Source organism: Sturnus vulgaris, chromosome 8 (genome assembly GCF_052056855.1).
Source record: "Sturnus vulgaris isolate bStuVul1 chromosome 8, bStuVul1.hap1, whole genome shotgun sequence".
Lineage (NCBI taxonomy): Eukaryota > Metazoa > Chordata > Aves > Passeriformes > Sturnidae > Sturnus > Sturnus vulgaris.
Genome location: NC_142250.1, coordinates 32,773,825 through 33,061,488, shown reverse-complemented (window position 1 = coordinate 33,061,488; position 287,664 = coordinate 32,773,825). Strand labels below are relative to the sequence as shown.

The window sequence follows — 287,664 nt, the reverse complement described above, 5'->3', positions numbered from 1 at the left end:
CAACCTACAAGGATTTGCTGCACTCTAATTTTTATGAATCTCAGTCTCTTTGCCCATTTCCACATTTCTTTACCCTTCTTTTCACCCATTCCCTGTCTTTCCTGTCTCGTGCATGTATCTGTTAAGCAGCAGTGGAAGTTTCTGCCAAGGTGTGGCAACCCCACAGTGCTGCAAATACTTGCCAGCTGCAAGAGATTGCAACATTCACCCTACTCAACCCCTTTTGTTTTCTGTGCCTCTTCCGGCTGGGTTCTGAGCCTTCTGAGCCATGGTCTTAATGTCATGTCCTGTGTGCAGCTCTTGTGAGGTCACTGCCTCATTATAGATATTGTGCAAGTGGAACTTAGGCATCCAGAGCCACCTGAGAAATGGTAGGATTGTCACATTTCAGGCCAGTGGATTCCAGCACTTCCCTAAGGCTGTAGATACTTCCCCAGAAGGTTTGGGCCACAGCTTCTCAATTTATTGTTTTAATTAAGAAAATAAAGCCTCCTTCATAAGAGTTTTGTTTCTTTTTGTGAAATCTATCAATTTTTTTCCTAGGCAGCTGTTGTAAGCTGTGGAAGGAAAAAGAAAAAAAAAAAAAAAAACAAAAGAGAAAAAAGGCTGATATTCTATTTGTCCCTGCTCACATATGATTTACCTCTTTAGAGAAAAAGCAACCCTGAATGTGCCAAAAGACCCACCCCAAAAAATGAAAAAGCAAACATGAGCAAGTCCCCAAATAACTTTCCAGTTTGAAATTAGGTTTCTGAGACCAGCTGGTGCATCACAAAGCAATTGTTCTGTTTGGCTAATTTGATTTGCCTCGAGCTGCAATGTTATTTACAGTGTAAAAAATAAACACAAACTCCAGTTAAATTTGCTAACAATCTTAAAAACAGGAGTTCCTGCCCTACTCTTAATCAAACACAGCATCCAAAAGCAAACACAATTTTATACTAACAAAACCAACCGTGGTCATAGGTTTGATCCTCAGAGTACGTAATTTTAAATATCAGTTTTGTTTAATACATTTGATTCACTTTAAGAAAGACAAAAATTCTTGCCACTGTTTTATAATGCCTATGGGGAAAGAATTTGGGGAGCACTGAGAACCAACACCACTGGGTTATATAACTGACACTGCAAATAATTCACTGTGCTACTTGTAAACTGGAATAATGGGCACATGACCTATGCCCATGGAGTATTCCATGACTAACAAGCACTTTGGAACCAGGTAATTAAAAGACTACATAAGTACACACAAGAGCATGCAAAGTTCCCCGAGATGGAAATTAGGTGAAAAATAATTCCCAGCAATTGTGATAATAGGATTAATTTATGTGGACAATACTCCATCACACAAAGACCAATTTTTGCTCTGTGCTTTACATATTCTCTTCTTACAGTCCAGTTTGTTCAAGGGAAGGCTGTCTCAGCTACCAAATCATAAAGATTGGAGCAATCCTTTGAGTCAGACGTCTGTGGCTCTTTGGCAGCTTTTATTGGTGACATAAGTCACTTCCTCTCAGGGAAAAATTGGCTTATATGAATTCTGACCCAGCCTGGCTTTCACCAAGAGCACCCTCAACAAAAGAAATATTTACTGAATAGATTGATTTTAATTTTAATATCTTGCCCCTTCAAAATGGGTTTTTCAGAAATCAAAGTGTAGCTATACCAATGCTGGTCAGAAGGAACCTCTGGAGATTGTTAGCCTAACCTTTCACTTGAGGCAGCACTTTATTTGAAAGCAGGGCTGAAATTTTATATTTTGCTGCTCTTCACAGTACATCTTCCCAGTCTGTATAAGGAAAAATAACTGATACAAAGCACTGGAACTACTTAAATCCCGCTCTTATTTTGTAGTTTTCAGGGTTTGAAGGTTTCAGGCACCTCTAAGAGTAACACCTGAGCCAAAAACGATGCGTATGTGCCATAGGATCGACACAAGCATTGCGTTGTCTGGCCAGAGTGCGGCGCTCAGTGCCCGCCCCGTCCCCTGTGCAGGTGTCAGGTGTGGCTCTCAGGTCACTTCTCCGTTTTTCTCCGTTTTTCTCCGTCTTTCTCCGTTTTTCTGTAAAATCGCCGCGTTCCGTTTGGCCGCCATCCGCGGGGCGCTGCTGCCCCCTGCCGGCCGGCGCCGCGCTACGTCACGAGCTCTGACGTCATAGCGGGGCCGGGTCTGTCCGTGACAGACGGACAGACTGCCCCGGGTGGCCCCGAGGAGCGCGACCTTGTCACCGTGCTCCGGGTGTAATGGACCGCTCCCTTAGCCACGGAATCACAGCGTTGTCCAGCTTGAAAGACACCTTCAGGATTATCCGCCCCTAAACCACAAAGCACGTCATCATCCAGCTTCTCTTGAACACTTCCAGGGCAACCAATTCCCAACGCCTGAGAAGCTAGAGAGTGAAAAAAATATTCTTCTAATATCTAATCTGAATCTCTCCATCTCAAAATCTGTATGATGAATGTTAGATTATCATTCACTGGCTCTGTTAGGTTCTTTCATTGGATGCCTTTATCAGAGCATCATATAGCAATACACATTAGTGAGGAACAAGTTCCTCAGCTCAAGCCCAAGGAACTTCAGCAGTTTAGATTTTTAATTTGACAGGCTCTTGGGGTTTTGTTTTGCCAAGATGTGCCTTCTGCACATGAGCTGCTTGAGTCACACTTGAAATGTCCATTGGAGCTGATACAAAAATTGAGTCTTTTCTTGCTCTGTCATTTACATAAATGTATTCAGGCTCTGTTCCAACTTCTGGAACCAAATGAAGCTTTGGCTATCCAGTCCTTGAGACAGAAAATCCACCAGGGAGGGCAAGGGAAATTGTAAGCACAAAAAGCTCCTTAAATCTCCTGCCCCTGAGAGGAGAGTTACAGGAAAAGAAGCAGCAGGAGGGGATTACTCCAATGGATCAGGCTTCATCAACAACTGCTGGAGACTCATGCAGAGCTCCCAATGGAAAACTGAGGGACAAAAAGTAAAAATATCACCATGTGACACTGAAAGAATTTCACTCTCTTGGTAATATAGCTTGGATGGTACAAAATGTGAATCAATTATAAAGATGAATGCTTTAAGCCTCTCGGTAAAAAGAACACGTTTAATTTTAATGTAATTAAACCAAGAAAGCATCACTTACGATAAAGAAATAACTTTTATCAGATTTATCAGAGGAAAAGTACAATACACACAAATAATAAAGATATGTCTCAATGCTACTTTCCTCACTTGATAAAAATTACAGATTCAAGTGAGTGAGTAAAATCTGCTAACTTTTTCTGGATGAATATTGATACAGGGCCTGGCTTTGTAGGTGGCTGATTCATTCTCTCCTATAGAAATGCCAGGCCCGTCACAGCAACACTGACCTGCTCACTAATCTCAAAAGTAGGTGTCACTGAGAGCAAGGTATTTGAAATCACACCTTCCCCCGGTGTTTTTCCACTTCAATTTACCATCCTTCCCCCAGTTAGGTTGTGCTCAGTTTCAAGCCTGCAGGAAATTAAGAGCTGCTGCTTGTGTTCACTCCAGAAGAAGGGCTGGAAAAAAAATCCAGGTTTGTTTTTTCTGAATCTGCAGGCTTGTATTTCTTTTGAGGTTAATGGATTAGGATTGCTGGTGAATTTTAGAGTTGGAATGAGGATTAGAGTTTTGGTTATGAAATAAAGAGGTGCAGAAACGAGCCAATAGCTTTTGGGTTTTTAAACTGAAACGAACAAACTCTAATGCCTGTGTTGGGATAATTATGTTCTTGTAGATTCCAGACTGGAAATTTTATTGGTTTCATGTGAAGATCAAGAGTGTCATGTGCAAGCAGGGTTCTATAAAACCCAGCTTGGAAGCCGAATCTGAAAGTATCTCTTGTTAAAATGCTGGATACATCAGTGTTGTTTGTTATAACTGGAACTGCAGGAACCCAAGGCCTCCAGTGCAAATCTGACACCTTTTATAAGCCTTGAAAAGAAATCCTAGGAATGTGAGCATCCCCTAGAGCCTGCCCACCCTGCTGGGGAGCATTCCGCCAACACGGTGGGCACATGCAAGACGAGAAAATTCTCTTCGCTATTACGGGAAACCATTTTCCATGGCGGTCCTTCTGCTCTAGCGGCACGGCAGGAGGAAGCTCGGGTGCTCGGCAGGCTGAGGGTGCTGCAGGGAGGCGGCAGTGCCGCGCTGGGAGCCCTGCCGGTGACACTCCGGTAGATGAGGTGACATCAGCAGGCGACACCCGCGCCCTGCCCGGTTCTCTGCCAAAGGACATCCTGAGAGCGCCTCAGGATCCACAGCCGCAGCCCCAAAACGGGGATGTGGCACAGAAGGGCTGGAGGGTCACGCCGCAAACCCGAGGCACGGCAGGAGCCACAACTCAGCCATGCGCTCTCTCAAATCCACGTCCTCTAATCTCACAACCGGGTCTGCTTCTTAGTGCGGTCAAGCACAGACTATTTAAGGCAGAGATTCCCTACGCAGGTAATTGTATGTTATATAATAAGACTTATGTGTCTAATAGTTAGTGAGGGGAAAAAAGGTATAACAATAATAATTGCTATGATTCCTGCCTTCTCCAGTAGTGCCTATTTTCCTTGAAGTAATCAGGGACTTGTTGCTAGGTAGTTAATATTAAAGGTACCTTAAATATTTTAATGTGTCTATGCCTGCTGTTTCTAGGCAGCAATATTTGTTTATGATATTGTTATCCAACCCTACCTTATATCCTTTATTCAGTGAAATCTAATATATCCGTACAGCTAAACTTCAGTCCTGATACTTTTATTTGTCACAGAGTAGCGTATTAAAGTAACTACTCTTTAGAATGAAAAGATACCTCTGATGTGCAAGATTTAATCTTATGAGGGTGCTAGTTAACAATGTTAGGAACTAAAAGAAACAAATAAGGCATTTAAAATTTGGTTGTGCTTCAGTGCACTTTCAGCACCAGCAGATGCTTACATCTGCCACAGTGCAAATTTCCAAAGATTTCAAGTAAATCGTATGATTTCACTCTTTTGGGTGGAGAGAAGCTAATTTGGATTGATTTACAGCTACTTTGATCCTTGTTCTCATACTTCCAGGCATGTTCCATCTTAAGAGCTGGCTTTATACTGGGTATGCAGTCATGCAGAAACTTTGATAAATATTTGAGTTTATTGGCTCAGGGTCAAGATTACCTTTAATTGATGAGAGAGGCTAGAGTTGAACTCCCAGCACTTTTTTTGACCAAACTCTCCAATTTTTTAAGAGAAATCTTCACATGCAAATCTGCTCTATCTTGCTTTTTTTTTTTTTTTTTTTTTTTTTTTTTTTTTTTTTTTTTTCCTAAGTGGTAATAGGCCAAAGGAAATAAACATTTCATGATTGTTGGAAAGGCAGCTGGGGAGAGCAAGAATGAAGATGAGACAGGAACTCATCATCAATTGTGACATGAGGGAAGGTCCTGGGGACCAAGTACTCACCAACACCTACTGAAATGCCCAACTAGGGATGTGTATTATCATTTCATCAGTCCTTTGGAAGTAAAAATTGCTGTATGTGTGGCTGCTGGGAAAAACTGCTTTCATCTCAATTTAAATAAAATAGGAAAGCTCGTACTGGCTTAAGCATTATGGCTCCTACTTACAGATTTTACAATCTGAGCTGTGCACTTGGAATGGCAAGACAGAGTGCTGACAACTCCCATTCTTTGCCACAGATCAGTATGGGCTGCAGAAAAAACACATTATCTGCCTGCCAACCCTGTGGAAAACGCACAAGGGAATTATTCCAGACACTGCTCATTTCTGCAAATGGAAGGAGCAGATCTTTCCTGACAAGACAGAAATGGATGAGAACTCAAAGTTCATGAATTGATGAAAAGCAATAAATCAGGGCTTCAAGTAACCCATGTGGATGATTTTGCATATCTCATCTGTTCACTGTCAAGGGCAGAAATGCAGTAAAAAAACAGGCTAAGTTCCATAACCCCTTTCTTGCTAAATTCCATGTATTTCTTTTACTGTTTTAAAACTCAGATAACCCCCATTTAAAAAAATTATTTTATATTTGTGAAGTCAGATGAACAGCAGACAGATCATCTACCCACTGAGTAGATATAAGTAGTAGTATTTCAAAGTTTGCTACGTTTTCTTGCCTGCTCACTTCATTCCTAACACAGGCACCATATTTCATTAGGAGTTAATGATTTTCATCTCTGATCTATCTCCAGCCTTTTTTCCAAGACTTCCAACAATGTTATCCTTTAGTGCAAACCCTATCAGTGATTTCTGTGTTTGCTGTGGAACATGTCAGAGAACATTGCACAGTCCTTGAATAGATGTCAAATGCAAAGAACCAGGGATGAAGAACTCCAGATTACATTTTTAATCCTAAAACATGAAGTGTGTCCTTACAGATCAATGCCTTTTGGAATTATTTTCTGAAATACGTGTGGCAATTCTGCTTTTCTTCTTACAATCTGAAATTTAATGTAAGATCCTCCACTTCTGCTTGCCCTGCAATTTGCTGGTGCAGGGGCATATGGAAGCTAAAGGCTGGCTGGAATTGTTCTTTCCTTTCATGTAGATTTCCAGCTTCTGGAGTGGAAGTTCCAGCAGGATCAACTGAACTAGCCTCTTTATTCTTTTTAAGTTGCTTATTTATAGATCCTGGAAAGGTGTTTGACTGAGAATTGGTGTGTTCCTTTGCTTTGCAAACAGCCTCTTGCCCATCTTAAAATAACTCTTGCTCTGGATTACAGGGGCTGGCATTCAGTTACATTGGTCTCTAGTGTTACCGACCATCCTTGCTCCCTCAGTGGTTCACGGGCACAGGGACTGATCCCATGCACAATCCTATGGATGTGTTCTTTGGGCAGAGCCCAGGAACCAAAATTATCCAAAATTATGTTTCTTCGTGCAACCAGGCCAATGTATCTCAGTGTTATGCATTTATATTATGTAAGAAAAAATAGTTTAAACACACTTGATTGTTTGGCTCTCCTGTACCATTGCACATAAGTAGGTGAAAGTGACAATAAAACTACTGTCTGCTAAATGCTAAAATGACTGTACTCATATTTCATTAATGGCAGTACTATATCTACCCAGAGAAGTTTGGCTTAGGAGTTTTAATATTTACACTAAGGCTCTAGGAAATGGTATTCTGCATAGTTAACTTCTGGCTTCGATCTGTATTCCACAGCTGAGCTCAGATTAGTTTTTCCTGAAGGCCTCCTTTACCCAAGTGCCCCAGAGAGGCTGGATTTGTTTGTCAGAAAAACTGTTTTACTGGTGGCTTTTGTAATAAACCCAAAATTTTATGATATTCAACTTTTACAGCACTTAGGTTTGTTTCTAGGTCATCTGCATTTTATTTCTTGGACACAATGGGACCAAAACCGCAGAAATTATTGCCCATAACTGGACCTTTAGTCTAAGCCAATTTTCTCCATATTTGTGTATGTCTTATAAATAAGTTCATGATAGAGTGCCTTCTATTTGGTTACCTGAGTATTTGAAAAGATCAATACATACACTTTTAAAGGAGGGAGCCCAAAAATGCAGCAAATTAAAACCTTCTCATAAGCATACCTTGACTGAGATTTGTGTCCTCTTCAGCAGCTGTGTGCAAGCCACTAGAAGCTATTTTTTTATTATAATTATGTTTAAAAGAGATCCCCTCACTGAGGACACTGGATCAGGGCTTTCCTTGACTTACCTTGACCTGAGGTGCAGGGGCAGAACCTGCCTCTACAAACTGCTGTGCTGCTTTTCCTGCCTCCTGGGTGGAGTGTGATTTCTACCCCTTTCCTTCCCCACCTTGCCTGCAAACACAGCTGAGCCAACATAAAGTAGAAAGAAAAACATATCCCAGATAAAGGGTTTGTCCCTCCCTCTGGAGAGGAATCAGACACCAGGCCTGTCTCACCATGCCCCTGGGGGCAATGTAACTCCTGCCCCCTCCTCGGGCCACAGCATGGTTTGGCAGTCTGTAAATAAATAGTCAAAATGCTATATTTACAGGAAACACAATGCCTGCTGCTGTGAGGGTTTAAAAATAGAGAACAGGCCACTACTGGCATTTAAAATAGCACTAGCTGGACAAGATAGTGCAATCAGAAAATAGCCTAAGCTTTTACTGTGATTCTGTGCACAGGCTTTTTGTATCCCTGCTGCTCCTTTCAAATGAGCTGAAGCAGTGCCTTCCGCTAACAGGGGATCGTTTGCTTTTGAATAAATTGCATTGCTTGACATTTATTCAGTTTTTTAAATGGCTACTGCAAATGCACCGTGTATTTGAAAACCTTACATTCAACAGCACAGTTGCTGTTTGTTGTGCACACCTGTATTTGAAAAGTAATATAAAATAATTCTTTCAGTTTTAAACTCCTAATTACTTTCTACTCGAGTTTCAAAGCTGTCACCCAGAGTCAAAGCACAGAGCAGGTACCACCATCCTGCCAGCTCCACACATCACTGGTACTCAAGGCAGCAAACAGGCTCCACACAGAGTAGGTCAGGAGCTCACAGGGAATGGGTGGGAATCTTCAGCTGCTTCCTCCTTGGCCACTCCCTCCTCCCAGCCCATATGCAGGATTTGTAGCTATGCTGATGTGTCAAGACATATAAGCTGGACTGGGCACAGTTTAGTCTTGAGCAACAGAGGAAACAAAGAGAGACTATGACTCAGAGCACCAGTCTCCAGCTAGGCAGCTCCAGGGCAACCAAATGTACTTTCCCTTATTAGGCTACATCATGAAACCTCACTTTAAGTTGTACCTAATTCTGCGGTAGTAGCACTGACTTTTAGAATCAACTTCTAAAGCAGCACTTGGCAGAGTGGAGCTCTACCTCCAGCTTTGCTTCTTAAAAGAACCCCATCAGTTGTAATTGAATTTGACTCCACCTACTCTGACCAACACTGAATAGTACAACATGAATCAGGCTCCATTAGCAGCAAATGACACATATTAAAAATCTAGCACCTGTTTAACTTCCTGTAAATACTACATTTTTAAGACTATAATCCTAATTTATACTGTGTCACCTCAGTTAATGAGGTGGTTTTGATCTGGATTATTTTAGTAGTCTGCTAAGAGAAACCATTAAGAGATAGGGCCTTATATCTCCCACAGACTTTGCTTAGAGAGCTTAGATCTAAAAATCCTCAGTCTGGTTTTTCTCAATTTAAATATTTTTGTTACATGATGTCAGATAAGATGTCCTCAGCTGAAATGTAACCCTGCATGAGCAATGTGCCACTGAAGTGAGTTCATGCAGGAATTATGCAGGCAGCTGAACTTTCACACCTCTTCTTCTAGAATGCCTCAAATGCTGCTCCCAAAGCTGGAGCAGCCAAAAGGTTACAAGACATTGTGTATTCTCACATGGTGCAGCTGACTGTGAAAATGAAACTAAAAGATGCATCAACCTTCTACCTACAACTACACAGACAGTTCACAGCCCAAATGCTACACATACTGCAGTATAATTTACATGCTATATTGTTACTTAAAAATAAAGAGTGACAGCTCTCAATGACCACTCTCAACCTCCCTGTTAAAAAGAGGAGATTTTCAGATGGGTTTAAACCTTATTTCAAATCCACTCTCATGATTCCAAGTGTAGCTCAGTACATGATCAATTGCCTTGAGCAGATCTGTTTTGGTATTCATAAATTTGGGGTTCTATGCCACAAACATGCTGTCAGGTAAAAGAAAATTTGCATTTGTAAAATTAACAAGTCAAGTATAGGACCCCTTCCTCCCCTGCTGCTTTCATTTCACATGGATGCAGCTGAAAAATGGTTCATCTTCCTTGCTTAACTGCTAATCTCTTTCAACAAAGCATTGCTTAAAACTGTTCACAAAGTGAGAGGAATCCTACTGACTCTATGAATACAAAATATATTTCTAAATACAAAAAAGTGCACTTCTGCATACAAAATTCCATAGTTGTTCATAAAATAATAATGACTTTGCAGAAGATGTTAAGATCTGGAAATTTCTGTAAGACAACCACAGATCTCCATGTTATAAATATTTCTGTTCAATGGTGACTTCTAGGGTGAGGGGGCAGCCGAATTCCTGTCTCAATCCATAGATGTGACACAGCAACATCAGAAGGGAGGACATGAATAGAGAAAGGCATGTTTTGGCCTTGATGAGAAAACAGCTGTCAGACTTCAACTATAATGCTGCACTAACAAATCTCTGTGTTGAGAAGAGTGTATTTAAAACCAATTACTGCCTTTACAGTTCCAGCTTATAAAATCACAAGACTAAATTAAGCTTCCATATTATTTTATTTCCCTCTTAAAATATAGCATCGAAGTCCTGCACACATATAAATATCCCTACAGTTTCTTACACACTTTCTATCCATCATTACTTAAAGTGCCCAACTGTGAACATTAAAAGTAAAAACATTACTGTTAAGAGTGGCTATACTTGTAGGACTGGTATTCTGATAATGCAGGCCACTGATTTTACAAAAATCACCTGCAAAAGAATACACCTTAAACAACACGCATCAATATTAACCCTGAAGTCATTTTTCTTTTCCATTCAGCTGATCTAGAAGCAATTGATGTACAGGGTTTATTTTTGAAACATGTCTTTTACATAGTGTAAGAATAAAGAATAAATGCATCACTTTCTTTCTAGCTCCCTCCTTTCCCCACAAAGTGTTTACTGTGTCCCAAGCTGCTAGGTTGATTAAAACCAGTTGAAAAGAGCTCCGGAAATGCATGCAACTTAAAATTCACTTAAACACACTTTAAGTTATAAAGTCTGAGAGATTTCAACTTCAGCACGTGGCTATGGTTCAGTTGGGTTATTGGATGTGTTCGTCGTGGTGGCGAGGTTGGTAAACACTTCTTCCTTAGTTTCAGGCTGATGTCTTTCCATTTTGGTTTCCTCTTGAGCATTTTTATCACTGCCATCTCCCTTGCTCTTGACTACCACAGGTTCAATCTCCATGATTTCCTGTGGTGGCTTCGGCTCTGGCAAATTTGGCTGAAGTCCATCAACTTGAACAGGTTCTGGGACATCTTCTGCTTTCTGTTCAAGTTTTTCCAAAATGGTCTGGACCTTCCTCACACCATCTCTCCTGGCCTGGCGCACATCTGCACGACCCTCAGGGTCCACTGAGTCTAAGGCTAGCAACTCTTTGGTCAAATACTCTTCAATCATCAAGTACTTTTTGTCAGTTTTCTTGCCTTCAAAGGAGTTGACTGCCTGCTCAAGCATTTGTACTTTCTCTAGAATTGCTTCTACTTTCAAAACGCCAGGATGCTTTTGAGGTTCTCCCGTTTCCATCGTCTTCGGTGGTGCTGCTTCTTCAGGAGGAGGCCTTTCCTGGGGGGGAGCAGCCTTAGCTGGGGAAGGAGCCTTTTTGTCAGCTTTCTCTGCCATGGCTGGAGGCTTCTGGGGTGGTAGTTTAGGATCTGGTTCTTGGTGGGTGACCTGGATTGGGATGTATGTGGAGGGTGCCTCTGTTTCGGGTGGAGGGGCTGCCTTGTTTTCAGGCTTGATTTCAGGAGGAGGGGCTGGTCTTGGTGGCTCCTGAGCTGGCACTTGCTGCTGAGAAACCTGGTGAGCAAGGCAAGTTTTGTGTTGAGACACAGCACTCCTTATTTCCCTCTAAAGAACAAGTAATCTAACATCTAATTTTCTGTACTCCTAGCAGTGCAATTTTCATACACCAGATGATTAATCTTCCCTGAGCATTGCTGCATTTTACTGTTTTAAACTGAAAAATTGCACTGTGCTGAGCAGCTATTATTGTCACCAATCAACTCTCTCAAACATTGAATTTCAACCCACCAAATCCTGCTCATGCTCAAAATCAGCCCCCTAAGCAGGTTTGAAAGACAGGACTTTTGAGCAAAGCCTTCACTTAACAAGTCAGTGAGATTACTTGCAGCTGACTAACACAACCAATATTTCATTCCCTGTTTCACTTATTAAGGGCTCATCTTTCCTGAAAAGCCAACTACTTTGCTGAGTTTTAATCACATTTTTGGGCTAGTCTCATCCTATTCCTGTTTTCAGGACATTCTTTTTTTTGTTAATGCTTATTCTTAATCTTTAACCTATTTACATGCAGAGGTTACTGTGTCAATCTTATTACACTATAGTGATTAGAGACTATCCTTGGGATTACTCCAGTTTTAAATCAGCAAATCAGAAATCCCTTGAAATTGAGATTAGTTTTGAAATCTCAGCAGAAAACTGAAATGTATGATATCTGTATTTTCCTCCCCCTGACACCCCCTTTACTTACTTGGGCACATAAACAGTGATTTTGAAAAATAATAAATCCAGCTCTTACGGATTTAAATGGCTGGAGTAAAGTATCTGTATTTTATTTAAAACAAGTACATATATGGCCTGTGCTGAAAATCTGTTACTGCTTTATCTGTTAAACATAATATTTGCTTAGGGAGTGCAAATTCTCACCCACAAAAATAAATCAGCATTGACCTAGAATATGCCATTTCATCTTGAGTCTTCCTTGTTTTGTCCTAACCTGGGTTTTCAAAACTATTAACCTAATTCTGCTCCTGTCATTTTTAATGTGAAAAATCTCCAGAGAAGAAATGAAGGGTTGTTTCTGTACATACCCCCTTCCACACACTCACAGTTGTCTAATTCCCAGTAGCCTTTCAATTGTAGCTTTAGTAAGAATTCTAACGTGGAAAAAACATTCAATAAACAGCAGGTTCTGTGACCAAGAACATGCTTCAAGTCAGAAGAATAAACAGCTCTGGATCTTGCTTATCGTCTTTCTTCATAGCAAAAATTACTTTGTGCATCTGATGCTATCCCCTAAATGGTTCTGAGACATCAGTGAAGTATATTTACATAGATGTCCCAAATCCCACAGACCTGGTTTTCTTCTCATAAACATAATGCAACACCAGTTACCTCAGCATAATTACACCAAATTATACTCTGACAAGAGAAGATTAAATCGTGTGTTAAACCATATTTCAGTGATCCACCACAGTCCTGACAGGTAGAAAGGCAACTTGCTGCTTATCTCAGGATCTCCCAGTCTGTTTAAATACAGCAGTGGAGATTGCTTTATGTGCTTTCATGTATGTGTTAGTACAAGCTCATTTTTCAGCTCTAGCCACCCTCAGGTCCCTGGCAGGAGAATCACTTCCCCATTCTACATACCTGGGGTCTGTCTACTACTGTCTGCACTCGGATGGGAGCTGGGGGCTGCATCTGGGTGCTCACTCTGGCCGGGGAACTCTCCCGGCTGGAGGAGCCTCTCTGAGCCACTCTGAACGGAGACTGCGCTCGCGCCGCCTTGGGCTCCCTCTCCTCCGGCTGGATTTTGTGGAACACCGGCTGGTGGGCTTGGAACTCGCTCTGCTGGGCAGGGTAGTGGGTCTTCTGTGCCTGGTGGTAGGCTTGTGCTGGCTGGCGTGGCATATTTTCATGGATCACAGGGATTGGAATATAACCGCGAGGAAGCGGATGGCTCCCCGTGTTGGGTCTGCCAGAGGTCTGAGGGGAAACTGTTGGGGGGTCAGATGCTCCAGGAGGTTGAGGCTGCCATGAAAACAAAAATCCATTATAAAATGTTAACCACGGTGTGCTCACAACACTTTTCATTCCTAAAGAGAAAATGGGGCAATCATCATAGAAACTGAACTCATGTTTCCGGCATGCGTGGACTCCATTTCCCTGGATTTTTGGCCAAGAGCCTCACTAGACAAACCACATAAATTGAGAGCATCATTATAACAAGTAGGAACCTGAGCTACAGCATTCCCAGCCCTGAAATGAGCAGGGAGTGGATGCTCAGTCAGAATGTTTGCTGCTTTTGCATGGCTGATCCTGTCTAAACCTGCTAAATTTGAGGTAAACTAAAGCTAAGCAAACAAATTACGTGCTGGACACAAACCCAACCCCTTAAGAGCACACAACACTGACTTCTGATGCTGGCCACACAAACAGATTTTGTATGTTTTGTTGGGTTTTTTTTTTTAGAGCATGTCATTAATTTGGTAATGCAGATGTGGCTAATTCCCCTTTGCCTCATCTCCTGTGAAAGGCCAGACTGGAGCTGCAAGAGGAGAGGGCCAGCAAGGCAGGAGAGAAGGGGAACAAGACCCCTCTTTTGGTGCTGATAAACTGCTCAGCTGCCCATGGAACAGCAGGAACCTTGAATAAATAAATGATGGTTTGCACTACAGCACCCATCACTGGCACTGCTGATGTGCAGTTTAGAGTCAACAACACTCTGCAGACAAGGCAGAGCTGTCCAGAGTTGGGAGAAGGAAAAGCTGAGCCTCTTGTCCAGGTACTGCATGGACAAGCATGGTTAGTCAAGACAGCTGAGAAACCTGCCAACAGGATTTTAATTACATTCTTCAAACTCCAAATGGGTTTCAGAGAAGATGCCACCACTGTTGAATTACAGACCTGATATGTTTTCGGCTTGGTGAAAGCTGAATTTCCTGCTCATCTTACTTTGAATAAAAATGAGGCTTATATTTCCATATATTACAAGAATACCAATTTGCTAATTCTCTACAGAGAGGAAGCCAAAAATCTCACCTTCTGAAACACAAAACAAGCAGGGTGACATTTTTTCAAATAAGTTTGTAGTGTGAAAATATTTTCACATGCCAGTGAAGAACAAAAATACTTTACAATTCGCTTTTAAATCTGTCTATGTGTAAATCCATTTCATACAACTGAAATTTGCAATTAGGAAGCAAAGGTCTTCTGAAGTGGCCTGAGTTGTTAGCTGACCGGACACTTGTCTCTCTCACTTTGTTCACCCAGTCTGACTCATGGTGCAGAACACAAGAGGCTTGTCTGCATCCTCCACTTGTGGGGGAACTCGTACAAACCCTAAAAAACCCTCCCCTGCCACAGGGCCTGCTCAGCTCTGCATTTCTCTCTGCAGAATCATTCCAGAACAGAAGTGGGTGACGCTAGAAAAAACCCATACATATTTATGCTGCCGTGACTGTGCACTTTCAGTACTCTGGAAGTGTTGGGAAAACACAATCCTGTGGCGAGTTGGGCTGCCTGAGAGCTAAGCTCCCCGTGTGACATTCAGGCCATAAATGCTGCAAAGACCACAGCAAGCAGAGCCCAGCAGTGCTGACACTCACCTCGGGTCCGTGCGTGGCCGGCGCCGGGGCCGCAGCTGCCGGTGTCTGTCCACATTGTTTATCGGCCACCACGGCCTCGGCCGGGCCCCTGGCCGGCGACTCGGGGCCACCATAGGCACCCCTGAGGGGTGGCTGAGCCTGCCCCGGGGCGGGCACGGCCTCTGTCTTGTACCTCTGCGGCCCCGGCTGCGGGGAGGAGAAGCAGGGGTGCTGCTGCCGGCCGTCGATGCCCTCGTGGATGACAGGAATGGGGATGTAGCCCGCCCGCAGCTTGGGGTAGCCCACGTGTCCTTCTCGGGCCACCGGCTGCTTGGGGCTCTCTCGAGATGGGCCATTTGCTGAGGACTGGCCTTCCTGCAAGAGAGAACAGCACAGAGCACTTGTTGGTAAGGGAAAGGTGCCCTAAAGGTCTGTCCTAAAAGCGGCATCAGCTGGGTATGAGGAGCTCAGAGCCGCTCTGTGCACGGCAGCCAACAGCAGGTGCCAACACTGCAGGCAAGGGGAGGAAGCTGAAAATCTGCTTATGTGTGAGACTTTCACCCCCACTTCTCATAAGCATTCACTGAAATACCTGCCTAATTCTCCCTGGATTTCTTATTTATCGTGCATCACTAGCACTTAGCTGTCAGCCCACCCTCTTCAGAGGGAACTCATCCAATTCAAACTGGTACCAATGGGACCAAAGACGTTTCCTCAGCACCTCTCTGAACACATCTGTGCTACATATGAAAAGACACTTGCAAGGAAGACTAATCCCAACAGAAGCACAAATTTTGTTGGCATTGTTCTTCCCACTGGCTCTTTGAAGAGATACTAGTTCTGCACACTGAAAATGTATTCACTTCCAGCTAAGTAGGATCTGGTTCAGTAAATATTGAGGGAGAGGAAAGGGGAAGACAGGATAACTTAACAAAGAGGAAAACACTGAAAAGCAAGATTTAAAAATCCCTGTGCTGTCTGAGAACACTCACTGGACAATGTCAAAGCTCTGGCAAGGGTGGAAGTGGTTTGTACTAAGAGCCCTCACAAGTCCTCTAGTAAGTTCTTCCTGCATCGGTCATTCTATTTTGAGACCCTGCGAGGGCCAAGTTCCAGATGTATCTCTAAGTCAGATCATATAACAAGCACCTCTGTCATTCAGAGGGTAATGTCATTATTCAGTAAGAGGAGAATTTAATAAGGCGACATATGGTGCAAGTGTTGGAAACCCTATTTTTAAAGGGGTGTTTAAGCCGCAAAAATATTTCATGTTGCTCCTGTACCCGTTAACATACTAATTCATCAGGAATTCACTATTTTACCAACCAGATTATCAGTGTTCTTCCTAAATGAGAGTATCCCCTTAAAAAGTGATTTCTGAGAATTCCTCTTAGCAATAAAACTGCAGAGGATAGAGGCTGTTATTTACGTAAACTAACGAAGACAAAAAACACAGACAGGAACAAGTTCAAAGTCTGAGTCCCACTGTTCCATTTCCTTTTACTCATAAAAAAAAAAAAAAAAAATCCTCCACAAAGGAAGAACTCTAGAAGAGGCACAGAGGAGAGCCAGGCCTAGAAAGTTCGCAGAGAGAAGCAATCTGAAGTTGGCTTTCCCAGCTGCAGAACAAGGATGATCTCATGCCAACGTCTGCACCGGGATCCACGGATGAGTCATTTTAAATCTACCCTACCAGGAAACCACATTGCTCTGCTCCACGCCGACTGTCCGGGGGCTTTCAGAGCCCCACGCACCAACAGCGCTTCTCTTCCACCGGCCTGGCCCCACAGCTCTGCCAGGATTCCGAGGGGTGCGCTGTTATGTCAGCAAACTGCATTTACCGGAGAACAAACCTGAGGCGTGCTCAGCTGACAACAACGCGGGGCCGTGGCTGAGCCAGGCGTGTGTCGGGGCCGATGATTCCCGGCGGGAAGCAGCACCTCGGTGTGCGCTGACTCCGGGCATTCTGCACACGCAGCTGCTCCGCACTGTCCCCGCCGCAGTAACCCGAGCAGCCACCCCACCTACAGCCGCGGCCCCGCCGCTATAAAAAGGAGATTCCCTCACTTCCAGCGGCTCTGCGGGAAGGGTTTTAGGAGCTGGGTGGGCCAGCAGCACCTACAGGTGCTGTGGCAGGAGAAGGCTGTCAGCCAAAGCTGCTCTGCCCCACCTGGTTGTACAGCACTGCCGAAAGGAGTTCTTGCTTTGGGGTCTGCATTGTCTTTAATGGCTCCATTTGGGGATAAGACCTCCAGTTTTCTGGAGTAACCCACAATGATAAATCATTCAACATGGACAGTGTCCCACTTCCCCCACAAGAGTCCAGCCATGGGCTTCCCCTCCCTTGTTTTCATGCCCAGACCTGCGAGGCTGCCCTTATTTTGAACCTTCTTAGCAATCTGAGAAATCCACCACTGCAACTTAAGCCCTGCTAGCAGATACAAAAGAGACAGCCCAAACTCAAGGCAAAAAGCAGGTTGGATTGCTTTTTCAAAGCATGCGGTTCATAAATGAAGTAAAGCTTCTGTCAGTACTTTGGGGGTTTTTGTTTTCTGTTTTTTTTAATAGACTATGCTTCCATAATTTCTCACATATTCTTATAGCTTCAGACAACCTGTGCTGCTCCTGTGGAAAGTTAGCATTTCAAACTAGTCGTTTGTCACAGGCTTTTTTCCCCTGTAGTCAGGTCTAACCACAGAGGCCTCAACTGTGCAGTCATACTGGAACAGCCCTTGGTTAAAGAACAAACACAGCGTCTTGTTTTTCTCAGCATCAGTGGCCCCGAGGCACAGATCAGGTTTAGGAAAGGTGCTCTCATCACGATTCCACTTCCTGGTCTACACTGTCCCCTTCAACACTTAATTAATGCTTAACTCTACAAACAGTTGTCTACATTAGCCACTTTGTATCACCACATCTTTAACATTCTTTCTTCCCGGTTTCTTTTCTTCCCACTGTCCAACAATCACAAACACGGACAACCCAGGTATTCTGAAACTCCCATCACTGGGGAATGGCACCACCAAGGAGGCCCCGGTTCAGGGAGATGCTGCCAGTGGTTCAGGTCTGTATTTAGTGACAATCTGACACAGCAGCGAGTGCGTGCAGATCCCAATGTTCCTGTCTCCAAACTTCTGGCCAAAGCAGTTCTGTTTTGTGCAGGAGAGCCTGTGTCTCCAGCCTGGGCAAACAGGTTCTGGAAGAGACTTCAGGAGAAGCTCAGGTGTGCCTGGGGACACAGTGGCAATGGGGAAGAATGGAATCAAGCTCTGGAAAACTCAACACTATGTTAAAGAAATTCACAGATTCCCTCCTAATGCTTTAATTCCACAGCACAGCCAGCACATCAAAAAGCAGCCATTTTTTGGTTTTATTTGCCTTCTATCACACAGTTCTTGCTTGTTACATTAACAAACCTGTTACCTGGAAAAAGTCCAGAGCTCACATTTAACTCCAATCTGCACAAAGAGAAATTACCAACAAATGAATGACAATTCTTAATGCATCATCCTTCCTGGTTTAAGTGTAAAAAACAGGAACCCAACTCAGGTTTCTGCTTTAAAACAAATGGAAACAAATTTCTCCTGCCCTCATCTAAGACAAGAAGTTCCTTAAAATTGAGAGTAGCTACAAGCAGCAGAGTATCAACTAACTTTCAGTAAGTACAGGACTGACCATCAGCAATCCCAGCTGTGACCACACACTTAATTCACCTTGAAGAGAGAGAGTCCCTCAAAAGGAGGGAGCACAAAAATGCAAAAACTGCCCAACAGTTCTAGCAGACATATCAGGAAGCATGAAATACCCTCAGGGCTCCAGCCTGATGCAGCAGCTCAGGAGGTGCTGAGGTAAGCCATCACATCCCAAACGAGAGGTTTGGCCCAGCTGCAGGAGGGACAGCTCTGCTCGGGGCAGCCACAGCACTCACCCTTCTCTGGACGAGCGTTTCTGTTGTGAGGCCATCACCAGGATAAATAAAGGTGCAGCCAGCACAAGTTGTGCAACTGGAAAAAACACTTCATACCCCCACATCCTACTGCTGGCTTCCCGTGGGAAGGGCACTGTCAGGACTGACACTAAAATCCTTCAGCTTGCTCCCATTTTAAGTGAGTTCTGAAGCCCTGAGCCACTGGAATGAAAAAAGCGACAGTAAGAGCAAAAGCACAACCTTGCACCAGGATTCCCAGTACAGCTGTGCTATCCGGAGTGTTTAATGGATAACTCCTAGTGTGCCCCAAGTCTGCTCAAGTGTTATTCCAGACTCAAACACCAACTTGCAAATTCACTCATTGCTGATGCCAGCAAACTGCCACTGGAGTTTTCCAGATGGCTCTACCATTCCACTTATGTTTGTCAAAATATTCTGCATTCATGTTAAATGACTTGAATAGTTCCATCAAATTCAGAAGCTCCCTTTTGAGACTGCTTACATAACACAATTGTCATTCCTCTAATACTACAATAGTCTACAGAATAAAGTCTAAAAACCTCCTTTGCTTCCATCACATTTTTGCATTTTTCTTAACCTGTACTAATGTTATTTGCAGTACAGTCAATTCAGTCTCTAAAGCAAGTTATTCACACATGTAGCACTCCTGTAGCTCTTGCAGTGCAAGTATTTAAATTGTACTTGTTTTGTAAATATTATCTAGCAGGGGAAAACAAAATTTACCAGCACTGCCAAGAGATTACACAACTTTTCTATATGCAAACAGATGGTCCACTGACTCCAGTGTCATTCTCAACTTGTAAGCTGCTGCTATAGAGTACCATGCAAACAATTCTCAAATGACTGAGAAAATACCAGTACCTTACAAAATCTTACTTGAGAACACACCTTTTATAACCTTAAACCCAAATCCTATATATTTAGGAAGAAGGGAATAGCACGATTTTGTTCTTTCACAATCAAATATAGCAATATAACCAAAGTGAATGACATAACAACCAAGTTTTGTTCATACACTTGCTCAAACCTGTGTTTTATCAGAAATTGCCACGAATAACCAAAAAAAGCCAGTGGTACCCAGTATTCAAATCAAGAATGAAGTAACTATTCCATTTATTAGAGAAAATAGCATTTTTGTCATAGAAAGGCAAAATTTTAACCATTGGAATTAGATTCCACATCCACTTGTACTTTACTTCTGGCCTGATCTTCTTTCCTTATCTGTCACATAAACTACAAAAGTACTACACTACCTTTGCTACCAATGGAAATCAACATATCCCAAGTATTTCTAAGAAGTTCCTCACCAGTGCTGTGTGTTAGAACATATTAATAGCACAACATCAGCATGAGCTGGGTTTTACCAACACTTGCCAGAGAAGTACACAAGCTGGAAGGTACCCAGTGATTTACTCACAGTGCTGACTCCAAACTTCTTACAGCCCTGCCTCAGCTGCTGCAGACATTTGCATTCTCACCCTTTTACTCACAATTTGTGCTTAAATATATAGACTGAGCACATAGACATTTAAGCAAGATATCATTAGCTAATGACTGAAGGAAACCATGAATAAGCTTAGCTGCATGAGCTGTCTCAGGAGACCTTCGTGTCAGTCGCATCATGTAACCCAATTACAGGCCAAGCTGCTTTTGATGTTCTACTTGCTGAATGCTGAGTTTTATTTCCCAACATACACATGTGTAGGCAAACAGGCCTTTTGTTCTCTCTTGTAATTATCAACTTATATTATACAAGCATTACATTAACATTTGCTCTAACCGATGCCATTAGAAATAAATAAACACTATTAAAAACTGAAGGAGAAAAGTAATTCTAAGCTTTTCAGAACAGAGAGCCTTACTGGAACAAATATGTTGGCTACCTTGCAGATCAATCTTGTTGCAGGAACAAAGCCTGTCCTCTTTTAATGACTAGGAGGATTCTTTAAGCTAAAAGGCCTTGGCAAAACATGACAACACCTGCCCTGTGTGCCCATGAGTGGAAGTTGGCACTGAAAGCACCCAATGGGCCAAACTGAACATGTCTGAGAAAGAAACAATGACTGCTCCGAGGAGCAGAGTGCTCTTAGAGAGCTGGGATCACCACCCACCCTGCCAGCTTTAGTGGATGGAGTTAGAGAAAAGCCCTTTAGAGCACTAACACAAATATCCCTGTCAAGAGTGATGAGAATTACACTTTATTCAGTTATTTCTGTTCACTGCCTCATTACCTAAGAAGCAGGTGGTCAAAGGCTGCTTTCCTATTAGTTATGACCTAGGAATCTGAAATACAACAGAAAGCACAAGCCTCAAAATTAGCAAAACAATGCCTCAAAAAAAAGAAAGGAATAAGCAGATAATGGTTGAAGAGTGGGCTATGAATTTCAGTTTATAGTCAGGCTCCACATTTTCATCTAAAATTTCGTTTTGTATACAGCAGTTTTCTGACTTCACTTCCTTAAAGGGCAATTTTCCAACACTATAAAAGCACTTGCGACATTGCACCCCATTTATTAATTATAAGGCTTTGCCATCAGCCATAAAAAAACACTTTCGTGCTACCCGGTCCACTGGGTGATACCAGAAAAGTCTCTTCCCACTCCATGCCTGATTCTCCTGTCTGTAAAACCAAGAAGGAAAAATAATCAAACCAACAGCTTCTGCAACATATTTAAGACACAGCATTTTTCTTTTTGCCTGTAATTAAGTAATGTGATCTGTGTGAACATGGCATTTCTTCTAACTTACATTTTACCTTTACCTTGGCATGAAGAGAGAAACAGCTTACCTAGAGTGATACTGTCTGCACACCCCAAAGCATATTGGATTGTTACCTGCCTTATCATGGCTCAAGTGGGAACAATTCTATTTTTGCCATGTAGTCATGGAAAAGTCCTGCCTGTGCATACAAGTGTTAAAAATACAGTTCCTAGGTAAGAATGCTGCCACCTGGCACAAGTATTTTTCCTTTGTCCTTTAGGTAAGAGGCACTCGCTGCCAGGAGTTACACAAAACCCTGCAACATCTTCTCTGCTTTTCCTCTTGCATTATCTCCAGTATCATTTCTTCATGTTCCTGTCTCTTATTTCCGATTAGACCCACCCCTTGTTTTCAGGTTAATTGATATGTCCATAAGTTAACTCCCTGCTCACCATGTTCTGTCGAGGGGCTTTAAATAACTACACTAAACAGCTGCAGGGAATCTGGGCAAAGCCAGGACACAACCCTCCAAAAAATCCCCTACTGATAATTTTACCACTCCTACCTATTAGGCTTTTTCTGTACAGTACCTTTTTAATCCAGTATTGAACTTGACTAACCTGACAGAATGCACAACAGCATTAGGAATGCAAAAACATTGCAGGTGGAAGAGACTTGAATTGTAACTAAGCTGACCTCACATTCCCTTCCCCTGAGGAGAACCACTACAAGAGGGACAGCTTCAGAGAGGCTGTTCTGACCTCTCAATGCAATTTCTAATTTGGTCTACCAAGGATTTTTCAGTCAACTTGACCATGAGAAGTCAGTGCTCAAAAATAAGCCCACTGCTAAAGAGATGCGAATTGAGTGACTTCAGACTTATTTGGGGAAACAGAGAGAAAAGAGATGCAACAGCCATGAAGGGAGAGGATGGAAACTTAGGTGTAGTCAGTTGTTCCCCAATGAAGCATCAGCAGCAGGGTGAGATGGCTTCTTCTTCCTTTGTTTAGGCCTGTGCAGTCATTGCTGCAGCCAATCTGATCATAGATCACTTTTATGGCTGCTCCCTGACTTGTGCCTGGCTGCTGCAGCTTTTATCACAAACCCAAGGCTCCAGTGAGCTATTGATCACTTCAATATCCATCAGTGAAGCTCAGCACAGTCAATTCCTTTGGTTTATTTTTAGCTGCATTATTTCCCAGGGAATAACAGGGAAACAACACATAGAAGGGGCATTGATAAATACCTATACAAACCTTTTTTGTTTTCTTCTTTATATGTAATCTATATTTATCAACACTTTGGGGAACACCATGTTACCAATTTAATGTCATAAGACAATCCTGCAGGAAGTGTGCAGAACTGTGATGCTCTAAGCTAGCACAAAAAACAAATAAGCATAGGAAATGAGTAATTCTATTAAAGAAAAAAGGAAGAGTGACACTGCTAGTAAACACATTTTTTACTAGATGTATATACATCTTCACAGTATTGATTGTACCTTACTCTTTAAACGTCTTACAGTTAACTAATCAGATCCTTGAAAGAAAATCATTAGTCTACCAAGAAGCTTCATTAATAAATATTTTTCTGTCATTTGGAAAGTCATCCCTTATTTCTCTGACATTTTTTCCTCTTTCTCATGAAGGGCTCCCCAATCCATCCTTATGCTGCAGTGATTTCTTACATGTAACAGAAACAAACATGCAGAAGAATACCCATCCTTCATGTGAGTAAAAATAAAAAGGGCCAGACTGAATGAGGAAATAGCAGAGAACCATCTGAATTCACAATTGCACCTAAAATACAGGGTTAAATGCAAAACCAAGGTCTGGTCTCGTTGCTTTAAAATGGCTTTGCCATGGGTTAAAATTTCAGAAGAGCCACTTCAACTTTTACCTGATTATATATCTGGCACAGATGACTGCAGTCAGCATGGCTACACTGATGTTAAGCCTAGGGTAAGTGAGAAGACCAAGATCAAGCACTTGGGAACAACAGGACTTTATTATGACACGGTCTCAGCTATATTCTTACTTAGCTAGAAAAGCTCAGTTAGTCCTAGATCTGTGCTCCAGCCATTGCCCACTTACCATGTAAAAGGGACAAACATTCACAGACAGAATATTGGTGGATACAGTGCAAGACCACCTCAAAGGGTGGTAAAAATTTGCTAATTTCACTGTCATATTTCAGCAAAAGCAATGCAGTGACAGAGTCAGCACAAGTCTGATCTTTGTAGAATCATCCTTGAAAAGGTGCACGAAGTCTGACACGTGCAGTCAGCTTTTGTGATTCTCAGATCTCTTCTAAAAGCCCCAAGTCCTCATTTGAGCTAGGCTGAGAATGAAGGAAATCAGAAAGCTCTCCCCATCAAATCTCCTTTTTTCCTTTCATTTGTAGTTACGTCCTTCCTACCTGTTTAGGCATTCACAAAAGTCTGGCGTCTTCAAAAATCCCTGCAGGATTTGAAATTCAATGTCAGTGGGCAATTTGCCTTCCTTGGCATTGCTTAGCTAAGAGAATATTTAGGAAAAGACATATTTTCCTTGGGCCTGATTCTAAGATTCTTTTGCTAACTAGTACCTGTCCTTGTGAAACACTCTGGTACTCAAACTGATGATTTCAGCAGCTGTCCACAAATTCCAGCACACACATTTAACTCAAGGCTCTGATAAATGGCTCTGCGAGAGCAGTTACACACAACTTCTACCACCATAAACTGGAGGACTTTTTTTAGATAGGAAGTCCCAAAAATCACCAGTTCATCTCTAGAGGCATTTCTCTGTCTCCCAGTGAAGAAACTCCAAGCACACATTTCTGCTTACAGCCAGGAGTAACAGATTTTCCTGTTTGGAAAAGACTGTATCCCACAAAAGCCGATACAGCTTTTTGTACCTGCCACAGCCCTTGCAATTGGCAGAAGAGGCATAGAGACACTTTTCATCACCACAGATTTCACACGAGATAGGGGTGAAAATTTGTTTTGTTTCAGGCACCCACTCAACCAGAGGGCTGATCCATCAGACAACTTCCAACTCTCCTCACACCATTACTGAAAGCAGCTTGAATCTGACTGTTCTGCTAAATGAGTTAATCTCAAGTGGTAGTCCTGGAACAAAAGCCTTCGAGTAAACAGCATATTTTTCTTCTCAAGTACATTGTATGGCTATAAAAACCACATTATTTTTATTTTTACTGCCATAACAGCTAGTATTAGCAGGTGCCTCCAAAAAGGAGAGAAAATACTTTTCCCTATGCTAGTCTCAGTATTCTTATTATCAAGTTACATTTTTCTAAGACCTCTGTGTATTATTAGTAGAATTTATTCATAGATCAAACGAACTAGCACGTAAAGAGCTGCAAAGGGGGTTAATTTGTGATAGAGAAGTGCGTCCCTTCCTTTTCAAGGCCAGCTGCTCTCACACCGAGCTTTCGGTCACGGTCTGCCCTCACAAACCGGGCAATTACTATTTTAAGAAACGGTAACTTCATAGAATAATTAACACTCCTTGAGCGCTTCGCTCCTCACGTTGTACTTAAGGCAAGGGGAGGAAAAACTTCCAACAGAGCTCGGGTGCAGCCGCATCCCGCAACCGGCGGCCTCTTCCCCGCTGTCCCCCGGCTCCATTCCCCGGCTCACCGGGGCTCCCGCAGCCCCATCCCCGCTGTCCCCTGGCTCCATTCCCCGGCTCACCGGGGCTCCCCCGGCCTCGTCCCCGCCGCAGCCGCCGCTCCCCGGCGCGGCCCCTCCCCGGCGGCCGCCGGTCCCGGGCTCCGGTCCAGCCCCGCCGAGCTCCGTGCCCGAGCCCCTGGCCGGGAGGGACACCCCGGGGGCGCGGATGAACCGGGCAGCTCGGCGTGCCCGGGGTTGGGCGATGTTCCGAGCAGAGACCCTGGGGAATCGCTTTCCCACCAGGCAAATCCTATTTGGCTCAAGTTTCCAGCACTTTCTGCCCACAGCGGCCGCGCCGTCGGGTCAGAGGGCTGTGCTCCCCCCAGGAACGGGCTGTATTGCCCAAAAGCCGCAGAACCTGTCCCGAAAGGGTCACTGCTCCGGGCCCCGGCAGAACCCCGGCCGCTCTCCTTCCATGGACATATTTGGACTGGGATGCGGCTTTTCCCCGAGCGTGCTTCGGAACAAACCGGAGCGGCAGCTGCCGGCAGAGTTTGGGACCAGGGAAAAGAAGACGGAGAAAGAAAATAGAATAGAAAAGGAGCCCGAGCCGGATCTCTCCTTTTTTAAAGTCATCCAACGCTCGGGCAGCTCACAGCTGAAAAATAAATCAGGTTCACCTCTCCCCTGGCAGGCCGGGCGGACTTAACCAACTTTAAATAAACATTACAGGGCCGAGGTATCAGATGATGGAATGCACAAAAAAGGGACTGCAGTGCGTCAGAGACAAAAGGCAGCTCCTGCCCTCACTGCATCGCCACGCGCGGGGGGAGCGCGGCCCCTCGGACCCCCCCGGCCCGGGCACCCCCGGCCGCCCTACCTGCGGCGCTGCCCGCAGGCGCGGGTCGCTCCAGGTCGTGGTGCGGCTGTTGTGATCCACGAAGAAGGGCCAGCCGGTCTGCGGGTCGATCTTGATCTCCCAGCCGGGGGGCAGCGGCTCGGCGCTGCCCTCCATCTGCGGCGGCGGCGGGCTCTGCGCGGCGGCGCTCATGGCGGGGCAGTGCCGGGGGGGGCCGCGCCCGCCGCTTTATCCAACGCGGGCCGGGGGCGGGGGCGCGGGGCTGGAACTGTCTGGAAACGGCGGCGGCGGGGGAGGGACGAGGGGCGGGACGCGGAGGAGGAGGAAGGCGGGGGACGGTGGAGGAATCGCCGGCTGGAAACTTCTGGCTGTGTCCGGCGCGGCTCGGCGGACCCCCGGGGTACCGGGAAGGGCTCGCTGGGAACGCCCCGGGGGCCGCGGGACGGCGTGGCCGGCTCTGAGTGCACGGAGGGCAGGGCTGCTCGCCACGGGCACCGCGGGGTGAATGCACCAGCCGGGGCTGCCCTCCTGCTCCAGCTGGTCCCGGAGCCCGTCCTTGGGGAGCCCGCAGCCCCTCCGGCACTCTCGCAAGGCAGCTCCGACCCACTGCCCCGTGCAGAGAGTCAAAAATCAAAGCTCCTCCCCAAAACGCCCTGCCCCGTGACTGATAATTCCAGGTTGTGGTTGATAAACAGCAAAAATAATGCTTCTCAAGTGAGGGTGTGGGCAGGCATTGTTCAGATTCAACTGGCTTGAACTTTCTCAGCGCGTTGTAAATGCGTGTCTCACTTCGAAATGCACCTGAAGGCAAAGAATGTGTCTGTGAGGTTTAAAACAGAGGCTTTCTGGTGGGTGCTCTATCAGTACGACATGCACTCGGTGAGTTTGGTTTGAGGTAACTGTGCTTCACAATTACACCACTTGCAGTCATCTGACAGTCACAGGAGCAGCCACAGGTGCCTGTTGAGAGTTACTCTAAGTAGAAGTGTGAATGCGCAGTGTCCCTCAAACGCAGAAGTTTCCTTCTGCAAAGCTATTTGCTTAGAGGAATTCAAGGTATGAATCCCTCGAAGGTAGATGCTTAGTCCTGAAGTATCTCTTATTTCAGAAAGAACCCTGCCTCTTCACACCCCTGAGCACAGCCAGAATCTGCTCCTACTCGAGGCAGGATCAAAGATCTCCTGATAGTGCTTGCCACTGGTGGTCATTCATCTTTTGACAGGGGGTTTTGTTTATCACACTGACAAAACAAATAATTGCTAGCACTTGCTTCTTCATTCCTGCACCTCTTCCATCCTGCGTATCCCTTGCTGTCAGATCCACACTGCCCCATCACAGACCCATTTTTCTATCCCTTTGACTCCTAAGTATTATAAATGGATCATTTTTTTTTCCCGAAGTATTCACTTGCAGATTTCTGTGTTGCCATCACCTTTTCTGATTCACCTAATTTCTAAGCAACAAATCCCAAGCTTTGCTCATCTCACAGTCCTGGACTGTGGTGCCTCTCCCTGGCCGTGTTTCCTACCTCTGCTGCCTCTCATGCTCTCTGGTATAAAACCTCTGCTCAGCCTCACCAATGTCAGCAGTAGCCTCAAAAGGCATAGCAGCAATTTATTCTGCTTCTAATCTGCAGAGGAATTTCACTCTCAATTTTGCAACAGAAAGGCAAACTTAGACCATATGTTCCCTGTAGCATATGCCAGAGTCTCTTCCAAATCAACAAAAGCAGCTGATTCAGACACAGGGGACACAGATGTTAAAAAGGTCCTGCAGGAAAATTACTCTAGTAAGTTGAGGAAGTGATACAGATGGGGATTGTAGCCGAGAGAATGTAAACAAAGGCATGAAGAATGGGGGGTCTTTTATTTTGCTGCAGCTGGCAGCTCACCAAATACTCAGCAGAGCTAATGAATATGGTCAGCAAGTAGGTGAAAAATTAATGAAAGGAAATTTCAAAGGGATATCTAACTTAAGTTAAACATTTTCGTGGGGGCATACCCTGCTAAGAAACAGAGGGGGCTGCATTTCACAGAAATTATCATGGGCTAACGATTCAACATTCACTTGAGCTGCTGCAGGGTCAACAAGCATCCAGCTGGAAAGAGAACAGTCTGGGCTGACAAGGAAAAGCCTTTTAGTGATTGAATTTAGTTGGCAAGACATCATGTTTTTTCTGTTAATTAAATGGTCTTTCCTGACAGGTAGGATTTCGCCTGGTTTCTTGTGCAGGTGAAAGCACTGCCAGCCAGGCAGGTTACACAGGATATCTGTACAGAGATGCACGGTTTGCTCTCTGGTGTCACTGGGCCATAACTGTGACCCTGAGGCAATGTGGCTTCTAGTTCATATTGTCATTAGCCATCCTTCAGATCAGAATGATTTATGAAAATGTTCATGTAAGGAACAGTGCCAAGCAAAAATTTTGGCTTTAGGAAAATCTGTTATTAAGATAAGTGAGTGTCTGTAGTGTCTGGCTAATCTCAGATGAGACTCCAGGCTCAAGGTCTATATGTTATATTTCAGAGGGGAAAACACTCAAGAAGGATTTGCTACTTTTTGTGTTCTTCTTTTGTAAGTGCAAACACAGCATTCCTGACTTGTCCAGGTTCCTATCTGCACAGTGCTTCACACACCCAGGAGTACCAAACTAAACATTTGCTCCAGGGTGTTCCACCACAGCTAGAAACAGTGTAATTGTAGCTACCCAGAGTTCATACACTCCACAGGGTCTTCCATGTTTTCTTTTCTTGAACATGGGCTGCAGAGAGCTCCCTCCCAGCTGCACAGCAGCTCTAGCTCAGCTTGCACAGCACAGCACTGTTGTAATGGAATTGTTATTCACTGTATTAATCAAGCACATATCTCTGGTGTGTCAGGAAACAACAACATCTTGCAGTGAGATCTAAATCAGCTTTCTACCTCCTGAGTAGCTGCAGCACTTTCACAGGTCACCTGAGCAGAAAAGGCTCTGTTAACCAGGACTGGGAGTTCACAGATGTCTGTTCTGGATCAGGTATTGCAGAGAGCTGCCATTGATGAACCTGGGTGAGTGATGTGTCTGGCACGTGTCGAGTGCTGAGTTCTGAAGCAGGCTCCAGTCCAAGTTCTCTGCTGGATGCATTTGACTCATATGAACACTCTTAATAAATTCAACAAACACTTTCTCAATCCAAATCTCAAAATCAATCAATCTCAAATCCAGCAAAGACTTTCTCAATCTTCAGATTCAAGACACATGATGAATTTGACCTGCATGATTTCCATCACCTGATGTTTCATCCAGAGTATCACTGAATAACCCAGGTCTTCACTGATTGTAATTTGAATATCCTGCTCCAGGTGTATGAACCATCTCATATAAAAGCAAAAAAGGTCTCACCTATGAATTGCTATAACCAGAGCTGTACAAATGTTAGTGGTTTGTTCAGAATCATGGAACTGTTTGTTGGGCCATGATAATATTGGGGTCTGCCTTTCAGAAAATTAAAAATGCAAAGTGATTGATAATCCTGTACTATTCTGCCACTTATGCTACAGACCACTTCAGACTTCATTTCCAGGGTTTGATACACAATTCAGTGTAACTGGTGGTGAAGTGGAGGGCAGAAGTGGGTGGATGAAGTCATCCACAAATGGTCTGATCTCACTGACTGCTGCATGCTGCAGACATTGCTTGGCTCTTAGAGCTTGAGCATGCCATCTGCTTATTGGAGTCACAGTAACTGGCAAGTCATTTGATAGATAAATATGTTGCCTATGAACTTTAACTGAAAATTCAAAATATTAATAAGAAATTAGAGTGCTAATTGTACTGTTTAAATGGAGAAAAGCTTTTTAAATGTACATGTTGCAATCACGCTGCATCTACACTAAAGCTGGGAATTCACAAAACATATACTCAGATTTCAAAATTTCAGATTTTTTGAAAAAGATTGCAGGAGCTAATTCCAGCATAATTTTTACTTTCTTTTCCCTTTTTATTTCCACCTGGAATGCAATTTGTTGTAAATTAGGGAGCAAATCTGGTTGTGAACACAGCAAAAACAGCTTTAATTTCTATGACCCCTGTGCAGCAAAAGCAAAATTCAATTCCGAACATAAGCAGCAGAAGACAACTTGAATGTTTAGAGCTACTCACTCTCTTAACATGTCATGAGTGGCATATGTAAGGTAAATTAATATTTCCAAAATAGGAATTATTGGCTGCTCATTCCCCGTTATTCCCGTGTCAGACAGACAGAAGCCTATGGAGGCAGCTCTTTGGTTTAGGAGTGTCTGAGCCTACCCAGGGAGCAGAATTTTGTCTTCCTTAGAAATCAGGAGGATGAAGGAGAGTCAGTCTGAGCCGGTGCTTTAAATGCCACAGTGGCCCGCACCCATTAGAATTGAGAGGCTCCCACCTAGTGGATAATCTGCCCTGCTGTACTCCGGGCTGCCATGGTTCAAATGTGCTTTGGAACATCTAGGTTATTTTTCCAAAGTTTGCTGGCAAATCTTGGTCCAAAACAGAATCATTTCCAGACCTGAGGGTGCCCAATAGCAGGCACAGTACAGAGTTTGGAAAAAACAACTGAAAAGGGAGTTTAAAAACCCGCTTTCATGAGCGAATCGATCGTTTTATGAGCAGAATGTGGCACACGGGGAGGCAGAAGTATTTTTCCAGTGTCTGTGGGTACTGCAGCTTATTTAATTATATTGGTGCTCTGTCCCTAATAATCCCTTCCAAGTATTTTTATTCCCTTGAATCGAAGAACAGATGCAGAGCTGATAGCATCTCTGGCTCTCTCCCTGGCACAGTGGAGTCTCAAAGGAGGCAATAGCCTGAAAAGAAAGAAACAAATGCATGTCCTTTATTCTCTGCTCCTTCTGGCTCTCCTTGGAGCAGCGTCTGCCTGGGAATTCAGCTTTGGAAGTGCTAGTATTTCCTAGCCATACAAAGAGCTCTTTGGGTCCGTGCCAGGAATGCAACCCCTCCACTTCTCAGGAGTGTACTTGGCTGCTCAAGGCTGGCTGGCTGATAAGAGCAGTGACAAGGGTTGGAAGAAGCACTAGAGCCTCCCCTCCTTTCTCCTGGAGCACTTTCCTGCTGAGCTCTCACCCCAGGCCCCCTCCAAAGATATCCCACAGCTGCAGTGCCATAATTGCTCTTTGCCTACCTAGGAAATCCATCATACAGGACAGCTGGATCAGCAGGATGGGCAGATGTGAGGGGAGGGTTTCTGGACAGTGTTACTCCTCAGTGGATCAGCTATCTGATCCGTGGAGGCATTTACACATCCACTCAATCGACTCAGGAAAACTAAAAACTAATTCTAAAAAAACCTAAATCTAAACTAAAACTCTTTGGTGGCACAGAACCCACATGTTCCTTTAATGGGGAGTATCACTGTGCCTCTGCTGAAATTTGAACCAGCCAAGAAGTCAGCACAAATCTTCACTTGCACAATAACCTTCAGGAGATGGAGTTATAAACAAAACCATGCTTGCAGGTATCCTCATACAAAAGTGAGTTTTGCCATGGTGAATTTTAACACAGACTTCAGCAGTAGAGAAATCCGATTGGAAAATCTTAGTCTGCATACTCCTGATAAAAACAAAACAGCAGCCAGAGGAGGCATTTATAAGATGCTATTATTATAATAATTTTCCTCTAATTTCCTTGCTAACAGACTTGAGTAAAAATCCCATCTCTAGCAGTGGCTCTGACTGGTGTTCAGGGGATGGTTCATGTTGGATGGCTCAGGGGCTCCTGCAGCAGGGCCACAGAGGGAAAACCTGCAGGTCAAACTGAACTGCCACTAACTTCCTTCTTAAATTAGAACTGAAAACTGTAATCTGCAGCTCCTGATCACATTTTATCTTCTGCTGTCCTTGCTCGAGGGTCACCTGATAGGGCAAAGGGGCAGGAAACTGGAGATTCCACTTCTGCTCCAGGGGCTGAGTCACGACTGCATCTCCAGAGACCCAGAGGAAGAAAGGCTGGATAATGCATAAAACCTGGAGTTCAGAGCAGCTGTAGGGAAATACTTTCCAAATTTAATCAATTTTCTGAAACAGAAGATTAGGTGATGCTTATCTGCATTTACAGAACTGCAATTTTGGTCTGTAGTAGCGAAAAGGATTTTTTTCAATCTTTGGCTGATTTTACCCGGAACAAAGCTGTTTTCCTTTCCCGTTGTTTATATTTCTAAATAGTCCAGGGCATTGGAAAACTAGATTTTTGTTTCTAAGTGCATATTGCAAATTTTTTCATATCTTTCTGAAGTCTCATATTTTGTTTTATTTTCTTTTTTGTCTGAACATCATCACAGACTAGAGTCTGTGGTTTAAATATCAAGTCTATTAGGAAAAAAAAAATACAGATGGTGCAAAACACAAAAACAGTGGATCTGATTTCCAGAGGGTTATACTGGCATGGAAAGATCCTTGCTAAGCTTTGGGACAGCACAGCCCTCCTTGTGTTCCCTGGTGCTGGGAATGTGGCCTGGCAGTTAACTGGAGCAGATCACTTCCACTCTTCAGCACATCCTGAGTTGCCAAAATAGTCTGCCTTGGCAAGGTGAGAGAGCCAGAGCAGTTTGAGAAGCAGCAGAGTGCTGCCCTGGTTTCTTCTTCCATCCCACAAAAACCTTTGGAGATTTCTTAATTGTCAGTGATCTTCACTGAGAAGGAAAAACCTTCACTTTTTGTGCCTTTGTGTAGAAAAATTAAAATATTATCCCAGAAGAATCCCATGCTTAGGGCAGGCACCGGATTGTGGTTCAAGTCTTGTGGCTCTTTCCCAGATCAGAGCCTTTAACCTTTATTTCTTGCAGCCCAGTTCAACTCCATACCACAAGATCACTGATGTGGTTTTTTTTGTCTTTTGTCTGAGAATTTTATTGGCTCCATATCTGTGTTTCCTGAATTACATCCTGCATTAGGTGGGTGCAAATTTTTGCTTTGAGAATTCCGTTTTAACCCTTTACCCTCCTCTGCTTTAATCAACAGGAGCAGAACCCAGTTCTGGGATTGAAGTTCTCTGTGTTTCACCACGGGTTTTTCAGCTCCACATCTTCACTGGGAGCAATGCCAAGTCTGAACATCCAGGAAGAACTTGTAAGAGAGGGAGCTGAGCAGTCTGCAGCAACATCAAGCAGGCAGCAAGACTCAGCAGAGCAATAAACAGATTAAAAGAAAGAATCTTGCATGACTGAGCCCTTGTGCTGAACACACAGTGTGGGATGCTGTGATCTAATGGTGTCTAGACAGCAATATCCTCCATAACTTTCTTTCCTCTCTAACACAAATACAGCCAGAAATTTCCCAAAAGAAAATACATAAAGAGAATTTCAGGTTGCAGGTTTATAGCCTCACTAGTCAAAGAATATCCAGGTGACTTTTGCACAAAATCCCCACCCTGTTCTTACAATAGATATTTATCTGTCCACCTAGTTCCCCTTTTTTGCTTGTTCCAGGGCTAAAGTCTTAGAAACAAAATCTTTGTAAGAGATTGTGCAAGGTTGTGCATTCGCAATATGGTGCATTTATGTGTCAGTAAATTATGTTGTAATGTATAATCAACGAGAATGTTCTCGTTCATCATTATTTAGCATAATTAAACAAAGATGTTGAGTGATTATGAAGTATGCATAATGGGCAGAAATACATTTTATGAACAAATAGGTGTGGAATAACATCTCTTTTGGTTCTGAGCAGTCAAATAAAGACATGTCTTACACAGTTCTGCTTCATGGGTTTGGTATAACAAACTCTTGAGCTGCAAGGATCAAAGTTTGGGGTAATTGGGATAAGCAGATGTCTCCTTAAGATGTTCAGGGAGTCAAATTCTCTTGGAATATTTTTCTTCAGTTTCATAACAGAAATAAAGATGCTGTGAAGTTTGTGGCTTTTTGAAGCAGCTTCAGTTAAGACAGAGGTGGTACAGCCTTCAAAAAAGTTTCTTTTTTGTGAACCTCAGGAAAGCAACACTGCATCAGTTTGTTTGTGTATTTAACTCCCTGATTTTGCCAGACACATTTTGCTGCTGTTGGCTCTCTGGGATCCCATCCAATGCTTTTTCAGAGTTTAGACTATGATCAAATAGGAGCAGTGTGACATAACAGAAAGTTTTCTTGTATTTTAGAATACATGTGTGTTTTCTTGCTGCAAACAAGGAAGCTGACAGATGACAAATTCTGGATGGCATTTGAACTAAACTTCCAGTAGACTGGCAGGGCCTTTATGTTTATTTTTGGTGGAATGACCTTTCCATGTGTAAAGGCTCTAGATGCTTTCTGATTAAGTTATACTTCCACATGAGAAACTTTCAGCTCAGAGGAATTAGGTGAAATTTTAAGAAAAAGAGTGTTCCCCTGAAACATAAAGCTGTAATGAAATTTGCTTTTTCTTTCTTTTCTTTTTTTTTTTTTTTTTTTAGTTGCTGTCAGTTATTATAACCAGATTGTTGGAAGAGTTGATGGGCTTATGAACCATGAAAAAAGAGAAATTACTCTTCTGGTTTTGACCTACAGGTAAGATTTCTTCCTCTTGGTAAAAGGTAACTGATATCAAAATAAAAGAGCATTTTGATGCAGAAAACTGATCCTTTTTCATGTTTTCTCATTTTTAGAAGTTCTAGTTATTTGACTATTTCTTTTCTGTTTACTTATGAATTATTACTTAATTAGTTTACTTTGCTCAGCTCCCATCCTGACCTAGGTCTGGTTTCCTGCCTGTTTGCTGTGGGGGAAGAGTTTTGACTGTGTCTGTACTGCAAAATTCAAAGAGCTCAGACTGTTAGCCCTGTCTTCCTGTTAAATGTCAACCTTCCAGCTAAGCCAGGTAAAACTAAGTACATTCCATTTAGATGAAGAATTTTTGGGGAGAACAAACATATAAAATAAATAACAAAATCAAGTGGAAAGTGTGTTTTCAGGACATGGTTTAAATTCAGCCTGGTTATATTCCATAATTCTATGCTACTTCCCAGTTAGCTCACAGGAATCTGACCAGTCTGACCAGGGACTGGGTAGCAGTTGTGAGGAGACCTCCAAATTTTGCCCAAAGTATTTCTGTTACACATCTGAAAGCATCCATATTTGAAGAGTTATTTTAAGTCTCACCACACCTGCTGTTCTTCAGAAGGATAATTTGATCTGTAAAGAAAGAAAAAAATCAAAGTAATTAGATTTAAAAGAGGCTGGATATCAAGACTAACCTTCTTGCTATTGAAATAAAGATGATGAAGAGCAAGAAAAGATTGTATTTAAGTCTAGTTTCCTTCTGCCTGCTTCCCATCAGAGCTCTGCCCTCACTGTCCCACATCTTACAGCATCTCTGCTGCTCTGGGTCGTGCTGGCTGAGAACAGCTCCTCAAAGATGCTCTCCCAGATTCCTCTCCTCCTGCTCCAAACCTCCTCCTCTTTCCTGGAAAAGCAGGAGTGCCAGAGGCAGCACTGGCTTCTGCCTCCCAGGGCATCCCTGCTCCTAATTCCACATTGCCCTCCTAGGGCAGCTTGTGCTATCTCCCAGGTGGGCCTACAGTATCCTGAGGTAATGATTAAGAACTCAAATTTTTCTTGTGTCTTGATTTTCTTCATAAATCTGTAAAAGGTGGGTTCTGTGGGGAAAAAAAGTTAAAAGTGCTCTGATTTTAGAGCTGAGGTAGAGACCTGTCAGCAAACCATCTCTGCAAGATTTCACTGCCACAGCAGAGCTGCCAGTCTTGGAATTAAGGTTAAGGTATGCAAGCTACCAATTTCCAGTAGATAAGCTGCTCTGACAAAGAGATAAATCAAGAGGCAATTCCAAAACAATTCCTTTGCTAGAGTGAATACTCCGTGAAAACTGAAATGTTGTTGTAGCATCTGGGCAACTCTCTGGGCTCAGCCATCCAGCCAGATTTTTACCTACCAAACAGAGCCCCTGTCCAAGCCATGGACAGCCAGTTCCTCCACGAGGATGCTGTGGGAAATGGTGTTAAACTCTTTATTAAAGTCCAGATAGACACATCCACAGCCTTTCCTCATCCACCAGGTGGGTCTCCCTCTCATAGAAGGAGATCAGGTTGGTCAAGCAGGTTTTGCCTTTTCCTAAACTCACGTTGGCTGGGTTTGATCCCCCCATTAACAAATCTCAAAATGTTAATGGGAAAACATAGTTGCAGTGGAGTTTTTTTGTCCAGAGGATTTCTCCTGGGATCAGTGCTATCCAACACTGAGCACTGCAAATCTTAAACCCAGTAGACAACGTCACCCTCAATACACACTTGGAGAAGATTCAGTCAGTGTCTAATTGCTTTATAAAGGGCTTCACTCCTTGGATGTTGCTGTAATTCAATTAATACCTGCTTATCACAGGGAATTTGACTATCCCTGAAACAAACCTTAGTTTATTTTGTTTATTGCTGCATTAGACAAAAACACATTGCCAGACTTGGCAGTTCAGGCAGTGCTGCACATACTGATGCTGGTCAGTGCTGGGTGCACCAGTCCTGCTGCATCATCTCCTGGAGCTGCAGGCACTGGAAAATGTCACAACACTCACAGAATTCCTGGGACTTACTGCCTGTAGACCAAACGTGTGAAATAAACAAAAAAGTCTTTGATCCCTGCTGGACACGGAGATTCCTTACCTGCAGATCTCTGGCTATTCAAAATCCAAGCTTAGAGTACCCCATGAATTCCTTACATATGCAAACTGCTGTGCTTTTAACACGTTTTTAAGAGTTACTTAATCCACCTCTCTCTGCATCCATGTGCTAGAACAACTTCTATCAGAAATGTGTGCTTGGCAACAGTCTTGCATGTTTAAATTAAAGAGAGGAAAACACTACTGTGAGAGCAGCAGGCATGAAAATATCGAGTTTGATAATTATATAAGCAGTTTTCTCTGTGATATTACTATTTTGGGGCGGGGTTGTATTTAAGAGTGCTTGAATATTCAATATCTGTACAAATTGTTTTTTTTCCAGAGTGAGAGTGCTATGATTATTCTGCAGGAGCTGCACGTGAGGATGCTCATCCTCTGCCGAGCTATCCTGATCCATTTCCTCCCTGACAATTCCTACCTTGGCTTCTCTCGGTGGGCCCCCTGAGCATCACACATCTCTTAATCTTCCCAATGAACTGATGTGGTGCTTATGCACAGCCAGGCTGTGGTGGTACATACACGTGAACGTGGCACATGAAATCAGAATTTTTGGGAATCACGGGATCAGAGCGGTTTGGGCTGGAAGGGACCTTAAAAAACATCTGGTCCCAACCCCCTGCCACACACAGGGGCACGTTCCAGCAGGCCAGCTTGCTGCAAGCCCCATCCAGCCCCATCCTTCTCCAGAGCTGGCGCTGCCACACGCCGGTGTAGCCCAGCCGCTCCATGGCGCAGGCCATGTGGAAGGGCCGGGATGAGCCTCGGGGCACAGCGGGTCGCGGCGTTTGTGCTCCGCACACGGTGACACCGCGCTCCAGCGCAGCCTTGGCAGCTCCGTCCCGCTTCGTGGGGGAGCGCTGGGCCCGAGGCTGGAGCTGAGATTAGGGCCGGGACCGGGACTGGGACCGGGACTAAGCGAATCTTCCCGGGCTGCCGGCGGCCAATCGCGGCTGCTTGGGCGCACCCCCGCGGCTCCGCTGCCGCCGGGCATGCCGGGAGCTGTAGTTCTCTCTCTGCATTACCACCGTTCTGCGCTCGGCGAGATGAACTACAACTCCCAGTAGCCTACGAGGCTCCGCCGCGCCGTTCCCGGCCGTGCCTACGATCCCCATCGCGCCCCGCGGGGCCTGGAAGAAGAAGCGGGTCCGGGAGCGCGCGGGGCGGCGTCTGCGCAGAGCGCGGCTTCCTGAGCGTCTGGTGGCGGCCGCCATTTTGTGGTGCCGCTTCCCTCTCCCGCTCGGGATCTGCGGCCGCGGGACCTGGCGCGGGGGCGACGCGGAGCGGGGGGAGCCGGGGCCGCCCGCACCCTCCTCACCTTCCCTTCGCCTCCGTGCGCCGCCGAGCCCCTCCGGCGCTGCCCCCGGGCGCGGCTGCGGAGAGCGGCGCTCGCCCACCATCATGGAAGACGACGGGCAGCCCAGGACCCTGTGAGTGGGGAGGGGGCGGCAGGGTGGGCAGCGGGCCCGGGGCGGAGCGGGGCGGGGGCAGGGATGCACTCCCGGGGAGCTGGGCCGGGGCCTCGAGGGGTGCCGGGGGAGCGGAGGGGGCTGAGCGGGACAGAGCGTGTGCGGCAGGGCCGGGAGCGGGGTCTGAGCATGGGGAGCGGGAGAGGAGCGCGGCTGCCGCACGGACATTGCGCTGCACCCATCCAAGGAAAACACCGCAGCTGCACCCTGGCTGTAACGGGGTCCATCCCCGGAGCTCCGGGGTCTGTCCTCGAAGGTTTGGGGGTGCAGGCAGGGGTCCCAAGCCTTCCCCGGGGGGCACAGGCCGCCCCCGGGTCCCCCCTGCACGGCGGTCCCGGCGCTGGGAAAGTTCTTTGTGCTCTCCCGGCGGTGGGTGGGATGGGAGCGCCGGGAGACCGGCAGGGATCGCTTTTCCCTCCAGCGTGTCACGGTGTGGTTCAATAACAGCGTATCGGGCCCAGCAGAAAGAAATAACTGTGTGTTGGCCGTGTCTCTCCGGGCTGTTTAGTCGCTTGGTGGCTGTCATCAGTTTTCTGTTTAAAAATACAAATTTGAGCATTTTGGGGATGCTGTTGAGTTCTTTTCAGCTTTGCAGATATGGTTTTGATAAATTTTCTTTGTCCTGTTAGCTTAAACGAGGGAGGCTCGCACTTGTGGTTGGGCACTGGAGAGCAGGGATTTTATGCTGCTGCTGATTTTAACCAGTTCCCAGATTCCCAGTGCAGCTGCCAGAGGATGTTTCGGGCTCTGTGAGCGGTGCAGCGTTCGGGCTGTCCCTGGGAGAAAGGCAGGCTCGTGCTCGGGCTGCCCAGATGACAAACACAGCTCAGGACAGTGCAAATGAAATCTTTGTCTATTTAGCTTTCAGGACAGTAGCCTTCAGAAAAGCTCTCCGAGATAGTCTGGACTGAAAGCTGCTCTAAAAAAACTACTGAAACAGAGTAAAATGTCCCGTAGTTCTGTTCACACTACCAAAATGATGACTTGGCATTTAAGGCTCAAGGCAATTTGTTTTTTCTCCTTTCTAGGCAAAAGTTCTTTTCACTCGTTTGTAGTGTAGTATAAGTACTCAGTCCTTGCTCCCTGAGATGCGTAATTTAAATAAGAATATCTGAAATGTTTTTTGTGTTGATTATCCAAATCATCTGAGTTTGCTTGGCCCTCAGAACTGACCTAGGTTTGAGTGTTGTTTTAGCATAGGAGGAGGGAAAAGAGCAGAGTCACACAGTGTTTTATTCAGTTTTATTTTCAAGGCTCCTTTCCTCATTATTGGCTCTTTTTCTTTCTTTTTTTGAACTGCTATATTCCCACTGAGGTTTAAAATGTTTTTTTAGTGCTAACAAGTTTGGGTACCACATTGGCCATGGGTCCTTCCCAGTAACACATCCATCAAGGATCTGACTTAGCCCACTTAGTTACTAACAAGAAAAAAATAAATTTGTACCTTGCTGTCTGAAATAGCATCTCTACAGCTGCCCCAAATGGTTCATTGCACATGTGTGACTGTTTCATTTGTTAAACTAATAAACAGCATGCACATTAATTTCCTAGTAGTTCTGTAGTAACCACAATCCTGTAATTATTTGTAGGATTTTTGCATGGAAGACAAACATTTTGCTGTAGCACTTTCTACGTTTTACTTTCTTGTCCCTACTTTTTCTCTGAAATGTCTTTAAATTTAGGATAGCAAGTCGTGTGTTAAAGGTTATTATCCTGAGCACCACTTTTCATATAGAGCAGTTGTGATGTCATAAATAAAACTCACTGTCTCCAAAGAACAACAAATAAAAATATTGTTAGTTGAACTTAAAAGTTTTCATTATTTGGTTTATTTGGAGAGGGGGAAAAAGTGGAGAACAAATTGTTTCAGTAGCTGTTTGACCATGTGCAAAAGCACTTGATTGATAGTGTAAGCAGTACTTTATGAATGTCTTAGTTTTTTCACTCCTCAAGGAATAAATGAAATCCAAAATCTGTAAATTAGGAAGGAATTTTCTTTTTTTAACAGTTGTAAGTTTTTGGGGTTTTTTACTTATAAAAAGCAAACCTACCTAACCACTGTTCACTCAACGTTTATGCCCATCTTAAACAGCTGGGGAATAAGAATTGTTTCAATTTGCAGTACTTACAGGGCTGTTATGTTGTTTCCAGTCATGATAGGTCAGTCATGGACCTCTAAGAATTCTGAATATTTTCTGAGGCTTAATACAGAAACCTGACACCATTTGCATTTTTATTTGTTATATTTCTTAACTTTATAGAAATGTGAAGAATTACCTTAGTTCCTTTCTGCCCAAAAACTCTCCAGGAATGGGGGCCTTTTTGTGTGATTTGTCACATGGAATTTTTTAGCTGGTCCTAAAATGAGCTGTGAGCTTCTGATTTATTTTTGTTTTGTTTTAATAGAACACTTAAAAGCTGTGTTTTGTGTGAATACTGTTAGATTTCCCAGGCTGTATCAGTCCTGTTTCTACTACTAAACTATCAGGAACTTAATGTGTTTTAATGCTACCAGCTCTCACAGACACCCAGAAAAGTTCCAAAGTTATATTCTCGTTCATGCTTTTAGAAATGTTTTGTGTGGTTTGTAGGCGTTCAGTGACTGCTCTGAAGTCACTGCATACCTACAGCTGTTATCTCATCAGCCTTGCCATGCTGTATTCCAGGAATGTGGATGAGGTGCAGGAGTGAAGCTTCACCCGGATTCACTCCTCTTGAACTTCCTTTCAGTTCAGCTCTTGTACGGGAATGTCTCCTGGAGGAGGCTACAGAGTGGATTATTCTTGGTATCGTTTTATTTCCAGTAGCTCACAACCACTAGGCAGAGTTGCCAGAATTTCCATGGGCTCTTGAGCACATCAGTTATCCTATTGCTTATCATCATTTTCTCTTTTACGTAGGGAAACTGCCATTTCTTGCATGTTGCCTGTGTGAGAGAGAAATCAGATTTACTATCTTTCCTCAGAAAAGGATGTAAGGGAGTTTTGTGGACCTAAAAGTAGTGGCTGTAAATGTCCCTTTCTTACTTCCCTGTCTAGAATGCAATACAAACCTGTTTACCTTCAAAAAGAGAGTTTTTCAGCCAAAGAGTTGAGTTCCAAAACTCATTGTGGACTGATACGTGCCTCTTGTGTTCTTTAGATAGTTCTACAACATCTCTGAATTTCAAGTAGTTTATTATTCTTTGTGTTGTCAGCAGGATGCAAAAGAGTAATAGACAAAAAATTATGTCAGGACATCTGTCTATAGGTTGTTGGATTGTTTTTTGGGTTTTTTTTGTAGCTGCTTATTAATTGGTATTTAAATGCTTCAGGCTTGCAGAAGGGAGCAAACACTATTGCCTGTGTGTAAAAAGCCACAATTTTTGCTACCCTGCCACATCATCCAAGACCATCTATAAAAGTTTAGTAAGTGCTTCTGCCCTGCTGGATTTTATAATTTTTAAAAAGTTTGCATAATATATCCTCTAGAAAGTATCAGTCCAAAAAGGTTGAAATACCGTACAATAGCATGTTAGGAGTCTTCTGGTTTCTTGAGGTGTGCTTCTGATAATTTTGAATTCATGGAGTAGAAGATGCTGCTCTGTTACATCACGTGTAAATGGAGCTAGAAAGGGGAAAGCTGACCACAGGCTGGCCATGTGTGATTAGCATCAGCTGAGCCAAGTTTTGCGTTTCCAGAAAGGAAAGGTGTCTGTTCCTAATGTGATGAATGTATTTCTTTCTTTAGTTCTGTAGTATTCAGACATTCACACTGAGGATATTTGCTTGTATGTTTTTATTGAAGTCATCTCTGCCGTACTGAAGGAGGTGATGTTACTGCATTCTGCTTAAAGACATGAAAGTAAACATCAAGTCTTACTTTTTAACTTACTGTTTCAAATTTGTAAAGGTTTGTATTCCCATGTTTTACATTCAGTTTGAGACATTTGGGTCTCTGGGTGTTGTCCTTGCTACATGAACCTTTACTGTTCAGTATTCCCAGTGTGTACATTACAGAAGTTTGAGTTTTAGCAACTTGGGAAGGGTGGGAATGCCTCTGACTAATGGAAATATTATGCACCAAGGCAGTATTTATCATTTAGGGAATTAATGGACCCAGTAGGATTTCACATCCCATCTGAATCTAGCAGTCAAGGTGGTCCCGATTTTTATGAAAAGGCAGCTTGTTTCTTAGCTGAGGTTTATGATGCAACATTCTCACAACTATCTTGCTGATATCAAAAAAACACGTAGTAGATCTGATCTCTTCCAGCAGTTAGCGTAAGTTTTCTTACTTCAGTTGAATAAATTGCTGAAGCATGGCTTTCCGTGGCCTTCTAAAAACTTTTGTCAGACCAAGAGGAATTCTCCAGCTTGATTTTCAGACTTCTTGTGTTTCCCAAAATACATGTTAATATTATGCAGAAGAGGATAATATTTGGTTTTTTGTTTGTGTTAATTGTACTCCTTACTGTATCTGATTTGCAGTAGAACTGATGTTAATGAGACTTCACTGTACTTAATTTCATATCAGTGTTAGTGTATCAGTGTGCTGTGAAGGCTCAGTATTAATGAATCCTATTCTGCAGCATACAGAGGAAACCAGTACTAGCAATAAGTTCACAGCACCACTGACCCTTTGTGTTGGAATTCCTACTGGGATATACATTTTCCGTCTGATTTTAGGTATCTGCAAAGGTTAATACTTCCACTGAAAGCTATTAGTGATTTGCAATTTATTTTTGGTGAATGATTAACAAAAAATTTAGTTAATATTTCAGAAAGGAGGTATGGATAAATGTTTAACTACTAAGTTTTCAGGATAGAACTAAAAGTCACTGAGATGGACAGTTTGTCCTGTAAGGGGTCTTGGAGTTCTGCAGTTTTTAACTTCTCTACTGAAAAGCTTCATAACAATACAGGCTTCTGTTAATGACTTGTGTTAATTCATACGTATTTAATAAGAAACTAATGAGTACATGAAGGATTTTAGTGGATGTTCTGTATTCAGGTGATACTTCAGAAACTCAGTATGGATCTTGTAGCACTGAAGTCCTGCTGAGAAAGTGCAGAATTGCCCCATAGATGCTGAAAGAAGGACATAAACAAACATCTGTTGATAACATTGTGTGGTGTTCTGATGAAAACAAACAGTGTCCGTTTTTATTTTGCTGATCCAGATGAAAGTCCAGCTGTTAAGCACAGAATTTGCTTTTCAAAACTTTTCAAGGGCTGCCTCTCAGTGCAATTTCACGGCACACCTTTATTAACTGAAAATAACTTTGTGGGCAATAAGAAACGCTTGTTCCCGTTTATGTTCACTCTATTAAGAGGTCAGGCTGACTTTAGTTTGCAATTTTATGATGTTCTGTAACTGACCAGAGTAAAATGTATATTCTTTCAATATCTAAATCACAGAAGGTTCTGCTCATCTTAATGGTTGCCCTTGAATACTTGTAAAGATGATGAATGTCCCTCTGCTGATGGCTTTTGACATCTGTTACTGTGACAAGCCTTTCTCTTAACTGATCACTTTGTTTACAATTTGATTACAAATTAGTCACATTGTTAAAAAGAATTTAATTTTGCCTTCCTGACTTTCTCAGCCATTATTGTCACCTGGTAAATCTGGGACTCTTACCTAAACTTGATCAGTATTTCAAAACTTGAAATTATTTCTCAAGATTTACAAACTAACAAAAATCAAGAAGTCTGGATGATATTAAAATAACACTGCCAGGATTTTGGGGGTATTACAAAGGTGGGAACTGTTGAGATGGATGCTGTACAGTGCATTCCTATGGCAGAATGCTGCATAAATTGCCTTGTCTGTTGGTGAGTGGGCTGGCTTTCCAAATGTTCAGGAAAACAGAAAAGTTGAGTTGGTTGCTTGCAAGGCAGCACAATTTGTCCGAGGGCTGCTCCTGAGCTTATGGGAGTTAGATGTGTGTTTGTACCCAAATTCAGAAGTATTCTTGATGAGATACTCAGTGGGAAGTGAAACTTAAAATATCATTGCCCAGTTGGTTGCTTGTTCTGCACAACATTCTTGAGCAATGTTTTCGTGCTTTTGACATCTTTGTGCCAAGGAAATGATTGGCACTGGGTCTTGGTGTCCAGTGTTGTCTGAATTGAACTTCATGTCCCAGTTGTGTGGCCAGTGTCATAATTTAGAAACCACATGAGTACTGCATTAAAACGATAAAATAATTTGTAAATATTGTCTGTAAGATACCTGAAATGTTTTAAAGGAAGGTTCTTTATAGTTGTTTTAAGTTTTTAAGCCTATAATTACATTTTAAAAGATGATGATTTCTGGTTTAAAATCTTGGTCTTTTGTTTTTTTCCCTTGTGTAGCTATGTAGGAAACCTCTCCAGAGATGTGACTGAGGTTCTCATACTTCAGTTATTCAGCCAGATTGGACCATGCAAAAGCTGTAAAATGATAACAGAGGTAAGGTCTTCCACATCTGGGGGGGAGATAGCAAATGTAATGTAACTTTATCCTAAGTTGTCCAAAAAAATGAAGTTGGGGGCTTTTTTTGGCATTACTGGCAGTGGGTTTCTTTGGGTTGACAGTGTTTGGCTTTGGGGGTAACGCTTTGCAGGAGAGACCCTGGGGTGTGCAATCCTGTGCTTTTGCCTGTAGTCCTGACATAACTTTTATCAGCTGATGATGAGATGCCACTTTTAAATAAAAGATTGTTACCCCCTCTTTGCAGAATCACATTGTTCTGATGATCAGAAACCTTATTTCAAGTGTTATTCAAGGCTGTTTTGTACATTTTTCACTTTATTTGAACATGAGCCTCAGTAATTCTTGTTCCTCTTGAATAAATGGTTCTTTGCTAAGGCTGAAAAGCAAGAAATCCTTCAAAATAAGTTTGAGTCTTCCTCAGCTTTTTCTACACTAGTTCAAATAGCCCTTGTCTGCACCAGTACAAATAGCTCTTGTCTGCACCTGTCTGTTCTTAAATTATTTTTCCCTTGAAACAAAGTGACAAAATTTCCATAGTATTGCAGATAAAGTCTTTTGCACAGAGTGTTGGTAAGTATTAATGCTTTCTTATCTCCACTGTAAATACTCTGGAACCTTTATGGTTGGCAGCCATTTCTGTGAGCTTTTTGACACATCCTACAAAACTTCTCTCTCCCTGGTAGTTTTCCTTCTTTCTGTGTTTATAACTGGTAAGCTTTGAGCAGGCAGGCACTAATCTGAGCTTCTGCCAGGTTTAAGCTTTGGTTCTTCATCTCTGTTTCTATATACTCTTCATACTTTACTACATCTTGTACTTCATACTAACTTGTAATTACAGATTTTTTGAGGACAGTTACATTAGTTTTTCTCAATATTGTTAATGAAAGTATTAAAAGGCAAGTCTTGTGACCAGACTTCTTTAGGAATGCTAGCAGAAACTCCCCTGTGGGCTTCTTTCTTTCTTACAGTGTGTCACACAATTTGTTTGTTTCTTTGTTTTTACCCTATCATCAGCTTGCTGCTTGTTTAATCAGACTCATCTTTGTCTGGACTAATAATTTCCCATGTGACACTTTTCTCTACTGCATTTGCTTTAAGTTTGTTGGAGAAAAATAACAGAAGGATGACAGATCACTGTTGTTAGTTTTTCTCAGAAGAAACAGTTTTGATTGTCAGGTGCTCTGCAGACATAAGGTGCTGCTGCTCCCACCTTTGGCTGGGTGAGAGCTGTTAGCATCAGTTGGGTTTCTTGAGGATCAGATGAGAAATTCCAACATTTTTACCTTGATTGAGACTTTGTGGTTTTAAGATCTTCCCATAAGTGAGGCATCTTTATGAAATAAGTAGATAAACAAGAACTGCAGCTGTATTCAGTCACACAGAGGTGACTGCACTGAGCTGACCTCAGCACCTGCCAACAAGCAGTCACAGAAGTGCAGATTGGCTTCTAGACTGGCACTGGCCTGCAGCTGTCACAGCACTTGTGCATGGTGTCCATCCTTCTACGATGTGTGGTAAACCTGTCCTAGGAGCTGAATCGTGATTAGGTGGTTCTTACCATTGTTAGTACCACCATCACCTTTTAAAAACCTGTGATTTTTCTATTTTAGCAGGTTGTATCAAATAATTCTTTTTCTTTTGTAGAGTATGTGACATGAACACATCAAGTGTTGAAACATTTCAAGTGTTTCTTCTGGGGGTATATAATACTCAGGCTGGTGGCACAGTATTTGTAGATAGTTTGAGCACCTAAAGATCTGAGTGTCTGCAAAAGAGATTTTTCTCATGTTCAGACAAGTTCTCAGTGCTAAAGAAGATCTCCCTACAATCTAAAAGTAAGGCTGCACTTCAGCTGAAGCATAAACTACACCAAATTTCCTAAAGAAGCCTTAAATTGATTTCCCAAAGAAGTGTGAGAGGAGGGGTGGATTAAGGCCTTCTTTTTTGGGGCATCTGAGGTGAGTGTGCTTTTAGAGAACTTTGTGCCTGAAACTTTTTTTATGATCTCAGGTACATTTTCTTTCATCTGTTCATTGTGCATCAGTTAGAGGCCCCAAGTACTGACAGTATTCAGGAGGATGACTTCACACTCCATGACTGTTTGAGGTGTAGAAAGGCCTTGTGATCCGTTCAACTGTTGCATCTCAACAGCTTTAGAAGTAGACAGGACTATGTTTGAAGCTGTACAATCCAGTTTTAGGGGGAAGGATTAGAATTGTTCATCAGTAAGTGTGTATGAGTTGTCAGAAGTTAAAAGGAATGCTGGAAAAGGCTTCTCTTAACTTGTGTTACAGCTGTGTTCTACCTGGCCCTGGGGGAGGTTGGTAGGTGAGAATACTGATGCCAGAACAGTTCCTGTGTGCTAGACCCTTCCCTGTCCATGTGAGAAATCCTAGTTTAGGGTCATGTTAGTGTTTATTGTCTTTTGGTCTGTGCACTTGCTGGATAGTTAATGGAAATGTTTTGGTTAGAGTTTTTGTACTCATTACATCTTGGAGGAGATCAAATCCAGTGTTCAGGTTGGCATTCTCGACATCCTTTCCACTTGATCAGCTTTTCAGAAAACTCTTCTGTTCTTTGCACTTTATACTCTGGTGCATTTATTACTTCAGCGGCCTCTGTCACTGAGTACTTTTAAAGGTGATTTGATAGGTCATCCTACAAAAACAGGTTGTACTCAAGGTTTAACAGAGTTAACAGTCAATTGATTAATACCTTTTTTCCCCAGTCAAACCATTTGGAGTTCTTTTAAAAGGTTATTTCCCAGCTGTTTGCTATGGTATTTTTCACTTGAGACTGACACTGCAGCTTCCAGGTTGCTGCCTGCTGGTGGTTTTCAGTCAAATAAAAGGAAAGACTTCTTAAGTAGGGCAAGAGAAAATTGATGAAAATGTGTCTGGGGAATAAACCTTTCTGGCTTTGAGTATATGCATGAGGCAGTTTTGTTCTTCTCTCCATTCTCCCCCTTTTCCCCCTCCTTTCCATCCAGTTTGCAGATCACTTTTCTGGTCAGTTATTTTTAGTTCAGTAAACTTCAGTCCTCATTCAAAGCAAGCTATCCTTCAGAACCTGCTAGACCTTTAATAAAAAATCCATCTTAATAATTCTTGCATTTAAGTGTAATGTCAAAGGCTATTTCATAAATCTGATGCAAATCATTCTCAAAGTTTCTAGCTATAAGTAATATATTTTCCTGGATTTTCTTCTCAGCAACCCGATAGCAGAAGGGTCAACTCTTCTGTTGGATTTTCTGTTTTGCAGCATACAAGCAATGACCCTTATTGCTTTGTGGAATTTTATGAACACAGAGATGCAGCTGCTGCATTAGCTGCTATGAATGGGAGAAAAATTTTGGGAAAGGTAAGTTGCTCACATGGTAATCTTAGATATAAAGAATATAGATTTGTGTGAAAATATTAATGAAACCGTTGAAGATGTTTTATCAAGATTAAATATTGATAGAATAATCTTTTTGAAGTATTGATATAAAAAAAGTAAGTCTTGTTTAGGAAATGTGTTATTTGTGATGTTCTGTTTATGATGGTGTTTTATATTAAATGATGATTAGTAAATGTTGACAGTTGTAACCTACCCTTGAATGAACTTATAAAATGTAAGAATTTTGTGAATTTATACTAAATCTTATACTTGTTTTCAGGAAGTCAAAGTAAACTGGGCAACAACACCAAGTAGCCAGAAAAAAGATACATCCAGTAAGTAATGTAATGCCACAGTATCACTTCTACACAAATACTGCACAAAGTGGTAATAATTGATCATAAATGCATTTAAACATAATTTCTCTCCTTCCCATCTAGTGTTTAATAGAATTTGGCAAACTAATTCTTCTGTTTCTGCTTTACAACTGGGGAAACCGGAGTGGACAGATTAAATTGCTGCTGCTCTTCACATGGAATCCTGAGCGTTCCTGGTTCCCAGTGCTGTGTGCAGAGCATCACTTTCTCAGGAGTTGAAACTTTAGATAGCAGTTAAATATTTGATTAGTAAATTATTTATTTTCAGATCACTTCCATGTGTTCGTTGGGGATTTAAGTCCAGAAATAACAACAGAAGACATCAAGTCAGCATTTGCTCCTTTTGGTAAAATATCGTAAGTATCATCATAAACATTTCCATTATCAGTCAGAAAATGTTATAGTGAAAATGTGTTTCTAAGTTGAAATGTTATTTCTTATCTATTGAGATGATTTTTCTGCTGTTCATTTCCTTGTGGTGGGTGGATGGGTAGTAAAGAGGGGTTGTATCTCAGTGTGTTTCACAATGTAAATACAGTAATGTGATTGTGCTCTGGTTTGCTGAAAGCAATGTGCTTTTAACCTAATTTATATGCTAATGTCCTTCAACTTTTTATTAAAATTTAATTACTGCTCTAAGTGTGGTTTTTTTGGTGTTGAGAATGTGTACAGAGTAGTGATTTGACAATTGGTATCTCTTGTATCCTGGGTGTGTTTTATGTGCATTTTTACTGCATTTTATAGACAATGTGAAAAACTGGGCAATTGGAATATAATTCTATAAAGCAGCTAGTTAATAACTTGGGAATGGTTTGAAAAAAGCTAATACTTATGAGAATGAAATCTGGGGTTTTTTTATGATAATGGGATGAATTACAATTATCTTAAATGAAAGAATGGTGGCTTTACAATATGTGCACATTTCTGCCAGTTAAGAGAATGTTTCTTTAAACTCTCATGAACAATTCAGGTGATACTAAATCACCTGATGTTTTAATTGAATATATTTAACATTACAAAATCCTTGAGAGTGCTAAAGAGTACTGCAACTAAAAAAGTCTGTTAATCTTTTATCAGTTTATCTTTATAAAAATCAAAGTTGCACATGAACGTTTTTGTACTACTTTACAGGAATATATTTCTAAGAACAAAATTCTTATTTTTCTCTTGTTCTGTACGCATATTTTTAAATGAATCATAAATCTTATTTCTTACCTCTGCTGTTTTGTTTACTTTGCTTTTTGTCTCTTAATGTGGTAAGTAGTACTGTTTTAAAAATCAATTTAAAAAAAATAATTCAGGTTTCTGTTTCTCAATCTATATTTATACCTGAGACCTGCAGTTTTTCTAAAGTCCAAGTCACAATTAAAAGTAATAGCATTCTGGTTATTTTGCAGAATTGCTCATAAGAATGGACAGGATCTTGAAGGCTAACTGCAAGGAACTGTGCACACTGGAACTCAGTTGTAGATTTTTTCTCATTTCTATTTATTCTTATTATACATTATTTATATATACATATTTTAGTATTTACATTTTAACATTCTATATTCAGTGCAGTTCTATATTTCCAATCATTTTAACTTACTCACTAAAATTTCTGTGTAAATTTGTTGTTTTCGTACTGGTGTGCTTAGCATTGTTGTTAGTTTTATTCTCCTTTCTTAAATTTCTGAAAATGTCAATTTTTCAAAATTTACAGCTACCCAAACTCCAAAATGATGGTAGAGAATTGACCAAGAAAAATAAAGAAATCTGTTAACAGGCCATGTATGCCTTTTAATTCCTATTTTTTCCTCTTTTTCGATTTTTTTAATATTTCATATATTTTGTATCACTAGGCAGAAGACATTTAACTATTTAGAAAATGCATGGTAAATTAGATAGAATTGTTACAGTAATTTATAGAACAGTGAACCTTAGAGGACCCTAGCCAATAGAATATTAGAAAAGGAAACTTTGTTTCTCTTATACTTCAAATTTGAACATTCTAGTTATAGCCAGTATAGGTTATGTGCATAGGTTGCATGTTTATTACATGTTATTTTTTTTGTCCTACTGCTTTTTTCTAACAGGTAAAGAAGCAATAGGGAGAGTTCAGGAATGACTGTAGTTTTAGGGCTAACTGAATTTATAAGAAAAAATTATGCTCACAATACAGTGTGTGTGGTTCCTTTTAGTTTTTATTTTGCAGGTTATCAATACTACCCTCATATAGCTGTGCTTCTTTTCACAGGGATGCACGGGTAGTTAAAGATATGGCAACTGGAAAGTCAAAAGGCTATGGTTTTGTATCTTTTTATAACAAACTGGTGAGTAATCACAATGCAGGTTTAAAATAGTTCCTATTTTCCATTTTTAGTTTTGCCTGTTTATGTATTCGCTGTTTATTAGACTTCACCCAGGGAAACAAATTTACATGTACAGGAGCTGTATGTATGTTTAGGACAACGTGGGAAAACTGTGAATCATTTTCCTTAAATATTTTGCATAGGAAAAATACACAGTTTCAGAAGTTTAGGTATATAAAACCTATTATTTCTGTGGTCAGAAGTCCTACATGTCAGAGCTCTTTTGATGTTCTATAACAGTTACCTGGAGCTATCATAATCAGAGAAAATATTTTAATTTTTTCAGTTTTGCCAACGCCATAAGATAGACTAAATCAAGGCATTCAATTCAATCTTTCCAGTTACACTTCCTTTGTTCTGTGTTACAGCTGAAAAAGCAAGGAATAGCTGTTATTTCCTTGTACCCCTCTTCCCTTACCATACAGTTCTGTTTGGTTCCTGTGACCAGAGGGGAAGTGTAACAGTCCTGGAATTCAAGTTACTGGATTCTTTTTCAGACTGGGCCGTAAAAACTCCAATTTCAAATTTGTATTCATTCTACAAAACTAATGGATGAATTCTAAACATAGTACTACAAAGTACTCTAAGTTGTATGTCCTGATTGCTGTTCATTCTCACAGCAGCTGCACCTACTGTAGGGTTATAGTGTGACTGTTCTGAGCAGGTACTTTAAGGTGTGTTATTCAGAATATATCATTCTGCTACATTTGGGCAAGTGGGATATGCTCCCAGACAGGTACCCCAGCCTGAGCTCTTAATGCATAACACAGTTAAGAGAAAATTGGAACTGCTGCATTGGACTGGATGAGTTATGGCTTGGGCTCTGTTCCATTTTTGTCTCAGCTGTGATCCTCAAGCAGGATAGCAGCAAGATTCATCAGAGAGTGTTTCCTTTCCTAGTCAGTTCATTATGTATTCACCATGTTTTAGGAACCAAGGGTGCTTGAATCAAGTGGGGTATTTCATTGTCTGGTGGTTTAGTTTTGTCTTTTAGATTGGGTTTTTCTTTTCTTATTGGTCATCTTTTGTAATTTCATTTTTGTATTGTACTCAATATAATTAAAACCTAGAAAGATCAAGGGTCCTGAGTGTGAGAAGAGAATTCTAGCTGGGAGCAGCTCACCTTTACCTTGTTCACATTTTCTTTGTCCCTTGTGCTTGGCAGTTTTTTCCTTAAGCTTTGTGCCCTTGGAAAAGCATTTCAAATGTGCGCTAACTATGTGTTCTGCCTGTCTTCTTCCAAAGAAATTGGGAGACAAATTGCTTCTTGCAGCTGTTAGCAAACTTACCCTTGCTTACCAGATGTTTCTGCTTACACTGTGAACTCAAAGATTGTCTTCAATTTCGTGTTCAAGATAAAATGTGGATCGTGGGTTTTCGTGTGTGTTCATACAATGACTTTAACATGTAGAGAACTTAGTAAGCATCTGTTGCACACCTCCAGGAAGCAAAAGAAACATTTAATGATAGTTGTTTTAGTTCAGTGATTGGATCTGTGTGACCTTCCCACTTTTTTGGGTAGCTTTTGAACATTCTAGTGCAGTGTTTGTATGGTATATGTATAAATGTGTGTGTGTACATGTATGTATATGGTGTATATACAGGTAGTATATATATAATGGCAGTTGGCTTCTAACCTGTGTAAAAATGGGTGAGAAGAAGTTTTTATCAAATGACTTCTGAGGGCCTTGTCTTGTAAACAGTTGCCTTCATGTTAATTAATGTTTGTCTGCTTGCTATGATCAGAATTTCATACTCTTCTTAGCACTGTCACTGGTGTAACAGTGGAATTAACTGCTAACCAATAGATGTGTACATGGCTCTTGTTTGGAAGTGCTACAATCTCTGTTTTAATCTCTTCAGGATGCAGAAAATGCTATTGTACACATGGGAGGTCAGTGGCTGGGAGGCCGCCAGATCAGAACTAACTGGGCAACAAGGAAACCACCAGCCCCCAAAAGTACACAAGAAAGTAAGAGCTTCTTGTCATGCTGTGTTGTGTTTGCTATCTTTTCACTGTTCAGTGAGGGTGTAAAACATAAGCCAAAATCATGTCATTAAATCACATATTAGCTTGCCTTCCAGATCTTGATTATATTTTTTTGGTATGTTGTATCAACATAGTGCTGGCACTGCTGGTCTGTCATAAAATATTGAATATGTTTGTTGAATGTGAAATTCATGCTTGTGTATGAGGTAAGTGTCTGGGTTACTGTCAGCCCACTGCTGAAAACCAGCCTTCTCTCTTTATAGATAATACAAAACAGTTGAGATTTGAAGATGTAGTAAATCAGTCAAGTCCAAAAAATTGTACTGTGTACTGTGGAGGGATTGCCTCGGGGCTAACAGGTATGAAATATTCTCTTATTTTTTATTATTGAAACTTCTTGGACACCAGCATGATTACTAATTCAAAAACATCTTATGTTGTAGATCAACTTATGAGACAGACTTTTTCACCGTTTGGACAGATTATGGAAATAAGGGTGTTTCCAGAAAAAGGTTACTCATTTGTCAGGTATGGACAGAGAGGGCAAAATCTCTGGGTCTCTGTGTATGTAGTAATGCTTCATCTCTCTGTAACTTCACTTGATTGAACTTGTCCTGATATAATAAAAGCTGTGACCATATATTCATAGAATAATTAGGAACTTGTAAAAAGGGCCACCAACATTTTTACCTGAGAAGATGAATGTTTGTGAAAGCAGATGTTTTTCCCTGGATGTCCTGTATGTATGGAGTAACTGTTTTTTAAGTAATCAGGTGGAAGTACTGTAAAACATAACATTAGTTTGTTTTTACATTTTTTAGGTTTTCTACCCATGAAAGTGCAGCACATGCTATTGTTTCAGTTAATGGAACCACAATTGAAGGACATGTTGTTAAATGTTATTGGGGTAAAGAATCCCCTGATATGACTAAAAACTTCCAACAGGTAACTGTACTTAACCTTTTCTTTGTATTACAAAAGCAATTGTGTTTATACCTGTAATGACTTCCCAGTTATAATGGCTAAATTTTGTGGTGGAGTTCTTATGAAATTCCATGTTCTGTCTCAGTTATGTTCCAGTTCATCAAATTGGGCTAGTGATTTTGATGGAATATCTGTTACTGTCTTCTGGATATGATCCAAGATAGGGAGAAACTTTGAGGTAATTCTAAATTCTTGCTGTTTTGCTAACTGCAGATTAGGTGGCTGTCCAACCAAATAGTCTTTGGGGTTTCAAGCACACACAAATATATTTTTCAGTGCAAGGATCTAATTAAGTCATAGTGACATCTTATTTTTCAGATCTCACTATTGCTTGTTTTAGCTCTCTGATTGATATAGCCAAAACTTTGCCTTCAGCAGCACAAATGCAATATAAACCATCTCTAGAACCTGAAGTACAATGGGTTATTCTTTCTGCAGGTGGATTACAGTCAGTGGGGACAATGGAGCCAAGTATATGGAAATCCACAACAGTATGGGCAATATATGGCTAATGGGTGGCAAGTACCATCGTATGGAATGTATGGCCAAGCATGGAATCAACAGGGTTTTGGAGTAGAGTGAGTAATTATATTTAATTTTTAGAATATTCCAAGATTGCTGTGTCTTAAGTTTCAGGCTCAATTGGGTGAAGGATTACACAAGGGTTCAAACTTCAGGGGGACTCCTGTGTGCTTAAAGCTTATGTTAATGCTTGCCATGGGCAGATATTGGGGTGAGTGGCTCTGACTTGTACCTGATGGCACATTTTGTGTGTGTTGGAGGCACAAAGACCACCCAGTGTGGTAAAGTTTTGGGTGGTGGTCTTGTCTGGTATCTAAATATATCCTGGATTCTGCCTTGAGGTGGTCAGTCTGAGCCAGGAGCCCGGATATTTGCCTACAGGAGGAGAAGGAAGTACACACAGACACTTTACTTGGTGCAGTTTCAGAATTTGGGTGGGCTTTTAATAATGTGTTTCTTGAAGACTGAAGTCTCCACAAGGGCTCTTCGTTTTAATATAATTTTGAAATAACTTGTGTGCCTAGTTCTTCATTATCTGGTGCCAATTAAACATTTTAAGCCCTGATAAACCTATCACTGGTGTTCGTGTCCATGAGGTATTGGGTATTTCTTGCATTTCTGCATCACTGATGTTGAGTTCCAGCCACTTGTGCATGTTCATACCTTTGGAGGCAGGTGCTATATCCAACTGGTACCCAAGGTTTGTGGGGTTTTTTCTCCTTTGTTCTTAAAAAGCTCATAATATTTTCAGGAGTCACATGTTGTACAGCTTAACCTGAATTACTCATTAAAAAGAAGAAATTGTTCTATTTTGATACAAGTAGTTGTGTAGGAAGTATGTTTTTATGTTTTGTTTGGTTTTTTTGTGTTTTTTTTAAGTTGCTTTTCCCCACTTTTTTAACCATTCTGTTTCTTTTTAAGCCAATCTCCATCTGCTGCCTGGATGGGTGGATTTGGTGCTCAACCTGCCCAGGGACAAGGTGCTCCTGTAATACCTAACCAAGCTGGATATGGTATGGCAAGCTACCAAACGCAGTGAGCTGGGACTCTGTTTAAAAGTGTGTATTTCATGATAGGCTGCAGTTTCCAGTGACATTCTGAAGACTGGAATGTAGACAATGAAAAAAAAAAAAAAGAAAATATTTATTTTAAAAATGGAAATGTTTGGAACCTTTAGCACAGCTTTGCTTTGGTGAAGGACACAAATGTCTTCTAGTTCTGCCTTTTTAAGTTTTTGTTCATGATGGATATGAACATGTTTTTCTTTGTGTACAAAAATTAAAAATAAAGTCAATAAAGACAATTCTGACTACAAATTTTGATATAGTAGGAGAAATGGCTAATGAATTTGATCTTTAGGTTACCATTCCTTTTTTTTTTTTTTTTTTTTGTTTTGTCTTCAGTGTTTTATATCATTGTGCTTTTAAGAGAAATATCGTTGAAAAACAGCGAGTTGGTTTTAGTTGAACACAGAACCTGAAATAAACTGTGGACCAATCACTACAACCTGCGAGACAGTATTGAGTTTTCAAGAAACCTATGGACATAGCTCAAAGTATATGTAGGTCTTGGAATAATTTTTTAAAAAAATATTTAATTTTTTTACATGCTTACAGAAAACAGCTGATACAATGAATAGCTCAGTCTGAAATGGAAAACAGTACTGTCTGAGAAATTTCACATAACTTTTACTGTCCACATTCAGGCATACGTTGAAACTTTTCAGAGCTGGTTTGCTTGTTAAAACTGTAGTTTACATTTAATTTTGAGAAGCAAAAGTGTTTTTACAAGTATGTTGTTTGTATTCAAATCAGACAGTCATACTTGAGCTTTTACATAAAGTTTGAAGGCTACACATTGTAAATATTTCATAATTACAGTGTTTCAAAAGCATGCTCAAACATAGAAGTAGCAATGTAATTATTCAAAGTAATACTTAATATACCCTACTGCTTTAAATGCAGTAGATTGACAAGAATGTGCAAGACTGACATTTCCAAAGTTGGCTATTATGTAAAGTTACATAAAGAACTATAACAAAGAGCCTTAATTTTAATTTCATAAATCTTTAATGCATCACCTTTTTGTCATTAGAAATACAAATTTTTTGCTTTACATTATTTGGTATGTAAATACCTTGGTTAACAACCTTGTAAACCTATTTCAAGGTTATTATAAGTTGTATAGTATCTTGAGTGTTTTGAAAAATCTCGATGTTTTTTAAGTCTAGAAATATTTTGCCCAAGAATTTTTTAACAAGATTGTTAAAAACATCTTATTTTAGAGAATATTCAATGTGCCATTTGGTAAATGGAGATGCAGTTGAAACAGTACACTGAGTTGTGACTTATTTTTAATTAAAGTTTTTGTCTTTATGGGTGGTTTGCATGTGATGAACTTGTACAGAGGCTGGGTTGTTTGTGTACTGAGTGTGTAAATGGATAAATCATGAAGATGTTTAAATGGTATACTTGGGTTATTTCTGAATTATTTTATGGATACCTTGATATAAACTGCCTCAATAAATTTGAAGTTGAAAATGAATGTAAGTTAGATATAAGTAATGTGTCCTCCCTGTGACAGCTAGAGGGTGCAAATGCCTCAGCTGTAATCTGGAATGCTGAGGCAGGCACGGTTGGAAGGGAAAGAGTAGGATTTGCAGTGGTAGTTCAGTGAAGCAAACTTGCATTTTAAAAGAAACAGAAAGTTTGGTTTTTAGAGATGGTAGTTCTGAGTGAGTGTCTGAGAAGCTGTATCTTTTTCTCTTTTCTGTTTCTGACCATGCAGGTGTTGCGAGGTAGAATAGTCTGTTTTGAAATGGAGATTTGCAGTTGTGTTAAACCCAGCCAGGTTGTGCAAATAACTACACTTATTGCTGTAGCAAATCACATGAGGGTTTTCTTTCCTCCTCTTTTATTGATGTGTGAAGTAGTACCTTGACTTTTAGATCAGGTTGAAAGTGAGATGTACTGGAAGAGCAGTTTAGTCAGTTGGCTCAGCTGCACCAGAGGTACTTGTGACTCTGGGCTTCTAATGCATGCAATAATGACTGAAGTTAGTGTGGAACCACGAGTGCTCATGCTGGCAGAATTGGCCCTTTATTTCCTTTTCTCCTTTATGGTATCTGTAGTGTCTTTCCACTCAAGATAGGAATCTTGTCTGCAGGACTCCTGTTTTTCTATACATTTTGTACATATGTGTATATCTACGCGAGGATCGGCCTATACATTGTAGTTTGGAAAAACCTCACAAGTAAGTCTGTGTTTTTGTTACACTCAGCCGGTTTAAAAAGTCACGAGTCAGCAGAGAGATGAATTGTGAGTTCCTGTAGGATTTCTTAGACTTCACTTGAAATCTGGGGTTTCTACATCCTTCTAGGTGTTTGCCATATGGCTGTTCTGGGTGCATGCTGGTGTGGAGGCAGTTTGTTCTTTAGGCGCTACTGAAGATTTAGATGATGCAAGTACATTGCCACATAAATGCCCATATAAATGGGTGTGAGATTAAGGCAGTGATCTTTCAGGTCTCAATATGTAGATCACTTTAAATCTGATTATTTAATATGCCTGCTGTAGAGCTGGGCCGTACCTGACCTGTATTTCAGGATGAAAGATAGGATATACCTTCTGATTTAAGTTTTTTGTCATTGATTTTTATACAGCTTTTCTGTAATGGTGATATTTCTTCGCAGACTGCTCAAGGTGTGGGGGTCTCCAGTCCTTTTAATGTTTCTCTAGCACTGCGAGGAAGAGTTGTAAATTAGATTGCTTTTTACTCAGTAGCATTCATAAATGCATCACTGACAATTTTTTGGCACCAAAGAGCCTCTTGCACCATACTGCTTTTATGAGTGACACTTACACTGTTGTAATTTCTCTAACTACAGAAATCGACCACTACCTAACCCTTGCCACTAGGATTTGGATTTCAGAAACACTGATTTATTATGGCTTAAGTTGATGCGTGCAACCTAAACCAAGGTTGTAATCTGCATTTGCAGAAAATGTTCAATAAAAGTGGAACATGATAAAGGGCTTATCCTGTATTTGTCATCTGTCAAAGCATTGTCCCTCTTTGCTGTAAAACTGACAACAGGCAGACAAGGCTGAACTTGTAAACTATGCACTTGCAATCATGTAAAAGATGTTTTATTTAAAAAAAATTTCATACAAAATCGTTTTGTACTTTGTGGAGTTGCAGTAGTAAGGCTGTAAATCTAAGGTTACGTGTAGCTTCTCATCAGTCCTGCCTCCTTGTGTATATTTGCTAACAGTTTTTAGACATACTCTTCCTGCAGAACCTTCTTCTTACTAAGATAACTTCATGAGAAGCGATTCACTGTACCAGAACCATTGCCTTCATTTCACTTAAAGTCTCACAGTGAATAAGGCTTAGTTTTGCAGAAAAATAGTGATTTGTTTTTCTTGTGTTTGTACACAAGGAAGCAGACTTAAACTGTATGGACATGATTAGTGTCTGATACTTCTTAATTATCTGACTGTTTTTGAACAAGGGCACAAGTGTTTGTTTTAATCACGTGAAACTGTTTCCTGGTCAGCAATAAAAGATTTTGTTGCACTGTTCTTACATTGCAAGACACAGGCAATCTTTTGTTCAGTATACTTCCAAAAAATGGATGGGGTTTGTGAAGAACTGCCTTGTTCCAGCTTGAATTTTCATATATAGATATAATCTGGGGTCTGGATTGCAGCTGTAAGAGCAAAAGAAAGTTCTCCTGAAAGTCAGTGAGAATTCATTTGTTCTTATCACATGTGGTGCATGTCCCACATTGATAAATGTAAGGGTAATGAAGTTTCTGTTCATAAAAAGGCAACTGGAAGGCAGTAGCTTCTGGGAACGTCTTTGTCGTGTTTCATTTCAGCTGACTTCTATGAATCCAGTTGATTGTTTAAAAAAAAACCTTAAAAGTTGTGCTTTACAGTATCACATGGATAAAATCCCATCCTGCTGTACTATAATTTCAAATCAAAGAAAATGCTGAAGTGTTTACTGAATGTTTTACTTGAAAAAGAAACAGGACTTCACGTTGACAAGTGAACACTGATTGTGTTGTCCTTTTGAGGCTGTGTGCTGATGTAGATCATGGATGTGTGAATGACATGCTCTGCTCACTGACATTTAAGGGATAATGACTCAGAACGTTAATTTGACATCAGTAATGATTATTTGAATACAAGTTATTCTTGCCTAAATACACAGCTCCCTGTGCTTTGATTGAAGCTCATCTGAATCTTACTGGTTATTAAAGTATTCTTGATATGCTGTGGAAAGAAACATGGCTTTGCCTTGTATCTTAGTGTTGAAGCTGTCAATAAGGCATCAGAGTTGCACAGACTGTTTTTTGTTTAGAATAAAAACACTTAATGGTGTTATCAGGGAATTCAGTGTAAACTGATTTTTCTGTACTGATGGGTGATGGTATTTCAATGTTTCCCTTTTAAAACAGTGGCTCAGTTACATTCTTGCATGAACCTGGCTCTCACAGATCCCAGATTTTCAGCAGCTGTCTTTCCCAGCTGCTGGTGTGGAAGGGAAGAGGAGGAGGAAGGGGAAAGATGATGAGAATAGGTGGTGCAGCCCAGTGTGCCTGGTGCAGCAGCAGCAGTGCCAAGGCAGACTGTCAAGCACGTTTAAGATCACAGCAGGTTTACACAGACACTGCAGCAGTGCCCCCAGGGTTGTGACCATTCAGACACAAACTAGCTTTATCTGCTTGCTTAAAGTAATGTGGCTTTAAAATTACAGAAGTAGAAACCACATAACCTCTTTGGTTCCTCAGAAAATAGATGCATATTAAACAGCCAACCTAGAACACTGAAGGTGGCTAAACAAATAAAGGAGCAAATTGCTTTAAGCATCTGAACTTGTAGATTTTTGTTTAATGTGGACCTCTTAGTTTGGCATTCTGCCGTGTGTCTATACTGACCTTGTCGTTTATAGAATTGAAGTAGTTTCAGGTATGCACAGCTGCTTGTTGAACATAGTCCCATGCTTGACAACTTCTGGAACAGGGATGGATAAGAACTGAATAAGAATTGTAGGTCTACCACATAAAACCCTGGATAATGCTCACATTTCCTGGATGGAAATTGACTTACCAGAGCCAACTCTGTAGAAATAAAAATATCACAGGGATGATAAAAAGCTGCTGTCCTCATTTGAGTAGCTAGTTCTTTGACCTTAATAAATGGGGAATTATTACTGGGCTGCTGTTCCATGAAAAATGTTCATGGGTTTTTTGTTCCTTTCAATGGGGCAGATGTTTTTCACTCCACAAATTACTTGTTTCCTTTAATGCTGGGTTATCAAGTGTGATGGGAAAGACCAATTGATACAATTTATTGCTTATTGCAAATCTTCCAACTCAGGTACTGACTGGGGGGGAAATTACCCTCTTAGTTATTAAAAGGACTATTTAATTTTGCAATATACCTTTGTAGAGCCATTTCTACTTGAGTTTTACTTGCACCAGAAAGCACAAGGAGTCTACACAAATACACCTTGGACTCAACTGCTTCGAGCTGCTGTTCCATCCTACAGCTACTGCACCAGATCTTGTACAGTCAAAGGCTGGAAATATTTATGCCTTGCTCCTTGCTTTGGTAAATTGTGTTCTGTACAGAATAAATCTGTTCTGTATATTTGCAAATACTCAGAGAAAGCTGAGGTGCAATGTTTTCTGAACTCTTGCTATCTTGGTGTGAAATTTGGGCTTTTTCATTTACAGGTACATGCTGTGGTTTTGTAGGAGGAATTTGTGTTTGTGACGTTATCTAGAAACTGATTTCAGGCTAAGAAAAATAAAATGTGAATGTTTCTAGGATACTATTCCTAGGTGAATCTTGCCTCCTACTTGGATTTATGCATTCTATGGAACAAGGATAAGAAGGTCCAAAAACACCTCTCAAATCACTTACAATGGATATTTTCATATGGGAACAAATCTATATAAACTTGCAGTGTGCACATAACAAGATTTTGTTCCAGAAGTGTAACAGCTGTTCACATGTATTGCTGATACATTTTGAAATGGTCAGTACCTGAGGTCTAAGGACCAACAGATATTGCTCAATGTATGCTGCATTTTGAAGACTTAAAGCCAATACACAGTGTGATGCTGTGCTCATATTGACTTCTGAAAGAGTTCCTTCCAGCACCTTTTTGTTCTGTGGGTTTTTATGGAAGAACACAGAAACTGTCCTACAAGATGTATGCATAGAAATTTACCAAGGTATGTGACATTTTAATTTGAATTCATGTTCCAAGGTCACAGTGTCTAGTGCCAAGTGTCTGACAAGCTGCATGAGTTAGAAGTTGATGTTTCCTTGGAATGCTTCTACAGCAAATCCTTACTGAAAGGTATTTCTGGAGTTTCTCCTTATGTGCCTTCTGAGTAAAAGGAAGACAAGATGCAAGATACTTTTTAGAGGGATCCAGGTATGTCTTGAGTTTACTGGGGCTGTAGAAACAGGCATTCCTTTGTAATTTTTTCACTGTAAAAATGCCTATGGATACTTGAATTGTGAGTTTTGATTCAGTTGTTGTCAGGGGCATGCACCACTCATTTTGCACACCATGTTTTGCTGTGTCTCTCACTTTATTTATGTTTAATTATGTTTCTGGTCAACAGAGCTGTACTTACTTTTCATGCACCAGGAGACAAGTCTGTTGTATTTGGATCTGGTTCTTAGCAGAAACACACTGACCTCAGGTATCATTTTTAATATTCCCCTGTAATGCAAAAATCTTTGATTTCTGTTGTCTATATCTGTTTCAATATTTATAGATGGGTGTTGAAAGCATGTGCTAAGTATCTTTTTTTTTTTTTTTTAATCTTCAGGTTCATACCAGACTGAACATTTCACAAAAGCTGGGTTTTCTTTACTGCACTCCCCAGTCAGTCCTACATGTGGGTAGTCCAGAAGGCCTTAGAATGCTTTTAAGATTTTGATGATGATTTATTATTTCATTTCTAGTTGAATATATTAATATTTTACCAGGTCAAGGCTTTTATTGCTGTGAAATTGCTTATTGAAAACTGTATTTCTTCATCACATGACTTAATTAATGGTGCTGCTTTATTTTCTGAAAGCTGGGTTTAAGTACTATAGGTTAAAAAGTAAAAGGTGTTTGCATTTGAAATTTAAAGGCAATATAAAAGGAAAATACAATTCTTTCTGCTTTATAGAACAAAGTTGAAGAAAAAAGTAAGAGGGGTTTAGCAGTAAGGTTGTTATGAAACTTAAATATGCATTTAATACTAATCTAATGAAACGTTTTCTTCCCTGTCAGATGCAAAGAGCATAAAACTGTAAAAAAATGACAATCACACTTAAATTTCAAGCTTTGAAACACTTTGTCTTTTTTTTTTCTGAGTGCAATTTATGAAGAGATATAGGTGTAAGTAATGCAAGGTAGGAGCCCTACTGGAATTACTCAGCCTGTAATTCAGTTTCTGCATGTTTGAATTCGCTGCCAGAGTTTTGCAGTCTGTATTTTGGCACGCAAAAAGCTGCTGGAATTGGAGGTACTGAGGAATGTTCCACAAGATTAGGGATTAAAGTTGACCCCGTGAACCTCCTTATACTAGAAAGTATTACAAAGGAGTGAGTCAGAGCTTTCTGTGAGTTCAAAGTGAGGAGTGCTGGACAAATTCCCCTGATTTATTTAGGCAAGCCTGAAATAGAATATAATTTTCTACAAGAATTCTTTTCAAGGCTGTTTTATGCTGTGTACCTTTAAGGAAGGTTATGTTTAGATTTACTCTGTATGTATCTTACTAAAAGATTAAAACCTTTTGTTATCTGCTCTTTTACTCTGGTATCTTAATCTTCAGGCAGTAACTTCATTTAGCTAAGACTTACAAGCCTTGGTTTGAAACTAAAAATAGTTTGTTGGTTTAAGGTTAATAAAACTCAGAAGTGATTCTTGGCTTTGAACTGTGAAAAACCACCCCAGATCTCAGCATCCAGTCCCATTGCTTCCTCTGAAAGGACCACGGTTAACCACCCTGTGCTGTGTTCTAGCAGCTGGTCACTCATTGCTTTGTGGTGAAACTGAAAATGTCTGTGCTGAAGCATTTAGGTTAAAACCCCATAAATCTGAGTCCCTGCAGGTTCGTGATACTCTGCATTTCAGCATTGGCTGATGTGGAAGGAAAAGCTTTCAAGCCGTGTTTGCCAGCCCATCATGAATATCAAGATGTTAAGATGAACATTGATGAAGTTTGAAACCTGCTTTTATTGAACCTGTGATACTCGGAACAGTCTAGGATTTTTGAGCAGGAATTCTTGATTAAAACACCTCGTTTCTGGCCAGGGTTTAGTTTGCAGTGCAGTATCTAGTCTTACTTTCTGCTTTTAACCTTTTAAAGTCTAAAATATGATTTTAAAGGGCTGGGATTTTTTGCAGAGAAAAGAGTTTCCTAGTTTGAAGGCCTTCTCTCCTCATTGTTAACATTTCTAATTTTAAGTTCATATAATCACATAAGTAAGTTCCACCTCTACTGAAATCAGTTGCCTTATGTTGATGTAAATGAAATCAGGTTTAAATCATGAGTTGGGGTTCTCATAGTCTGTTGATTAATTTTGAGTCTTTCAACTGCAATTTGGCGTTGAAATGAGCTGTGCATTTTATGAATTTTCTGTGGTGTTATTCATAGCTCAGCATGTTCCAGAATAGATTTTTGCAATGGCAACAGCTAAGCACAACTCATTTCATTTCTTTTCAAATCCAGCTATTTAAACTTAAGTAAAATTACTCTTCAGAATACAAGTCAAATTTTAAAATAGAATCTTTGTCTGAAATCACATTATCAAGCGTGTGTCTGCCTTTTTGGGTGTCTTGCACATTCTCTTTCCCCCTACACACACTCACACCTGTTCCTACCGGTGTCAGTGAGAAATTTGCAGAACTCTATCCAAATTCAAAGCTGCCCTGGTTTGGGATGATGAGCAGCCCAAGGCTTGCTCTCACGCCATGTGCTAACAAGTCATGCATGTGCAGAATGGAGCGGGAGGAGGCTCACAAAAGCTTTCAGGGTCACTTTTAGGGGTTTTTGACTGTTTGAACAGATCTCAGTTTTAATGGTACCCAGTTCCTTAGGTGTGAGTGCAATGATGTGGTAAGTACTCAGAGCACACCGTCCTCTCTATTGCTGGGGTTGCAGCCAGAGTTTATGAAACACATGTGTTGGTTCATTTTTAAGGAAAATTTTGCCTTGTGAAATTAAGTAAAAGCTGTCATGCAAGGTCTGAAAATCAATGCAAAAACTTAGATGTGGCATGAGGACACTGGCACAGTTCGAATTAAATCATAATTTGGCATATAGGGGTATTACAGTTTATTTGTAGAAAGATATGAAAAAAACACCAGCAAATGAACTGTGCCTGAAAATCTCTGCTGAATTCACCTGGAAGGAAAATTTCCTGAAGTCATTTTGTCTGATGAAGCACTGGGTCTTGAACTTGAGAGCAGGAAACACAGAGCAGCATCAGGAGCATGACACTGAGAAGGCAGGCACCGGTGTGCCCACCTGGGATTCTGCCTCTGCAGGAGTATTTTCAAGGAAAGGGGGCAGAAACAAATCTTGGAAACATTTGTATCAACGGGGGAAAAGGAACTGAGAATGTCTTGGATTCTAGAGGTCAATTTGTGGCAGGTCTGTAGGTTTCCTGTTATATGAATGGACAAGGAGCTGGGCTCCCTTGGGTCTGTTGGAGATGTGCTGTCCTACCAGCACAGTCTGGCCTCCAACCATTCTCACAGTCCTTAGGTACTCCCTCTGCCCCAAATCCTTGACATTAAGTCTTAAAGCTAATGCAGTTAACTTGTCAGTACACTGGCTTGAAGAGGGTATAATTGTCCTAGGAGTATGAGTTCCTAAGACTTAAAATAGAAACTTTGGGCTTTGTGACCTGATTCTGAAAGAAAAATAAAATCTGGTGATGTCTGTACTGCTTCAGTGTAAATGTTCTGCCTGGAATACCTGGCACTAGTGGCTATGACTAAAAAAAGCTTTGGGAAGTGCATGTCCAAGCTGTCTTCTCCCACCCTGCCCGCTGCTCCTTTCCCATGTGCCTCTCCACGTGCTTTACCTCTCCCAGCTGTGCCCTCGGGGCCCTGCTGCTGCCTGGGTGTGACACCCTGCTCTTCTGATGCTTGCACGGAATTTCCAGTTGTGTCCCAAATGTTGTGCCTGTCTCACACATCTGCCTGGAAGCGCCACGTGCAGCTGCTGAGCAGTTCCCTCAGCAGAGCAGCAAACTTTCATATTTTTTTAATCCACCCTAAAAGCGAAGAAATCTTAACCAGCTAACAGCTTTTGGCCCCAGTGCTGAAGGCAGAGGTCCAGGGGGTGCAGTCCAAATCCCTTCAGCTGGAAGGTATTGTGCTGTTGTTTATTTTGGAAGCACAGATGCAATTGATTCTTGTGTTCAGTCTTCTGGTGTCACCAGTTCCCAGGAATGAGATCTTGGCCTTGTGCATATAAGTGGAAAATATCCATAATTTTCAGTGAGATGGGGAGCCCATCCAAGTTCCCTCTGTGAAATGAGCTTCTTAGCAATGTGTTACTGTGCGTTCAGGATGGGATTTGGCTGAGGTGGAAATAAAACAACTGTTGACTTGTCTGCTAGCAGTGGATTCTGTGATTTTTTTTGTGTATTGGTGATATTTCCAGTGGGATTTAAGTGCTCCCATTGCCTCCCACTACTGTTTTGCTGAGGTAATTGTCTGTTTGATGGCTTGCAGCTTTGTCAGAATTACACAAACTTCTCACGTGCTGGATATTTGAACAAATACGTTGATAAAAACGTTATTTCTGAAAGTGAAAGTACCTTTGTTAAAATCGTAATTACGCTTTTCTGTTCAGAAATAATTGTTGGAACAACAAAGGAGTCACTCCAAAACAAAAAGCTTGATGTATCTGTTTTGGTAAGACAGGACTTAATTTCATGAGGGTGCCAGTCCTGGGGAAGTTCTTTTGCTTCTTGCACTGCTCCAAGGTGGCTAAAGCAAAAACAGGAGGGTGGCTGATGGCTAATGCCATCTATCGATGGATTAGATAGGGACGCTGCTCCCCCGTGTCCAGGAGCACGATGACAGGAGCAGAATGAGGAGCTGGGGGCTTGAGCTGGGAAGAGTCAGAGGAGGGATGGACGAGCAGGCTGTGGGCGCACGGAAATAGCGGGGCTGTGAGAGCGGAGGCGGCGCGGCTCGGGCTGAGGAGGGGAAAGCCGCGAGGGGCTGAATCCCCGCCGGTGCCACGTCGCACGGGAGGTCCCCGGGGTCCGTGGGATGTCGCTGCCGGGCGCGGCGGGGCCGGGCAGGTGCGGGGCTGGCGCCGCTCCCCGGGGCGGGGCGGGCGGGGCGGGGCAGCGCGGCCGCCCTCGGGCTCGGCAGCGGGGCCGAGCGGCGCCCGGGATGTTCAACCGGGCCGTGAGCCGGCTCAGCAGGAAGCGGCCGCCCTCAGGTAACGGGGACGGGGCGGCGACCCCCGGGCGAGCCCGCGGCCGCTGCCGCCGAGGGGAGCCGCGCTCCGGGAGCCCGCGGCCCCGCCGGGGGAAGCGCGGGGCTCACGGCGGTCCCTGGGCCCCGCCGGCTCTCGGGGCCCCGGCCGGGGCTGCTCCGTGGCCCCTCCGGCCCGCAGCGAGCCCGCGGGGATGCGCCGTGCCCGGGGAGCAGCGCGGCGCTTCCCGCTGAGCGCGGAACCGGGAACCGGGAACCGGCTCCTGCAGCCCGGGTTGGGTCGGAACTGCTGCTCTTAGCGGGCCGAGACAGTCCTTAGCCCATCAGAGCGTGGCTGTTCCAACTCTCACTCACTTTGAGGAGTTTGCCTTTGGAGCGAGCGTTTCGAGCTGGAGTGGAGATTTCCAAGGAATAATAATGTAGGACAGCAGGGATCCTCTGTAGACAGGCGCTGTAACGCGGTTTTGTGTTTTGTATCCCCGATGCTGCGAGTCTGTCGGTTCCAAGGGGTGAGGTTTGATATCTGTCACTGCTGAGATATTTGGGGCAACACTTGCAATCTCCAAATCCTAGAAAATAACACTGTGTTTTGTGATGTGCAGGAAGAAGGTGCAGTCTTTCTAAGAAAAGCCAAATGAGATCTTTGTCTAGAGTTGTTTGGGTTTTCTGGGGGATTTTTGGGTTGAGTTTTTTTTCTTGAGGAGGGGGGCCAGGCGGGGAGGGGGTTTTTTAAAGGCTATATGTCTGGTGAACACTTCCAGAGATGCTACAAAAGAGGAACGTCCCTTTAGTTTCCTTCCTTATGGTTAAAAGTGGAATCCAGTAGCCATCTGTTGCTAGAGACAGTCAAAAGAGGATGTTGAGCCTCATGCTCTGAATACCCCACACATGTGAAGGACAGCTCTGCTGTAGCAAAAAGGTCTAAAATTCAGCTGCTACTAGGAAAGAATTGTTGTACGAGGATTCATCCGCTGATGCTTGGATACATGGAAAGTAAGGGAATTTTCCCTTTTCAGCTGCTTGCTTATGAAGTTTCCCACTGCTTCATACCTTGGATTTATTAATTTCATACTAGTGATTGTTGCTGGGTAGGCATTCTGGTGACTGTAGGACACGATAAGGTATTGAGAATGCTTTAAAAGTAATAATAAAGGCTCATGGCTTGCAGATTTATGATCCAGGTGGATGAAGGGATGTCTGGTCAGAAGTTCTTCAAAAAGAAATGGAAGCAACATTTCTTGTTGTACATGTATGCTTAAATATTAGAGTAAGGAATGTGCTGTTTGCACGGTGCTTTTGTCATCGTGAGTGTTTTTGTGTGGCAGTTGTTTGAAGGGGATGCAGAAGGTGCGTGTGGGAAGGAGATGGGCAGAACAGGCGGCTGGGAAGGGACGTGTTCAGCAGGATTCTGCGAAGGGTGTGGGTCTGTGCCGCTCGATATGGTGCCACAAAGGCCACGGTATCAACAGCTGGAGAGTGGCAGCAGCTTGGGAAAGCTTCGGGAAGGCAGAGTGATCAGCATGTCTAACTCAATTAGCCGTGTCTGAATCACTCCGTTTCATGGACTCCCATAGGTTTTTTCTCTTCGTGCTTGTCAAAAACAAGGGCCAGGACTGTGAGTTCTGACCTGCAAAGTTGTATATATTAATGGTATTGATACTTCCTGGGATTGCAGTCCAAGTTCCTGTTTGGAGGATGCAAATATTTGGCATTTTTGATAGCACTCTTCAGCTGATAATTACGGCGTTATTAGTGCTGCACTTACCGTTCTGCTGTGCACAAAGAGCCTTTATCCACAGCCTGCTGCTGCAGTGCCATTGTGTGATGGGAAGGCAGCTCCTGCGAGGTTTTCCTCTAAAATAATGCTCCAGATAATGCAACTGCCTGTTTGCTGGCTTAGCAAGGAGCTCTCTGAAGAATGGTGCTGTTAAAAGAAGCACTTAATCATTTGCTGCCTTGGTAGGAGCAGCTGGCTGCTCCCTGCACATTGTGTGAGCCGTGGTGTCTCTGAAACACATTTCCAACTCAGTGGAAAGTTTGCTTCAGCAGAAACTCTTACAACTGTGCTCTGCTGTGCGTGTCTTTCTCTGCCTCTGGCTTTCTAACCCGTGTAAAAGACAGCAAGCTCTGCTCTGGAATTTAATTAGCACATTATAATGTAATGAACGTACCATAATGTAAGAAATGTAGTAAACCTATTTACCATCTGATGCATATTCTGTGTGTTACTTTTACAGAAATATTGGTGGGAGAACTGCCATTTTGTAGTGCCCTTTGTGATGCACAAAATTATCTCCCAGCTTTTAGTAACAGCAAATGTCTGCCTTCCTCATTTAAATGATCAGACAAATGTATGTACATTTTGGTTCTTGTTAAACAATGGGATCAAACTTGTTGTTTCCAAGGCTATATTACTTAACTTTGTCAGTAGATTGTTTTAGCATGAGAAAGTTATCTTTATATAAATATCAGAGATAAATAGGTGTCAGGAGGATCATTCATGTAACTACACTGCTGTATTGCCTCTTCCATTGAATTGTTTCAGATTCACTAATTTGCACTTCAGTGAAAGTATAATTTTTAAGGTAATTTAGTAATAGGGATGGATTTGGGGATCAACTTCTCTAGTCATTTGTGGGGAAAACCTCTTTCTTGTCTTTTAAACTCTTTAAAAACTTCTGAAAATCACATATTAAATCTGCTACATAAAACCATCATGTGGAGTGGGAAATTATGATCCTGACTGGGGGGGATGTTGGGTCACTTTTGTATTAGAATAAATGTTGTTGATGGCATATTTAACGGGATATAATAAAAATACCCAGCAGTTTTAATAGCCTTGTAAAATTTCAGGGTGTTTCCTTCCATCGTGTGCAGCCTATTTATGTTTGTGCTGAAGGGGAATGTTGCTGTTTTATGGTGGTGGCAGAGGAACATTGGACATAAGAATTAATGGGGCTCAGCCTCAGTCTGTCCCCAGCCTTGGGGTGGGCAGTGCTGGGAGCTGCAGCCTGGGCTGAGCTGAGATTGCACCTTTGGTGGCACCCAGAGCCTGAGACACCTCACAGCCTCTGCTCTGGGGACATAAATGAGGCAAGGGATACATGGAATAAATTAAACAAATGAGGCAAGGGGTAGATGGAAGGGTTGCAATGGACAGACAACCCTTGTCTCTGTACCACAGCATTTTTTGGGCCCAGGGGAGCTGGTTAAGTGAGGAAATAAACTGAGTACAGGCTCAACACAATGGACACGTAGGTCCTCCCTTCAAAACCGAATTTTGTTCTGTTAAGGCTGTAGGGGGAGAATTCAGGGAAAAGAGGAGTAGAGGGAGAAGGGATTGGAGGCTGACAAGAAGGAGAGGGGGCAGAACATAAACGGAGGGGCAGAGTTGGGCTGTGCTGGGTAGGCTGGAAGTGAGAGGAGGATGGGGAAAACGATCAGGGAGGGTAGAGAATGGCCAGCAGTAAAATGGGAGATCAGTCAAAGCAGCAAAAGAGAAGCAGATTGATGTATCCTGGGTTTGTGGAAGGACTTATTCTGGCCTTTCCTCACCAGAATTTTTTTTTAGGTTCTCAAGGGCCTGGGTCTGCATTGGGTCATTGAAACACATGCTTTTCAAAGTAATCATTCGTGTCCACTTCAGATTTGGCTGGAAAAGAAACACTGGAAATTAAATGTTCTCCCCTTATGTTATATGCTAAATCCTTTGCTCAAGGGGGAATGGGCCGGTTCTGCAGGCCTTGAGCAGCTGCACACCCAGAGCTGCCACCCTGCCCCAAGGTGAGCGTGAGCATCACAACACATCCCAGCTCCCCAGAGGGCTTTGTGTTCTGCTGCAATACACTTGGCCATCCCCACTCACAGATTTCACTGAGATTAGATGCCCAAATACTTTTGAGTCAGGTTTCTAAAATAAATTTTTCAAGTGCTAATCAAGAACCACATCCTTTTGCATGAAGGGGGGCAAACTGAGGAGGTGTTAACTCTCTGTGCTCTTGTCACATGTGAAGGCTGCAGCTGTGGTTTGGAGACAATCCTTAGGTTCTGGTTCCTGACCTTTAAGCTAGCAGAGTGTTTCTGAAACAAAATCCCCTCTCCTATCAAGGCAGAAGAGATGTTCATTCATTTAGAGCAGTTTGTAAAACAAACAGACTCCACAGGTCCCTACCAACCATGGTTCAGGAGGCTCTGCTGTCATGCCAACATTCTGTAGGGCTTTAACCTCAGCATTATTTCCAGTCACCAACTGGAAAGGGCTAATGTGTATTTATATATATGTGTGTATATATATATATATATATATATGTATGTATATATATATATGTATGCATTTCTGCATAGAGAATTTTTTGAGATACTTAGTGAAGATTAACTTTCATGGTGAAAGAAAGGTTTTTAAAAGCAGAGTTTAAGCCAGATCCAGATTTCCAGTAAGTTGGTAAGGAGAAATGAAGGAGTTACAAATAGAAGCTCTAGTTGTTACAGTAAGAGTTTTGTGCATCTCGCCAGTGCATAGTGACCTGAAGTGCAGCTCTTACCCTTCAGACTTCCCTCCTGTGTTCCCAGGGCATTTTGTGTGTTAGAGGAGAGGAGGCTGAGCACTTTATGTCTGTGTTAGAGTTTTTCACATGAGCAATAGCATTCCTGGAGTTTTTCCAAGTAATAGGTTTTCTGAAGGGTAGCCAACAAACAGGGATTTTTTGCCATCACCAGCCTCGAATGAAATGCACTTGTTCCTGGGACAGAGAAAATAGAAATTGTATTCCATCTTTGCTGTCTGTGAGAAGGCTGGCTGGCACATCAGATGTGGGCACACTCCAGTGCACCTCATAAAAGGAGAATTTCAGGGCTTGGAAACAAACAGCAAAATAATCTTCTTGCCCAAAACTAGACTCAGCTGGAGTAAGCTCTTCTGCTGGGTGTCTTTCCTCCCATTGGACTGGGTTAATATCTTGGACTGGTTCTCCTGCTAAACAAATCATTATTTTTCTTTCTCTCCCTGCTTTTACTGAGCATTCAGCTTCCAGTGATGATTCTCTTCTTAAAAATAAATTTCAAGTGTGACTGACCAGAAGTTCCTTTAGAGGAGCCAACATTGTTGACATTGCCAGAGCAGAATATGGACTGTGGTTATTGTGTTCCCCTGGCAGAAAGTGCTTGAGCTCCTATAAAACAGTGACAGTGCCTCCTTACATGCTCATGAATTATGTGACTGTAAGGAATTTTTGCCTTCTTACAGGCAAAGCAGAATTCAAGTGCCTGTATGTGTGTGTTTTTATTTTCAGTTTCATGGTGTTTCCTTTAAAGAGAGCAGCTGAAGTCAAGAGTGCAGGGGGAAATGGGGGAGACATCCATGTGACTGATACTTGTCTTTTCTAAAGAAGATTCTGTTTTTTTCATTTTCTTTTTCTTCCAGAGATAAACGATGGTGAGGGCCACCCAAGCAGCAGCCACCAAACCTTGAAAGGAACCTCGAAATGGGCCACATCCCTGGAGAACCTCCTCGAGGACCCAGAGGGAGTGAAACGGTTTAGGGTCGATATATTAAACATGGATATTTACATAGAGCAAAAAGCAGGTTTTAAAGCAGAATGAGCCCCAGCATGAAGGGTGCAGAATGAGCCTCAGCATGATGTGTGCCAGCACTGTGAACAGAGGCACACATCCCTCTAGATATGGCAGAGCTGGAGCTGTGCCACTGGCAGAGCTTCTGAGGTGGCACCTTTTGCCCCCTGCCACTGCAGCCTGTGCTCAAAGGGCATGGTCAGGACTTTTGGCTGCACCTTCCTGATGGGATCTACCCTCTCTTGCAAGGATTAACAAGTTCCTGTTGGACAAACTGCAGTCCCTGAGCCACTGCTCCCTCCTGCCAAGCATTATTTCTCACTGAGCTCCTGGGCTCTCTGTTCTCACACGCTGTCCTTAAGCAGTGAGCTGCCAGGAGCAATCTGATGACTCTGTGGCTCTTGCTCTGTGTTTTGCAGCTCTACTGAAAATATTCCCTTTCAGTTTACTACAAAGTGTGGGCTGGTGCAGCTCAAAATGGCTTGAAGTTTAATTAGGTGAGGGTGGTGAGTTGGTGTTTCAAGGCCTTCTTGCCATATTAGATGTAAGAATAGGAACTGCCTACTTGAAAGTTCCTTTGCCATCCCATACTGATAAAATGCACTGGGATAAAATGGTTTCCTGCCAGACCGGTTTGAAAAGCGAGGTAAACAAGGATTGCAAAATGCTGATTTTAAATTCTTTAAAAAAAAAAAAAAAAAGTAATCTTAGTGCTGTTTAATTCCTGGCATTATTTAGTCTCTACTTTCTAACACTTGAAAGAGAAAACTGATGATCTCAGAGCTATAAAAGTTTCAAGCGTTGTATTTTTTTTCCCCTTTTAAAGCATGCCTCACTTTTGGAGGAATGTGCTGTGTTTAAGCAGCATGGAGAGCACAGCTACATCTGCTTCAGTTTGTTTAAATGGATTTATTGCCACTGATGATCACGTTTAGAAACACTTTTATTTGTAGAGATTTTACTCATTACAAAAGTCAGAAAGATACTACATGAGAATCCCAAGTGATTTGTGGCTGTCATTAAAATAGTTCATTTTACTCACCTGGTAATGAATTCATATATTTTTGGGTTTCTCTTTGAGCAGCGGCTGTAAAAGTGCTCGAGTTAAGGGAAATTGAAGAAACTATTCCTGTTGGTTCCTGGTATGGTCTGAGATTAGACATAGCCCATCCTCCTCCTGGAATGTGCTTTCAAAGTGCATCAGAGTGTTCAATAGCAATTCTGCAGATGCAATAAATGCAGTGGTTCTGTGACACTGGGTTGGGTAAACTCATGGGAAACTGAATTGTAGGCAGCTCCTTGTTCTAACAGCTGCAGTAGGAAGAGGGAAAAACAACAGAGAAATTGGATCCTAACCTTTGTGTGTTTGTTTTTCTCTTTCCTAGGAATTTTTAAAGAAAGAATTTAGTGAAGAAAACGTTTTGTTCTGGTTAGCATGTGAAGAATTTAAGAAAACACAGGGAAAAAAGCAGGTATGTTTCCTAAATAAATTCTACTTGTCAACAAAGTTTACTTAGCAGAGCTGGAACTAAAACATCTCTGTTGCATAATGTGCTTTGAGTGAATGCAAATAAATATATTTGAAGAAATTGCACTAAAATCATCCTGGTGGAATTGTTTGGAAACAAATTGGTTCTATTTCAAATCAAAACAAAGTACTGAAATTGTCACATTTCCCATGTTTTGGAAACGGAACTTTTTGTAGTTTCTAGGGAGTAGCAAAAGTTTTATTAATTCAGTGATGTTGCATCATCTTGTTTGGAAATATGAAGATATTTCATTCAGAAATTTTTTAGAGCATAGCAGCTATTACATGGAAATTTACACCACTGTGATATCTTAACGAAACATAAAAATAACAAATGGCCCAAACAAAAATATTTTACAGCACCAAAATGAAACATTTTGCCTTATCAAATTACAAGTTACAAAGCAAAAGGGGTCTGTTTAAACTTTTTTGCTTAAATATTTATCCAAATTTATGTATACCTGCAGAGCCTCTTCATTTTGACTACAGCTCTAACTTTCTAGTAGGAAATATTCTATTGGAAAATTTTTCAACCAGGCACCTCCAATAAGGTTTTTTTTTCCCACTGCTTGGATCTTGGCTTACATCTAGATCTACCAGGAACACAGGATCCACTTTCATATTTAGACTTTGAAGCCCACAGAGTCAGGCCTAAAATATGTGTCATATTTTGTTTGTTTGTGTCTGGTTTTTGTTTGTTTTTTTTTTGTTTTCTTGAGAAATTTCAAGTTTATCTGCTCTTTGAGAGCTCAGTCTGTGAGTATGAAATTAAGTAGTTTCAAAACTCCAAGTGAGTGTCCCTGTCCTTGAGAGTCAGACATCTAAAGCTCTTTTTTTTTTTTGAAATCCCACTTCTATACTTTTTACCTGAGTGCAGCTCTTGTTGCCACAGGGCACATTTTAGTACCATGAAGAGGTGAGAGTGGGAAAATGCCTTTTAAACCTCTTCCAAGTGAATCAGAGAATCACTTTATTGGAAGAGACCTTCAAGATCATCGAGTCCAACCCATGCCCTGACACCTCAACTAAACCATGGCACCGAGTGCCACATCCAGGCTTTTTGTGAACACATTCAGGGATGGTGACTCCACCAGCTCCCTGGGCAGACCGTTCCAGTACTTTATTATTCTTTCCATAAAAAACTTTTTCCTAATATCCAGACTAAACTTCCCTTAGTGTAGCTTGAGGCTGTGTCCTCTCATTCTGTCGGTGCTGCCTGGAGAAGGAGATCAACCCTACCTGAGCACAGCCACCTTTCAGGGAGCTGTACAGAGTGATAAGGTCACCCCTGAGTCTCCTTTTCTCCAGGCTGAATAATCCCAGCTCCCTCAGCCGTCCCTCACAGGGTTTGTGTTCCCCTCACCAGCCTTGTCACCTCCTCTGGACACCTCGAGCATCTCAAGGTCCTCCCTAAACTGAGGGGACAGAACTGGACACAGCACTCGAGGTGTGACCTCACCAGGGCTGAGTACAGGGCAAGAATGACCTCCCTGCTCCTGCTGGCCACACCATTCCTGATCCAGGCCAGGAGCCATTGGCCTTTGGCCACCAGGGCACACTGCTGGCTCCTGTTCAGAGCTGTCCATCAGTGTCCCCAGGTCCCTTCCTGCCTGGGCACTGTCCAGCCACACCATCCCCAGCCCATAATGTTGCACGGGGTTATTGTGGCCAAAATGCAGGACTTGGCACTTGGACTTAATAAACTTCATCTTATTGGACTCTGCCCATCCATCCAACCTCTCCAGGTCTCTCTGCAGAGCCCTCCTCTCTTCCAGCAGATGAACACACACTCCCAGCTTAGTGTCTGAAATTTACTGATGAAAGACTCAACACCCTCGTCCATGTCATCAATAAAAATATTGAACAGCACTGGCCCCAGCACAGAGCCCTGGGGGACACTACTGGTGACTGTCCCCAGCTGGATACAGCACTGTTCACAGCACTCTCTGGCCATCCAGCCAGCTCTTAACCCAGCAAAGAGTGCTCCTGTCCAAGGCATGGGCTGACAGCTTCTCCAGGGAATGCTGTGGGATTATTTGTGCTTGGAGGAACGTCAGAAATGCCAAGGAATAGCAATCAGGTGGCAGAGCTGGGCTAGGAGAGGTGTTATCAAGTACAGGTGTAAGAGGACTGTGTCCAGACTGCAGGATTCCTCTCTTAAGGTCAGTCAAATATTGTCAGCTAAAACAGTTTCCCAGCAGATTTTCAACAACTGCAAAAATTTCCCTGTCTTTCCAAACAATGTATTTTGGGTAGAGGAGTCTATGTTCTGTAAATATCCTGAGTTTTGCACTGAAAAAAAATTCCCCTCAAAACAATTTGCTGGGTTTAGCTGTGAGTATTTTTTGGGTATTGATAAATGCATGAAAATTCAACAATTCTATTTTTTGCAAGAAGAGGAAAATGTTCAATTTGACTGTGAACTTTGTAACATTTAGTAATTCCAGTTTTGTGTATTCAGCTGCTTCCCTCACTCATTAATGTCCACGAATACAGAAAGTCTTGAGGAAAGAACAACCAGTCAGTCGACTTTTCTGTAAAGTCCCACACTTTCAGTGGGATAATAATAATATTTTGCCTTGCTAAATAATTTCCATATTCTTAACTGATTTAGGTTTGCTAATTTAGGATGCCAGTACAGAAAATGTTAAAGTCATGTACAGGGATAGGAGCTTGGTGAATCCTTCAATGCCTTGCTAAATGAATGGACAGAGACCTAAATAGGTTCTATTTAGGCTAATTATTCTGTACCAGTCATTCCATAGTATGGCCAGCCTGGAGTCTGGTGTTGCCCAAATTATTATAATTGAATAAATGTGCTTTAGAATGACACAGACTTACAGTAAGTTTTTGTGGCTACTGCTTATGGGTGGCTTTGTTTAGATAATTTACAAAGCTAGGAAAAGCACTAAAAATAGAAATCTTTCCAGTGTTTATGGTAGCATGAAGCGTGGATTTTTCTTCTGAAAGTGACTCTTGCAGAAATCCCTTTGCATCTCTCTATTGTGCACAGAGTATTCTAAAAGCAGTTTTTTACTTGTTTTGTAATTTGCTTCTCCTTAAAACTGGTTTCCCACACAGATTAGCTCATAGACACTGGGACTCTCTTGGTCAGATGAGCTGATATGAATTTAACCCAGGTTGGAGTGAGTCCAGAGGAGGCCACGGAGATGCTCCAAGGGCTGAAACAGCTCTGCTCTGGAGCCGGGCTGGGAGAGCTGGGGGTGTTCAGCCTGGGGAACAGAAGAGTCCAGGGAGACTTTCCAGTGCCTAAAGGGGCTCCAAGAGAGCTGGAGAGGGACTTGGATAAGGGAATGACAGGACAGGGGAAATGGCTTCAAACTGGCATAGGGGAAGTTTAGATGAGGTGTAAGGAAGAAATTCTTTGCTATGAGGATGGTGACACACTGGAACCGATTTCCCAGAGAAGTGATCAGTGCCCCATCCTTGAAAACATTCAGTGCCAGGCTGGGTGGGACTCTGAGCAATGTGATCTAGTTGAACATGTTCCCTGCAGGGGGTTGGAAGTAGCTGACCTTTAAAGTACTCTCAAACCCTAACCATTCCATGATTCCATGAATGGGGTTTTTTTCCCCCCTGTTTTTAAAGGATGAGATAAACTTTTCAGTACTTGACCTGAGAGCGCTGCCATGGGACTCTCCTTGTTCAGTTTAAATTTGCCCAAAGGTCACCACATGAACAGTGGGTTGAGCATCCATTGTGCCAGGGATATTTATTGCTATTGTTATCCTTTCTCTACCAGCCTGGGGCAGTGTTTGGTTTTGTACAGGCTGCTGTTCCATCAGAGTGGATGATCCAGGGAGCAGGGGAGATTTTTGGCAGCTGCAGAAGAGGCAGCAGGCAGACTGCACTGACAGGTTTTAGATGGACTGGGTTCAGCCCATCTTCTTCTAGCAGGGAGGGACAAACTTCCCCCTCAGCTCTAGACACATCTCTGTAGCTGGAAAAAAAAGCAAACAAAAAAACCAGAAAAGGATATTCCTTTAAAATTGAAATTAAAATACAAATTTAACCTTTAGTGAAGATTTAAAAAGCAATTGGGCCAAGTCCATTTGTAGCAGTGAGCCCTGCTGCCACCCATGTGGGCCTTGTGTATTTAATTACTGAAATGGGAGTGGTGGGGATAAGGGAATAAAATTTAACTTTAAATATTTTGTTGGAGTTAGTCATATGTTGTTGCATTTGTGACTGTTAACGAAATAAACAACATGTCAGTCGTGCTGCTTCCCAGCGTTTAAATGTTTCTCCTCTTGCAGCTAAGCTTCAAAAATAAATTACAGACTGTAATAAATGCTTCCAACAACGGGGAATATTTTCAGCTATTGCTAAAAGCCACCAAAATGTCCATGTTGAAGTTTTGTAGTGAATGATTCCAGAACAAAGTCCTGTACATTCAGGAGTTTCCTCTGCTGCTTCCCGTGTGGAATGTGGCGAGGGTTTAGCAGGGCTGGGTGATGCTGCACAGCTGGAGTGCTGGGTGATGGGCTGATGAGCATCTGGGGCTCCCAGCCACCTCATCTGGGAGCTGAGCCTGGCCTTAGGAGAGGAAGTGGGAAGGAATATTGTATCCACTTGAAATAGCGAGGGGAGCTCTGTAGGCAGAACTTTGTACTCCAAATGGGAATCTGGCACAGGCACTGGGGAGAGCACACAGATGGAGCTGAGGACTGCCAGAAATCCTCTAAATAACCACCTGTGAACAAGATCCCAGCTGAAGAGCTGTTCCAGCTCCAGGGCAGTCCCCTGTGCTGAGGCTTTATTTGCAGACTGATGCAGAGCAGAGAATGCCAGGAGTGAGCAGGGACAATCTCTGCCTCCTCCACCTGAACCTGGCTCTGCCTGAGTGACATTTGGGGGGTGTAGGAACACACTGGCAGCTTTGACTGTTCTTTCTTTTTAAAGCAAATTATAAGCTGTAGTTAATCAGCTGCTGTACTACTGAAGCAAAGACATAGAACAGTTCTATTTGCAGCAGAACCTGTAACATTCAGCTGTGCATTTCCATTTTCCCCCACTGCTGTAAAGACAGGTCCTCTCTCTGCAATGGCCTCCTCTCCCTACCACAGCTCTTTCACTTCCTTTCTTTGTAATTCTTCCTCACAAAATCCAAAGAGCCTCCTTGTTTCACCAGCCTCCCACAGTCCTGTTGTTCCTCTCCATGCTCTTTAAACTTCCTCACAGTTACTTCTAGTTTTGTGTTTCCTCTCAAGCCTCTCTCTGCCCTTTCTCTGTAGTGCTCAGCTTGCTCCTGTGTCCTTGGGCAAGCAGCACCTTGTGCTGGGGCTGGTGAGGAGCTCCACCTGCCTTGATTAGCCAGCAGCAAAGAACATCCTGGCAGTTCAAGTAGGGCAGATAACTTTTGAGCACATACTGCAGCTTTTCCTTTTGTGTGTGTGCTGCTTTTCCTCTTTCTTTTCTCTTGCTGATTTTCCATTGACTCAGCAGGAGGATAATTTTTTTTCTCAGTCCTTTGCCCCTCTCTCAAGTATGGTTGAAATTGGACAGAAGGTTCAAAAGTCATTTAGGTGGGACTGGCAATACAATTGCTCATACAATAATAGCTGAAGGCCCCTTTACTGAGCCTGCATTAGGACATTAACTTTGCCACTTGTAGCAGTCACACCTTTGATCCCTTGGATTAATTGCTCATTTAGAACAGAAGTGACTGACCCAGTCCTCCCTGAGCTGTGAAACAAGTTGGAAATTGTTAAAAACAGTTCATTGTGACCTAATGCACCTGACACTTAATGTTCTACCCACCAGATGAATCACGATTTTTAAAAAGGAATACTAGAGAATGGGTGCCCCCTTCAGCAGTGAGAGAGCCCCAGCTCTTTAGACCTCAGACACATGCAGCTTTTCCTCTGATTACCCCCAAGTGTAAATGTACCTCAGCTGTAAAACATGGAAGTAATTCTTAGACTCCTTCATGGGCAGGGTTTAAATGCTTCCTTCTTCAAGCCTTGTTCCTATCAAAGGCACAGCCCTTTAGCTGGTGCTCTCTGGAGCTGTGGTTGCTCATTAGAGGTACCCTGGGGACACTGGAGAGTGCCCAGGGCTGGGGATGGCCCAGAGCAGCTGCTGCTGGGCTGCTCTCAGCATGCAGAATTCAGATTGCAGCAGGGGGCTTGGCTCTTGCCTGGCTTGGTTCTCTTCTCCCTCTCTGGCTTCTTCTTATCCAACCATCTGGTTAAGGGGCCTTTCCTTGAACTTCAGGGGATTGTGGCTGCTCAATGCTTTGAAGCTTAAAGATGCTGATGAGGTTAAGATGTTATTGCTGTTACTGGTTTGACAAGGGAAGAGCTCTGAAATCAGGGCAAATACCAACAAACAGCTTTGTGCAGATCACACCCTTATTTATCCACTCTCAGAGGCTATTGAGAGTCTTATCTTTGCCAATTAGCCAAGTTGTTGGTGTTTTCTTTAATCATGGAGTTGGTGCCCTGAGGTAATGGTTAAGACAAAGTGTGGTGTGACATGTGGCAGTAGCATGGCCTATACATTAACTTCACTTAATTTTCCCTGTAGTAAGTTCCCAGTTTTTCTTCCTCTGGGTTCCTTGCCTATACTGATGATCTGTCTGGAAAAACATTTGTCTCAAAAGCAGAGACAAGGTGTAGTTGATGGTGCTGAGCGGTTTTGCACTGGCTGCTGAGATTCAAACATCCCAAGCTGCTGTGACCTACGAGCTGAATTCTGGCAGCTTTCACTGATGTCAGTGTAGCTTTTGGCTTGCAGGGGTGTTCCTCTTCCAGTACAAATGACCATACACAACTAAGATGAACCTGACACAGAGAACATTTCCACAGCAAATAATTCTTTAAATAAATGTCCTTTTGCAGATGCAGGAAAAAGCTAAAGAGATTTACATGACTTTCCTGTCCAGTAAAGCTTCCTCCCAAGTCAATGTTGAAGGGCAGTCCCGTTTGAGTGAGACCATCCTGGAGACACCTCACCCTCTCATGTTTCAGAAGCTCCAGGACCAGGTAAAGTTATTGACTTCAACAACACAGTTTTCATTCTCTTTGGTGTGGTTTTAGTGAACTCTGCTTTCTAGCCATGGCATGGATTGAACAGGTAAGCACAACTTCCGTGTTGGGGATATCAGTGCAGCTGCTCTGAGATATTCCAGGTTCTTGGCCCCATCTCACTACAACCAATTAATGAAGAGACTCAATACAATCATTCTGATTCCAGCTCAGGGCTTTCCTGGAAAACTGGATGGAGTTTTCTCCTGGGTTCCTGCGTGGGTAGTTTGAGAATCACCCTGACTAACTCGGTGCCTTTGTTTTCCTGTGTATTCACTTGTTCTGAGTCATTGCTGATGTTTGTTTCTGTAGTTGCCACTGGTTTCCTTGAGGGCTCAAATTTCTTCATTTTACTTTGCTTTGATATTTATATTGATATGAATATAACACAATTTTCTGAAAACCCTCCTCTTCTGTAACATGCAAGACTTAGAGGAGTTGGTCTCTGCTTTGCCTTTCCCTAAAGAACTTGGGAGGTCTGGTAGAAATTTTGCAGGCATGTCTTTAGGTGGTAAATTTTCTTGATATTTAGCTAATTTCAAAGCATAAGTTATGAAGTGAGTCATTCTTATCTGCAGCTTTCCAGCACTTGCAGTACTATTTTTAATTCCTGTACCATCCTCAGGACTACCTGTATTTTCCATTTGGCTCTTTCCTTATGTGGAGAAACAGCACAGTGATTTAAAGAGTGTTTTCAGCCCATTTCAATCAGGTATTGCATGCATTGGCTGGGTCACTTGGAGGGGTCTGAGGAGCAAAGGCTCTGCTGTTTTTCAGGGAGATTCCAAGACATTAGCAGTGGAAATACCTGAAATCCAATTTCCATGTGAAGAAACAATTTTTGATGGAAAAAGTTCTGACTTGGGGGAAGGGAAGGAAATGTTCTGGTGGATCTAAGCACTGCAGTTCAGGGTGAGTGAAGCTGGAGGGAATATTGAAGTTAAAATGTTTGTTATTTTATCAATGACATGCACAGGGAGAGCCAAGGATTAGAAATACCTGAACTGGAAACACACTGGACTAGTGGTAGAGGAATCCCACTAGTGTGGGAAGAAAATCTGTGAGCTTTTAAAAACAAATGCAGAGCATTTATGGGTCATTGCAAGTTTCCAGTGCTTGAAGCTACTGTTTATTGCTGTTAGATAATGGCTCAGAAGAGTTATGGTCTTCTCCAGTTTTCAATCCTTATAAAGTTATGAAGAGTGGTGTAATTTGTTCTCTGAAGAGCAGTGTTAACCACTGCTGGCACTGTGGGTCTGAAGCAGAAAAAGGCAGAGCTGGAAGGCCACAGTTATAGCAGGGCTGGCAACAGGAGCTTCAGTTCTCCAGGGAGCTCCTGATTTAACTGGGGACACTGGTGGGCTGTGGGCTGGTGCTCATGGGGTGGCCTTAACTGCCCCCAGGCTGTTTATTTGTGCTGAATGAAGTGGTGTTGGAGTGGTTCATAGAAATCCATGTGCTTCAGAACACTTGTGGGGTAAATGTTCCTGTTCCACAAAGGCTGGGAGAGAGGAAGGGAGGAAGGGGGAAAAGGGTTCTGCTCTGGCACGTGGTTAAGAGCTCTGCTCTGTCTATTTGGCTGACCAGACTGCAGAAGATCTTGATCTTCAGTGCTCTTTCTCTCTGTGAGATGCTTTGAGTGATACCAGGAACAAGGGGGGCTCTAAGTTCTTAACACAGGAGTCATGTTTTAACAGGAAATGTCTGCCTTACAATTTTTTCCCCTTGAGCTGGTTGGATAAATTGAATTCTATTGTAGTTAGCCAGTGCCAGGAGGTAAAATTTGACTTTGCTTAACTCAGGAGGAATTCAGACCCTGAAGATCATGCTTACACAGAGCAGGTGTTGTGGGATTTTTTTTCATATTCCAATATGTAGCATAAAGAATAGTATTTTCACAGTTTTAGACATGAACTTAAATATTTAAATATGTAAACAAATAGTGGTTAGTAAAATCCACCATGTAATCTACTTGTAAGGGAGCTATTTCAGCAAATGCAGACAAGAACAGTCAAGTTTTAGGTATTGCCTGCATCTGTCCAGGTTCCTTGAAGATGTGAAATGAAAAAGCAGTTTGAGATTGTTTTTATTTTTTTTTCCTCCTAGCAAATAGTTGTGTTACCTGATTGTACAATCAGCTAGAAGTGAGGCCTGTAAAGGTAAAGATGAGTTATCCACACATGGAGTAACCACATCTGCAAGTCAGAATCCAGAAATTTGTCTTGGAAATTCAGTTGTTCTGAGTATCATAAGAAAATAATCAGTCCTGAAACGTGACTCAGAGAGGCTCCACCAGTGAAATAATAGACTGAGGGTGAGGCTGGCTTTGGTTTTGCCTCAATTATAGTTTTGAAGTTTACTTTTTTTCCCTTCCCCTCTGTTTCAAGACCAAGCAAAATATAGTCCTGACCTTGACACCTGAACAGATTCCAGGCTCCTCTCCCAACCCTTTTGTTTTCAGAAAACTCCAAAGGAGTTGTAGGTTTGTTTTTTCTTTTGTCTGCAGTGGGTATAAATAGAAGAGCAGCAGTTATGCTGAGGGATGAGCCTGAACTCAAGCCCTGGGAGAAAAAAGCTGTTTTTGGGACTGACTTCATGTTTCCATGCTGGCTGTGAGAAGCTCTTGGCCTAGTGAAAAGTGTAATTACACAAATTTAATCCACCAGCAATTTAAACTCACATTTTAACTGGCAAAACACATCTGTACCAGGTCAGCTCTTCGTGGCAGGTTCCTGCAGCATTTCTTGTCTGGCCTAAGACCAGTCTTGGCATTTGGTCTAAAAAGGATGGGAAGATTGGCATAGGTTTAAGGAGCATTGGCTAAACCAGTTATTTCAGTATTTGTGTAAATTACTCAGAGGCTTTCCTTCGTTATCCAGTGCTTTGCATGAGTTACTCTGTAGCATCCAGCAGTCAGAAAGGTGCGTGAAAGGTTCCTCTCTTTCCTCAAAGCTCTGCTTTGTCCCTCTGAATGCCTTCCAGACACCCTGCCAGGAGGATCTGATCATCCTCCTCACTGACCAAGGCATGGCACCTCTCACCTTCAGTATTAGCTGTGCAAAGTTGGCTACTGTGAAAACTGTAATTTGGTTTCTAAACTAACGTGGAGATTATTACCAAGTAGTGACCAAGGAACCCACAGCATTGTTTGCAACATGCTGCCCCTTGGAGAGTTGGAAGTTTGTTGTTTTTTTTTTTTAAATGTCCTGTTCTGTAATAATGCTTTAGTCCAAACGGAACGAAAGTACATTGAAATTAATGCATCCTTCTCATTTAAAATCTCATTTTCCTGAGTCATTTGCTTTCTATTCTTTTCCCCCTCTTCCCAGATATTCAATCTCATGAAATATGACAGCTACAGCCGCTTCCTGAAGTCAGACATATTCCTAAACCAGAAGAAGAGTGAGGAGCAAGAGGAGAACTCACCAGAGGCTCAGACTGCAGCTAAAAGAGCATCAAGAATTTACAACACATGAGACACAATGGATCTCTTCAGGAGAGGCAATACAATAAAGAAATCACACTCAGGAACAGTCTAGATTTATAGCAGTTGCATTTAGGGCTTGGAAAGCTCAAAACCTTTTTAGGAGATACTTACCTTCTTAATTGCTTGAATGACTAATTGTTTTTGCATGATAGCTATTAAGCAAGCACCCATGGAAGGACTGTTTCCCAGCTAAAAGGCTGAGCTATTCCTCCATAGCATGAACTGCCTTTCATATTTCACAAGTTAAAATGCTCTCAATTCTTGTATTTTCTTTTGTGAGGCATCTTGATGATGAGAAATGGGAGATAGTGTGGTTGGGTTTTTATTTTTGCATTGTCATTTTTATTTGGGACTAGCTTTTACATCCTGAACTGCTGGGAGAAGCAGTTGAGGAGTGCATTTCACATTAGTTTGTGGGTGAGTCATTCATAGCAAATTTAATCATAAAGGGACAGCATCTTTCAGGGTTAAGCTCAGTAGAATCCAATTCCTTCCTGTGTGACTTTGTTCTTTCAGGGTGATGTCTGTTTTGCTTTGCCTTTATTGCTGAATCAAAACACTTCCCCAGTCATGATTTTCATTTTTGTATCTCCTGAATGTCCCCAGTGTCCCCCTTTTTTTTTTTTTTTTTTTTTTTTTTTTTTTTTTGCAGTAGACAATCACCTTCTTCAGAGGATGAGATAACCTCTATTCCCTTGGGAACAAAGGCTCTAAAAGAGAATCTCTGAAGAACTCCTAACTGCCATTAGGAAATGTGACAAAAAACAAGTAAATATCCCTCTCAGGGCACACTGGTCTCAGCAAAGCTTGGCTTTGTCCCTCATACCAGTGTGACATCAGATGCTGCTATCAGGAAGCATCTGGTCTCTCCCAGGTCTCCTGAACAATCCTGCTCTGTGCAGCAACAGTGCTTTGGCAAAGGACCAACAAACCGAATCTGGTTTTGTTTTACTCAATTTTTTTCTGCTCAAATCACCCTGCTGAGTTTTCTTTGCCCCACTCAAATATTTCAGGGTTTCCTAATTGTGATTTTGGAGAGCTGCAGTGGAGCAGGGAGTTGGTTTTGGGGTTCAGCCACTCTCAAATCAAGCTTGAGAGCAAGGGGAATTTATTTCTGCCCTGAGCAATCAAAGGTTGGTAGAGAAAGACATTCCCAGTGAGCATTCCATGGGAATGTGTCAGCACTGCAAAGCACATTTTGGCACGGAGTTTTTCGTGTGTTCATATATTTTTTGATTAATACACTGCAGTGTTACTAAATTGCAGTTTAAGCTGGGAAAGTGTATTAGCTACTTGCTCTATTTACAAGCTTTGCAGCTGTAGTCTGGCTGTTTCCCACTCTCTCATTATTTACTCTTCCATTTTTTGCACTGCTTGTCTTGAACTTTTGTTTATGTGCTGGCTAATCTAAATGCACAGTTAGCTTTTGAACATTTTGTACTTATTTTTTTTTTTATCAGAAAGGCCAGATATGTTTCATACATTGCTGTCACCATCAATGTTTAAAATCTAAGTCTAGTTTGTCATTTTTAGAATGCAAACTCACTTGGTAGACTTGATTACTTCTTTTAACTCTGAGCCACTCTTGCAGGTGTTGTGTAAAGAAAATTGTTTCCATGGGCTTTTCCCTAGTTAAAAGTGGGGCTAGAAGTTCTGATTCTTCCCCTAGAGCTCCATGCCCTGCTCATTTTTAGGAAAACAAAGAAGAGGTCAGTGCCTCCATATGCATGTTGTAAGGTGTAATTCTCATGCACTGAGTTAATGTTCTTTTTATGCTCTCAAAAGATTTAATGGTGAAGTCATATTACTTCAGGCACTTTCAGTGGTATTTGACCTCATGCTTAAGCTGTATTTCAATGTTCTACTGAATAAGAATGAACTAAACATGTGCATGAATCTTTTTGTTTTTTTCTCTGATGGGGTCTAGGAAATGAGACCATCCAGTTCTGGACTTGCCAACTATTTGTAATCTCAGGATTACCTCTTTTGAAAATCCACTGTAATAACAAACTCTTAATGCCTGCCACAGCAGAGGACAGAACTTCTGATAGCATTGAAGCCCTTGGGAGTGGGCAGCTTAACCCATTTAGGACTTGGGATTTGTATTTTCCCAGTGTTTACTGCATTAGTTTAGTGATGTTGAAAAATTCAGCATGGGGACATTCACGGGAAAAATACAGAATGAGCTCTTACCACATTCATCACATGGATGCACAGCAGTTTCATTTTTAATCATATTGATTTTAAAAATGCATGAGCAAGGGAGAAGAGTCTTTGACTATCATGTTTTAAAATTATAATAATAGAAAACAAAACCAGGAGCCTTATGAACAAAGGTAGTGTGTTAAAGAGAGAAAATAAGTTTGTAGCTGCTTATGAACAACACTCTCCTTGGCAATATGTTCCCTATCAGGTTCTGTCTTTGCTTGCTCAGAGCAAATGCCCCACATGAGTAGGCACAAAGGTGCTTTACACTGCCACGAGACAAAAATTAATGAAATGGAAATGTATGTTTTAGCAGCATCTCTAATCCTATGATGTTAGAAACATAATAGGTAATGAAATTAACCTAATGTACCTTAACCCACAGAATTCTTAATCTTTGAGTTGCTCTTTTACCTCAGAGGTAAAAAGTTGATTGCACCATTCTCTTTGTGGTGTCTGGGTTTGTTTCATTTCTCTACAACACCAACAATGTGCAGAAAGCAAAGATGCTTTTCCTATTCATTAGATTATCTGTATTTTTCAGTAAAAGGGCAATCAAATTAAAACCATGCAAGCAGATGTCTGTAACTGCAATTTGTGTAGATGTGGGGAAAGTTGGTATTATTACAAACTTGCTTCTGGGAGTAGGTGACAGTTGCTCCACGTGGCACAGAACAAATCACACAGAAAAAGAAATGTTTCCCTTGGAGTAAATCCTTCATTCCAGGAACAACTAAACATTGCATCCAACCTCAGGCTGTAAGTGGGTGCTCAGAGTTGCTTTATGTAGAGATTAAAGATAGGATCTACTCCTCTTCATAGAACTTACACTGAAGGTATGAGCACACAAAACAAGCAAGAGAAATTGCATGCCTTAAACTCTACCCTATTTTGTGTTTCTCTGCTAAAAAATAAAAATATTCTACAAATACATCAAATCTGTGTGCTGGCAACTCTTTCATATTCTGAAGAGAGTTTGGGCTGAGATGGCTTCATGTCCCAAAATTATCCCATTTTTAGTCCTTGCTAACACAGTTTACACTGTGTCCTAATGTTGGGTTTTTTTCTTGGAAGAAGGAATGGCACAGGGGGCTCACTTCTGCCTGGGCTGTGGTCTGAACAAATTGCAGTAAGTCACTGAACAGGAGAAGATGCTTCTTGTACCTGCTCATCTCCCATTTCTTTTCTTCCTGCTGCATTTATTTCTTGCACTTGCCAGCCCACTGGTATGGAGAAGGAGGGTTTGAAAAATCAGAGTGGGGGAGAGAAAAAGATTTTAATGTTCCTCTTTGGGTAACAGCTTACACTGTGCTTGATTTTTTTTTTTTTTTTTTACTGAAGATTCAGACATTTTAAGTGGGTAGCATCTGTGTCTGGGTTAAAAACTAATTTACTGTGATGCAGGGAGGTCCTATATAATTCTGTGACTGGTCCAAAGCTGAAAAGTGGTGCATACTCCCTTTTATAAATTGTTTATAACTTTCTTCATCCTAAAACAGAGCAGCAAGCCTAACAAAGTCACCCATTTTTTGCCAGATGTCTGTCCCTGACAAAGCAGAAGCCCTGTTTACATGACAGTGCTCATTTCCCCGTGCCAGAGGCAGTTCCTCTTGTTCTGCATCCAGCACAGCTCCTGTCCCAGAGCTTCTGGCAGAGCCACAGCTCAAAGCGAGCTGTGGGGCATCCTTTATCCCGAGCATTTCTGTGACTTTGCTGCCATACAAGTGCTCAGCAGCTGCAGCTCCGATCGCTCCAGCTCGGCTGTAATTGAGCGAAGGATGCTTTTCATCAGGGCTGTTATATCCTGGCTGCTCATTGTGCAAATCCACGGCAGCCAGGAGTTAAAAAGAGCCCCGTTCCAAGGGGCTTGGGGTGGCGGGGGAAGAGCCAGGGAAAAGCATCCCAAAGGAATGGGACCATTGCCAAAATTAGCAGCACCCTCTCCTGGCTCCCGGCTGAATAACTCGTGGGGATTTTGGGTTTGGAGTGAGAGTCTGGGCAGGGAAAGGTCACAGCTGCTTGTTCCTTCCAGGTCACCTTAGAATATCTGATTTGGGTCTGGCTAAAATCCCCGAGGGTGAATAAATCCGTGGAAGAGTAGGAACAGTAGGGTATATGGGTAAGTCTTCCACAGCCTCTTTTTTAAAAACTTGCTGAGATCACTTGAGTTATAGAGAAATTTCTGCCAAGTAAGCTTAAGAAAAAGAATAAAAAATACTCACATTGAGCTGGGTCCAGTTCCATGCATCAACTCCCACAGAAATCCTGACAGTGAAAATCAGGAGAGGGTGAAAGGATGGATCTCTACAGCTCTCAGTGAGGCTGGTCTGTAACCTTAAATCAGCAAGGAAAATTGAAAGGGGAGACAGCAATTTGGATTCTAGTGCTTTTAGTGTAGATTTATCTTAGGAGGATTATGTACTAAAATAAAGGTTTCTTTCTAGTTGCTGCTTTGGGTAGGAGTTACAATATATTTGTCTGGTTATGATAAAATGGGTGAGTCCACACCTATGCTCATCTTGAGCTTTCCTCTATGTGCAGGGGAGGCTGCACAAAAGACAAGTAGGGATTTGTACATTGGTTTAAAAAAAACCCAAAAACGACACTCCCTTATTTAACTAGATCTGTTTTCTGGTGACCTTTCTGCCAGCAGTAAATGCAGCTCAGCTCAAGCACTCTGCTGAAATGCTGAAGTGGCTTTGGTTGTCACTAAAGGCAGCTGATGTCACTCTGACCAAATCTTGGGGGATCCCCGTGCATAAGATGAAAATTGCTTTGGAAGTTGGCATTAGAGAGCAGATAATGCAGATAATTAGAGAGCAGCTGTCCCTTCCTCCTGCTGCTCCTGTGCCCATCTGGGTGACCCAAAGCCAGGACATTCCCTACAGGAGCAGTGCCCAGAGTGCTGAATGCTGCAGCCTGGGGCGTGGGTGCTCTCACCCCTCTTCCTGCCACCCTCCAGCCTTTCCATGCACCCAAAATTCAGCCCAGTGCCTGCCTGCACCCCCGTGTTACTCTTGTTTCACTTGGCACAAAACTCTGCAGACCAGCAGGAAAGGCTGGCTGGGAAGAGCAGTGCTGGGGATGGGGATTATCCACTGCTCCGTGTCTTGGGCAAGCACCAAAACTGCTGTCAGAGGCATGTCCAGACACGCTTCTGCTTTCTTTGCCATCTACATTTCAAGCAGAAGCTGTCGGTTTGTCCCTTGCTGGAGCAGGGCAGCCCCTGGGTGCAGGTTTTCCCCCAGGTCAGCCTGGCCAGACCCCTCAGCCCACGGGGATCGTGGTGGTCACTGTGGCTTGGGCAGGGTGACAAGCCAGGCTGCACTTCAGCTGGCAGGAGCTGAGCTCAAGCTGTATCTGCACTAACAAATGTGGTTCTTATCAGGCCTATCTCAGCTGGTGAACCTTTTGATTAGATAGATTTCAAGTGTTTTTCCATGTTGTGACTAACACGAGGTAATAACTTGAAATACTTGACCAAGTTAGGCTAACAATTGCAGCACTGAAGCTCTCCCAGAGCTACCAAAAAATACACTGACTTGGTGATAAATTGAACCCTTTCAGGTTCTTTTTCAAGCTGCACTCCAGAGGAACAGCTGAACACAATTTTTTCTTAGTTCCTGTTCTGTATTTACTGATTTCATATTTTTTCCATGGTTTGAATTTTTAGACATTTTTTACACCTCTGCACTACACACAGCATAAACATATCCGTTTTACATTCCTGAAGTGCCACAGAGATGGATCTGACAGCAAAGAGCATAGAAGAGTCTGTAAAAAGCTACCAAACAATATGAAACCCCAAAACACGAAGGAGAAAAGGCAACACTGCCACAGATATCACTGAGAACGAGAACCTCAGCACATGGTGAGACCTCAGGGGCAGAGTTTTGCTGCAAGTCATTCCCTGAATGAATGGGAAACCTGTCTCTGCTGCTTTTCTTGCACTGTTCAACCAGCCACTGTTAAAAGCTGTTCTCAACATCCTGACCAGGCAGCTTGGAAAAATCCCCAGGCCCAGGGAAGACCTGTGGGATTAAAATTGCAATCTAACCCCATAATGAAGATAATTGGGCTCACAGAACTCTGCCTCTGACTGCTGCTCACTCCACATTTTGGCCACCATTTCTTAAGGAAGTATGGAATTACTAGGGTTTTTTGAAAGCAAATCTTTTATCCTGAAGCCAGGAGGGTACGAGCTGTGTGTTTCATCCTTTAATTCCTTTTCCCCACCCACTTCCTTTTCTACTGTAGAGAAATAAGTGAACTCTTTGTGATCTCTGCTTTCAGGGGGTTTCATTGCCCAAGCTGCTCCGTGGATTATCAGTGACTTCCCAGCTAACAGATGGCTGGAAGTGACAGCAGTGCTGCAAGGAATTAAGGAAATTATTTCCATCTCGGGGCTGGTCTCATTCACTATGTTATGCAGCTTTTAAGCATTTTCCATCCACTCAGATGAATATTTGTGTATCATTTACGGAACAAAATCTCTCTGAAGCAAAATTTCCAACCTCAAGGCGAGTTGTTGTTTTTGGAGTCATCACTGGGGCTTGGGCAAAGGCTTGAGGGAAATCCTATCCTCTGTAGTTGGGCCAACAGTACTGTAAACTTAAAGATGATCTGTCTTTTTCTGAGCTCAAGATTAGGCAATGAACCAGCCTCTCACTGAGCCAGTAGCAGCAGTCAGAAAAACTACTGAGTGTGGCAATTTTTTTTTTGTAATTGTTTGTGTTTGTTATTTTGACTCTTTGCTCTGGTTGGCTAAAAATTCCCTTTTGTGTTCAAGCGTGGAATATTCTTCTGTGAGAGGAGAGCTGCCAAAACCTGAATCAGTCTTTTTTTCTTCTTTTATTTTTGAAAAAGAGAGGCTACAAGTTAGGAAAACAGAACTGGGAAGTGCTGAGCCTTTTCAGGGCTCAGCATTTTCAAAGAGGGATGACCAAAGATGCAACTGACCCCTGGAGGGATGGGAGTGGATGGAAAGGGAAAGCTGCAGGGCTGGGAACTGCCCGAGGTAGATTCTTTTCAAGCTTACAGTGCTAAGGGTCTGCTGTCCTTGTGTATATAACTGATGTCCCAACAGAGCTCTCAAGCTGCACAGACAAAGGAGGGGGAAAATCAGTTTATATTTTTATATTTATCAGTTCTAAAAGGTCTTCATGGTGTGCTAAATAAAACTGATGACTTATACAAAGATAAAGTCTGCATTCAGCCAAGTTCCAGTTTTGGTCTTTTGTGAAATGACTGATGGGACCAAGACTGGGAGAGCAGGGGAGCTCTACCCTGAAAACCATTATTTACCTCACTGTTGTTTCTTAATTTGCCTTTGGGTGGGTGCAGCTGGGAGCTAAGATCTCCAAAATCATGATATGGGTATGTCCTGACAACTATAATTTTATTGATGTGGCAGCAATCTTCTATTAAGCAGCATTTGGCTTCAAGGCACGTCTTGCTTCACCAGGATGGGGATTTATGAGCATCTGGAGTGGAGCAGAACAAGGCACCCACTTCCCAGAGGATGTGCAGACATCACACCCACCCTCTCTTTGGTCTTTGTGGTCTCCACCCTGCTCCTTCACCCTTCCATTTTGCACAGGCATAACACATACCACGATTATTACTCCCCCCCTTCATATTCTCCTTTAAAGCTTATAAAGACAGTGGGCAGGAGTGGTTGTACCTCTGAACCACAAACCCTCCTAAATACCTTATAAAAACCATCAATTTTCAACACAGGAAAAAAAGACAGTGATAGGAAAGAGAAGTAATTGTTGCTGAGCTGATAAAAGGAAAAATCACAGCTCACAGGGTGGTGAGCATCACTGTTTTCCATGTACCCTGTTCCATAATTATTTTTTTCCCCTAACACTGGGCTGTACTACACAGTTCTGGTGCACCTCTGCTCTAAAAACAAAGAAAAGGGTTTGCTTGGGGTTTTTTTGTTTTGTTTTATTTTTTGCCAACGAGACCAGAAGCTGAGGTTTCAGTTTGCTGCCGCTGCAGCTGTGCTGATGTGGATGGAGCTGTGGCAGAGTTACCTCTGGCTGTGCCTTGCAGGGAATCCTTTCTGGGAGCCTGGAGATGCCACAGGTTGGCACTGCCCTGGCTCCTTCGGCTCAGGAGGATTTGCAAACACGTGTTCCAGCAAGGCTGCAACCCCATCTTTTATTTCTACAGATAACAGCACTAATTTAAATGTGATTTAATCATGTGACAGCTTTTGCATCTGCTGCAGGTTCATTGAATTAACACCATTTAATAGATCTGCTTTTTGGGGTCCTGTCTGAGATGCCTGTTTGAGCTGATAGAAGCCAGAGATACAACTTCCACCATTGCATTAATGCTGGGATTTCCAGAGGCTTAAACAGCTCCTAAAACTGCAGCTGGAGCCGGGGGTAACATTCTGCTGAACGTTCTCCTTGCCCTGCTGCAGGATGGAGCTCTGGGGTCCTCAGCACAGGGTGGAGGAGGCTGGAGATGCTCAGGGGCTGGATCCCCTCTGCTGTGAGGAAAGGCTCTGGGGACTGGGGGTGTTTGTCCAGAAGATACTCCAGGAGAGCTGGAGAGGGACTGGGGACAAGGGATGGAGGGACAGGACACAGGGAATGGCTTCCCACAGACACAGGGCGGGGTGAGATGGGATATTGGGAAGGAATTCTTCCCTGTGAGGATGTGAAGCTCTGCTCCTGGTGAGCCCCGTGCCAGGCGGACACGGCAGAGCTGGGACCTCAAATCCCCACGGCAGCCCCGGGACCCCCAAATCCCCATCACAGCTCCAGGACCCCCAAATCCCCATCATAGCTCCAGGATCCCCAAACTCCTATCACAGCCCCGGGACCCCAAATTCCCATGGCAGCTCCGGGACCCCCATCGTGGTCCCGGGATCCCCAAATCCCCATCACGACCCCAGGATCCCCAAATCCCCATTGTGGCCCCAGGACCCCAAATCTCCACTGCAGCCTCATCACCCTCAAATCCCCATCACAGCCCAGGACCCCAAATCCCCATAGTGGCTCCAAGACCCCCAAATCCCCATGGCAGCCCCGGGACCCCAAATCCCCACCATGGCCCGACACCCCCAAATCCCCATGGCAGCCCCAGAACCCCCAAAATCCACATCACAGCCCCGGCACCCCCGGCCCCTGCCGGGCCCCGAAGCACCGGCAGAGGGCGCGCTGGGGCCGCGGCGGATTTTGGGGGCGGTATTTGGGGTTTAGGGGTCCCTGTGTGTTATTTGGGGTTTAGAGGATCTCAGTGTTTTATTTGGGGTTTAGGGGTCCCTGTGTGTTATTTGGGGTTTAGAGGATCTCAGTGTTTTATTTGGGGTTTAGAGGATCTCAGTGTTTTATTTGGGGTTTAGGGGTCCCTGTGTGGTATTTGGGGCCCAGGGCATCTCAGTGTTTTATTTGGAATTTAGGGACACTTCCACTATCCCAGGTTGCCCCAAGCCCCGTCCAGCCTGGCCTTGGACTCTTCCAGAGATCCAGGAGCAGCCACAGCTTCTCTGGGCACCCTGTGCCAGAGCCTCATAACTCTCAGAGAAAGCAAACAAAACCCGTTCCTTCCTCCCTCAGGAGGAAAGAGTTGTGGTGGCACAGATATGACATATTTTGTGACCACCAAGGCAGCAGTCCCAGTGAAAATTACCTGGACTTTCTAATCGTGCTCATCACCCCGATTCTCTGCCTGTGACATTTTTGGTAGCACTGAGAAGAGCTGATATCATGGATGTGCTTTCCATGGCCTTGCAAACAGTGTCCTGATTAGTGGAGATGTCCCATTAGTGGAGGAATGTACTCCTGATCCTGCTGGGGTACCAGAAGGAGCACGGGAAGCTCCCTGGCTGACTCTGTGCTCCAGTGGGGCTCACCTGCACAGTTTGCAGCTCAGCACAGCCCAGGTACTGAGCACTGACAAAATGAATGTATCTGGTGGAGTGAACCAGATCATTTCTGTACCTGACAAGCAGTCACCTTGTTTATGACATTTAATTTGACTTTTGCTGTATTTTTCCTGCACCCTGGATGCTTTCTCGTGGATTTGCTGATGCCTCCCTGTGTTTTTGAAGCTGCCATGGGATGAAGGTGGGTAGATGAGGCACTTTGGGCTTCTGGAATAACCACACTGACTTAACGTGTCCAAGACGTGGCCGTGTCAGCACTGTGATTGTGCTCCCCTTTAGTTTCCAGGACTGAGAGGGAGAAGGCTGCTTCTGTACTTTATAGAGCACTTTTCTTGGAGATGTGCAATGCTGTTGAAGTGCCACAAAACTGCCCCAGGGCTCAGGATTAATTCCTGACATGGAGCAGCTGCAAGCAGAGACCAAGACACCACCACTGCTCTCTGTCCCTGTGTTTTCAGCCTCCCCGCAGGAAGCTCAGAAACCTGGGCTCAAAAACAGGAAAAGAGACAAAGAAACAAAAGCCCCAGAGCCCTGTTCTGGGGGATGCAGCAGCAAATTTCACAGCTGCTTGGTTCTGTGACAAGAAGGGTCACACCTGCCAGGGAAGTTTGCATGGAAGGACAGCTGAGTGTAAATCAGGGTGTAAATCAGGGTGTAAATCAGAGTATTCATCACAAACCCACAGCATTGCTCCCAAGTCATCTTCCCATGTACTGAGAAATGAGGGTCTCGTCCTCCTATAACTCTGCCCCTTCCCTCCCACAAGGGTAGCAGTTACATTCTTTTATTCTTTTCCTATCTCTTCTTTAGCACCCAATATTCTTCTATTTAGCATTCCAATATTCTTCTTCCTGCACTTCAGGCATTTAACCCCTTTTCTGTGCTCCAATCTACAAACGATATAAAAAAGAAGCAGTGAGAGATGTAACTGTGGCCAGACCTCAGGGAGTGTTTACTTCACATTTCAAGCTGGTGATTATGACTAAAATCTCGCTATCTGGGCCACGAGCCTCTGCTGAAAATCCCATAGTAAACACGCCACGTGAGGCAAGTGTTTGACATCTGCAAACGGGTGCCATCTGTTTCTCCTTTTAAGAGTATTAACTGTCTAAGAAAGGAAAAGAGATGCATGAAACTTGGTCTGAGGTCAAGAGAGTGTGAGTGAGATCAGGGGTTTCTGATTGCAAAGTAAAATGGGGGATAGATTCACCCCTTTCACACACACAGAGCTCTTCTTGGCGAGTGGAGGGGAGATAATTGCAAGTGACATGAAGTCACGCCTCCAGATTTGGGGGAACTTGGGATGCACAGGCAGCCATACAGCCCAGACTTCTTTTTAGGGCCTTTTCTAAATGAGGAACTGAGTAACAACAGGAGACAAAATTTTGACTCAGCTCTTTGCAATTCTACTTCTGCTCCCACCCCCCGCCGCTGGCACAGGCACCAGGGTCCTGTTCAGTGCCAGGAGCAGCTCATTGCTTCTCTTTTCATGACACGCTCTACTCCCGTGGTCAGCAGCGATGGGGTTGGTGTGTTCACTCTCATCTTTCCCACTGCTGGGCTGTTTCAGACCCCTGGGCTGCCAGAGGAACTCCAGCTCTGCTTGGCTCCCCTGCAATCCCCCCTGGCTCTGCCTCATCAGGGATTTGGGACTGACTCTTCTGTCTCTGTTCTTAGGTGTTACCAGCCAGCATTTTTCCCAGTTTCACAAAAACTCCTCACTCAGTTTAAAAGTTTTACATCACAACTGGTCCAGGATGTCTGGCTGGAGGGAAGCCTGCTCTGTAGGCACTGAGGCAGCTCAGGGAGGATTTGCTGAGCTCTGGGTGCTGTAGCAGGAGTGTCACTGTGTCCTGGCAGGCTCTGGACTGTTTCCAGCACAGGACAGTGTGCTGGAGCAGTGACATCCCTTGAACAGCACCGAGGAAGAGATTTGCTGTGCAATTCACTTTGTTCTTGCTGTGAATGTTTGCTCTCGTTTGCTTATGCACTCAGTCTTACAGGAGAGCATTTTCTGGATTTTGATGCGGGCTGTGCACATCATGAGTGCCTCATCTGACACGAGGGGTGTGACTGTCCCGTAAAATATCCAAAAATTCTTTTAAAAAGAATCTAAATGCTGGTAGATAAGGTGGGTAACTAGCGGAGCCTACACATTACTGAAAATCATGTTTCCTTTCACTGGAGGATCACAGGGTAATGCAAAGTTGTGTGTTAAACAGGATGGAGAGTTTTGCTGAAGGGAGAGCTGCCTTGGCCCCACTGTACTCAGAAATTATGTGGCACAAGAAGGAGCACGAAAAAGAACAGAACTCCATGAACTCCAGTTTCAGACTGCGGGAATAGAATCAGAACCTCCCATTAGAGCAGGAACATGGGACTGGATTTTCCCAGCTCCACGGAGTCACCCACTGTGTGCAGCACTCGCACATTCATTAGGCACAATGCGCAATTACAAGAGAAAAGCTGCTGGTGTCTCACTCGAACCAGGGAAAGCTTTCAGGGGCCAGCAGGGTTTTGATAATGAGAGGTTTTAGGTTTGAATGGAATGAGGGAACTCTTCGGTGTGGCCAGCAGCAGCTATTTCACACAGCTCTCATTTGTCTGAGCAGGGTGATAATGTGGGCAGCACCACGAGAACCTTGTTCTGTGAAACAAAGGAACTCTGTGCCCCAGTGAAATCACCTGCGCTCCTGCTGCCGCTGTTTTCTCTCCCCCTTGGCAGGGTAAGGGTTCTGCAGTGCAGATTGATCTGTCCCTACAGCCTCAAGGCATTTAGAGCTGGAGGCAGTGACCTGGTCTGAAGACTCTCAGACAAAACCCACCTCTTCTTTGTCCCCAGGGACTCGCTGATCCAGGTGAGCCTGGAACATATCCCCAAAACAACTGTGGCTCAGGGAGTATCTGAAAAAATTTGGAAGGATGAGTAGTAAAAAATTATTTTTTTCCTGCCAAATGGGACAAGGAAAGCCTTTTAGGGGAAAATTCCTTGCTAGGAAATCTTTTTGATGCTTTTAAAAATTTTTCTCAGGTACTCCTAGCAAGGCCACATATGAAGGTCTTGTTATGTATACAACAGCACTGCAAACAATCAGGGCTGCAGCAGGGATGACTCACAGTTCCATTACTTTGTGAGCATCGAGACATCTCCACATGCAGTTTGTTACTGTCAGCCTCATATTTGAATTTGTGAGCTGTGGACACAGACCCTGACCTGTGAGGGCTGGTGGGGGTGCAGCTGCAATGGCCACTCACACAGCTTTGTTCTCTGCCTGAGAATTTACTCTCGAATGAAAAATGGCAGAGCAGATAAAAAAAGGAGTGTTGCACTTTTGCAGCTGGGCAGTGAAGGGCTGGGTGGAAGTGTTTCCATGGACTCCTGTCCCTCTCCTGCCCTGCTGGTCCAGCAGCCAGGGGGGTGTTGGTGTTGAGGGTCCTGCCCTGAGCCTGCCCTGCTGCCATCCACCAGAGACACTAAAGCACCAACCTGGATCCAGCTGATGGTCTCATGGATCACATCAAAGCTCTTAGATCACACTCAGGGCTCTGAATACGTGCATGCAAGTGTTTATGGACACCCTGGGTTGGTCAGGATCTCTGGCTCATCCAGGGCACCCACAAATATTTGCATGAATGTATTCAGAGCGGGATATTTGCATGAATGTATTCAGAGTGGGCAAATTTTATGAATACCTCGAATGAGTGAGAAGCCTTGGAGGATGAGAGGATTGCAAATCCCCTCTGTATTCCCTCCACAAGCACCAGTGAGCACAGTAATTACTCCGCAGTGTGTGATGGAGAGAGGCAATTCACCCCTCAGTGCCAAAGCTCTGCGTGCACACTGGCCCCAGTGGGGCAGTGAATGGAGGTGCTGCTCTCCCAGTGGCAGGAGCTGTCCCCTGTCACTGGGGACAAAAAGGAGCCCTGTGCTGCCAGAGCTGATGATGTGCCAACTACATGCATTTATGTTTCCAGCAGATGACAGCACCAAAGCATCTCCAAACCCAAACTGTGGAGCTGCTGCCCTGGCTGCCCTGGCTCTGCCATGTGTGGGCTGTGAGTGTTCAGGGCAGCCGTGGATTCTTGCTGGGAACATTTGCTCAGCTTTGGCTGAAAGGAATCCTGCTGTCTCCACGGTCTCTTGCCAAACTTGCCCTGGTGCTGGGCTGTTTGGAGGCAGGGCATCCCTCTCCTGTGACAAACAGAGGCAGTTTGGATCTCCTCGAGTCTCCAGGGTTGGAACTCCTCTCCAACCACGCTGAGGAAGCCAAGAGGAATAGGATTTCTTGGGAGGAATTTCTTATTGCAGCTTCCTACACTGTCTTTCCTAAACTGTTTGTTCATTGTGTTGACTTAATTCACCTTTTGCCTTCCTGAATGTTTTGGTGTCAGGGATCCCTGGTCAGTCACAAGGGCAGTGATCTGCCTGCCCCAAATAGGCTGAGTGACGACTCCTGCGTGTGGCTGCTGATCTTCTGTAATTGCTGCCGCGTCAGCAGCCACACCAGGCTGTCTGAATGACGGGCGAGACTCTGTAATCCCTGCAAATTCCCCTCTCACCTGAGCCCTTTGCGTTCTTGCTTCAGATTTGCCAACCTTCTGTGAAGAGCTTCCAGAGGATAAAAGCAGCATTAATGGTTGGAGGGTCTCAGAGCTCAGCCCCTGCCTGTGGTCCTGCTGGGAGCTGCTTGTGCTGCTCAGGTTGTGCCTGGGACCCGATTATGCATTAGAGCAGAGCTGGGAGAGAGAGTTATTCTGGAATATTATTCTGGGATACACACTGCTTCCAAACTCCTCTGGACCCTGCTGGAATGGAAGCACCTGCCTCGACCCTGTGCCTGACAACTTGCTACATAAAGCACTGCAAACCTCTGGGCATCACTGCAAATCCACCCGGGCTGGGGCAACCCCTTCTCTCCAGGAGCTGCAGCTGCTCTCGAAGGATTGTGAAACAAGAGTGGTCAAACAGTGCCCTGCCCATCATCCCAGAGTATCCAGGCTTCCAGGATGTCAAGGTTTGCATGCCAAAACTCTCTTTGCAATATATGGTGACTGGTACCTATTCTTCTGCAGGATGAATAGTTCCCTTATGTTCTGGAAAGCTGATGTTTGATATGATAATAAAGTCTGAGCTGTGGTTGGGTGCAGAAAAACTTCACTTGAAAGGCTTTTATTCTGCTACGTTTTAAAAGTTGATTATTATTTCTAGGATGATTTTGTTTTTTAAACCATTTTTAAAGGTTTGAGTTGGGAAGACTGCTTTGGTCAGGTTTAAGTGTTCAATTACCTAACTTATTCCAAAAGCACAACCACTCTAGGCAGGGACATCAGATTTGCTGGGTCCCCTCCAGAATGAAGTGTGATGGAATAGAGGGAGATCAAAAAATTGATTGCTTTTCAGTTTACATGGCATGTCCAACCCACTATTCCTCATTTGAGCTCAATGTTGCTCATTCATTACGAGCAGGCAGCGTGCCAGGGGCTGATGATGGAGTGCCCTACTGAGACATTGCTGGGCTCTCAAACCAGATTTGTGGCTGGACCCTTACTGAGGATCTAGACTTAATTAGAGATTGTCAAAAACTGCATGAGTGATGGCTTTTTCTTTTATACCAAAGGCATTGTCAGGCGTAATAAATGATTGCAAAATGTTCCACGACCCCGCTGTGGCTGTCATCTACATACAGTATAGTCTTTCTTTTTATTGATTAGAAACAGTAATATAATGTAAACCAGTTCTTCTCTCAAGCCAAACTGCTAAGGTTTTTTCAGAGAAAAAGCCATGGTCTGTCCCAACTTTCTGTACAGAAACCAGCTGTTGCTCTTGGTAGCTTGAGACAGGCCAGGGTCTCCTTGAGCACCCGTGGGAAAGGTGGAAATGGCAGAGCAGGGACTTTGAAAACCCAGAGGACACTAAGCAGTGGAAAGGCAACCTTTCACATGGTGAGTTTCTGCCAAAATGTTATCTCCCAGTCAATAAAGGACTCACCACATGGATGTTCTCCTGAAATCAACCTGAAGTGTATCAATGGGGACTGGACTAGGTCTTTCTCTACTATTTAAATAATTTGAGTATTAATTTGGCTGGTTAGAAAGGAGAAAGGCATCCTGCAATGGAAAAGGAGGAGAAAATGATGATGATGTCATCAATGATGATTATGATGATGATAATAATAAAACTCAACTTCGTAGTTTTAAGATGTAGAAATATATTGAATGTGAAAATTGCAATTCTTGTAAAAATACACTGATTTCAGCAGTTACCTGGGATTAAAGAAAGGGAGGGGGGGAATGAATCTCTTAGAAGTAAGATCAAGTTTTGCCTTGGGAAACAGCAGCAACAAGCAAATGGGATTTGGAAAGGATAAAGCTGATGTTCTATTAATACAGACGAGTGAGAAATTGTTTCAAAAAGTTAGATTTTCACAACACAAAACAACAACACAAAATTGTAGCAGTATGTCACAGTCAGCTGGAAATAAAAGTGCTCAGCATTAATGTCAGCCCACTGGACTCCTCTTCCAGAGAGGGATTGGTACCAAACTGCTTGGTCTTCAGTCAATTTGGATTAAGAATCTCAAACACTGTCTAACAGCTGTTTATTGAATAGAACCTTATACCTCAGATCCTATTTCTATTTAAGCCAACGTATTTTAATTCAGATTTCCTTCTTCCTTCTGCCCCCAACCCTGCCTCTCCCTTCCCCTCTATTTAAAACAGTTATCAAGAAGTTATTTGGGAAACCCTGCCTTCAAGCAAATTTTCCAGGATCTGGAAAGAGGGAAGAACTCCTCACCACAACTCAGTAATTTCCCAAGGAGAGGATCCTTACCCCATTGCCTGGGACACTCCTCAGGAGGATGCTTGAAAGGCCACCAGACCTGCAGCCCTGGCTTCCAGGACAAACCTCTGCAGGAGTATTTCAACGAGAGGTTGAAGGAGCTGGGGAGCCACGAGAGGTCCAGCAGGAGAACAAAGGGGTTTGCAGAGAAGAGCCAGAGCCCATTCCTGGCTCTCAGAGGGCCCTGGCACAGGAGCAGCTGCAGCTCTGTGCTCCTGGTGGCACATGGCAAGGAGGGAGAGCAGCCCTGCAGCCCAGCACAGCAGCACAGCAAGAGGAGGATCCAGTGCCAGGCTCAAAAGGACATCCAGAACGTCCTAAAGCTCTACACTGGTGACTTGGACCTTCTGACAATGCACATCACTGCTCCTCTAGAAGTATTTGTGCAAAAGAAGTGATGCTGGAGCTGGTTAGAGATTTTCATGCAGTCCTAGAACTCAGGAAGAGTTGTTCCTGTTCAGCACCATTCTGATTTTAGCTCATTTATATCAGTCCCCTCTGGTGCAGAAAGGTCCTTGTTTTGGGATTGCTCTTGATTGATGTTGCATATATTTGTCTTTAATTATTTCCTGGAAAGAATCAGCATGATTGAGCCATAGGTGCAGCTTATAGCAGTGTTCTGAATACATGCATGTATTACTAGAATACTTAAGTTACCTTCAAAAAAGGTGATTAGTGTCAGAGGAGCAGCTTGTTTCCTGCTGTGCAATTTATGTTAATTAATCTGAAGAAAGACTGTTGTATTCTGCCTTGTTATTTTCCTTGTTTTAAGCCTCTTGCTTTCATCATGTCACTGTGGCCCAACTAATTTATGTTCTTACTGTGACTTGTTTCTGACCCAGATGCAAATAGTTTATGAGAAATGACTGATTTTCACTCATTGCCACATGTAATCACCAGGTGGATCACTGCAAGCATCTGATGCATGAAGAAGCAAACACAGACATAAGATCTACTTTTAAATATGATCAGCCATTATGGTTTCATTTGCAGACTCAAAACTTCTTGATTCAAAAACCACCACAAGGGCAAAGAGGAAAAAATGCTAGATTTAAGTTAGAATGATGGAATTAAGCATGAAAGAAGGCTCCATCCCTCTTTCCTACTGTAAATACAAGAACCACATAGTGAATTCCTAATGTAATCTGAACTTCAAATTGTTTATTGCATTTTAATGTTTATCCTGGTCATGTAAGTATAAAATGTCAGCTGCAGCTGAATCTTTTTACTATGGGAAATGTCAATGTTTAATTCCACAGTGAATATCAGACCCAAAACGAGGCAATGATTTTAAGCTTCCAGAAAGATCTATTACTGCCTGTGGTATCATCAGCAATAAATTCCTCATTACAGTTGTGGTTTGAATTCATGTTTCGCTCTCTGCTTTCAGACTTATTTTAATGTGAGTTAATAAATAAACCATGCCCCTGGCTACAACAAATCCCTTCCAGTGCTGGCTCCTCCCCATCACTTTTCCCTCCTTGTTCCTCCCATTTCTTCAGCCCTGGTGAAACCTGCCCCAAGGTGTGTCTTGTCCCTTCTGCAGGTCACATTTCCCTGCTTCACAACACCTATTTGCAGAAATATTTATTCTGCATTGCCTCCTCAGCTCTTGGGCTTCATATTTATGTTTTTCAGACTGTGAAGATAAGAGGAAAGGGGAGGGCAGATTAAGGAACTTCTCACATCCCTCTGACACTTTTCTCAGGAAACAACCAAGAGTTTCTCCCCCCCAAAAAAGGGAAGGGAAACGTATAAGACTCATTCCACATCCTTTTTCCCATCCCAGGATCAAGATAATCTAAAGAAACTGAGGTGGGATACTGACAGCTCTCAGTCCTTTGTGTGTAGGAGAAAGCACTAAATATTTAGTGCAAATGAATTTTTCTGAATACCCAATTGCCTTCCTGCTGCAAATGGAGGGAGCAGACAATTAGGTGAGATTTTCCCTGCAGGAAAATATTTTTATTTTCATTTTTTTTTTAAGATTTAAATGAAAGTCTGAAACTCATAATGTGTTAGTAGATGCCATTGAAGGGATGCATCTGTTTTTCATTGTGAGTTTGCCAGAGGTTAGTTTCTCCTCTAGGAGTGAATGCATTATAATAACATGGTATTATGTGAGGGCATAATAATAACAGTGCATGGGGGAAAGGAACAGTATTAATGGGACACAGGCAACCTTAATTCTTTCATTTCTTAAACATGTGGCCTTCCACACTTGGATGTGTCCTTTTGAAGTCTGGTTTTGCAAGATCATTTCCGATCTACAAGCTTTTCAGAAAAGGAAAACTGCCTTTTTGCTCCTGATATTTTAATGACTGTCACACTGCAATAACCCCAGATGAGCAGATCTGGAGCATCCTGAGCCTCTCTGCAGACCTCTGCCATTTAAATTAACAGAGGTATGTGGACACTTGCACTGTTAGGGTGTGACTGACATTTGCTGGCAGCAAAGGAAAACAAAGCTTCCTTAAGAAAAAAATTAGCAGCAATAAACTGTAATTAAAAATAAACCAGAAAACCAGGTATTTTCTTTGCTGAAAGAGTGGTGAGGCATTGGAATGGGTTTCCCAGGGAGGGTGGTGGAGTCCCTGGAGGTGTTCCAGAAATGACTTAATGCTATGGTTTAGTGGACAACGTGGTGTTTGGTCAAAGGTTTGACCTGATGGTCTTGGAAGTCTTTTCCAACCTTAATGATTCTATGGTTCTGTGATTTACCCAAGCATCTGCAAAGGGGCTATTCAAGCTTCTCAGTCTCTGGGCAGTTCCTCTTCTCCACTCAAGACAATTCAGAGAATCAGTCTTTAACTGTCCATATTCAAATTATATTTTTTACTTTTACTGAATACCAAATGTGAAACAGAATTTTAAAACTCCAAAAAGTAGGCTCTGACTTGGCAGAAACTTGTAGTTTTTCCTCCCCCAGAAGGACCCCATAGATTTGAAATTTCACAGTCAGGCCCATTTATGGTATTTTTCATCTGTAAAGCACCCCGAGGAATTAAAAAAGTTGATGTGCCTTTTAAATTGGATTTCCTTCAAAATAGTGTCATGACTTTCCTCTGAGAAGCTGCACATCCCATGTCAGAGATAGTGGAAAAGTCTCAGCAGATTAGATCTCCCAGGAGGGAACACTTCTAGATGTTGCTGTACAGAAAAGACATGAAGTTACAGAGAAAAAAAAAACAACCCAAAAATAAAAAACCAAAAAACAAAACACCAAGAGCTGTTAGGAGAAGAAATAAAATTTCATCTCACAGCCTCTCAGATTGTTAAAACCTTGTGAAAAAATGGCTTGGGTTTGTTTGGAAAGTGATAATATGCATGACCTGAATTTATATAGTCTATTACCTTGGGTTTTATTGAGTTTAGCTGTTGGATGTAGCTGCTTCTTTCATGCAGATAATCTGTTTTCTCAATGTTCTTTTGAGAAACTTGATGCAGACAGTGCTTGCCATCAGTAGTCTCATAAAAATATTCTTTATGCCTCTTTGAAAAATTCTTCTCTCTCCTCTTAAAGAAAAAGCAGTGCATCATCACTTTCCTGCTGGTGATTTTGCAGCCACTCTTCATCTCTGTTTTAGATCTTCCTGTGTGGAACACTGAACAGCACTCTTGGCTGGTTGTTGTTTCCCTTCTGTAAATATATTCTCCCTGTCTGGCTGGAGCTTAGGCAAAGTAAATATAAATCAGGCAGTGCTCACTTCACCTAAAAGCAGAGCTCATGCCTTCTGAAGCTGCTGAGATTTTGTCACCCTCTCCCTGAAGGCTGCAGAAGTGGTGTTGGCTGATGGTGCAGAGGGAGCCAGGGGAGGTGAGGAGGTCTCAGGTGATGAGAACCAGAACCTGCACGAAGTGAGGCACAACCTCAGGCTGGTCTGTGCTTCCCTCAGCCTCTCTGGAGATGTGGTGGGACAGAAAACACAAACCACACGAAGCCACAAAGGCAGCCAGGAGGAGATGGGCTGCACCCCACTCTCACTGCAACCCAAGGGCCCGAGGAATCTCTGCTTGATTAGGTGCCTCATCAAAGCAACACATACAGTTTTCATGTATTTAAATTAAGGAATTTATTAAAAAAAAAAAAAAAAGCCAAAAAACCCAATCAAAACAGTGGTTTGATCTAAATACAGCAGCACTGTGACATTACTAGGACATTATGTACGAAGAATCCAAGCAGCCATAGAACACAGAAGCCTTTATCTTCAGTAACAATCTCAAAATGAAACTAGCTTCATCAAACAATGTTTAAGATCTCCCTGGAAAGAGAAACAAAACCAAACAGACCCTCCCCCCCCAACCCTTTGGATATTAGAATGACTTTTTTTTGTACAATATCAACAGCCACTAGCTCTTCTAATTGAGAACACTTGCTTTAATTTATTACAAAAATGATCTGTTGACTCAATTATGAAAGACAACTTTTAACATTGCTTTAGAAGTCTGCTCTTCTTATAGACTACAGTATTAGAAGTGCTTAAAAACATTTACTCCTGGATATGCTCTTGAAATTCGATCAGAAGGATATTCTGTGTGTGTTTATATACCAAATATGATTTTTAATTTTTAAAGCAGGTGAAAAGACTAACCCTAATATGAAACTGCAATTTTACAATTTAATTATTAGTCAGATATGGGCAACCACATGATAGTTCATGAAATCTTTAGGTCTATCTACATTGCTCAGAAACACAAAATAAAGTTTTTACAGCTTTCAGCTTCAAAAGGCTAAAATGTTCAGTCTTTTAGAAGAGTGTCCAGTGTTTAAAATAAATGCAATTAAGGGAGACCGCATTCAATACACATGAAACAACTCGTTAGAGCTTGCTAATTAACATATCTAACAGCTGCATGTGGGGTGATGGGAAAGGAAAACACATTTGCCATCCAGCCACTACCTGAGATGTTTCTTCTCTGGGAGTGAATCTTCTCTACAGGACTGCTCCAGAAAACCTGGAGTTCCCCTTCGGAGCCCACTGAGCCCAGGCTTGTTGCCTCCTTTGCTTCCAGACCCATTCTGCCACAGATGCATCTTTGGGACTTCACACAGCACCTCACTCAGTGGGTACCCGGGGAATCCTTTGCAGGCTTAGCCAAAAAAAGTTGAACCAATGAATGTTATTTTGTTCCCTTCCTCATAACTCTTTACCTCCATTCTAAAAGCAGAGGAAGTGTTTTCATGTGAGTGCCACCATTACTGGCCAGCTCTTCAGCAAGAAATGAATACTTAAACATTTGCACTGTCACCTCTTTGTCTGCTGGAGATGTCTTACAGAAGTGCAGTTTGTTCTGTTTCAGTATCTCTAAGGAACTAAGACAAACCAATAATAAAAAGAGTCCTAATTTAGGAGAGTCGTCTCACTAGTCATGTAAATAAAGAGCAGCTACACTAAGCCTATTTCATTTAAATAATAATACAAAGAGTTGATACTGATCTGGTTTATGCACAGACTCCAAAGTGTTTTCCATTGACAGACAGAGCATCCCTCCATATTTGGGAATGGGAAAACAAAATTGCACAGAGGTTTGCCCAGGGCAGTGAGGAAAAACACAGTCAGAATAGGAATATAAACCATCACTCCTGGCTCCAGTACATAAAGCAAGGAGAATACATATGTGCCAGCAGTAATATTCATGTTAATGAATAGGCAGCAATCTGTTTAAAATTGTTTCTTTCATAAAGCCCATTTGTCAGTACAGCAGCTTAGCTGATCCAACTGCAGCAGATTGTATTTGTATTATCACAGAGACATTTGGGGGAGGTCAGCCCATAATACTGTAGCATATTGTTGGCTTTCACCTTCTTTGATGAAATTTTTTATTTTCCCTAAAGGAAATAATTTAAAAATTCTCTGAACCAATTTCTTTATCTTTTCGGTTTTTGCATTTAAGGAAAGACAATTATTACCAGCCAGCACTCCAATATTATTTAGCATGAAAGGAAGTGTGTCCTGCCCAGCACACAAAAGAGATGTTTTAAACTGTAGACTTTCTCTTAACTTTAGCATGAGGGTGTTAATAATTATTCTCCTTACTCTAAATCTTCAGTAGTATTTTAAGTTAAACATCATATTTGTGAAAGGCTTGAGATAGACACAACTCTGGAATCTCCTGGTTTCCATGGAGCCACTGAACAGATTGATTCTTCCAAAATTCACTGCCACATGAACCTCCCTGCAGCCTGAGACAGACTGGGACCATCCTTGGGCAGGAGAGCCTTCAATTATGGACTTCTAGAGCTCCTGCAGGCTTCCACATGATGGGAGATGGTTCACATGCCAAGAGACAGAAAGGATGCTCTTCCAAAGAAAAATCCATTATTTCCAAAGATTGCATGAGAAATGCTTGACAAATGATCATCTGAGTGACCGAAGTGAATATGACAAATATTAACTGAACAAAGCAATGATCACCACTAATTGTGGAGCAGGGGTGAAAACACCCACATCTTGTTCACAATGGAGCCAGTTCCTGCAGCCACCTGTTCCAGGGACTTTGGTGAGAAGCAGCTGTGCTGTAGGGCTGTGCATTTATTGCTCTTCCAGAAAAGCCTGTGCAGGGAGCTCCTGCCTGAGGCTGGGATACACAGACCTGGGTGATGCTGTCCATGCAGGCTGGGGGATTCCTGCTTGCCTCACCCAGCTGTCCCCTCTGACCCTCAGAGGGACAGCATTCCATGGGCCAGACCCTTGTGTGTGCAATTCCCAGGTCACTGCAGAAACTCTGACCAACACAGGATGAGCCCAAGGCAGAATGTGCAGCAGGGTGGGAGCAGCTGCCACTGCACCCTTGCTGAGGATTCACACACCATGGGACATCACACACTGTCCCCCAGAGCTCACAGCTCGTGTGCCCTCCTCATGCTGCCTGTGGTTTTACCACTATTGCAGGGTGATTCCCTGTTGGATTTTTCAGTTGAGGCATGGCCACTGAAAAAGATCAACTGGATTTGAAATGTGAGCAAAGAATTCAAGCTGGATCCTGAGGTGAATGACCTTAAGAATCCGTGTCTTCAGATCAGCTGCTTTACTGGATCAGCCGAGTTTGATTCCTTCTGCTGATGGCACTCTCAGCCATAGTTTCTGGGGTGGCTGCAAATTGAGGTGGTCTCAAGCTGTGTTTATGGAGAGCTGTTATGTCTCTGAGCTGGCAGGAATCAGGAGTGTCTAATCAGCAGGGCCAGCTGAACGCTGCGATATTGAATTCTGCAGCTCCCTAACGCTCAGTTTGATCTGCACTACCTGTTTGGTTTGATTATCTTCACACCTTTCCCAGCTTCACAAGCAGGTTTTTTGTTCAGAAACAACATCTGAGTCATGGCCATTCTTGTGAAAAACCTCTTTTTAGATAATCCAGGTCAAGAGTGCCCATTATTTTTTTTCCTTCATTATTCCTTTGTTTAAAAAAAGCCTCTCATCCAACAGTGGGAAAAAATGCTACAAGACTCAGGTGAACCTTGAGACTCTGTAGAAAATGAAAAGCAAACACCTGACTCATGAAAGTCTGTCAACTAATTAGTGTTCATCAGACTACTCGACAAGGATTTAAAAATAAAAGGTACACTTGCATAATTCAGGATCAGATTGCAAAATATTTCTGATTCTTAAAAAGAGCTAAGTTTGCTCATCTGTCTATTTAAAACAAGCAACCAGATCTGAGCATATGCATTTTTTTGGTAATTGAAGAGGAGATAAAGAGAACTAATCAATCTGGAAAGGTATTACAGAACGACTCCTTTCTACTTATTTGTTACGTGCAAACCCCTCTCAAAATTCCCCTGGAATCAACATACTAAAAATCTCATTGCAAATGCTCTCCAAGGTTGTATGACAAAATGGTAAGGCTTTTTTTCCAGAGTTCCCAGTGGTTTTTAAATTTGACTCCATGGAGCCAATGGCCAAATGCCTGTGGAAGCCTGGCTGTGCAGGGCACTGCCTTGACAGGGCTTCTGCCCTGGGTTCTGGGTCCAGATTGCACCTGGTTACACAATGGAAGTGCAAGAACTGTGCTCCTACTCCAGCTCTGAGTGCTGCTAAGTCGAAAAAATTTTTAAAAAAAAATCCCAACAAAAAATAAGAAGCAATAAAAAAGAAATCCTGCAGGTTTTGTTGTTGTGGGCAAACCAGGACAAGAAAATCTCTAGGACTGGTCATTAGCACTTCTGATGGATTTTAAGTCTTCCAGGGCTGGGTGCTGAAAAGTTCTGCTGTCCCAGCATGGTAATGCTGTTTGTAGTTTGTCAGGCAGGACACTCAATGGATATGGCATGAATTCTCCCTGTACTGGTGGTGATTTCTGTCTCTGCCCTTCCTCTCTCCCTGCTCCAAGGAGGAGGGATTCAGAGGGGCTCCATCCCAGGCTTGATGCCTTCAGGTGCACATAAGCATCCTTCTTCCATGGCATCTTGAGAATGCAGGATATCCAACCCCAGAATCACATCCTCCAAGTGTCCAGGGGGAATGCATGCTCTCATCCTTCCAGGACTTTGCACTGTCCCTCAGTCCCCACTGCCAGAGTCCTAGAGCTGCTGAGTGAGGATGTCCTGGCTGAGAGGAGAGCAGGACAAGGCACAAATGCTGCCATTCCCTGCTGTCCCTAAAACGTCATCCACCACCAGTTAAGGCTGGTACCATCTAAAAGGTATAGGACCACCTATAGTCAACATTTGCAATTTGTTCACCAGCATTCATTAAGGGATTTGCTGGTATTTCTCAATACTGGGAAAGGGTGAAGAATGAAAATTTTAGTCTTCACATGCCAAACTAGCAAAATCTCTAAAATTCTGCATCTTCTGTAAGATCTGCAATGCCACCATCTTCACCATGGCAGAATGACTGAAGCCTCATCTCCTTGTCTTGACTTTTCTCTGTCAGCTGCTCTATGCAAGTCCCTGTTCTGCCTCTCTGTCTCACATCTTCAAGCTGCTCTACTATGCAATTCCTGTGTGTTTCTTACTCAGGGATTTGCCTCTACTAACCTTCATCCTTTTCCCCCTCAGCACTGGCCACACAGAACATACACAGGGCAGTTTAATGAATTTTGGCTATTAAGACTCCCACTGGAACATCACTTCCTTGGACCCTGGGGTAGCTCCACTACTGCCTAACAGGATTTTAGACACACCAGGGTGGCTTTCAGATGTTCCTGAAGACCTAAAGGTTTAAAAAATCAGTCTAGTCTAGCCAACATTGTAAAGAGTATGAGGAACCAACACACTCTACAGAACACTTTGGGCTGTAGAAATCCTGCCTGCAGCTGGGGGCACAAAGGTTTTCCAATTCCTGGTGGAAGGGAAGTAACCACATTTTTTATCTGGTGTTCTTAAGAATAGTGAAATACTTGAGAAGAGCATGATCCTGATGCCTGAGGTACTGCTACTGATCCTGCCTGATCCTGCTCATCCTAGTGGGGACAGAGTTTTTGCCAATGGTTAAAGGATCCTGAACAAAGAATGATGGAGCTGGAAGTGGGAGTTATTATTTCATACTGGCATTTCATTCAGTTGAGGATCTAACTGAGGGGATGTGTCAGGGGGTGTTTGCATGGCACATGGAATTATTTTCAGTGCAGGCACAGCCTGTGGGTTCTGCTGCTGCCCAAAAGCAGCTCAGATCCCACTCTGAACCTCCACAGCCCAGCTCTACAAAGCTGTCACAAATCTCATGGTTGGCACAAACCAGACTGCTGGACTTCTCTCCTGCTGCCTCTTTGATATGGGCAGCTGTGGAAAGACCTTGGGCTTTTGACTGCAGCATGGGGAATACTTTGAGTTTTGCTCTCATTTCAGCAGGTGCAGGTTTGAAGTCCTAGAAGAATAAATGGATATTTGCTTTCCTGGTCACCTCTCCCTCAGCTTTGTTCTATCTGTCGTTAGAAACAGCACAAACACTACTGAAGGAAAAGAGCTTAAAACAGGGCTCCCTTTCTAACTAAAAAGCCTTTGATGGAATAAAAACATAAGTGCAAATCTCAGCTGTGCTGGTCCCAAGACATCACAAACTTTCAGCATAGCAAGTAGCATTCTTGAATGCATCAAAATCTTGTCTTTTAGCATTTAATGCGAGACATTACAAACTAATGAAGAGGAGAAATGTATGCAGTGTTGCTGTAAACCAAATATACAGATGTAAAATAATTAAGAAGAAACTGTTCCATAAAAATGCATGTCAATAAACCCCCGTCTGATAAAGTGATTTATGAAGAATTTTCTAGAATTGCTAAAAAGAATGATTTCTCGTTTGAGGCTCTGGAAGTCTTGAGTCACATTTTGTTTCTTTTAAAAAAATGTCTTAAAACACATGGCTTTACAGCTGCTGCTTGGAAAATATACACCTCCAAAGTCTGACTTTCATTTAAATACAAATGTACAAAATGTAAACTGAGACAATAGAGAAATTTACAAAACTTTTCTTTAAAAATAATAAAGACAAAATTCAGTTCTAGTATGATGCTATTTAAATACGTGCAAGTAGTCATGTTCATTGAATTTCTATTGCAATGTTCTAAAGAGACAAATTTGATTCACACAGTCTTGAGTGCCACCTCCAAAAACAGACCTGAGTGGAAATTTCTTCTTAAAATGTGAGGCTCCACTGGAAGGAATGGATAGAAAATCTCCATTTTAGGAGATCCAGATTTTCTTTTTTTCACTCAATGGTGGAGGCTCTCTCATCCACAGAAGCTCCAGAGATTATAGTGGAAGGATGCAATATGTTGTTTCATAGGACTGAGTTGGAACTAGCTGCTTCCAGTGGAGTTTGAACTTACATGATTTGAATTTATGTGATGATTTAAACTGGCCTTTGAATTTGGAGAACTCTTTGAATTGTTCTGATGCTGTAGGAAGAGGAAGAAAATGACAATTAGATTTCCATAATATGCCATGGTTTTATTTTTAATCCAACATTATTCCTTTCATGGTACTGACTGGGCTACAAGATTCCTGTTTGAAGGTCTTTGGATGCAAAATATTCTTCACTTCCTTACCTGTAGTCTCTCTAGGTCAGCAGAACCATGGCAGTTCTTGAGGAATGCAGCAAAGAAGACTCACTTGAGTTCCAGGAGCCAAACAATTAACTGTAAAATGCCAGTGTCTGCTAAATCTGACTAATACAGAGCATACCTGCCAATGCCCAGGCATGGCTTTAACCCTACAGAGAGACCAGTCTAAAAATGTTATTGACACTTGCAAGTGGTGCATGGTGCCTCATGAAAGCTCACATCATATTTTGTCTGGGTTGCTCTCTTCTTTATTGTCTTGGTTTCCTGCCATGACTACCTCCCTCAAAATGTCCTTTTTTTTTTTTTTTTAAATGCATAAATCAAGGATTTTCACAAGAAACTTCTTAAAACCATAGAACAGTTTCAAAAGGCATTTCAGCATACCACTGAAAGGTAGGTTGGGTAAGAAGTTTTTAACTGCTGGGAGCAAAAGTCACGAACAACACTGGAACTGCTGGTGGCAAAAAAAAAAAAAATCACACAAGGTAGATGAAAAAGTTGGGATATGTGAGAGCCAGCCCTGTTTAAGATGCACTGCCTTTCTCCTAGCAGAAGTATCACCAGAACAGGGCTGTGAAACCAGGCATCTGCAGGAGTTTCCTGGTCTTAGTCATAAAAGATCTCACCTGTCGCTTAAATATTCTCTGTAGCAATCCTTTCTTGGGTGGCTCTGGGGGGTAGCTTTTGTTTAGGTCTGGTGAAATAGTACCATTTGGTCCAAATACATTCAGCTCCTTGAAGCACTCTGTTTCTATCATCTAGTGGAATACAGTGAGAGAGAGGGGAAAAAAAGGAATTATTCATCTGCACTAAATAGAGCCAGTTTCTTCAAAGTCAGCGGTGTGTGAGGAGAGTGAACAGTTGGATTCCTGCTGGTGTCTGTAGAGGGTAAGTAGAGTGTATGAAAAACAGAGGATGAGTCTGCTCTGTGTGTTTGCACATCAGGCTTGTCAAAAGCTGCCCCACAAGACTTTCTGTTCTTTCCTTTAGCACTATAGAGAATATCAGGCAAAGACAGGCACACTCACAAAATCCCAGTTATTTATTAGCACCCCTCTGCCCGAGTGGATCTGCTGTTTGATGCAGAGCTGGATTCTGAAATCCACTGTTGGCTTGTTTTGATATCAAACAGAAACAAAGACCTAGATATGGAAATTTTGGAGGAGTTCAGGGTCCAGAGTGAACTGCTGCAGCTGGGGCTGACTGCAGACAATGGGTGAGTGCAGGGTCACCAGTGCAGGATCCTTCTGTTAAGGATTTCCAACTGTACCACAGAAGGTGCTGAGAGCTGCTGAAACACCTCTGTAGAAATCCAGGAGGAGGAAGTACAGTAGGATCCTTGCCAATTTACACAAACACACAGAGCCAACAGATACAGTCACCTGAACCTGACATCTGTGGTACATTACAGATCTTGAAAGAGACCATTTGTAACTCATGAAAGCATTAGAGTCTGGCAAGTTATCCAGTAGCTATATATTACTGGAAACATAGAGCTCCTCTCAAACCATCTGTGTTATGAGGTTTATTGCAGTAATTTTGCTATGACACATCCTTACCTCATTTTGCCATGGAATAGACACTGATCCTGTGGAAAACTTGGAATAGAAATCGTCATCTGTTTGGTCCAGGTTAACTCCTTTCACTGTGGAGAACTGCTCAATATCTAACACATCTTTGCAGTACACTGCTCTGGGCTATGTTCAGCAGAAAAAAAAAAAAGAGAAATGACAAGAGGAAAAATATTTCTGAGTCGGACCATGTGCTTTCATTCACAGATTCAGTCAAGTGAGAATATCTAACAAGTGTGTGTCTGCATCCTCCTTCTCCAGACTTGCTCTGCCTGCATGTTTATCATCAAAGGCTGACTTCACTTTAAGCACATTAAGCTTCCTATTCTGAAGTCCTCAAAGCATCAGTCAAAGCAGGTTTTAGTCATCCATGTGCTATCTGGTTAAGAAGTGAGAGGAAAAGGACAGAAAGAGCCAGAAAAGAAAAATGGAACCCTTCAGTAGTCTTTTCATTTAGAGGGGGAACAACAGAAAACCAGAATGTTTATGAGTGGCACACTGGAGAGAGCTCTGAAAAGAGGCCTCAGATAGAAGAGCCCTCCTGCCCAGATAGCTGTGGAGTTTGCAGCTTAAAAGTTTAAAGGAATGTATCCTAATTGCTAAAGAAAACAGAGGAGGTTTGGCATTTTTCCATTGTTTTTATTAATAGCTCAGCTGCTGGAAGCTGCCCAGAATCACCTCTCTTAACTCTTTTAACTTGGCTGCATTTCTTCAAAGAAAGTCAAATGGCTTTGCCTTTTTGAACAACTTAATTTTCTGGGATGACAGAGACAAAACTCTTTGCAGTGATGCAAGTTTCTGCTTGTATTCCAGCAGCCAGCCCCAGGGAGCAGAAAGGGTCATCAGTGGCTACCTAGAGTCATCAGTGGCTACCTAGAGTCATCAGTGGCTACCTATCACAAGCAGTGTGTGTGCCCAGAGATTTCTTATCAAGGGCACAGCCACCCTTTGGTGTACAGGGATAATTGAGGGGTGGTTTGTGGGACCAGCCTGACCCAGCACGTGTGGAATCCTTCTGTCTATGCATGGTCTGCACCAGGACTGCACAGCCCAGGGGTCCAACTGTGCAGTATCTCATTTATCTAGCTCTGAGCACTGTGACCAAACAAACTGACCTAATTCCTGACAGAAGTGCTATTTGCTGAAGGCTGTATCCCTCTGCATTCCTGACAGCTGCAATCCACAACATTTTTGTGGAGATGGAGTAATGCAGAAGAGCATGGAGAGACATGGTTTGGATAACAACCTCTGCCATTGGCTATATAGCTTTGGGTGATTCAGCTGACTTCAGTAAAGACTGGGGGATCTATGGATGAAGTGCAAAATAAATTAAATTAGGGGCAGTTCTTGAGCTCCCCATAAATAGCCATAAAAATTTATGTGCCTTTGCTTTTGCAATTATGTCTCTAAGAGATGCCTTCTAGGCCTTACAGTTTTTATGCAGTCTGGCGGATCCCAAATTTGAGCCCAGAATTCTATAATTTTCTACATCAGAAAGAAATAGTAGCTTGTCTCCTATTTCTTCCCACTAAAGCAGGTTGTAACACCACGGGCTAATTGGCAGGAATAACTAGGCCACATAGTAAAATGTAAAGCAAAACCAGAGCAACTAAAGTAAACTTTTGTAGCTTTCAAACCACTTTGGTTTGGTTGAGCTTGCAGCAATGGATATGGGAGCTGCCAAGATGTTACTTTCCTTAATATGTTAAAATAGCAGTGTTTACTTAGAACCATATGGGGACTTTAAGGATAGAAGCTCCAGCCAGAAAGAGAGCCCTGCAGGAGGGAAATAATCAGATAACTCTGTGCACTGGGCTAGAAACCCATACCACAAAAGGGTGGAAAAAGTTTTGTTGTTGCCAATGCAACAAAGACTTTCAGTATGTGTGAGCCTGGTGTGTAAATCTGAGTAAGGACTCAGTGTTGGGTTCCAAGCCCCATGAACACCAAAAAAGCTCCAAACGCTCTCTCAGGTCCAAGTCACCTTCTCTGTTTGAGGTGACACTTGATAGCTGAGCCTGGCTCAGACTCTCTGCAGCAAACTACTGTTCTCATGATCTCATGATGATCCAGTTCCACAGAGCTCTGGACTTTGTATTTCTGGTTTCACCTCTATAAACCTGTGTGCACACATGTGGCTTTCACTGCTGATTGTCCCAAGCACCACCTGGTTCTGAGCACAGTTATTTTCACAGAAATAACGTGGATAAGGGAATACAGAGGCTCCCAGTGCCTCCAGTGTCATACAGGAAGATTGTGGAGTGGGAGTGGATCAAGCCCCAGCTTACCAGCCTGCATCCACATGCCCACAGAGCCCTCTCTCCTCTTCCTCCCAGCCTCCCCACTCCAGCCCTGCCACTTATCACACCTTCCTTGGGTAGCTACCCATGCAGAGAGCAATGAGAGCCCTGGGAGAGAGAAGCTATTCTAGAAACAAACCTCTTAAAAGAGGCCACTGGAGGTTCTTGCTATTGTACTTACATCAGGCACAAAGGGAGGATCCAGCATTCCTGCTTCTAACCGCTTGAAGTTCATGCTCTTGAAGAAGGGATGTCTCTTCACTTCTGCTGCACCTTCCCCTTGACATCCCAGCCGCTGCTTCACGTCTTTGGTGAGGAGCTGAAACGTGCCAACAGGAATGGTGAGGGTGTCCGAAAAGCAAGAGCTCCACAAAGATATTTTTATCTCCACTTGTTTTTGAATGTGCCCATAGGGAAGTACAGAGAGGAGTTGCAACTCCTGTTACTTAAAAGCTGGATTTAAATGGATTAGGACTGCACTGTTCTACATGCTGGTGAAATCCTCAGAAAGTCACCTGCTGTAAAGTATTTATAGTCAAAATAGAGACCACTTCTTTTGCCTGCTTTCAGTGAACACTTTCAAGAGGAGGTCTGACATACCCTAGTAACATATAAAGATGCACATTCATAAGTTCCATGGGCTTTGTGTCAGCTCTTTTGTTTCTGCTTTTTATGTTTGTAAGAATAATTTTCCCTCAGAAGGACAGGTGCTTAGGAAAAATAAAAAATACCAAATTATATTTCCCTCACCCACTACACTACATCCCAGTGCATCACAGGACACATTGAACCAACCCTTTTCAGTCATGGGCTTATCTCTGCTGAGCTCAAGGGGAGTTCCATGCATGGAGCCAGTGCCCAATAATTATCCTCAGTTCTTTGTTTGTTTTCAGAGAAGGGCAGTGCACAACCTCTACCTGCTACAGCAAGTCCTGCCTGTTTCCTGGGTCCCATAATGGAGCAATGCCCACCAGCTGTACTCAGCATCTTTGGTCTACCAGATAAGCAAGTCCCTGAACAGAAACACTGTGATATTTACAGGGGAGACTCTACAGCACCTTCCAGTGCAAGAGAGCTGGAGAGGGACCTTGGATAAGGGCATGTCACAAATACACAAGTGGCTTTAAACTGAAGGAGGGTAGATCTAGGTGGGATATTAGTAAGAAATTCCTCCCCGAGGGTGATGAGATCCTGGCACAGGTTGCCCAGAGCTGTGGCTGCCCCCGGATCCCTGGAGCTGCCCAACTCCAGGTTGAACCTGGAGCAACCTGGGCCAGTGGAAGGTGTCCCTGCCATGGCAGGGGGCTGGACTGGGCGGTGTTTCTGGTCCCTTCGACACAAACCTTGCGGGTTCCAGCAGTGATGCTGAGCAGCCCGGGCGGTGCCGCCGGGAGGCAGCAGAGGAAAGGGCAGCGCTGCCCGGGGAGCGGGGCTGGGAGCAGGGCTGGGGGCTTTTCCCGGGGCACAGGACACGGAGCAAGGCTCCTGCCGCTCCTCCGCCGCTGTCCCAGACCGGCCCGGGTGGGCTGTGCACGGCAATGGCACCGAGCGCATCAGCGAACCCACGGGGGGCTCGGAGCCGGGCGGGGCACGGCTGGGTTCGGGTCTCTGAGCCCTGGCAGAGCATCCTTGGGACAGTCCCGGCACCGGGCCAGCTACGGGTGATGGATGCAAACACCTTTGGGTAGGATGGGGAGCAGCCCCGTGCTCTCGGGGGCAGCCCTGGACGAGCAGGACCGGGAGCCAGGTGGGGTCCACCTGGGGAAAGGCTGCCTGGAGATGCTGCTTGTGTGCCCAGCTCAGATTTTGTGTGCCCAGCTCAGGGTTTGTGTGCCCAGTTTTTGTGTGCCCAGCTCAGATTTTGTGTGCCCAGCTCAGGGTTTGTGTGCCCCAGCACCTTCTGCCTGGGCTGCTGTCCCAGCCATGGAGGCAGCAGCCCAGCTCAAGCTGTCTCATCCCACTGAGGGGGAACTTGGAAATTGTTGTTGCCCATGTCATCTTGTGCTCTTTCCTCTGGTGCCTGGCTAGAGCTGGGGTTATCAGGGATTTACAGTGCCACAGCTCTTTAGGCTTCTCTGAACACTCTGCTGCCACTGGGCATTTCTACCACCTGGGCATTGGTGGTTTTCTTATCTGACTTCCAGCAGCCACCTCAGTCCTGCTGCTGTGCTGCTGGGGGCTCATTTCCAACCTGAGATGGCAAATGGCTTTGGCAATCTGTGTGCCCCGTGGCACAGGGGCCACCCTCCAGCCAGGCCTGGGCAAGCTGCAGTGGCAGCAGCCAAGCCAGAAATGGTGGTGAAGGGGTTTGGAGATGTAAGAGTTTTCTGCTCAGGTCTTTCTGCCTCAGCAGCAGCAGCAAGAGCAGGAGACTGAATGGTTGGAGGAACAGGTTTAAAGCCACTGGTGCTGGCACAGTAGCAACTTTCAGCTTCCAAATAGCAACAGCCCTTTCTTCCTCACACTTTCCTCTGCCTCTGATGCTGTCTAGGTGGTGACATCTGGGCTGACAGATCACAAGTGGCTGATCCATAAATGTAAAATGACTTTAGGAAACATCTGTATGCCTTGCCATTCTCTGAGCAGAGATTCACATGATACTGTACCACATCCATCTGGCTCACTGCAAAAGATCTGTCTCAGAGCACATATCTGGACTTTGCTTTCCCTGCTAGAAGGAAAGAGAGATATTTTGCTTTCAAATAATTGCATTAGACTTTGAGTTCTCATGGTCTTGAAACTAAGATTTCTGTTGTGAGAGTTATTTTTTTGTTTTGTTTGTTTTATCCCAACAGTTTTATGCTCTAGCCTATTTGAAGATGTCACTTTGGAATTTCTAGTCAGACTTGGGCCTGCTCTATTCTGGATGGGCAAAGAAATCAAATGTTCTTTTAATCTTTTATTCTCATGTCAATAGGACTTTCCTGGAAGTTGGAAAAAAGAATCTGAAAGCAGAAAGACCATTTTTAGTACCTGTGGATCAGATATACTTTTGGAAATGATACCTTGGACCTTTCAGGAGCAGCTGAGGAGTGAGTGGTGGTAGGAAGGGATAGATTTGGACCTGGCTGGAGATGATACAGGAGACCTCTGCAGTCTCTGCCCCCCAGTCAGCTCTGAAGGGATGAAAAGGGGGTTATTTGCCATCTCTGCAGCCTGGATTCTGGGCTAAGTGGGGAGACCAAGCTGATCTGTGAATTTGCCCTTGTCAGGCTGTAAGATGTTTGGAGTGTGTGGTCAGAGAAAAGGGTAGCTGAGGACACAAAAAGGCTGCCTGGGGATTCCTGGGCTCCTCCATGATAAACAAGGGAGTATTCAGTAACTTCAGATGCAAGAAGGAGCATGAATGCAGTTGGTTGTGGGTGGCTGGCCACTGCTGGCTGAAAGACACAAAAGGGAACAGGCCACTGGGAATAGGCTGGGACTGAAAGAACACAGAAAGGAGAGGATTCTCCTGCAAAACCCTGCTGCAGAGGAGCAGCTGCCAGTCTCTTGAGAGTCCCGGGAGAGTCACAATGGAGAAAAATGTAAGAAATAAATGGAATTTGAAAAGCTGTAGATGCAGCCAGCTCTAGAGATGGCAACAGGTGAAACTAGACATTCTTCCTGGTTTCTGTAGTGGACATCAAGACATAGCATGGATAAGAATATTTTCCAGAAGGGATAATCTTTTCTTTCACCATGGAATAATGAGTCTTTTACCATTTCCTACAGCCCCAGAAGCTTTCTGCAATAGTAAACCCATGCAAGAGCCTGAAATATGCATCCCATTTGGGAATCTGACATGGAAAAGAAAATGGAGATAACAACAGTATGTTATAAGTCATCTGTACACTTTTGTTTAATTCAGCTTCAAAGGGTTTATTTAATATGAATAGAGAGCAGAACAAAAGCAACTCCATCAGGCTGATGAGAAGCTCTCCTGGGACAGAAGTGCAAGAGACCCCTTTTAACATAATTTAAATGTAATTCTGCAGTGGAGCCTGCAGATAATTCACAGAGTTTCAAACCTGAAGATGGCCTGGGCCACTCAACCATGCATGGAGTTAATGCCAAACAGCAGAGCTGTGTGCTCTGGTAAAAAAGGCCACAGTTGACACTGGACATTTTTAGGGTTTAGTCTACAGAATTCATGGGCAAAACATGACTAGAACAAGACTTTCAAAGGGAGTCCTGAGTAGCAGCAGTGAAGTTCCATCAAGATCTTGGTATAAAGAGCTCTCTGATATTTTCATGTCACTCATTTGATCCCCACTGGGGATTCAAACTCTGCAATGTCTGAGACTTTTTTTCCATGACTTTGTTTTGTTTCCTTTACAAAAAGAAACAACTGTTGTGAGGACTGCTAAAAAAAGCCCCAAGTCCCCAAAGCACTGTTTCATCTTCATGTGATCAGTCAGTTCAGATCATACTATGTAATAAATAATTCCAAGTTCTAAGATGTTAGTCCTAAAATTATAGGAGTAAGGAAAACAAAAAATTGCCACTCATGAAAGGAGACAAGGGGAATGCTAAAACCATTTCCATTGACCCAGCTGATCAAGCAGTTTAAGGAATCACCTAGCTGAAGTTCAGTCCTGACACCGAAGTAAATATATTATTTTAAGCAATTTTTAGACAATAGGAAAGCAATACTATGGTCAATTACTAAGTGAGAGAAGAGAGATGAAAGAGCAATAACCCTTTGGGGTTGATAAACTTTATATGATAACTTTAAGGTGTCATAATGCTGATTTCCATGGGATGAAAGCAGAAAGGAGGGATGGCAGCAGGCAGGAGTAGCTGTATGACGACAGAGCTCCTGATGGCAAGTGAGGAACAGGAAAAAATTGCTTTTAAGGAAAACAGAACCCATTATCTTTTAGTTGGCTGGGGGGGAACTTTGAAAAGAGAATGGAGATCAGAAACATGGAACAGCTGGGGCTGGAAGCCACATCTGGACATGGTCTAGTCCAATCTCTCTGCTCAAAGCAGAGTTTCCTAGAGCAGGTTGTTCCAGACCTTGTCCAGTTGGGCTTTGTGTATCTCCAAGTGTGGAGACTACACAGCCTCTCTGGGCAACCTGTTCCACTATTTGGCTACCCTCACCATGGAAAAATCCTTCCTTATGTTCAGAGGGAACTGAACTGCTCCTGTACCTGTTTGTTTCCCTTCCTTCCTGTCCTGTTGGGGACCACCAAACCAAGAGTTTGGCTCTGTCTCCTTTACAGCCTCCCATCAGAGATCCCTTGTGGAGGGTAAAACGGGAGCTGCAGGGATAAAAGGCACCAGGGAAGATGAGTCTGTGGGAAATGCAGACAAGCAGGGCACTGACAGAGTGACAGAGGAGCACAGCAATGTGGGCCCATCCAACACTGCTGACTTGAATGAACTTCAAGTCACATCTTTGGATACATGACTGCACTTGTCAGGGAAAACATGCATGTACATCAATGAAGTACGAGGCACAACAACAACAAACACAGAGCATTTCCTAGAAAGACTGGATTTTTTCACGGAAAAAACACACCAGGAGCAGCTATGTTATATGGGAACTATGGGTTGGGGAGTTTCCCAGAAAGTCAGCTGCCCCTGTTCCTAATTATTTGCTATTCATCTCTGTTTCAGTCCAAAATGAGGTCTGATTTATGGGAAATTACTTACAAAATGAAACATGGAAATATGGGATGGATGATGATTAATGGGAGCAATGATATGTGCCTGCAAAAATGCAAAAGGGCACAAACATGCAGGAGGGGAAGGTTGACGTGGGGTGACACTAGAGGGTTTTCCTATGAGTAAATTAATAAAGGCAATGATGCTCTTAGCTCATGCAGGAAGCTCTGAAGAGAAAGCTGGGCAACATGGTGGGAAACATTTCCTCACTCCTGCCCTGAAGAGTCCACTATGGGAAAGCCTTTTGTGTTGGATCTTCCAGAAGGCTCAAGTTTCATTTATGTATTGCAATGTTTTGCTTAATTTTGCAGATATGATGGGTACTTTATTATTCCTTTGTTTCCTTGTTAAGATGCTGATGCAAAGCAACAAAGTTCTGGCTTTCAATATAAAAAGCAAAAAGAATTTGAGAAAATATGATTGAATAATGGATTTTTTAAAAAACATCACTTGATAAAATAAATTACTTTTGGATGGGAAACCACAAATGCCACCACACTCAGTATCAGGACTCAGACTCTTCCTGCCTCAAGATATTAATGCTCAGAAAGGGAAAGGTTGTCTTTGGATCTTTTAATAGCTTGCACAAACCACCTCAATAACCATGCCACGTGATTGGACAGGGAAGCAGTAGTGATGAAGTTTTCAGGAATAATTTATATATAGTCCAAACTTCCCTGAGGCAAGAGACAGAACTGGATGATCTCCTGAGGTCACGACTCCGTGAAACCAGAGTCTCCATGGCAGGAAGATGAAAATGGCCACTGCAATGTGGTGAAAAATGGCCACTGCAATGTGATGACTGTCTTCTCCCCGGGAGTGTGGTAGGTTATCTACAGCCCTATCCCATCAACGCTACATTGATTTCTTCTCAGCTTTAAGTTCTCGTCATTATTTTCAAAGTATATGCTCATTCTGTTATGCAAGGGACCTAAAGAGTAACAAGAAGGGCTTCTACAGGTATGTCAGCCAGAAAAGGGAGGTTGGACTATGTGACCTTTAAAGGTCCCAAGCAATCCTGATTCTGTGCCTCAAGCAGCAAGGTAAAATGTTTACCCCACATCTCCATTTCAGATTAACAGCAGGACATGCATGAATTCTCTGTCACTCCAGCAGACACTGCTGCTCACCTGGTGAGAGCTGAGATGCTCCCTGAGGAGAGAAGGCAGCCTGCTGGGGCACATGGGATGGTCTGTGAGAGCCCAGATCCTCCTGTGTCAGCTTCACTGGGGGCTCTGCATCACCAACTAAGGGCAGGGAATGGCCCGGAGCATCTATCAAGAGTGATGTCAGCTAATTACCACCTCGAGGATTCAGGAATGACTTGGTGCACTGTGAGCTAATGACTTCCAGGCATGATACTTGGCAGTGCTACCATTGTTATTTTGCAAGGAGACTTCAGTGTCTCTTCATGCAGCCAGCCAACCAGAGTGCTGTGGATGTGCTCTTTGCTTGCCTGTTGCACAAGACATTGGTGGAACTCTCCCTACCTATTTGTTGACCTTTCCTCCCTTTCGTTCTCCCTCTACCAGCAAACACAGAATAGGTCATTGTCTCCAAAGGAGTCTTCACTCGTTAACAAACAACACCCAGAAAAAGGCCACATCCTTTTCCAAATTACAATTCAGCCTTCTAAAGATGGATGTCAACAAGACATTGATGAATTCAGACGCAGCTTTGAGATTTCTCAGAGGATTTGAGGATTTCCATTGTCAGACATGGCTATTGTGCTAGGAAAATGACTCCCAGCTGAAGGAGCGAGAAAACATTTTGAAGAACAGCTCAACAGTATTAAGAAAAGCTGGATACCCTGGCACCCCGGGGGAAAAGCTGCTAACAAAGTTACTGAGATGGGCTGGGACAACATTTGAGTGTCACAATATTTCATTGCATAATCTTTGTCCTGCTTACCCCCAGCTCTCACCAAAGACAATGGAAGCGTGGGGTTTGCAGTTCCTTGCAGGAGACAATCAGATTCTTGCATCATCAAGTCCTTTTTATTTTTTTCTACAAGCTTATAAAAGACAGAAATGCATTCTTGACTGCAAACTAACATTCAAAGTCTCATGAGAATAGATACCGCTCCCTTGGCCATAAAACTTTGGAGAGGGCTCAGGATGACCTGATGAATCTCATGGAGAAACAAGCCCAAATAAACACAGTTTGAATGAATAGAGAGTGCAATCATCCCATCCACAGATGAGCTTGGTTAGTCCTTGTTCCTGCAGCCCTCTATGGCATCGTGTGTCAGACACAGCTCGTTAGTGAAGCTGCCCCACTGGGCTTTCCAGCCCCTTACCATTTTACAGATGGACTTGGCCTCCTCAGAGAACTTATGGGAGTACACCTCCTCTGTCTCCAGCACTCTTCTGTCCACTTCTTCCCTCTTCACCTTCTCTTTCCTTCCACGGAACGGCGATTGCCCAGCAATCATTTCATAAATGAGACAGCCTAGCCCCCAGTAGTCAGGGCTGAGTGTGTATCTCTGGTTGTTCAGCACCTCTGGAGCTGTGGAGGAGAGTGAGATGCCTTGTGGAAATGATTGCTATTCACATAGGCAAAGCACTTAAATGCCTAGAAGTTTCATTTTGGTGACTGAATAGACATGCACAGAGAAGGGTGGGTAAAATACAAAAACACCTCCTGATTGCAGCTGAGGGCATTGCAGGAAATGCAGCATGCTACATGCCATGGTGTTCTCTCTACATGCCACATGCCTTGTGCATGCTGTCTTCTGACTTCTCTATCAACTCAGTCCAATTAAAAAAAATAATCAAAGAAGTTGGATCTAAATATTAAGCAGAAACCTAATTTTAAGAGTTCGTCCAGATTTCTCCATTTAGGAAGAAATGAAATGCAAACACACATCCTGTAAACAGCCGTGACATTTCTTCAAAAGCAAATTCCGTCTCTTTGGTCAATTCACAGCTTTTCTTTTTCCCCTTTAAAGAAACTCCAATCCATTAATTTTGTGTTGCAACCACAGACAATGCTTTTTGGGAAGATAGCAGGCACCCTCACCTCCATGCATGGGTACAAACACACATCAGCACAAGCTCACGAGCACAGAGCCTTAGTGTGCATGCAAACTTACACTGGGATAACAAAATTTAGACATGACAACTGATTTGCTTGCTTTCATTAAAGTCTCCATATGGTGCAACAGTGGCTCACATCAGCTAGTTTCTATTCAGTCAAATAAGCATAAGCAATTTTTACTCCAAGAAATATGCCCACCCAGAGAATGCATGAAAATAATTACATTGAGTTTAGAAAACAGATCTAGCCCTACTTGTCTTTTGTGCAGCCTCCCCTGCACATAGAGGAAAGCTCAAGATGAGCATAGGTGTGGACTCACCCATTTTATCATAACCATACAAATATATTGCAACTCCTATCCAAAGCAGCAACTAGAAAGAAACCTTTATTTTGGCACATAATCCTCCTAAGATAAATCTACACTAAAAGCACTAGAATCCAAATTGCTGTCTCCCCTTTCAATTTTCCTTGCTGATTTAAGGTTACAGACCAGCCTCACTGAGAGCTGTAGAGATCCATCCTTTCACCCTCTCCTGATTTTCACTGTCAGGATTTCTGTGGGAGTTGCTGCATGGAACTGGACCCAGCTAAATGTGAATATTTTTTATTTTTTCTTTCTTGCCAGAAATCTCTCTAAAGCTCAAGTAATCTCAGCAAGTTTTTAAAAAGAGAGGCTGTGGAAGACTTACCCATATACCCTACTGTTCCTACTCTTCCACGGATTGATTCACCCTCGGGGATTTTAACAGCCAGACCCAAATCAGATATTCTAATATGGCCTGGAAGGAAAAAAGAAACAAAACAACACAAAGCAGATATAATAACCTGACCCAAATTAGTCCAAAACCCACAACTGTGGTCATTGCTGAAATACTTCTGCAATTTACTGCTCAGACATTTTAAGGAAAGAGTGTTCTGAATCACTGAATTGGAGCAGTTTCATTGATATGGAAAAGAGGAATTATTAAGGGCACTACAACACAGTGAAATAAATGTTAACAGTGAGGCTGTGGACTGCAGTGGATTGTATTAGGTATTTTAAAACCCATGAAAAAAGGCAGAGAGAAGCATGCTGTGGGGAAGTATCTTGAACTGATCACAGAGGATGGATGGGCTGACACAATTCTGTAACTCTGATGGCTGAAGAGGCTACATCTGGTCTGCAAGTCAGCATGAGATTTGATTATCACTGCCTTCAGAACAAATGGATACCTGGGTTTGCATAAAGCCAGACTGGGCTCAGCAGAGGATGAAAGTACTTTCAGAAACGGAGAGGGAAGCACAGCTTTAGAAATTAGAGCTCCCTTTGTGTTGCATCAGCCTTGCAACAAGGATGGAAAAACAGCAAGGGAAGGCAGAGGGCCCCAGCAACGCTGAGCTCTCGAGAACAGCCCCTGCTGAGGGCACGGCTGCTTCCTTCCATCTGTGCACCGAGCTCCAGCAGCTCACCCACCCCAAGACAGGAATTCCAGTCTAGGCTCAGCCCCTTAATCACTGCAGAGCATTGTTTGCCTTTGTGCAATATATATCCAAAAACTAACTTAATCTACTTTACTGTGAAAGCGCCTCTGTAAACCTCTGAGACTTACCATAATCATCCAGCAGGATATTTTCTGGCTTCAGATCTCTGGAAATGAAAGATAGCAGTTATGGGTAGGAAGCTGGTTTTGATAACAGAACCATACAACTGCATGAGGGCATTTATTACTTGTAATAAACCAGTTGAGTGTCAACTCAAACAGCAAGGAACTCCTGAAACCAATACAACCTTTTACAACTCACTTCACAGATAGACTGAAACCATATGTCTTTTTCTAAACTGGAGTTGCAATTTTTCACTAAGCCAAGCTTTTAGTTCCTAATCTACCCTATAATGGACTCATCCATCTAGTCCTGTAAGCTCTGTAAATGAACCCCTATAGTCCTGTGTGTTGTAAAATCTCTGTAATATTTTCTGTTATAAAAACTTATGGTAAAAAAAATTAAAAAATTTTAGGTTTTAAAACAGTTTATTTACATGTGAGAATGGAAATAGCAATCTGTTGGGTTCAAATTTTCTATGTCTAGCATCTGAATCAGACCAAATATGTGAATGTGTGTCCATGCACTTGCACACATGTGCAATAATTTTGTTGAGTTTGGAAAATGCAGGGCAGAGGGGGGAATGCTGTGCCCAGATTAAGATTCTTCTTACAAACATTTGTGAAACTCTAGTGTCTGTGTAGTTTGGAGCAATGCCATGAAAATTGGCAAGGTGGTCAGTCTGATGTCAAAGATGTGCCTTTTATTGTTCCTGAGAAAAAGAAAAAAAATCCCCAAATCTGTGCAAGGTATAAACTTCAGAAGTAAATAATCTCAGTTTTCATATATTTAACAGAGCCTTGGCAGATCATTCTTCTGAAAGGTTTGTCTGCACAAAACTTGCTCCACCAGCTGCTGCTTTGAGATGCTTCCCAGCCCAGCCACGCTGTCCCCTCCTTGACCAAGGCTGTTTTCCAAACCTTTCCAAACCTTTCCAAACCTTTCCACTCTGCAGCTGCTGCCATTCCCGGGCTGCTGTTGAGGTGGGAGCAGGCAGGATCCTTCCCATGCTGCCTGTGCAGAGTGGGAATGAAGCCAGCCCGGGAGATGGGAGCAGAGGTGTCAGAGGGGAGAGATGGCCATGCTGGGCAGGGAGTGTCCCAGAAGTGTCCCAGGACTGGGCTGTGCTGGCTCAGGAGCCTGGATGAGGCACCAGCAGCTGGGTGAGGCAGGGAAAACAGCTTTGCTTCAATTCACCACATCATGCCCTGGCTTTTATCTAGAGACAGTGCTTAGCCTGGTGCAAATCCAAGCACTGCTTGGCCTCTTCTTTTTTTAAGGTCTCCTTGCATCTGTGAACCAGCTTGGTTCTGTTAACTTCCCAGCAAGAGGCATTTCTGTGCAAAGAGAGGCTGTGTACAAGAGAAACCCTTGCACCAGGGACCAGGGCAGAGCACAGAGCCTGTGCAGGAGCCCACCCCACCTCTTAAGCTGGACCACTCCAGTATCATGAATTTTCCTGTGCATGGAGAGGGATATTTTATAGTTTTGACAATGCCAAGACTGAAATTTTGAAACTTGTCTTGTTTTTATTTATGATTTCAAGCAAAACACAGCGTGCTGTGAGAAATCTCTTCTTGCTTCAGACCTTCCTGACCTCCAAGATAAACCTCACTCAGTGCCCAGAGGTACTAAGCCTACTTTTCAAATAAACAATGCTGAAATATGTGAAGGGCAGTTGAATACTGAGGAGAAGCAGTGATTTTGTTTAACATACCACTGTGGGTTTTCCCTGCCTACCAGCAGAAGGTTTCCAATGCTGGAGCAGCACGGTCAAGTGCATCTTCTATTTATTTTTGAAAATGTTTTCTAAATCCTGTAAGAATCATTTCCTTGAAGAACTCAGCCTTCATCAGTTCATCTTCTGCTCAGCAGTTATTAGTCCCACTTAAAACTGTAACTGGGGGCCAATGATAAGAATCTTACATGCAATTTGGGAAATGTTGTCTTTGAATGAGAAAACGAGACAACACAAGGACTCTGAGAACACCAGCTCAGTCCTTACAGTCCACTGTGTTTCAGGGCAATTAGAGGAAGCTTTCCTCCCCTCTCAGACATCAGTTGTCATTCCTGTTTTCAGACTTCTGGCTCCTCAGGATCAAGGCTGGCTTCCTTTGCATGGCCAGAACGTCCAAGGGGTCATGACTGAAATGTCCAGGAGGAATTAAACTCCCTGGTGGATACACTGACACGTAAAGCTACTTCCCAAAGGCTCAGCTTCCCATTTGTAAAGTAGCCTTGCCCAAACATACTGAAACATCAACTGCTGGCACTGTGCCCATGCTCAAAAGGCAATTGTTTGGCTGTGCAGGACAGCCTAAACAACTCAATTAATCACTGTGGACAAGGCTTTACCATGTATTTGTGCAATGCCTGGGACAATGTGGACTTGAAAGCTGACTGGAGCTTCCAGGCATGGCTATTGTATGAATTTTAAAAAATTACATACGTTATAAATATTTCTATAAAACAAGTGATATATAAATAAACATATAAAACATAAAATAAACATATATATACATAATATAAATAATGTAACATAAAAATATAATATATACATAAATAATTTGAGGAGAACCAGCAGCTTTTTACATTTGCTTTCCTTGAACAACCAGCCCATTGACCTTTACTAACACGAGGCAGTTGAGAAAAGCTACACAAGTGCCATGTTTGACAAGGGAATTCTGAATGAGATAAATCTGACTCTGAGCCTGGTTGTTCTCCCGGGTCACGTCTGCAGCGTGCGTCAGCAGCAGCCCAGGAGATGGGCATGCATTTTCCAACTCTGTGATTTACTCAGGAGCATTTTGTTTATAGAAAATGAAATTAAGTCTGAAGAATAAGTGTTTTGTGATGAATTATTCGCCTTGAGAAGGCGGTAGCATTTAGCTGCTGTATTTTATTGACCTATATAGCACTTCTCACGGGTCCCACACCGCGCTGCGCTATTACAAATGAGGAGTCTCTGCAGAGGCTCCTGAAATACTGCTAGAAAATATCACCTACAAGGATGTGGTACCATTCATCACCAAAATGAATGTGCCATCTGAGGTGTAAAGTAGCAGCTCTTTTAAGAGTAGCATGAAAACTCCTGCTTAAGGAAGTAGGTGCCGTTTCTCTCAGAGCCACGCACAATTTTAGGTGGCCAGATCTGATTTGTTCTATTAGAAAATGGCATTAGTAAGGCATTTTACCAGCCATGTTATGAATGCACCAGTCAATTTTTTTCAATAGAATATGATTGTGAAACACTATACTACCTCCTAAAATGTTTGAAAATGTGGTAGGAGGTTTTCTAAGGGAAAAGGAAGCCAGACACTTCACTTACAATTTGATTTTTCAATTGACATTAAACACTTATTACCATTTTGTTCCTTGGGGAAAGAAAAAACCTCCTTCTTGGGTGAGCACCAACTAAATCAGCATGTTATCTGTCTGCCCTCTGTGTGCCAGCTAGCAAGATGCAAGGCAACCAAGTGTCACTTTGTTAGAGATCTCCAAGGAACAATATTGCAATTTCTACACATACAAACACATGCACACTATGTATTACACACAGGCATATCAAATGATTTAAAGCGTGGCTTGGCTTTTAAAAATAGCATCTTATTGTCTATTAATCATTGTCCTTGGAAGTTCTTTCATCAATTTACAGGCCCTCTTCTGCTGTGAATGCCAGCAACGATGATTTCACAAGCGGGGATGATGAAGACAAACATGAACCGTTGTTTACAACTACAGTGGCTGCTGATTAAAAAAAATAAATCCTCGTGGAGTCACAAGAACGCTGTCTGCAATCTGCTTGCTTATCCAGCCTGCCCTGGAAAAGTGCTTGTGTAGAGCTGCAAGCCAAACTGGAAGCTGAGAACTTGGGATGTGCCCTGGTGGAAGCGGCGCCGGGCAGCGCCGTGCCCGCTGGCTGCACCCATGGATGGTGGGATGCTGCCAGCAGGATGCCTCTGTTGTGTGGCTGGGAATGGGCCCCCTTCCATGGCTGGCACGCCAGGACCACCATGATCTTATCCAGCTAATCACACTCACACCAGTGGAAATGCATGCTCCCTGTCTCAGACACCCCCTTGGGATCGCACGCCCTCTGCAACAGAAGTTTTGCCACATCTGATGTGCTGCAGCTCCTCATGCAATATAACCTAACTAATTGAAATAGAGGCTTGGATGGAATGATCTCCATTTCATCCCAACTAGGAACTCGATTTCTCAGTGAAATCCCTTTAAAGGAATTTCCATCATTTTCTTATGTCACCCAGTGCACGCTGAGGTAGGGTTTGGGGAGCTTTGTGCTAGTTCTGGATAATTTAGACAGGATGTATTTAGGGAAGCAACTGCTTCCTTCCATGATTACTGTATCATGTTGTATTTATACAGGGCTCTGCGAAATTTCAGCCAAAGCATCTCAGCTGTACAGCACACAATAACAAGGGAGGAAGCAGGTAATTCTTTTCCTACCCAGAAAAGACATCCTGAGACTCTAGAGAGTGCTTACCTGTACACAGTATTTTCTCTGTGTAGGTCTTCCAAGCCACAGAGAATCTCTGCTGCATAAAACAAAGCTCTTTCCTCCTCGAAGCCTGGGTTTCCCATGTTGTAGATATGAAACTTCAGGTCACCTCCGTTCATTATGGTCAGAACTAAACACAGTGCATCCTTTGTTTCATAGGCATAGGCTAAATTGACCTAGAAAAACATTTGCAGCACAGTAGTGACAGCTCAGATGGCTGCTAAGAAGGAAGTGCTAGCTTTTCATTAAAGATTTTCTCCAGAAAAAGAAAAAAAAATACATTGACTAAATTTGGTATGGGCTTTCTTACAATGGCAAACATATATTTTAAAAGTACAGAAAAATCAGATGTTAGGATTCTACAGATCAATTTGTGGAATCCAGCCTATTTATCACCAGAAACCCTCAAGGCTCAGATGGCTTCAGAGGCTGGACAAACATACTAATTCCAGGCATATTTTCCCATGTATGAGAAATCTTAGGAATCAAGGGAATCTACACCTCCTGCTGCACCATTTTGCATCTCAGTGAGTTCTCTGGAAGGCCCAGATATCCCATTCCTGGGGTGATCAAATGGACCATCACAGAGATGTGAAGGTCAGTATCATCCCTGGGCGGCTCTGGTGGGTGCCCAAGGAAAACTGAGACCAGCTAAAACCCACCCATCACTTTTAAATATGTGCCACCCTCTGGCAGAAGCAAGTAAACATGTGAGCAAACACCTTACATGTGTTGTATACACAGTGTTTCCTGAAATAAGTATAAAGAACATGGCAGATGGCAGATGCTGAGATAACACTTCTCTTTTTTTTATTATTTTTTTTTTTTTTATTTTTTTTTTTTATTTTATTAAATCTAAGGCAAGTTTTAAAGGAGGCACACGAGCTGGTGTGACTCAGGAGAGCCCTGCATCAGGCTGACCAGCTCCACCTCATTGCTTAGATGTTTCTGCAAGCCAATCTCATCTGATCTATTTGGGTTGAATCTCCTTCAGTCTCCTCCAAGCACCTCTCTCCCAGACCCTGGGAATTCAGGTAATGGCTCTGGATCAAACAGCTCATCCTGGAGCAGCTGTGATGCAAGCCAAGGCTGTAAAACACGTCATGCTTTACAGGCACAGGTCCCTTGACCGCTGAATTTCTCACGGACCAGAGACTAAAGTGAGACTCGGCAGAGGTACCTGGAGCAGGGCTAAGGTGCAAAACAAAGGGATTCAGCTTTTCCAGGAGCAGGAGATGGAGGAGGCACCGGATTCAACCAGAACAGCGCCCAGCAGGTGAGCGGGGAACCACGGAGTTCAATACTCACTACAAACTGACTATTGACTTTTTCTAAAATCTGCTTCTCATTGAGTGCCATGGATTCGCCTTTCCTCTTCTTTATCCTCTTCTTCTCTAATCTCTTGCAGGCGTACATCTTCCCCGTGGCTCGCACTTGGCAGGCGCAGACCTGCGAATTGAGCACAACAATTGCCGGGTAATTCGAAGCAAGCGCTGCCGTGTCTGGGCTGCGCTTTACTCCTCAGCCTCTCCTCGGGTTTAGTCCTTTTAAGGCGAGAGACGGCGGCTTAGCGAGCCAGGCTTAGGCGGGGCAGCGGGGGGACTGACTACTGTTTCCAAACCTGCTGTGGAATATTGGTTTAATTACTGCGCTTTCCCCCGCCCGCTTCCTCTCCCACCTCCTTTTGTCTTTAGTGCGGATTGTGATCTCTGAGCCCGCACCTCCCCTGCCTCTGCTGCCACTTCCAGACACCACGAAAATACAAACGCGGGTGTGACCCCCCAATTCCACTGCGGATGCAACAGCTGAACGCAAAATAACTCTCAGAAGTGTCCTTTAGAGATTACAGGGTTGTGAGGGGTTAAGTAGAACTGTCAGCAATTAATGAAAATCAGCCTCTGTCACATGAGGCTCCTGTACCTGCACTTTCAAAAAGTAAAAAACACACTTTACAGAAAGTTTCAGAATTACTCACCTCCCCAAAGCCGCCTTTCCCCAGTACCCTGTACTGCCGAAATGTGTTTTTTGTTACTGGTTGCCTGGAAGAAAAGGAAATAAATAAATAAATAACCCCCCCACCACACTATGTTTAATGCACTCTCAGTGATTTATTTATTTCAGAGCATACTTTTGAGAAGCAAAATAGATAAATATTATATAATCCCATTATTCCAAGGTAATTGTATTATATAATATAATACATAATTATGTAATTACATTACTTCAATACTATGTATGGCTTGAACTTTTCAATTCCAACATATTAAGCTGTAATAAAATACAACACATTAGTGAGATATCAGTATAATTTCTGCTAACATCTTAGGACCAAGGAGGGTTCTGAATCTCCATTATACAGCTTTGGCCTTTGATAAGCCAAGAGGAAGCCTGAGATCTTCCAGTAAGATATTAATTCCCATGACATATAGGATGGGCTAACACATTGCCTTGCTTGGCCAGCAAGGTGAGAAAAAGAGACCCAAAATTCAAACCACCAGAAAATACTCCTCTTGTGTTAAACAAGACATGCAACTTTTATGAATCAAAGGCAGAAACAATCCTGAGAGCAGGACAGGTGGATTTATGTGACATTTACAGGCTGGGAGAGCAGGAGGACAAGATCCAAGCCAGCCCATTCCCTCTGGGCTACCTCTTCCTGGGGGAGCATCATGGGCAAGAAGAGAGCAAGAGCTAAATTAAGGTTAAATAAGTCTGTCCCTGAGGGCAGAGTGCTCCCTATCACTTGACATAATCCCCACACAATCTCCCAGGCTTCCCACAAAATCTGCTCCACCAGAATGGCTCCAACTCTACATCCAACTTTTACTTTGCCACTGTAAAAGTTTTATAACATGACAGAAGAAGAATTCTAGCCTCAGCAAGATCCCATTTTGTTTCCAGCACCAGGGTTTTCCAAGGATCCCAGCGGTGGATGTGAATATTCCTGCTATCCTTGCTCCCCTCTGGCTGGCAGCCAGCCTGCAGAGGGAGCACAGTAACGTGGCTGTTCCCACCACAGGCATGATGAGGTTGATGACAATGAAGAATAAATGCTGAAGTAAAATCCTTTTATTAATGCCCATTATTGTTATCCAAAGTGGAAGAAGAATAGTATGCAGACAGTAAAAAGTAGAAGAGGAAAAGTGCTATTTTCAGTATTCCACGAGCAAATGCTTTTGGGGTTAAAAGCAACAATTAGTAGTGATAACTACATGTTCAGCAATGTCCCCGGAATAAATGGACTTTCTGACTGCTCCTTTGGAGCCAGTAGGCTGTCAGAAGGAGCTGTTGGTCACTCCATACTACTAACATCTCTTTGCTAATCTTAAAAACCATTCTCCCAGCTTCTTAAGCCAGGCATATCCAATAGTTTGTCGCTCTTGTTGGGGGAATGGAAAAAAAAATCCTCAAAGCATTGCAGAAAATTCCTTATCCCTAATGTGAAAACAGATAGGAAATAGCCTGGCTAGAGATGAATCACCCCATGTTTTTTAATTGAAATAGAAGAGTAAATGCTGGGCTCAGTGAAGATGGCATGTGGAGCATGTCTTGGCATGAAATGGCTCTTCCCTCTGCCCACCCCTCTGGAGCAGCAGCTTTGCAGCTTTCCAGGGAGAGGAACTGGCACAGCTCCTTTGATCTGGAGGCGTCCTGCTGACACTCACTGCTCCTGGATCCGCCGTAATTAATTCCATTTGTGGAAAATGGGGCTTCTCTCAGCCCAAGGTCACTGTCACCCAGCAGTGACCGTCTGCTGCAGCTCTCCCTGAAAAGGGGAAGGCACAAGCCCCTTTCCTTGCAAATTAATACCCACTAAGGCTGCCTGGTTATTAAATGTGCTCAGGAATGTCCAGCCAATAAATACAGTGAGAGGAGCTACATGCCACATTTTTTCTCTGTTTTAGAGTGATTTAATAACAGTGACAACTGGTCCAGACAAAAAGTCACCACATTCAGAGGGTAGCTAAACATAAAGACAGCTGAAGTTGTTGAATGTACATTAATCATACCCAATATGTTTAATGTACCTAAGGCCATTACATGGTTGAACACTTGAGCTGTAGAAGCAAACATTATCTCAACATTCAGATTTTGAGCATATTCTACAGACTTTACATGGAATAAAAAGAAATCTTTTTATTTATTTTTATTAAAAAAAAAAATAAAATCTTGTGACACTTACCTTTCCAACCACTTCCACTGGAGAAACCTGTCGAAGTACATGCTGTTTAGGTACTCTTGGAATGGTTCCCCACTGAGGTGGTCAAGGACAGATCTATCTCAGATGAAAAGGATATATAAGCATTTTATAATCCTGAACTTTGAGCAAAATAGAAACAAAACAAGAGGAGAAAAATCCAGACTTCTTTTACATTAGGATTATATTATTTATACTTTATTTTATACTTTATTTTGCTCATTGTTTCAATACAGAGATGAAATGATGTGCTTGGTATATTTCATAACAGGAGGCCTCATACAAGCTGAATACTGGTGACATTTGCTGAAAATTATCAGGGAACTCCCACTGGCTTTAGAGGGCTTTTACAGAGGTTGTTAGCCACCAGACAGTGAATGCCTTTGCTTCTGTTAGTAAACTGAAACAACATCCTCAGGAACTGAGCTCCTAAACTTTGAGGGATGTTTACATCTGGGTGGAAAATTTCTGGCTGGAGCCTATTTCTATCAAAGAGAGACCATCAGAGGCGCCATTTTGAGCAAAAAGACCAGTTTCAATTCCTGCTATATAGAAGAATTAGTACATGTGACTAAAGTCAAAGGGGATTTCCTAACAGCTGTGTGCTTTGTAGAGTAAAACTGAGGAAAGAAAAGTCTGAACAAGGATGTGGATTTGCTTTTGGATCAAGAAAAGAATTTTGGGGCTCATGCAGTGGTTGCAGTCTTTCGCATAATGGAAGGAATAAAGGAGAAAAAAGTCAGACAGCAAATGTGAGAAGAAATCTGTTGCTTGTGGCTGGCAGCAAACAGCCAGAGAGCATCAGGCATCCCATCTGAAAGGCCAAAGGTTTGGAACTAAGAAAACATGGGCTGAGCTGGGAGCTGTCTAAAATGAAGGTGGTCATGTTGTTTAACAGCTCCTGGTGTTGGTTCTTGCTTTGCTTACTGGGGCTCCTGCACCCACCTCTGCTGGCAGCATTGGCAGGACAGAATTGGGTTTGGGTGAAAAGTGCCCAAAGCAATGAGCATTTCTGTCTGGGTGTACACAGACTCGTTTGTGTCCATGTCTGAGGGTGTACAGACACATTTCCAGATCTTGCTGGAAGGAGGAAATCCTCTCTGAATGACTGCTCTAGTCTGGGGATGGATAGTCCATGTCTTACCCTGGGGCAGTTCTCTGAGCAAACAAGTCACCATCAGTAATGTGTCTCTCCTCAGTTTAGTTCCCTCCTGATCATAACCTAGCATTTACTTTTTTTTTTTTTTTTTTTTTTTTTTTTTTTTTTTTTTTTTTTTGTAATTCTTGCACCATCAGTTTGGAGAAGGCAGGTAATTGCAGATGTTCAGTATGCACAAGTCTAATTGTTGCTGTCTTCATTAGCTTTGACTGGACACAGATCATAGCAGTTTCCCTTAATGGATTAAAGATTACAAAATAACATTAGAAGTAAGTTCTTAATTTGCTTTAACAAATGCCCAAATTCAACATCAGAATTCTAGGTGAAGCTGGAGGAGGGCAGGAGCAGGCAGTCAAAATGTTAAAGGTAAAAGCAGAAGTTAACTTATGCATATATTTTTCTTGCAGACTGCTTTTCATCTGTGAAGACGTGAATGAAACTCATCCCATCCCTGTTCCTCCAGGACAGCAGCCTTCATATTTGCATGTATGTCTCCCCTTTTCTGGTCTGACTGTGAACCCTTCCAAAATTAACATCATTCAGTACCAGTAAATACCAACAGCAAGTTCTTAAAACTTCCTTTTGACCTCATTTTATTCCATGTGAAACGATCAGCATATTTATTAACAAGGTCCCAAACCTGGCTCACTCCTGAGTTTCAGCTGGGATGAAGGAAGGAGCCTGCATTAAGTGGTGTCCAATGCTCGCCCTTTCCATTCAGTTAATTAAAAGCTGCACGTATTTTAAAAGAACAATAGCTGCCTTTCAGCAGTTGTTTGCTTTTTAGTTCCCCTCTTTGGCAACAACAAAGTGCATTTTAGAGGGAACTGTCAGCTTTCAAACCGATTTGAGAGCTGGAAACAGGCACCAGGGGGGTTTGTGTGGAGCACAGCTCTGCCTTTGTCACTGGGACTGGCACCCACAACTGGTGCGAGTCACAGAGCATCTCTACAGGACACCAGGCCAGTGCAAGGAAACTGCCTGTGCCATAAGAGAGGGCCAGAAATAACCCACAGCTCCTACCAACGCAAAGAATAACTGGAACCAGAAAAGGTCAATGAAATGAGTCAAAACAATGAATGACAGCGGAGCAAATTTTACAAATCCCCATTACATCACCCAGGGAAAACAAGCCGTGCTCAGCCAGGAACCACATGGGCCCGCGTGCCATGATCCCTCCTTTTCATATTTTTATTGGTTTATGATCTCCTGGTGTGGACGGGCTCGGGGCAGGGTTTGCAAATGCAGATTGCATACCTGGAGCTTTAGCACATAATGGCACAAATCGCTGCAGAAACTGATAAGCCTTTTCCCAGACAAAGGGTGGAATAATGCACGTTCGTTTGAGCAGCACAGGCAGACAGAAAGCATAAAAAAACCCGCCGTTCTCCTGGTGAAGATTTTCTGGAAAAGCCATGCGGAGCAAGTTTGCACATTCCTCTGTCTAAATGGACTGTATAGCCACTTAATTTTTATTCACTTTGAAACAGAGATGTTTTCTTTGGATACATTATCATTGTAGCTCTTTTCACACAGCATGAAATCCACGGCTGGTTTGCTTGGCTAGGACACTCTGTCAAATACCTGAAACAGTAAGTGCCTGTGTGCAGCGTATATAATGGCATGGAAATATTTATTATATTAGATGAAATGACTTCACCGCTGGTCAGCTCTGCCTCTAGGATTGTGAGCAAAGATACCTGCCTCAGGTTCAGACTGAAATTTCTCTCTCTACCTGGCACATTCCCGACAAGCTGAGCCGTGATTTTCGGGTGTCGTGTTATACTTACTTTGTGCAGGGAGAGAACAGCTCTTTGCAGGGGCTGTTTTCGAGTTTCTCCTCTGTCTGCTGGATAAGTTCTTGACTGACTTCGGGAACATAGGCTGGAGACTGGGGAGAGAAGAGAGGGGCACATTAACTCTCTGACGAGGTGCAGGTTCTCCCCTCTCAACGTGTGAGAGGCACATTCATTATTTATGCCCCTGAGCTGCTTCCATTCAGTTCCAGCGGTTGTGCAAAAGCAAAGGAGCTTTACGTCAAAGAGCAGTAAAATAGGATACCGTGGCAACTCGCTCCACATTCCACTCTATCCTCACATTGCTTTTCTGCCTTCTCCCGTACCTTCACCTCCTTGCCCAGCCTCATGAATATGCAGGACCCACTCCTTGCCAATTCTTTGAACTGCTCCCTTGCATCCCATGAAAAATGTGCTGGCCTGAACTGTGTACAGGCCATTCTATTAAACAAAAGAGAATTTGCCCAGTGTTTTCACTTCATGGGTGATTCATTGTGCTGTCTGAAAAATCCATCTTATTTTTCTTTTTTTTTTTTTTCCCTTAACCAGCAAAGCAAAATAGGAGCAGAGCATTGGTACTTATTGACATAGATCTACATCTATCTATATATATAAAAAGAAGTTCACAAAAGTATCTGGACACCTTAGTTCATCCTTAGAAAGACAGAAATAATTCAGCAGCTTTAAAATAATAATTTCAAAAAGGAACTTTGCCAACCAACCACATAAACTCTTTTCATCCTCTCCTCCCTTTGGCGAGAATGTAAATTCAACCTTGCAAAAAGCCCTTACCAGAGAGGTCTCTTGCAATATTCCTTGATGGTTAACCAGTTTAGGACTTTTGGGACTAATTATCTAAAAAGACAGCTTTTTAGGCAGTCCACATTCTTACACATTGACTGTGTACTGTAATTATATTACAAAGTATATATTTGTGTGTGCATGCACCTATTTATAGGCATTTCTCCCATGTACATGAACGTCCCTTTATATAACCAGTTGGATTTGGGTATTTTCAATAAACCCAGCCATAGATGATAAAATTATCTTTCCTTGCAGAAGCCTTAATGCTCAGTTAGGTTCCCTGTCCATGCCCACAACCAGATGTGCTGAGTGGGTGGGTCACAGAGCATCATCCCTCATTCCTGGCCAGATGTTCTCATTAACTCACCCCTAGTTAGAGATATCTTGGCAAGCACGGATATGCATTGCAGGCAGAGTTCAAAAACACTGGGAATGAGGACAGAGGAAGGGGCAGAGGTGGAGCCATAGAAAATCTCCAGCATGTTGAAAGCTGAATTAAGTCTTTTATCTTTTCCTTCCCACTGCTGAAATGTGAATATGATCCTGGTTGTGACATGAAAAAGTAAGTTCGTTCCACTTGAATGTTTTTAAATAGGAACATGGTTTACAGAACTGTCTGTGCATGCTGTGCAATGCACTCTCACTGCTCAGCCTTGACAGACAATCTGCAGAACGTGCTGGGGACACCTTGGACCTCCCTGAAATGTTTCCTCATCTCCTCAGTATATTCCTCCACTTCCTCAGCAAAAGATATCTAGGGAACACCCACTTTTAATCACAGACAGAGTAGATCACTAATAATTAAGAAGTCTCATGGTTTCTTGTGAGGTAGATAAACCCCTCATGTTATCATTTAAAAGAGACTAAGCCAGATTTTCTCAGCTTGATTGACCACCGAAGTAACAATACCTGCCCAAAACGAAATCTAAGTCCCAGTTTTGGCTCAAGAGAGTAAGTAGATGCAAGAGGGAAGCAATGAAAGAACTACAAAAAAACCTCAGAAGTTCTGTTTTCCAGTCTTACAGCACTGAAACTACTGGGGGAAAAGACAGGGAAGCTGATTAAACCAAAGGCTTTTAAAGCAATATTCAGATATGAACAAAAGCCTAATGATTAGCAGTAATTCAGCTGATTTTGGCTAGAAACGAGGTGAATGAATACCTTTAATTTACAATTTATGTACTTAGTGGATACACGTTTGCACACAAATGTCCACTGGTAGCCCAAAGTTGGTAGGTGGTGTGTGAATCCAGTGGTCCAAGCCCTGGTTCTAGATGGTCATCTCTCTGATTTACAGAGAACAGAAACATCCCTGAACTCCACAGTTTTGGCACTGCTGTGGACCAGGAGTATCTTTTGATGTGAATGGAGCAGCACTTCAGTAAAATCCATACTGGGGCCTCTTGCTGAAGTTACTACTGACTACATCTGGAATTTGTTCTGCATTTAGAGGTCAAAACTGGAATCCAAAAGCTAAGTACTAAACTGCATAATTAGTCATTTAGACCAAGTGACCTGATTCTTACTCATGCCAGGCAACTTCATCTCCCATTGGGAATTAATTTCCCAGAGGAAGGTAAACTGCCTTGAGGTTAGTGTTGAAGATCATGCCCATGACACATAACTAGAGTACTAATTCCATCAAACTTTGTCTGAGATCAAAGTACACTTAAAAAAATAAATTATAACCACCAGCTAACTCTTGTTCATAAAGAAGAAATTAAATTCTTGTAGTGAAAGGGGGGAAGAATGAGCAAAAGAAATAGTAATTAAGACAATGTGAGAAGTATTTTAAAATGACACAAACTGTGATTCCTCTCTCTAAGTTTGTGGGAGATATACAGTCACCACTTGGTTTTTCAAAACCACTCATTGCTGACCTCTGAGTCTTTACTTCCTCTGCACAAACTGAGAGCAAGGCAGCAATATCAAGGTAGGCAAAGACATGAACACACTGAAATCCCGTGCATGGACTAAAGCCTTAGAGTGCAGTGCAAACACCTTCCTACACCACTCCATTTTCTAGAACAAGGAATAGAGTTGTTTTTTTTTCCCCAAGGCTGACCATTTCCAAATGATCTGTAGACCCAGCAAAACATTTTATGTCATTCTACAGCCCTTCACAGAGCTCAGGGCACCACATGCCTGGGAGGAACATCCCCAAGCCTTTCCAACTCTGCCTGCAGTTCCAGGGAGCCTTTGCATGATCCTTCCCGAGAATCTCCTCGAGACCCCACAGCTCCCACTGCTCCCATTCAACAGCCGTGGCTGCCACTTTCCCTGTGTGAATACCGTGCATACCCACAGCCTTCAGAAGCTCAAACAAAGCCAGAAACAATTACAAGCCAAAACCCAACCCACCAACCTACTTTTGCTGCCCTGGAGAACAATTAGGTAGCACAGGTTATGCGTGCAAGGAAGCATTTGGATCCCAAGAGGGAAAGTTTCCAAAGGTAACACTTTGGCCATTTACAGATGAAAAAGTTCCCTGGAGGTGTGCAGAAGATTTCTGCAGCCACAATGAAATGGTTATTAACACCATTCTCCTGCTGCATTATGGGCAATGGCTGTAAAAGCAAATTTGGTTTTTACAAGGGAACAGAGACACCTTTTCCAACATATTAAATGTCCTGTGGCAGCTAGGAGAGCCATACACTGTGATTAAGACCGTTACATCTGAGCTTGTGACAAAGAATATTCTGCTAACTCTTTAGAAACACCTGCAGAAACCAGTTACACTTTCTTGCATTCAAAACAAAACACTGGGGAGTTATATCAAGTATAGTTCCATATTTCCCCTAATGGCTATTCCTTTTCCTGAAGGCAAAGAAAGAGATTCTCGATCTCACAATAATGTAATCAGAAATTATGCCAGTCAAATCAACTGATTAGCACTAGGGCAAAGCTGATGGAACTGAAACCAGATTCATGGCAGCACAAGATGTGCTTAAGTTGGTCCTACAAAAAAAAATTTCTCTCATCACATTATCCTTATTGATCAGACATTTTAATAGTAGTCCAAAAGTCCACACTACTTTTACCAGGTTGTAATCAAATTCTCCTACCTCCTGTACCTTCACTTTTATGGCCAGAAACTGAAAATCTCTGTACAAATATTTTGCTGGTATATCAATACCTCAGTTTTATGATACTCTCCCATTTAATTTTTAAGAAAAGAATGCAACTAGGAATTGTGTTAGTGGTTATTTGAGAAACAAGAAATGGATATTCAGTTCCTTCTGAGTGCTATTAGCCCATCCTGAGAAAAGTCTCCACTTCTAAATGTTATTTTTTCTGTCTTTATAAAACAAAAGAGTTCCTCTCAGACGCTCTTCTCTTTCTGTAAATGGCATGAGAACAGCTGATATGTCTCACATTTGCTCAGGGTTAGTTGTGTTCATGTCCACAAAATGTCTGGATGCCAGCAGAGTCCTGTCCAGCAGCAGTCCCTGGTGCTGCCCATGGCCTGGCACCCAGTGAAGCACTGAAGAGCAGCAAAGCCTGATTCAGATCAGATGAAGCTTCCAGGCTGTGTGACTCCCCATTATCTGTCATTTTCAATGTCATGTTGCATCGCTACACTTTAAAATGTGGCCTCTCCTTTTCTGACAGCTATCTAAGTTTTGCTACAGGCTATTTCACTCAGTCCTCCCAGACTCAGTCTTTGCTGAGTTCACTGAACAGGACAGCCATCAAAAAAGTCTTCTCCTAAAGCCATCTCTATGTGTTTGCCATGGGACTCACAGCATCTCTCAGCGTTTCCCCTGCGGCTGTCTGGGGGACATCCGACCTTTTGTTGATCTATCAGCAAATCAGATTCTTTATAAAACCAGCTGAAGTGCTGGCAGTACAAAGGGAGGCATTCAGAAGACCTTCTCTTTTACATTTTCGTGAAGATGTGTTATTTGTTCCGCCTTTTCTTGGGAGATAACTTCCAAACTTTACTGTGCTCAGACAAGATGTGGTGTGCTACAGGTGCTGCCTCCAAGCCTGTGGGAGTGAAAGCAGGCGGCCAGCAAGCAGAGATTGGCACTTCCAAGGAACAGAAGCTTTTTCCTGGCAGCCCAGCAGCTGGGGTTCACACTTCTGGAATGGGGTGAGGTGAGAAGCAGGGGCCCCCAGTTATTCCCAGAGCCCAGAGCAGACAAACACAACACAAACCTGCATGGGCAGAGCTGGTTCATTGTATTCAATGCTGCTGTTTCCATGGGAAAAGTGCCCAAATGACAAAGTGGACTGAGAGGGATGTGTTGAGGCTCCAGCTAAAGATGTATCCAGCTGGGGTCACCACCATTTGAGAAACCTATAGACAGCTGACAAGAGCACCAAGTGCCTGGAGTGTTGGGAAACAGGCTTAGGAAAAAAAGCCCAGAGGAAAGCACTGAGGAACTAGATCTGTTTAGTCTGGAAAAGCATAAGTGAAACTTGATAAAGGTCTTTTAATATAGAAATGTTTTTAATAAAGAGGGCAGGGATCAATTATTCTGCATATTCTGCTCTGCTCTGGGGGAATGATGTGAAGAAATCCACTTAATTGGACATGAAGGCTTTTTATTCTAATTTTTCACACAGGGAAGCAGAAGAACAGGCCTATGAATATTGTGGAATCTGTTCTCAGAGGTCTGAAAGACCTCCAAGGGCACTCAGACATCTGTTGATCATCTAAGTGTATTTGATCTCTGTTCAATGCAAGAGGCTCTTGAGCCTTTTCCCAGTCCTTTGTACCAATGATTTTGAAAAACACTGGGCTTCATAAAGCACAGGCACATGGCATGGCCATGAGAACAGATGAGGAAGGGAGTTTGTTTGCTGAGTGCTCAGCAAAGGAAACCTGTAGCTCTGAGTAAAGGAATAAGAATCTTCTTTGCAAATTAACAGCCCTGCTTCAAAGCCTTGTCTCAATCATCACTGTCTCCTAAAAAAATAAATGACACTGCTTGCAGATCCCCGAACTTCAGACCAGAAAAAGGGAAAGCATTGAGTTTGGCCAGACTGACTTTGTAAAAAACAGAGCAGGTCCGTAGTTTGGAGGTAATTCTTCATCCTTACACAATGACTTTCATCTAAGAGCCTCAAAATTTTAAAGCTTCATTGCAGGATTAAGTCTTCATGAGCTAGGTGGCAATCTCACAGTATTTTACAGAACAGTGAACAGGAGGTTAAGAGATGTGTTTTGCAGAAGATTTGATCATCACCTGTGACTGAAATCAAAGAAGTTGCACTGAGATAAATGAAAGCTAGAGATGCTCAGATTCCTCAAATCAGTCCAATTGTCTCTTGCAATTAGTGAATAAAGAATAGAAACCTAGAAGTACAGGCTTTCATTTCATACCAGCTCCTGCCAGTGGATGTGAGTCATCAGAGTGTCTTACAGCACAACTCTTCATCACTACAGAAACTATATGAACCAGAAAGATTCCACACTCCTCAGACTGAATAGACCTCATGCAAACTTCTGTCACAAACACAACTGCTTTCCTGGCAAGTTTCAGGCATGCAGCTGATACTGAGTTATTTTCAAAGTCACTTGTGTAAAATAAATAACGTGCAGCATATGTTATGTTTCAGGTTATGAAAACATTCCACAATAAACTGGCTTAAAACAATTAAAAATGTTTCAGTCAATGGACAAAAGTTCAAGCTGTAACTTTTCTTGAGCTGCCTCTGCTTCCAAGCATTTGTCTTCATGATATGTGTATTTTCAGATGTTGACAGCAATGTTCCACATATAATCTGTTTGAAAATCTCTACACAGATTTGCTACTAGTAAAGACCTCAAAACTATGACAGAAACAGGCTAAAATGAACTTTTTGTGTGAGATGATGCATGATCAGACAAGAAGAGTTCATACACAAAATCCTGGAAATTCTGGCTTCATCCAGCAGTCTAAACTGCAGCCAGGGAAGTTCCAACCATGTAGCCAGGGACTGACTGAGGGAAAGTGTGAAGGGGCTGGCAGGGGGAATCTGAAATCCTGTAGGTTGGGAAAGACTTTTAAGATCACTGTGTCCCATCAGGAAATTCAGAGGCGAGCAGAAGATGAGGAGATGGAATGTCTTGGTTGTATTTGGGTGTTGGGAATTCAAGGCTGGGCATTCCTGGTGAGGGAAAGGAGCCCAGCACTGTCACAGCACACGCAGTCTCCTGATGCCTCGTGGTGTTACAGAAATGTTGGAACATTCCTTTGCCTTTCCCTGTGTCTGATCTTATCTGCTCAGCTTGAGCTCCGTGTGTAGTAAGCAGCCAATTCTACATCAGGAGCAGCTGCAACACTTTAACTAATCAACTTCTGCATTTTCTTTTTACTTTTTTTTCCCCCCCCTGCCACAGTCATTTGGGTCTGTATGAGGTGAACCAGTAAAGCAAAAGGCTCCATAATTCCAGGACATTTGCATTGAGATGACAGATGTAGGAGCTGGCAGTGAGGTGGACGGGGAGCATGGAGGGCAGCTGTGTTATTAGTAGCAATTTATCTATTACAACAGTGTGTAGACATGACACCTAAGAATGGGGTACTACAGACACGTCATGAGAGCCAGAGCTTCCAAAGCAAACCAATCTCACCAGCCCTGGGAGTGGGAGCAGGGACCAAAGATATGAAATACCTCATCCAGGATTACAGAGAGGGTCAATGGCAGGGAAAATATTGAGCCCAATCCCAATACCCAGGGCAGGATCACTTGCTGTATCTTGAGTGAAGCAGATAATCAGTGTCTGTCAGCTGTGGGGTTTGTTTTGTAGCTGCAAGCTGATCTGGAGTCATGACAAATCTGTTTTCCCTCATATGCTACTAAACTATCAAAACACATGTTGACACACAGAAAAATACAACGACTGGAGACAGCAGAGCCCTCAGCAAGCAGCTGAGCATGTTCTAGCCTGGAGGGCTTGTACTCATACTACACAATGGGCCACGATACCACCTCAGTTCTGGTGGTAGAGCTGAAGCAGCTTCAGGCTCCCTGCCCTGGACTCCTCGGGGTACCTCTTGTGCCTCAGCAAGCCCAGCAGCAGCAAATGGACGAGTTTCCCCCTGGCTTTCCAGCATCCTTCATCTTTGGTGCTGGGATACAAGCTGTAGTCTAGAACCGTGCCCTTCCTTGGAGAAACAGCAGCCTCCGAGGTTCCCTTTCTGACCAGTGCATAGGAAGGGTATGAATTATTTTTTGGCTCTCCTGTAAGCCAGCCACAGGGCCTGCTATCTGGCTGTACCCTGTTTTTCCTCTTCTCAGCAGACATTTTTGTAGCTGCTCCTTTCTCAAAACCGCATTTCTGCTCCCAATGGTGGCAAACAAGCAACTGCCATGCAAATGGTGTGAGTCAACGTGTTTCCTACATAAAGCTTTTCAGTCCAGTGTGGTTTCCTTGGAATGTTGACTTATTTGATTCAGAGAAATCTGGGGGCATAACCACAACAGGAGTTTCGGAGCAACAAAGGAAAAGACTGCCTGGGCTCAAGAAAGAGAAAATTCTTCCTGGCTCCTATCGTTGACCAGACCTTAAACACCCAAAGCCCCATAGAAAGTAATTTGGAAATAACAAATTGTCCCATGAGACAAGATGTAGTTGCTTCATCATCTCCTTTTGCAAGTCCAGTGAATCAGCTGCAGACTTCATACTCTTCAATTAAACAGAAACACTCACCACAGCTCAACCAGCTACAGGGTTTTTGGTACAGCTTATTTTAAGAATCTAAACTGGTCAGCACAGAAGATATGCTTTTGACTTCAATTAGTGAGAAATTTGGCCTCACAAGAAGTGCTTGGCAGGATATTTTTCTGGATCTTCAAACCCTAGTCCTTCCCTTTTAAAGTAACCCATACTTTAAAACGATTCTTTAGAAACATGCTCATAGAGGTTTCTCACCAGAGAAACACATTTTTCCTCCTTTCTGTAGACAATAGGTTTATTGGTGGAGGGGTGCTCATAAACCAGACAGCTGAAATTGTTTTAAATGAACTTGCTTTTAAAGCAGGGGAAGGGAAAGTTTTGTTTTATTTGTTGTTGCCCTTTTTCTGCCTTAAAAGCGTTTTGCACCCAGATTAAAGGATGAAAACAGATTAAATAATCTGTACCTGCAGCTGTCAGCAGGATGAGGAGGGCAGCTCAAGGAACACAGAAGAGAAGGTTTATATCAAGCAGGATTTTCTGTCCACCCCACAGTGAGGCTGCTCACAATCCTCTGGAGTGTCACAGAACCACTTTTGTTGGCACCCCAATGGAGCCATGGCTACAGAGCATTGCTACAAGCAGCCAGATATTTGATACAGGAGAACAATGTATTCCCACTCTTACTAGCAGCAAATATAACAGGACAATTCTGAAAGCTTCTTTTCCCAGGAAGTGTTTTTCTCTTGTCACATGTGCTTAATAGGTTTGGATAACATCCAGTGTCCAGCCTCTTATCAGGACCTTCCTACCTTTTAACATCCTCCTGCACTGATGGATGGCCTAAACATTAGCAAGCAACCTTATGTTGCAATAGTCATAGCTTGGCTTCCTCTGGTAAACCAGATGTCATTTTTTCCATTAAAAAAAAACTAAAAAAAAAAAAAAACAAAAAAACAAAAAAAAAAAAAAAAAAAAAAAAAAACAACAACCCCTAAACATATAAACACTCATTTACAACCTAAACGTTAGTGAATGGCTTTCTTGCAGGATAACAAACAGATCCCTGCTTGAATTCACTCCTGAGACACAAGGCTGTAAACAGGAGTAACCCTTCCCTTGCAAGCTGAAGCCTGATCCACACTGAGCTCCACTCAAGGGCTGTTTTGCCATCACTTGCAGGGGGAATTCTAGATCATAGAATTTGCCTTCATCTTTTTCCATTAGCAGGTCAAAATCCTGAGGTCTCATTTGAATGGAAAAATGAAAATCCAAAAGAGAGTCTGGGAAGGTCTTGAAAATAATTAGGAAACGAATTAAATAAATATCAGGCAGGGACCAGTGGCTCACTCACAGAAAGACTGGAAACACCCAAGAAGGAAAACAAAATCACTGCTGGAAACAGGGCATTCCCACATCACCTGGATCACACAATCCATTAGCAATCAAATGGTAACAGCCATCTGCAAAGAGCTGAGAGGGAAGACATTTATTGTAGGGAATGACACGCTGTTTGCAGTGGCATATTCCCCTCTTCCTCACTTTTGCTTGTTGGACAAACAACATCAGTGCAAGGATAGTAAACTTGCTATATGCTTGATTTTTGACTCAGGTCAGATTCTGACTTGGTTATAAAAAATTAATTAGCATACAAGCTAAAGCTTGGCAAGCAGGATAAATTACTTTTTTCAGTGTTGTTGGATTACTGGGGTAAAATATTAAACAGGAATAGCTTGAAGTGTCACATCTCCATAACTTAAAGATAGCTTAAATATACTGATTATTTCTAAATAAATTTGTAAAAAATGGACTTTAAAAAAGTCTCACTCTTTATACTTATCTAGCAATATTTTAAGGAAATTAAATATAATTTTTTTCTGTGAAATTTAAAACCCTGTTATTCCTGGTTCCAAGTTAAAATAGCACACTCTAGCAGCTTACTGATTCTTCTAGTTGCATCATCCCAGTCAAAGGTGTCAGCCTCAGGCATCTCGTCAGAATTTCTCTGACCCATTCTTGTGAAGCTACTCAGATGGTGAAATCTCCAGATGTTTTTCCAGAATCTTAATTTCCTATTACAGAGGAATCAGGTGAGGAGTAAACTACGATTAACTTCCATTCTCACCATGTGCCCCTTCATTCTCTTCTTTGCTGGGATCAAGCATGGGGTTGCTAATTATTGCTTCTGAGTTTAGAACAAGGAATCCTGAGCTCAGGGAGACATTAGTTGATCCATTATGCTTTTAGTTTCAGAAATCTGAAACTGAACCAACCGAACCAACCAGCAAAGTTGCAGCAAATGGAAGTTCTGTGGAGGTCAGGTCTTCAAAGGTCTCCTGAGCTATTGAGAAATTGTGCACAGAAACCTGTGTGGGTATGCCCTGCAAGGTAATTTAATGTATTCTGCATTACACCTAGCACGGAATTCACCTCATCAGACTTTAATCATCTGAAAGCTGAGACACTCAGAGTCTCCCCAGGTTCCCTGTAGCCAGTGGGCACAAAGAGTCATCTCATCTCTCCAATCCAGACGCCTCCAAGGCTGAGTGCTGGGAATGCAAAAGGCTGGACTCACCAGAGGTCTATTTTAATGTCATTCTGTGCAAACACACAAAAGCCATCTCCTCCAGATTTCTGGATGTTTTGCAAGTCAGTGTTCCACACAGCTGGAAAAGGCTGATTCCTTTTTTCCCATGTGAGCAAAATTTTCAGGCAGAAGAAGCTGTTTCTGGGAAAGCTGAATGGACCTGAAAGTCTTTTAGAATTAACTTCCCTGGCCACTGGATAATCCACACAAATTAAATATAAATCATGAGGGCCATGCAGAAGGGATAGGGAAAAGATGACCCCTGAAAGGGGGAGGAGGAAACGATAATTAGCATATTCATTAGCCAAGGGCAGGCAAATACAGCCTTCCTGTTGCCAGATAATGCTGAGCAGACCTGCTCTTTGTTTGCAAAGTCCTCTTGGATGGGCTGGCTGCTCTCTGGAGCAGCCTGGGGGGCCTGCCCTGCCTCACACACAGATGTAAGCCAGGTTTACTTGTGTGGTTGACAGCCATTAGTGGAAACGAGTTTCCATTTTCCAAAGGGTCAAGTCAGAGTAATTCCAGCAAACACAGGGAAGCCAGAAAGCTTTTGCCCAATGGCCAAGGCATCCCAGTGCTTTTCCTGACCAAAAATGACAAACAGTTACGAGGCATGTGCACTGGGGAGTGTAACCTCCCTGGAAAAACAGGGAAAGAAAACCAGAGCTTCAATAGCTCTGAGGAGCACAAAACCAGTGGAGTTTATGACTCCAGCCCAGACCTGCTACCAGTCTAAGCAAAGGCATTGAAAATGAGTCTAAAGGACAGGACACAGGACCACCCAGGGACCCATTCTGGGGCAGCATCATCAGGACAGGGCAGGCTCCATGTTGTTTCCACAGGCTCTCCTGCAGGTTTGGCACCACTGCAAGAGACAGAAGCCCTCAGGAAGTGTTTAGTTAACTAACATTTGTATTATAAACAGTGGGTAAAGGATGAGGAAATAGGACTCAAGCAAACCATGAGAAAAAAGCCTTTTTTTTCTGAGACCACAGCAAAGGGACTCCTAATGAAGAGAAAACTGTGATTTTTCAGATACCCTACATTACAGCTCAGTGTCAGTGGCAGACAAATGTTTATTAAAATAATTTCTGACTAGAAAGCATTAATTTGAGTAACACAGCTGCTCTTCTGCCACTCAGATATTTTCCCAGAACTGAACTTTGGAAAGATGAGCTTTTTCAGAAAGCCCACTGAGAAGGTACCTTCCTGGACTCAGACACAGTGATCAGCAGAGATATTGATCGCACTGTCTCTGCAACAACAACAGGAATTATACATTGATTTCTCTGGAGACTGGATTATGTATTGATTATGCGAGCTGCAAAGCAGAGGCCTAAGTAATGCTATCATGTCTGGCTAAAATGGTGCTCCTAGAGTAGTGAAGTCAATAGAAAGGGGAGATGAGAAATCCATTGAGGCAAAGGGCAAAGTCCCAGGGTAATTAATTAAATGGCAAAATTCTCCTGGCTCAAGCGATGCCAGTATTTCTATTTAAGCATTTAGCATCCTGAACAGTCCCCTAATAGGAGCCCAAAGGATGCAGTGAATAACACTTTGAGCAAGTAAATAATTCCAGCCCATCCCGAGCCCATGGAACACACTGTGGACAGACAGGCACTTCATTCATTTCTTACTTCAATTGGGTTATTAATGAAATGCATAGGGTTTAGAAAAATTTGAAAACTAACTGTAGAGATAACTCTTAGACCAAGCCTTAAGGGGCTATCCACTGCAGCCAGTGAAAAGAGACACTGTGTTGGCCTTTTATCAGCAAGATAATAAGCTTACAGGGGGACAGAGATGACTTGCTGGATATAAGTGACATAAGCTGAATTTGTAGGAGAAAGATAACAATGTAGAAAACAGTCCCTAAAGGCTCACCTTTCAAAACACAGAGCCTCTGTCTCACATTAAACTCTGCAGATTGCTTTACAGAAGCTTAATGTTTCTATCTTCCACTGCTTCCCTTACAGTGGCATTCAACTTTTGTTCTGGCCATCCCTAAAGCTAATTATAACACGTTCCCTGGGAGGCATTTAATAAAACTGAACAGTTAGAGAAAGAGGTCTCAGGACTTGAATCCAATTCTTGGTATGGTGTGACCTGCAGGATTCAGGCAGAATCATTAAGAAGTGATAGATGAAACTTCCCTTCTGGGAGATGGAAGGGCTTCACTGATCAGCAAAGATGACTCACTCAGAAGCACAAATGCTGAAGTTCGCATTTATTTTGGGGGCAAAAATAGGAAGGAGGGGAAGAAATCTCAAGGAGAGAGGCAAAGGTCCTTGCTGTCAAGATCAAAGGAAACTGCTCTAATGGTGCACAGAGATGGGAGAGGTGTCTGTGAGCAGGAGCCTGACTCAGCTGCATGGCCTGGCCCAGCAGAAGGTCTCATTGGAATTTTAATTTCATCTCACCCATCTTATGGAGATGTTTTCTTCTCCATAAACAACTGATTTGAGAGAAGGGCACATTTTTGCCAGTAGATGAGTGGAAGGCCAGGCACTGCTGATCAGCCAGAGTCCCTTTTGAGGGACTTTATCCTCCCTTCCTTATCCTACAATTGTTCATAAAAACAAAGACATCGTTTTGTTTACCAAAAATCCCCACTGGTAGCCTTAGACTGGAGTGAGGAGGCTATTGCTGTGCCCAGCTAACCTCTTGCAGCAAAGAAAGTGCAAACATGGTCTTTATTCTGTGCATTTCCTGGAGGAAAGGGTACTGGACAGGAATTCAGATAAGAAAATTAATGCTGTTGCTGTTCTTCATATTCTGTGAAGTATTATAATGGGGATAACAATACACATTAGACATCCTGTTCAGTAACATTTTTAGTACCCAGCTGAGTCCAAATATAAACTATAATGGCATATGGAGACTGTCTTAAGAGCCATTTTAAATCAATTTAGTTTTATATAGCGTCTCTCCAAGTCTCTCAAGGTGATTTACAGTGAAAAAGCAAATAGTGGGATAGTGATTTAGTAGAGTAAGGCATGGCAGCTGTCAGGCAGGAAGGCAAAAATGCTGCATGGAGACGTAAAACTCTAATTTAAAAGCAGTACAAAGGTAAATATATCTTTTTGCTCTTCCAGTACAAGAAGCAGTCTGGTAATGAAGCCAGACTGGGTTCAGTTTAACTCAACAGTTCAATGGAGCCATTTACAGATGGAACTGGACCTAAAACTGAACCTTTTCCACTCAGCTGTGGAGATTAGGAAAAAAAACAGGGAAGAAATATTTGTGACCAATTCATTTTAGCAGTTTTACCATCATATTTCACAACCTCAGAAATTTCAGACTTCCTGTGGGTTGGACTTCTGCCCTAGGGGCTTATGAAGTCAAGAAGGCAGCTTTAAGTGCCTTTTTCATGGAAATTGTTAAAGCCTTTTTTAAAGAAGCAGGATTCTAGTCAAGAAACCTTGACCTGGCTGGTGTGACAACCATTGTGCTGCTCCTGTGCACGGAGAAGGAATAATTCTTCAGAGAGTGTTTCCCTCACCTACAGGACACCTTTCCTGTGGGTTTTTGCCCTCCTGCTCACCCCTCAAGTGAAACTGCTACAGAAGCCATGAAAACACTCGTGTTTTGGCATTCTTAGTGTGAAGATCACTTGTGCTCCTGACATTTCCCTCCCACCTAAGAGTTCAGAACGGGCTGGTGGATGAGTTGTGCTGTTAAGTGAACTTTAGGCAAGAGAGAGGGAATGCTAGGGAATGCTGCTGTCTTCCTAGGACCTGAGGACACAGAATCCTGGGACAGCTCAGCGTGGAAGGGACCTTTGAAGATCATCTCGTCCAACCTTTCATGGGAAGGGGAGCCTAGATGAGATGACCTAGTGCCTAACAGCATCTTGAAAACCTCCAGTGATGAGGACTCCCCACATCCTTAGGGAGGTTGTTCCTTTGTGCTTCTTCTTTGAGAGGCCTGAACCACCCACATTTCCTTCCATCTAAACCATCTATATTACCTTCCAGGTGCCAGGATTTGTCAGGATTTGTCACTGCTGTTGTCTGTAGGTCAGGGACACGGTGGAAGCCTGACCTGCTTGTCCACCAGGACAAAGATTTCAATTCCCCAACAAGCAGGTAGGGGCTGTTCAGGATGCCAAAGCTGTGGAGAGCCTGAACTGGGATCACTTGAAAAAGCACCTCCTTGCTGTACCATCCTGGCAAGTGCAGGGTTTGTTTAGTGGCCTCGGGGTGGATGTCTTGCATGCAGTGACTTTGTGAGTCACACGGGGCTGGGAGTCCTGCTGGGATGTCTGCTCATCTAGGAAAGTGCCTTCTCTTCCTTTCTGCTGTGCAAGAAGTGTATGTTTTATTAAATAAAGTGCATGTTCCCTATGCAAATGAACGCCCTTTGGAGAGGTGATATACTGACACGTTGTATGTTAAATATGTATGCCCTTTAAAAACTGAAGCAAGAACTAAAAAATCATTTATAAATATTAAAGAGCAAGAACTCTAGTTTTTGTTTTCACTGTGCTTCTGATCCTGCACTCTGGGAAAAACACTCCTCACATTATAAGACTGAATTATCTGTCCAAGAACTAAACCTGTAATTTTTATTCTATCAGTCAAGCTGTATGTCACGCTATTTTTGTATCAAGACAATCAAGTTCTTTGAAGCACAGACACACACCTACTTAAAAGAAGCTTTCAGCTGAAAGCAGAAGACTCCAGAAACAGCAGCAGTTTGTACCTTTCAAGGGACTGATAATTAAATAGAGAAATGCTGATTCTAATGAGAAGAAGGTTTCTTTGCTGGCTAGGGTGATGCTCCATTAGGACATTTGGGTCCAGATTCATCTGTTTGGACTACAGACATCAGTCCTTTGAACCACTGACTTCTAATGGCTTCAAATGTGTCCTTTGGAGATACTTATTTGACAAGAAAGGACAGTAGGCCATCTGCATTCCTAACCTGACTACCTTAGTTAGGTATCTAAAATGAAATTAAATCAATCTAGGCCTTGCTCTAGCTTTTTAAGTATTTGTTGTATGGGACACCTATTAGAAAGTCTAGCACTCAACCCATTGTTATAGCACAGTCAACTTGCCTCTAGGAAGCATTTTCTGCTATGCAGGGTTTCCACATCCCTCTGGGAAGAAGCAGAAGTTTCTCATTAAGGAAAAAAAGTGCAGCAAGGCCAATGCAGACATTAAAGCACCACCACCAGGGAGGCAGTTTTAGATTACAAGTGAAAGAGAGCAGCCCTGTGTTTCATAGGATCACAAAATGGGTGATGCTGGAAGGGACCACTGGAGGTCATCCAGTTTCCTTCTGCTCAGAGTTGTTAAGGTAACTTGCAAATACCAGAAAAGTCTCAAGACAGACTGTAAATATGCTGTGCCAATTTTACATACTGAGAAACCAGGTACACAGGTCAAATAAGAAGTAAGGGCATGGCACAGAATGGAAACTCCAGCTCTGGAGTCCCAGTATTTTTCCTTCCTGTAACACCACTGTTCTTTGTTGATGAAGAAGCAACAGTTTTCAGCTTGGTCTTCACTGCACATTCACTAAATTATTCTCTATATTATTATTATATATTATGTGCTTCTGGCTGCACCATGGATGGCAGGAGAGCCAATGGACAGCAGTGAAGGGCTTTTGGAAACCTGCAGCAAAACTGGCTTTAGTGAAGCAGTGCTATCCTCCCCTCACTTTACTAGCTCTGCTATCAGCAAAATGCCTTTCTCCCTTTCCAGATGGGTGCTGGAGCAGTGGGAAATATTCTCCCTCTGAGTTTGTCGCTCGTGCCTCTGTTGACAGGAATTTTTAAGACAAAAGGTCATTTTGGTGGATTGAAAAAGCAGTGGAACTTCATGCCCCTAATGAATGGGCAGCAGGAACTCATCCTGGCAGTGCTCAATGGCTGCACATGAAAGTAGCCAGGCTCAGTAAATGAAACCAGATCCCAAAATGCAGCCTGAGATAACTGAAAGTATGCATCAAAGTTTATTGTAGGAAAATGACTGAGTGGAAAAAGAGTGGTCTGCTCTGCCCCTGCACCTCCAAAACATATTGTACCATTTAAACCCTCTAGAAAGACATCTGCCAAAAATGTGATTAATTCTCCTGAAGGTCAAATGTATTTCTTTTGTAAAATAGTTGAAGCAGCAATTGAACGTCTTTGATTACTCTTACAAATGCAACTTAGGAAAAATCCTAGGACTGCTCTTGTGTTTGAAGCTGGATGTTTACTGCTTACCGGCAGTGACTTGTGTAGCAAAGGGGAAATGTGGTCAGGAAATGATTGTGACCCCCCCCAAAAGGGTCAGTCCCAGAGCAGCCTGTCCCAAATCCCAGCAGCACATCCGTGCCTCTGTTTGGAGTGCCACCCTGTGGACACGGCTCCTCCCAGGAGCTGCTCTCCTTCCACAGGAGGTGACACTCAGGACCCACCGTGGGGGACACGAGGATGGGTGACAGCACCCCTGAGCTCCCAACCCCGCTGTCCCCTGCCAGTCCTGCCTGTCCCTGCCCACCCTGGGGAAAACGGTGCTGGGCGAGGAGTGGGAATTTCTGTACCAAAATACAATGTCTGCCACGAAAGACCATTTTTGCCTGTGCTTTCTACACAACAGAACATGAAATGCCACCACCACTTCTGAGCTGGATAGGAAATAATTGGGGTATCTGTAGGGAACAGCTGAAGTCTCTTGTATTACACCCCCAATGCAGAGCTTTGTACACTGAGGAGAGACCAGGGAAGCCCTCTGCTCATCCACGGATGAATCGAGCCCCTGGTAAGTCAAGTTCATCCTTAGAAGTCAATTTCTGGATTGCATTATAATTTTTTTCTCTCTGACTGTTTGTGTAAGACTTGCAGGTTTATTCACTGGAGATTGCCACCATAAATTTTAGGAGTCTGGCTTACAAAGCCTGTAACAACCTTGTTTAGTAAAGGTGTGCCTTGCAGCCTTTCTTCAGTAATGCCACTTTGGCTGCCCCTTACCTCTGGGGTGAGGTATTTCATCATGATTTCCTTTCCTTTCTCTCCCAGCTTTTCATCTGGAGCAATTTCATATTCTGCCTGGAACAGACATATAAAAAATAAAAGTCAATATTTGCACTCATATTTCACCATTATAACTTCATTTTGGATGTGGCCTTAACAGAACACTCTGTATGAAAAATCAGAAGGACAAATATAATTTTCTGGTGGAAGTAAAACCTGTACACACAATCTTATTAAAAACTTTCCACTATATTTTGACCAGACCCTAGTGAGGTATCTTCTGGGGCTTTGTCTCTTAATTAACACCAAGACAATTTAATTAATTTATATTTTATAACCTTGCAAAGCCAGATTTCAGAAAGCATTCAGTAACAAGAGACATTAACTTTATTTGGTTTTGCTCAAAAGGAAGGTGAACACAGAAGGTAAAATTATTTCTCTGAGTAGTAGAGAAAGTGAATGTTAACCCTTGCCACAGTGGTATTTCAAGTGCCAAGTAAATATATATACATATACATAGATATATCTTCTTCAATATATTTTCTTTTTTTTTTGTTTAATGTGTTTCTTCTATGTATTTATGCCTTAACCTTGGTCTAACAATACCCGTGCAAAGCAGAGAGACCTGCCCATCACTATTAGTGATCCTTGGCTCAGTCCCTCCAGAATGCTGATTTCTTAGGTAGAATTCTTAGGGCCAAGAGGAAACAAGAGAGACCATTTAGAGGAATAGACTCCATAATAGACACCATAATCAAAATGGTGTAGAATAGACACCATAAGCAAAATTCTCTTTGGCTTCCCTAGTGCATTAAAAAAGGGAGCACCCCATCCTCACACACAAAGTCTACCTACATTTTAAAATTCTGCCTATTCTAGGTATTGAAGCATTACTGACTTTTGATGAGCTTTGTTTACATTAGAAACAAAAGAAACACTACATGTGTACCACAAAGGTATTAATCGTTTCAGCTGAAGTTTTTGATCCATGGCAGGCATTCGAAGCAAACACGTGTTGCAGGGGACTCCAGTGGCTAAATGACAACAAGTTCTTAGAGACATTCCTGCTTGGCACTGCCTGGATATGAAACTTTAGCCTTCAGATCAAAATATTTTCCAGAAGTAAAAAGGAAAAAAAAAAATAAGAAGACGACAGCTTTCATGACTGTATTAAAAAAAGGATCCCAGAAAATCCTGCCAAACTAATTAAATAACCCGGTCCAATACAAGCTGTCTGTGATGATAAATGAGGAGGAAGCTAAAAAAAAATAAAAATAAAAAAGGTAAATCAGACTGAACTGGCAAACACTTGGAAGAACAAATTTCAGAACTATTGCCCACTGGAAGATGTATGTACTGCTCCAGGCTGGATGCAATAAATCTGCAGGCTGGCTGTAATGGATACCCCAGCTAAGCAAACCTAGGAATGACATGGAAACCACAATGTAGTAATAATGCAATTCCCCTTCTATCTGGCCAGTGCTCATGGAGCTATTGCAGCTCAAGTCTGGAGCTGAATATTTACACACAGGCAGAGCAGGTTGCTTGAACAATCTGGAATTATGATCTGATTTGTTTTGGGATATGATAATGGCCACAAATAAAAATGATTTAAAAAAAACAAAAAACAAAAATCTGCAAGTACAGTACTTCTTGAGCGATTTTGAGGATGAAACTGATTACGTTCTCATAAAACTTAATACAAGGGTTTTAAAAAAATCTTTTATCTAATTTCCTGTCCTTTTAGATGGTATCTGAGTAGTTCAGATATATTCTGTACTTTAAGAGCTGAAATGAACTGGGGCATTTCAACTCTTAAAGTACAGAAACTCTGAAATGCTTGGAGCATCTTAGCAGCACTTTTCTCCATGATTCTTCTCTCCTTCATTTGCTTTCAAACCCTGATAATATATTGTCTCCCTAGCAAATAAAAATTGATTATAAGTCATCATCTTCTATTTGAAGAGCACCAGGGAGCTGTTGAAAAATTTGAAGTGGTTTTTGCTACATATAACCTGTATCAGTTACATCCCACCTGAACTGTACAGCAGGAAACAAATCAGGACAGACCATAAGACAGAAACTCAGCAAGAGCTGGATGTCTCAAAATGCAATTTCTAATGGGATCCAACATATGCAGAGCTAAATGCACACCTATACGTATACAGAATATCTCGTTCTGCCTCGAGATAGACTGCAAAGAATGAAAGGAAAGTTTAATTTATACTTGCATTTGACACTCCCAGGAAATGTGACACGGTGGTGGTGAAGGTGGGAAGTGACAGACAAGTGAGGATGTGAGAAGGAGCCATAAGCTCCAACTGTGATTTCACTGCAGGTCTGCACTAGAAGCCTGTTTCATTTTGTTCATTATTTCTCCCTTCAGTGGCATTTTTGAGCTATTCAGCAACAGATCCTGGTTCATTTTCAGCCATGACCTGTCACTACAGGACATAGACAGGGATGATGTCCCCTTGCTCTCTCTGCCACCTGCCTGGGAAGCCACAAGGTCCTCAACTCCTGGTCTTGTGCTTAAATCACAAGATACCTCCCCCCCTTTCCCAACACTCAAAAGCACAGCACAGTTTGCAAATACCTAATTGCTAGAAATAACATCACTACTTAAAATCTGTGTGGAACAAAATATTTTCCATTATTCCTTTGATGAATCCAGGCATGTGTTTCAAGGCTCCTGCTCTGAAGTCTAATAGCTTCTCCATGCCCTAGTTAGGTCAGACAGGGCCCTATTCATAGCCCAGAAATGAGGGGAGGATTTATGATCACCCTGACTCCGTGGGACAAGCTGCAGGGAAGGCTCTGTCTGTGGGCAGGCACAGATCCTCCAGCCCAAATGGCGAGAGGATGTGGGCTGGCCATGTCTGCTGCTAACCTTTCTTCTGGCTGCTGTTTTGGAGGTAGTAGTTACATTGGTGGCTCCTTCTTCCATAGAAGCAGCCCTGGCTGGATGCAGGAATGGGAGGGGAAAGTGTCCTTCCCTTTGGAGCAGCTGTCCTCAGGATGGGCTGAGAGAGATCCGATGGAAAAATGCTCTTCAGCTGGAAAAGGGAGCAACATCTAGCCTGTGACTGGCTGTGGGATGGGGCTGTGGGCTCAGTGACAGCTCAGGGTTGGTGGCTGGAGGCTGCCTGTGATGGATGGGGAGCTACCAGGGCAATGACACAGGGACCCCACAGGGGCTCACATTGATTCTGACACATCAATTTATGTAGTATTTGATTTCCACCTTAATATTATTTGAGCTCTTGAAACTGCATGGATAAAAATATGTGAAAATGGAAAAATATTTCTGCAGATCTGGGAGGATGCTGGAGGTAGCTGATGTTTGTCTGTGGCAGCATGGCATGGCCAAGGGAGTCATCACCCCTTGTACCCACCAGGAGGTGGAGATGGGCTCAGACACTCCCACCAGAGCAGTTCTGGCTTCTTGGCAAAAATCAGGAACAGTGGAATCAGCTCTGGAGCATCTGCAGGAGGCTACTGGCATTCCAGTCCAAATTTTTCACCTCTGCTTTCTCAGCTCCCTCCTCTGTTATCTGAGAATATCTCTCTGCTCAGTCCTTTCTCACACTCCAGGCTCTGCCCTGTTATTGCTCTGTCCTCAATGCTTGTCCTTGCACTTGCCTCCACTGGAGATTTAAAATCTGTGACTGAAAATTGGAAGGCAACCCCCAAACAGCTGGGATTCATAATAACTCACATTTCTAAATGAAAAGTGAACTTGAAACCATATTTTTCATATTTAAAGGCAGGGCAAAAAGAGCCCTTTCAACTGTTTGAAAACACGTTTTGAGTTAATGAGTTTGTTGATACCAACAAACTGGCATTTCTGATGGGAAAAGCCTTGAACAGCTTTAAGACACACATACACAGATGGTTTATATACCACAAAAGGGATTTAACCAAACGAAATCTCCCTAACAGCAAGACAGGGTTTTTACAAATGGCATTAAATGGATGCTCACTCATCCTTTCACCCCAGATAAGTGCAGTGCCTAGTGAAGCATTCAGCTGCAAAGTCCATGTGAGGAGATTGTGCCTCTCACCCCGGCTCCTGAGCCCAGACATTACAAGCAGAAACAACCTGCAGAGGCAGCAGGGCTCTTTTCATCCACAGGATGTATTTTTGTGTAACTTTGGTGCAGAAAAAGCAACCTTGTTCACATTAGAGAGAAAATAATGACCAAACCTGTCCACATTCTCTTCCAGTCAACCTAAGTCTGGTCCATATTAAATTGTTAAAAGCCTTCTCTTGGAAAAAGAAAATTATGAATGTGAGTAGATGAAGCAGGAAAGGGAGTCCAGAAGCTAAAGCCTTCATTTTAATGACACATAAGAGAGCAGAAGGAAATGTCAGGAGCTGCCACCCTGGGAATGTGTTGATGAGAAGGGGACAGCAGCAAGAGGTCCCTGCTGAACTGAACTGCCACCTTCTTGTGCTGGAGGCACTGGCTGTGGAGAAGGAAACACATCTTGCTAGCACTTTGCCTGCTCACTGAGCTGCCTTTTAGCACAGGAAACATTTCCCCTCACACTTTATTTTAATGCCTTTCTTTCAACAGCTCCAAAGTTGAGCGATGTTGCTAAAATATTTGTAAGCAGAGCAAAGTGTGCTTCTGGGCTTTGCATGATTCCTGGAGCAAGGGCTTCCAGAGGAGCCTGTTTAATCATAAACCATCTCCATCTAATGATAATAGTTTATGTTCACATAGTTCCACCATCTGAGTGGCTCCATCAGGGTTTGCTGAGCCATTCAGGGCAGATCTCTGTGGTTCCATGCACCCTGATAAACACGCAAAGCCTTCAGAGCCACATGGGTGCTGGGTGGATATTTTATCTCAGCCATCAGGACCTCTGTCATGAGTTTGTTTGCACAATATCTGCAGTAAGAGATGGTTTTCTGTCCTCACAGCCCTTTGTGCCAGCTGGGACAAGGGCTTGTTGCTCCATTTCCCAGACAGACAGACAGACACAGTGACAGGCACCCTCTGGTCCCACAGCAGCAGTGGGAACCAAACACCCACAGCTCCACCAGAGCTGTGCTGCAGAGCTCTGAGTCTCTTTGTTCTTATCACTGTTATCATCAAATGTTGGGGCCTACTGCTTACAAACCACGTGTTAGTCCGGGCTACAATCGATTGTGACTAATTGCCCAAACACTGCTCTCAGAAAACATGTACAGACTTTTTATGCCTCTGAGCACTTTCATCTCAATTACTGGTTGAAATTGCCCAACGTATTGACAGGTTTCAGAGGGAACTGACAGCCACACCCCTACATGCATGCAGAATTTGGTGACACAAATCCTTTTTCTTCAGAAAGCAGCTTAACAACTGTTTAACTGGCAAACATCCCCAAATGCTGCCATAATTACATTTGCAGGAGACTACATCAGACCAGGTTAGTTATTTCACACAACAGCTGACATAAATGTCCAGTCAAGAGAGAATTTTTTTGGTCTGCAAGGTCTGGATGATTCTACCAGCCTTTAGAAGTAAAGGTCTGAGAGCTTAGTCTCTCATAAGGATGTTGGTAGATTGTTGAATGTCTGACTCAGCTCCTGGTTTTCTCCCAGAAGCCCCAGTCATTTCTTTTCTTGCAGACAGTTGAGTGCATGAGTTGAAAAACTGTATAAAATATTGGGAGGCATCAAGTACTGCCTTCTGCCAGTGACGTACTGTGTCACCTGGTAAAGTCACTTAGATGGGCTCTGAAAAAGAGAGGTGGTACCCCCTTTCAGTGTGCAAAAAGCTCTGTGAGTCCCTCATGAACAGCTAAATATTATCCCCTTTTATCTTTTCCCTTTATTTGACATTACACAAAAGCTAATTTTTGCATCTTGTGTTAGAAAAATTACTGTGAAGAAAAAAAGAAAAAGAAGGCTCTTAGCTTTTCCTGCTTGTTACAGCAGGTGGTCTTGAAAAGGTTTCACATTCCTGGTGGTCTCAGATTAGGGCTGTAAGGCCAGAGACCTGGTCTCATTATAGGGCTTTTTTTTTTGCTTAACATAGGGCTTGGCTGGAATCCCACTACTCACTAAACACAGTGTGACCCCGCTGGGCAAATTTTGGTAGCAATCATCCAATTCAGTGGCAAAGGGCTGGGTTGCTTGACCTTAATATCACCTAATGCAGGGATTTGCACGGGCTGGGAGCAAGCTTATACAGAATTTGAAATCAATAAACAAAGGAGACTGCTGTTAATTAGTGTTAGAAAGAAGATAAGGATTCAGACCCACCCAGACAGGCATTTTGTTTATCAAATCCTCACAGTGCCAGTGTGAGCCCAACTGGGAACAGACCATTGGCCCAGTCAAGGTACACGGGGCAGCTCCAGTCTGCAAAACCAACTTAGGGTGGGTGCCAAGCACACCTTTGTGAAAGGATTTGGGAAAATCAGCTCGGGATTGCTCGGAGACAGACCTTTAAAACCAAGGCAGTGCCACCACGAGCTTTGGCAGGGCTGTGCTGCAGGGGTGAGGGCAGGACACGGAGCCTGGTGCTTGCCACAGGGCTGGGGAGGATGGAATGACACAGTGCCCTCAATTCCCGGAGCCGGGATAGACGGGAGCGGCTCCGGCAGCGCCGCAGCCCAGCCTGTCCCGGTGCCCTGGGGTGCACAGATGTTGTTTCCCGGTGCCCTGGGGTGCACAGATGTTTCCCGGTGCCCAGATGTTGTTCCCGCTGTCAGAGGCATGCCCTGAGTGCGTGCAGGGCTCGCACAATGGGGGATGCTCCTCCGCAGCCCCGGAACCAAAATGTGCCTCCTGCAGCTGAGAGGAGGAGAGAGAATGGAACAGAAGAGAGAATGGAACAGAGCAAACTGAGCCCCCTCCAAAATGAGCACGGCTCTGCCTCTGCTTCTGCCCAGAATTAAAACCACTCACAAACACTCTGCTGCGGCTGTTTCGCCAGGGGTTTCTGCAGGTGCCAGTGCCCGTCTGCTCAGGGTGCAGGTGCACAGGTGATGTGGCATTTCTGCAGGGATGCCTCCTCCCAGATGGGTGTGTGGTTCATCAGGGGCAGACATCTCACTGGTTCAGGGCAGGACAAACACATTCAGGGTACCCAACGTGTCCTGCTGCCTGCTGGCCTTGAGCTCAGCTGCACAGATGTTTGTCAGATGTCTCATGGACCTCGATGTACACCTTTCACCAGAGAAAATCACAAGCAGTGCTAGGAATTACAGGTGGAAGTCATGACCAGCTATAACTGATTCAGATATGACTTTATCCAACACTTTTTGTGATGCTGTAGATTTGCTGTTGTTACTGCAGGAGTAACATAAACCTTAAGAGACCACATGTCCTCTCCAGACTGTTACTTTTACAGCTTCAGTGCAATCCTCACATTTCCCTGTACTTCAGAGTAGCTTCACCATGGTGCAAACAAAACAGATTTATTCCTGTTGGTATGCATTGTTTTCCTTCTGCCAGTGTTAGCCAGGGACCGAGACCCTGCAGGCACTCATAAGTGACAAGTTCATCTTCCTCTGCTACCATTTCACCTTTTGTTCATCAACACACTCCCCTTCCACAGGCTCCCAGCAAGAGAAGTGACTGAGAGACTTCTCCAGCGTGAACAGCTGGCAGGACACATGGCCAAGAGCTGCCAGACTGGGAAAGAGCGTCAGGTCCCCCAGGGCTTGGGGGTGATGCTCAGTGTCTGGGTTAACTGATGGCTCACTGGGGTGGAAAATGGAGCAGATTTGTTTCTTAGTGACCTCAATCAAGTTATTTCTGTACCTTGTGCCTCTGTTCTCCTATTTGAAAAAACAGGATGATTATCAGGATGTCTTTTGTAAATCATCCTGAACTCTGTGGATGAAAAGGCTTGGTAAGAGATATTAGGATTATTACACTCCCCATCCTCTCTTGTCAGTCCATTCCCAATTTCCCTTTCCTCCCAGTGCCTCCCAGCACAGCAGGCTTCACCCCCATCAGCAGACATTACTCACAGCAGCTCAGCTGCTCGGCTGTTGGCATGAAGGGAGGCCACAGCAGCACTGTGAGGTGACTGTCCTTGTCCCTCTCTGGTGGCTCATGTCCCCCAAGGCTGGCACCAGCCCCTGCTGGGGCCAACCCTGTCCACTGCCTGCTCCAGCACTTCAGACACAAAATCCCATGAAACAGAGATTTCCTGGGGTCAGAGGAGTCTCCTCTGTCAGGAGAATGTTGCAAAGCACCCCAAAATACCACAAGAGTTGACTTACCACCGAGTCAAGGAACCTAATGCAGCACTCGAGCTCGGGCCGAGTTTCACAGAACTGCCGAAACAGAAGCCTTCCAATGGGCTGCTTTTCACATATGCTGCAGTAATCTCTCTCTAGAGGCAAGAAAGAGAAGAACAGAAGCATGAAAATGAGAAGAGCTCTGCCTTTTGGGTTGCTCAAATAAAGCATTGCAAGTGAGTGCAGAACTACAACCCCAAATCAAAACATCCTCCTTCTCCCTGCCACCACATTTCAGGTATCCAAATACAAATATAATTAATGGTTTTAAGACTCAATTATGAGAGGCTGAATTTTGTAGGGCTGATGTTGGAAAAGGTCAAGCAAGAGCCATTCAGCTATTATGAGAAAATAATTTCATATTTTTCTGCAGTGGAAATGTATGCAAAGGTACAGCTCAGACTGGTGGTATTGGTGGGAATGTGGGGAGCAAATTACAAGTCCTTGAAATATGAGTCATACATTAAAGGGTAGAAAAAGCTGGAGTTTGTGGAGTCCTTCCTGGATGTTTCCTAGATATTCACTGAAGTGCCCCATATCTCTGGAAATGCTTAGCCTACTTTCTATTAAATAATTATAGTAAACTACACATTTTCAAAATTTCTGCTATTTAATTGCTGAGCATTAAAGAATGGATAGAGCATATGGCATCTGGCTCATTTCAGTTTCACACAACACTTACAGAACTGTATTTCTCCCTAAAAGCCATGTTTAAATGCCATTCCCATGTGCTGGGTGTATCCACAACCATCACTCACAGTAAAGTAAAAAGTCCTTTGCCCATCACAAGGACTATCAGCAGGAGAATATGGATGAAGGGCAGGCATCATTAACTGGCATGGCACCAGCACAAATGCCAAGGGCTTTGGATATTTTTCTGGTGAGAGCAGAAAGTCCCCCCAGCCTGCTTGGAGCAGCAATACTTGCTTGAGACACGTTATTCCTCTACAAGTACACACATGTCAAACAACATACTGTGTTTCCTTAGGCATTCTTCTCACCACCCTCCTCGCTGCCATATGGCACTTGCTGTTATTATGGAAACAACCAGCTTCTAAACACATAACACAGCACTGCAAACAGACATACCAAACCCACACAAGTTGTCAGTGCCTCGGTTACTTCTCTCTTGGGCCTGCAGTCACTCCTGCAGTGTCTTTGATTCCCCCTCTGCTTTGGCCCCCCACGTCCTTCAGCTCCTCCCACTCCATGGATGCAGGCACACATCTGTGATGGAGCTCCCCTTTGCCATTGGGGCACCCAGCTGAAGGAGCTGCTCATCTCAACTTGTGCCTGGGGACCACGTTCTGCAAAACCAGGGCTTCACAGAATCGTCAAAGAATCATGGAATGGTTTGGGTTGGAAGGGTTCCTAAAGGTTATCTAGTTACATATCCCCTGCCATGGGCAGAGACACCTTCCACTGTCCCAGGTTGCTCCAAGCCTCATCCAACCTGGTCTTTGACACGTTCAAGAATGAGACATCCACAGCTTCTCTGGGAAACCTCTGCCAGGGCCTCAGCACCCTCTGGGTACATTTGTCCTGAACTGAAAATGCTGTATGAGCTGTTGGACTACTGCCCTGTAGCAGGGTGACAGTGGGCAGGAGCAGCCAAGGCTGCCTCTCGTAAGAGAAAGGAGGGAGCCTGCCCAGTGCTGCACCTGGCTGAAATGATTGCTGAAGCACTTCCAGGGTGGTCACTGGAGACATGGGTTGGGGATAGCTGAAATGTGCTTTTAATTCACTGTGGTCCTGCTCTGGTCTGGTCTTCTGAAGCAGTTGGGAACGACACATCATCAGCAGCATTTTTTCGCTGGCACTGCCATTCCATTTTGGATCAGGATATCACTCAATCTGCTGAGATGACTGCAATGTTTTGATGCTCTCTTGCAAGTAAAACTGGATTAAAATCACTGTGTAAATCCTAACCTGACCTCTAGTCAATCTGATTATCAGCAGCCACCCCCCTGGCACTGGTTTGTTTGCCTGAGCTGGAGCCTTCAGCATGGAACATCATGGCACTGATACATGTGGTGGGAAACCCAGAGGGATCACTGGGACAGGGAGCAGCCTTGGGGTGTCCTTGTGGGTGGGACCAGCTTGTGCTGCTTGTCCAAGTGTCATTTTTAGTGAGTAATTGCTGAAGGGATGAGCTGACACGTGCAGCGCTAAGGGAAGGGAAGGAGTCAGGAGAGTGGATCAAAACAGGAACTCACAACATCCCAGAGGCTCAGCAGCTCAGGTGAGCTCTCCTGGGAGGTGTGAAGGTTTAACCACATCTGCCTGATGCTGTTTTCTGCTGCCTTGACTAATGAACTCTTGTGAGGGTATGAATAAAACATACACCCCGAATACCAGTGCACACAGCCTGCCTGGCGTGTCAATCCCTCCAGAAGCCCAGACCCACAGCAAGCCCCCCACGCCAAATGAGACTGCCTGGATTCATAACACAGTAAACCAGAAAGGAACAAACACAATAATCTGCTGCTTTGCCCCATATTTTCTCTTGTACATCATTTGATGGACAGTAACAATGTTTGTTGTACAAAATGAAGTTAGTTTATCAAAGTTGTTATGACACCCAGTGTAGCAGAGGATAATCTTTTACTAAAGGGGCCAGTGAGAGCAGCTAAATTAGTGTGCTAATTGCACAGCCATAACTATACTTCATAGCAGAGCAGGGACAGAAAACAAGCAGCTAAACACTATGACATATGTGGATAAACAAAACATAAATAAGACATGAGCACGGACTTCCTCCTACTCTACAGAGCTTGGCCAACAAGTGAGAAGCGTGGCCCATTTGTAATGAGGAAAAAGGAAATACCAGAAATAATCCCTGAAAACACAACAGCCAGAGCAGTTCCCTGGAGCCATCCACTCCTCTGTCATGTGCATTTAGCTGCTGGATATACCAACACAGACAATAAATACACGACAAAAATGCTTTCATTCCTTGTAGGTGACACAAACTATTTTCTTAGGCCCTGATCTTGCTGTTGGCCTCTCTAAGTCAGCTAAAGGAATCTGCACTCAACTGATTCTTGGGATGCACAGACCTGGAGTGGACTAAGAAAGAAAAACACGTCCCTCAGCTAAAGCTGAAAAAGGAATGGATGGTTTTATTATGGCAAGAAGTGTTTTACCAGCGTGCTGCACCCCAGAGATGTGGCTGGAGCACCCCGAGCTGTTCAGGAGCTGCTGCAGGAGGGAAGGGATGGGGAGGCACCACAGCCAGGGGCTCTCCTGGGCTGGGGCTGAGCCCTGTGTCACTCTCGCTCTGCCTGCCAGTAAAAATATCCATCCAGTTTCAAAAGTTTAAAAAATAGAAGGAATGATTTCCTGAGGAAATGGAAATGTTAAACACTTGGAAGTGAAACCATATGCTTATGATGATGAAGTGTAACTAAAACAGCTCTGAGAGTGATATCTTTGGTAGTCAGACCCTCCTGCCTCAGCGCCATCCTGTTTAACACCTGCAAAGTCACCCAAAACGGGGGTGAAAAGCTGGGTGGGTCAAAGTCTTGGGAAAGCAGAAACTTCTCACTGACGCCAAACCCTGTATGTAGAAAATATCACAGGCAAACAACGCACACATGCAAGCAAATTCTCCATCTTCCTAACAGAGCAACAACACAGATTAATATAGAAAAGGTATTATATAAAATGCCATAATTAACATTCATAAGGTAAATAAAGATAAATGATGTTTATTCATAATTCTACTGACTCATTTTTCCCGTTACTTCATAGCTTATGTATTGAAATACTAATTTCAAGAGCACCCAGCACAAAGAACATACCAAAATAGTTGCACCTGCACACGTCATGCTGTCACCATTCAAAGCCTATGGCCAAATTTGATCCTAAACAGATATTCTGGTAAGGTTCTGAAAAATATCTGGGCCCATGCCTAAGAAAAATAGTCCTATTTACAAAATTTCATACCAATCAAAACATACCATTGATGAAGTGAAAAGCTCAACACAAGTTAATAGAGTTTCTAATGTTAAAATCCCCAACTTTCAATAAAAAGGGGAGAAAAATCTAATATTTCAATTAGATAAAATCCTCCCTATGCATTGTGAAGATTGTTTGTCCGAATTTGTCATTTAAATATCTTTCTTTTTTTTGGCTGGCTCAAAATATCACCTTTTGGAGAGAAACAGTGGTTTGAGAGACCAGGTCCCCCCTTTTCTTTCACATTTGCCATATACCTGCAGGTTTTGATAGGTTAGTGCTGAACTAACAAACTATATCATAAAAACTACCTCATAACTCTGGGCTGAAAATCAGTCTTTTATGATATTCAGTGTCAACTGCACGTGTCTAAGTAAGACTGCTGTAAAAGCTGCAACTTCTGCAACTCGTTGTGAAGAGCTGCAAATCCAAGCCCTGCAATCAGCTGGTGAGGCTTCCTCCTGTAGGTGTCTGTGGGGAGGGATGAGCTCAGTTTTAATCCTACTTTTAAAGTCTACAAAAGCCAGGAACATCTTTTCAGCTTTTTGGTCATTTACTGGTGTGACCAAGGATTGTATTGATGTATAATCTATTAAGTAACATTTTATTTTCCAGCATACTGGGATCCCAAGAGCAGATTTTCCAGAGGAATGCATGGAGAATTGCCAAGAAGATATGCACCATGCTGCTGCATGGGAACTTTGGGACTTGACCTCTGGATCCCTGCTATCCTTGGCATTAAATCAGATGAAAAATGAGTAAGATCCAAATGCAAAGTAATTATTTTTAGAAAAGCCCCCACAAAACAACAGTAACAATAGAACCCCACTAACAAATCAACCTAGAGCCCCCAAAGAGGGTGTAGGAACACTTAATTGTTCATTTCCTGCTCATGCTCAGTGATCCAAGATCAGAATTCATCTTCCCTTTCCTATATTTCTCATTTAAGGTGAACCAAAACCATTCAGATGCTGTTCCAAGTCTATTATTTGTCTGCTGCTCTCTTCTTCTCACCTGCTTTGTCCCAGAAAAACAAGAAGCACCCCAAATTAATGGAAGAAAGCATTTGAATGCCTCAGTCCCTGGGAGTAGCAGTCAGCTCCTAAGACTGCTGGCACACCAAAATTAAAATTTTCTTCTTCCAAGGGGCTGGGGCCTGTCAAAGTGATCCCCAACATCCCTGAGATGGGTGGAAATTTCAGCTAAAGATGTCCCAAAATCGCACACCTCCCTCCTCAATCAAACTCAGGGAGATGCTGCTAAAAGAGATCCTAACCCTGTCCAGCCCAAATATAAAACTACTTCTGTTTCTTTTGTCCATCTCTGCTTTCTTCATGTAAGTTTCCTTACAGGGGCACACAACGAGAAGGAGGACAAAGGCAGGAACTAAGAGTAAGAATAAAGAATATGCAGCACAACTGAACTAAACCCCCATTTCAAAGCCCATCATACACTGTGCACTTGTAGCAATTTCCTTCTTTTTGTAAAAAAAGAAAGACTAAATCCTTTGAGGTTCACAGAATTATTTTGTGTCCATTCAGAGTACTAATGGAAAACAAATTGCATCTTTAAGCACTGAATAACCCCATTTAGAGCTATATTAATATAAATACATTTTTCATTTAAAACCAGCAAGTCTAACACTGGTGCTTATAAAGATGTCTTATAATTTACTGCTGCTCTTCTCCAGCCAAAAGTGGAATTACCACTGTCTGTGTATAAACTTAATAAACAGCACACACTAAACTGCCTGGTCTTTCAGGCTGATGAAAGTTGCTTCTTATCAAAGGATCCTTTGTGGATGTTTTGAAAGGATTTAAATTGCTTTGATTGCATTATTAACAGTGTCTGTGTTGCTCTTGTATTTCAGAATGATCTGGAAAGCTGGAACATTAGCTCTTGCATTCTACAAAAGATGGTTTTCCATCTCTAATAAAAATGCTTCAATACAAAAGATAATCCTTGTGTTCAAGAGTAAAACCCCAAGATGGGCCATGTTAACATGTCTGAAGGCCTTTTTACTCTTACTCTTAAGTTCCTATGGTCTTCAGCCCTGGAGATGTCATGAGCAGTCATGATTTCATGAACTTTGCTGGGAACCCAGGTACTTGCAGTGGAAAACATATCAGATTTTTCTCTTTGTGAAACTGAAAATAGGGGACCATTTCTGATGAAGAAACAGGGATATTGCTGTTTAAACTGCAGAGCCTGATCAAAAACCTGTACAGTAATGTAGAGAGGAATCTCTTTTTCATGGTGCCTATTTGGGAATATTGCAGGAATGGAAGGCAGCAACAGGAGGGAAGTTCCTTGTCCTTCTTGTCTGTTATTTTCTGGGGTTTGGGGTTGTTTTTTTTGTTGTTGTTTGGGGAGCGAGGGGGGCTGTTTTACAATGGAAACCTGTGGTTAACATGCTGAGGACTCTCCATTCGCCCTGTCTCCAGCAATGCATTTAAAAACCGAGGCAAGCCAGATGGTTAGAGAGCACAAGACAGGAATAAAAATGTCACATTTCAGTTCATTCAAAAATTCCTATAAACTGTGGCAGCAAGTCATGTTATAAAATGAAATACAAGCATCCAGGCTCCTGTGGGAATTCAGTTACCAGCACAACTAATATTCTGTGCCCTGCAGACCTCAGTGGCATGCTGTATTTATAAAATGGGGCTAATAGCACTGCAGCGTGGCCAGAAAAAGTCCATTAAAGTGTGGGAGCCCCGGGTGCTGCTGCATGGCCCCGTGGCTCCCGGCTATTTACTCACAACGCAAAGTCCCGGAGAGGAAATTCAGTCCGGGAGAGCACAGCAGAGTCTTTTTATACAGGAGCCGCTCTGCTGCTCCAGAATTCACCTGGCACTTCACAGAGATGAGAAACGACGACGCAGCCTCTGTCTCGGGGCGTGTTTATCTTGGCAGGTCCAGAGCCCTGCAGGTGCTGGACAGCAGCTCTGAAGCCAAGGGCTGTGATGGAGTTCTCTTGCTGGTGGCAAAAGTACACTCCCCTCTGGCCATAAATGTTTCATCTGCTTTCTTTATTTTTTTTTTATAAAATACGGAAATTGTTATGACCTATGACAAGATAATGGCTTGACAGATTCCTTATATTAAACAGCAGCTCGTCCCAGTCTGTAGTTCAAACCAGCCCTTCATTACTGAGGAAAACTCTAGACCTAATATATGAACTACTGGGGGAAAATATTTTTTTTTCCATTTGAATTTAGGATTTTCTACAAAAAGAAATTCTACTTGGAGATCCTCATCTATGCTGTTACAGCAAGTGTTGTTCTGGCACTGACTAGCTAAGTTTAATTAATTAAAAATAAGAATGCAATCAAGCTTACTTGAGACAATGGAATTACCCCAAACTGGTTTTAAGTCCTGCCAACTTAATTTTCTCTGCTTGTCAGCTGTCTTTTTTAAAACAAACAAAATTTAATCTCCTGATCATCTAACATCTAATGTAATTATTCAGATGCAGACAGTGGTTGCTTTGTATAACTTCCCTTATTTTCACTCTTTTCATGGCATTAGGCTACAGGGATAAACTCCACACATCATAGCAGCATTACACTGGAGATGGAAACAGTCCAGCTGGACCGATATGGAAAATATGCTTGAAGAATATTGGAACAAACTAGCAGTTAAATGCACTTCAGTGATACATATGGATCTTCTCATTTGTTTTTTGAAAGCAGCTGTATTGAAGCTTTGCTCATGGAATTCTATTTGAAAGTCAAATCCTACAAGCAGTTGCATAAATATGTTTGCACGAGTACTTGAACCAGAACGCATTTGTGGCTTTGTTGATTTTGGACAAAGATTTTGACAGGAGGAATAATAACCCACCCACCCTTTTTGTAGCAGCAACAGGAGGAGAATCAAACAAGATCCTGTGATCTCAATATAACCACTGCACAGGAAAACATGAGTGGGGTCCAGAGCCTGGGGAGGGACCCTCGGCTCTCACAGGGGAGACATTTGGTCATCCAGCCTTGTGCCAGCAGCACAGTCAGATGGCAAAGAGAAAATGCTCTGCCCCGAGACCAGGCTCTTTGCCAATGGAAGACAAATTCTCATCCTAACAAAATCTGAGCTACTCTGCTGAGTTATTCCAGCCCTCCCCCAACACTTCTGGTATCTTCTAAAAGTTCCTCTCTCAGGAAACTGCATCCCTTCCATATGGGTCACTGACCAAGCCCTGTGTTCAAAAGCAGAAACTGTAGGGTCAGGGTTCAGCTGAACAAGATGGAGTTTGCCATTAATGCTTGAGCCTCTCAATCAGAAAAGCAAAAATACTGCTGTGTGAATTATGGGGTGCAGGGAAAGACAACAAATAATTGCTGCCAATAACAAAGACATTCTGCTCAGGACATTCTGAGTTGCAAGGGACCCAACCATCGAGTCCAGCTCTTAAGTGAATGGCTCAAATGGGGATTGAACCCCCAACTTTGGTGTTATCAGCACCATGCTCTGACCAACTGAGATGGAAAGAATGATTCCCATCAATTCCAGTAGCTCTTTGGTCAAGCACACCTTAGTTTTCCCACCTCTTCTCTGTCAAGTACAATTTACATGAATAAACCACTCACTCTGTCTCTCAGTCCCACAGTCAACACCAGTAGTAGGACAGTGGAAATGCATGCACCAGGATTAATCACCAGGAAATCTGGACTGAGAATGTGCAATGGGAATATTTTAAAGTCTTTTCTTCTTTAACTTAAATTATTAGGTACCATGTTTTTAAACACATCCTTTCTTTTACATTTGGCTGCCAGTTAAAATAACAGTGCATAGAAAGGGAATAAAAAGCAAAAAAGAGCAGGGAGACAGACTGACTGGCTGACAGACAGATGGGCAGGTGTGTTACACTTCTAGTCAAAAAATTACCATTACTAGTAGTAAGCTGCTTTCCATTCCCATAAATTATATTTGAAAAGCACATGGCCCTGGATCAATGCCTTTGGTGAGGTTTCCCAAGCACAGTGTTTGGACAGTTGTCTCTGTGGCCAGTCACAAAGGTATTCAGGGCAGGGTGGGCTCCCAAACTACTTCCCACTGATCACAAAAGATGCCCCACCAACATTTCCCAGCATTTCATGTGGTACTTGTGCAGTCCCAGGGGAAGGGCTGCCCACACCAAAACCCTGACCACCACCCTGGCTAGAAAAGGAGTTTGCCTTTATCTTCTTAAATGACTTTCAACAATGTCTCTGCGGCAAGGCCAGAGGACTGGAAAAAAAATCCCTCAAAGAAATATGAAAGCTCACCTCAGAAACGCCCTGTGAAATTCGGGGAACAAACACTTAGTTGTTCTCATTTTGTTCTGCCTTGGATGGGAATGACAGAACTGGATGATTTGTTCTCAAAGACTGTAGCTACTGAGATTTTGAAGTGTTTTTTTTTTTTTTTTTTTTATTTGGGACTTTTATGTCCAGTCTGAAAGTTTTTAACTGAAATACCAAACTTATTTTCTGTCTAGTGCTGTTATTTAGACTCCTGCCTGATGACATTCTGGGTAACACATGCTGAAAGAAAATTTCAGTAGAAGTTGCAATTTGAATGTTTAACGTTATGAAATCTACAGAACTGTTGCTGTTGTACATAGCACAAAATAAACATCTCGATTCCAGGAAACTGATGGAGACATCTTGTGAATCACTTTCTTAAGATGAAAAAGACTTCTGCAAAATTACTCTTTGACTTCTAAACCAGCCTAGGTAGAAAGCAAAGCAGCTTTCCTTTTTCAAGACTGAGCTTTTACCAGGTCAGTAAGTGGCAGAGTGCACAGAGCCACCAGCACAGTCATTCTGTGAGTGCATATTTAAGCAGCACACATTACTGACAGGCACATAATAAAACTATTCACAGGGATTACTTACTCTGCATGCTGTTCAATAGTCACTGCAAGTCCTAAGCATCCCAGCCATTTTATTAGTGAATCCTTTAACAGAATAGTAGATGCCATTAGTCGTTCCTTCATTGCTAAATTTTCTTGGGTATTTTTCTTTCAATTTTTTCTCCTGATGTTTAGAAATCCCAAGCATCAAGTACAACAAAACTCCACACTGGTAAAACTCCACTTATAAAATAAGTGTTTGTCAGTCCCAACCTTTAAAAAAATTGCACAAAAAGCTCAACCACCAACCTAAGTAATCAGAGACAATAATATACTGAAAACCATAATCAATCCTCAATGATCTTTAAGGGGTACCACTGACCTGTGACAACAATGCTAAATTACCACTTAACTGGATCTTTTGCTCAACTACAAGTGGCTTATTTGTAATAATACAGACACTGACTTTGCCTTGGTTTATATTGACAGGCTGATTTGACTGCCTGCTGAGAGACAGCCCCCTCTGAGTGGGTGTGAAGGAGCTGAGCTGCTGAGTAAAATTGATAGGAGGAGTGGAAAGGAGGTTTGAAAGTCATTTAGAAACTCCAAATGCACTGAAAGTAACTTGTGCAAGAGGAAGATTGCCAGTGGCAAGTATTATTTTCTCCTTTTTGACAGAAGTCTGCAGTACCAGGGATCCCTTCCTACCAAATTACTGGGGTGGATGCAGAGGGTGTGGCAGCTTGTGTCCAGACACAAAAACCATGAGCAGTCTTACTTAGGTCTACAAAAAGCCAAAACAAACCAAAACAATGCAAAACAGAACAAAGCAAACAAAAAAATAAATAAAATTTTAGAAAGAACTTCCACTTCATTCTTATGAAAACTGGATTGTCATAGGGAAAATATGTGAAAATTTTTGCAGTTTTAACAGTTATTCTAGTATTAGGATTTTTTCAGTTTATCCTTTTTTCCCCGGTCATTTCTTGGTTTATTTTCACACTGTCATACAAAAACACATCTTACCCTTATGAAGTGCTTTTTCCCATTTTGCTTCCTAACTTTCAACATACAGCCAAAAATATCCAGCAACACAAAACAATGGTGTTCAGATCTGCAGAACACGAAGCCCAGACTATCATCTCCAAAGTTACTGAAAAGATTTCAGTGAACAAAAGGCAAAATTAATATGAACTTCAAGTAGGGTTGCCTACATTGTAAGCAGTGATAGGATATTTAGATACTGAAAACATATTTAGACGTTTTACTTCTCCCTTGCAAGAGGATACTTCAACATGTTGGATCTGAAGAAATAAATTAATAACTGAGATCCTAATACTTGCCTAAAGGCTTCTCCAGCACTTTTCTAGCCAGGTGCTGACCCACTAAGACATTGCTTTGCTCAAATATATCAGCTAGATACTGAAATCTAATCTGATTATCTCATAAACTTTTACAGCAGAGTGACACATGGAAAGGAGTAACTCTGGCGTGGTAAAGCAGCCTCACAACTACATGAGAAATCCATTCCCCAGTTATTCTGGTCAAGAACATACAAGGAAGTGAGGTGGATGAAGCCAGAAATAAGAACTGTGCAACTGCTCAAGCTGCCTTTTCTGATCTGGGTGACACCACCTTCCCTCTGGGTGAAGCATCATCTCTAAGACTGCAAATGTGAAGGGATGCTCAGACATGGGGAAAAGGATCACTTATATGGGGCAGCCACTTAGATTTGGGTTCCAAGCAGAAACCCTCCTGTGCTTGCACCTTCATGCTGACCTCCAGAACGGGTAGGGCAGATGCTGTATATGGCTTTTTGGTGTGCAGATGTTTGGAGCAAGCTGTGGCTTCACCAGCAATATTCTATGTATCATGTACCTGGATAGACTGCTCCTGGCACCTCATCAGTCAGTGCAACAGCTGCTGGGAGTTACCAAAAAATGGAATTCAGGATTGCTGTGTGCAATTATCCCTGTAGAGATGGGTAGGTTCTCCTGTGAGAGTGGGGTATGGGAACACTCAGCACAGTGCACAAGGCTGGAAGAGAACCATCAGCTAAGGGTTAACAGCTCCATTGCCAGGACTGAGGTGCACTGTCTCCTTGGGTCCTCAGCCCAGGAACTCTGCAGAAGACAGGGATTTCCTCTTCAGCAGACACATAAAATGTACTCTTCTGAAAGGAAAAGGGGGAAAGGGATGGAAAAGAAGAGCCCCATGGCTGATCTGAAAGGAAAGCCTGCTTGCATCGTCACTGAAACATTAGAGACATTGTTCGAGTGCCGTTCATCCTTGCAAAAATATTATCCTCGTCTCAATGCCAAGGTCGGTGAAAGTATGGGCTACTTGCCATGGAAGTGCTGGGTATTTAGGCTAGACCTGTCATGGGGCTTATTTACTCTCTGTGCCCAACGTTTCAGACACACTCAAGTGTAGTGTTCATGTCTTGGCAGGAACTTCTCATTCATGCATTTTCTCCTGATCCCCTTTGAGGAGTCTTCCTCCTCCGACATTGCAGTGGTTGAAATTTCATTGCTTGCTGAGAAAACCAACACTGATTAATTTCATCCTACTTGCATGGAAGAGGTAAAGTATGCAGGTCTCCAGCCAGGGACAAGGAAATCCCTGCTGCTTACATGCCACATTGAATAAGCAGCCCATGGTTGAGGCCATTGGACTTCAACAGTCTTCATTCCACCAGCAGGAAAGAAGCAATTATCCATAGCAGCATGGGGAGCAAACAGGAAGTAATGCAACACATTCACTTTTGATTGCAGAATATGTTTTTTTATAAGGCATGATATTCCACAAGGAAGAATTCAGCTGCAGCATTATGTCAATGCCCCCCAAATTATTAAAGGAACGTGATTGAGGTTGCAAAGCTAAGCCTCAAAACCTAGGAAAAACCTAAATTAAAGTTGCTGCTGCAGCCTGAATGCCACTGCTCACTGTGTGTGCATTCTGGTACAGTCTTTAATTACATCACTGCAAACTGCTTTTCCCACAGGGCCTTTGCCTCATTCAGTGCACAGGACGGACAGTGCTTAATAATGAGCAGCTATTCAGTGTTTGCTCCTCTCCTCTGCTTGTGTGTGTGGCCCTGGACTGTATTTACTGCACACCAGTCAGGCCTGCTCTGAAGACACTGATTCATTTCCCCATGGACCTTCCCGTGACATTCTCCAACACAGGCTTTGAATAGCTCAGGTGTATTCATGGATCTGTTTGCACTCCACCTTTGGGAGACAGAGACTCCAGTTTTGCAGATGGGGAACTGAAACATAAGAAGATTAAGGTAAGAAGTGTCCACTGATTGGTGCTACACGATTTTCTGTGTATTTAAATTTAAATGCTGTTCTCTCTGTCCAAAGCCAACCTTCCATTTGCTTCAGTTGGACATGCTGGTAAAAAATCTCAAGGCAACTACTCAGAAAATGGAAAAAAGCACAATTAGAGGCCAACTGTGAAAAACTAATTTTAAGTGACTTGCCTGTCATCACATAAGATCCAGTTCCTTAGTATGCTATTCAACTGCTTTGGCTATGAGACCATTTCCTTTGATGCTGCAAATCCCCATTTAAATTTATCACACACTTTTTACCTCATGCAGTAAATGAGTCAGCCATTCTATGCTCCTTTATTAGACAACCCAGTTCCAGCCCCAGACTAACTCAGGCTTTTGAACTGACTGCAGTAGGACTCCTGGGGAAGAAAATTAATTATTTGATATATATACTGAAAGATGAATTTAAGCTGCATAGGCAGCCTTATTTCAAAATTTTTTTTAGGTGCTTATTGTTTTAACACATATTTTTGCATGCCTAATTTCCTAAGCTTTTAAGGAACTGAAGAAAAACTGAAGAAAAAAACCTGCTGAGGACCAGTGGAGAAAATCTTGCTCATTTGGAAGAGTTTGCACAAAAGGCTGGGAACTTTCAACTTGGCAACTTGAAGAATGTTCTTTTAACACAGCTTTTCTTGAGCTCTTTCCTAAGTTTTCTTTCAAACAGAAACTCCATCATGTTGACACTCATAGTGATACCCATACCAGCAGAGCTGACTCAGGGGTGTCAGTGTTTCTGCCTGTGCTGCTGGGAGCTGGGAAAGAAGCTGTAAACTGTGTTGGCTGATTATCATGGGTTCTATGGACTCTGGGGATCATGACTGCCTCATTTTTTTCTTTCACCTTCCCTTCCAAACTTTTGCCATCTTCTCCAGCAGTACTGCTCCTACTACTACTACTACTCCTGCTTCTGTTTCCTCTGACACGAGCCAGTTTCCTCCACTTCTGCAGCCAGTCTCAATCTCTCTAGACAGTGAATCCCAATTTCCCCACCCATCTGATCCCAGCACTTGTCTTACACCGATGCTGTGCAGCAGTAGAGGTGGGATATGGATTTACTGCACACCAGCAACTCTGCAACAGCTCTCCAAGTGTCACCCTTTGGCAGACATCTGCAAGACTTTGAGTCTCAGTCTGAAGTGGCTGCTTTCTTTCACTGGAGGGAAAAGCATGCAGAGATCCTCAAGATGGGATCCTTCCCTGAAATGGGCCCTAAATGGCCTCCTCCATTTTTGACTGAGAGGAAGAACAGGTAGATGAGTTACAGCAGAACACTGTTAAACTCTGTCAGCTCCCTCAGCAATGTGAATGCAACATCCTCTGAAACTGCAACAGATCTCAAACTTAGCCTGGGTATTTAAGGAATAACCATAATTATTAATTCACCAGCGTTCATTCCCTCACCAGATGGATGCTACTTCTTTGTCCCTCTGATCAATCTTGGCTTTCACCTTCAGACTGTTAATTTTAAAACAAAATTAAAAAAAAAAATAGTGCAGTAAATATCCAGCATGGAAAATTTCAGTCTACATAACTCTGGCAAGATCTTAATCTTATAATGTCCAATATTAGACAAATTCAATAACAGATGGTGCTATCCAGCCCACCAGTAACAGCAACCCTTACTCAGAAGGTTTGGCTTTGGGAGAAGTGCTGTTATTATTTATCATGTGTTACAGGGCCAGTTCTGTCCTGCCTGCTGGTGTTTGGGGACCTTGGCTTGGGAGCCTCACTGGATGCTGACTGCAAAACTCTCAGAGGATGCTATCTTTGAGGGTCATATGGGAACCAAAACACAAGCAGCTTCTTTTTCCAGAGTTTTAGCCTAAATAGATAAACATAAAACAGCAGAAGATGAGGAAAAATAAGAGTGACTGCAAAAGACTCATGCAACGTTTTGTATAATTTTATGACTTGTAATAATTAAGCATCTCTCTCAGCTTATCAGGGATTAATATTACCTTACTTTCTTGAATTCCATTCAGTTCTTATATTATACATATTCCACATGAGTGCTCTCTTCTCCCAATACTTCTGGCACAAATCTGAGCCTCTTTGGTAAGGACTCATAAGGTTATGAATGTCTGGACAGCCTGGGTAATGAAAGGCCATTTGGGGCCGAACCATTGACCACAGCTTTAACTTGCCAGGAAGCATAAAACATAAAATGTAAATTAGGTACTAATAACCCATTTTTCTTCTAAATCCTTGGTACAGATGCGCAGCATGAAGTACAGATTATGTTTTGAGAGAGATTTTGGAATAATTTGCAGTTAAAAATATTGCATAGGACCTTGTGTTGTGGCCTCAAGAAGAGACTGAATTGTGAGTTGTTACTGCTGCCCTTGAACCCACTTCAGTCGATGGAAAGTTTCATTGGCACCTGCATTTGTTGCTTTGGGTAGCTGCCTAGCTACCAGCAAAACCCAGCACATAATACTGTCATCAGGGAAAGAGGAATGTGCAGTCCAGCAAGCAAGACATGCATGGAAAAGTACATTTCTCCCAGCATGTTTTGCAATCTCCATGCTATTCCCTCCCCATCTTCCTTTCCACTGATCTCATCTGTGGAGATGAAGTCAAGAAGAAAACTTAGGAAGTGGCACTTGTAGGGCAAGACCATTTTACAGCCTGTGCATGAGCAGCATCATCCCTAACACGGCTTTGACCCTCTGGATGGGGATGGGGCCAACCCCGTGTGAAAAAACAGATGTACAGCTCCAGTGTTCCTCACTCAAGGCATCCAAACCCAGCTTGAGGTTGGCTGGGCACGTTTGGGTCCCATGTGAACTTGCCATTAGAGCTGTGGTCTTGGATTCTGCCAGCAACAGTGTGCATGAAACTGTTGGGAAATGGAGCTACACGTTATGCAAGTCACAGCACAACATTTTGTAGTGCTGCTTTCAGAACACACATGAAGACATGTCCTTCATGTGTGAATTCCAGCCTCCAGCTGCTCTATGGAAGAAGTCTGGAGCCATCAGTCCCCCCTCAGAAACAACTTTTCTTGTTCTGTTCATTGCAACTCAGCTATGAGGAAATAACCAGCTTTTCTCTTTTTTATCTCAGCCCAGGAGTATCTAAAAATATAACCTGTGGAACTTGCTTCTTGAATTAATTATGCTTCAGGTAAAAATAAAATAAATGTACTTGGCCTTAATGAGATCTGCAACTGATTCTCCATCTCATGGCACACATCCTTTTTAGGCAAAACCTGGATTCTTGATATGTTTCAATAGGTCAATGCACCTGATATGGCTGAGTCAAACCGTTGCTCTACAGCTCAACAATTTCTACCATTCTTTGCACCTAGAAAATGAGATAATTAAATCAATACTTTAAAAAATTAAATAAATACCTGGTTTATGGCATGAGAAGAGGGGAAACCTGTGGCAATGTCTCTCATGCTTAAACTTAAAGACTTAAAGAGAAGACAGGAGTAGATTTCCACTGTATCTCTGCAGAATTGCCCTGCTAGAATAGATACCTTCTCCCAAAGAAGCAATGCAGGGGAAAGCAAATTCATATCTCCTCATTCACCCTTCCCGTTAATAATCTGTAGTGTTATTACTAATAAAGATTATTTTACTGTGCTAATGGCTAATCATGGCACAGGAGCAAGAACGTATGGATGGGAGCATGGTGCTAAATTAATACAGAAAAACAGGGCAGTCCTACCCCGATGAGTGGAAAGGTTTAGAGAATACAAATAAATATTCATTGCTTTTGGATGCCTGTCAGAGACACCTTCCAAGTCTTCTCAGGTTCGACCACTACTATTGATGTAGCAAAAGAGAATCATGACCTAAACAGGGAAGGGAGGAGACTCCTAAAAACACACGTCCTGGCAAAACAGAAACAGACTAAACAAGCCTCTTGAAGAAATATGCATTTGAGAAACTACCCTGATTTAAAAGACCTGGCTCTTTATCCTTCCCCCACTGCATGGACCTGTGTTGCAGCAGCATGCTGGAGATACATCATGTGATAACTCAGGGACACTAACACTGTAGGAAAAGCAACAATCCTGCAAGAGCAAGAAAATAAACCTTGAGATTACAAAGAAAAAACAAGAAAAAGAATCCACAAGGTCTGGTCTAGTGCACACTATCATTATTGATGTGAATCATGACTTTGTGATCCTCAGAGGAGGGTTGATGTGCCTCTCCATAAATCAGGTCTTAAGGGTATATACATTACTAGCAAAGGACAAGCACCACAGTTTGCTTTCACATAATGATGCAGCAATGGCATTTAATTGAGCAGAATATAAACACCCAGGCTGGAATTTAGCCAGAACACTACATTTAACATCCTACTCTAAATAAGAAATTCCATATAGGCTGCAGAGCAGAGACAAGCTGAAGTGAAAGATCTCCTCTGATAATCCCTCTCACAACAAACTACACAGACCAGAATTTATAGTTCTGGGCAACATCAAGAGTTGAGTCTGCAATTGCCAAATGTGGTGGAGCACTTGGAGAACGTTTGCTCTCCAAATGACAGCAAGTGTCTTTTGTCTTGGAGTGTCCCAGCTAAGCCTCCTGGGGAAAAAACCAACCAACCATCTGCAAGAGGTCTCTCTTCCACTCTTTCCTGTTGGCTAGCTTCCCTTGACTGATCACTGTGCTCTCAAATGAACTCACTCAAAAATGTGACGACAGCCTCACCATTTTTTGGATGTTGGACTTTAAACGAAAGGAAATCAGGGTGTTTGGAAAGTTGTCACCTTATCCTCTGCCAAGGACCAGGAGAATTTTCTTTCTTCATTTTTTAGGAGTGGCCAAACCACTTTTGAATCACACAGTCAACATGGTGAGCATGACTGACTTGCCTTACTTTCCCCAGAACCAATCTACACTGTTCAACGACAACGGCTTGTGCAAATACTGGCAAGAAGTCAGTAAAAATATGACAGAAGGAAGATGCAAAATTTCCAGCACAATTAAGAGAACTGGTTTTGGTTACTCTCATCAATTGAGACTAATTAGATCAGTAAGAGTGGCCAGACTTGGCTCTAGTGTGGAATAATCTGCTTGTGTCTCTCACAAATGGTATTTCCACTGAACAGACCCAAGACAACGCTCCCTTTGCCTTAGGTGTCTGTGTTGACCAGTCTGATTTCATCCATCCTGTCACCTGGTGCTGCCCTTGGCACAGCCTCACTGAAAGTACTGTAGCACATTATTCAGATAATTCCCCTCTTCATCCATCATTGTGAAAAGTCTTACAAATGTTGCAAGATAGTCCAGGAATTCATACAACGTCCCTTGATTTCTATGGGAGCTCTTGTACTGTGGAGTTCTCCAAATCAGATAATTCATATAATTGAAATGGTCTGCCTCTCTTTTTTTTCCCAATTCAGCATTCTTGTGAGACAACATTTTAATTTGTTATCTTCCTAAGTTTTTAATCAGGTTTTCCTGTATTCTTCACTCCAGTCTTCACATAATTTTCTGATTAAATAACTGAAAACACCTGGAACAGACCATGTCTTTCAGCATGTACTCAGAGGAGCCCAATGACTTTGAAAAACTCAGTAAGCAAAGCCAGAGCTTTAAAATTTCGATGTGGGTATTCACATTTCAGTTGGTATATATTTCGGTTCGATTAAAAAAATAAATAGGGAAGGTAAGAAATCACTGATTAACAAACTCTGTTACTGCCCACAGTTAAGGCAGAGACCACCTTTTACTTGTGTCTGGGATCACATCATATCTCACAGCTCTACATCAGCCCAGCTATGTGGCATTGACTTCATTTCTGGATCCCACAAGTCTCACTGTCCATGAGTAGTTGGCTGTTGAGTCCTGGGTAAGAGCAGAGGTTTCAAAGAGCTACAGTAGGTCATTAATAATACAAATAAATGCCTGAGACAATGCCTTAAAACAGCCTTTCTCTAAAATTAATAGGGGCATAAATTTCACTTGCTGCAAATTAGAGACCAGGAGGTCCAAGCACGATCCATTTTCTAAGCATTCTATTTTAAAGCAGCATAGATCAACAGCATGAAATGACAGTGCATGTACACTTTGAAATAAAAAATGCCTGCTAAGCTATGCCAGCTGCACGAAACACCCTGGCACGTTCCTCTTCAGGCTGGGGGAAGCCTCTCAGAAACATGAGTTGCTCCTGCTACTTCTTCACAGGCCTGTGCTGCCTCTCTTTTCAGGCTGCTCCCATGCCCACTGCATTAACCACGTGCAATCACACCTGTAATTCGTGGGCTGCTTGGCAAAGGCCCTGGGCAAAGAGCTTCTGTTAACTCAGTCAAAAGAACACAAGAACTTCCACCAGCCCAAAACCAGAATGCCTGTTTTTGCTGTTCTCCACTTGATCTTCCTTTTCATTACGTGTTTTTATGGTAGTAATAATGTTTTCCTACTCATCTCATGCTGCCTCAGACATTAGATTTTGTATTCACTTTTCCTTGCCTTGAATTAGAGCACAATCTTTTACCATGGCCATAGCTCTGTCGTTCTCAGACTCTTTAACCCTGATCTGTTTGATTCCAGGGCTGAATACGACCCGGAGTCCACATTCCTTGTGCTGACTGATAACTTCCTCCAGGCCACAGATAACTATTTGCCCACAGCAGTTCTCTCAGATAGGTCAGCTTTATTTATTACAGAACACTGACCACATGGCCCTCCCCTTCTTCAGCAACACAAGCTGCAGAGCAATGCCAAGCCCCGATTCTCTGACCTCAAGGACTTCCATGGGAGAGCCACACCATCCCTAGCTTTATTTCACATGCAGAGCTCTGACAGGATGTCACATCTGGATTTCACTGCATACACTCTTGGGCAGCTGAGTGCCAGGCCAACCCAATAGGATTCAGAGACATTAACTGGAGCTTTCAAGCCTGAGGTGAGGAAGAAAACTGATTTACTAAAACACAATGAAACAGTCAGCACTTATGAGAAGCCAGATTGAAGGAGGCTGTTCTGTCACTCAGGTTCAGGGCTGGGTTGGATTTGCCAAGTGCTTTTCTCCTTATGGCTGATGAGGAAACTGTGGGCTTGACATTTGACTATGGACCCCTCTGCAGTGCCTCTGCCTCTCCCCCTGCAGATGGCTGGGAGCAGCAGGATGCTTTGCAATGGATTTTTCCTGCTGGGTGCCCTGCACTGCACAGGGTTCCCATGGCTGTCATTAGCTGGGAGCTGAGTTCCAGCTCGAGTGGAAAACACCACACCATAACATCCTAAATACCAGACATCTGCTGTCCCTGTGCCCCTGGCCATGTCACTCCAGTCACTTGGAGAGCTCAAGATGGGCTTGGCACTGTGGGCTGGAGCTCTGCAAACACTCCTGGTGCAAGGGTTGTCTCCTCTGGAATGCGCTTCCCCACTTCAGCGCTAACAGCCTGGATTTCATGACCCTCCTCCAGGTCATCTGTAGGGTCCATCTGCTTTCCCAGGCTCTGAAGGGGAGGAGAAATTTGGGGAATTATAAGGCTGCTGTAGAAAAGGCTTAGTTGTAACAGGAAGAGTTTGTGCCTAGAGACATCGGCTCAGTGGGTAGAAATTGCAGTGGTATCGAGTAAATCTGCCCAGAAAGCAGAATGGGGAACTGTTACTGAGCTGAAGAAGCAAACACTTATTGACTTTCTGGAACAGGAAATAAAGGAATTTTACAACCCGATAAGTAAAACTGTTCTGATTAAGGCTTAAAGTCTGTAAGTAAAAAAAGAGAACAAGCAGGAAACACAGAACTTACAGCCCTAAGAGGAGGGAGGGAGGGATGGAGAAGTCCATTACATGGGGATTATTCCAAGAGCTACTTAAAATATTCAGTGCTGATCCCTCTGCCTTCTTGCTCCTTAAAAGAAATCACCTCTTACATCATGCCATTCAAAATTATACTTTCAATTTTCCTTGTTTCCTGCTATATTCATATTAAAATATTACATTGTATACAGGAAAGAATCCAGCAAAAGCAACTCGTTGCATGCTAGGAATGGTTTTAATGGCTTTCTTCAGATGGCTTTAATGCTGAAGACAAAGGTCAGCAATTTACCCCAAACAAAGCACTGGAATTCAATCTTTCCTCTGCTTGGGAGCAGCATGATTCCACAGCCTTCACTGCGTTCTTCAAATACATTCCTACTGGAAAGCAGGGCTTTAAAAAACCTTTTATAAAGCAGGGTTTTTTTCTCCCTGAGAGACTTGAAGCCATGAATACTGTTTTAGGGAGCTGCCAAGTTATCTGCAGAGGACCTCTACCACTTTACCTCTTCCAGAGATTCTTGTTTAATTAACACATTCCACAAGCTGTAGGGCTCCTCACAGCTGAGGATTTCTTCTGATCCGTGCTGGAGGAGGAGGGCATGGACAGTTCACATCAAATCCTGCAGCCCCCCGATCAGATTTGCCTTGCATGCCGACTGCAGAGCCTGGAAATGCATCCCAGAGCAAGGCATGAAACCAGCAAACTGCGCTCTGGAATTGGGAAGGAAGGGGAAGACAGCTGGAAAGATGCATTATTTAAAATGCTGTAGGATGAGAGACAGATGCTGGCATGGCATTTGTGGAGTTGAAAGCCACCCAGCTCATGTTGCCAGTTGGCAAGCTAGCCTGGTATCAAACCCACAGCTATGCAAAACCCACCACCACAACTGGCACCCAGGCTGGCAGAGCCGGCCAAGGGCCAGCAATCGTGGTCACTGGAATGTTCCTTCTCTTGCCACTCTACCTCCACCCTGCACCACAGCACAGACAGGGAAGGCAGACTGCACCTGCCTGGGAGATACACACAATATCTCCCTTTCAAGGGCTGTCTATGCATCACCAGGACCTAATTTTGCTTAAATGAAGGGTAGAAAAGGCAGGAAGAAAAGCAAAGGGGTGTGTTTGCTCTCTAATTTATCTTGATGACCCACATCTCACAGGCAGAGCCTCCAGCTGAACTCCCAGTGCCTTCTCTCTCTCAGTCAAAGGAAAGGCTTTCTGATCCCTTCCCAGTGCATGCTGTAAGTGGGTGAGTTGGCAGCAAAATGAGATTCCCTTCCTTATTGCTGCCTACCAAAAAGGGAAACCCTGGAAAACTGCCAGATCTGAGGACTTGTTAGGGAAATACGAGTTTGTTGATGGGAGGCAAAAAACAGATGAGGCAGAATTCCACATAATTCTGCCAGCTAAAGCATTGTTTTGACTTGCATCAGTAGAAGGAAGCTATCAGCTAATTTACACAAAGAATAAAGGCTTTTGGGGAGATGTGATTTAGCATCATCAACCTCCAGCAACGACTGAGACAGAAGGCTAAAATCATAGAATCATAAAGTAGTTTGGGTTGGAAGGGATCTTTAAAGGTCATCTAGTCCACCCCCCCTGCAATGAACATGGGGGTTTAGGAAAAAAATATAATCTGTCCTTGGGGATGGAGAAGGACAAATTTTCTCATATGATATGAACAAGGAGAAAATAAAGGAATATCCCAACTATGCTAAGAATTACAGTGAGCACTAAAGAGCACTCTGTAGACGTCAGAGTCTATAGGTGCCTTACTAGGAATTGGGTGTGGGTGATGGTTACTTTCCACTTATTTCAATGGTGCCATTGGGAACAAAATCCTGTCCCTTTTTTTTCGAAAGGGGATGGCAGGTCTCCATCAGAGCTCCTTCAGGATTTGGAACAGAGGCCAGTGAGTGCCAGAAAACTTGCGAAAACCACATGGCTACAGGGTGGATCCGTGTCTTCCCTGTCTCTGTGCTGGCCCTGTTGTAATCCCAGCCTGTGCTGGTGCTCAGAGCCCTTTGCAGAGCACAGTGGGAGTAACCACAACCCTGTGTGACCTTTGTGTTGGCAGCTCCTCTGCCGAGTTTGAAACTTCGCATTGCCTCCTTTCTCTCCTTTAGATCTCACCTAAAAAAGCTGATTTTTAACTCGTAAGAAAGGCCCCTGCCCCCTGAGGAGGCTTTGATGTAGGTTCTAAAAAAGACATTAGTCCCAGTCATAGGACTTGGGGCTGTCCATGGCAAAGAACAGGGAGAAAAGGCTGTAATTCTCCCTCACAGCTCTGACCACTGATTCATAGTCACACTGGCATAGACAATACTGACATAGACAATATTTTTAGAAGTTGGTTGGGGTTTTTTTTCCATAGAAGATAATGAGGTTATGGCGCCCCATGGACACCCACAGTCTCCTGGGCAGGGATGAAAGCAGTGTTAGAAGGAAAGAGTTTCTACCTTGGAGGAAGAAAGCCTCCATGGAGCTAAGGACAGTCACGAGGTCCACTCCCAGCACTGGGGCTGCTTAATAGCTGCTCTTTCCATGCTGGCTCTTCTCCTCCCACAAGCAGAACAATTGTGAATACTCCCACTGGTGATACAAAGGGGATGTATCTTTGTTTACCTACAGCTTTTACCCGAGCTCACTCACTCTCCTCTGTTCTCCATCCTCCTTGGGCACAGACCTGGGCACACAGAAGCCTCCAGGACCAACAGTGCTGTTGTCCCCTCCCCAGGGACAGGTTTGTTCCCTCCCACGTGGGGCCCACCCTGTCACCAGCACAGAGGTCTTTCCCAAAGATTTCCCCCCTAGTTCCTCATGGTCAGGCTTAGCAGGTTCAGCTGAAGAGATCTGAAAAGGAAATCTGAAAGGGATCTTGCTTGAAGTGGCAAGGCTGCCTGTTGGCTTTGGAGAGCTGATCAGCATAAACATGTCATACTCAGCTACATTAAATCAAATATTCCCTGTTATTCAGTACATTCCCCACCACGTTTCTCTCTTTTGCATTATAGAGTCAGGCACCTTTGAGGGTGTCCCTACTTCCTTTTTAGACCTCTCTTGAAGCTCAGTGTGCTGGAGTCACTGCTCATGAGACAAACTATACCCACACCAAAAGGTCAAATGCGACGAACCTGGTGCTCAAGTGCTGAATGTTGTTTGTTTGGACTGATCAGAATAGTTCTGAAGTGACTTACACCAAATTCTTCCTGTGCTCAAAACCGTGTTTCTCCATAAGCCATGTTTACAAATGCCAAAAATATTTTGAATCAGGAGTTATGAAAGCCTGAAAGCACTTACTTATAGAGAGCTGTTTCAACATTGCAAATACTTGTATGTAGTTGAGCCAGGTCCTGCTGCTCATGAGAACAGCCTTTACCAATCTGTCAACACTGACCTAACTTGTCCAAGGGAGAGCTCAGAAAATCAATGTGACGTGGAGAGCCCTTCAAAGTGCCACTGTGCAAATATAAAGCTGGTGCAGGGCTGGAGGATGGTGAAATCTGGCAGGTACAAAGAAGTTTGTAACCATCTCCAAAGATTATATTTTTGTGCGTCATTTTATACTACAGAGAGTCCACATATTTTCAAATTAACAGTTCTTCTGGAAAGGTAAACCCTTCAAGTTTTTCTTAATATACTAAATGGAATTGTAACCTAAATATCTTGGTCCATAACATATTTCTAAGGATTATAAGAGTTCAGACTATTTGTTGAACCATTTTTCACTGGCTTTACCAATGCCATGACAACAGGAGGTTCTTCAACAAAATCAAGTATCAGTCTACCATCCTGCCCAATCTTGGGAGACTTTTTCATAGTTTGCATTATAGTACCCTGCTCCATGATTCTGCTTCCTTTCCCTAAATTGGACTTTCACTCATCCTTTCCATTAGTTCATCTAAGGGACAGCAGTTTAGAGCAGAGAGTATTTTATTTTACTTGCCTTAGAATTCCCTGGCATCAGTTTAGCACGGTAAAAATGTGATTAATAAGTAAATAACAGTACTGGCACAACCAGGGGCTCTGTTCAGAAATGGCCTCATAGCTCCTGCTTTGATCCTGCCGAGTGGAGGTTCTATTTTAATAGCAATATTTAGCAGAATTCATGGCCATGCCCTGATTCCTGACCTACAGAGCACAGAGAAATAGTTCAAATTATCACCTCCAAGTGTTTTCAAAGCAGCACAGAGTGATTACCTGAAAAATAAATGGAATCACTCAATGACTTCAGGGACTCAGCCAAACCACTGAAAAATCAGGCTTGTAACATTCCACATGCGAATTTCCTCATGCTGTCTTGAAATCAGAATTAAAAGATAGGTGTGGGATTATCTTAAAAACACTCAGCCTCTCTTTTCCTTGAAAGCTGTAAGCACAAGGCCAACAATGGGCCATATTTCCACTAAGGGACTTTCCCTGGTGCATGACTGTTCCCAGAAAACCCTAAACAAAGCCCAGCCACAATCCCAGAGGCCTCTGTAGTAACCAGGAGCCAAATCAAAATAACACTTTCTCTACAAGCTACTACAAAGGAGTTCTTTTCCTCAATAAGCATTAACTTTGGCTAATCCCATCCCTCCCTGAAAGCCTGAGTGCATCCCCAAAGGTGAGGATTTCAGGCTGTTCACTTCCCAGCATTCCTATAAGGTAGGTCTGGTTGATCTTTTCTCTCCTTTTTCCCTCCCTGCAGCTCCCTCCTTCCATTATAAGAGGGCTCCTGCACAGTTTAATTTAAGGGAAACTTTTTCCCTGACTCCAGCAGAGCTGAGCAGAGCCAGCCAAGCTTTGTCCTGCCACCACCTTCCCATCACTACCAGGAGCAAAGCTACAAGAGAGTCCTGCAGGGATAAGAGCAAGGTTTTACCACAAATGCAGCCCTACCTTTCATTCCCCATACCCAGCAAATGCTGAATTGGTTTTAAAATAAATTTCCTTAACAACCAAGTACTACTATTTAACAGGACCCGTGAGCACTTCTATAGCATTTTACAAATCACTGCATAAGCATTAATTAGACTTAATGACTCATATTACCTAATGAGATAATGAAAATCCCTGCAGCTCACAATATCTACTTCTATTTTCAGCAAGAGATGAAATGGATCTTGTAAAAGGATATATTCTCTTCTAATTCCCTTCCTGCATATCCCTGTAATAACATTGGAAAGTAATTCAAAGTGTGCAAGTTGTGGCATTTTTTTCATTCTCAGTTTGCAAAGGCTAATACAGTCTTTGCCACAAAACACAAATACAGAAGTTTAGTGATAATATTTGTTCCTTAGGAGGTTTTCTATTGAAGGATGACTGGTGGGAGCTCACTTTTGGGTAAGGAGACGTGGATTTGCTGCCCGTTCTTTATGGAGAATAGCAACGTCTTTCTTGCTTTCTTGCTGGGCTGCCCCTGCCAAGGTAATGCTTAATGGATTAAGCCTTGTGAAATAAATTCTGTAAATAGAACGTGGACTGAGATCATTTCAACTCATTTCCCCTGCGTCCCCTTCCCGTCCTGGAAGCTGTCAGGCACAAGCAGCCTGCAAGGAGCCTGTTCTCCCAGTGTTAGTCTTGAGTCTCACTAGATGCATAAAACAGCTTGTTTTTCACATACTTTCTGTGATGGCATTAAAAAAAAATTACAAGGGGGGGGGGGGAAAAACCCCAACCCTTCTCAATTCCACCCATAGCTATAAACTGGATAGAGCTAAACTTGCAAGGGCACCAAACATTGCTCTGTTTGTCCACATTTGAGCACTAGAAACCTATGTTTATGATGGAATTACAGTTGAATCTGAAGGATTTTAAAGAAAGGAACTGAACCAACTGTGGGTTTGTAAACAAACAATATGGTTTTGACGTCAGCCATATCATTTCATGTGCTGGAACTGTTTCTATCATGTGGCCAGTTCCTGCCCCTGAAGAGTATCTAATTTAATTTAGATGTATTCACGATATGGGACAGCATGTCAAGTCCAAGAAACTACAGGGTAACTCTGCAGGAAGGTCTGTGCTGGAAAGATTGCATAAGCTGTGCTTTGAAGGAGCAACAGGGACCGTTTGGCTCAAGGAAGAGAGGGGAAAGTGATGTCTACTGCAGAAAAAGAAAAAAGAAAGCGAGGGGAAGGGAAGTGTATGGAGTGGGCATGGTCAAGGGGAAGGGCTTTCTTTCTCCTTTAGAAATGAATCAGTTTGAGGTATTTTTCAGCATTAATGTAATCCAAAAATCTCTGCATAACTTTTTCCAGAGCAATAAATCCTATCCACAGCTTTCAGGAGTCCTTCCAACTTTGTTTTCCGTCCTACTTGGATTCTTCTCTCTGCTCTTTCTGTACTGGCCCTGCAGACAACCACCATGGAGGATAACTCATCCCAGGAGATCTTCTGCTAGGCACCACTCCAGCATCCATGGGATCACCCACAACAAGCCCTCAGGTCCTGGTGATCCTAGGGGTGATGCAGAGCCCCACTCCCTCCCCTGAGCACCTGGGCTGTGAACAAACACCCAGGTGAGGGGCTGGCACTTGGCTGATGGGAGAACAACAGCAAGAAATCCCTTTGCTGCTGCTGGTGGTGGCTGAAATATGTCTTATGTTGCAGGTGTCTAAGGGCATCAGTGTGGGAAAACTGCTTTTCATATAGGGCATGATTCTGATTGCTAAAACCCCCCCAACCTGGCATCACCTGAATTTAAAGGGATGCCCTGTGTGGTTAAAAAATTCTTTTTGGGCCTACATGTTTACCAGCTTGGGCCTTAAATGATATGAATTTCTCTAGAAATATATTTAAATTAACAGTATAACAACAACACAGCATGTTGTCTTATTTATTAATTTAAAAATTTTTACTAGACAGCATTTTCTACTCCAGTAGTTCTATTTCCCCAGGTTTCCCAAAAACCCAGTTCCTTCCAGAAGTGGTGCAGAGCTCTATGCTGGGTACTCAGCTGTGGCTGTACACACAAAGTCCCCACCAGCATCTTCCCAACTCAGCTACCCTGATTCCTACACATTTGGAAAGAAAAGAGGAGATGGTTCCCTTTGTGGTTATTTCATGCCATGGAATCCTGACTGCTTGTTGGAAAACTATTTCCAATTAAAAATGTAAGGGTTTTTTTTCCAATGAAAGCTAATGTTTTCTACCAAAAAAAATATTTCTCGAAAACTTAAACCCTAGTTGTAGCCAAAAACACGGGACCAGCCTTAGGTGTAGGATTCAGACTAAAACTACAAGACAATCACAGAAGTTATAACCAGCTGAGCTTGGTTATTTACAGTGGAAGGCAAGCTGCAATTCCTTCCTTTGATCTGTTTGTTGGCTTCAGGATTACATTTCCCAACCACGCTTTTTAATCACTGTAAACATCAGAGGTGAAGAATTTGGTGGAGAGAAATTTGGCTGCTTCTTTGTGTTTTTGATCAGATGGGGCTTTGAGGCCTTCTCGTCCCAAGTTCCAGTGCCTAAACTTTATATGTGACACCAGCACGAGTCCCCAGGCTCTGGGATCTGCACATGGAATGCATTTCCTTGCCTCCATCTCCATCCCCGGAGGGGATGCAGCCCCAGGGGTGATGCCCTTCCCGAGAAGAGGGGCAGGGTGGCACAGTTACCCCACACTGGACACGGACAGGCCATGCTGTCCCTCAGTCTCTCAGGGACAGCTTCCCTCCTGAGCAAGCCTGGAAACTCACACTTTGCTTTTGCAAGACCCCTCACCCATGAGTTTCTCCCTGCAGTGCTGGAAAACCTCTGGAGTGAGGAAGCCCAAGAATGGCTGGTGGGAATTCATGGAAGAGGTGCCAGCACTCTGCAGCAGAGCAGGGAGGTCCAAGCTACCTCTGAAGAACAGGGGTACAGCAGGAACTTTCTGCCACAGGATGGAGCTCAGTGCAGGCTGCAAAGCATTTCTGGGAAGCTCCACAAATACTCAAAGCATCTGAGTCTCATTGCAGAGCCTGCACCACCAATTGTGCCTCCAGGCTGAAAAAAAACCCCATGTAGGTGAGGGTCTTGATCATGTCTGAAAAAGTACAACACCCAAGAGAGTGGGGGGGGGGGAAGTAAAAGCTTTTGTAAAAAAGTGAGCATGTGAACTCTGTGGCTTCGATTTTGTCCCACTTACTCTGTTCACCAGCTCTACAAAGTGTTTCTCACACAGAAGTGTATTTTTAACAACACTGAAAAGAATGTGCCAGAATTGGAAGCTCAAGCTACTTTTACCTTGGGATGAAAATACCATGTAAGAGGTTAAATGGCAAATGGCAAAGGAAGATTTTTAAAATTTATTTTATTTTTAAACCAAGAATGGCCAAATTAGTATTAATGAGGCTGATCCTTCTGACTGTGAAATCTCACTGAATAAAAATATTTAACAAATCCTCAGTGTTCTCTTCTACCTGGGCATCATGCACAACCAGAAACTGCTTTACCAAAGGAGTTAAAAGTTTTCTGCAATAATGCAGCAAATCACTCTATGCAACAAGCACAGACACATTCTGTGGCAGTTTCCCCACAAGGTTCAATCTATGGGGTAAAAAAGTCTTGATTTATTATATAGCATTTGGACAGTTGCAAATGAAAATTTGCCAAAGATCAGAATAATCAACTCTTTCACCCAGGCAGTTTTTTTATGCAAGAAAAAAGCACAGAATGGGTCTGAGCAAAATAAATAAAAATTCCACACTTTTAACCAAGAGAACCTTCTGCGTCATTCAGAAATATTTACAGACACCCAGAATCTTTTATCATCAAAAAGATTCTCTGGCCTTTCCAATTACAACTTTACATTTACAATTACAATTTTACATTTTTGTTTACTGATGGCCTTTAAACCAGTGGATATCTCTAACTTGTGGCATCTCTTTGCATCAAGTCAAATGCAGGAACTTTTAAAGCTGTTCCTTGCTGATTTTTTCTCTTCCCTTGAAAAATCTCTCTTTTGCTAAGCTGTCATCTGTGAGTTTTAAAGATAGCAGAACCCCATCTACAGCAGCATCCATCACATGAGTCATGGTAACTATGCCTCAAACATCAGTTTTTTATTGATTGACTGGGCCTCTGGTGCCAATATGGAAATCTTCCAACCTGGAAAAGGCTGGCTGTTTTAATACAATTAAATACAGCCAGGAAGAGGGCTGCAAATGGAAACATGCATTAGCCATTCATAGTACACAAGCCTCTCTCAGAGCCCAGTAAAGTGCAGCATCCCTGCTTCCCTTGCTTATTTAATTAGCACACAATGAAGGCCACTGAATTTCCCTGCAAAAGGTGTTGCGTACTTTGGACAAAAAAGAAAGGAGAAAAGAAGTTGCTTTTAAGTCCAGTCCAAAAAAATAGCTCCTTGGCTAAATGGCACTTTTAATAAAGATGTTTCCAGTGTTTGTTTATTTATCAAAAAGCAGTGTTTCTCTCGGGTGTTTTGATTTTTATTTCTGTGCACAAGAAGGAGGGGAAAAAAAGGGCTCTACTAAGCAAGTCTTTCAGTGAGACACCAGATGATGGATAGTCAAACACAGAGTCTCCTGTAAACACAGAGGTAACCAAAAGGTATGAACTGACTCATAATTGTGTCAACACAGGTCGCAGACCCTTGGTTTATTTCAGCCTTCCTGTTTTTCACAGATTTCTTTTCACACTACACTATTTTTTTAAAAACACAGACTCTTTTCAGTACATCTTAGCGGGGTGCAAAAGCACACACGTTTTTACACCAAAATGTGGGCATCTACACACACATGTAGGCTGTACTGCCACAATTTCAACAGCAGCATTTTCCATCTATTGCTTATGGCTGCATTAAACTGAGCCGTGCAGTCCATGACTGCTCTAAATCAAAAAGTCCATCCCATTCCTGCCTCCAGCCTTTCCCCAGAGGCTCTTGGGAAGCATCCAGAAGAGAGGAATACAACAAAACCTCAACAGCCTAGTGCTCCAGTTCATCCAACCCTCTAAGACGCGCTGTGATATTTTTTTTAACATAAGTGGCCAGACTCTGTCTGACAGAAAATGCTGGGAGGAGGACAGGCAGCAAAGAGGTCTGTGATGAGCAGAACCTGCTTGTATTTGTCCTGATCTCTAAACAAATTGGATTAGGCTGCAGCCTTTTCCTTGTATAAAGTTTAGAGCCATGGTTTGGGTTGGAAGGTTGGAAAGATCATCTAGTTCCATCCCCCCAAAAGCCTCATCCAACCTGGCCTTGGAGGAAAAAGCCTTTCTGGGCTCTCTATTTCATTATTAGCACTGACTAGAAGGTTAAGAAATGGTTAGGGTAGGGGCTGATGTGCAGACACCCCAAGACATTGAATCCCTGCAAGTCCCAGAGCAGCTGAAAGGCCAGCAAGGACCTTTCAGTACATTCCCTGTACCTGGGGGACACCAGTCTGAAATCCAGAGATCTTTTTAAAGAACTTGAAGAAAATTACAGATGAAGTAAGGTTAAAGCCAGGGAAATTGTTCTTCCTCAGCAGAGGCAGGAAAAGAAGCCATTTAAGGCCAGATTGCAGGGACAAGTGCTTGTTCCTGGGTGTCCAGGGAACACTGAGCCCAGTGCAAGGGATCTGCAGTGCATTCACCCTGAGCACACACATGAAAATAACTTAATGTTATAGATCCACCCACCCAAGGTGTGTCCTGTATGAGCAAAGAGAAGTTTGGACAACTGTTTGTCTGGGATGTTTCAGCTTCAGAGATTTACTGAAAATGACAGAGCCAGCAAGGACAGAGAATATTATTCAGGCTGAGCAGTGCCTTATTCCTTGTGTAATCACATCCAGCTCAATTCAACAAAAATCAGAGTTACAGAACCAGGATTTGGACCTTATTTCCCTCTGTGGAAAAAGGCAGTTGCTAAAATTCCCAATTATCAGGTATTCACTGCAGTGACTGAAACCAAATCCACACAGAGATCCCACAACAACTCTTGCATGGTTACATCACCAAATCATTCACCAAAAAAATGCAAAACAAATTACATTAGGGTGAAGCTGACATACACACACACAAAAGCCAGAAATAGCATTTCAGAAACAAATAATTGGCAGACTTAATTTTTTAAAGAATACTCATTTTAGGATAGTTTACCTTTGTAAAGAGAGAACATTTTATCCGAAGCCATTTTCCCCTTTGGAAACCAAGGCTGACAGAACAATGGGGAGAATTCCCTTTACAAATTACAATATATTGTCAGATTTGCTTCCAGCAGGTTCTGTACCTTCAGAAATTGGTCAGGCTTTCTATGTTTGTCAACTGGGGAAAACCTACACTCTATTCTCCTGCCTTCCCTCTTTACCTTCTTTTAGCTCTACAACAGAAGGTGAAGGAAGAAAATTTTACTGAAGGAGACCATGAAACGAGTTTTCCAAACATTCCACATATTTTCTCTGCATAAACACACTGTGGATTTCTAATGTAAATAGTGCCAGGGCACTGTCACTCAGACCCCAGGAGTTCACCCAACTTAGACAAATTATGCTGCCCGTTATCTCAGTTGTTACAGATTCTTGCCTTTCATTCATTCCTTGCCAGTGGTTTGATTTTATGTATAGGGGAGAAAAGAAGCCTCAAATGCTGAAGTTAACCTCTTGTGGTAAGACCAGTAATCCTGGGCTTTCCAGGGGAGAAGGCAGAAGGAGATAGCTACTAGCCTTGTCTGCCAAGGCAGCAGTCAAAAGAATGCTGAAATTTGGCATGTATGTGCAGGAGAAATGCAGTGCTCTGAAAATGGACACTGCAAGCTCCCTGCCAAATCTGCAGCATTTGGCCTACATGAATAAAACAAATTAAGTTTAAGAAATATTCTTTTACATGTCCTGTAAAAAACCTCCATAAAGCTGTGTTGTGGCTGTGAATAGGGGATGGTGCTGCTGAGCAAACCTGCCTGGCAGAAGCAGTGTCTGCTGCTTCAAACATCATATCCACACCAGAATTAATACTAACCTTCAACTACAGTTATAAGCCTCATTTCCTTCCAGATAAGGAGATAATTATTAGAAGGGAATGCAGGATGTGATGAGGGGATTCCTTTCTGAAAGTGTTTTTACAGCCACACTGGTAGGGACAGAGTGAAAGCCCCTGTCCCACATGTCAGCTATTGTCCAGCTGTGAAATCCCTTTGGGTCCTCGAAGCTGTGTATGGTAAACAAAGGGCCTGGATGCTGCCAGCCCCATGCCCTGCTCTGCAAGTGCATCATTCCAGCCTCTCCTACCTGGTCCACAGCCCCTTTTAGGAACAGAAAACTCTGAATTTGCCATGGCAGCACCATGGGAGGAAAATGTGCATTGCATGCCCACCTGGAAACTGATTCCCTGTAATTATGAGTACCTTTAATGCCATTCTAATGAGCCAATTCTGATAGAAATTTTATTTATGCAGCACTTCCAAAGAAGGGAAAAGCTCTTACCTATTGTTCTTCGGAGATCTTCACACTGGCTAATGTGAGGGAATTTCAGGATTTCCTTCCACTTTTTGCTTTTGCCTTTTCGTTTCCCTCCACCCCCTGCAGAGAGAGAAATATCAGGATTAGATTGCTTTGGGGGCATAGTTCCACCTGGAGTTTACCTGCCCAGACACACTTCTTATGGGTGCCATTAATAATTAAAGCTGAGACGCTGTGGGTTGATGCACAAGCAGATCCCTGGACGTGTTCCAGAAAAGGCTCAATGGGGCTCTGAGCAATCTGGTCTAGCAAAAGATATCCCTGCCCATAGCAGGGGGGTGCAACTAGATGTCCTTTAAGGTCCCTTCTAAGCCAAACCATTCTATGATTCTATGGTACAGATCAAACCTCAACCTGTTTAACTTGAACAAGGAGGTGGCACCTGGCAGAAGGCCAGCTCCCTAAAAGTTGGGAGTCCAGGCTTGTAGCCCACCAGGTCCAGTTGAGATGACAATGCTACCTCCAGCATCACCTCTTCCCCAACCAAGAGCCACTTCACATAAAGTCAAACAATCTTGCAAAATTACAGTTCACCCCTTTTCAACACAGATATCTCCCTTCTGGTTTTGGGACAAACCCTGATCCTATCCCAAAAAGTGCTGAAAACTGAAGATCAAAATTCAATTCCTGCCATCCCCTCCCACCCTCACATCACATATCCTGCCAACATGTCACCACTGCTGCTGTTACACACTCTGGTCACTGCTGCTTCCACAGGAGAGCTGTAGGAGAAAATTAATAGCTCCATGAGGAAAAAATCACTTACAGGTTCTTCTTTCTGTTCTGCTTGGAGAGGCTGTGCAGCCAATGGATGAGGAGTCTCTCTCTGGACATGAAAGCCCAGATACAGACTGGGATTCTCCAAGTCACTGTATTTACTGCAATTCAGTCCCTGCACACAAAATCTGATTCACTTGAGTCTATTCTACATGCACTGGCATGCTGGATGACTAATTCAGAGCTGAGTTAATTCTGTAGAGGGGTTGGTAGAGTCACAATTGCAGATTGAGAGTGTGTTGGGTCCTGCATGACATTGCAGGCTAAATTAGGAGAGTGCTGACTCAAAAGATAGCAGACCACCAGAGAGAAAACAGGAGCCTCAGAAAAAAATTACAAGAATTGCTCTCTGTGGGGCATTTCTGATCACACAATGCCACCTTTGGCACAGGAGAGCTTCTTCTGCATCTCACCTTTTATTCCTTTGCTTTTGATGGCAAATGGTTCATAGAGTCTGCCTGAATTATTTTAAACTCCTTATTGACAGGAACTGATTGCACTTCTAAGTATGCAATGTAGAGCTATCTGCAAGCTATCAGCTTGTCTGGGCTTTCAGGAGCACAGCCCTGCTATCCTTTCCAGGAATTAGACTGCAGCAAAGCACAGAGCTGTGACTTCCTCCCCACCACACAGTATTATGCAACACAGACGTACCCCTTGGGTCTGTAATGAATTCTGCTTCAACTCCCCCTTCAGTGCATCCCAACCACTGCTGCTGAAGTAATTTCCTTCCCCATCCCTCTTCCCACAGCATCAGAGAGCTTTTCTAGCTCTCTTGGTCTTGCATGCTGAGGGCTTTAGGTGAACTACAAAGTGCTGCTAAGCATTTTGTGGGCTGGGGTGAGCACTGTGATCATCTGTTCACCGACTTCTGGAGCACATCTGCTCACGGATGGCTCTGCTTTGGCTGCCAGTGGCCACAGGGGTTGGATTTAGCAACCCTAAGGGTCTTCATTGGTTTTCATGTCCCAAAAGCCCACTCCTGCAATCCTGCACAGCAGCTCCTGCATGCCAGCTGCCACCTCCCCTTGCTCTTCTTTTCCTTCTCTTCCAGGGGCATTTTCCTTTGTGCTCCTGCTCTTGTGCCTCATCACACTGTACTCACACCTCTCCCCCTGCACCCTCCCTTCACATAGTCCTCTGGGAAAATGATCCTTCCACCAGGAACTGCTTCCTTCTTCTTCCAGTCTTTCTCCATGGCTGCATTTCCTTCTCTGAACCATTCTTCCCTGAACTTTTCTTCTCTTTGTGCTTTTCCTCACACTCATTTATCTTAGAATCCTACAATATACTGAGTTGGAAAGGACTCATTAACATCATCCAGTCCAACTCCTGGCCCTGCACAGGACACCCCAAGAAACCCAGCTGTGTCTGAGAGTGCTCTCCAGATGTTTTTTGAACTCAAACAGGTTTGGTGCTGTGAGCCCTTCCCTGGGGAGCCAGTTCCAGTGCTCAGCCACCCTCTGGGTGAAAAACCTTTTCTTCACACCCTCATTTCCGGCTGCTGCCACTGCAGCACCTCTGCCTTTAGCAAGAGTCAGACAGAGATGCTGCTTGGGGCAAGCAGGAGCTCTCTGCTCAAGGGATGCCTGGGTAGCAATGCCTGCTCCAACAGTATTTCCAAACACTTCTGGACACAGGAGGCAGTGGGGGTCAGCCAGATGAGACCATCCTTTAGGCTGAATCTGCTCAACACTGGTACATCTTCACCCACTGAAGGTCTACCCTGTAGGCACAAGCACTAGAGGTTCCAGAGAACACCTGCTTCTCCAGCCACCTTTACAGAAGTCCTCCCAAAAAGGCTTTAGCAGCATCAAGCAACACAGAACATTGCAAAACAGCCCTTTGCTCTAAATGACAGCCCTGAGATTTGTGCAGAGGTGATATGGTTCTGCTAAGCTGGGCCAGAACATCTTTAAAATCCATTCAATGTAAAATATGTATCGATGTATTTACATTGGATGATGTATTTCTGACATTAAATTTCCATCAAAACTAGAGAAGGGCTCTGCGGTCCCCCCGTTAAAACCGTGATCGATACAGCCAGCGTGTTCTCCTCTCTTTTGTGGCTATCCTCCAAAAATAAGCAGCCTTGCCTGATGAATCATTTGCTCTTAGCTGAGCGTGAAGTAGCGTTACTGCTTTGCTTGTGACGTCTTTATGTTAAAGATTCTGATCAAGTGCTTTAATCGACCTGACCTTTCCGCTCCCAGCTTTTCTTGTGGAGCCAGCAGTGTTTGCTGGCTCCAAACATTAATTCTGGGGGGGTTTTGAAGGACATAATGCAGTGAGACAGCTGAGACACAGTAAATTGTCTAGCAGAGCTAAAAGCTAAGAGGGGAGGTTTCTCTGAATAGGTCACGGTGCAGGTTGCAGAGGGAAGCTTTTCACACGTTGCCTTGATTGCTGCCTTTGCACTGTCTATTCCATACAGGAGGATTTGCATTCTTCAAGGCAGCTTCTCAGGGCAGGACTTGACACATGTGCCATGTTTTAAATGTAAATGTTTTAAATGTAAGTTTCATCACGCTGTGGTGGAGGTTCTGACTGCTTTAAAATTTTGCTTTGCTGCTGACGACAAAAGGTGAGCTGCCAGCAAGAAAGCAGGAAAGCTCAGCCCGGATTCCTTGGCTGCACTCAGCATTTGCAAAGTGAGGGCTGAAGCTAATTCTCTAACATGTCAACCAGTCCTGCAGGAAACAAAAGCATTTGCTCTACATCTTACCTACTGAAAAATACATGGCATTTTTCACATCATCTTGTGATGCTGCATGGCAAATCTAGCTCTGATCTCTGCCTGTGAGGAGAGAGACATAACCAGAGGCACACGTGTTAAACACTTGCCAGCAGGAGCTACCCTTAGCCTAAAGTGCCTACCATTCTTTCCCCTCCATTATTCAGTATATTCTTACTCTCCTAACACCAAGAGGAGACAGGAAAACACCTGCATATTATTAAGCCAGTGAGATATTAAGTGGCTTGTCCAAAATGAAATGAGAAATCAGAGACAGAGGACGGAGCTGAAGATGAAGCTGAAGTCAATGCTTTGAGCCTGTTAATTCTGCTAAAGACAGCATCAAGCCATGCTCCTGCTCAGATGATTGAAGATTATTCACAACACAGAGTAAAACATATTGTTGGATGAATTTATTCCAGCACCATGCCCATAGCATATTCCATTTGTGTCTCAAGCCACCAGGCAGGGTAGATTTTAAGGATGGATATCTGGCTTCCTACTGCTGCTCTGCTCTTGCCCAAGTTGATAAAACAGCAGCACATCACACACTGCCAACCTGGCTAATCCAAGACAGCCAAATATTTCATCCAACTGTATTAACTCGAGTTAATCCAGACCACTGGAGGATGAATACAGCTTCTATCTTCCACTTCACAACAGTTCCTGGGTTGTCACCCAAGACCTTCACAATAACAGTAGAGAGCTCTGTAGCCTCAGAATGCAAGGCCTTGATTACAGTAGTGAAGCAAACCCCAAAAATATTAAAAGTTTAAGAAAGCATGGTTAGTGTCCTATTTCCACTCACAAGGTTTTTACATTTCTTCTCTCCTTCCTCTGCCACCCTTTCTCTGCTCTGTCCCATGGAGATGTTTGAAGCTATGTGTCATATACGGAATTACCATATTAGATCAAGGTCTGGCCAGTACAGGATGGACTGCAGGCAGCTTCAGAGGAAGATCTTGGAAAGCTGTTTCTGAAGTATACAAAAAACACTAAATTTGATCCATATTCTGTTAATTAGACATGGCTAACAAAGCAGGAAGGTGTATGGCTTCCAGACAATTTCTTCTCCTTATTTTAGTATCTGTGCTACTTAGAATCAGGCTGTTCTTATGATCTGGTAAACGCCCTGCACTGTTGAATGCCCTCATGTCTCATGTGGGTGTGAATACCAAAGATTAACTATGTATTTGTGAAGGAAAAGAATACTAAGTTTAATCTTGTTTTCCTAGAGCTCCTCGTCCTAATGCGACAGCATGAATAAAACTTACCAGCCCATCATTTTCCCCCAGGAATTTTTCATGTCTAATGCATCCATCCTCTAAGGCAAACAGTTTCACCCTTATTAGACCTGTTTGATGTGAAAGTTCTTCCAGGTTCACTATTCTTCTTTTATATTAGCTCCACCTACGCTCAGCTGTACTGGCAAATAAAACTCGTTTGTTTTTAAGGAATGAAAGACTACTTGCTCTCTGCCCTTCATCCTGCCTCTCTCCTCTGGGAAAGCAGAAAAAAAAACCCCAGGAACCTTGTTTTATTCTGAAAAGATCTTAAATGATACTCCCGATTAACCTGTGTTTAAAATAAGCACTTACAACACCATTATAACCTCTTTATGAATCCCCTCCCGTCAGCCCAAGGAAAACGCCAGGAGTGTGAGGGATTTCCAAAAGCAGGTGGGTGTCCACCATGCCCTGGGGTGCAAACCAGCCTCCAGAGGCTCTCTTTTATCAGAGACAATAAAAAGTCCACTGCAAGAAGAGAATCAGAAGAGACTCGTGTTACACAGCTCCTCTTATTGACGCTAATCTGCCTTTATCTCCCACAGCTTTTTTCTGATGAACGTGGCTCCCAAAAGTCACAGACCACGATAAAGTTTTGTGCCCATGTCCCCTGCTGCCACTGCACACCTGCTCAAAATGCTGCTACAAATACCTAAGCCTGCCAACCACTGTGTAAAACACCTCACTGCTTTTCGGGAATGAGGAGCAGAAGTGTGTCGTGTTTAAGCCTCCAGAACCACATTGATGGGAATTTCACAAGCAAAAGCACAAGCAGAGTCAGGCTGGCTTTGCAATCTGGTTACCAGAGGACCAGAGGGCAAAATATTTTGATTACAACTGGCATCTAAAGTACTATTAACCTTGGCTTACAGAAGTCAGTGTTGATAAACACTGCAGGAATATCTTTTAAAGAAGACATCAGGTAATACTGCAAATACTCATAAGTGGCTGAAACATGACTTTAACAACACATTTTTTATGTTAATAATAATGTTAATATATGCTTTAGTAACATCCACTGCCCTGAAGGGACAGAGAAAGCTAAGGGATTAGTCTTTGAAGGCTGATCCTCAGGGCTTAACTTTCATATGTCAAGGCCATTTTGTTACTACCCTAGGAATATAAAGGAGTCTTTACACAAGCCACCTTCATGCCTGGCCAGAGCACATTGAAAGGACTCAACTAGACTTGAAAATCAGGCCTTTAATTATTATTTATTTAATTATTAGTATTAAGTAGGCAACCCAGTTTGTGGCATTCTCCACACAACTCTGCCTATATCCTCCACTGGATATTTTTAATGCATCTTTGAGATTATTTGAACAAGTTTTCTTTGGGTTTTGTGGGTCAGTTCACATATACTGGGTTTACATTTCACTGCTATGCTAACAGAGAGTTGCTTGGTCACAAATTTCCCTGAATGCAGTTTAATTTCCCCCAACATAAACACCTATAGCTTGTCTATTATGGTGTCTCTCTCTTTTGTGGCTTGTATTTAACTGCATTGCGTTTATCTGCAGCTGATAAATGAACAAAAAGAGATTGCTGGCTTTTATGTCACAAACAAAAATAATTCAAAATACATAAAGTCTATGGAAGATTTACAAGCCATTAAAAAACAAACAAACAGAAAGTCTTAGAAAAATAAAGCCAGCTATAATCTAAAACAGAAAAATTAAGAAGAGCCCAAAATTTCAATTTCCTATTCTTGACCTCAAAGTAAACAAGGCTACTGGCACAAACCCATGCATTTTTGTTGGGTTTAGAATGCATTACCATGTATTGGCTGATTCAACATATCTGGGGGACTGTCTGGGGACTACTGAGAGATTTTCTTCATCAATAGTGTGGATAACAGCAAAAAAAATAACACCTCCATATCAATGATTACTATGGAAAACCAAGCTTTTGAACAGAGTTTTTGAGATTCAAGGTAATCACCCTGCTGAAAATATTAAATCTCTCAGTGGACCTTTACTCCAAACTGCAGCTGAGACCATATTTCAAAGTTCTACAAAATTCTGATGTAAAGATATTAAACCATTTCACTGTGATAACATTTGAGTCATCTCAGTTCTCTAACGTCAAAACATTATCATAGAACATATCAAATAGAGTACTAAGATATCACTGGAACAAAATGGGTATGGTAAATTGACATTCTTTACTTTGTTAAAATGATGTTTCTATATTTTCAGTAAGAAGGTAGAGAAAGCAAATCATCTTTTCTTTTAAGCAGACACTTTCCTGCAAACCCTTTAATTTTTGACAAAACTTCATTCTCCGAAAGGAAGATTCTTTTGTCAGAAATGTTCTCAACTGTCACATGCTTTGAAGTACACAAGAATTAAACAAGGAATGTGGTCTCCCCATAGCTGAATGTTTGAGTGACTCTAAATTCCCACATTTCTTACCAATTCCCTTGAGTTAATTTGCACAGCTGTGAGTTACACTGACTGTAAGGGACCTGCTTCCCATTCTTCCAAAGGAAGAATGCAAATCCCTGCTCCAGAAATCCTGCTTGAATAGGGCTTGATAACATCTTTCCAGGAAGGAACTCCTCTTTAAGCAATGGCTTTTAAACTTATGACCTGTTCTATATATTTATTACCCTGGTTAGCAACATGCATGCAAGCTGCCAACCAATGCCTCCAAACCCAAACCTGCAAATGCACCTGGGGGTGGTCCTGTGCATGGTTAGGATGATGATCTTTGTGGGTTCCTTGTAATTCAGGATATTCTATGAGTCTGTGAACTCATCACCCACATACAGTCCATGTATTGCCCAGGAGGATGTGTAGTGCTGGCCTGGATACAGCTGTGCTCCTCAAACATCCTAAATGTTCTCAGGGCTGGCCTCTAAACTCAAAATACCTTACAGGGACTCCTGAATCCTAGTTAGACACTGAGATAAGTGACTAGAAACCTAAAAAGCTCTGCTGATTTCATGATCCATAATTGCAGTTCTGATGTTTAGTAACACAACAGCACAATGTGCAACACGAGACAGGCAGGAGGACTTCAAGGAAACCTGGCCCTAGTACAGGCAAATACATGGGGCTCAGCTCTCCTGAAAAATATGATGTCAGTTCCAGAGGGAGAACATGTAAAAAACCCAGCCCTGAGCAGGAAACTATGTGGGTTCTGTTTGTCCCTGTCAAAGAGCTGTGTGGGCTTTTTTTCCTGCAAATAGTTCTGCAGTATCTAAAAAAAATAACTTAGCCTCTGTGTTCCTGACATTTGAGTCTTACAAGGAGTATTTCTGAACAGTGGGGAGGAGATCCAGCTGGAGGGGAGGTGAGAATTCAAGTGTTCTTATCAGCAGTCTGTAGCCAAGCTCTGAGAATTATGTTCTATTCTGCTTTTTTACCCTCACCTAAATAAATTTACCAACAAGACTAAAGAAAAGAATTTTCGAAAACATAATGAAAAATTAATGGTTTGAGACAGGCTGTTTTATTAGGCCTGGCTGATTTATTAGTTCCACCAAGTTGGTAGAATTGGTAAAGCTTTGAGATGTTCTGACACAGAAATCCACATGTTAAAAATGGTGAAAATTAGGCTGGGAACCATATATTATACGTATATGGTATACTGCCAGAATTGTTTTAGGGGAATTTCCCTTCTGTGACATCTTCTGCTTCCAAAGTCAGTCAGGAAGAAAAGTACAGCACCATAATATGTCTCAGACTGGGTCACTTTCTATTTGGGATCAGGATTAGACACATCTTTCTTCACCACAAAAGCAGATTGCCATCTTTCTTGCTCTCTATGGTAAAATAACACACTAGTTTCTCACACATATGCATAAAACATAAATTAAACCCTAGATATATGAGGAGCCTTCAGACGTGCCATAGGGGCAATGTGGAGAGGGGGTGAAATCCCCCTGGAATGCCTGGCTACAACAAGCATTTGCCAGTTGCAGCGACTGACTGGCAGAGGGGAAAAGGTGTGGGCACAAGCATTGACGTGGAGGAAAGAGATTCTGTGTGGATACCAGGGAAAAGCTGTAAGAGGGTGCAAGGACTGATGCAGAAGGACATTGACAGCTTTAGGGGAGACTTCCCCCTTACTTAGTTATAAAGCCTGGCTTTGGCCCCATCATCTCATCCAGCAATAAGATACCAACAGCTGCTTTCTGTGGATCATGCTGGCACAACCTGCTAGATCACCCCTGAAACCACAGAAAACATCCTCTTTAAAAACCATTGACAGCCCAAGATGTGATGGTAACAGTATTGTATGCGTCAGCTTTTGGGATCATTATTGTAAAAGGTTACAGAAGGGATTTGGGTTAATGGAGGTAATCTGTGATTATCTGATGCAACAGATTGCTCTGCCAGTGACTCATTCCTTCTGCCACAATATACTGTGGGCTGCAGCTGCAAATAGCGAGCAGGATGGAGCTGGCTCCCAAGCTGAGACTGTCCCTGTTGTTTGGAGAAACCCCTAAAAGAGAGAGTGCCAAGCCATTGCAGGTGTGTGACAGCCTGGCACAGCTTTCCTGAGGGCAGTGGGCTGGAGAAGTGTACTACAGTCACTCATTCATGGGGGTTACTATAGCTACCAGTTGAAGGACTCAACACAAAAAGAAAAAAAAGAAGAAAAAAATTAGGAGGTAGAAGACAAAAAACAAGGGAACTTGCAGAGCAAAGGCAGAGGGTTCCTCTGATTAGCTAATGAAGTGCTTCAAAAGCAGTGACTGAAAAATGAGGCTTGAAGGTTGCATGGTGTAAGTGTCAGATGATGCAAGCAGCTGGCCCAGCTCGGCTGCCTCTCCCACCCACCCACTCACCCACCCGGCCGCTTTAGTAAACACAAAACAGAGCTCTGTGCCAGGCCTGGATTAACTATTTCCTCATGGCTCACACACTCCTGCACCTCCACTGGCTCTCACTGCAGCCCTGGGGCAAGAACTAAAACAAGGTATTGATTTGGGCCATCAGCCCTCCAAGAGCAGTGTGGCAGCAAAGATCCTAGCACCAAGGACTCCAGGAGAGAGCAAAAGGTAAGTACTGTCATAGCCTGGAAGATGAAGCAAGAAGAATAAAAAAGCACCATGCAGCAATCCCACAGCACCCACACCTCCCAGTGGAAAGCCCCTGACTCTGGTCTGGATGCCTAAGGTAGCCCAAAGCACCAAAAGCAGCTGCAGCCAGGGATGGACACTTCTAACATGTACATAAATCTAAATAAATGTATGATTCCCACTCACATGCTTTCCTGACAGCCAGCTGTTCCCTTTGCTTGCTGTTATCGTCACTCAGAGATTAATGTCACTGCCTGGGACAGCTTATTAGCAATTTTTATTACAAAGCATATACATTTGGCTGGTGGTGGGCAAGAGCTAAGCCTTTGAGTAAATAAAATACTAGGACAGCTCGCAGGGAATGACAGAGAACAGATATCTGTGGGGTCTTTACCCCGGGTCTGAAAGCCAATAATGGCAGGAGGTCAGAGATCAGCGGCTTAATTGTCCAGTGAATTAATGGTGATGAACGTCTGTTTCCCCTCTTGTTAAAACTGACACCAGATATTTCAGAGAAAGCAGAAGGACACTTGGCTACAAAGGAATGTTTTGATGGCTGAGGCTGAGATTGTTGCCAGCCCCAGCCCGTCAGAGCAGCGCAGGTCAAACGAAATCACTGTAGGAAACTGCTGCTGACTCCTGCACAAACCAGAACCTTCTGGGCCCAGTCGAGCAGACACAGATTACCCTGCTCACTTTGGAAAGGAAGATTGTTTGCTTGTATTTAACAAAAAAAAGAGTCAGATCTAGAGCTTTGAATATACAAGCATTAAAAAAATTAAAATCGGAGGAGTGTGAATTGCACCTTAAAAATCAGCCTGTGCATGTTTCCTTTCATTTTGAAGAAAAATAGAGAGCAACAGGGGAAAAAAATTTACCAGAATATATTACGAAATGAAAAAAAAAATCTGTGCATTTTCCCTCTCCAGAAATTATCCCTCTTTCATTGTCCTGCACAACCCTGGTTCAACAATGCATCTCTTAGTGGAAATTGTCATCATGGGAGGAGTAAGGAAACTGGGAAATACATGGGGACTTCTTTCAGCCAGTTAGTGACATTTTCTGAAGCTGGCTAATACTTGTCTATTGAAACAACTTCCACAGGGAAGAATGAGGTTTACTTATTTATTTTCTTCCTGTTGCTCAATCCCATTGCAATTCAGATTTTCATATGTAGCTGTAGGAACAAGGATGAAAGCTTCCCTTTGTTTTAAGGTGGTTATTTTAGTTTTGAGCTGTTATGAAAGAGACTGTAGGGCACATCTTTCCCCTACATCTGAATATACGTGAACCCCTCTGGTGTTTAATTTAAGCTTCATAAACAAGGAACAAGCACTTTCTGAATATTAAAAAGCACAACCTACCCGTCAGTTTTTGAGGACTATAACGTGACTTCTTACGTGGCAAGTAATCCCCCTCATTATGGAACATGCTGATACCTTTAATTACCAGTGGTAATATGTAACACTGTTAACAAGGATGTGTACACTGAATTAGGTGACTAAAGTCTAAGTATTCTTTCAGCAGTGTTTTCTGCAGGGGTCATGACGACCGTGGAGCAGCCACACTGGTTTTCAAGTCAATCTATGTCTCAGTCTCTGGCTGAGCTAATTATAGTGGTGCCTTTAGCATCCATGTCTTTAAGTGTCTGCCAGCATGTCCCTAACAAACCACCAGGTCCATGTTTTTCTAGCCCAGACAGAAGAGTCTGATGATCAGGTCAGAGTTAATTCATGTCCAATGCCAGGCTTCCATCCCACATGAATCCAGCTTGCTGAACTTCAATTACCAATGGAGAAGTTCATGACAAGACATCATTAAACAGTATATTTGTTTGCTTCTTGCTTCTGCCCCTAATCAATACCCGGAGGAGGAAGGCTGCTGGGTCCTCAAAGGCTAAAAAGACTTCACATGGTCCTCAAGGGCTAAGGGAGGCATCTGGCTCAGCATTTCCAGTGTGAGGACAGTCTGACCTTCACATGGGCACCAGACAGGACATGGCCCATGTCCTCCCAGCTGGGCAAAACTAACAGAGGGGCTTTTGAAGCAAAGGCTTGTGAGCTGCAGCTTTGGAAAGGGCAGTGGTCAGGGTGCAGCCCACACCACCTGTAACAGTGCTGGTGGCACAGAGCAGAACACTGCAATGCCAGGGGCATGGCTGGGTATAAAGTCAATTGCACAGAGTGTGATTCTGATAAATGAGGTCTGTGTGCTGCTTGTGTGGCACTTGGAGTCACTCTAGAGCTGAACAGATCTACAAGGAAGTCACAATCTCTGCAGCAAGAAACACTTTCTGTTCAGGTGTTTTACGAAGTCCATTTTTTAGGCTTGCTATTATCATTCCTTGTCGGGTTTCAGGGCAGAGGAAAGAAATTCAGCTATTGCTTTAGATAATATTTTGATGTTCAAACTCATGAGAGAAAAACCCCAAGCAGCTAGCCAGAAAATCCCAGCCTCCTTATCTCATCCGACTGCCCCAGTGACGCAACACAGCAGCAAACACTGATCTTCGTGTCTGAGCATCCAAGCCCAAGTGGCACTTGTGCTATTTTAGCACCTCTTGGGACCATTCTGGGAGATAATGTAATTAATATTATCTTGGTGGTGTCTATTTATCACATCCCACTGGGAAAAACTGCAATCTGTGCTCGTGGAACTTGAACCCAATTAATACCCACTTCCTACCCGTTTCAGGTGTCTCCTAATTTGAAGATACATTTACAGACAAAACAGGTCAGTAACTCTTCCCAGTGAGCCAAACAGCATCTTAATCACTCGTGTTTAATAGGAAACAAATGACTGAGCACTGATAAAGTTCACCATTATGCTTTTGAGGAAAAGAAAAGTGACTACAGAACAATCTGATAACAGGAGAATTTGCTTCCTGTGTAACTCGATATTTATAAACCCTCTCAGTAAGGGGGCAAGAAGGAAATCATTTCAGCTGGCTGAACTTAACATTCCAAAATACGTTTTAGAATGACAACACAAACAGGACCCCAGTTGAAAAACCTGCAGAAAGCAGAGGAGGCAGGGAGGCTGGGGCTCCAGTGGCTCCTTGGCACGGGCTCTGCTGTGGACATTCCTGCAGCTCACACAGCACAGAGCCACCCTCAGCCTCCCCAACAGCACCAGGGGACAGGGGCTGCCAGGGCAGCAGGTGGAAGCAGGTTTGTCCTGGCTGTCCTTTCCTCGATGGAATGGCTGGGTTTAACAACCTCCCTCTGCCTCCAGCAAACACACAAGTGCCTCCATAGGCATGGAGACACGGCATTTTTTCAAGGTAAAGGCTAGACTTCCAGTCTTAATAGGATCTTCAGTTATTTTCTGTGCTTTTCTATAGTTAGTCCTCTTGCAGTGCAGGCTGTGATTGCCCTAAAGCCTGACTACTGCCTCAAGAGCAGAACCAGTTCTCAACCCCAACACCTCAAGTCCAGCACCTGCAACTCCAGCTGATTTTGTCAGGAACCACAAATTCCAGCGAGCCCTTCAACGAGCCCCTTGTGAGAGGGAGAGACAAGGACCTGAACTGAGGAGTCCCCTCTGCACAAAATTGTAAGTGCTGAGTATTTCTAGAGTAAGTGCTGTTTTCCAAGGCTTCCTGGTATGGAAGTTTTTCATGGGAGCATAACGTGGGAGATGTGGAAGAGTGCTTATAGTGATAGTAAAAATAAATTACTTGTATTTTATGCCTTAAAAGGCAATGTTCTTCATTATTAAAAAAGAAATGTTTATCTCCCAGAAGCAGAAAAAAAAATATGGGAGGAAAAAAACCCCAGAAGAAGGTGCATCTATTTTGTTCCACATTTTCCACGTTAGTAGATGACAAAGCCATTTGCACTTTGTTGCCTTGGCTTCAGATATCAAGTAAAAGATTTCTGAGTTGCTTTTAAAGTATATAAATAAAAATAATAAAACCAACATAACCCTTGGCTTTTCAGCAGTGTCCTCTACTTAAAGACATAAAAGCATTTTGCAAACAAAAATAGTGAAAGCTTTTCCAGCTTAAAGATTAATTTTGCCCTCACATAAATTAGCATGACTTTTACAGTCCTGTTGAGACACTCCACATGTGCAACTGGGAAAAGAAATTATCACAGGCAGTTTAAATGCCCAGCTTTAATTAGGAAAAAGAAAACTAAAATAAAACCAGACCCATTCTTCTTGAGAAGTTTTCCAGCTGATATTGTCAGAGGACATAAGAAAACTAGAGCTGCTAGACACTAGTGGGAAAAGCATTCTTAAATTTGTTTTAGGCTGCCCAGCCCTGGAGAGAGAACAGAGACAGGTGTGGATCCCCTGCACCAACTTCAGATGGCTGGTCACTTGTCCAGGGGGTTGGACATCACCTTCCTACTGCTGAGAGAACGAGCAGCTGGAGAGAGCAAAAAGATCTGCTGAGAACAGCCTGACACTCGCCCTTAACCAGACACCCGAGGATCCAATGGCACCGATGTTTAATTACTTTCACTGCTCACAGGACAACTTAGCATTTGCTTTTCTACAGTGCCTGGAGGCAAACAAATTCAGGACCTCTTTGTACGAGGCAGCACATGGACACAGATCCCATCCCCGAAGAGTTTCCAGCTGAGTGCAGCAGCCAAAAGCACTCCCCGTGACATCCTGAACCCGCTGCTGTCACTGGGGATGCTGCCTTTGCCTTCAGCAAGGGTTAGGGTTTCATCCCCTGTGGCTTCAGAGGGTCACAGTTTTCCCACTCATCAACACAATTGCTTTCTGAGGAAGGCCCATTTTTCAAAATGGGGTGGTATTACTGAAAAAACATTAAAAGTTGCCAGGAACAATCAAGGGCTGTAAATGCAGTGTTGTCCAGAGCTGACTGCATTTCAAACAGATTCAATAAAAACATGACTATGGAAAGAACATTGAAAAATTAAGAGCAAGTCAGACCAGGTGTTTCCCCTCATTTTCACCCTGACATTTCTTGTCTTTCTGTCTTTTGCCCATCTCTAACATTTCGAGTATTAACTACATATTTTATTTTCCAATTTTGTCCTCTTTTCACCTCTTGTTGACTATCAGCCTCTGATGACACCTTCTATCTCTGACCTGTTCCAAACTGGACTGTTACCCCTCCATATCCTTCCTGCTCCAGAAAACAACCCTAGGATCTGGGGCTTGGAGCCTCTGGATCTCCTCTTCCCTTGTTTCAGGGAAATGCCTCTAGGAATGGACTGCAACAGGCATGCATCCATCTCTGAAGAATAAAACACAAGGGATTTTCCTTTTGAAATCACTTGCCACAGACCTCTTCATCCTCTTCAGGAGCTGACACATTAAGACAATTGAATAGAAGGAATTTATGGCAATTTGCTCACACGCACACACAAAAACCCCCAAAACAACAACAAAAACAATCAACCAACCAACCAACCAAAAACACCAACCAACCAACCAACAAAAAAAAAAAAAATAGGACTTTGGTCTTGTCTTGAAATCTAAGAGAGATACAACAGCAGATGTCTTTCATCTATATGACCTTTTCCACTAAGACAAAAGAGAGACAGGATATTAAATCACAGTTTAAGATTTTTATGACTCTTGGCAAGCATTTATTTATTATGGGTTTGTTTGCTTTGGGACTTTGTTTTTAGTCTAAGTGTTATTTTTTGTACTTTTCATGGAACTCCAACTGAAACACCATAAAAATGTCTGAGACAAATTTCTTTTGGGTGATTTGCACATTTTCAAAGTCACAAGCTGACTCCCCTTCCAGCTCACATTGCTTAGACCAGTGTGTTTAAACCAGAACAACCATATGACACGAAGACTACAATTATTTTTTCACTAAGTCAAGGGAAACCTTGATGGTATGTGCCACCATCATGTGAGGGGGACAGCAAATCCTTTAACCAGCTGATCTAGATCAGGAAACATGCTCAAAAACTCCACCATGTCCAATGAAAATCCCTCAGTGACTACAGTGGGGAGCACATGGTGACATGTGGACACAGCACAAGGAATGGGAGGGAAAACACAGATTAATTGCATTTATCTTCTTAATTTGCTTACACCCTTGGCTGGAGAGGAGCTCTCCCTACCATCTCAGCTTACCTTACAGATGACTAAGCAGAGGAGGATAGGGATGGCACCAGGAAAGACAATCCAGGGGAAAGGACATTAACCTTAGACCCAGGGAGGATTAGTTTTAAGTCCTTCTTCTAGAACAGATTTCTCACGTTATTTTAGGCAAGGAGATAGGCTGTGTAAGCACCCTGTGAAAGTAAGGGCTCTGTGATCTCAGAGGGACTCAGAGATGGCTGAAGCAGACACAGGTCTGTTCACCAGCCCCTCTGCCAGGGACTATTACCCTTGGAGAGCAGCAGATTTAATGGGCTGTGCTCCTGATTCACAAAACTCCCATTATCCCAACGGGCTCTGATCCCTGCCTGCAGGTTCATCCCACCTAAAGCTCCACAGCTTCTCAACTCTGAGCCCTTCATCTTGCCCTCAATCAGTTCCCAGCACACAACATGAACCCAGAGCATTTCCTAAGCCTCCCTTTGATATTGATGGGTGTAAATACATTAAAGACTGAGAAACCCTAAAGCCTGATAGAAATTTTCAGTGAAACATTTTTCCCCTCAGAAAATACCAGTCAGCCAAAAGTAAATGTTTCACAGATGTGTCACTTCTGATAACATTTTATTTTTAAATGTAGGAAATTTAAAAGGTCCTCAGTAAGATTAAAACAATATTTCAATGTCTGATTCTAAACTATTTTTAACCCCTTTAAAATACTGTGTTATATCACAAGGAATAAAGTTGTTGTTACCATTTATTCCCAAATAAAACATATAGGCTGAGTTCAAACATTTTTCTCCCTCGTGTTTGCACTCCCTTTGTCTTAGAATAGAAATGTTTTCTTGAAATTCGGGAAGGAAAACAAACAAACAAGCAAAACCCTCAAAACAGGACAACAGCAAAACCTTTGGCCCTCCAAACCTCCCCAAGGCCCTCAGCTCTTGCAGTCGTGAGGGCAGGTAAGGACAGGCTGGAGCTCTGCGTGTTCTTTCTGAGTGACTAAAACACGACATGGGCCAAATGCAACCACATGATACTTCCAAAACGAGAGCACATATGGCTGAGCGTTTCTGAAAAGTCAAAATCTGCTCGCACCGAAATCAATGGGCGTTTCACTCTTGACTTCTTGGAAGCAGGGTTAAGTCAACACGGGGTAAGACGGGAAAATCCCAATCAGAGATCAAGCACAGCGTTCCCCCTGGAGATTATTCATAAAGTGTGTGTAGACGTCACGAGAAAACAGAAGGTGCTACAGTGCTGTTATTTTTAAGCTGAGGGTGAGAAAATAGGCAGTGAAGCAGTAGAGCAGAACTTCGTACGTTGCTTTGTCACCAGTCTTGTTAAGGAGCTCGGGGAATTTATTTTAGGGAGAAAAAAATTCGTAGTTATTTCTGCTTCTTTCATTCAGAACAGACTTAATTTTACATGAACTTTTACAGGTTTTTTGAATACTTCTGTATTTTCTTAAGATATTTCTTTTTGAATGCTGTTTTCCTACGACCCACCCCATTATCAGAACCACTAAAGATGTCCAAGAATACTTATTTAAACTACCTAGAAGATAGCAGAAGTTATATCCAGAATTTAAATCAGGTCCTGATGGACCTGATTTAGCAGGCTGCAAAGCTCTTGCAGAATTGTGTCTTCCTTCTTTTGCAAAGAGCAATCAGTTTGGAGAAGCTGAGGCAGTTGCTGAAGTGGATCACAGGGAGCATCTGTGCACAATAGAGGGAGACCAGTTCTAGTCATCAGCATTGCAGGACTGTAATTCTTGAACCCAGGCATCAGCAATTATCAATGTGAGAGCATAATTTATTCCTTGTAGTCAGACACAAGATGGATATCCCATTGGGCACCAGTTAGATTGTTATTCTCATTTTAGAAAGCTTAGAAATACTACCTATCATGTATGTAACAGCACTAATGGCAGGCAGCCTGAGATATCAGATGAGTTTAATAAAGGAATTCACTAAATTAGCACTGCTCTCATCATGCAGGGGGGCAAAAATCCTGGCATGTAAAAGGAAGTACAGCAGCTTCTTGGACTTCCATACTGAAATCTTCCTTTGCTTGAAATCTCTCAACTGATATACACACCCTCATTCATGCAAAATGTCACAGTAGGCTACTTAATTCACCACAAAAAAGGAAATATAAGAAATAGGATTTTAACACCAGGACCTTAGATCCATACCTAATCTAACAGGACTAGTCCTGTCTCCATTATGATTAATAACACTCATACCCTACCTGTCAGACAATCAACAAGGAAAAAAAAACCCAGAAACTTCTCTCTGTATCTCACAGTCAGGATTACAGCCTGGGATCTCAATAAATGCACTGGCAGCTCCCAGTCTGATCCAACAGCTGGGACCTTCCCTCTCCATCTGCTGGGGATGACGTTCCCCAGGAGCCATCCCTTCCTTCCCTGGGGCTGCTTTTCCCATCCCAGCCCTGACCAGCCTCAGCCACCCGGTTTATGAAGCTGGACAAAAGCAGGCACTGAGTGTGGCTTGGCCGAGGTGTAAAATATATCAGACAGGAATTTGGGTTTGCTCAGCCCAGCAGTCCCCGGCGCAGCTGCGACACCCGCAATTAGGGCTTGCGGAGAACACACATCGTTACAGCTTCACCCTTGGGCATTCACCAAAAGAGAGATTTGCTTTTCTAATTGGCTCAATATTTTGAGAAGGTAAATGGTGAATAATAACAGCCTCGGCAGGAACATGAGACGGGATGAAAGCAACACAAACTCCCCGTTTACGCTCCCGGCTTCGTGGCGTGAGCCACATGTTGATTGACTTCCAGCCCTGGGAGGAAAGTGTTCTGCAGGAATCGTCCCTCCTCCCTCACAGGACCACGGGGAGCGCCCAGGGACACCTCTCCTGGCTTTGGTCACCTCAGCTGGCTTTTGGCCTCGGCGAACTATGCTGGATTTCTGTGCAGCTACAGACCTCATTTGCAGAGCGATAAGTTCCCCGCAGAGTTAGGAACTCGCTTCCCTTATTGCAGAGAAGAAATAAACAGTTCTTTGAGGGGAATGGCAGTGTTTAATTTGCATGGGCTGGATACTATTCCAAAGTTTAAGCTAGGTAAAATGTTAATTTCTGTAAAGCACTTCCTCAGCAAAAGAATCTTTATGAATGAAATTTGATAAAAACAATAAATCTAATATTTTCTTCAGAGATTCTTAAACCCATATGCTCAGTCCTCTCAAATACAAGGAAGAAAAATCAAAATAGGAACATCCATCATGAGCTTAACTACAACTGGTCACACTTAACCTCTGATAATTTAGCCATGAGGAGTACCTTTTGCTCATAAAAGCTGCAGCAAATGTAATGCAATCTATAAATATCACTGAGGCCACCGGTGGCTGAGCTGTGGAGTTTAACCTCTGGGTTGCTGATTTAAATGTGCTGGGCTATGAGCACAGCATGCTGCAGCCACTGACTGCTGCCTGGGTTCAGGGCTGACAGATGTCCCTTCCCAGAGCTGGAGAGGGGGATGAATGAATGAAAATCCTCCACACCATTCATGGCTGCCAAACAGCTCATTTTTAAATGCAGCCGAGAGCCGCATCCTTCCACCGCCTGCTGATACAGCTCCAAACGCTCCTCCTGCATTCCCTCTACCTTTTCATTTTTCTGTGCGTGCCATTGTTTCAAGTCCTTTTTTGCTTTTGTGCAAAAGCTTAGAGCCTTCTCTCCTCAATGCCAGGGACATAATTCTCCTGTTTGCAGGGAGGAGCGTGACCTCAGTCTTCTGCTCTCCCCGAAAGAGCGAATCTTCCATTGACGTCAAGGGCTCTGCACACAGAGGGAGGGAGATAAGCATATTGGAGGCAGGATCTGCTTCGTGAATGAGAATTTTGCTGTAGGAATTTACAAGCCTCTTGCAGTGTCCTCTCTTGATTAAAGCCGGTGGGATTATTTCACAGATTCAGCTGCTGAGCCCTGGCTCTTGGAAATCTGTCTCGACACAGGGCTCTGTGCTATTAACCCACCCCGCCTGCTCAGGCAAGCCAAAAAGCACCATTACTTGAAAAAAGCACGTCAGACCTAGAGAGAGTCGTGTCAGAAGGGAGCTGCTGGTGCCTGAATGGCATCTTACACCTGCGAGCTCTGAGGAGCTCTTAGAAAACCCTGCATCCTGCTTGTGGTGCAGATTTTAAGCACCATGGACCTGTGGGTTAAAGTAGAGGGGGTTATATCCAGCCTTAGGCATTCCTTTCCTGAGGAAGATGGGGCTGGCCATGGTGCTCAGCACAGGGCTGGAGATGAGCTCTCTGTGAGTCAGTAGCCAGGGAAGGATGGGCAGAGCAGGCACACAGGGAAGGATCCCTGTGGAGAGCCCCTGCCCATCAGCCTGGGCACAAGGCCACCCCAAAGTGGCTCTAGTGTTCACATGTTTGCAGCAAACCTGGACTGTGGGGTCAGGGACCTTTGGATCATGCTCTGCTCCATGTGCAGACCAGCCCAGGGTCAGCAAAGGGCTGACAGCCTCCTCTGCCACCAGCTCCTCCTCTGCAATGGAGCTTCCCAGCCTCACTTGGCTCCTGGGTCCTCTGGGACACCACAACTGGATGCAACCTTGAGCTGCCCTGTTTACACACAGCACAGCACCCTCAGAAACACCCCCAGAGAGGACAGCACTCTGCACGAACACCAGGCTCCTGAGCAAAGCTGCTTATTACAAATACCATTACAACAACACAAACCAACAGCACAATCTGATTACACCGTGGTGTACATTTAACCAGGATTATCTGATCCTACATTTGTGTGCAGGCTTTCCACTACCCTCATGCACAAGGCTGTTTCACATTTATTTTTATGCTGTTTTGCTTGGTTATGCTTTACCTTTCTTTACCAAGTGCCACCTCTGCAGGTGTTGCAGCTGTAAAGTGATAATGGCTGCACATCAACAGCAAGTTTCAGTCACAAGCAAGAAAAAACAGGTTTGAAAAGATGCATGTATAATAACTAAATTCCAGCTTTCTGCAGCAAAATCTGAAGGGGAAGGAATGCTGCCAGTATGCCAGCAATACAGCCAGGGATCCTCGTGGCTGAGCTGTTACACCTGGTGGAACATTGCAGTAGGAACTTCTGTACAGGAGGCCTAGGTAGGACACCTGAAGAAAGTGATGTCCCTCTGTGCAGAGGGTGTATTACATTATAGAATTAATGAAATATTAGTGACTGTACACTTAAAGCCTGAGTGAATCCTCTGTGTGACCTCTCTGCCTTTCTGCTGTCACACCCCAGCTCAGCTCACCCTGCCCGTGCTGACAAAGGCTGGAAGGACTGGGGAGAGGGGATGATTTATGGGTTTATGGGTGAATCATGTTCCACAAAACAAAAACAAAAACAAAAAAAAAACAACCAAAAAACCAACAAAATCCTCTTGTTTAAACAAAAGGTAAACAATGTGAATAAAACGTGAATGGACAGAAAATTATGAACTTCCTTACCAGCTCAGACTACTTCAGGGTCAAAGCTCATTCACAAATGTTTTGGCATCACAAAGCAAGAACAAGATACCCACTTACAGCCAAGACCCTCCTCCTTTCCTGTTTCCTGCAGTCTCAACAGAGCAGGGCAGGTATGTTAGAACAATATAGGAAATGATCAGCTTTGATATACATAAGACAATGATGATGTGGTTTGCAGATAACTCACACAAGCAGCTGCAAGTTACTGGTTAAGGTTTCCCAGCCTCGATCACAACATTCAGTCATTGTTTCTGCTTAATACTTCACACAGCAACCTTTGAAAATGCCTACTGAAGTGTTTAATATGAAGCTGGGGAAGAGACAAAGGATAGATCATATCCTGAAGTACAAGATCTCATTTTCTTTTCTTACTCTTCCTACGCAAAACTACAAACTTTATAATCGTGATAGTACCAGGGTTTTTCAAAGTCTTCCTACAAGAAATGGGACTCTCTGCCAAAAGGCTGCAGCAGTGAGTTCCCCAGGTTGATTGCCCTTATGCCCATTTTTTCCCAGCCATTAGGTATTGCTTTATACCTTCCCAGCATATTAGAATATAATCAAAAGTCTCAAATAAACAAGGCAAAAACATGCTAAACTTTCAGTCTGATTTTCCAGAGTATTTTTTCTATTCTCTAGTTATCTCTTTTTTTTAAAAAAAATAGGGCACATGTGAACTTCCAAAATATTCCGATCAATTAAATTAAGGCATTTCCTCCAGTTCTCCTTCTTTTTCCTCTCCCCTTAGGATTTCAAATAAATTGCTGGTTGTCTAAATGCCAGGGGAAATCAAGAATTAAAATACAGAGCCATTCAAAACATCCTCAAGACCGTAGTCTGACACTGTGGTTTTCTGTCAGCGACCACACTTTCATCTTATTGGGATGCCCTTGAAAAAACTCCTGCCGTCGGAAGCAAAACCTGTGCCCAATTCATGGAATACATGAATGCAGTATAAACCCTCACAGGCCAAGAAATTCCAGAGACACCGCATGGATTAGCTGTGATAACATCTCTTCCCATAATATTGAACGGCAACAGAAATAAAAGACGAATGTTTTTAGCATTTAAAAACCTGGGGCCAGCCCCTGAAGCGGGGCAGTGTGTGCACCACGGGAAGAAGCTGCCCAAAAGCTGGCTTGTCTCAGAGTGGAAAAGTCTGCCTTACTTATGGAGGTCTCAGGAGGGCACAGAGCCTTCACAGCAGCACAGCAGCATCGCTTTGACACTTGCCCTTCTTGCAGCCCAGCCACCAGACCTGTGCTGCAGGCACACCTTGGCACAGCAGCCCTTGGGGTGCTTCGTTCCTTAGGATGGGATCACACAGATCCAGGGAGGGGAAGCTTTGAATCCACGCTGTAACCACCTTCATATTTTCTTTCTGCTTTAAAAACCCCTCAACCATAGGTGAGATCCTGCTCCCCAAGAACACGGCAGATGCAGAGGGTGACAGCTGGAGGGACAGGGTGTCAAACGGGTTCCTTGCTGATTTAAAGAAATCCCATAAGTAGCTCGATTGGTTCACTTTTTATATTTCAACCACAACTCTTGGCAGGGTTTCCCTCAGCTTCTCTCCTGACACACTGGCCACAGGCAGGAGCAAAGGCCACATTTGAACAGCCACTGCACAGAGTAAAATGCTTGAGAGGGCAGAGCTGCCCCATGGCCCTGCTCAGGGACTAGCAGCTATTGATCATGTAAATCCTCTCTGAATCACAGGAGTTTCTCAGGCCTCCAAAAGCCAGATGTTAAAAGTCAGACTCATTCTCTCCTGCTGCCATAAACCAAAGCCCTGTGCAACCAAGAAATAAGTGCCTCAGGAAATAGGAGTTACAGCACTTCAGGATGGACCTACGTACAGAATCAAACCTGCTTATATTGTGTACTTCCAAGGATTCTCTTAACTTGATTAGGACACCCTGAGAAGGATGACCCTTCAAAAGCTACCAAGAAGCTGGGACACAGCCATTGAGATGGGGTGCAAAGCAGCAGCGTGTCTGGGAGTGTGATGGTCAAAAGCAGAAAATAATACATTTGAGGTGGTGACTTTTCTGGCAAGCACAACTCAAAGCAACAGATGGTCAACCACTTGCCCCTTGCTCAAGGGCTCGTGTTCCAGATGGCAGTGCCCCTTCCACATCCTTCCTGGGCTTGATCCAGGGGCCATGCCTGAGGGACCAGTGCAGAGCTGTCCATCCAAAAACCCTCAGCTGAGATGCCTTTCCCTAGTCACACCAGCATCCTTCTTACAGCATCTTTATGTGAAACCCAGCAGGCCAACACAACTGTACCCCTGTGACTTTCCTGTTCATCCTTTATTAGCCATCACCTTGTGTCCTGCAGAGAGCTCTCTGTATCCTGCAGGCAGGATGTTGGTTAGTGAGGTGAGGAACCTTCCAGGCTGCCATAATCTGTTCTTGGCTGCCACTCTCCTGGATGCCCTGATGCAAACCCAAGCAGGGCTATTTCGAGAACTTTTGTGGTCTAATTTGTTATTGAATGTGGAGATGACACCATGCATCATACCCATCTCTGGTGCTGCTCCTGCCTCAGCCAACCATGGCCAGAGTGGGTTCATGCCCAGCCTGTCCTCCGAGACGTGGGCACCACACACAGACAAGAGAGAAGCTGGAAGCTCTGTGGGGCTCCAGTCACACATTATGTTAAGCAGTGGTGTACCATCCCCTCCCAGAAGCTCTCAGTAGTTTTCCACACTCTGTTGATCTCCACACCACACTCACTGCAGCCAGATACAAGGGAGACTTCCCACAGCAAGCTCAAAGAGCCCAGTGAAGAATTTAAGACAGTTTTGCCCTGCAGCCCAGATAAAACAGGAGGGAGAAGAGCCTGGCACAGGCACTGCTGGACAGCAGCGAGTTCAGACAGACGTGATGGGCCCTGGCCACAACAGACTGGGAAGGAGAGCTGAGTTTGTAGCCCCAGGTGTGAGCTCCTTCCCCAGAAAACAGATTTCACACTCCTCAGTGGTTTTTTGGCAGCCTGTGCTGAGGCCTGCTGTCAAGAACAGCGAGGTGCCTGATCAGGAGCTGGCTCCAGCCTTTCCCTGGCCAGGCAAGCCAAGGCTGCTCCTCTCACACAGCTCCTCAGCCACAGCACAGGCATGGCTCTTCCTGCACACGTGTGCAACAAACACAGCCCATGGAGGGATGTGTCTTCACACTGCCAGGTGGTTCTCAAACATGGAACCTGGAAACATAGCCCTCAACAGCCACCTTGGGCAAGAAGCATCACTTCTGGCAGTCTGGTAAGCCTAAGGAACAAAGCAGTGCTCCCACGTGAAAAGTTCAGGTGTGATAATCTGCTCCAGCTCCCTCCAGCTCTGTTTCCATCCCTGGGACTGAGGGAAAATGGAAAATTTGTGCTGTGCTGAGACAGCTCAACCTCTGCTGATGGGTTCAGCACTCCAAGGAGATCACTTGGCTCCTCATTTTACTGTATGGCAGCAGGAGCAGGACCAGGCAAAGGCTGGGTGCCTCCAACACCTGCTGAGATTCCAGCATGGCATTCCTGCACAAAAGACCCACGTTTTAGGGGAGCCCTCACACCACAGTAAAGGTGAGGACGTGGCAAAGGGCAATGAGCACTGTGCTCATCACACAGCTCACGTGTGGAATGGGCACCGTGTGTGACTCTGCCACTCTGGACTCCAAACCCTGGTGACAAGGAGGGGATGTGGGGTCCCTGCCTACAGAGCTGCTTTGAAAATGTTGCCCAGAGCCTCCAGGTTTATTCTCAAGAGGACTGGATGAGTCAGGGCCATCCGTGCTGATACACAACATCTTCACCAGCATAAAGCCAGCTGAGACTGACAAACCATTTCATCACTGAGCCTCCTCTATTGCCTCTAATTTAGAAAACACTGGTGCCAACTTCAGCGTTCATGGTAATCTCTTTCAATGGGCAAAGATGTCACTTTGAAATGAAGAGGAGGCATCCTGAAGATTCTACATAAAAAGCACCACAAACAGGTTTTAAGGATAGGATCATCTATTGAAAGGAATTATATGGTGCTTGTAGTGCTCCTGCCCTGGTCCCACCATGAAGCAGAATGGTGCAGGTGACGTTTTACCATTAAGCACTGAGTGAAGACTTACAAAAAATGCCTGAAATAAAGAGAAAATTCACACTCACCAACTGATCAAACACTAAAAAGCAGTAAACTGTAGTGTGGCAGTAGTGGGAATTAAGGGTGGCTGAAGAAAAAGAAAACACCTAAAAGGCAGTGAACAGTGCTAGGGGAAGGGGACAGATCCTCTACAAAGACAGTGGCAGGCAAATTAGAGAAAGAACACAGAGGTGGATGTTAGAAAAATATAATGTTCCTGTGGGTGTATCACTTATCAGCCATTCTTGCACATAAAACACATTTTTTCAACATTTAGAAAAGAAAAAGAATGACTGATCTGTAATTAGCAGAAATAAAGGCCTGGCCCAGATCCTAGGATAGAATAACATTCTTGCAAAAGTGAATTTTGCTGAAATATTGGTATTAGACAGGGCAGGGCTGCTGCAGGAAAAGGGCAAATCCAGAATAATTGGAACAGTCTGCCCACTAAGAGCCACCCAGCTGGGGACCCCATTTAATAAGCTATTTAAATCCTATTTAACAATCCATTTAACAACAATATGACCCCACTGAAGGGAAATCCTGGGGGAACAATTTTGCATATTTGATACGGGCACCTTTTGCACATCCTGCTGCCAAGGTTTCCCTCTCCCTCCTCCTTGCTGGGGCTTGCTAAGGAAAGAAATCCCATGGCACAGCTGCATGGTTTGGAGTTTAAATGCAAACTGCCTTGACAATTCTCCTGTCCTCCTCTGTCACTGGCACAAACCCACACTCCATAGGCAGAAGATGTTTAATTTTACAGTTCCCCTGCCTCTCTCAGCAGCCTGCAGCCTCACAGGCCTACTTGTTTTGATGGTCCTCAGCTTATGTCAAGCCATTAAAGTATATTTCCTATCCCAAATCCTGCCCAAATCTAGCCTAACACTCACAGCTCTGGACAACACCATCACTGGAGCATCACCCTGACCACAGCATGTCTTTAATCACTGTTCCAACTTCACCTCTGCTACATGGTCTGCAACCTCCTCCTCCTGTCTCAGTCTGATGTTTTCCTCCCCAACCTGTGCCAGCTGATGGAAAGCCAGGAATGAGGGCAATGCTACCACCCCCTTGAGTGGGCTGATTCTTCAAAGCAGCTAGAACAACAAAGGGCAGCAATTTATCAGGAAAATATCAGCTGTCAAGAAAAGCAAATGCAAATAATTTCTCTGCTGACTGTTCTTTTCACGACTGCCACACAATTGTCTTGTTGATTCCCACAGCTGGATGCTGTAGCTTTCTCCTTGGCATACGTAATTGAAAGTGATGCTAGAACAACTTGAGTAAATTGAAATTGATTTCATCAACTGTGTATGTGTGTGTCAGTGACATGTGTCTTTTATTCCTCCCCTCCCATTGTCCACTAGCATGTTCTCCAGCCCAGCAGCTGTTGACATTTTGTTTAATGGCACATTTTCCCACTGGGAAATGATGCTTCCATTAAACTCAAGTGTTCCATGAGAAGATACACAATTTGTCAACATTTTCACTAAAAATGGTAATTCAGACTTGACTGGTCTGAAATACTACTATGTGATAAGGTCAAAATGCATCATCTTGGCTTCATGCTTCAGATTTGTATATTATTATAGAATCATAACTTGATACCAGTTGATACAAGTGGAAAGCTAAATATTTTGGTCTCAGTGAAATATTTCACTGCAATACTAATATGTGAGAGAGAAGAAACCTTTCTAAAAGGAAATTGCACATGAGAAATTTCACAGCTTTCTATACTTGTCCTAATTGGAATCTCATTTGCTTCAACAGTGCTCATGGAATAAGATTTCCATGTTCCAGCCAGGTGACAGCAGCCTGTAGTCCTGAGTGTGGGATTACCAGCCAGGGATGTTTGCAGAATGGATTGATGAAGAAACTTCTCTCTTGTTGCCCTCACAAACAAGCATAAATCTTCATTGTCTCAAGGCTGAAGAAGAATTTACAGACTTATCACTGGCTCTGGGCTTTGCTGCAGCCAACTTTCCTAGTGCATGCTCTCATCCTTCTTTTGCCTCCTAATCTGTCTCCTCCTCCATCCTTCCCTTTCCTGTCCTAGAAGCATCTCTGTAGCTGTGGGGTTCTCAAATGGCAGTGTCCAGAGTCTGATTACCTGGGAGGTCCTCCCAGAAATTTGTCAGGTATGAAAATTTTCCTTGCAATTGATGTTTTACAGGTAATAGCTGTTTTTAAAACAGCAAGTAAACAAAACACCAATTGCTTTGGTGCATCTGAGCAAACAATTGAAGTGTAACCTAGATTGAAATTTTTTAATTACAGTATTAAAAAAAGGCATTATCAACTAAATACAGCAACTGGAGAAATTACTCATGAATATGCAAATTACCTGACAAAACCTTTCTGTAAATGCTTCAGTAATTTTTAGAGATAAACCTTGAACCAGCTGCCTCTTTTATTTGCAGTTTTATTTGTTGATGAATATCCAATGCTCTCTACCTTATTTTGAGGAAATATTTTCAATGCAGTCATCCTTTAAAAGCACTTCTTGTAGATGAAATGCATTAAATGTACCCGAGGTTCTCTTCCTGCACTAAAGGACATTTTAAAGCCTTAAGTGCAAGAATTTTTATTTCCTTTTAACATTCAACATAGTAAGTGAACAAAAGTCACCATGAACCTCAACGTCTGGCAGTGCATAATGTAGCAAAAGTCCAAAAACCAGACATAAAATCAAACATCAAAATTTTATGGCCATCTAGGACAAGACTTGAGCCAAATGAAGACCTCAGGGAATTTTAAGAAGCTGCACTGCTGTTGCTCCATGGACTACAGCAGGAGTTTCACTCTTCTGCTCAGCTGGAAGCGTGAGAGAAGTGGAAGACAGGGAATATCCACTGTTAAAAGTTTGCTTAACTGCTTTGCTTTTCAGATTGCCTTGGAGGAGAGCATCAGGCTGCCCTCAGTGAGGAGGGCTGCTCTGAAATGTGTGTATTGAAGCCAAAGAGAACCCTTCATTCTTTGGAAGGAGCCTGGTTCCTACCTGTGTTCCTAGAGAAGCACAGCACCGTGGCCAGAGCCATCTGTCCTATCCTTCCAGGGGATATCCTAAGGGAATGTCCTAAGGGGATGCAGATAATCTCCCCAAGCTCAGATGTGTGAGATGCCATCTCCACCTCTCAGCCATTGTGGATGTTGGTGAGAGTCAGGGGAAAATAGCAGTCTGATTTTCCCAGGCTGCTTAAAGGAAAACAGAAGAGAAAAAAATAATAACAAAGTTTAACACCTAGTGTTATTAACAAGATGCATGCGTAAAAAAGTGACGTTTTAGTAAAAACATGTTCACAGGAAGTGTGGCCTTCCTTAAACCAATGAGCTTGTTTTATCTTTCAGTTCTACGAAGCAGTGTATAAAAACGTGTCTACTTCTCTAATAAATCCCTTCTTCTACTCTCAAAAAAGGAGTCTGTGTTGCTGTGTCAATTCACCACTCCCTAGCCTAGCAGCGACAAGCCATGACTGTAACCATCTCTACCAACACAAGATTCCTTAGAGAAGGAATTACAAAGTGTGGCCAGCTCCTACGTGTCCCAAAGCGAGCTGGCTCTGCAGTCCCTGTGCTGGAAGAAGATCCCCAGCTGCCAGCAGCATGGAAACCCAGCAGTGCTGAGGAGAGTGAGGAGAGCCCTTCTTGCCTCTCAGCCTGTGCCACTTTCTGCTCAGCTGTGGGAGACTCGGTGGGAAAGTGAGAACAGCCGGAGTCTGGCACACAGCAGCAGCCACAGACAGCAAGTGTGGATGGATCCCCATTCCCAACACACGTTTTCCACGGCTCTGCCCCTTCCCACGGCACTGGCCAAGCTCCCTCTCCTCCTGTGCTGCCTGCCCTTGGGAAAACTGGCCCTTAGGATGGGGAATATTTAACTCATCTGGTATGAAAGCATGAGCAGATTGCCTAGCCCACACCCACCAGCAGTGGGATTTATTCTGACCACTCTAAGCAGGGAAAGGAACACATCATCTACATCTCACTTGGGGAAAGGAGCCTTAGGAGAGTCCGTCTGCCTTAGCACACAGGGCCGTGGTCCCAGGGCTTCCCTGGAAGCCACTCAAGGCTCTTTTGTTTTCTCACTCCCCCCCTGCACCCGAGCAGCCTCACACACGTAATTATCCCAGCCTGAGACCCAACATGTGCATTCACGTCCACGGGTCCTGAGGGCAGCCAAGGCCAGCCTGAAGGGCGTGAGAATAACTTAGGTGGGATGTGTGGGACACTAAACTGTGGGCCTTTATCATCTCTACAGCCCAAGCCTACATCTGAAAGGTGATGTCACATGATTAATTATTTTGTTACATTGAAAAATCTTGCTCTATCAGTGAAGAGGAAGCACACCATATATATAAATGTATGTGGATATATTCATATGTATAAAAAAGACAAAGTATTTATTGCTAGAATAACTGAAGTCTTAAGACCCTAGTCAGTATTAGTCAAGATTTATTTTTTCAATTTTTTATTTAATTACAGAAAAAAATAATATTAGCATATTGAGAATTGATATACACACAGACTTAGTTTCTACCCTGTTTCCTGGTGCTATCCTCTCCCTTTCCCAGTCTCTCTGGGTCCCAAGGCCACAGGTTTCATTCTGGCATTTGGGGGTGTTTCAGTGAACCCCTATCACCCACATCCCTCTCCCAGCAGGAATGTACTGTTCTTGTTGATATTTCTTTCTTCCTCACACTTGGATCCCCTTGGGGTCATTTTTATGTGTTTGCTGATATGCTTTTGTACCTTTGCTCCTTCTTCACTGGCCTGCAGCTCCATGTTACATCTCCATTTGCTATATATTATAGCTTTTATATGTGCTAGATACCATTTCTTTGTTTCCCATAAAAGCAGTTCTGAATCTCCCCAGCTCTACCTTTCTTTAACTTAGCAAAGGGGACTTGTTTTCATGGGGTTAGGCTACATAGGAAAGGATCTCAGGTAAATCACCCTGAATTTTGGAAACCTGTATCTTCCTTAGGTGTGTTCCTGTAGGCAACTATTGTGCACAGCAGAAACTTCAAACATGTTTTTTCAAGCTGCTGTTTTACAGCCTGACCACAGCCTCACTCTTTACAAGAGGAAGTGAAGCTTTAGGAGGTGGCAATTAGTTCTGTAGCCCCCAGACACATGTGGGTTTGTTAATTCTGTGGGAGCAATCCAAGATCTGGAAGTGCCTGTAGCCTGTACTGGGGGATCCAATTTAATTCCCTGTTTGGGGGGTAGGGAGTAGGAAACGGCTTTAAAACAACAATGGTCAGAAATGCTTTGGGATTTGAAGAGAGAACAGTGTCACACCTTGCTCTGACATGGCTTCAAGCCATTGGATGATGAGAACATTAAAAAATAAATAACAAACAGCAAAAGAAGATATTTACAATGCCTCTGTTCCTCCTCTGTGCAAACTAAGCATGTCCATATGCACATAAAGCACACACATATGGATGCTTCAACAGATCCCATCCCTCTCCTTTACCTGTTATTTTTTTATTGTCTCAAACTTCAAACTATTTGGTCATAAACAGTTTGTTCCTGTGTTGCCACAGCAGCAGGATGGCAAGGCTCCAGTTTTGTTTAGGTCTTGGAGTGACAGCTATGATGAACACAGTACACAAACAAAAAGAAAAAACCCTCTATAATTTACTACCACAGCCCTTATGTAAACATACACGAGAGAGCTGGAGGAGACTTGGGCAGAGCCTGTGATAGTCCTGTCACTGGAAACCAGGAATACCCTGACTATGGGCTGTTTCTCCAGAAAAGAACGTGTGTGTGACTGTCATGCTGTCCTGTAGAGTTATTTGTTCCTTTTCCACTCTGCAGTAGGATGTGCATTTCCCACCTCACAGAGATGGGAAAAAAGCTCAGTGACTTTCTTTTCCTGCTCTGACTGCCAGGCAACTGTCAAATCAAGGGATTAAGATACATTTTCCTCAAAATCCAGCCAATCTCAGCTGGCTTTGCAGACAGTTATTTGTAATTACTTTTCTTTCCCCTTAAAGCCAACATCATTTTCCTCTGGACTTAAGAGCTAGTTGTACTTTTTAATGTAGAAGGTAAATGCTTTTTAACATACAGTTCATTCTGCTCTTAAAAGTAATTAATTTTTAGCACTGAAGAGAGAAAATTACTTCATATCATAACAAAAAGGACTACATCAGTAAGGAAAAGATCCTGAGCAAGAAATCAAACAGGAGTTGATTTTTTTAATCCCATTTTAATATTTAGCATCTTGAGGCAGCACTTGGTGTACACATTTTAAGAGGTGTGTTAAACTGAACAGGATATCTGGCTGTAAATAAATATCTAGCTGTAAATTAAATAAGTGGCACTGGCATGAAGCAGAATATCCTGAGCACTCCCTGTCTCGCAGGGAAGAGAAATTACTTTTTAGCCATCTTTCCGGTAAAGCCATCCCAGCCTGGCCCATACACGTGACTTTCTATCAGTGCAGTGAGTATGTGACAGCTGAAATGCAGAGATATTGATGGGTAATTTCATGAGTGCTTCTGCCAAGAGATGCCTCTGTGATGTACTTGAGGGAGTGCTGGGCAATGCTGACCGTCTGTGACACCCTCTGCATTTACTGGGATGAAAAAGCACTCAGGACCTCTCAGGACTGTGCTAGCTGACAAAGAGTGAAATGTCCTTTTCAGTGTGCTGGGAGGAAGAATAATAAAAGGCCAAAGCCACACCTGAAACAGGGTGAGGTTCAGAGAAGGCTGTAAGACTGTGCAGTTAAAAGTCATCATTAGCAGACAAGTCCTTGGCATCCACAAGCTCTGGCTCCCTCTGATTGGAGACAGTGTTGTCACTTACTCGTGACTCATATCCTAATAGGGAAAAATAAATAACATCGGAATCCCCAAACACCTATTTTCAGCCCTCTGATTAAACTGAGCATGTGGAGAAATATCTCCTCTCTTGAAATACAACAACAAAGGAATGAAATACTCAAATATCTAATACAGCTAAGTTCTTAAAAAAATAAAAAAAAGGAAAGCTGAAGACTAAAGAGATCCAGTTGGCTCTGTCCCAAGCATGGGGGATATATCCAGACGAGCATAAAGATCTATATCTGCAAGCAGAGGATTTTTCTTTTTACATCTTTCCTAAAAAACCCCAGAAACACTCCTGGAATGGAAAAGAGACTGTAAGTGCTATTGATGTTACTATGCTTGTAGGGATGGAGGGGAAAATATCAACAGAGGGTGAAACTGGGGGTCTGAACACACCAGTTTGTAGAAGGGGTGTCTGTCCCTGTGACTGCACCATGGTTCCTCCACAAAGGAACAGAGAACAGCTCATGAGCCAGTAATGCTGATGTGGGAATGGCAGATCTCTCCCAAGCCAAACACCCCAGTTTTGGGGGACACAAGGAGGACAGGTGCTGGGAAGAGGTAGGATAAGGTTCTTTATAGACTTGGCAAACAGAAATTATTCAAGCACCGTTTGGATTCTGACTCTGAGCACAGCATTTCAGCACTAACCTAAATGAATGTCACCCAAGCCTTTAAATTCACCTACTGCTGGATACAACATTGCCTCCAGGTCTTTTAACAGAGGTACTACCACAAAGCAGGGAAATGGAAAATACTAAGAAAAAAGTAATAATAAAAAGTCTGCAGATGTTCTAAATTACTCATTACCAACTCCCACAACCCTCCCCACTCATTCTGTGGGCACCATAATTCTCATCCCACTTCTCCCCTCGGGTTATGTAACGTTTTGCGTATTTACTTTCGCTGAAGTCTGGTGGCGATAGAATTAACCCTGGCCCAGATGACCTTTACATAACGTGGGGCTGGTGGTGGCCAAGCCACTCACACCCAGCAGCTAAACCACAGCAGAGGCACCAGAGCAGAGGCACCAGAGCCGTGCTGTCCCTGCAGCCGCTGCACAGAGGCGGTGCCGCTAAACAACGCTGAGCTCTCCTCCACCCTCACATTCTCATTTTCCAGTGCTAACGCACAAGAAAGCACAAATAAGCATTTTAAACTGTCAGTGTGGCCTCGCTGCAGAACTCGAGTGTTTTACTCCCACTCTTTTTTTTTTTTTTTTTTTTTTTTTTTTTTTTTTTTTTAAGTAATACTGAAATGTCCCTACCAGCCACAGCTGGAAGGGTGAGTTCATGAAGTGCTACCAAACCCTCAGCCAGTGCAGCAACAGAAACCAGGCAAGTGGCTCAAAAAACAGGAGTTGGGAATTTTGCTTCCAGTCTGGATAAAGAATATGAGCCTGGATTGCCAGGCAGCTTTGTGTAAAGGAGATCTGGCTACTGAGACCTGGGCAGAGATGTAGGGACATGGAAAAAACAGTGATGAACCTTGGTTCTTAAAATGTACAAATGCATAAAGCACTTCTTTCTGTAGGTACAGCCTGGATCCCACTGGCAATGCTGGCCACAGAATAAACATGACAACTAGGACGTGACATTACACACAAGCAGACATTTCTAGTGTCATAAAGCAGTATCAGAGAGCAGCGTGCTGGGCTCCATCAGCACATACCACAAAGTACATACACACACCATGCCCTCGCTGGGTACAGCACAGCCTGCACATCAAACAGGCACCATTCAGCTCAAAGGAGGGTTTCGAGGGGCTGCAGGTAAGGAGAGAGGAGTTTAAGGGGACAGATGCTAATGCGGGTCCCTGAATAGCTGTAAGGGACAAGATACCCCCTTGGATGCAAGTGGGGATCAGCTGGAGAAGGCAGGAATGGGAACACAGTCTCATGTGAAGGATTAGGGAGGGTATGCACCTCAGGACTGTCAGTGGAGAGAGGGGAGCAGCAGAGGAGCTGGTGGCTGGGAAGGTGAGCTGGCAGGAAGGGGACTCCTGCAAGCAAGGTGAATCAACAGCTTTAAAATGCCAAGCTCTCCATTACAGGAGCGGTGAGGGGGGAGGATTTATTGCAGCTGGCATTTTCCAGAGGAAAATAATTTACCTTAGCCTTTTAATGTATGATAAATGCATACAGATCTTGCTAGGAAAGAAAAAAACAACACTCCAAAATGGCGTGAAATATCATGGTATTATCTTTAGGAGAAGATTAGTTGAGTAAGCCTTCGCTGTTTTGCTCAGGCTGCAAGGTCTGGATGATGCATTAGGAAGCACACTTTTACAATAATTTTCTCCTCAGGGATGACATATAAATGTATGTCTAGAATGCATGTCTATGGTTGTCTACCACGCTCACATTATCAACACAATGTACCAAACTCTGTGTTCGGCTTATTTTTCCTTTTTTTTTCTCTTTTATTTCAGTGCTGATAATGTCAAGAATTTGGAGCACTTGCATTCTGCATTACAAGAAGCACTACCCACACTCTTTTTGAGCTGATCTGGCTTCCTCCTGACAGCCCTCTGAAGTTACTACAAATACAAACCTCACAAACACTGAAATAAAGAATATGGAGAGGCTCCTAAGCCCCAGATTGACCTATGGAACCCCTCCAGGCTCAGGAATGTTTTGTGTTCCTTCCAGTTACCCAGGCCAGGTTCTTCAGCTGCTGCAAACAAGCAGCAGTGGGGCTGCTGTGCCCGAGCTCCTGTTCTCCATCCTCTCCAAGGGACAGGCTCAGAGCCAAGCCCTGCTGCGGGTCAGCTCCAACCCACAGGCCACCAGCTGCAGCCCCACGGCCTCTGCTGGCCACAGAGCATCCACAAGACTCTCTGCTCAGCGCAGGGAAGGGGAACCACGAGCAGACCCAGCAGGAGAAAGGAGAAACAACTCCCCATTCATTTTTGTTGTGCCAGCCTTGCACATCCCGGAGGTGTGCGAGCTCACACCACCTCCCCATCGGGCAGACCCACTCACTGAGCTCCTTAAAGGATTTAAACATCAACTTCCCAGGGAGGTCCCCTTAATCTTTGTTTATAAAGGCAGTAAACACAAAGGTTAACAGAAATGCCTGTGATCTGGCTTTTGGGGAAGGCAGAAGTGAGTTGCTGAGAGGAGCACAGAAAATGCTCGTGTTCTTCCCGAAATAAGCAGACAGGAAAATCAGGCTGTCATCTGTCAAGTAACAAGCCAGTGTCAAAACAAAAAAGTTCAGCCCAGGGTCCTCAAGTCCTTCTCTAGAGATCTGGTAGCATTCAAAGCTTTCCCTAAGTATTGCACATAATCCAAGGATTTCTCTGTAACATTCAGAGTTTGGCACTCAGTGGACTTTGTGTATCAAAGATTCAATAGCACACAAGTCTCCAAAGGGAAAGCATTAGATGGACACAGAAAAAGCATTAGATGAACAACTAAGATGTTTGGCTTCAGATGTCAGACCAATTTCAAATTAAAACCATATCACCAGTATATTTTCCAAGTATGGCATATAAAAATGTACATCTATCTACACAGCATTAAAAAAAATGCTTGAAGCCTATAAACATCAAGGCTACAACTGTTAATTCTTCCTCTCACTACAGAGATGAAAACATAGGCAAAAATCAAGGGGAAAATAATATTAGAAGTCTATGAAAATAATCCACAAATATGAAAGGATTTGGGGGGGGGAAGAGAACTGTATAGAAACCTGACTTGCCTTTGCAAAGTCTTAAGAAACACTTCAAACAACAGAGATCAAACTCTTTCAAAATAAAGCAAGGCTTCTGACTCTAAAGGAGTGCTAATCCTAGGCATGTTTGGTTTCATTTCATTCAGAGTTTGTGCCAAGCCACAAAATTTGGGTCTGACCATTTCCCGAAGTTTAGAGCATTTAGAATCCAAAGATTTTGGTTTGGACCCACCACTAATGCCTTTATTGTATGGGTCAAATATCTTATTACAATGATAGTAAACAGCAAGGGAAAGCTCTCAGGCCAGCCAGGGCTCCCTCTGCCAGCTAATCACCGAAAATGTTCACAAGACTGGAATGAGGGATGATGCTGTGGATACCAGACCTGGCCACAAACACTGCAGCACTTACACAGCACATCAGGCAAGCAGTCTCTGCACCCTAGGTCATGAAAATTCAAAGGCTGGAGCAAAAATGCCCATTAACTACTGTTACTGAGGTGTCACAAAGAACCTTTAAGCTATTGCTGTGTTCAAACCTGCTCCTGACCCTGTCACTTTTGGCCACCTGCTCTCATAAGTTTCCTTTCATAATCTATGCAGATGAAAACATCTCCCATTCATCTCCCACTGCCCTACCAATATTGAGTGGAAGGGAGCAAAGATCATGCACAATTGAACTGAATTTGAATTGAACTGCATACAAGGATGAAGGGAATGACTGTCAAATGTGGAATGATCCTGTTTCCTGCAAGGACAGGATAAACAGAAGAGCTACGAGCAGGGATTGTTAGGAAAAGCACAAGAGAGGTGGACAAAGCTGCAGAATGTATCACAGCAACAACCACATGCAGAAATAAATATATTTTATTCCTCTGTAAAACAAAGCTTGCCTAGGAAGATCTTAAAGCACTTCTTAAATGCCTGATGCTTTCATCCTGGTGAGAAACCAGGTTCATTGTCATTTATCAACAGAAACAGAGGCCCAGGTGACAAGAGGCTTTGCTACAGGCTCAGCAGGACACTGATGGAGTTTGGGAATGAAACAGAACCAGGTCTCTCCCCACACACCCCTTCCCTACACACCAATATTACTGCCCTAGATGAGACTGCAGCACAGCAAAAGTAAACCACAGAACTGCCTCTTGCCTGAAAACTTCTCATCAATAGCACAAACTGTGACTTGTACAGCCCAATCACTTGGCAGTAAATTCCATTTTGGTGCATTAGCAGGAGTGCAGTTTTAAAGCTTGCTTTAGCTTGGGAAGCTCCCTCTGCAGTAAGCTGATTCACTGGAGGGTCTCTGCCCTCATGCAAGCAAAGAGCTTGACCTGGCAAGTATAAATGAGTACCAGGCTCTGTGTGAAGGAACAAGTTGTTATGGTCCATCTTAAAACCCTGAAGGAGGCACAGGATGTCTAAGGAAAACACACTGTAGAAATGTAGGGCTGAATGAATGGGACATCAATTTCCTTGACAGAGATGTCCTGCCTGGCCGCTTTGCTCTTCTTGTATTTTTGATACACAGTTTGGTGCCTTCATTCTGTAATAGTGGGACCTCTGCCAGGTGTTGCTACAGGCATTCATAGTGAATGGCTTCAAGTGTGAAATCAACCCAGTTTTCTCTCTTTACAGAGTAGGGAACTCTCTTTGTGATCCAAATAAACCTTGAAGAAGGCTTCAAGCCAACTTCGTCACTGTTTGCTCTTACGTAACTGGACTAGGAACACTCAGTACCCAGAGGTAACAACAATTCTCCTATATACCTAAAAACTACATTTACTTTGAACTTATCAGCAGTAAAAGCCTGTCATCTTTGGACATCATCCACTAGAACTGCCCAAGACAACTTTATCTGTTATTTTTGGGTGCCAGCAACAATGGACTTGATATTGTCTGCATTTATCAGAACGGATTTGTTACCCAAGATGCAGATAAAAATAATAAAAAAATAATTCCTTGCCTCATAGGCAATATTTTTTCTGCTGAACTGAAGTGACTTTTTCTATTATATTCACACATGAAATTCATGGCTTTAGGAATTCAAAGCAATTTATCCTTCAGGGCACAGATGAGCACAGCTGAAACCTGTCCACAGGGATCAGCTTCCACCTCTGCTTGTGGTTAGAGCAAACAATGCAGAAGCCACAGTTCCTCTTGTCTGCACACTGATGTTCTCTCAGAGGGCACCACAACCTAAATAGCTGTGTCACTCTTGGAATCCCAACCAGTTTGCAGCAAGAGCACCTGAAGATTCCAGCTAGAGCACTGAGAGACTGAGGTCCTGCAGGAGCAGGTCCTGCCAGGGTCAGCCCCAGCCCAGACAGTGCTGAGGGACTCCCCAGAGACAAATCCTCTCCAGTGCTCCCCAAAGTCATCCTGACCATTACAGCCTTAGCCTAAATCCTGCCTGTCATTCACTGCTAAAAAATACAGGAGAAGAAGGATTCCCAGCCATGTTGTGGAGCTATCACTGGAGAGCTCTCTCCCCAGAGAAGCAGGGAGCAGAGGAGGCTCTGAGCAGAGGAGGTGGGCAGAAATGGGCTCAGGCACCTCAGGGGAGGCTTCCTGACTCAAGCCTCTGACTCTGGGGTTGTTGGAAGCACACAAAGCAAACAAGATTTTCCATCAGGGAGCTCTGGTGCAGGACCCAGCAGTGTGGGGTGGGTGCCTGCACATGGTGCTCCAAGCACCTCCCAGGATGTCTGGCAGAGCCTGTAGCAGACTGAATGCCCTGAAAAGAAGCAACAGAGAGCAGTTGTTTGCCAGGTATTGGGATTGCTCTCAAAGTACTGGTTTGTTTTTTATTCTTGGTGGCTTACAATGATCTGATGGGCACCTGTGAGCAGCTGCCACCCCGAGCCAGCACAGGCACTGCAGGCAGACCCCCGAGTCCAGGCTGCTCCTGGGCAAGCTGTGCAGGCAGGCTGTGCTGCTGGAGCTGCTAACAAATCCATAACTGCTGCAGAGCAGGCACAGAGGGAGGACTGTAACACGTACTCACCGCCGGGTTACGCACACACACAGCCCAAAATGCTGGGTGACAGTCAAGCACAAGTCCCAGAATGTTTAACCTGCATAAAGGGCTTTAAGTTCAAAATGAAATGAAATAAAAACAGCATTTAACTGTGCATACAGCTTGCTGCCACCTCTGGTGGCCAAGCCAAAAGTATTAGGTAGAGTTAACTTTGGCTGACACCGCAGCATTTACTGTTTAATTTCCTGATACTTAAAAAATAATTTTTTAAAAATATCTGTATCTTGAATATATCTGTGTTGGTGGGAACAGCTTCTCATTTTCTTTAACAACAGCTGTGTTTTTGAGTTCACATTTCACAGATTTTTCTCCACCTAAACTCAACTCCATTCAGCAGCACCCACAGCATCTTGGCACAGGCCTCCCTCCCTTGGACAAATATGTCACCAGACACCAGGCAGGCTGTCCTCTTAAAGATAACCAGCATGCTGAGCTAAGAATAGGATTAACTGTTTCTCCAGCTACTTTGTCCAGGTGCCTGCAGAGGGTCCCTTAGTGTGTCTGTTCAGCTTCTCAGAGGGGTGATGCAGGACTGGGCTGTAACTCCAGCAAGTTGTTAGGAAGCCTGTGGAAGCATGAGTGGGTTCTTGGATCAAAACACATCAAAAATCAGTGCTAAGCATCAGATTTCAGTTGTCCAGTGATCCCTGGCTAGCAACAAAAAAAGCCTTTCCCAAATATTATATTATGGGATAGTCAAAGCATTATGCCTTCCTCAGTCATCTGGCTCTAGTTACTGTCACAGAAAAAATCCAGATTACAGAGGCCAGCAGAACAGTCCAAGATGTGACTCTGGTTTAGGCAGAATTGCCTACAATTCTTAAGTGCCTAATATAATATACAAACAGTCCAAATTATGTATGTAATTAAAAAGTAAAATAACTCAGGCAAACAAGTCTAGCCTTCACTGGAGAGCCAGATGTAGTGCAGGTGTGCTCAAAGGATTGCTGAGCAGTATTTATCATAAAACAGTTACAAGAGGGCCTAAAGCTTTCCAGCCTTTTGTAGCTGTAGCATTCTGCAAGACATCACTTTCTTTTTAAATTGTGAATGTATCAAGTGGCAGAACATAAAAAAATATACCCTGAAGAGACTCCTGTGGGGAAATAAGGAGAGTTTTTTTATGGGGATTGAGTGTTACAAATGGCACAAAACAAGGAAGGTGGTCATGTACAGGTCAGACTCTACCATGAGGCAAATGTGGGGTGATGGCACTGGCAGCAGAGCTTGTGGAACCTTGAGATAAAAATGCAAGAATCAGAGTTTATCACAGCAAAGCCAGCTGAGAGCCCCAAGACAGGCTGCAGCAAAGGGAGAGGAATCACAGCCAGGAAGAAAGTTTTGGCATCTCCTGCACAAATTGTGAGTGGTTTCAGCCATTAGTGCAAAAGGACTAATTCTGTGGAACTGTCACTCAGCTGACTGCATATTCCTGTGTCTGCATGTAAGAACAACGTGTCATACAAAGACAGGATGGAAATGCAGCTATTCAGTGATTACCCATTTTGATCCTTTTCTGTAACTTCACTTCCTCTGACTGCTTTGAAAGGGATCTGCAGCCTCTTTGCCAGCGCTCAGCGGCGAAACTGGAGAAAATAACTCCAGTTAAAATATCCACTTTGTCAAGTGGAGGCTTCCTCCCTCTGTGTGCGTGTGAGGACGTAGTTCCCCTCCCATTGTGTCCTGGGGACACCGATTGTCCCCCTGAACAGTGCCTGGCCAGCCTCTGATTAGGCTCAGCCACCTTATCAGCTTGCCAAGCACGCACAGTTCAGATCTCATCACCAGCCTACGTCCTCTTCTTATCCCTGCTCCAGCATTTCCCTGATGTTTTCTCTTACGTGACTGCCCGCTGCACTTGAGGGCCACAGTTTTGGTGGGGACAGGAGCCCTGTGAGGAGAGAAAACAAAGGCAGAGCTCTGTGCAGCCTGGCCCAGGTCCTGGCCAGATAAGGCTCCGTGAGCCGTGCAGGGACCACGATTGCCCCCGAGGTGCCACAATCTGCTGTGGCCAGCGAGGCTCCCCTGGCTGCTGCTGGGCTGCTCTCCTTGGCTGCTCCATGATAAAGATGTGGCAACAGCTGTTTCCACACACACAGAGGAGCCAAGGGCCGTGATAAGAGACTGAAACTCTCCGCACCAAAAGGGAGGCAGAAAAGCTTGAGGGGGCACCGCTTCAGATGGCCAAACACACACTGTTAAATAACCCTTTTCAGCAGGTAGGAGGAAGGGATAGAAAAGTGACCTTTCCCATTAAGAATTACATATTTGTTTTGTTTTCCCTTCCCGATTTTTCTGGCATCGTGACATGTAAAACATTTTGAACTTTCTAAGGAAACTGTTATTAAAGCACTGAACATTACTGCGAGGGTGCGTTTGAAAAACAGAACAATTAGGCATTTCAAAGTTTATCTAACTTAGTCACTGGTACCTTTCAAATTTGTCACCATGAAGCACAAACAAGTTGGGGGGGGGGAGTAAAATTATTCCTCTACAATACCTCTGCCTATAGGAAGAACAAACCTCTTGGAAATGTATCTTTGTCTATAAGCCACCCTCCACCTTCCTGCTGCTGTCTACTACTGCACAGGAAGAAATGGAAGGGTTTCTGAGACAAAGGTAGAGGATTTTTAAGCCTCAAGAGCCCTTAGGGAGTTACTGAGAGCAGCTCTGTGGAGCTGAGGGTCCAGCAGCCCCAGAGCCACAAGGATGAGAGCAGAACCTGAGTCTCCTGGGGAATTATGTGATGTTATGATCTTTACTCTTGTTATAATTCACCATTCCAGCTCAGCTTCTACCAAGCTCCCCAGAAAAATTCTGCAGAGCCACTGCCAGTGTTTAAGGCTCTCCAAAAATTCAGGCAGACAGAAGAGGAAATTCATGCAACGTGCAGAAAGTCTGAATGAGGGGTTTCTGCTAGATAACAGGAAAGATGGGGCTGAGCTTGGGCTAGCACTTCCCTAGCCCATTGTATAAACTTCTCAGAGGCATTCAAAGATGAGGTTTAAGGTGTTCAGAGGAGGTTTTCTATTGATGTCAAGGGACTGCCTGAACAGAAAAGTAATTGTTTAAAAAGCACAGAATTTGAAAGAAATTGTGTTTCACTAAAGGAGAAAACGATCTATTTCTGAGCTGCTGTATGAGAACAGTAATGGGGAATTCATTAGCTTGATCCTGCTGGGAGGGATTTGAAGGGTAGGATCCTGCCATGTTTCATGAAGTCTATGTAAGTGAATTCAACCTACTCTTATTTGAAGCCAGATCACCTTTCCCCCTTTTAAAATAAAACACAGAAGGTCTCTTTGAATTGTATTCAACGTCCTGAAGAGCACAGAGTACCACGGTGCAGACCCTACTATTCCTGGAACGTGAGGCATCTCTGACCAGAAATGTTAGGGAGGCCTAGGAATAAATGCCATGACTTCATTGCATTGCTGCTGAGCTTCTGAAAACAATAACCTTGAGAGGAACTGTAGGTGAAGAAAGGACAGAGGAGGTGATGGCAGTCTGCTCAGAGAAGCAGGAGGGGACAGAACAGATGTGATACAGGCAGTGGCTGAGAGCTGGTGTACAGCCAGGTCTGCAAGTGGGGCTATTTTGGCTTGGGAAAGAGAGAGGGGCAGGGGCAACAGCTTGGTGTGAACAGCACTGCTTGCAGCTGCCAAGCCTCTGGCACAACACTGCTCTTAGGAACTGAGGCAAGAAGTTAAAATGGGGGCAGATAACAGCAAAAGAAGCTGGCATCTGGCTGTTGTTTTAGGAGTGAATGTCATTAAACACAGCAGGAGGCTCCATGGCTGTTGCAAAGAAGAGGAGCTTTGATTCTGGAAGAGGAGGTCATTGCTGGAAGCAGCAAATAGTGTGGTTACAGAAATCCAGAAAAAGGATCCCATCTCCCAACAGATTTCAACAAACACATGAAGCAAAAAAAAAAAGAAACCCCAAGAAACCCAGGACGACTTCATGCCAGGTATGGAACCACAGAGGGCTTTAGAGCCTCACACCCAAACTAGGAACCCAAATAACTAGGATTTCCAAAGAATCCCATTGCTTTCATTCCCCTTCAATGCTAAAAGTCTTCCATACAGGAAAAGGATCTATTTATGTTTCATTAGTGCCAGTTTTGTGTACACCAATAGAGTGTGTGTATATAGGAGAGAGGGGAGTGTGCTATGCAGCTGTGAGCTTTCTTGGCTAATTACTTGTTTTCTCTTTCCGAGCAAAATAAATACAACAACAAAATTCAACAGGGCATACCAGCACATCTATTAAGGCTGTGCATTTTCCATCAGATTCCACTGGTATTTGTCCTAGGCTGAGGAACCCAGTCTGTGATATCATTCATAAACAGGAGCTGCACAAACACATTTCCTAAACCAAGTAAAATAATACCCTGACTTGACATGGAGCAATGTAAGGCAGTGATGCCAAAATGCCAGTTACACTGATGTTAAAGTATTTAAGAAAGAATTGCCTCTGCAGCATCAAAACATTTTGTCCTAAGCTGGGAGCCTGTTCCTTACACATACACTTCATCCCCCAAGTTGAAAGGTTTTATAGGACACCATAGACTCAGCCGGGTTACTCACTTTTTTTTTAAAAAAATAGTTTATTTCAGCATCAGTTTTGGTAATGAGAAATGTTCCATGTTCTGAGAATGCTTTTGGAGTTCGAAACTCCTAAAATGCATTAAAACTGTGATTTTAAAACAGAAACATTGCAACACTTAATACCCTCAAGCTTAACAACACCCTAGGCAGCAGCTGAATTACAAAGTTTTACAAGCCGAAACAAAAGAAAGTTTTCATAAATGATTTGCAAACACCAGCCTTCTAAATCACAGTCTGCAGCATGGTGTACTTGCACTAAGTAATAACAGATATTTCAGGTCCCAGGCTGCCAACTGGCAAAACCTACTGGTGTTCATATACCTTGGAAACAGGTCCCAGACTAGACCTTAAAGCAGACTGACTTGGGGATGACTGCCTAATGATACAAATATTTAAGAAGAATTCTTGAAATTTTTACATGTTTTGCTTCTAAGTCACCTTTCAGAGGTGAACTCTTAAGCCAGATGCGTTCTACTTTGAAGCAAGATGAACTACTCACATGCATACATTTCCCCACACATAAGGGTTTGGGGAATAAAGTCATATTCAAAGGTGAAAATCAAATATCTTTAATAACCTGTCCATGCAGCAGTCATTTTCCTTTGCAGGAAAGAACATTGTCCCTAAGTGTTTAAAGTAAGTTATAAATCAGAAAACAGAAATGGAAATATTTTCCATATGCTTAATTTTACACTGTAATTATTCATTAACAAAGTCTATAGCTGCACGTTGTTACACTTATGGGAGTTCAAACACTATTCTTACTATTTAAAATATGTTATTCAGTTTGCTGCTAACTGCAGACATTTATTAGCTCCATATTTCACTAGCAGAAATTATTGCTGGGAGCCATTCACTCACAACCTCTGCAGATCACAGGGAGGCACCTGTGTGGATGTAAAGCTTAGCCAAACGCTAAAACTGCCTGAAAACTTTCACTCCCTTTAAAAGAGCAGGTTGCAAATAAAACTTGCTATCACCACTATTTTTTTGATGCATGCTGGTATCTGGCACAGCCCCAGGGAAGGCAGTGTGGCAGTGGCACACAAGTGGCACCAAGCTGCAGCTGATTTAGCCAGAGGGAGCCCCATGCACTGCTCTGAGCCCTGGCACAATCCACCCAGCACCACTGAACCTGGCAGGGAACACGTGGAATCTTGAGTTTTATCATTTGGGAACAAAGGCCCCAGCATTTTCTCTTCCTTCTTTCTATTCCTTCCCCTGAGAAGCTGTGGGTTCCCACATAAAGTTATTTCTTCAGTGCTTTCCAGAGCAGTTCTTTTGTTTTTATTGTAAACTACTTTGTTGATGCAAACCAAGATTTGAATCCCACTGCTGTCAGATGGGGTGGGCAGCATGTTCTGTCTCAATTCTCTTGTGAGTTCGATAGGTAGCCACAGCAGTAGGAAGCTCTTTTTTTCCACTGCATTTTATTGCACTTGTACTTTGGAAAATCTCAGATCTTAATCTGCTTGGGTAAATTGTTGGGAGGAAACCAGCAGCCCTACAACTGCCACACGCTTTCCCTTCATGGCAAAATACTTTCCCAGAAATCAGAGTTACTTGCAATTTCGAATTCTTAGTTGCAAGAATTTGAAGCTGCATGAGAGGACGAATTTCTCAAGTGGTTATAGCCAAGAGGTGAGGTGAAATAACGTGAATTACTCTGCTGGGTTGCAAATGACTGCTCCAGCGGGGACCTGAGACTGGTGAGTGCAGGGATCACTGCAGGGACCTTCTGCTGCTCTCTCTGGCTCAGCAGCTCTGTGGGAGCACAGGCAAGGGGCTGCTCCTCACCCTGCACTCTGCCCACCTGGGCCCATGGATTAGCTCAGCTTTACACTGCTCTTGCCAGAACTGAGCAGCACCAAGGGATTCTGCATCTGCAGTGCTACTATCATCAGAGGTAAACACTGAATGTTTTTAAAGTTCATAAGGAGGACAGGAAACACTAATAGTCACTTCTGTAAAATTACTGAGCTGTCGACATAGCCTCTAGCAGCCAGCTTTGTGAGAAAGGTTAAGCACCTACATAAGGCTTTCCATACCTATATGCTTTTAACTGTTGCTGAATTCAATATATGTGAGCTTATTTTAAGCTTATAAACTTTGCAGGAGTAATGTTATCACCCTTCAGGTATGTGCACATTCCCTTTCACACGTCAGCACAGAGCTGCCCAAAACTGAAAAAGCAAACCAGGATTTTCAAAAGCTTTCAGAAAACTTCCAAGAATTTCATTAAGCCGTTCCTCTAAAGAAAAATTACAAATTTTGGTGGTCAAATACTTAAGAAAATGTGAAGTATACTTGGTTTCAGTGTCTCAGGAAGAACATGATATGCAGTCATCTCAAAAAAATAGCATGAAGAAGCAAAAAGAATTCATCTGGTTTAACTAATTTTGAGAAGAAAGACCAACCTGGACATAGTCCTGAGGTTTTCAATCAGCCAAAGTCTACAGCGACTTCAAAGGGAAAGTTTCCAGGGTGTCAGCTATAGGAATGTTCCTTGATCTGCTTAGATATCAGAGTGGCATTAATCATGACTCCTCTATAAGATAATGAATGATGACGTGCATTTTAAAAAATTTGCTTACGTGGCACAGCTAATGGAAGAACCAGGCTGAAAAATTAGTCCTAGCAATTAAATAGGGAATCATTCCTGAATAATTAGTGTAAGTTGCTGTAGAATACACTGATCCATGTATTACAAATTACTACAAAACAAATAAAATATGCTGATTTATACACAGAAAATAAAAACCACATGCTGCTCCACAGCACAAGGGAACGTCATGGCATACTGTTTTCCATGTAACAGAGACACCTGCATTAATATTCCTTTATTAGATCCTTAAGTTCAGCTGCTTTACAGAACACAGGTTGCTGGCAGAAGAGATTTTGACCATGAAAGATTAAACAGTTGACTCAGATGCACCAAGTTAACTGGTGGTAGAGACCATTCTCCTGCTCTCCAGCCTCATCTATCATAACTTAAAAGGCAGGGAAAAAACCTTCTATGCCAGTGCTGGGATACACAACTGTGAGTGGTGCTTGGTGGCCTGCCCTGCCCCAGTTTCAGTCTCCTGAGTCCCTTCCTCTTTCCAGGTGCAGGATTTACTCACAGTTTAAAAAATTGCTCACTTTCTAACTGATCCCAGACCTCTCTTAAACAGCTGTGAGTCCCTGATGTGTCTCCTAGGTCTGGAAGTTTCTTGCTCCCAGGGGCTGGATGAAGGGGCCATACCCTGAGCCCTCTCCCCCTGTCCCTTCCCAGGCAGACAGGGAAGGGGGCTGAGCCCCATGGCACTGCACAGCTGGGATGCAGCAGAGGGAAAGTGATTCCCACCACCCAAAAGCCCAGCTAGAGCATCCCCTGAGGGATCTGTACTTCACCCAAAAAGTACTACTATGTCTTCATGAAAAGCCTGTACAGTAAGAGAACAGGCAGACGTAGATAGCCCCAGACAGGAACATTTACAAATGACAGAGTGCTCACCACCACAGGTCACGTCTCATCACTTCTCACCACATTGTAGTGGTTGGTATGTGGGTTACCCTGGCCAGAAAAAGAGCTGCTTGTCAAATAACACTCCTTCACTGCTAAAAACAAGGTCGAGTTGGAGCACAAATTACACTTAGGTCTGTGCCAGTTGTTACAGATCGACATGAAAGCCTAAGCATTTGATTAGGTTTTAAATACTCAGATACCAGACTGGTCAACTGGACTGATTGTTCCCATAGGCAGGTTACTGTATGGACATGAATTACTGGATTCTTACTTTTAGTCTAAAAATAGAGGTTCTGGACCCTGCAAGAATGGCAAAAACAGTAAATTGCAACGGCGAGGAGAAAACTTTAAAAACCCAACAGAATTCACAGAGTTCAGTAAATTTTATTTGTGATTTTTGTGCTTAGCCCATTGATATAAAGTGATTGCTAATATTCTTGCAGAAGCAGTAAGCTGAGCCTTTGGCTTACTTCTCAAAAGTTAAAGGAATTGGCACCAAATATGCTTTCAGGTGCTTTTTAGCTTATAAGAAAAAAAAGACACTCATAGTCAGTGGGTTCAATGGAAAATGATGGTGACTTTGCCATGTTCCATTAATAAAAATACATATCATTGAGCTTGAATTGAGTCTGTGCCTCCTGCCCAAATTTTGAGGCTTCCTTCTCTTGAAAGAAAACACATATACACTTCATGTAGAAGATCAAGACAGTGGCATAAGACAGGAGCTGGTGGAAAGATCAACGCAGAGCTTTGTCAAGCCAAAGAAAGCTTCTCTGTCATACTGAAAATAATGAATAAAAACTACAAGACCTGAGGTTATAGAAGAGAAGGGGGAAGGGATTCCCCTTCTCTCAAATCAAACATGAACTATAGCACCAAACTAAGCATTAAGCACAATCAGAAATGGGGAAGACTTAGTACCTCACACCAAGGAGTATTTCTAGACTGCTAAATGCTGAAATAAGTAGGCAGAAAAGCAGAGGCATGTCAGTTGTGTCTCCTTTTGGATTGTTTCTACTGTCTGCAGCAAGTGTATCAAGCAGGATTTGTGGTGTGGGTGATGGCTTAAGAGGGAAGAGATTAATATTTTATACAGCAGAAGTGTCATGAAGCTGTTCCAAAGCATGGACAAAGCACGCAAACAAAAATGCAACTGTGGCCTCTGTCAGAATCTATTTAAAAATCTATTTAAGAGCTAAATCTGTACCCACTGAATAGTTTCAGCGAATGCAGTGGCATTATTCTCAGGCTAAGACAAAGAGTATAAGATTCTAGTTGTAAAATTAATAGCTGTGTTTACAAGGTCTTTAAGATGCTGCCTATTTTTACTCAGTGAATCATTGCCCTTCTTTACAAAGTATATTTCATTAATCTTAGCAATGCACTCAAATCTCAGTGGAGTTGCTCTGCTTACATACCAAATCCAACGTTCTAGGTCTAAACTATTTGTCACAGTATTTAACTTTAATAAAATCTGTATTTATTGGAAGATACCGTTTCCTCACATTCTCTTAAATCAAAACAACTGATTCCTGTCAAGCTACTTCTCTCCCTCTTCCCCCTCCCAAGAGGAAAACAGTAAGATTTATAAAGAGCAAAATTCACTCCTGTGCAAAACTTAGCTTTATCCTCCAGCTAAACATCATCTACTAAGATCAAATGAAACTTCATCTGCAATGAGATATTAGAGGAGCTAAGACATCACTTGTGTTTTTTTAAACACAGTCATTGTGATTTGCAATCAGTCCAGATGAAAAGATAACAGTAATAGTGCCCATTTATGTTAGAGAAGCATCTGCAAATCTCATCACCTTTTTAATGAAACAAGCAAAACCTCCATAAAAAACAATCTTCCCACAATTATCTGCTGGAATTAAGCATCAGGCCCTCTAACTACTTACACAAAATGTGATTTTTTTCAATGCAAGAAGGCAAGAGCCAGGAATGTGAAGAATTTACTCTCACCGATGAGCAACTGCTCAAACTGCCTCTGTCAACACATTGTTCACCTTATGGGACTTATGTGTCTGAAACTTATTACCTGCTTCAGTGTTTATAAAATGGCACCTTCAGCTGGCACCTGCACTGGCAGGTTCACACAGGCACCATTTCTACATTCCCCCTTTCAGAATCTGATGCTGCATCCAAGATCTGAGCAATACCAGCGAGCACAGAGATGAGCAAAGAGCAGAGGTCAAAGCTTTGCTGCCTGCCCTTCTTGGTATCTGGCTCTAGAAACAAGCCAGACCTCTCACATTTACCTCTTCCCTGCACAGAATGCACATTTTAAGAGTTTAATATCCAGTGGTTAATTCCCTATTTTAATTTCTTCTCAGTTCATTGTATCTAAAAGCTGAAATATATATATTTTAAAAATCACTAAGAATTTTTTAAATTTAGGCCAGGGACTCTGAACAAAAGCATGCTCTGTCCTCACCTTGTAAAATATTTCTGGGCTTCTAAACAAGCTTCATGCCTTCACACAGCTGGTAAACGTTTGCTCAAAAATATATTCCAACAATCCCTTTGAAACAGATTTGTAACATATAGACTTGAACTTTGTCTTGGAAGCGTCATTTACACAGCACACCCATACGTTTTAAAAAGCTGCCTTCTACTTATTTCACTCTTTGCAATTACCAGTTTGTTTATATCAACCACCACACGAAGGTCTTGGAGAGGTCACTAATAAATAATAAATTTCCCTATCTGCTTTCCCAGCAATGCTGACAGAGCCAGACTTTACTTCCTTCACTTGCCTCCATGAACAATCCCAGTGTCGTGATATTAATCAGGCCATAAGCTGCTAAGAAGCAAGGATAAATTATTAGCAACCTGAAATGCTGGCAAGGTTAAACATTAACATGTTGGAATTATTACAGCATTACTTTTAGGCAAGCTCTGTGCAGTGCAGGCTCCTACCTGTGCCACCTCCACAGCCCTTCGTGGCCTCTGGTATTTATGATACACAAAAAAGAGAGATGTGTTCCCCATGAGAGCTGGAGGCAAACAGCATCCCAAAAAAGGAAGAGAAAACAATATGCTGAATCCATCAAAGATTGTTACTTCATACACTTTTCACAGCCAAATAAACATTCTGCAGCTGGAGGTCTGCATGAGCCAGAATAACAAATGTCCCAAGACCTGCTAGAGATTTTGGATTAGGCTGTCTGATAAAAGAGGTTGATCCTGTGCATGCATGCATGGACAGAGGCAAATATTTAGTGTACAAGTCATGAAGAATAATTACCTGAAAACACCTTTCATTTTGTTTGGGTGTTTCTTTTGGTTTTTTGGGGGTTTTTTTTTGTGCCCATGATTGGCAGGGTTTGGGTTGGGTTCATTTTTCAGTGTGGTGAGGCCAGTGGCCCACTGGCAGGTATCACACTCCTCTGGGGCATTAGGAGTGATCACTGACCTTATAACAGCCTCAGAGATTTGATGGGTACATTTCACAGTGCTCATTTTAAGGGTGTTCACCTTGGACCTTGTCCCTCAGCCCTTGGTGCAACCCTCATTTCTTTGCCAATCTCCAGTTGTCTCAGGAATGGCTCCTTCAAACACTGCCATCAGCTGGCAAATTCCTACATTTCTCATTCCCTTTTCCTCCCCACCTCTGGAAGAAGTTGGCTGTACTCAGAGCTGCCTGGGCAGGTGGATTTTGACACTTTTGAATAGTGATTTTCTTGGCAGTTGCCTTCCCAACAATTGTTAAGAAACTAAACTGTTTCTGGAGAGGGGACCCTGCTGTGAGTCAGTAGCAGTTGACAAGATGGAAAATCAGGGATAAGAATTTGACAGTGGAGCAGGGCTGCTCACAGGGTGCCACACAGATCTGCAACAGGACTCAGACTATTCAGTGTATTTATAAATGGTCTGGAAAAGAGATAAATAACAAGATGGCATCTGCTGCCAAGATGAATTTCTTCAGGACAGTTGTAACAAAAACAGCCTGCAAAGAGTTCCAGGAGTATTTTGCAGTACTAAATCATTTAAAAATTAGGAGAAAAAAAAGCTATATTCTGTGTCAGCACAGTATTGCTCATGAAGGAAAACTACTCTTGCCATATCCACCAAACAATGGGCTCCAAATTAAACATTGCAACTCAGGAGACAAATTTCTGAGGTTACCATCAATAGGCCTAGTAATGAATACTTGTGGCAGTGGGGAGAAAACACAAACACACAGGAAGTTAAAATGGTGACAAGTAGAAAGTACAACGTGGTCAGCATCACTGTGCCACTGCCCACAGTGCACACCAGTGCCAGGTAGTTTTGGTCACCCAATTCAAAAAAGGACACAGAATTGGAAGATGCAAAGGGACAGAGATGACAGACTTGGACCTCTCAGCCTGGAGATACACTATTTATTAGAGGATGTGATAAAAGGTCATAGAATCATGGACGGTATAATATAAATTGCAGAAGCAATGAAATCAAGATGTCAAAGAAAGTAAAAACCAAACTAACGCAGCAAAAACCCAGAAATATTTGATTGATTTGTAGATAATTCCCTTTCTTCCCCCTCCAAGACACTTCCATGTCTTCACAATGACTGCTTTCTGAGGCTGCCAAAACATAAGTCATGCATTGACCAAGTCCCTCGTGAAGGACACATGTGGAGAAGCCTGCATGCTTTTGTTACATGATGGAACTCATCACCACAGAAAGCTGCTCAGGCCAAAAGCAGAAATGTGATCCAAAAAATGGATTAAATAAATTCACAAAGGATAGATCCCTCTGTGAAGTCCCACAGGGTAAAACTACCTTCTGCTCACTGAGTTCCTCAAATGGGAGGCTGAAAAAATCAGCCCGAGGAGGAGGGATTGTGATATCCACGCCCTTCCACAGGCACCTGCTGCTATTCAGTGTCCATCAGTGACATGTGACAAGAAGATTTACTTCAAATGCTTTTCTATTCTATCACCAGCTCTCCCAACCAGAGTGATAAAATTTTGTGGGTTTTTTTCATTCCTGAACCATTCCTGTCTCTCATCCAGCAAAGAGTGAAAGGAGATGCACTCTAAACACACAAGGCTTCCAGGACAGGTGTATGGTGACCCTGAGAAAACCTTACATCATATGTAAATCATCTGGATAGTTCTTCCCAAAACTCTGCTGCTGCTGAAATAAACAAAGCACAAACTTTCCCAGATGTGTGCTCATGAGGAATTCTCACTCAACGTATGATTTATAATTTGGCATCCTCAGCAAACACAAAACTATGATTCAAAGATGGAATGTAGATGTGGAATTGCTAAGGAGGGAGATAGAAAGGGTTTATTCATAGATTAGTCCAAACTCCTGTATTTGTAAGCTTTTTCACAGCTTCCAAATGTTGCACTGGGCAACTATCCTTCCACTCATAGTAAGACTGAGTGTCCAGATTCCCTTAATTTTCCATAACTGATACCAAGTAAAATTTCCTCTGCAAAACTTGCATGGTGAGCAGTTACATTTTTGTGCAACACAAGAGGAGAAGCACGTTGTTCCACCGATGTCTGCAGGAGAAAGGTTTGCTGTGCAAGTAGCAAGATCATCCCTGCAAAAAGCAATCCTATTGATTTCCAGAGTGCTTTCCACTAAAACCTCTCCTCCTTCATAGAGACCCAGAGCACTGGGAAAATAAAGAAACCAAGTCTGTAACAACCAAAACTGAAAAAGATGGAAGAGAGAACATTGGCTGAAAGAGATTGCCAATATAACCTTCATCTCCAGAAGAAACAAAATCTGACCTAAGAGGGAAGAGGAAATCAGCAGAAAGCTAAGGACAAGCATTAAACACCAGTATGAATTAATATATATCTACATATATCTATATCTTCCACAGATATTGTGGCAACCTTGGCTAAATGATGATTTAGCCTGGAATCCATTCTTTCCAACTCATCTGCTTGTTGAAGGTGTCAGCTCCCTTGCACTGCCTACAGCAATATTTTGATGGAGTTGTCACAGAGGATTCGCTGGTGCTGTTTTCACTTGGCATCATTGACATCTTCCCTTTGTTTCTGAATCTCCTCTTCTTCCAGCTGCATTTCTCTCCTTTTCTAACCTTTTTTTCCCCCACAAGATGAGATCCTCCATCAGTGCCTTCTGCAGATGCTGCCAAGTGAGCAGCAGTGTAACGTTACAGAATTTCCCCATTCTCCTGGCAGGTAGGCCCTTTCCTGGGACACACGAGATAAAATTGAGGGAGAGCTCTGAGGCAGGCAGAGTCTAAAGATTTCTATGTAAATAAAGATTTCCTATAGAGCCATGAAGGTCTCTCATAACACATGCATGGAGAGGAAAAAAAAAAGAACAGTTTCAGTCATTTTAGACAGGAGCCTTGTCACGCAGACTAAACACTGACCAAAGAGCAACCAAGGATAATAGGAGTGTGTAAATACATAAAGCCTTACATGTGGCCGGGAAACTGACATTTAATCCAAACTAATTAAATGTGTTTTAAACAGTACATCAAAAACTTCTCAAATTCAAAGGTGGTGTCAGAAACAAAAGACAGGGAAAATAAACTAGACAGGGATGTGGGAAGGACAAAATATGAGAATTTTAGTCTAAAAATGTTTCGACTACTTCAACAGGGAGAGGAAATAAAATCATCCAAATTTATTCACTGGGAGAATGATGCTAGGAAAAAGAGATGGGTTCAGGAGCACTGGGAACCAGCAAACAGCATCCAAAAAGTCATCATTCTCCACACCCACACAAGGTAAAGATTGGCTCTTCAAGTAGTGAAGCAAAAGAGGTATTGTATGAAAAATACGGTAACTTCTACAACTTGCAACATAACCTCAGCCTACGAGGAAAAGCCAGGCTCATAGTGAAATCATGCATTCAATGGGACCCAAGAGAATACTCAACCAAGGCAAAAAATAGCTGCTCCAGCTTATTAACCACCTCCCCAGCATCCAACAACAGGGAGCTCCACCAGCGATCCCAGTGGGAGAAACTGCTCAGAAATCCCCTGATGAGACCCCCTGTGCTCCTGCCCACCACAGAAGCTGTGCTGGCTGGGTTTGAGGTGGGGCAGGGTGAGGAGCAGGCTCCCTGCGTGGCCAACCTGTCCCTCAGCAGGAGGAACCCAATGCCAGGAGGGAACTCAGACTCAGGGCTGGATGCACAAAATCTCGGCTGGGCCATCCAAGCTGACAGGCTGGAAGAAGGAAAGAACAAATCCTGTTCAACTTGGCAAGACCATAACTGGTGAGGGACAGAATGTACCTGCAAAAATGAAAGCTGTACAAAAGGGACTGCATGAGTAAAGGAGATGGCAGTAAGGGAAATGCAACCAAAAAAAAAAAAAAATCAAGATTTCTTGGGCTCATTAAAAAAAAAATCTAGAGAGACAGACCCATAAATGGAGTCATTTTTATACCAAAATGTTTCATACCTTAAAAAGTACATGGCAGACCAGGGACAAGATGATGTAGTAGGCCTTTCCCAATGGCTTCCAGTGGTTTCCCTTTAGCTCTATCCATGTTTTTACTGCCTGGAACAGCTCTGCTGCAGTGAGAACTGGCTGATCCCTGAGCACAAACAAGCTGCATTTCCAACCAGCAGGCAGTGCCCATGAAGTCCATGGGACTACTCATGCATAGCAAGCACATCCCTAGGTGCCAGAAATGATGGATACAGACATTTTTCAGCTTTGGCTGTACCACCAAAAACTTATCTGTGAATAACTATTCTCATCCTGGAACACAGACCACCCTTCCTTCACTATTTGCATTATTTGTTCCCAGGTCTGAATTGAGGCTCGAGTACCTGGGTGTAATTCTGCTCCTTTCCTGCCCTTCTCCCCTGAATAAATGCTTCTGACAGTTTCTTAACTATATCTGAAAGGACATTATATGAGTTAGAAGCAGCTGAGCCAGTTGAACAGCCTCATCCATCTTTCTCCTCACCTGTGTTTTGCTCCATCCTTTCATTTTTAACAGGCAACTTGGTGCATTTTTTTTTAATTAAGTAAAATACCCATCATCTTTGCAATATTTTCTTTAGATTGTTTACTTTAATTTTGGTTTCCCTACTTAATCTTTTTCACAAAGCCCTATGCATTTTTAAATCTTCCAAGGAAAATAATTACAAAGATAATCCAGCTGAGTGTAATCAAACTGCAGGGTTCTTTATTTTCTTGGCCTTTTAATTTAATTTCACATCCTGTGGTCTTAAAGAAATATTAGGATTATATCATCTTGTTATTGTTTAGATTACATGCCATTAAAAATAGGGGGTAACCAATTCTTTTCATCCCTACCGCCACACAAAAAACTCACACAGCACACAGAATATTTTCAAAATAAAGATGCAGGGGAAGGTCTCAGATGAGCATGAGATAGATCCCTAACTCCCAATTTTCTGTCCAGAACCTGTGCTTATTTGGTTGGATTTTTATAGAAGCACAGTAACTGCTTTGATAAAACAATTTGCTCTTAGAGTTTTTCAGTGCAACAATATGGATCCTGATGTGATATTGTAGCTTTCCCTGGATCAATACAAACCAGAAGTCATCCACAGAGTAACTCTGGCAGAAAACCAGTGTGGAAGAAGAATCAGTCAGCCGAACAACAAAACCACAACTTGTGTCTGTACCCATGCAGGAGGACCCTGCCCCCATCCCAGCAGTCACTTCTGAGGTTTGTGGGGATCAGAACACATCTGAACTGAGTCTGAAGGGGCTTCAGACCCTTCCCTGCAAACATCAAAGTCCTCAGCACAGGTCTCCCTCCTCCGAGCTGGGAAGAGATCATTAGCAGCTCTCAGCTGGCACAGCAGTGCCTGGAAAGGGAGCTCATTTTCCAAGAAGTCAGCCAGGGTGCAGTTGTGGGGTCTTTGTTGTGTATTTTTTCCATGAGTTGTGCTGTCCACAGGTATAAAGGAAAAAGGAAGCAATATCAGCCACCAAACAGGTGTAACATACCCCTAAGGTCTAAAGCAGCAAAGTCAGAGCTGCTGAATTCCTCTTAAGCTGTTTCTCCTTCAAAATGGGGCAGCACATGCCAATCCAAACTCACTGGAGACAAAGGCATGGACAGGCAGGGCTCATCTTGGGGCCCCAGTGTTGGAGACTTTGATTCTGGAGCTGTTTATCACAAAGACATGTGGGTTGGCTTGGTCCACGTGCTGCTGCTCTGGCAACACTCAGCAGAGCATCACTAAAACCACCTCTTTTAGGTGTTTTTGACTAAGTTCTCAGAGTACTCTTAACTAATACAAAAAAAAAAAGAGTCAGAAAGTTATGTCAATATCTTGTATAAGTACTGAAAATTATTTTGTGAGTGGGTAATTTCAGCAACACTAAGTTAAAACCTTCTCAGAAAAAGAACATACTGATAACAGAGACAGGCAGTCTCGTCTTAGATTTATTATTTTGCACTGGAGGAAAGCAATCCCATGAGATTAATGGAGCAGATGTAAGTAGTTCTACTCAAACCTCCACAGTTAACATTTGTACTAAAAGTTTTACTACATAATAGGCTCTCTGTGTTAATAACCTGGCTCACTACTAAATATTTTTTAAATGCCTACAAACCCAACAAGACAGATAGCAATCAGGCCATAACAGTTCCACACAACAACACAGGAAGGAGCATGGTCTCTCTCCAGTGAAACAGCTTGGATGGAAGAGCTCTTGATTTCTCCAGCATTGCCACATCCCCAGTCCATTTCTGCAGACTGGAGAACCCCAGAGTGTCCACCAAGGGCACAACTACAGCTCTACCTTGCTCTGCATAAACCTTGCTATCAAAAAAATAAAAAAAACAGGAAATCTATTTCAAGCCAGTTCTACACACACACATTTGCCCTAAGCCAGGTGTGGCTACAGAACTAATTCTCTTTTCTAAAAGAAAATTTCAAGTGATTCAGACTTATATATTCTTTTCAGAAAGGCCTGAAAAACCCTGTTTTCTGAATTTCCTTGATTAAAATAGAATGAGATAGTCTTGACTCTTCCAGGTACCTTTTTTTCCCAGACATAAATGGTTCCAGGAAACTGATTTTTTAAACTACTGCTTAAAAGCACCCTGTTGCATTTGAAGCAATGGCTAATTCCATTCTTGAAATACTTTTTTTGAAAGCTATTACATTGGTGAGCTTCTCTTGAACTCAAAAAAGAAAACTAAACTGAGACCCCACATGGAACTCTGCTCACAGTGTTTTCCATACAAAGTATTTTGGGTTTACTTCAAGGGATGGAGGACAGGACCTTAGATTCTGCAGTCAGTGCACTGGTTAATGAAGTTGCAATAACCATATTCTCCATGGAGTTTTGGCTGTCACTAGAGCCACCTTCTTTCCTTCAAAATATGCTTTTCATTGTTCTCCTGCCCTTTTTCCAACTGCTCTGCAGCCAAGTTCTTGGAAAGCAATCACACTTCATGTTTAAGATTTATTGCTAGTCTTTTGCCAATACGGACACACACAAATCTCTCCTGTGATCATCCTGCAAAAGCAAGCTAAAAATACAGCAATTTATGAACAGGCACATCTTGCATGTTATATGGCATCAGTGTGCACTCATCAAAAAATTCTGAGAGTATAAAAGGTCGCCCCTTTTGTCTAGGCCAATAGAAGACTCTGCTTGGGTGCCATAAATAAGCTTATTTTAGAATTCCAGACTACCTAAAAAGGGAAAAAAGCATTTGCATTGTGTTTCCGTGGTTGAAGATTTTTTTCCTTTTACATGGTAAACTTTGTGCTTTAGAAACTCTAGGTTTGACAAAAACACAGTTCATCTTCCAAAGTGGCTGCTTTAAAACTAATGACTAAATTAGACATCACAGTTATCATTAAAACTTCAAAGTGGTGAGAATTGTCTGTTTGTTTGTACAAATTTTTAAAGGATTTTGCAATTTCAGAGTCAAGTTGTATTTGTGTTTTGAAATGTGTTTCAGGTTGTCTGAGGAAGCTCGTGCCCACAGAAGCAGCAGGAAATATCAGGGAAGGCTGATCTGGCTAGGAAGGAATGGCTCATGAGGAAGAATATTCAGGTAATTACCATGCCTTGGTCATGCTTCTCAGACCATATTGTTCATTTTTCATACAAACACTGTAGTTTAATTATCAGTCTCTTTGAAAGACTTGTCTTTTATCAGCTTATTGCTTTTGACAGGCAAGGGTAGATTCAAGACTCTGTGGATACAGAAATCTTCTCTGCATTAGGACTGCTGAAGCTCCTCTGAGACCTCGGGAGACTCAGCTCTTGGTCTTGTTTCTGATCATGCCCTCTGTCAAACAACCACAAATTGGGAAAGTGAGCTGGGACTCAGTGCCCCACCTGGACTCGTTGCTGGCAGCGTGGGGGATCTCCAGGACTCATGGCTGGGTGATTCTGTGCCTCAGACACCACTGCTGAGACTCAGGAACAAGCAGCCTGATGAAAAGAAAGGTCAGTGAAATGGTTTTAAACCGATGGAGGGCAGGGTTAGATGGGATATTGGGAAATATTGGGAAGAAATTTCTCCCTGTGAGGGTGGTGAGGCTCTGGCACAGGGTGCCCAGAAAAGCTGTGGCTGCCCCTGGATCCCTGGAAGTGTCCAAGGCCAGGTTGGAAGGGGCTTGGGGCAACCTGTGATGGTGGAAGATGTCCCTGACCATGGCAAGGGGTGGTACTGGAATATCTTTAAGGTCCCTTCCAACCCAACCATTCTATGATTCCATGAAGATCCAGATAAATTTTATCATCTCCTAATCTGGGGTTCTTACTCAACCCAAAATGACTGCAATTGTTATTGTTTTGATTTTCTTTTTATGACTCTCATCTTTCTTGTCTTCCCTTCTTAGCTTTTTCTTCTCCTCAGGCAATACTAGATAGTTCCCAAATACCTATTTGATTCCTATAATTAAACCAGATCTATTTTCTATTCAGTCTGAAAAGGGATTAGCGATTTGTGAAATGGGACTTTGCATTCAAGAAATGAGAAATTATAGTTGAGGAGACAGCATAAATTTACTCCTAATAAATAATGAATGGACTTTCAAATGCAGTAGATCTCCATTCTTACATGTTCAAACTGACTGAGTTCTGAGTATAACAAGTAACTTATGTGTAATTTTGTGTCAAACCCTTCATAATCTGCAAAAATATTAAAATTTCCTGAAATTTATTCACTGCTCAAAATTATTCACTGAAATGCATTTTTTGTATGTGAACCACATTTACTCTTTTTGTTGCTCTAATAAGATTACTCATGTATCACATGGCATCAGTTAATTCTGGGTGTGCTTCTCATTGTGAACATCAGGATTTAAGTGCAAGTATTTGTGTAGCAGTTATAAAACTTGCCCCCTGGTACTTCAGCTAAAAACGCTCACTTTACATCAGGGGTGAAGGAACTTAGGCCAAAAAAAAAAAAAAAAAAAAAAAGGCTGCCAAGGCCAGAGCAAAAGAGTTGCAAAATTTAAACCAATATTTGCTATAAAACATTTGTGGTGGCCACTCAGCCCTACTTCTGACTCCCTCCAACGTCCTCACTGCTGGATTTCACTGCAGCTCTACCTAAACCTCTCCTGGACATTCCCTTTGCTACTGAGAGTAGGTTTGTGTTCCCCTTGAAATCCTGACAAAACTTCTGCCTTTACTAACATTTGCAGAGTGGATCCCATCATTTTTCCATGTTTCTTCTCCTAAGATTAAGGACCACATTGCAGGCACCAGCCAGCATGTGATTGAGCTAATACAGCTTTTAATTTTGACTCCACAAGTGGAAACACACAGGCACGTACTTGGCTTAGGCTACACGTTCACCCAGCTAAATCTATTGATGGAGTCTGCAGTACCTGGAACAAACTTCTTTTCAGATACCATAATCTTCAATATATTAACTTGCTTTTACTCTTGGTCTTACATATGCTGTCTGCCTTCATCTGCAATGAAAGTCACCTCCATTACTCGCTGCAAATTTTAAAACAACTTTGCTCACAGCACCTTGCAACAATAACTAAAGCGTGGCAACTTATCTCATACAGCAATAATACTTGTGGCTCTGGTGTCAGGTACATCACTTGCCCTTTGCTCTTCATTTAAAAAAATTTCATATCCCCTCCAAAAAAGAAAAAAAATAAAAAAAAAAAAAAATTCGAAAGGCTTTAAATTAGCACCAGGCCTCGAAAAAAATGTTGTTGGAGGTTCATACATGGTTTAAAGAACAAGTTGGAATGTAGTTTAGAGGAAATCTTGATAAATTTCTGCCATTTGGATTATAGCTAACAGCTTCTTGAATACAACTCTAACACAATAAAGCAACATGACTGTAACCATCTTCCTGAGAATGGCAGAAAAGGACCATAAAACCGAGTGGCACATTTAAAATTACTTGCAAAATATCAGCTCTCTGTAAACAACACACAGTAACTGTAATTAATACCAGTCCTTTAAAGTATTCCTAAAGTCTACTGAAATCTAAACCAGCATTGTATGACTGGTAGCAACAACTGCATCCTAAATAACATTAAAAATGACAACAGAAAATAAAAGATCTCCATCAAAAGTCAAAAAGTTAAAATTCACTAATCTGCTGAATGGGATGACACCTTTGCCCTTATTATTTGTAAACCTTTTTTGGGAGGATCTCAGGACTTTACTCTTTAGCTAAGCCTCAAAAGTTCAACAGCCTGTGAGTTATATAAACAGTATTTTACAATCTGAGTTATTTTCCCAGCAAAAAGATCGCTCCAGGGGTGGACTATTTGAATGATCTCGCTTACAAAATGAACGCTGCTTTAGTCGTAGTTCCAGAGCTTCAGAGGGGCCGAAGCTGAAGCCCACCCAAGCGGTGCCCAGCCTCGCTCGCAGGCAGCTCCAGCGCTTCGGCGGACAGTGGAGAACGGGGCTGGCTGCAGGTTGTACCGCACCTAAAAACGCCTGGTCCAGCAAGTGCTTTCAGGGAAGAAACTCTGAGCAAGGGCTTGGAAAAATGCCTTATTTTAAGCAGCAAGCAAGTAAATAAACACAAACATAGAAATGGGCTGGAGCAGACAGAAGGCGATCGCGTCTTGGCAGCGCTGCCGCAGCCGTAAGACGTGTTGCTTGTGCGTGGCGCTCCCGCTCCAGCCGGAGGGATGCTCCGGGCGGACGGGGCTGTGCGGGGAGCCCCGAGCCCCGCCGTGCCCAGCGCCCCGCAGCCGCGGGAGGATTTCCGCCAGCGCGGGCAGAGGAAACCGCGTCCGCTCCCGACGGGGGGAAAGCAAGCCCGGGGAGCCCGATCCACCGGTGGTTGTCGGGGTTCGGCTCTGTCGGGGTCGGGACGGGGATGCTGCCGGGTCCGCCGCAGCCGGTAGTCGAGCCTCTTTTCAGGGCTCCCCGCGCCGAGCAGCGGCGGCTCCGCGCCGGCGGCTCCGACATCGCCCGGAGCATCCCCGGTGGCCGAGCGCGGCGGCGGCCGCGGGGACAGCCCCCGCTCGGAGACCCCCGCGCCACCCGCGGGCGGGGACGGAGCCCCCAGCCCCTCTGTCCGGCTCCGGCTGGGGACAAACACGCTCTCAACAATGGGCATGTTTGCAGCAACATGATCTCACCTAATAACGCCGAATAAGGCAATGACTGTACGGGGAAGCGATACGATCCTGCCGGTCTCACCACACGGCGCGGAAAGCTATTTGCAGATTTGCTAAGCCCTTTTGAATGAATGCATCTGCAGCTGACCTTTAACAATAGACGCTGAAATAGCACAATCTGTGGGACCAGATTTGAGGGGGGGAGGCGGGAAGGGGGAAGGAAGAGATGGGTGAATATTGTAATCTCTGCAATCTCATTCACTTCCTTTCCCAAACCCCCGCGCACAGGGAAAAAACAGCGGTATTTTCATTTTCACCGGGGCTCTGTCTCCAACAAGCCGTTTCCAACCCCGGCACAGCCACATGGCACCCCGACAGCCGCCGCCGGCGGGACCGGCGCGCATCCCCACCGGCGCCCGCCCGCATCCCGCGGGCATCGCTCCGCGGAGGGGCGACTGCGACAAGGATGCTCCAGCCCCCTCTCCCCTCCCGCCGCTCTCTCACCTTCCCTGGCTTTCAGCAAAACGGTGTTGGCAACGATGTTTTCCAGCTCCATTGACGAGCTCGGGCAGCGCAGGCAGCGGCACTGCAGCAGGACGTCACTCCGAGTGCGGAGTCTCCGGGCGACCACCCGCCTCCTGCCCCTAGCGCGTTGTCCCCCCGCGCATCATCCCCGCCTGCCTTGCCCGCTCCCCCGCGCTCCCCGGGCGGAGGCGGCGCTCCCCGCACTGCCTGCTCCGCCGCGCCCCGCTACTCCATCCTCCGCCCCGCCGGCTCCCCCGGTGGTTTGAGGGCTCGGGCGCTCCTGCCTCCCTCCCCGGGGGTGTGGCACCGCGGAGCGGCCCCGCAGCCCCGCGCAGGCGCCGGCCCCGCCGGGCTGGGCACGCCGGGACGTGTAGTCCTGCAGCGGCTCCGCCGCACCTGGCGCCGGCTCCGCAGCCGCGCAGGGTCCCCGGCAAGGGACGGCCGCTGTCCGCCTCGGGGAGGGGGAGAGCACAGGCAGGGGCACGGGCAGGGACCGGCCAGAGCGTCCCCGGTGGTGGGATGGGTGTTCGCCGCCGGGGATGCGCGGGGCGATGCGCGGGGCTCCCGCCGTCCTGGCCCCGGTGCAGCCCTGGAGCGGCGCTCCATCCCCGGGCTCCCCTTGTCCGGTCCGCGGTCCCCAGGGCTCCCTGGCCCGGCTCTTGGCGTTCGTCACCCTCCCGCAGGTGCCCACACAGGTGGGAAGGGGTCGCCGACACCCGGCAGGCGTCTTCCCCCCCGCCCCTCTCGGGTTGTCAAAAGCCCCCTAAGGAAGAACCCGAGGGAATCCCATCTCTTCTGTCACACCATTGTTTTCACCTTGTAAGGAGCTGTGTGAGGCATCAGCCACTTGTGGAAAGTTTGCGAATTTTTAGCGCTAGATTGCAACATAAACTCTCTCCTGTCTACATAGGACAGATGCTCATGTCAGCATGATTCTGATTTTCCTAGCAACGGGGTAGATCGATTCATCAGGTCAAGCAATGAAAGAGGAATAAAAACGACCCATTACTCCCACTGACACTCTTCCCCATCTGTATTTGCATTGATTAAATCCACATGAAGTAAATGAAATTAACATGCACCTTCTTGTAAGTGGAGCATAGACATTACTTTCTTCTTCTTTTTTTTTTTTTTTTTTTTAATTTACCAATTTATTTCTTTCCATAGCCACACAGAAATGACTTGCAATAGCAGAGCTTGCAGACTGCCTAGAACGCATTTTCTGAATATAGGAAATAGATGAGAAATGCATTTAATGAATAATACCTCGGGGGTAAAATTGCTACAATAAATGCCTTTTGTACCTGATTAAGTGTCAAAGGTTTGACCTTTGAAAGTTATTTTGCATAGCAGGTGGCAGTGCTATGTACAGTCTTCCACAGCCTCTCTCCTGTAGCTTCAGAAAAACATTCAGCCTTCGGAGCCTTCCATGTTGTGGTTACTTTCTTTGTAATACAAGTTCTATACAGCAGCAGTTGTGTCTGTAAGTACCGGAAGATTTTTCTCTGATTAAATAATTCTTGAGGGAGAAATTGCTTCCTGGAAACCAGAGCCTTAGCACAGAGATGAGGCTCCTAAGGAGCATCTGCCCTGCTTGTTGTTTGAACTCTTCTGTGCAAGCAGTGATGTAAACAGAGCAGATTATGCTCAGTTCTAAGTGCATTTCACATCCCTGCCCAGCCCCCTACTAATAATCATTATAAGAACAATGCAAACATCTCAATGTGGCTGAGGATGGAAGACAGAACTTTCATTATACAGAATGTTTTTAATGCTACAAGCAACTCCTCTCTTCAGAGGGCAAATGAAGGCATGTGTCTAAGTGCTCATTTTGTGAAGCACCACTCACTGCAGCAGCAGTGGGATATCGCTGTGTCTGCTGCATCCCGGGATGATTCTGGTCAGTGGGGAGGGATTTACCTTCATGGGAGACTCCACAGGGAGCACTGACTGTGTTTGGCGAGTTATTTTCATAGAGGTATCTGAATGAAGAGGGCAGATCTTGAAGAGCTCAAGTATGAGTTGCACTGGAAATCAGCACGTGCACCCAACAGCTCTACTGTTCCTCTTTTATCTAATATCTCTATGTTCCCTCTAGATATGTGGAGTCACCCACAGCATTGCCCTGTGGGGCAAAAGTATGACTCCAGCACGCTGATGTTGTCCTGTATAGTTTCAAATATTTAATTCTTGAAAGGGCAAACCTATTTATCAAAAAGAGTTGCGACAGATCTGCCTGGAGTTTGGAAATCCCACGGAGCTACCTAGTGTTCATGAGCGGCGCAGCTCCGGCGCTCTCCACGATCCTGGCAACCAAAGGCACACTCGGGCAGCCCCCGCAGGAGCGGGGACAGCCAGCCAGCAGCGTGTGCTGCTGCCACACGGGTTATTCCAGCTCAGCTGCGTGGCTTTGCCTTGAAGTGGACCAGAGGCAGCCGCACAACTTAAACGTGGCTGAGAGCAGGGAGTGGGGATATCTGAGCTCTGCTCATGTCTGTCTTAGTTACACGTCTACATGGAGAGCAGCGATTCTGACTCCATGCTTATTGGGAAGAGCAATGGAGAGGGTTTTTTTCAATATTCTTATGTTAACTAACAACCTCCTCCCTGTTTCTAATCAATCTGACTCACTGGCATGTACTAGGACATGGAAGGAGGTGTGTTCACTAGCACTCACTAGCACTACTTTGAAAAACAAAATCAAGGTGATTAGTCCTCACTGCATCTCTTTTCTACTGCATTTTAAAGCCCGATTAAACCCCTGATACAGGTTACACAGACCCGAGATGGATGGCCCCTTTCATGGATGTGGCTCCCCATGTGTTGCCAGAGCAAGTTCCACTGCGCAGAAAATCCATCAGCTGACTTTTGCAAAATCAAAACCAAAACTGCAGCATTTGGGCTCTTACCTAATGACTGCTTCACAGCTCTCAGTATCTTTGTTCTCATGTCAGCTGGAACAACTGGTTCACACAACCAACAAAAAAAAATTAGGAATAGGTAGATTTACTTATATCTATTTTTTCTTGTGGTGATGCAGTCCTTTAATTTCAAATTCTGTCCACACCTGATTTAATGGAACAGTCAGCTTCTCTGTGAGTGACGGAGAAGGAAACAGGAGACCTGTAAATCTGTTCCACTGCTTATCTGACTCTATTCACTCTTGTAAAATGGTGCTGAAATATGTGGACTCAAAGACAGGGTGGCAGGGAAGGAATGCAGGGAAGGAACACAGGTCTCTCTTGCTGGCCTGAAAATATCCTGATTCAACACTTGCTAGGAGAAAAAGGAAAATTTAGTCTGAATCATATGCAGAAGCAACCAATATTGGAAGGGGGAAAAAAAAGGGAGAGGCTACCATAAAAATTTAATATTCTGAAAAATGTGCTTTCTGAGGTGCTTTAAAAATGTGCTTTAAAATTTCCATCTGAAGTCATTCAGGAGAGGCTCCCAAAAATCTAAAAGTGCTGAACATCAGGGTAAAGCAGGGCTGGCAGCCATCTTTCCTTTATGGGAAAAGCGAGGTTTGTAAATGAAACGCCAACACCGAGCGAGACCCAAATGCATCAGTGTAATAGGAACAGGGAAGCAGCGAGGCACAGTGTGATATTCTGAGCCACTCAAGGATGAGTCATCGGCAGGGTGGGCTCGCACAGCTCCAGCCAGAAACACAGCGGCAACACACCCAGTCTGATCCTGCCACCAGAAAAAAACCACTCGGCCTCAGCACGGCCACCTCGGAATGGAAGGGTAAGACCCCGGTGAAGCAGATGTCAGAAAGGCTTTTACCTATACTTATCAATTGGAAACCTTCCCTAACAGCAGCTATCTCCTAAATCCATGTTCTAACACTTAATTAATGCAGTAAAGCCCGTTCATGATTAGTCCTAAGCTAGACTGTGCTTGGAACTGCTTCTGAAACTTCTTGCTATGAACAGGCAAATTTTTTCTCCTGCTTGAGTATCAGCAGGTGGGAGCACACAGGCCTGGGAGAGCATTTGCAGGCAGCTGCAATATTTTCCAGCGCCCCTGTGTGCAAGGACAGAGGCTGCCATCTACCCACAGTCACGGGGTGATGCATCGTGTTGCCTAAGCCAAACTTTTTGCTTTGGTTTAGATAAAAATGCTTACGCCTCTGTTGTTTTTTTTCCATTTCCCAGCCTCTTTTTCAGTTATCTGTTTCCTCAAGGTAGAGGACAAATGATTGTTACAGCATTTGAACACATGGAATAACATAACCTTCTAGAACATTAGCAGATTTTATTTTTAAACAAGCAGACATATGTATCCCATACTCTGCACAGAATTTGCCACTCAGTGATCCACAGCAGCAGTTCTGATTTGGAATTTGCTTATCCTTTTCATCAAGTTTAGAGAGAAACAGCTACTTTTCCTCTAAAATTTTGTTGTGTGAATGGTGATCTTTCAGAGCTCTTTAAAACCTAACATTTACAAAACAATCATGGAAACAATACACAAGCATCATCTAGTATCTTTTATCAACCGATCTTGTAGTTTTTTTACCAGAAAGACATAGTCAACTATTCCCAGATAGGAAAAGAGAGGGACAAAATGGGAGCAGGCAGAGAAGTATCCTAATCAAAAAGAACATTCACATCTCCCAGTATCTATTCAAGTGCCTTATGGGCTACTCTGCACCTTGTATACCAACTTCTCCTTACAGCCTGCTGAAATCCCTGGAGAATCTTTCACCAGCTTCACATCTCAATTTGAATCAGGCTTAAAGACAGCAAAGGAGACAACCAACAAGATTTGGAAAAAGATGTGCATATGGTATCACTTGGTAGATTGAGTTTGAGCTTTGGATGTCAGTAGGAACCAGGTTTAGCAGATGCTCTAGCCTGTGCCAGAGACAGAGATGAGGAAAAATGAATGACTTTTATCAGGTGCACTTTGGCAGTGACAAGGTCCATCTTCAGATTTCAGGGATGCTCATTTTGCAAAAGCAAAATGGAAAATACCCCCCATTAAATGGCAGTAGTTCAAGCTTTTGCACAGAGGTCTGAGAAGCTGAATTATGCTGCCTACATAACAAAGCATGAGCAATATTTCCCCACCTGCAAGCCAAGAGTTTAAACAAAGAGTTTTAAACAAATATAACTTTTCCGGGGATGGGGGAAGGGCATTGGTTTAGAATACATCAACTTAGAAGTTTTGTGAATAATCATCTGTGGATGAGACAGCCATCCTCAGGAAATCCGAGCAACAGCCCTTTTCTGGATGCCACAATGCAGCTCCCACAGCTGAGGGAAAGGAACTTGGCCACCCCGGGCACACAATTTGCTGCCCAGCCCCAGGGCACTGTCTGGACAAGCATGTCTCTGTGACTGAGGGCATGTGCCAGCTTTGAGACACAAATGCAGTCATGCCATCCTGCTCTGCTCTGAAAAGAATCAGCCTAGGTAATGGCTGATGGTTTTGCTGCTCTTCACCTACAGTCACTGCTCCACAGGTGTGCCAGGCTCAGCTTCACTGCTCACTGCTCCACTTGCAGCCCTCAGCAGTGGCACAAACACCTCCCACACCTCTACCCTGGTCACAATCTCCACAATCTTCCCTCTCCTAATCCAAGGCTGCAGACAAGGGCACATCTCAGCTACACTCTACCTGACACACCTTCTAATGTACAAATTGTTTACTTGCTTCCACTTTCATGTTTTGAATACATAATATTATTCTGGCTGCTCTGCTAGGAGTTACGGGGGGTTTTTTTGAGAAGATTTTCAGAGCCACATTTCCAGCTGCCATTGGCTACATCTGGATTAATAAATTCAAGGTGCCAGTGACTGAAATTTGCCATGATGTTAAATGCCCAGAAAGATCTCAGCACACTTTTGGACAACACCAACTAATACTGGCCCAAACAATTCCTAGTCATGGCAGAGAGTTAACACCAGCCAGTTATCAACCCTAACAGGATGGTTGAACAAAATCCTCCCTCTTTTGAAGGCTCAGAGGGTTCACTGTTACAGAGGTGACTGGACCATGCAGATGGATCAGTACCAGGAATAAGTTCAGAAGTGCAGATTTAGCATTCATTGAGTTTATCCCAGGGGTAGCTGACATTGCTCTGGCTGCCTTTGGCTTTGCCCCTTGATGTTGATGGCTGAGCTTATCCTGCTAGCAGAGCCACACTCTTCTCTGGTTTACAAGGTCTGCCCTTTCTAAAATGTCATGGATATTAATAAATATATGAAAGCAGAAATTACTAAAACCCAGAAGAGAAACTGGCTTCAGCTCGGTTTAAGTGTTTAGATGAAGGAACAAAAAGAGAAGCTAGGAGCTGCAAAGATGATGAAGGGCTTTGAGGGGATGCTGTATGATGAGTGGCTGAGGGCACCTGGTGTGTTCAGGTGGAGAAGACTGAGGGGACAAAACATTGCAGTCTACAACTTCTTTGTGAGAGGAAGAAGAGGGACAGACTCTGATCTCTGCTTCGTGGTGATCAGTGACAGGACCGAAGGGAACGGCCTGAAGTTGAGTCAGGGGAGGTTTAGGTTGTGCATTAGAAAAACCACAGGGTTTTAGAAAAAAATAGAGATTGCGTGCTGGAACGAGGTCCCCGGGGAAGTGGGCACAGCACCAGGACTGACAGAGCTCAACAAGTGTTTAGACAATGCTCTCAGGCACATGGTGTGACTCTTGGGGCGTCCTGTGCAGGGCCAGGAGCTGCACTTTGATGACCCTTGTGTATTCCTTCCAACCGAGAATATTCTGTGATTCTGTAGCTATAATCAGAGTGAGTTCAACAAAGTCAGGGTCAATGGTAAGCGTGTCTGTGGAAGGTTTCTGAGCAGAGGCTGGGCTGTGTCACACACAGCAAACATCACCCACCCCTGCGAGGCCCGGGCACAGCGCCGGGGACGTGGCACTGTGGAGCCTCGAGTGCTGTGTCCAGTTCTGGGCCCCGCAGTTCTGCAAGGACATCGAGGTGCTGAAGCGGGTCCAGAGAAGGGAACGGAGCTGGGGAAGGGTCTGGAGCACAAGTCCTGTGAGGGGCAGGTGAGGGAGCTGGGGGTGTTTAGCCTGGAAAAGGCTCAGGGCAGACCTTATCACTCTCCACAACTCCTTGACAGGAGGGTCGGGGTCGGGCTCTGCTCCCAAGTAACAAATGACAAGAGGACATGGCCTCAAGTTGTGCATGGGGAGCTTTAGGTTGGACATTACTTAGAACTGCTTCGCAGAAAGGGTGATTAGACATTGGAATGGGCTGCCCAGGGAGGTGGTGGAGTTACCGTCCCTGGAGGTCTTAAAGGAAAGACTGAACAGCCATACTCCGGCTAACCGGGTGGTGCTCGAGCACGTGTCGGACAGCACAGTGCCACCAGCCTTTCACAGCGCGATCGATTCCGCGATTCTGTGCCCGCGCATTCCTCACCGCCCCCCTCGTGTTCCCGCCCCGCTCCGCCCCGCTCCGCTCCGCCCGCCGCTCGACATGGCCGCCGCGCTGGGGAGGCTGCTCCGCGCCGCGGTGAGTGAGGGACGGCCCGCGGGCCCGCCCGGCCCCGCCGCCCTGAACTGCCGCCCTGACCCTCCCTGTCCCCGCAGGTGCCCGTGGCCGCCGCCGCTGCCGGGAGGAGAGGGACGGCGCAGCTCCCGGCCTGCGCCCGCCGCGCCTTCAGCCTCGGTAAGTGCGGGAAGGTGTGCGGGGGACGCGCCCCGGGAGCGCCCCCGGGCCCAGCCCGCAGCTCCGCGTTCTCCCCTCCGCAGGCTCCTCGCGGTTCGCCGTGGCGGTGACACAGCACGCCCCGTCCTTCAAGGGAACGGCCGTCGTTAACGGAGAGTTCAAGGAGTTGAGCCTAGATGATTTCAAGGGGAAATACTTGGTTCTCTTCTTCTACCCCCTGGACTTGTGAGTGCGGGTTTGTCCCCTTTCCGATGGGCCTTCTGCCTTGCTGAAGGTCATCACAAGCGCTGCAGGTCGTTCTGGTTTTGCCCGATTTGGGGCAGTCTGGCAAAGCAGATGTGCCTGTTTCTAGAGCGTCGGTGATAAGATTGAGGGCACATGGCCGTTGTGTGTTAAAACAGTGGATAAGGTGGCTGGAGAGCATCTTCTGTCTGCAGGGACTGCATCAGGAGCTGGCTGTGGTTCCTGTTACAGTCAGATCGCAGGGGTGAGGGCATTTCCTTGCAGTTTGCAGCTGCCTTGGAGACTCTGTCCTTGAAGCAGCAAGGCCAGCAGAACTGCAAGTACATGGCTCCAAGGCAGAGCATGACAGGATGGGGGTCAGGCCGTTCAGAAGACTTGAATTGCCGAGAGCATCCCGGTGCATGTGGGCACATGGAGAAGGGTTTAACCTGCAGATCTTTCTGCTATAGTTTCCAAAAACTCTCTGGAGAGTCTCTAGCATGTTTCTGTCTTTGCAAAGAATCTATCTAGAACTCAGAGAAGGTAACTACTGTCCCAGCTATGTGACTGTGACTGTTGGTTTGAGACTGAAACTAATAATGAGCAGGAAACATGGCTAAAATTACCAGTCTAAAGATAACGCTCTGCTGCATTAGTGCCTAGAAACACATGAGAGTCTTCTCTAGGGAAGATGGCAGAATTATTACAACCTGATCTGTCTTCCCACCAGCACTTTTGTCTGCCCCACGGAAATTGTGGCTTTTAGCAACAAAGCAAATGAATTTCGTGACGTGAACTGTGAAGTGGTGGCCGTTTCAGTGGACTCTCATTTCAGTCATCTGGCCTGGATAAACACACCACGAAAGGTAGGAATGGAGTCTCTTAGGGCTTTCTCTGTTAGTTTGGTTTCTTTTCACAAGAGCTTCAGAGGAGAGGAGTTGAATAAATAATTGTGCCAACACTGATTTTTAATAGATTTCCTAAAGTTGTATGCAGTCAGCTTCTACATTTGATGACATAATTCTGACCTCTATCTTTTGTTTTCTTTCTCTTTTTCTTAATTATTTGGTATGGGTTTTTAACTTATGTTGCTGTGATGACAGTTATATTGATACCATTGTATCCTTGTACATTTATCTCAAAAGACAAATGCTCAGTTTACATCTCACTGTCCCAAAGTGCCTGTGACAGCTGATAATGCCCAAAAACTATCACAGTAAAGGAGCAGCAGCTCCTTTCAGTCATTACTGTTGACAATTACCCAACAGTGGTGGCTTCAGGTTGGAAGCAAAGGAACCACTAGTTTATTGGAGCACTTGTATCATTAACTCACTTGCTGAAAGGGTTCCACTCTTGCAGTACAAATGGAGGTTATTAGCTTTCTTTAGGAAAGGAAAGTGATGAAGACAGCCTTTTACTGGAGACTCTTTCAGATATGTATAAAAATACGTGCTTTTGAAGACCCAAAGCATCTCCCTGGTTTAGGTAGAGAACCACAGGTGTCCCAGGAAGGTGCAGAAGTGCCTGTGCCATCAGTCCCAGCCTGTGAGGACAGCAGTGTGCACTAGTGCTGCAGGCTCCAGTGGTGTCTTCTGGCACCACTGGAACATGCAGGGAAGGGAAGGGAGTTTAATACACCTGCATTTAATACACCTTGGCTGAGCCTGTCAAAGGTATTTCTTTTCTGCATGCTTTCTTCAAAGCAATATGACTGTGGCCTGTCTTAACAGCTTTATCCCAAAGGTGTTCAGGGTATGTCAGTCATGCACATAGTATTTTACAGATGCACAGACTATTCTGAGTTGGAAGGGACCCACAAAGACCATGGAGTCCAACTCAAAACAGGGTGGAAAGAATTCCATGGTGGTACAGCAGGGAACTGACACCCAGAGAAGCTGAAGCCTTGGTTTCTCTGACATCTGTGCTCAAAACTCTGTGTAGGGAACTCTTGCAGACAAGTGTTTGCAGGATCAGGGTCTGAGTGGCTGAGATTACACAGTGATTCACTGATGATGCCAAGAATAGCAAAGCCAACAAATTCCAGCCTTGTTTCAAGGTTAGAGACCTTATCTCTCTTGCAGTCTCAGTATGTGGCAAAACTGAAAGAAATCTTGTTTGACTTTTCAAATAGTATTTAAATTGATTTGTGAGAGGCAAAACAAGAAAAAAAATGTGCACTGAATAGAACAGCAGACCTCTGACATATTTAGTATGCTTGTAGGAGCATTGTGTTTGGAATCATAGAATTGTTAAGGTTGGAAAAGATCTCTAGGATTGTGAAATCCAACTCACCAGCACCATCACCATGTTCACCACTAACCATGTCCTCAAGTGTCACATCCAACATGCTTTTTTTCCCATGCCCTGAGAAGCTTGTTCCAATGCCTGACAATCCTTTCTGTGAAGAAAATTTTGAGAATATTTGATATAAACCTCCCCTGGTGCAATTTGACGCCATTTCCTCATGTCCTGTCCCTTGTTAGCTGGGAGAAGAAGCTTACCCCCACCTGGCTACACCCACTTTTAAGTAGTTGTCGAGAGTGATGAGGTCACCCCTGAGCCTCCTTTTCTCCTCAGCTCCCTCAGTTGTTCCTCATCAGATGTGTGCTCTAAAGTTTTTTTGTTCACACGTTTGTTTCCCTTCCCTCCCCACCATGTTCATGCTATTTAATTCTGAACACTTAAATACGCAGTTTAAATTTTTCTATTCAATGTTCCTGAATAGGATACAAAGGAAGTTTTTCTGGAAATCTATGGCTGTTGCCATTGGTAGCCTCTTACCACCAAAATAAGCAGTTCTAAAATGCTCTGTGCAAAAGAAATTTTCTCTTTCTAAAGAAACAGACTGTTCCTGACTGCTTCAAAACAAACAAACAAAGCAAACCCAAGCAACACCACACACACCTGGTTAATTTCATGGAGCAGATGCCATGGTTGTGTTTTGTTGTTACTGTGCCCTGAAGGACATGGAATCCACCAGCTCAGGAAGGATGATCCCATGAAGCTTTTCGTAACCAAGTGGAATCTTACTCTGTTCTCTAGAGCGGCGGTTTGGGCAAAATGAATATTCCAATTCTGTCAGACCTCACCAAACAGATCTCCCGTGATTATGGGGTGCTGCTGGAAGGACCTGGCATAGCACTGAGGTAAGGCTCCACTGCTCGTGGCTGTGCTGTGACACAACCCAATCTAACCAACATAAGGCACACTGTTCCCTCCTGTGGGGGAATGGAATCAAGTGAAGACTGTGAGATGTCTGCTGCATGATGGCTGGATCCTACCTTAGGAAAAGGGCACCTGGCCATTTTGGCCATGAAGCTGAGAATGGCCCCAGGCTACTCTGAAAATGTGGGAGGGAAAAGCCAGCTCTTCTGCTCTGAGAGAGGGGGAGAAGTCCATGTAACTAAGGAAAAAGAGCAGCATAGAAAGGCAGTTTCTGATAATTTTTTTCCATAGTAGTCCCTGAGAAACAGTGGATTGGGTAGGAGTCTTCTGGAGGCCTTCAGTTCCTGATCTATTTGGATTAGGAACTTTTGACATTTGTTTACCGACAGATGAAGTTAATTAGTATGGTAAGATCGGGACTTTGGTTTTCACAAATACTTGTATGCAACGGAATTTACTTTAGTAGCATAATGCACAAGCAGCTCTTCACTCAGTACCTACAGATTTGACCAAAAAGACAGGGGCAGGATGCCAGCTTTAAATTTTGAAGTACAGGGGGAACATTGTTCTCCCTTTGCTCTGTGTGCCTGAATTGAATAGTCTCTGCATACTCTCTAACTTCACAGTACCATAGCAATGGATCACTTTGCTAAGATACCAAATGCTATAGTTCTGCTCCTAACTGCTGCCTGTAACTAGCAGTAACTACCTTACTGAAATTGTGCCTCCAGTTCCTTGTGTTTGGCCTTGGAACGTGCTTTGCCTTCCCTAAACTCCTGCTCCGTTGCAGAGGTCTGTTCATCATTGACCCAAACGGGATTGTCAAGCACCTGAGCGTCAATGACCTGCCCGTGGGGCGCAGCGTGGAGGAGACGCTGCGCCTGGTGAAGGCTTTCCAGTTCGTGGAGACACACGGAGAGGTGTGCCCAGCTAACTGGACTCCAAACTCCCCAACGGTGAGTGCTGCTCAGTGCTAAATATAACCCTCCTAAAGATAGGCACTGGCCTCTCTGTGCTTGTCTGGAGGGCTGGCATCCACTTGGATGTGAGCTGCTGGACTGAATCTCTTCCTGTTAAAACACAAAGCTTTTATCAGTTGGGGCACTTTAGTCTGTTTGATACACAGTGTGGGATTTCTGTGAAGAAAGTTACTGGTTTCCTTTTAGGGGACACAAATTATGTTCAAAATTCCAAATTTGACTTGGACTCTCCATTAACTAAGTTCAGATTTTTTACTTATTTAATGCATTGTAATTTAACAGGAAAAATGCGGTTTATACTCACAATTTTCAAGTAGGAGTTGTAAATGATCTTGGCTTTTGTCTTTCAAGTGCAGAAACAGAAATAGATTACTCTTTTTACAAAAAGCATGCATGGATTTTCTTGGATAAAGTGTCAAATCTGTAATTTTTTTATGGTACCTGTAATAACTAAAGTTACATTGTACTTATATCGTACCGAGTAATAACTAAACTTTCTTTTCTTGACAGATCAAACCAAGTCCAGAAGGTTCCAAAGAATATTTTGAAAAAGTGCATAAATAAACACTCAAATATGTGGGCAAAACTCTTAGTTTTGTCCACTGAAGACATTAGGAAAACAGCTGTGATTGTAAAAATTAATAATAAAAATAAAAGGTCTCATTTTGTCATGTTTAAGAAGAAATTAAATGCTGAAATATTTACTGACTCCCTTGTCTTGCTTTAAAAAGGGTACAGCTAAGGCTTTCCCCCATCTTCTGCAACTTCAGTTTCATGGATTTCTGTGACCATTAATCATTTTCCTGAATGTGATGAGTACACAAGTTACAGTTGCCTTCCACTGGCTTTCTCCTCTTTCTTTAACTAGCTTTGGACCAGAAAATGTCCTGCATTTCATTTTCTCATACAACATAAAATTCTGTCAAAAAAAAGTTTGAAACAATACAAGGATAAATTTTTGATATATGGTTTGTTTTTAATGCATTTTGCAGAGGAAGAGATAAATGTAATAATTTTAAAATTATTGGTTTTGTGTGTAAATGCACTAAAACATGGAATGAATGTAAATATGTGCCATTTTAGAAAAAGGTGCAGGTCCTTGGGAGCACTAACAAGGATGAATTTTAATTTTGTTTGGGAGATGGTAAAAACTTGAACCCCCACAGTGCACTTACTGGAGCTTCATGGCAAGTTTTCTTTCACTTGAATTTGCTTGACTCTTGTACTGCTTGAAACTTATGTAGCATCTCTCTAGCTGTAATAAAATAATCTTAACGTGGCCTGGCAGCAGGTGTGATGCTTTGCTTTTCTTTCCCTTTGCCCCTGAGCCCTGTTTCTGTGTTTTGAAGGAATGGGATGTGTTCCTTGCCTCAGCAGCTCTGCCCTGCACCTTTGTTCACTGCAGTTCACAGCCCCTGAAACCAAGTCCTGGGGGGGCTGCACAGATCAATTCAACACTCAGGGGGTTTCTGATTTTCATCCTCTGTCCCTCTGAGCAAAGAAGCACAACGGGGCTGAGTCCTAAATCAGCTTTATAATGGGGATTAATGCTCCACTGTAACAAAGGATTGAGAATTGAAACTGAGGTATCGTGCTTTCTGATGCTGCAGGTTCCACTACTTGCAAATCTTTTCAGTCCTGGTGTTGGGTTGTTTTGTGAAATGAAACCATGGTATTTTTCCCAATAAACCTGGTATTTGAATTTGACCAGTTTTTGCCTGCGGGGCCGCGCCACCCCGACCTTCACCTGGCCTGGCCTTCTCCTCCTTCAGCCATCCCGCGGAGGACGCGGGGGATTCTCCGCTGCCCGGCTCCTCGGCTCTGCCTTCCCGGGGAAGCCGCTGGAAAGGGAAAGGCCGTGGGGCCTGGCCTTCCCCGGGGGAAGCCGCTGGAAAGGGCACCGGAACCCCGGCGCGGCGGCTCCGTGTCCGGCCGGAGCGTGCAGCCGCGGACCGGGCCCGCCGGCACTTCCGGTGCCGCGGCTCCATGGACGTCAACCTGCGCTACTGGAGGGCGGAGGGGCAGGTGGGCAGTGCGGGCGGGGATGTGGGGACGGGTCATGCTTAGGGAAGGTATCCGAAATAACGCCTCGTCTCTCTCAAACGTGTCTCTCTCAGTCGTTCTTCCAGAGGTTTCTCCTCTGGGCGGACGCCTTGGATCCGCTGCTGCTCCTCAAGTCCTCGGTGAGTGCGGCGCAGGGAGGGAGGGTCGGGATGAGCGAGCGACCTCAGGGGCTGTGAAATGGGGTCACTGCAGGGCTGCTGAGGAAAAGGAGACACATGAGGAATGTAGCAGTGAATGTAATGTTCCGGTGCTTAAAGGGATTGCAGGAGAGCTGGGGAGGTGCTCTGGACAAGGACACGGAGTGACAGGAAAAGGGGGAATGGCTTTAAACTGACAGCAGGAGGTTTGGATTATGTTGCAGAAAGAAATTCTTCTTTGTGCGGCTGGGCAGGCCCTGGCACAGGGTGCCCAGAGCAGCTGTGGCTGTCCCTGGATCCCTGGCAGTGCCCAAGGCCAGGTTGGACATTGGGGTTGGAGCACCTGGGACAGTGGAAGGTGTCCCTGCCATGGCAGGGGTGGCACTGGATGGGATTTAAGGTCCCTTCCAACCCAAACCATTCCACAATTCTAGATAAACGTCTATGCACTTCTATATCTGATTCCATAAACCAAGGGATATTTCTAAGCACAACCATATCAGCAGCCCTGCTCAGATTGTGACTGCTGTGCCAGCGGTTGAATTATCTCAATAATTTAAAAGTTTCTATGATTATGAATTGGTTGTCTGTCTGGGTGTGTTTCTCAGGTGAGGAACAGGTGCATCATTAGCTTCTAGGCTTGTATTTGTGGTGTTTCATAACTGATATATTGCACTCAGAATATTGAAATCTGAGGGATTTTTGTTTGTTTTGTTTTTTTTTTCCCGCAAAAACAGAATGAAATAAAAACAACCAGGTTATTTATACAAATTAATGAGAAGACCCTAAATGAGCGCGTACAGAATAATCAGGTATTTTGGACTGCAGTTAAAGTCTTAACATAAGTATTTGGCCATATTTAATTGTTGTTTTATGTTTTAAGATATCTACTAGTTTTAACTTTTTAAAATTAACTTCTGTTCTGCCCTAGTGTGTGCTTTGGTGCTGTTACACAGCCCATGGGATGTGAGTGCTTTATGTTCAACAGGGAGTATACGAACAGAAATTTTAGGGGAAAATATAATTAAAGAGATGTATAAATATATACACTTTGTATAAAAAGAAGTGATTAGAAAAACACATACAACAAATTTAGAAAGAAGATTTTACCCACCCTCTTCTGAAATTTAATTACTAACCTAATTTTCCAACTGTTGTAGACCAAACAAGCCTTCTTGCTAAGCCTGGTAAGTTTACAAAATATTTAGATGGATGTTTTTTCCTTATTTAAGTATGGCAAAGGTGTTCTAATTTGCTTATTTTTTTCTTTTTAAGTCCAGTGTACATCCTGATACAGACAAGATAATTCCTGTTTTGTTTAGACCTCCAGGTAGGTTCCCATGAGAGAAATTTTATGTGTGTGACTGAAGCCTCAGGAAAATCAGCTCATGGTAAATAGCTGCTGTGATACCACAGTGACACTCTTCTCCATATAGAAAAGCAAGCTGACTCTTCTGTTAGTTGCATTGTTAAATGTGTTGAAGGTGTATTTATTTATTCCTATGGTCCTGTTGAGGAATTTCTCCCCAGGATAATCTGCTCATCTAGATGGAAACTCTCTGGTTAGTCTCTGCTTCTTGTTGCTGCAGAATGAGTTTCCAAATCCCTCCACATTTAACTGTCTGCTATAATTTAAGTTTTTCCCTTGCTGGCTGAATTTACTTTCTGGTGACAGATCAAGAGTGCTTGGGGTGTTGTTTAGGCAGCACAGGTTGTTAATCAGGTATTACCATACTGAGGCTATTTACTCATTATCACAACTGTGGCAGCTTTTGTTATACCTCTCTTTTTGAACAGAGACCTGAACTTGTGTTCAGTTTTTGGTTTCCAGTCAGCCCTGGTGAGTGGAGTTCATGAGGGCTCCTTTTGGCTGTGAAATCTGAGCAGGGATTGTGGCTTCTTGAGTGAGGAGTCAGATAAAGCGTAGGGTTGAAGTTAATGGTGATGCTGGGGTTTGTGGGCAGTGTTTTACTTGGAGATGGAAATAGATGGGGGAAGTTAGGGGAATTTTCTGTTCAAGACCATCCATCTACACTCACAGATGTTATTTTTATTGAAATAAAGTTTTCTTTCTTTTTAGCTTTCATGCCCATAACTCTTCCCTTGGTAAGTAATCATGACAGATGCTGGTGTGCATCCAGCAAGGCTTCCATTTTCCATAGCCAGGGATTGGAGAGAGGAAATAGAAGTTTGGGGACGTTATTGTAGCTTCAGCACAAGCTGTTTGAAAGATATCTGTTTTATGGGAAGTGCTGAGTAACCTGGAAATTGAGCCCTTAAAGAATCTCCCTGGAAGACAAAAGCTCTTAGTTACCCTTCTCCAGCAGCATTCCAAGAGATTGTTCATGTGTGAAGGACAGCTTCCTGATGCAAGGTGAGGTCACTCAGCAATGAGAGCAAGGCCTGGGTTTGGTCTGTTCAGCCCCAAAAATCTGGAACTGTAGCAGGAAGGAATTGGAGCCTTGTGTTCTGTGTCTCAAACCCAGAATATGATTTTTTCTTATGCAGATGGTGCATTTGCAAGTAGGAAATGGTGTTACCAGTAAATTACCAAAGATATAAACTCTTGTTACTGTGCTCAAAAATGGCACCATTTTGTTTCATAAAATTTTTAGCTATGTGCCTATTTATTCATTTAGATTCTTTGGGTTTGGGCTTTGCCTATGAGTGTACATCCTGAGATATGTCATTCCATACAGACATTACAGCATGAACTTACATGGCACTGACAGAAAGTACAATAAAAGTCTTGATGGTTGTTAAAATTCATTAATAGAAGTAGTAAAATTAAATTAAGAAATACTTCTTTTTGATATTTACAGCTTCATGCGCTCTCATAGATGTGGTTAGAGTCAGTGCTGGCATTAATAATAAAGATGGTTGATCCACTAATATTAAATGAATTAACTGATCCTTCTCTGAGGCTTTGAAGATTCTCAGCCTTCCTCTTATTTAATATTTTGTATTCTTATGTTGGTTGACTCTGTGTTCCACACCTTTAGTTTGAAACCTCAAGAAAGGTTGTGGTTTATTAAAGCTGAAGTTCTTATTCACTGTCTGAATTTGAGAAGAAGCTGGGAATAAACTCCTAAAATATTTGATCATAGATCAGTTACAGCTAAGTTAATATTCATATCCCCAGCAAAACCTATCTGACCCTTTCTCAATCATTTCTTTAATTGACTTTTTTTACCTTAGTTATTTTATTTGCATCTATTTAAGCTTCACAGGCACAAATGCATTTTTCTTCTGGGTAAGAAAGCATCTTGCTGCAATATTCTTGCACATAATGTTTTACCACTATGTGTCTGTGTTTTATAAATGTCTGTGTGCTTTCTACTGAATAGAAAAATGAGCATGTCACTTCTGTAACAAGAGAATGTGCTAGCCTGGAACCAAGGCTGATGGCTTTGGGCACTGCCTTTGACATTGCTGCCCATGGTACCTCAGCAGTTCTCCTGGTGCTCCTGCACCAAAAACCTCTACACTCTTCAAACTTCATTTTCTTGTGCATTTTTCCTCTTAGGTCATCGTTTCATCTGTTCAGCGCCAGGCAAAGCGTTCTTTTTTTTGGCAGGTAATTGCCTCTTTCTTTCTACTTTTACAGATCTTCTAGTCTCAATCCTGAATTCAATTTTTCTTACAATCTCTTATTTCTGCAGTTTGTGTTTCACACATACACCACAGCATTCGCTCTGATAAATGGAAATGGCACCCCAAAGTCTGAAGTGAGTGTGGACTTTTAATTTTTATAATCATCTTAATTGTGCAAATGCCATTTTGAACTTGATTTGCAAGTGTTTTACAATGTATTTATGCAGTGTGTTTTTTCTGTCCTTAGGAATACTCACTTCGGCAAAAGCAGATCTTCCTTGGCTTGGGAGCCATTTCCTATTCAGCTTGTGTTGGTGTAAGTATTTGCTCAATAATTGCTTTCCTAACAAGTTCTCCTGAGAAGGAGTAGGCACTGAGGTAACCACAGTGCCAGATATCCTTCAGGACTGTGCTCTGGTGCTCTACTCTGATGTCTTGCCACAGAACTATTCAGAATAAGAGCACTTTCTGATCACCTGTCAGCCTTATTTTGTTTGGCTTCCCTTGATGCTTCCTCTTGTGTAATTTTCTTTACTGTTTTGCAAGTTTAGCAAACAGGTAGTGAGAGGAATGACCAGTGTTTACAAACACAGTGAGCCACTGGGGTGTTGTAGCTGATTTTTGATGTGGTGCTGTGGAAGAGATCAAACTCCAAACAAGTGGTGACATCTGCAAGCATCACTATTGGACAGTGTTTGCTAAAATGCCAGGAACAGCATAGCCATGAAGATACTGCACTGGATGCAGGGAAATCAGTCTTCCAGAAAGGAGCTGACCCTGTGCTCTCTGCTGGAATAGGAATTTGTGGTTTCTGCAATTTGCTACATCAGAATGAGCTCAGGTATCATGACACTCTTCACAAGTGTAGATGATTCTGTAATGCCTCTCCTCACCCTCCAAATGAAGCAGTGATTTTCATAAGCTTCTGGCAGAAGAAATGTGATTGGTCTTGCTTCTGTTAGAGGGAGTTTCACCTCTGCCCACTGCAGGGCAAAACAGCCGGGCAGGATTGCTCAGGGCTTAGAGAAGTGTGGGGAGGCAGCCCTGCCCTGGGGTCATCATGAGAGTGCTTCCCTTTGTCCTTCAAGGGAGTCTCTGAGGGCCAGCTGGTGTCCTGGCCATTTATTCCTAAATGAAATTTCCTGCAAATGTATTATGGGAATATAGAATTGGGCTGAAACTGCAGAGAATCAGGAAAAATGCAGAAGTAAACCAGATTTCCTGTTTAGGGGAGAGAGGTGTGTGTGACACAGTGTGGTTGGACAAATGTCCAAGGAATGTTAGTCAAGGTAATTATTTTCTTTTTTCTTTGTATTCACACTGCTGCTGTCCTGTACATAATAACGTTGAATGATTTTTTTATCATAATGTTTTCTATTCTTATCTGAAAGATTGATTACAAGCACCTTCATTAACTAGAGAAGGCATATATTTTGTTGGAATGTTAAACCAAGGTGTTTGCTTATTTTCATAGATGGTAACTATGTACTAATTCAGATTTCTTTTCCTAACCTGTTACACTGAAATGCTGCACATTTTTTCAATGCAAGGTCCCTGTTTCCTCTCCATGCCTTAGGCTCTCCCTCTTGCCTTCATGAATCGTTATGCATTGAAGAGCCCATTAATGCAACTTTTTGTCAAAAAACTGCTACCTGCTCCTCTGCTTGGTGAGTAGAAACAAGCTGTGCATTGTGCAGCTGGCCTGAGGGCCATTTGCCTGTCTGACTGTAGAGTTTTCTTGCTTTTGCACAGGTGTGCTCTCACTGTTTCTTCTCTGGCTGCCTTTGCCGGCCCTCTCCTCTCTGTGGGAGACAACTCTCACTGCAGTGTCCCCAGCCTCATTGGGTTCTTGCTGGTTCTAGTTTCAGAGCTGCAGAGCACTCTTGTGACCTTTGTACACATACCTGAAAGCACCAGGACAGATCAGGAGGGCAGTAGCAGTGGCACTGACATGACTTGGTGTGGCACATCTGGGACACCAGAGTGCGACATTGCTCTGGGAGTGCGGGAAGTGAGATTGTTCCAGCAGGGTGTTACTAATCTTGCAAGGAAAGTGGGACTCAGTTCACTCCTGCAACAGCTCCACTGCCATGGTGAAGTTGCACCAGGACAAGTTTAACTATTTAATGTCATTGTGTTTCTATTGCCATTATAGAAACTTTTGGCCTTTCTTAGGGGAAAATTGATAAAATTAAAACATATCATCCCCTCTGTTTCAAGTTATGCGAGATGCCTATTCAGATCTTTCTGAGGCCTTACATTAGAGGTTTCTGACTTGTTTCCTTTGAAGCAGGTGTTAAATGTGCTTCCATTTTCTTAAATGTGGAGAAAAGCCTGAGGGCTTCTCTGAGCCTAATTGATTAATGTTAGTCCAGCATGTGCAAAGTGTCCTCTGGTACATTGATGAATTTATTGAATAGCCCTACCAAGAACTAATTAAAAAAGCAATCTCTTATTTGAAGCAAGGTCAGTTTGACAGTCTATGCCCTTCCTTTCAATGGAGGATTCAGCCCTTTCTGAAACCCTGTTGCTTTCAGGATTTTGTCTTCTGTGCTGGATTTTATCTTGACTAGGACAAAACCTAACCACAACAGAAATCCCTCCAATTTCTCTTAAGACAAAGTATGCATGGTTTGAGCTGGATGGAAATAATTTTAAAGCTCTGAATCCATAATGACAAAGCCCCTTTTAGGACTGAAGCCTTTCAATCTCACTCAAGCTTCTGAAACAAAGATTCAGATCCCAAGTAGATTCTCATGGGGCAGTGTCTTTTTAAGCTGTAAGGTAATTCAGTTGTGAACTGCTGAAATGGAAATGTAAAATGCACATCATTATGAATGTTACTACTGAGGCAGTCCTTTTGGATCTATTAAAGCAGAATCCCCTTTAACCCTGCAGGTTTGACAAGTGCATTTACCGTGGCAATGGTGAGAAGCCCGGAATTTGACAATGGGATAGAAGTGATGGACAGGAATGGCAAGGTTATAGGAGTGTCTAAGAAGGCTGGTGAGAAGGTAGGTGAGGGGGCAGAGAACTTTTTTGACTTGGGTTTCATTCCCTGCTAAAAGCAGAATGTGATGTAGACAGAATTGGATATAGTGGATAAGGAATCCCACATCAGGTGCTGAATCTTTGGGCAGGTCTCTGGAACCAGGTTCCACAACTTTTGTGTCATCAAGGCTTGGCTGCCTCCCCAAACCAATCTACTGAGGATCAGAGACACTGGCACAGACATTTCTGTTTTCCCTGGTCACCTCCAGAAGGAGATGAGACTCTTGGATCTTCTGATGAGACACCTCAGAGAAAAGCCATGTGGAAACAACTGCATGAGCTTAAGGATGTGGGGACAGCTGGAGAGAGAAGTTCAGATTTAACAAGGCTAGTTAGGATGCCCAGAAGGTACAACCAATTGTATGAAGTTCAGCACAACTTTAAAAAGCAAGTCTTAGCAAAATTATTATCATGGCAGGAAAACTCATCAGTAGTTTCACCTTCCTTTTAAGGAATTTCTCAGTCATAAGCAGAGTATTTGCCTCTTAGTTTCCATTTAAGAAAGAATTCCTCTAATAGATGTTATTATCCCCCATTAACCTGTTGCTTTAAACTCCAGAGTGTAAGACAAAAAAAGCACTCAGGGAAGCAGTGTTTGAAGCTGCCCAGAGCACTGCTTTGACAACACTTGTTTTGCTCTCTCCCTGAAGGCTGTCATGGAAACAGCATTGTCCAGGGCAGTCTTGTTTGGGACAACGTTCTTCCTGCCAGAAGTGCTCATGTACTTTGTGCAGAGGTGAGAGGCACTGCAGGGGGCTGGGGGTGCCTGGTCAGTGCTACTCTGGTTTTCAGTCTGGCAATTGGGATCTGCCAGGTTCTTTCTTGGGTTTGCAGTATTGCTTGCCTTGGTGCAAGTGATGCTGTGGGAAGTTGCTGTTCAGCTGCTGTGATTCTTTGAGATCAGTAAGTGAATCTGGTTATGTCTGAACCTGTGCTCCAAGGGTTTGCAGGAATGAGGTTTTCCTCTCTGCTCCCATGCAGGAAATACGTTTGTGCTCTCCTGACAGGCTGTTTTCCAGCACATACCTACCTCCAGTTCCCTAACTTAAGATTTGAGTTCCAATGTCTGTATCAAAGTTGTTCACACCACTTAGCTTAGGTTTGTATTTTTGAAGAGGTAATGTAGCACTTGAATTTGCAACTAAAGCTGGATAGCAACTTCCAAATAGTTTCCTACCTATTGTAAGACATGTTTTTGCTTTTCAACATTTTAAATCCCTGTATCCAAGAAGAATACCTTGTATACTTCATGAGAGGATTCTTAGCCTGCCCTGAGCTTTTGGTCGTGATCTTTTGTCATGTAAATAGTACAGGCAGGGATCATCTCTGTCAGGTAATTTGGCATTGCTTAAATTGATTCCTATCAGCTTAAGGGACTCTTGTTACGAGAAGACAAATGTAGATGTAAAATAACATTTTAAATATCTCAAGTAATAAATTTTTGCACAAAGCAAAATAGGGCTGCCCATAGGGACTAAATGTTTAAGGAAAGGGTAATGCAAGAAAAATCTTAACCAAGGAACTGAGACATTTTAAAGCACTAATGTACTTTTCCTCCTTTTGTCACTTTGTTTTGTGCTTGTCTGCAGCATTTTCCAAGCTCAGACTGTTAAGATTAAGGAAGAAAGCAAGATCAAAGGGAAAGCACAGGAAGTTAAGAGTAAGAACATAGGAAATGAAGTAAGGAAACATCTTTAGGAACCATAAGCCTAGATTATTACTAATTTCAGTGTAATTTCAACCAGTAAAATAGTAGCAAATGCTCTTTGTGTCATTGTCAGGCTATTTTTCAATACATTGAATACTTTTTTCCATGTCTTGGACAGAGCAAGATTGGTTAAAAATCCTCGTGCTTTGGGTCCAGTGAGGATGTTTATGGTTATGTCAGTGCTAGCAGGGATGCTGCCAGTCTCATTTAGTATGTTCCCACAGTGTGGGGAGGTAAGTCCTTTCACAGAATTGATTTAAGATTATTGTTACATTAAATAAGCCTTTCAGAACTATGGCCAGCAGTCTGAAGGCCACATATTAAAAAAAAAAATAAAAAATCAACACGTTTAATGTGGTACATCTAAAATGGGGCAGCAAAGAGGTTGCCTGTGAAGGCCCATGTACCAGGCAGAGGCTCACAGGACTTTTGAAGTTTGAGTTGCATTGTGTGTTATTTATATTTACACTTTTCAATGTAGATTTATCAGACTTTCACAACAGTCTGAAGCAAGCAAGGTCAGGAGAACTATGTTGAAGATTTAAGCCAAGGCTCTTCCAGCACTGCATTCAGTCCTGCAGGAGAAAGGAAAAATGTAGATGAGAATTTTTTCTCTCATGCAAAGTCAGCATGAGTTCACTGGAGAGGTAAACCTGCTCACACCTGACATCTCTTCACCCTGCCTTGCTGAACTGGAAGGTGTAATCTGTTCCCTGGGAAAGAATGGCTTCCTGGCAGGTTTTAAATGGAGGATTTTGCTCCTGAATATGGCTTTGGAGAAGGCCAAAAGAGAGAGAAGCCTTTCTGCATTTGTTTCCTCTTTCTGAATATTCTTAGCAAATTCTCTTGCAATATTCAGTGGTTTCATTTATTTACCTGAACTTTCTGGCATTTTAGTTTGCTAGTTTTTTTTTTTTTTTCTTTAGATTTCTTAATCTCTTATAACAAGGCAAACTGAACATAAATGAGGGGACTTTTGAGGAATTATCTACTGAGATTAGGGCTGGTTAATGTCCTTTGGGCTTCCCAATGGCTCAGCCCACAGCAGAAGTTCTCCTGTGTGTCACCCAAATATATTTACAGCTGGATTTGATGATCTTAAAGGTCTTTTCACATCTAAATGATTCTGTGATTCTACAGTGAACAAAGATAATGTCACTATTGTAAAATACTAAGTATGTATTCCCATATGTGTGCACATGTAGAAAATGTTGAAGGAGGAAAAAAAAAAGCCTCAAAACAACAAAAAAATCCCTTAAATCTCCAGATAAACAAAGAGGCTCAAGTCCCAAATACTGAATGTAGTATTTGAATTTCTGCAAAATGCAATGCAGTAACAAAGACTTAAAATCCACTTAGCAGGCCATGGTGGTGCTGATTCCCTTTTTTCCTACATTGCAGATAAAGCGAGCAGACCTTGAACCAGAAATTCTGTCATCTACAGAAGAAACAGAGTTCTTCTACAACAGGGGGATTTAGAGCTTGGCTTTTATATACAGATGTGTGCTCTGATCCAAGTGAATTGTGAATGCACCGCTGGCATTTGTGACTGAACTGTGATTCCGTGGTGGCAAAGGTGCCAGATCCGGTGTAGGATGGTGTGGCCTGTAAAGAGGCAGAATTTGGCAACGTGGCTTTGCCAGCCCCAGCCTGGAGGCACATAAACACACCTCACCTGATGCTGAAAAAGTGCTAGAAAAGCACTGTAACACAGCGTTTGTCACAACCTGTGTTCTGTGCTTCCTCTGATGATTGATTTCTTAATTAAACGACTGTTGAGAACATAAGTTTGTTCTGCTGCTGCAGCTTTTGGTGCACTTCTTTCTAGGAACCCAGCTGGTGAAGGCTTTGACATCAGTACTCTTGTGGGTAAAGTCCAGCTGGTTCTTCTCAGAACACTTTGATGTTTTCAGTGATATAACAATGCTCATTTTGAGGATGGAACATGAGTGAGGCAGCCCATTGAAGCGATATTAGACAAAGCAACCCTGATGGCAGTAGAATATTGCTTTAATTTAGGTGTTTAAAAAGTTTCAGGAAATGGGTGTCAAACATGGCTACCAATTCATTCCTGGCTTTCTAAACATCCTTGAAGGAGCTGCAAGGTCTGATGGCCCCAGAGCTTCAGAACTTGGTTTTTTACACTGAAGCCAGGAGGAGATACCATGTCTTTCTGACCTGGACAATGAGGAATTCCACTTTTGCAGGTTGGCCGTGTTTATCCAAAGAAAGCAAGCTCTTTTGATATGTGGCATCCTTTTGGTATGTTGATCAGCAAGGTGACACGTTTTGCTGATCCTATGTAATTATTCAGAGACTTTCAGCTGTCTGGGAAGAGCTGCAGAAAGAGCTTACAGGAGACCCTGTCATTGTGACAACATCTCCAGTGATTTTTGAACCACCTCTCCTACAATCCCTGCTGCTGAGGTTGTGTGACAAGGATGGAAAAGCACTAAATAACAGAAAATTATTTATGTGAAAGTGATTATGACAAGTGTGCCATCATTTAACTTCCTTAGGTCACAGTAGGCAGGTCACTGCTCTACTGTTGCTGGATGATTGGATTTCTTTTCACAGTGTGGGAAAACAATGGTTGCCCAATCCAATCCATCCTACAGGAAGAGAGTAGCACAGAGCAAAGTCAGGAAAAATAGCAGCCTGGACTCTTGCAAGGAGAGACTCCTGCTGTGCTTTTGGCACTGAACAAAAGCAGGAAGTTGGGGGTTGAGTTTAATTTCTTGTTTGAGTTCTGCCTTTTTTGAGCCTTCCTCTAACAACTTACTGGAGGGAAAGGTCAGACAAGGGAAGAGGAGCAGCAGCACATCCTAAGGACCTGGAAGGGAACATGCTGTAAAGCTGTTCCTGGAAGATCATATGGATGCTGTCTGTAATTGGCAGTTTGCACTACTCCACTGGAGGACTGTAGTGACTTTTTAAAGGTAAAGGATTGTTTACACCTACTGAACTCTGCAGGCTCACTCAGCCTCTGTGAGTGCTGTTCTTCAGTACACAGTAAAATCTCATCAGGATCAAGAAGATAATTGTGCTGTGTCAGACCAAAGGGTCTGCTGAGCCAAATGTCATCTGCTCCTGGCAGGAGGTTAGAACTAGATGATCTTTAGGGTCACTTCCAACCCAAACCATTCCATGATTGTACCACAGGGTCAGGTGGAACAGGCTTAAGCCTCAGCCTCCCTCTCTGGGTGAAGTGTTTGTCTCCTTCCAAACCTTTAATACCAGAGGCACAGATAAGATCCTGCAGTTAAATGATCTAAACCATGTTTCTCTGTTCCTATTTCAGTCACATACCAAAGGCAAACGCAGAAGGGGTCTGATTCCACTCTCAGTAAACAGTAACTGGCACTACAGTGAAGACCTGCACCTATCCCCACTCTTTTTTAAAACATAATTTAAGAATGGCTAAAGTAAATGCTAGTTACGTGAACCACAGTGGGAACAAGCAAAAAACACCAAAAACTAAGAGTAAAGCAAAGCCAACAAATAGAAAAGAATATATTAGTGAACTTTGGATTGTCATGGTAACTAGACAAGCTATAAATTCACTGGCAACACACTTGGATGCTTTAAGCAACTTGATGTCATTACAACTTCATGAGTAAGGCTTCTGGAATAGGTCTGGTAATAGTGTCTGTTATTACAGCTGCCCCTTCTCAAACTCCACCAGCTCCTTACTGAATACTTGAGTTGAAATTTGCCATATTAAACTTAGCTTACTTAGGATTATTAAATTCCCCTTTCCCTCATTCTCATAAATGTTTCTATTGCCCTAACCAGAATTTTCCAGAAGAGGAGGGCAGGTGCCTGCCATTTAAATTGTCAGCTTGGCTGATTCAGCTGCTTTCCCAATCAGGGCAGGGAAAATATGTTGCTAGAAAGGCCCTGGCATCCTCAGCCTTGAGCCAGTCACTGAGACAGAACTCCTAGGACCAGACACTTGGTAGTCCAGAGGTACAAGTCAGGGAACAAGACTGGGACAAACAGCAAAGCATCATGTTTGAGGGACCTGGGAAGAGGAAACCTTCTCCTTTGTAATGTGGAACAGATTAACAACATACCAGCCCAAGGCAGGTCTGTCTCCTGCCTTAGCTGGCCCTTGTGTTAAGTGACAGTGCATTAGTGGTAGAACCAGTTTAAGTTGTGGTGAATGACAACAGATGGAAGCTTTCCGCTTCAAGGAAAACAGAAGTCTTAGTACAGCACAAGATGCTGTGCCTCACCCACTCAGCTTGTCATCTTGAAATGTAGGAAAATCCAGTGAGCCTTTCAGGCCCCTTTAATGTAGCTTAAAAAATAAAAAAAAAAAAAAATCAGCCACTCCCATGTTAAGAAATACTGAGATCAAAGCCCTTCTCAGCTGGAACTGTGTCCCTGCTTTAGCCCCAGGCCTGTAACACAGCCATGCTGATCCTTCCTTTTCCCCACATGCCGGGGGTGGAGGAAGGATGAAGGCAGGGAGGGAGTCCTGCACTGCAGCTCCTTCCCTACCAAACAGCAAACACCACGTGCAGTACGGTATCACTCAGGAAAGAGCTTTGGAGTCTCCTCCCATCCCACATCACACAGCAGCTCCAAGGAATGACTTCACCTGACCAGAGATGCTCTGAGTCAGACTGCAGCCAGCCAGCTGCCTAGGGAAGGGTGTAAGGCACTGTGAGGCAGCTGGGAACTCCCTAACTGAGCTTTATGGCTTGCTTTTTATCTAGAAATGGAGCTGCTTCAACTGACATCTCACACCACACAATTAACAAACCCTCAGTAGCCACTTCAGGAGCAGTCAGAGGCCAAAAGCAGAAGCAGCCAGGACATTTAAGATGGATTCTGTCGGATAAACCCGTGTCAAGTTTTTCCAGTTACAAAGCATTACACTGCTCTCCATTGAACATTCCCCCTTCACACATTTGCCTGCAGGGGAAGCAGGGCAGGGCAGCTCATACCAGGAACTAAAACCCCAGGATGAAAGCAGTAAAGCAAGTAACCCAATTTACTCAGCAAAATCTCAACTGCAGGGACTGAGTGTTTATCCTGCTCCCTTTTGCAAGCCTCTGCCCTGCTCACTCCTTACCCTCCAATTTCTGCAAACGCAGTGGAGATGTT

At 43.4% G+C, this 287,664-nt stretch overlaps 7 protein-coding genes across 12 annotated transcripts; 5 read left to right on the top strand and 2 right to left on the bottom strand.

Moving 5' to 3' along the window:
• Positions 1–10,257: 10,257 nt before the first annotated feature.
• BAG3 (BAG cochaperone 3) lies at positions 10,258–26,492 on the bottom strand. The gene is made up of 4 exons (XM_014886818.2): positions 26,240–26,492; positions 15,116–15,469; positions 13,158–13,538; positions 10,258–11,564 (listed from the first exon to the last, which is right to left on the bottom strand). Exons 1-4 carry the CDS (start codon positions 26,408–26,410, stop codon positions 10,791–10,793), a joined length of 1,680 nt encoding a protein of 559 aa, XP_014742304.1. The 5' UTR covers positions 26,411–26,492; the 3' UTR covers positions 10,258–10,790.
• An 11,569-nt stretch (positions 26,493–38,061) lies between these two features.
• TIAL1 (TIA1 cytotoxic granule associated RNA binding protein like 1) lies at positions 38,062–55,696 on the top strand. 3 transcript variants are annotated; one of them, XM_014886798.2, is made up of 12 exons: positions 38,062–38,280; positions 44,658–44,754; positions 48,040–48,138; positions 48,437–48,491; positions 48,802–48,889; positions 50,770–50,845; positions 52,748–52,856; positions 53,138–53,233; positions 53,318–53,402; positions 53,696–53,819; positions 54,297–54,436; positions 55,302–55,696. In XM_014886798.2, exons 1-12 carry the CDS (start codon positions 38,252–38,254, stop codon positions 55,417–55,419), a joined length of 1,116 nt encoding a protein of 371 aa, XP_014742284.1. In that variant the 5' UTR covers positions 38,062–38,251; the 3' UTR covers positions 55,420–55,696. The 3 variants fall into 3 exon arrangements, with proteins under 3 accessions (XP_014742284.1, XP_014742283.1, XP_088025514.1); XM_014886797.2 differs by having other exon boundaries at positions 38,069–38,280; positions 47,989–48,138; XM_088169388.1 differs by lacking the exons at positions 38,062–38,280; positions 44,658–44,754; positions 48,040–48,138; positions 48,437–48,491; positions 48,802–48,889 and adding an exon at positions 50,162–50,303.
• An 11,075-nt stretch (positions 55,697–66,771) lies between these two features.
• On the top strand, positions 66,772–87,644 carry RGS10 (regulator of G protein signaling 10). 2 transcript variants are annotated; one of them, XM_014886820.2, is made up of 5 exons: positions 66,772–66,873; positions 72,289–72,407; positions 73,823–73,909; positions 80,829–80,972; positions 84,344–87,644. In XM_014886820.2, the coding sequence occupies exons 1-5, from the start codon at positions 66,825–66,827 to the stop codon at positions 84,488–84,490; spliced, it is 546 nt and encodes a 181-aa protein (XP_014742306.1). In that variant the 5' UTR covers positions 66,772–66,824; the 3' UTR covers positions 84,491–87,644. The 2 variants fall into 2 exon arrangements, with proteins under 2 accessions (XP_014742306.1, XP_014742307.1); XM_014886821.2 differs by lacking the exon at positions 66,772–66,873 and adding an exon at positions 67,722–67,862.
• An 11,556-nt stretch (positions 87,645–99,200) lies between these two features.
• LOC148223053 (uncharacterized) lies at positions 99,201–102,882 on the top strand. The gene is made up of 2 exons (XM_088168618.1): positions 99,201–99,627; positions 101,333–102,882. Exons 1-2 carry the CDS (start codon positions 99,424–99,426, stop codon positions 101,849–101,851), a joined length of 723 nt encoding a protein of 240 aa, XP_088024744.1. The 5' UTR covers positions 99,201–99,423; the 3' UTR covers positions 101,852–102,882.
• An 8,612-nt stretch (positions 102,883–111,494) lies between these two features.
• Positions 111,495–260,211, bottom strand: GRK5 (G protein-coupled receptor kinase 5). 2 transcript variants are annotated; one of them, XM_014886765.2, is made up of 16 exons: positions 259,960–260,211; positions 197,751–197,846; positions 164,472–164,584; positions 156,240–156,317; positions 138,270–138,370; positions 135,306–135,398; positions 133,098–133,161; positions 132,431–132,571; positions 131,108–131,298; positions 126,612–126,649; positions 125,712–125,801; positions 124,283–124,491; positions 116,510–116,647; positions 114,017–114,154; positions 113,084–113,215; positions 111,495–112,292 (listed from the first exon to the last, which is right to left on the bottom strand). In XM_014886765.2, the coding sequence occupies exons 1-16, from the start codon at positions 260,009–260,011 to the stop codon at positions 112,194–112,196; spliced, it is 1,773 nt and encodes a 590-aa protein (XP_014742251.1). In that variant the 5' UTR covers positions 260,012–260,211; the 3' UTR covers positions 111,495–112,193. The 2 variants fall into 2 exon arrangements, with proteins under 2 accessions (XP_014742251.1, XP_014742252.1); XM_014886766.2 differs by having other exon boundaries at positions 135,306–135,402; positions 259,960–260,043.
• A 7,141-nt stretch (positions 260,212–267,352) lies between these two features.
• Positions 267,353–273,282, top strand: PRDX3 (peroxiredoxin 3). Its single transcript, XM_088169387.1, has 7 exons — positions 267,353–267,472; positions 267,550–267,628; positions 267,712–267,853; positions 268,581–268,716; positions 270,893–270,996; positions 271,806–271,971; positions 272,506–273,282. The coding sequence occupies exons 1-7, from the start codon at positions 267,437–267,439 to the stop codon at positions 272,557–272,559; spliced, it is 717 nt and encodes a 238-aa protein (XP_088025513.1). The 5' UTR covers positions 267,353–267,436; the 3' UTR covers positions 272,560–273,282.
• Positions 273,283–273,939: 657 nt separating this feature from the next.
• SFXN4 (sideroflexin 4) lies at positions 273,940–284,336 on the top strand. 2 transcript variants are annotated; one of them, XM_088169385.1, is made up of 14 exons: positions 273,940–274,020; positions 274,113–274,178; positions 274,934–275,008; positions 275,357–275,383; positions 275,472–275,526; positions 276,277–276,302; positions 277,723–277,773; positions 277,859–277,924; positions 278,038–278,106; positions 279,367–279,457; positions 280,689–280,804; positions 281,492–281,577; positions 282,668–282,782; positions 283,951–284,336. In XM_088169385.1, exons 1-14 carry the CDS (start codon positions 273,982–273,984, stop codon positions 284,026–284,028), a joined length of 960 nt encoding a protein of 319 aa, XP_088025511.1. In that variant the 5' UTR covers positions 273,940–273,981; the 3' UTR covers positions 284,029–284,336. The 2 variants fall into 2 exon arrangements, with proteins under 2 accessions (XP_088025511.1, XP_088025512.1); XM_088169386.1 differs by lacking the exon at positions 274,934–275,008 and having other exon boundaries at positions 273,955–274,020.
• Positions 284,337–287,664: the final 3,328 nt, after the last annotated feature.

Coding starts and splice junctions, on each gene's coding strand:
- RGS10 (XM_014886820.2), top strand. CDS start 66,825: ATGTTCAACCGGGCCGTGAGCCGGCTCAGCAGGAAGCGGCCGCCCTCA. Junction 66,874..72,288: donor CAGGAAGCGGCCGCCCTCAG/GTAACGGGGACG, acceptor TTTTTCTTCCAG/AGATAAACGATGGTGAGGGC. Junction 73,910..80,828: donor AAACACAGGGAAAAAAGCAG/GTATGTTTCCTA, acceptor GTCCTTTTGCAG/ATGCAGGAAAAAGCTAAAGA.
- BAG3 (XM_014886818.2), bottom strand. CDS start 26,410: ATGAGCGCCGCCGCGCAGAGCCCGCCGCCGCCGCAGATGGAGGGCAGC. Junction 15,470..26,239: donor GCCTGCGGGCAGCGCCGCAG/GTAGGGCGGCCG, acceptor TCTCTCTTGCAG/GAAGGCCAGTCCTCAGCAAA. Junction 11,565..13,157: donor CAGTAGTAGACAGACCCCAG/GTATGTAGAATG, acceptor CTTGCTCACCAG/GTTTCTCAGCAGCAAGTGCC.
- PRDX3 (XM_088169387.1), top strand. CDS start 267,437: ATGGCCGCCGCGCTGGGGAGGCTGCTCCGCGCCGCG. Junction 267,473..267,549: donor GGAGGCTGCTCCGCGCCGCG/GTGAGTGAGGGA, acceptor CTGTCCCCGCAG/GTGCCCGTGGCCGCCGCCGC. Junction 270,997..271,805: donor GGACCTGGCATAGCACTGAG/GTAAGGCTCCAC, acceptor GCTCCGTTGCAG/AGGTCTGTTCATCATTGACC.
- SFXN4 (XM_088169385.1), top strand. CDS start 273,982: ATGGACGTCAACCTGCGCTACTGGAGGGCGGAGGGGCAG. Junction 275,527..276,276: donor TGTTTTGTTTAGACCTCCAG/GTAGGTTCCCAT, acceptor CTTTCTTTTTAG/CTTTCATGCCCATAACTCTT. Junction 281,578..282,667: donor CTCATGTACTTTGTGCAGAG/GTGAGAGGCACT, acceptor TGTCTTGGACAG/AGCAAGATTGGTTAAAAATC.
- LOC148223053 (XM_088168618.1), top strand. CDS start 99,424: ATGGAAGCACCTGCCTCGACCCTGTGCCTGACAACTTGCTACATAAAG. Junction 99,628..101,332: donor CAGGCTTCCAGGATGTCAAG/GTTTGCATGCCA, acceptor TATTTAAAACAG/TTATCAAGAAGTTATTTGGG.
- GRK5 (XM_014886765.2), bottom strand. CDS start 260,011: ATGGAGCTGGAAAACATCGTTGCCAACACCGTTTTGCTGAAAGCCAGG. Junction 124,492..125,711: donor AGGAACAGTAGGGTATATGG/GTAAGTCTTCCA, acceptor TCTCCTCCACAG/CTCCAGAGGTGCTGAACAAC. Junction 112,293..113,083: donor AGAGAATATTTAAGCGACAG/GTGAGATCTTTT, acceptor CTCTTCCTACAG/CATCAGAACAATTCAAAGAG.
- TIAL1 (XM_014886797.2), top strand. CDS start 38,252: ATGGAAGACGACGGGCAGCCCAGGACCCT. Junction 48,890..50,769: donor GCTCCTTTTGGTAAAATATC/GTAAGTATCATC, acceptor TTCTTTTCACAG/GGATGCACGGGTAGTTAAAG. Junction 53,234..53,317: donor GATTGCCTCGGGGCTAACAG/GTATGAAATATT, acceptor CTTATGTTGTAG/ATCAACTTATGAGACAGACT.